The sequence below is a fragment of the Anopheles maculipalpis genome, chromosome 3RL (assembly GCF_943734695.1).
Source record: "Anopheles maculipalpis chromosome 3RL, idAnoMacuDA_375_x, whole genome shotgun sequence".
NCBI classification, from domain to species: Eukaryota; Metazoa; Arthropoda; class Insecta; order Diptera; family Culicidae; genus Anopheles; species Anopheles maculipalpis.
The window spans coordinates 35,728,273-35,972,065 of record NC_064872.1 but is presented as its reverse complement, the minus strand read 5'-3'; the positions used below and the strand labels follow the sequence as shown (position 1 = coordinate 35,972,065).

Here is a 243,793-nt window from a genome sequence, read left to right as displayed (position 1 = left end):
AATTAAAAAAATCCAAACAGTGAACAGAATAACCATGAAAGAGGCAAGACGAATAAGAAGGGAAACTGCACCAACAGTACCAAGAATGTACACAAACAGACAATATTCCAGTATCGTGAAAGGAACCCCAAACAATAACAATGTCAAATCAACAGAAAAAAGAACAAACCCAAGTAACAAATCCAAACAGACAGAAAATAATGAAAGCCCAACAGAAATGTACCCAACCCAAGAAAAAAAAATGATCACAGAAAATAGAAAAACAAATACAGAAAAACCACAAAAACAAGAATACTACAACACAGGAAAAATGCCAACTCCGGAAAAGAATACCTTCAGTGACACAGACGTCACTCTCAGTGAAACAGAAATCTTCATGAGCCCAGTAGACAAAAACGTAAATCTGGAAATATCTCCATAAAAAAAAGTAAAGCAAATCAAAGAAAAAAAAAAAAAAACCAACAAACACATACACACAAAAAAAGAAAAAAAAAAATTAACACAGGAACCCCATACAAAAAGAAAAACACTAAACACATATAAGCCAACACATAAATACACACAAAACAAATAAAACCATCATAGAAAAATGCATAAAATAAAAATCCTACAAGCAAATATACAAAGTATCAAAAGTAACAAAGAGGAAATAAAACAATTAATAGTAAAAGAGGAAGTTCATATAGCGTGCTTCCAAGAAACATGGCTAAAACCAGAACAAAACTTTAGCATACCAGGGTATAACATAATAAGAAAAGATAGAATAGACGGATACGGGGGAAGCTGCATCCTAATTAAAAAACAATTAAAATACAAAGTCAATGAACTTCAAGATGTAACTGGAAACATACAAACAGTTCACATAAATCTCATAGATGGAAACACTCACATAATAACAACATATATTGCACCACAAATAAGCACAATAGAAATGAAAAACCACATAAATAAAATCATCCACAACACATCAACACACAATAATATAATAATAACAGGAGATTTCAACGCACATCACACTTTCTGGGGAGACGATAAAACAGATAGAAAAGGAGAAATAATAATGGAGGAAATAGAAAACTCCAACCTAATCATAATCCCAAACAACACATACACACACATACCAACAGACACAAACAAAAGACAAACATCCATTGACCTCACTATAGCATCAAACGAAATATACAATCTAATCAAGAGAAATATCAGAGACCAACACATAGGACACAGCAACCACAAAACAATAGAAATTATAATAGAACAAAACGCAAAAATCGAACCACATATCGTATTCAACAACAACAAAATAACAAAAGACATAAACCTTATTGATACAAAAAAAATTAACACCATAAAACAATTCAGCAATCAAGTTAAAAAAATCATTAAAAACAACAAACACAATACACGCTTCAAACTAAAATCATGGTGGAATGAAGAAACTAAAACGGCTATGGAAAACAGAAATGCGGCAAGAAGGGATTTCAATAACAATAGATCCATAGAAAACGCAATAGAATACAGGAAAAAGTCAGCTATATTAAAACAAAAAGTGAAAAAACAAAAGCAAAATAATTGGGAAAACACCATAAATGAAATAAACGAAAATACAGATTTAAAGGAATTATGGAACTTAGTAGGAAGAATAAATAATAACCAAAATAATACTCAACAGTCCAATAAAGAAAACAATTTAATACACAACGACAAAACGAAAGCAATAGAGTTCATAAAAACAAATTTCGTAGACAACTCAAGATCCAAATTCAAGATAGATATTAACGTAGTAGAAGAACAAAGAACAGAGCTCATTAATACAGAAATATGGGAAAAAATTCTAAAAAGAAAAAAGAACACAACACCCGGAAGTGACAAAATAACATACAACATGCTAAGGAATATCAACCACAAGACCTTAGAAAAAATTATAGAAGAGGGAAATGCCATGTGGAACAAAGGAGTTATAAAAAAACACCTTAAAGAAATAAAAATTATAGCCATTTGTAAACCCAACAAAGACGCACAACTGATCGAAAACTACAGAACAATAGCCTTGATACACACAATAATAAAAATATTCAACTCAGCTGCCTTATTGCAACTAAACAAACACATAGAAAACAACATGATACTCCCACAATTTTCCTTCGGATTCAGAGCAAAAAGGACTATAAATCAATGCATCAATTACATAACCAATGAAATATACCACAATAATAGAAAAAACCTAAAAACAGGAATAGCCTTCATAGATCTTGAAAAAGCCTACAATAACGTAAAAACAAAAGTCCTCATCGAAAAAATGATGGAATCGCAGATACCTTGCCAGATTACCAGATGGGTTAAAGCGTTCTTAACAAATAGAACCATAACAATTGAAAGCAACAACCAAACTATAAAAAAACTCATAACAGATGGCCTTCCACAAGGCGACGTCATGTCCCCAACTTTATTCAACCTCTATACCAAAGACCTTCACAACCAAATAAACAACCCACAAACAAAATTGATACAATACGCGGACGACTTTGCAATTATAACTCACGGAAAATCACACACAGAATTAGAAAACAACCTCCAAACAGCACTAAACAAATTCATCGAGGAAATCACAAAAATAAACTTCACTATAAACACAACAAAAACCAAATTCATGACCTTCAATGAAACAACAAACAGGATAATTCTAATCATACAAAACAATCCAATCGAGGAAGTCAATACATACAAATACCTAGGAACAATAATAGACAAAAAACTTACATTCAAAAAACACATAGAACACATAAAAAACAAAGCAAATAGCAGATTAAACGTACTGAAAATACTATGCGCCAGGAAAAACAACCTCTACCCACACAAAGCCCTAACAATATATAGAGCAACCATCAGAAACATACTGGAATCAGGGTGCTCCTTCACAAAGAATAGTAATAAAAATAACCAAAACAGCTTAATAACTACAATACACCAAGCAATTAGGAAAGCGACAGGATGCACTAAAACTACACCAATAAATACTCTACACGCCATTGCCGCAGAAATCCCTTTTCAAATAAGAAATGAATTTACAACCAAAAAAGAACTGACAAAAAACATAGTATTCTCTAAACCTATAAGGCTACAACTCCTAAAACACCAAAGAACGAATTACAAAAAAAGAAAGAAAACATACCAAGAAAATTTATTTGAAAAAAACATCCAAATATACACGAATTTATACTTAGCCACAAACAACAACATCCAGGAAAAAATCACAATAGACACGTCACTCACAAACGAAATAGGAAAAAAAAACTAACAAAGACAAGGAAACAATGAAACAAATAACATTGAAAAAAATAAATCAAAATATTCAAAATAGACCCAATATCTACACGGACGGAAGCATATGCAACGAAACAGCAGGAATAGGAATATACATAAAAACAAAAAACATTCACGCATATTATGACTACAAAATAAAAAACTACGCGTCCATAACCTCGACAGAAATAATTGCTATACACGAAGCGCTTAAGAAGGCAAACGAAATGAATTTATCTCAACCTATAATATATACAGACAGCCTTACAGCATGTAAGATAATACAAAATGCACAAGATGAAATACTAATAGAAGAAATAATACACAACATAATAAAAATAGGAGTAAAACTAAAGGCAGAGATAATCTGGATTCCATCTCACACAGGAATAAGAGGCAATGAAATAGCAGATGAGCTTGCCAAAAAAGGCACAATAACAGAGAACATCATTAAAAACAAATTCAGATACACTGACGTCATAAAAATATATCAAAAAGAAATGGAGAAACAGACACAAGAATGGTATAAAAACACAACAACAAGCAAAGGGAAAAAATTCACTGATTTTCAAAAAGACTTCCAATTTGAGTTATGGTACAAACACACAATATTAACAGCCAAGGAAGTAAAAATAGCAAACAAAATATTAACGGGGCATGACTTATCGGAATACTGGCTACACAAAATGAAAATAATTCAGGAAGGTAACTGTGATACGTGCAACACACCAAACACCGGTTGGCATAAAATTTTTGTATGCCCAAAGTTTAACAGACACAAAGACATTACCAAAGAAAATCTCATTAAAAACTGGCAACTCACATCCGGAAAGATGATCAAACTAATAATAGACCATTTAGAGAAAAACAAAATAGAAATATAAAAAAGCATAGAACAACAAAGAGAACATCGAATAGAGAAAACAATAGACACCGATCACCAACAAAAAAAAAAAAAAAATTAATAATAATAATACATACATACAAGCCAAAACCAAACAATAACCAGTCAGCACAGGACAGTATGAACTAAACAGGTATATAAAAAAAAAAAAAAAAAGATCTCAAACTCTAATCCATACATAGTATTTATTACACAATAGCCATATAAATTCAGTTTAACTGTACTTAATTTATTTTTATTTATTTATTTAGTTGTATTATTATTTTTATTTTATTTAGTTGAAATTAGAACTAGGAAATAAGATAGGTAAAAATAGGATAAGATTAGAAAAAGGAAAATAAGAAAACCACACAAAACAATAGGCACACAGATATCCTATCCCTTCCACGAGAAGAGAAGAGGATATTAAAAAGAAAAAAAAAAGAAAAAAAGGGAATACCCAAGAAACAAAATGCAAGGTTGGGGTTGCAAATTAATACCAAAGAGGTTTTTTAGGCTATATCAGGAGACCTATTGGTACAAAATCATTTTACAAACAGACACAAACTCTTAGAAACGAACCTCTAGTGCACATTTGTGAACAAATAACGTACAAAGAGAAAATACAAGAGTTTCAAACCACACACAGGAAATAATATATACAAACACAAAAACAATAGGAATAAAAAAAAAAATAAAATAAAAAATAAAAAAAATATAAAAAAAATATATATAAATAAAATAAAAAAAAAAAAGTAAAAATACGTACACAGAAAAAAAACAAAAATATATATACGTAGTAAGTAAATAAATAAACAAAAACAACAAACACATACAAATAAACAAATATACACATTTTTATAAATACACAATCCAACAGGCAAAAACTCTCCTTACCATGAACTTAGACACGACAAGACACACAAAAGACATAGAAACGAAGACAGAGACATAAACAAACATAAAAAGAAACAAAAACAAAAACAGAAAAGCAAGAGAAATGGACACATGTCCTCTCTTTCTACCATGCAGTATGCCTCTGATTATGAGTCTTTGACATCATAGGAGGATACAACCTGCAACCAAGAAGAAGAAGAAGAAGAAGAATGTTTTTCTAAAACAATATACAAAATTCGAACTTGCAGGAGGCAAAGTATACTGTAATAGGCTACAATTATGAAGAAATTTGTTAGACAAAAGTTATTTCGAATGAAGGAAAATAACACAACAAAAGTTATGCATTTTTGAAAGAGTTTGACATCCCTGATCTTAAAATTTGAAAGTTCGTTTTGTTTCAACTAGGATAACGGTCTGCACTGCTTCAAAAACATATTTTTATTTCCTTTTATTCATTTCTGCAAGTTCTTAGATGCTGGCCCTTTGCAATACCCATACGACAAAACCCCTCCAACGAGGCCCATCTGACGATACCCATACAACGATACCCCTCCAACAAGACCCATCCGGCATTGCCCCTTCGACGAGGCCCCTTCTACAAGGCCCCTTCGACTAGGCGCCTTCTACTAGGCCCTATCGACAAGGCGCCTTCTACGAGGCCCCTTCTACGAAGCCCCTTCAACGAGGCCTCTTCGACGAGGTACCTTCGAAGAGGCCCCTGCAACGAGGCCCCATCGACGAGGCACCTTGGACCAGGCACCTTGGACCAGGCACCTTCCATGAGCCCTTTTCGAAGAGTCCCCTACGACGAGGCGCCTTCTACGAGGCCCTATCTCTAACGAGGCCTCATCTCCAACGAGGCCCATCCGACGATACCCATACAACGATACCCCTCCAACAAGACCCATCCGTCATTGCCCCTTCGACGAGACCCCTTCTACGAGGCACCTTCGACGAGGCACCTTCGACGAGGCCCCTTCGACGAGGCGCCTTCTACGAGGCCCCTTCAACGAGGACCCTTCGACGAGGACCCATCGACGAGGCGCCTTTGACCATGCACTTTCGACGAGCCCCCTTCGAAGAGCCCCTTCGACGAGGACCCATCGACGAGGCGCCTTTGACCATGCACTTTCGACGAGCCCCCTTCGAAGAGCCCCTTCGACGAGGCGCCTTCTACTAGGCCCTGTCGACAAGGCGCCTTCTACGAGGCCCCTTTTACGACGCCCCTTTAACGAGGCCCCTTCGACGAGGCCCCTTCAACGAGGCCCCTTTGACAAGACCCCTTCGACGAGGCACTTGGTTCCTTCAGTTTCAGGAGATACCCCAGGAGTTCTCCAGGGATGCAATCTGTTTTCGATCTGTGTTCGATCCATTGCTGTCTATTTCATACATTAACGACATATAATTATGTTACACGCGTAGTCAACGTTGACTCTCATACGTTCATTCGCTTCGATCAACGGAAACAAATTCTTCACTACGGAAGTTGGATGTCTCAACAAGTATCATCCGTACGTCAGAATCCAGCCCCAATGGAACGATCGCGTTAGTCATCGGCCAACGGACAATCTTCTCCCCTACGGAAACAGATGCATTCCTGAGAGTTCGATTCTCCTCGCGATCGCGTTAGTCATCGGCCAACGGACAATCTTCTCCCCCACGGAAACAGATGCATTCCTGAGAGTCCGATTCTCCTTCAACAGTTCAACGGAAGCCAACTCCCCTCTGCAGATTGGCGATCGTCCAGCAGCCCGTTCCCCACGATAAGAATGCCTGATTATAATTTGTCCCTTCGCGATAGTTATAAAAGAACAGGGAACATAGAGCTCAGGGCCTCATTTTCATTTCTAGTTTTGTCATAGTTAGGAAGTGGGACCGCGTGGTGCCATTTGTAATCAATAAAAATTATTTTTTTATTGTGAACTTGTGACCAACCACATAATTGGCGCAGCCGTCCGGAGTGAATCAAGTGAATTAGTTGTGTAAAAAGTGGTTTAGTTTGAGACCAATAATCTCAAAACATAGTGATCCCGCAAAAGTGATACACGGTATCAAGTGCATCCGCAAGCATAAAAGACGATTTCGTCGCTGAGGATTTGAGGATCCCCCACATAACTATCCGCCTGGAGTACCAGCATCGTTGATTCACGAACCCGGCACACGACTACAAAATCGTAAGTATTTTCAATTCTCTTTTATTTAAAAAGTGAAATTGTGATTACTTACGTCCCTTTGGAAATCCGCTTTTAACGATTTCTGAGGTAGAGAAAGAACACACTTCTAGAAAGGTGTTGTTTCTATTCGAAGGGAGTACTACAAGATAGGGCCCTCGAAAACAAATCGCGAGTGAAAGTGTTGTTTAAGTGAAAGTGTATACGCATTGAAACTTAATCATTTTTCGCTAACGTCCTTGTGAGGCACTACGAGATAGACCACGCAAGTAGGAAAGGCAACATACTACAAGATAGGTGTTTCTTTCGAACAATTTCGCACTACGAGATAGACGAAATCGTTCAATCGTAGGGAGTACTACAAGATAGGGCCCACGGTTAAAACATAAACTGAAAAGAATACTGAACTTTGATGAAGAGTTCCAAAAAGAATAACGCCTTAAATAAAGTTAGAGAACTGCTTAAAGGCACAGGCAAAGATTCAGATTCAGAAGACAGTTCAAGTTCAGAGCATTCAGAAGAGTACTCACACGTACCGCTCAGAACCGGACTACCACTTGTTGATTCACTGCACTTAGAAGAAAGTGAAATGGAAATCGACGGACTAAAAGCACAAGTTGCAAATTTGCAACAAATGGTGGAAACTTTACAGTTTCAGCAACACTCTTCAAATTTAGGACAAAATGTTAGCAATACATTTGACGTCCTTTGTAAAATACCAGATCCAATAAAATCGATACCAAAATTCGATGGAAACAAAAAACAATTATTATCATGGTTGGATACAGCTGAAAGTACGCTGAGAATATTCCATGGAATCGTATCTGAACAACAAATGCGAATTTTTACTACAGCAGTTTTTAACAAGATAGAAGGAAAGGCTAAGGACATACTATGCTTGGCAGGAAATCCTACTTCTTTTGAAGAAGTGAAAACTATCTTAATAAATGCTTTAGGTGACCGACAAGAATTGACTTACTACAAGAGTCAATTGTGGCAAAATAGGATGACAGAAGGTATGTCAATCCATCGCTACTTTAACAAATGCAAAGAAATAGTTCAGAATATTAAAACCTTAGCAAAGCAGAAAGAACGATATTCCAAACATTGGGATGCAATTAACGCATTTATCGAGGAAGATGCTTTGGCTGCATTTTTATCAGGGCTACGAGAACCATACTTTGGGTACGCTCAAGCCGCTTGTCCGGAAGATATGGAAGCTGCATACGCCTTTGTTTGCAAATTCCAATCGAGAGAGATAACAGCGTTGAATATGGAACCAAAAAAATATCATGATAAAAAATATCTCCCCAAGCGTGAAGATAACAAATCTCGCGAAGAATACAGGAAAACAGAAGGGTACAAAAATCAACCCCAAATTAAACACAATAATCCTCCACAGCCAATGGAAATAGGATCCGTGCGTAGTAAGTTGACCCTCAATAAAAAGCAAATCAACAACAACGAGGTTTCAGACGACGAACAACCGGAAGACCTCGACCTAAATTTTTGTTGGGCGAAGAACGGGGAAGAGAAAACATAAATTATCTCCCTTATATTTCTAGCACTAACAAAGTGACTAAAGAAACAATTAGGTTATTGATAGATACAGGAGCGAATAAAAATATTATTCGACCTAACGTTGTAACTAACATGAAAACTATTGCTAAAGTAAAAGTTAAAAATATTTCGGGAATTCAGGAAATAACTAAACAAGGAACAGCAAACTTAATTGGTGCAAAAGTTCCACCACAAACCTTTTATGAATACCATTTTCACAACTTTTTTGATGGTTTAATAGGATCGGAATACCTAGCAAAACATAAGGCAAAAATCAATTATGAGAAAGAATGTCTCACAATTGGAGATGAAAAAATCAAGTTTCAGAAATATTACCCTAAAACAAAGTTTTATACTTATATCGTTGAACTCAATACTAACACAGATGGTGATTGGTTTGTTCCAACGTATCAAAAACTTGAAGATGGATTTTATATCGAACCTGGTTTGTATCGATCATTCGATAAAAAGACAACGGTAAAAATAATTACAAATCGTCAAAAACCAATAAACTTGGATGGGAAATTATCACTACAAGTGAATAATTTTGAAACACTAACCCCTATACCAATTGGAACAAATGTAATAAATGAAAACAACATTTCTGAGTTGATATCAATGAATCATCTCACAACTATAGAAAAACAACATTTAATAAAAATTTTGGTTGAAAATCAGCAAGTTTTACTGAAACCAAATGAAAAATTATCGTCTACAACGGCAATAAAACATCAAATAGTTACAAAAGATGAATTGCCCACATTCACTAAATCTTATAGATACCCTCATCATTTCAAAAACGATGTTGAAGAACAAATCGAAGAAATGCTTAACACAGGAATAATAAGACATTCCACAAGTCCATACTCCTCTCCGATTTGGGTAGTACCGAAAAAAGCAGACGCTTCGGGAAAAAAGAAAATTCGTATAGTCATCGATTATCGAAAATTAAACGAAAAAACAATTGAAGATAAATATCCGATACCACAGATTGAAGAAATTCTTGATAATCTAGGTAAATCAACTTATTTTACGACTTTGAAACCTGAAATCAGGCTTTCATCAAATTGAAATGGATCCAAAAGATCGTGCAAAAACAGCTTTTTCAACGGACAAAGGTCATTACGAATTTACTCGAATGCCATTTGGTCTAAAAAACGCTCCAGCAACATTTCAAAGAGCTATGAATAACATACTTCAAGAATTTATTGGAAAAATTTGCTTTGTATATCTAGATGATATTATCATCATCGGACATAATTTAAAAAACCATTTGAGAAATGTGTCTACAATTTTGAAAAGACTCTCTGAATTTAACTTGAAAATTCAACTAGATAAATGTACTTTTCTTAGAAAAGAAACAGAATTTCTTGGACACGTTATCACACCTGAAGGTATTAAACCAGACCCTTCAAAAATTGATAAAATTTTAAACTGGAAATTACCCAAGAATCAAAAAGAAATAAAACAGTTTCTAGGATTGACTGGATATTACAGACGATTTATTAAAGATTATTCCAAACTAGCAAAACCATTGACTAAATATTTGAAAAAGGAAGAGATCGTAAATCTTAAAGATGAACAATATGTGAAGGCATTTGAAAAATTAAAAAACATACTTACCTCTGATCAAATACTTTCGTATCCCGATTTTAAATTACCATTCATTTTAACTACCGATGCAAGTAACTATGCATTAGGAGCAGTTCTTTCACAAAAACATGGTAACATTGAGAAACCTATTGCATTTGCAAGCCGAACGTTGAATAAAACGGAAACAAATTATTCAACGACAGAAAAAGAAGCATTAGCAATAATATGGGCAGTCCATAAATATTATCCCTATCTTTATGGAAATAAATTTACCCTTGTAACGGATCATAAACCGTTAACGTTCATTAAGAATTCAACTAAAAATGCAAAAATTCTCAGATGGAGACTTGAACTAGAAAATTTTGACTACGACATCCAATACAAACAAGGAAAAACTAACGTTGTCGCAGATGCATTAAGTAGAAAAGATGATTCTAACGATTCTTATCTTTCTACAGGTACAAAAAATACAGAACCTGGAGAAAATCTATCTCCGATGGATATCAATATTAATGAAAATGATTCTATTTCAGAGTCCCGCATGAACAATCCACCAACATCCGAAATTGACTCTGACACTGACACAATTCATTCAGCAGAAACTTCAGATAATTATTTTATTCATTTCACTGAAAGGCCAATTAATTATTATAGAAACCAAATAATTTTTAAAAATGCTGATGAATCAAATGATTTAATTGAAAACCCTTTCCAACACTTCAGACGAGTAACACTTTTAAGAGAATCATTCAATGAATCAATCATAAAAGATGGCTTATTGAAATTTCATAATGGAAAACAAACCGCTATTATGGCCCCAGAACAAGTAATTCCAATTATACAAAAAGTATATCATGATTATTTCAATCAAAAAGGACACTTTGTGCTAACCCAAAAAATTGTAGAAGACGTCACTGATGAAAATAGGCAAGATGTAATCGTCTCTAAAGAACACGATAGAGCACATAGAGGAATAACCGAAGTTGAAAACCAATTAAAACGATCATACTTTTTCCCAAGAATGGCCTACAAAATCAAAGTAGTTTGCAATTCATGCAAAATTTGTAACATGCATAAATATGAAAGAAAGCCATACAATATTAAACTCTCACCAAGACCGATAACGGAAAAACCGTTTGAACGCGTCCATATGGATATTTTTCAAATTGATAACAAAAATTTCTTGTCATTAGTTGATGCATTCTCAAAGCACATTCAACTTATAAAGATGGATACAAAGAATCTCACTGATGTAAAAAACGCATTAGCACAATACTTTGCTTCATTCAGTATACCCACTCAAATCATAACAGATCATGAAACCACGTTTAGATCGGTTCAATTAATAAATTATTTAGCAAACCTTAATGTTGAATTATGCTACGCATCAAGTTCTGAGTCAAATGGACAAGTAGAAAAAACACATTCAACAATTATGGAAATATTGAATACAAACAAACATAAATTTCCTGATACAAGTACGGAAGCAAAGATAGGAATATCCGTATCACTTTACAATAATTCAGTTCATTCATCTACTAAATACACTCCAAACGAGATAATATTTAATCAATCTAATAGTTATCCCAACACTGAAGAACTTTTTCAGAAAGTAAAAGAAAATCTCGAAAAAGCTAGACTTATCCAAATTAAAAGAAATGAATCTAGAGAAGATCCACCAGAACTAAAACAAAATGATGAAATATTTATAAAACCGAATATTAGGAAGAAACTAGATCCAAGAGCTAGACCAATGATAATACACAGCTCTAATAAACATACGTTCAAAAATATTAAAAACATAAAACGGCATAAATCTAAAATCAAGCGTCAAAAAAGTTAATCACGTAAAATATCATTTGAATAATTTCAGATGCAGACCATATTACTTTGCCTCTTGTACGTTACAAGTGTCTTAGGAGGAACCTTGCACATACGAAACCTGAACGCAGACCCTGTCTTACTGTTAGAAAAACAAGATTGTAAAATTCAGACAGGAAATCTTAAAATTGTTCATCCTATCAACATGTCTAATATTGAAAATAATGTTGATAAATTCGAAAAGATAGCTAACAAGATTAACAAAAACCTTCCAATAGCAAACCTTATAGCAAGCAAAAGCAAGGAGATGAGGAACAAACTAACCCAACTTAACCCAGTAAAACGTTTCAAACGATGGGACACTATAGGCAAAGCATGGAAATGGCTAGCAGGTTCACCAGATGCTGAAGATCTAAGAATCATCAATACAACCCTGAACGAACTCATAAGCGAAAACAATGAACAAGTACGCATAAACAACGTAATGAACTCTAAGATTGCGGAAATAACTCATACCATTAACGAGCTCATAGACAAACATTCATTGAAAGAGAAAATTTTGCTACAAGAGATAGATGCAATCACTCTAATAGTTTACATGGATGCAACAAATCGTGTCTTAGAAGATATAGAAGATACGATACTTCGTACCCGTATTTAGCTAACGAGCAGTAAGCTATTGTCACTAAATGAGATACTTGCTGTAGAAAAAGTAATCAATAACCAAGGCATCAGTACAGATTTCCCTGAACAAGCACTTAACTATGCAATACCAAAAATTGCAATGAAAGGTAAAACGCTATTCTACATACTAGAAGTCCCCAAAGTTGAAGGTAATTGCAAAATATTTCAAGTAGAGCCGTTATCAATCAACAATACAAAGATGATAAACATCCCGCCTTACATTATAAGAAGCGGACAGCAACTTTACGAAACAATCAAACCTTTCGACATCATACAATTAGGGGAATACATAAAACCTTTCGAAGATGGCTGTCTTAGACCGATGATCATAGGACAAGAAAGCAATTGTGAAGCAATTGAAGATAAAAATACGAGTGTCAGACTCATTGGTAACAGCAAGGTTTTAATTAACAACGGAAACGATGTAATTATGAAATCAGATTGCGGACCGCATGATAGAACACTTCGAGGCAATTTCATTCTCACATTTGATAATTGCACAGTGATCGTGGATAGTCATACATTCACATCGGAACAATTAACTCACGACATTAAAGAGTTACAAGGAGCCCTTACCAATCTTAAGATGAAGTGGAACGTTATTCATCAGCCAGACATAACAAAGATCCATGACGAAACGATGAATAATAGAAAACAATTAAACCACATAGCATTGAAACAGTATTCTCATACAGTAGTGACATTTTCAATATTCGGAAGCACATTGATTGCAATCATAATTCTCACAATTGTAGTGATCGTATTTTGGAAGAAAAAAGCTTCTATGAGAATCGTTATAGAAAAATCTACAAACGCAAAACGAAAACGTAAAGCAAAAAAATTAGAGAATTTCGAGGACGAACTTCAGTCTGCCCCCGGAGGAATTATGTTACACGCGTAGTCAACGTTGACTCTCATACGTTCATTCGCTTCGATCAACGGAAACAAATTCTTCACTACGGAAGTTGGATGTCTCAACAAGTATCATCCGTACGTCAGAATCCAGCCCCAATGGAACGATCGCGTTAGTCATCGGCCAACGGACAATCTTCTCCCCTACGGAAACAGATGCATTCCTGAGAGTTCGATTCTCCTCGCGATCGCGTTAGTCATCGGCCAACGGACAATCTTCTCCCCCACGGAAACAGATGCATTCCTGAGAGTCCGATTCTCCTTCAACAGTTCAACGGAAGCCAACTCCCCTCTGCAGATTGGCGATCGTCCAGCAGCCCGTTCCCCACGATAAGAATGCCTGATTATAATTTGTCCCTTCGCGATAGTTATAAAAGAACAGGGAACATAGAGCTCAGGGCCTCATTTTCATTTCTAGTTTTGTCATAGTTAGGAAGTGGGACCGCGTGGTGCCATTTGTAATCAATAAAAATTATTTTTTTATTGTGAACTTGTGACCAACCACATAATTATATGTTCCCTTCTTCCTGTGGTTCAAGAATTACACAAGTGCACCTAGGATTTTAACTTGACCGAAAATTGACTCCAATTGACATCGAACTCCATTATAACAACGTTATCAACTGCGTCAATCCGAACGCTAGGAATGATTTTGAACTTGCTCGTCACCTCAACGACTCCCGGTGTTTAAAAGCGCTTTATTGCTCACTAATGTTCTCCGGTTTGCTGTACATACTGATGAATGAATGTAGTAGTACTTCTTTTAAGCTCTATCGCTTATCGTCGCCGTCAAGTGAACCAAGTGAACGTCGGATGAGTAAACAAATACATATAAATAATAATTGTGACGACAATCCAGGCCATCCCTCCTCCTCGATAGCTCACACATTGCAACAGCACAGAGGCCTAGTCAGATGCTGCTGGCCGAACTATTTCTTTTCTGGAGTAGAAATAAATTTGAACATCTGTAAGAATTGGACTCCTGATGTCCGTAATGTTAGCCTCTGCTTAACTAGGATCTGCAATTTTAGTAGTAGTAGGTAGTAGTTAGTGATTGTGGAAGTAGGCCCAGCCTAGTTTTTATTAGTTTGTTCAAATTTTCTGATTGCACAACGGCGTGACAAATATCTTGAGGCTCTCCTAAAAACACTGCCTTCCATGGAGTCTACCATTATACGGCTCACCTTACGGGAGAGACTATGAAGTAGAACCGATCCTGGCAATGGGCCTAAATTACTATTATCTTCTATCTTTTTATACAAATCCTCTACAATAACACCGCAAAAAAAAAACAAGGAAAAAAATGAAAGTCTGACTTTAATGAACTGACTCCTAAAGGCGTTGTATTCTGAAACCTAACAATTGATAATGTGATAAGATCTGATGTCGTCATCAAATTGTTCAAGAGTTTAAGAAGGATAGCATTGAGGACGTCGCTGTTTATGTGCTGACTTGATAATGAAAGCTTTACATCATAAGCAACACACGGATAACCAGGAAACGGTGGCTACAATTAAGAAGCGCCCCGTCGCTCATGGTGTGTGGATCAAAGCATCCAGGCGAAGGAAGCTTGCACCGGTGATGATCGTGTGAAGCGGAAAAAAATTATCGCCAAGACTTTTTACAACATATGTACAAGAAGAATGAGATTCTGGTGAAGGGTGTCACCACGGCACTTCGGAACATCTACAGGATGGATCCATACGTTTTCCAGCTGGACAGCGTTCCAGACCGGCCCACAAGGGAATAATGACCAAGCGTATTTGCTGGAGAAATTTTGATTTTTTCATTCTAACCTTCCAGGTCTCCTAAATCTTATTTGTCCGGACTTTCAGTACTTCGTAGAACTCGTTGTTAACGAAAACTGTCCAAAAACACATTACGAGTATTACATCTTGTTTATTATTATTTTTTGTACAAAAAAAAGTATCGCCGCGAAAACTGCTTCAACTAAAATATAAGATTGTATAAATAATTGTACACTTTGTCACCAGTACGACGGATGCTGCTGCAGAGTACTTTCTTCAGGCAACATTTTCACCAGTAAAACTGTACATATGCATCCTTCAGCCATTATCTAAAGCATTAGAATGCCCGTTTTCTATATACACAATATTCCACACATGATCGTAGCCGTAGTCGATCATGTCGTGTCGTTTTTACTTATCCCTATAATGTTACTTAATTGAAACTGCATTTTGGATCACTTGGTATGGTTTGTACACTTATTGGCAGGCACCGTTTTGATCGTTCATTGCACCACCTCATCCTACTATGGCCGGCGGAGCTGGGAAGAACTTGCGCCGCGGTTTCCGTGTTGCGATTGGTCTGTTAAATCGGAACGGGGAGGGATGATCGTCGTATGTTGGGAAACCGTTCGATCGCTGACCTGCGACGGTATCAAACAGTGTGTTGCACAGCAGCACGATCAGGAGTAGCAACAGGCTCAGCTTCATTGTGGTACACGTGGCACTGTTGGAAGTGTAAGCCTACACGGTAGATCGTTAGTAAGCAAACGGTTTAGGATGAATGGATCTAATGCTGCTGTTAGGATGGGGTTTATATAGAGATTCGGTTCCGATCCGATTATACGCATAGGCATTGGTGGTGCTAATCAAATTTGCAGCATGCATGGTTCAGTTTGCTTCCGAGCACATGGTTCTCGAGCCCTCAGCACGAATTCGCCGAATTATATGCCGAGTAGCGAGTTTCGCAGACTGATGATATCGTTGGCTGCTTCCTATCGTTCAGATCCTAAACGACATCTGCGACAACAGCTGCGAACTACAGAGCGTCTGCCTCTACTTTCCAGTTATGGCCGGTGGTGCTGGGAAAAACTTTCGATGGTGTCCTCGCTGTCGGATTCGGTGGACCGAAAAGAACTGTCCTTGGTCGATGGCGTCGATCGTTCTAGTTGCATCCTGAGGGACCGGTGACATTTCTACTGCATCAGGTGAGAATATAATCAACACCAACACTATACAGAACATTGCTAGTAGTTTGCGCACTATTTCCATGGTTTCTTCACGATTAAGCACACGTTCTGGACTGATATCACTTGCGGAGGAGCTATTTTGAATAAGATAGTGACTTCGGTGCTCCATTTGTTTATATACAAAACGGTTTGGTATATAGACCAACCCCACCTGCACAGATTGAACCATTGTGCATAGTGCATAGTGCAAATTAAAGAGCATGCTCCAATTAGCACCGCACACTATCTCCATACTATGTTGTTGTTGGGGAGTGCTATAGTAGCTCTGCTACAAAATAGTAGTACGTACTACCACTGCAAACCTGTCACAGTCTCGGTGTCAGTGAGGGCACCGGAACACTTTGCGACACAGCCTTCCAGGGTACGTTCACCATTGTGTAGCGGATTTTCACTGACATTTGCTGATCGATAGTGTACACACGGAGTGTTTGTTGCTGATTAGCGCCATCTATTTCCCGTAAATGGGCACTGGGTGAGACGTAGAACTGGTAGACTCCAAGGGGGAGGTGGGTTGGGCACGAGATTTTGATGAACGTGCTGGTCGTAACGATAGTCGCCAAAGAAGTGATTCAGGTTAACGAGTAAATATTGTTGCTGCTTTCTGCCAGCAGACCCCCTTGCAAGGTTGTTTGTTTGTCGATGTGGTCCAAAGCAGATAAAGAAATTGAAAACAAGTGTTTATTTATTTAGTAATACGGATACGCGCTATAGTTTAACGAACGATAAAAAGAAAGTAAGACAGAAGGAATACGAAACATTTGAATATTATCTATCGGTTAGGAGATGTTTAAAAAAAAACAAAATTGAATCGTAATACTCTTACTAAGATCTGCACTTTTGAAGAACCGAAAAACCATCCAACCATTCTCTAATCCAGTAAATTCTTGCTCCATGTGCATTCTGCTCCATTTCCGTCTCCATCTGGTGGTCGTCTGGTTTACATCGCGTCGTTAATGGCTTATGTGCCGTAGTAATTAGCGCTTAGTGTAGCGATGTTGATCGCTTCCTCGAGATTGCGCTGCACTGCAAAACCGGGTCGGAAATACAATACCACCTGAGCACGGTGAGCACACTCTAAAGGCCGGGCTACATTGATCGTACTCGCAAGCGTAATTTTTATATTCACTAGCGCATCTGGCGGCGACCAGCGCAAGCTAGATGTGGGTATAATTTAAGTGCCAAAATTATTCATGCTTGGTGTCTCATCAATTTTCGACCAGGCTGTCTGTATGCCGTAACACGTGCTATTTTTATATTAAATGTATACAAATAGGCCGGTAAATTTTGCTTACAATTTTATAAAAAAAAAAGTTCTACCAAGCAATATGACAAAGCCGTTCCTCATGAATAAAAAAACTCGCTCTATACTAAAAACCGCTACAATACCAAAACGAACAACCAGTTTCACACACTCTGCAATGTAGTTTAAATGATGAAATAGATGGACAAACCCTACAACAAATTATTTAAGCACTTGTGAAACCTACAAACACTACATTTTTCAATAAAATGTTCAGCTCAATTGCGGCCCCGAGCCGAGCCGGCGATTCACAGACAACAGTTCACACACACACACACACAATTTTCGTTAAAAACAGTTGTACTTACTATTTTTTCATTGCGTCCACTGCTTCCTGCTTGTTCCATGGCTAGAAATACAATATGTATGTTAAATTACCACATATTTTCAAAAAAACATACACGACAAAATATCGAACATACTCACCGAGCTGTTTGTTTACTGGTTTGTGATCAAAATTATAGGCTCCTCGACCCAAAACGCTTTTTGACAGATAAATTATACCAGCCTCTAGCTTCGACCCGCCGCCGCTAGATGGCGTATGCGTTCACAAAAATTACACTCAGGAGTACGATCAATGTAGCCCGGCCTTAACAGCGTACGGAATTGAATGTTGCGCCGTTTGTTTGACTGATTGGTGTGTCCGTTGTTTTTTTTTCTCTTCTCTTTCATAAAGATGTGTTGCCCGTTTTAGCAAAGTGAAGCAATGATATACTTGAGCGAATTTTTACACAAAACCAAACGGACACCATGTTAAGTTTACGCTTATATTCGTCGTAGAGAAGTGCCACTCATAGCGGAACCAGAAGCGTAAAACAATTGGTTGGAAGTGGTTTTAGGAATGATCCATTCGATTTGATAATTTGATTAAGCTATTGGATTGGGTTTATGAAGATGATACAATCGATCAAATCATCAGATCATCCTCTGCATAATAAGCTTAACTGTTTAATCCTGTTTTATAGAACTTTATGTGCATGTTCTGATGCTCTCTGTTTGATACACATTTGTACTTACTTGTTTCTTTTTTATAAGGAAATGATTGAAGGATACACAAGGATTTAAATGTGTTTTATTGTGACAAAGCGGATATAGGTCTCAAAACAATTAGAATTCTTTGGGTTGAAAAAATCATCCATTTAGATACTGTTTGCATACATTTAGGCGTTTTGGTCTTTAATCACAAGGTTTTTCAGCCAAATTTTTCGAAGAGTTACACATTTTCATGTGCAAAATTCATTCGGTTTGGTAAATTGCCTTTTATTTGTCAGATCATAGTGTTCAAGTAAATAAATTACTCAATCTTTTGAATGACTTTTCCACAGCATAGTTTAACGGAGCGTTATGAAACCAAGCATAACACACATTAGGACTTTTTGGAACATGTTTTTATGTATGATATTCACATTAGGCCTGCTCGACGGATGGCTGATTTATTTAATGCAAAAGTAGCTTTCTATCAATTCACTTCAGATTCAGGAGAATTTTCTACCACTACTACTAAAATTTATTTTTACACTGTTCAAAAGTAAATGAAATTCAAATAAATCAAGCTCGTCCATAAATAGACGAATGATAAAGCCCAGCACAAAACCGGTGGAACCGCGGTGCGGAAGCCTTGGTCGGCCGTATACCCCATCACTTGCTAACGTGCAAAAATCCGTGAGGAGCCGTTGACTTTAATATCACGTTGCCAGATTGTTGTTTATACGATAGGAAATCAAAACATAGCCTCGAAGGATAGGTTTCACATTTTCGTGTGTGATTGTTTTTAACGCACGGTTGGTCAACTTATGATTTAAAATTATATGTTCTTTTCTTTCCTTTATTAATAAATGAATAGTGAAAAGATTTTTGTTTTGATTTTCAAGCGAGGAGTATTTGCTCTACCATAACAAAACTACAGATTGCACCCATATCTGTTCAAAAGGATGCTTTTTCATTGGGGGTGCATAACTCATCTACATTTAGGCGCTAATATTCCGGATTGATTCACACCGAGGCACGTATTTTTTAAATTGTTAAAATTGTTCAATTGAGGAACGGTCTGACCGTATTGCGAAGTGATCGTTTAACTCAGAGTTCAAGAATTTCATCCAATAAAAATATAAATAAAAAATATGCAATTATTAAACAACAAAGTGTATCAATCAAAGTTTTTTTTAATTTTCAACATTTAACACAATTTTTTTTTTAATTTGGGCATACTGTTACGGTCTTTATAGAATGGCTATTAATCATCCGTAAACCCAACTCTATAAAGTTTGCAAAAGAAAAATTAAGCTTTGAGAGGAGAACCCCGGAAAGTTGTTAATTTAATTTATTTCAGAAGGACATACGCAAATAAATAAAGATATTTAGTTAATATTGTTGACAGTAGCTTCTTGTGCTGACAAAATTGTTACAAAATGTAATAAAAAATAGTAAAGAGCCACTGCAATCAAGAAATTATGGTCAATATCTAATGGTATTAAAACAAACATCCAACAGACGACAAAGCGTTTTTTCTTCGGATATTATCCACCAACGCACCCGGAGGCTTAGAGGACGGTTTCGGTGTGGCCTGTTTTGTGAAGGCTGTTGCGTGATTTATTAAAATCGGTACGTAATACAAAATATTCAACTGCATGAGCAAACGAATGGATGCATAAACAAATGAGTATACTGGCCAGCGGGCGGCCGGTCAAACGGGATGGGTATAAAGTTATTTTACAAAAGTGCTTTGGATGCGATCGGCCATCATTAGCGATCGGTCCGTCCGTCGGCAGGGCTAAATGTCTTCGATGTCACACCGTTCAATGGTTGCAACGGCGAGGGAACGGACGCAGTACCAATCACCACAGTTGACTGCGCATGGATCCGCTGCTAATGGCGCTGAGGTGACCGTTCGGTATGGAAATGGTTTTGGTCGAGAAATTTGCAGTCCTCCAGCGGCCAGGCATGGGAGATGAAGAATTGAGGATGGGCATCGTATCATTACGGCATTGAAACCGAAGGGTAGGAGTGATCTTTAGCAGCTCGATCTTTTAGCTAATAAATATCAATTCCCCTCAGTCTTGCGCTTCGCCCCCCAAAAAGCCGGTCATTCGTGCTGACCGCCTACTAGAATTGGCCAGGATAGCGGGGGTTGTATCGGGGGGCGGACGGGATGTGGGCTCCCTCGGCACGGTATCCGTTCTCGTCGGCGATGTAGTTGATCGTGTAGACGACACCGTCCGGGCCGGTGTACGAGTACGAACCCTGCATTACCTGTGCCTCGCCGGGTGTTCCGGGGTTCTTCAGGAAGCCACGCTGCTCGGCCCGAATGCCGTTGCTCGTTTCGTAGCTGTAGATGTACGAACCGTCCGGGTTGGGCTCGTACACCTGGTTCAGGATGACGGCGCTCGCCTCGGGACCACCGTAAACGGCCGGATTTCGGAGCGGATTGGGTAGCGGGCGAATCTGGGCAGAGGTAGCGGCAACAAGTGCGGCAACTAGTAGTACGATCTGTGGAATACAAACGCACACACATGCAAGCCATGTCAAAGCATGGGGATTAGTTCGTGAACCATAATTTGATGAATGTTAAGCTTTATGGCACCCTCCGGGAATGCAATCATTTCATTGTTGCATGTTGCACACGGCTTCAACTTGGTCCTAATCCCACACTATGCCTCATGCGCCCGTGTTGGAGCGTCTTTGCGCAATTTCCATACACAATAAATTGACAGATTTTATGTGTCAGATAGTGTGCGCTGAGTTAGAGGTATCGCGTTGCACCGCATCCGCGAATGTCAATCGGCATCGGGGGAGTTTTTGTTCAACGCACCGTAACGCGCATATTCATTTTCAACTGCTCCTGCACCCACCCCGGATAGGACTGGGGCGAAGCTCGGCAGCATCCAGTATCGGGAGCATCGATTGCTTTGCAACCAACCCACCGACCACCAATCGTACCATCGATCAATCGATCGATCGGTTGATCCGCGGGATGGTTTATGAGCGTGCGCAAGATGAGTGAAGTTGGCAGTAATTGAACGATTAGTACCGGCCGACATAGGTACGGCGATGCAAATTTGCCCACCAGGACAATCGGATCGCTGGGTGATTGATTTCCTGCAGGCGGTGGTGCAAACGTGAAACGGGCTCGTTAGATTGCAGTTAATTTGCACGGTTGGGATTTGCTAAGTGGCCAGCGCGCCTAATAGTTCCGTATCGTCCGTAGTATTATGACCTCAATCAATGTGCAATGTTTTTTTTACCGACCGATGATAGAGAGTGTCATTAGAAAAGTGATTCATCACAAAACAAAGTGAAGTTTTTAATTGTGGAATGAGTAATCCTTTGGCTGGAAAAAAGCGTAAACCTGGTGACCCAATTGTAAAAGCACTTGACTTTCACACCACAAGATGGAGTTCAGATCCAACTAAAATGTGATTAAAATGGTTGTAATATCAACGAAGAAATGTTACTTGAAAGATTCCTGCATTATTAAAACAACTTTTTCAGATCTACTAGTTTACTCAAAGTCATAGTTGGGCTCGAAGTGTTCGATGCGACAGGGGTGTCAGTCTTCACACAGTAGGACTAGAGTGCTTAAATCCCATCTGGTCCGTTCTCTTGTAGTGAGGACTGACTATCCAACTACGTGGTTTCAATTTCAATTAGTAACCCAGCCTTAAGTATTAAGCGTCAGTATCGAAATCATTCAAAATTTTATACGAACAACTAAGAATCATTCCTAATGCTCTAATCCTCGTGTTTGGAATATTCATTCATTCTTTAAAAATATTGTTATTTGTTTTGGTCTCAAATGGACGTTTAGTGTGAGCGCTAGACTCCTTTCTGGAATAATGTTTTCTTACTGGGTCCTTTTCATATGACATTAGGGACCTTGTAATATAAATATTACGCGAGTGAGTGAGGAAAAGTCTTTGCACCGAACGTGATGTAAAACACCCAAGACCTCACTATTCTCGGCTTGAAAACCTACTAGGTTACACTGGCCATCGAAACGCTTACTGGACTCGTTGATAGCACTCACCACCGTGTATCAAGACCATGCCTGGCATATTACATTTACTTTCCGAAACCCCCTAATGTCCAGCCTTTCACACAACATGACCGAGTATCGAATCCTATCCAGATCGTTGGCCCGTAAGTAGGACTGATTTTCTAGCAACGAAATAAAGGAGGTCTTAAATGACAGACCACAAATCCTCTTAAAGATACAGTGCCAAAGCAGAAGTCCTTCTTTAAGCTCGTAATGGATTCGATCCTAAATCTCCTTTGAATTCTTCCTAACTCTGATATACTAGACCATACAATAGGTCCTTCAGTAAAACGTAATATTTTCTTATACTGATACTTTTGTGTGAGTTATCATTATTACTCTGTTTTTGAATAAGGTTTTCAGTAGCTGTATCACAAGTTAATTCAAGTAGTTTAAAAATTGTTTTTTTTTACACTTTAGAGTTCACTCTGAACAGTTGTTGCACGAGCTCACAGCCATAAATGTCCTTAAAGAGTGCGAATTGCATACACACGCGCACATATACACGATCGACTCTATTTCCCAGTGTTTACCCACAAACACGCACATAGCCACATAAATAATCACCATTTACTTGCGCCCCGCTAACACTTACGAATTTCATGATTGTTTAATATTTTTTGTTCACTGACGGGAGCGGAGACACTACTGGTCGAAGCGCCGGTAATCCTGCTGGTTGAAACTTGTGACGCCGAAAAAGGACTGCACTGTGATGCGATGCTGCACGCTGGATGCTTGGCCGAGGTATGATACCGTTGATGGGTCACCCGATGTGAATTTATACTCGAATCTGTGACTTCAATTTCCCAACTCCCTCCTGAAGACTCTGAACACAGCAAAGCTTGGTCGTGCGAGAGCGAGAGTGAAAAAAAAGAATATGATTATTATTAAATGCGGCACTAGAGTACGACGGGCCATGATGGGGAAACCCTCCGCCATCTAATATACACACACACACGCGCGTGTGCATGTTCTTGCCTTCCTGCCCCTCTAGGGTGGATGGTTCTGTTGCATCCCCCACTTGGTGCGAATCCGCAAACCCGCTCACATCAACACACTGTAGCGTGCAAGTGCAGTTGCTTCCCGCGGTTTCACAGTGATGCACTCGTCTGCAAGGAGTCTGCCTGGAGGAGCCAATCACACTCGGCGATACTGGAGTGCAACCGGGGTGGCAACGTTTTCGCCGCATCTAAAGGCCGTGTCGGAGGGATCATAATATTTCTTGTACTCCTTTACCCGCGTGCCGGGTCCGCGAACTTGGGGCGACTTTGATGGTAATGGTGATCCATGAGTGGTAGTGGCGAAGATCCCTAACCTGCCAAAAGGTTCCAGCCACTTTGGTGGAAGGGATATTGCCAAAGGTTTGGATCTTCGCCGTTGGCCGAAGATTTCGATCCACGTAACTTTAGCTAGTGCCACCGGTAAAAGCTCCCAGTTCAGGGCGGTTCGATGATGCTGATAGGCGGTAACACACTAACCAGCGTTCAAGCGAGTCTGGCAAGAACTTTAATTAGATGACCCCATACCGAACCGGGTTTGCGCTTCAGCTTGCGTCTTCTTACATAAGCAAACCGGGGGCCTCGTGTTACGATTAATGAGAAATCACACGCCATTCAGCAAACAGGAGAAGTCGCGGGTGGGTTTCTTCACGCTGAACTATTTCGGACATTTCCTCCCCGAATGCTCCACGCTTGCAAAAACACATGTCACACGCTTGATACCTACTCGATTCTCAGGAAGGGTGCTCCGTTTTTGCACACTCGCTGCTACAATGGTTCGGTCCCGGAAAATAGTCAAGTCGGCTGAAAACAGACGAGACGGTTGGTGACGGCAATCACCGCACAGCAAAGGTTACTCGGTGCAAAGTGTGGCGCGTTGCTTTGGCGATCATCAGTTGAATGGTGGCCAGAGGCAGTTTTCAAGGTTTTAACGCCACACGGTGGTCAGCGGTAGATTAGATCGAAAACCTCGTTCGGGGCGGGTAGTCGAACATTGCGGGAAACAGGCAAAAGCGATGGGAGTTTTTGAAGCAAACCTGAAGCACACCGTGGCTCATGAAAACTTATCTTATTCCACCCGCAAATGTCGTTCTAATTACCTCGGGCAAGATGACAGTAGCGTCGATGTGGGGTCGCGAAAGAAACTAGGAAGGGATACGATGCTACCGTAATTAATCATCCATTATTTGGCAGGTAGCATGCAGTGATGGCGCGAGAACACTGCTATTGAAAGACCATTTTAATCCCGGGTAAATTCCAGCGAACGACAAAGATCGGCTTGCTTTTGGAGGGGACCTTCTTTTAGGCGTTCAACACGGTCGGACGGTTAACGCATCCGCCTGGGACACACGCGAAACTGTAATTACTTTGAGCTAGAGTTTGTCTCTTGTTGAGAGATGTCTCGGTGCGACATTGAATGCTGTGAAAAACAAGTGTATCGAAATGGATCATCACAAGCTAAGCGTTTGTTTGCGTTTTTACTCATAATGTAAAGTAAAACAACTAATTTTTGGGCGATTATTTGTTCACTAATAATTATAACGATCACAGCAATGACCACGGCTACACATCTCAATGGCTCATTCTTAACCGTTCAATTATCGTCTATGATTCTCAGTCGCAATGTCGGACGATTTTGTTCTAGCGATCGAGCTTTTTAATGATGGTGTAGTGATGTAAAGATAAGATACTGATCTCATGTTGGATTGGACGATAGAACAAACAACATAAATGACTTCAAAGCTTTGATCTTTTGTTCTGATCCGTCGGTCTTATTCGAAAACAAGATGCTCTGGAGAATATACGACCCTGTGAATGGGGAAGAACATTGGAATCGATGTATTACAGCAGATTAGACTATTTCAACTGGTGGTTTGTTTAGCCGGCTATGGCCATGAACATGTTGTTATTGAATAATCCTGTAATAATAATTGGCTAGGGCGTCGATGCACACCACTAGATGAGGTCTCCTTCTTGGCTTAACGACCTCTAAGGTCATGCCGGCCATCGAAATGGCTTACTAGACTGCCGATACCACGTAGTTGGTTAGTCAATTTTCACTACGGGGGGACGGTTCGAATGGGATTTGAACCTCGGTCCTGCCGTTTGAAGACCGGCGCCGCTGTCGCCTACACCACCCGGCCGTCCCCGATGAGGTGTGGCCTCCAATTTCCCTACCAGGATTCTTTAATAAAGTATCGGCATAAACGATCAGCAAAATCGTACTCGATCGTAACATCAATAGTGAGTCATTAAAGTGCTTATTAATTTTTTTCAGAAATAAAATAAAGCAATATGTTTTTGTACATGCAATATGTATGCTGATTTTTTTCTTTTATCCCTTTTTACCTTTTTATAACTTTTTATTTGAGCAAAGATAAATAAGTCGTGGATGTTTCCTATGTTTTTTTCCTTACACATTAGCTCATCTAATTTTTATCTCAGTAAAATTTAATAACGTCAGGTTAGAAATGTTTATCCAGGACCGTATTCCTCATGACCAACTCTGGTAATTAGAGAAGAAACATTAGAGAAGGAAACAAATGTTCGTTTCGGTAACATTAAATTATGAAGATGTCCTATGTCAGTGGCTTTTTCGTTATGGTTCTACATTTTCCTGTGATTTCTAATCTGGAGCTTGAAAATTATCTCTCGAATCTTAATATGTTATTTACAATGTCTGTAAATAAAATTTTAAGTTTTAGTTTTACTTGTCGGTCATAAAAATCAGTCATTTAGGCTTTTATATAATGTTAAATTTTCGATCGTCTTAATTCCCTTAATCCTCTATCTCTAAATAAGGACTTTTTGAGGATTCCTAGTTTTCGATTATCTTGTTGTGTGCAACATCATAACGAATCTCTTGTTTAGAATATCAGATACTGTTTCAATTGTTATAATTAAAAATTTCCAATTCACCCCTTCACTTGAGACTTTGTATGAGTCTTGTTTGAATTGTTTATCGCTGTTTACAGCCAATCTCTGTTGCTACCATTCCCATTTCTTACGATGAAGTGGGTACGAAGCAGGTACTATGACAAGATTATTCCAGACACTCTTGCTCTTATTTAATCCGGACCACTTTTATTTTCATGGATCCTTTCCTTTTCGTTTCTACGCAACATTGCATTCTAACTTCATCAATCACTTTATTCAATTAAATTGCGAAGCGTTCTCCTTGGCGAGAAGCGACGATAGACTGCTGTGAGGAATAACTTGTCTACGAACACCGTTTTGAGTTAGCCTCAATTAAACCGGATGTTTACGAGTGTCCGCATTCCTGGTTCTTCAAACCGCCTACGATTTTGCAACCAATTTGAATGATGAGTCGTATGGGTACTAGCAGCAGTAGTAGTAGTTGTAGTACTACTATTACTATACATACTAACACCAATGCTAATGCATCGTACTAGAACAAGCGTCATCCCACCCTAGATCAGATATCGTTTCCCACGCACTCACTCGGTACACGAGGCTTGTGTGCTACAAAGTAGTAACTCATCCTTCTGTTTTCGACATTTAAGTCATCTTCGATTGCTGTGCGTTCGAAGGTATGCGGGGATATTTTTGCCGCCGAGGGGATAAGTGTGCCGTCGGCCGAATGCTGAAGCTATCGTAATTTAAATTAATAGCCCAAAACCCTATCAATGTCGAAGGAGAAAAGGTTACCCGACCGGTCGGAATAATCTTCTAACGGCAGCATTAAACGGCAGACCACGGGCCAATAATTTGCCACCGGTTGGAATGGTAAACTCGTGACACTCTCGTTAAAAGCTGTGAAAAGTGTTCGAAAGAAAGTGATTCAAACTGTGAGTGAGCTAATTAAATTGAATTGTTCTTTGGTTCGAATCCGTAATCTGCTACCCTGGCTCGGCGATGGTGAAATCCAATAAAGCTGCGCTCACGATGATCGCGGGTTGCGCTTTGGAAGGAAGTTATTAATGGGTCGGGTGTGTGTATTCTAATTGGCCATTCATCATGTCTGCTCTCTGCCACAGACTTCCTAAAATGTGTTTCTCGTTGTCTTCTGTCTTAATACACGTTTGACAGCTGATTGTAGCCTAGCCGATAAGAACTAACGTTCCCATTCGGGGTGGCCTTTTGCATACCTTGCTGTGATTTAGATGCATTCGTTGACAGGTTCCGTGCTTTGTTCGACTCATCATCCTACTATGTCACGCATCCGCCTGCTCGTGATATCACAGTCAACGCCTTCGAATATCGCTTCGTCCCGTTCGGATGCGTCGTAATGTGCCCTGAGGTGCAACGGTATCGATACAGTTCCGTTTGAACGGAGTTACGTCAGCTAGTGAGCGTCATTTTCTTACAAATGATTACAGAGCTACTTATAAAAGGGAGCTTCATCCTCGTAATAAATGGATTTCGTATGCTAATACCCACAGGCTACGATCGCGAACGGAGGTTGCTGATCGTTTTGGTCAAATGGGAGGACACGCTTATGAAATATTTTTCAACGTTTTATTAGAACGGCCTAATGGCATATATGACAGGAACCGTCTTGTTGGAAGGATCTGGTGTGTTACAAACAAGGAGGTGTAGATGGTAAGCTTACCTTCTAGGTCGCATCAATGGAGATTAAGGGACGAAGGAGTTTTAGTAAGAGCATCCCCTTGCAGAAACAGCTGCATCTATGTGCAAGCCTAACAGAAATAGCCGCTGCATACTGAATTTAGTAAAGTGTTTATACTGTTGTTTTGCAATTATTATGAACATTTATTTCCAACAATTCATTATATAAAATTTTATGTTTCGGTTGCTTGAGAAGTTAGCGAATCTGGTACGGGTTTTAAATCGGCTTTCTCGAGCATTACAGAGTTAATTAAAGAGTAAATACTACTAATCAGATCGATTAAGTCCCTTCCCGAGCAATTGGCACAACTATACTTTCCGAAATTGATTTTTTTGTATATTCGTAGTACTTACACTAACTCTGAGACATGGACTTGGACAGAGAACTAACCAAGTAAGTATAATTTTTTCCAGTGCAATAATATGTAGTCCGGAAATTGTGATAACTTTTTCTTTATTCTGATGAAATGACATGGCCATATTGGTTAAATTGTGATAATTTATCTGTTGGGAATTTGTCCGAGGAAAAGCCTAAGGACATCAATCTGCTGTTTAATTAAATTTGAAAATCTTACAAATCCTGTCAATTAAAATTTAAATCTTGTCAGATCCTTGGCTGTACTGGGTTCTAAAAATGTTAACCGTAACAGCCTAACCGGATAGTCAGTCCTTGTTACGAAGGATGGGCCCGGACAAGTGCCGCTAATGCGTCTGCAACCGAACCGTGTTCTAAATTAGTAAGCGTTTAATACATTTTTTTTTGTAATTTCCATCCACTATCCAGATTTAACATCATCCTTGTATAAATTGTAGTTTGAGCTTATTTATAAAATGGATGATAACAATAATATCCAAACAAAAGCCACAACTGACTGAGTGATGAATTATTTTGTGTAGATAAATAAAATAAATTATTGTTAAACTTTTGTACCCCTCATAACCGATTTCAGTAGCTTTCCATGTATGGCCATGTTATTACGATTGAGTGTACGATGCGTGTCTCTAGCACAACTAATTGACAATTCCTTTATTGCAGTTTAATTTGAACTGTTGTTTAAATATCATTAACACTACTATCACGTCCAAGCACACAGGGAAGTAGTTCTTAAAATAGTTGCTATTAACACAGCTTACATCTGTTGAACACATAATTGACAGAGCGATAACCATAAACTGCTCTTAACTGGTATGGACAAGTATGCACATAGAGTGGCACAAACAGGACAACCCTAACTTTGGTCACACAAACTAACATTTGTAGGTTTCTCGTCCACACTATCGTCCCTTAACGGACGGCCCTCCCAAACTGCCAGCTTAACACTCGATCGTGCCACGCGGCTTATCGGGCAGGTGTGAATTCAAGTGGCTTAAAATAAACATTAAAATGTGATTGTTTTTTTTCTCGCACAGAATGCACACAAAATAATGCGCATGATCGGATTTGATTGATTGAAAGGCCACTGTTGTAGGAGGTGAAGCTTTTAATTGTGCTTCGTTGTTCTGCGTCCGAGCAGCTTCGATAAAAGCCCGAATGTGTTCTTCTTTGTAAGAGGATGCAAATGCAAAGCAAGGTGACAGTGCACGGTTCAAACGGCTTCAAACTTGTCCTCCCCAACAGGCTGTCATAACACGGCTATACCTGTGCACCCGCCTGATGTTAGCCGCATTTAGAATAATTTGCCTTCGTCTAATGATGTCGTTCGGTTTGCTGATCGGGCACCTCCACCGAACCCTACATTGATGCTGGTTTGTGAGATTACAAATTATTAGTTTATTATTCCGCTGCCAACCGTTAAATGTCAGTCAATTTTACGCGCCCGGCCGCACTCGCCCGTCCAAGGTGGAGTGATGCACGCTCCGGCCAGAGCGCGAATCTAGGATCGGCCGCGTGCCAAGGCTCCAAATGGCGCCGGTTTTTCGAACCAGCGAACGGAGGAGGATCCTCCCAAGCTGTACTGAAAATATTATGCATTGCATCATCGCCATCATCACCAACACCGTCGGCATTCGAGCGTCTTCACGATATGCGATCCGCAGTGCGGTTTGAGTACGACCGGACCGGGGCGATCTGATTGGCCGGATAGAGCAATTTTGCATTAAAAATCGCCCAGATGCCGTGTTGCAATGTGAGTAAACGGTTATGTTTTTACACGATTCTAGATGAGCAGGATTAAGTGGGGTGCGATTAGGCTGAACCAATACCTTCAGGTGCAATGATTCGATCGATAAGCCTCTAACAGCTCGGGATCCAATGGTGATCGAACTTGATCTTGTGAGTTTGGGCAAATTGCATTTAGCAAGCACATATCTTTACGATAGCCGGTAGCCGACATAAACGATGCTGACCGACACAACTTTAAAGCGTGTGAACATGAAATTTCGACACCCGGACAACCGGTTGACTTTACCGGGCGTTTGCGAAGAAGGAAAGAGAAAGCCAAACGCCCGACCGACCCGGCTGGTGGCGTAAGTACACACCGGGTGTCATAAAACTGCGCCGCATCTGGTTAATAAATTTGCCTGAAAACTGTTTTAATTAACTACCCAGGCGTCGTGGTTGCCATCGTGCAGTTTGCAGCTCGTATATTATGACCGGTACGCGTGCTTTAGCTGCACTGGAGCTCATTGGGTTGTGCTCGGGTGAAGATTAATGGACGATTGGAACATTTTGCTATCCCAACATCTTCACCAGTGTGGCGCTTTGTCCGTGGTGACGGATGAGTTCACATCAAATGTCAGCCATCAGCACGGATCGTAACATCGTGCTTTGGATGAAGATGAATTAGCTACCGGCCATACCAAAGGTGAAACGAATTAACAACCGATTGACCAGCAAGTGAATCGTTTACATTTGGGCACTAGCTTTGAGTTGGCTGGTGGGAAGTTAGAGAAAACACACAATCGAAATATTTTACGCGTGTATAAATGTTCTCCCGCGGGCAGTTACTTCAGGAACCGATTAAATTCGCATTAGAACCGTATCGCCACCGATAGTGGATGCGCAAGGTTGCGCCCGAAATGCCGGATCACTAATCGAAAGATCATCCAAAGAGCGAAAACTCCGGTTCGGTACGGTGGACGACCTTGCGAAATCTTCTCTCGCTCACCGCTCACGTCACAAGGAGCAACGGGCGACATTAGAGGAAGCAATTTCCATAAACTTAAACAAAGTGCACCGCAAGACATCGCCACCCCACGAAGGTGACCGGCAACTAATTGCAGCCGGGTAGGCAGCTCCCATCGGGTCCATTTGTCCGTCTGTTCGCGCTTGCACAGTCCGGCGGAAGATCCGTGTCCCCAGCGATTGAAATGTCAAGTGAAGCAACTTGTCCGGATTGACGTTATGCCTGCAGAAATAGAATAAATATAGAGTTCTTCTCTTCGGGGGTGATCTTTACATCATCTTCTAACTCATCTAGCGCGTCTATGCCTATCCTCATGCTTTGCCTGCACTATTTATTTTGGGAATTTTAATTCACCAACTTCTTCCCTCTCAGGAACTTCACGCCGAGGGCCTCGTTTGACAAAGGAGAAAATAATACAGTACCAACCACAACCGCGGGGCATTACCGCATGTTTGTGTGGTGTCGTGTCCATCCAGTGCGCATCTGTCACTCAAAAACCTTGCAAAGCCTCCCGGTCGACTCCGAACACCCGCCTGCTTAAGGTACCGGAAAGTTCAGAAACGTCATTACAATACGGTATGATTTATGAGCGATACTGTCGCAACGTTTGGGGCAGTGAGGATCGGTGTGTAATGCTTCAATTTCTATCGTTGCCAACCATTCTGGAGTCATTCTTGGGAGCAGGATGTTGTGCTTATTCACGTTTCAAATCCCACACCGGCATGATCGCTTTGGGATCGCGTTCCTGGCTAGTTTTAATGCGGCGACCAGTGGTGATCCCATAAATCAACCGAAACGCTGTTAGGAGGAATGCAATTTGCCGCGATAGTAATCATCAGCAGCTCAATATAAAAAAAAAACTAGTGCAATATTGCATAAGTGACGAAGGAGGGTTGTAAAATTGGAGGGAATTCGCAGTGATTGAAATAAATTTGCTTATGCAGAGCGGGTGGGATAGTTATTTTCTAATGCGTCCCATAAAGAAAGCGTGAAAGGTTTATTGATATGCTTTCTTGTTGGGGTGACTGATGTGTGTGTATCGTTAGATCATTAATCTTTCTATGTTTAATATCAATTTGTTTAGTCGTATGAAATGTGCGTTTAGGACAACCTGTCTTTGCTTTGATTTTTCCGCCTAGGAAAAATAAACAATTGGAACAGTTAGAAAACATATAAAAATTCTTTATTTACATTATTGCTCATGTTTCCTATGCTTATTCGTTTTACACTTAAAATAATGAAAAATGTGTTATGTTTGAAAGAAATGCAATTTCCAAACGACAATCTTATTTAGTTTCTTATAAAAAGTTAATTTTTTGGCTCCATTTTATGCACCAAAAGGATAGAAGATCTAGATTTGTCGTTATCGACTTGATTGATTTATTTATTTGAACAGAATCGTAAGTATTGCGATTGATGAAGCAGGTTGTAAAATTAAGTTCGTCAAACAGACCATACTAACATTACGTTTACAAAAAAAATCGAATTATGTATAAACACCACCAATTCTGCTTAACATAGCTCAGGAAGATTTTATGCGAAGCATATGTACCTTAACAACTACTAGGGCGCAATTTTTGTCTGACATCTCCAACTCGGTGTCTTCGCGGATGAAATCGACATCAACGGATGGACATCTGCAACAGCTTACGAGACTTACACCATTACATTGGATAGAGGATGAATGTGATTGAGACAAAATACATGTTTGCCGGAAGCCTTGATTGCGATAGAGCCCGACTAGCCATGAATCGTGCCTACAACGGATAAACAAACTTCTGCGATCTACCAGACTATAGTACGGTACGGAAATACGGGTTTTTCGAAAGGCTTGTGCTAAGGACTATCTTTGCCGGTGTCTGTGAGCAGGACATTTGGACACAATGGGGCTAGCGAGCTCTTTGGCTAAATCAAGTATATAGTCGAACTTGTTAAAGACCGGATACAGCCTTTAAATAGCAGAATGTAGATCGAGTTGCCTAAAAAAAAAAGAAATAAATAAATTAGGCCCATGTTAAGGATTTCTTTACGAGCAATACGACAAGGAGGTCCTTCAGCAAAAAAAAGAATACGAAGGTTCTTCTCAAAATGCTAAAAATATATTTGTTTCGTTCTGTTTCTCTCTATCTATTACAAGGATATGAGCTAATTAAGTAGCTCGAGGCGACTCGGTGGTTCTCAATTTTCTCGAGTTCTCAAATAAAAACCATATGAAGGAACTCGTAAACAACTTCGGTTTTTAATAAACCGTAAAAAGATTGAGTTGTCTTTGCTTGTAGAATCTTTCAGTGTAGAGTCTTTTATTGGAAGGTTGCTATACTTCACTTTCTTCTCAAAATGCTAAAAATATATTTGTTTCGTTCTGTTTCTCTCTATCTATTACAAGGATATGAGGATTACTAAATTCAATTCTACTTTGACTTTTAGCACTACATTTGTTATTCTTAGTTTTAACATTAATTGTCTGCATTCGTACTCTACGGCCAACCTATTTTTCTGCTCCAAAGGCAATGTTTTGTAATTGCGTAAATTAGTGCAAAAATAATTAAAAGATCACAAAACAAAATAAATAACATAAAATATAAGGATTCATTATAATTATAGCTACCTCAAAGTCGAAGAAAAATATCTCAGAATAAAGAGCTTAGATAAAGAGCTAGAATATAAAAGGATGTAGTAAAACAATGAGGACGTTAAATGCAAAAAATGTTAAAAACTGTTGAATTTATTAAACTTAAAAAATATTTTACAATGGTTATTTAAAATTGCATATTTTCATGCCTCAAACAAGCTCTGTGAAAGGAAAGAGAAGATCAACCATCACTGAAGCTTGTAAGATTTGACAAACGCAAAACAAACGTTTCCATTCTCTAACAAACCAAATAGACAAAATAGCGATTAGATGTGCTTGAATCGTGGGTGTTTCAATCGCCAAGGTCACGAGCGTTCTCCCATTCTCGATTTTATTCGCTGTTTTCACTTTTATGCTGCCGTGATTCTACTGGGAAATAAATATTCTACTAACGTGTCGCCTTAATCGAAAATTAATTGCCATCATTAAAAGGAACCACGAGCTACCTATTTTTTTGTTTTCCTCATTGTGGTGAGATATCTTCTCACCTTCCGAATGGTGAATGGTACGAATTATGCTGGAAGCAATACACCCTGTTATGATTGATGATGGGCCCACACTTCATCACACCTTTTTGTTGGAGGAGTTTTGCGCGCTGTACGGTTTGGCCTTACAGGTGCATAGTTTTACAATCGCAAAAATTGTTGAGTACGGCTGAAAGTTGAACTCACAAACCGATCCTACAGATGAATCACAGTCTAGATTTTACTTCCTTACTGGGCTACCTTAGGCCGATACCAGATTGGCGATGAAATAATTCACACCTCCATCGGTCGATAGAGTAATTTTATGAGCGGTGTAATGGGTTCGGGACTTTCTAAGATTATCAGTAGTGCGCGTGGGCTGGTTGGGCAATTTCGGGTTGGACCGCGTTTCAAAAAGGGCACACAGACGCTCCTGAACAGTCAGCCAGTGAGGAAGAAAACTAAGGGTCGGCTGGGTGATTCTACGTAACATTTATCCGACCGCGCAACTGTATCGTAACACTTAACCTAGGTGACTTCGAAAGGCAAACGATGCACGACCACCTTCGACTGGCGAACTCTTCACTCCTCTTGACCATTCGTTGCAGTTTTTGGACGATGTGGAATGAATGTTAAAAGTAGAGCCCCAAGAAACTCATACTCATACACCACCGCACGAATCTTATGGAGATCATTCCTGGCTGTAGACAAACGATCGGCAGGATAGCAATGAAACGTTGAATAAAACTAAACCACAGGCCACAATCAACGCTACATTGTATGGGAGTTGTGTGTTATCACTAATATTTGCACCATAGTGATCATGAAAGTATTATACCATTATTTCACAACCCCAAGGCACGGCTAAACGGTACAAAACACGATAATGTGTAACCATTAAACTGCATTAAAGCGTGTCAAACGAGCAGTTCTGGTTTGATTTGACTGCAAACTGAAATATGATACTGGAATTCATTACGATGCATCGTCTGCAATTGCCACCGTACAATGGATGAGAAACATTAGCTACGGCTTGTTATTAACCTACATTTGGAGCTGTTCAACGATTCCTTCGGAGCTGGTTGAGTCATCAACATGACTAGGAGAATTCTTGTGCTTTTCAAATGCGATAATGTTAAGAGCACGATTCTATTTGTACCATAATCACAGTATAGCCACCAGCTGCTGATTTGCTACTCACTATAACCTATAAAAATTAAGTATAACTTAACGAAATCTTAAGCAAGATACATTTTGCTATAGAGATTGAATTTAATATTTTTTCACATAGAAAAAAAAACACAATTTAGCCCTTAGTAACCTTTTACAATCATTCCCGTTTTCATTTTCTATTTATTCACACCTCTCGGCGGTGCTACAAACGATCTAAACGAGTCGCCCACGGATCATCTTGATTCGAGCGAACACAAAAGCACACACAAAACAGGCAAAATAAATATCCGTCAACTTTGCGAAGAAGCGTGAGAAATGAAAAACTCATTTCCCCATTTGCGAAACACACGATCGGTCGCCAACTAGAACCAAGGGTGCTAGTGCTTAGAGAAAAATGGCGATTACATTTTATTTCGTTGTAGCCGTACATCATACTCCGAATACCGAATGAATGTCGGCGTTACAATAAAAAAAAATTACAAAACAGATGCACACTCCTCTCGGTAAGGTGGGAGAGAAAATTTATGTGGTTCACTATCTTCGGGATCTTTGCATTTCCTCGGGGCATGATATTTGAGTGTGATGTTTTCGTCTACTCGGCGCCACGAGCTGCCTAGAATGTACCACCATGCTAGATGACCTATTAAACAGAAACACATTCTACCGAATTTTCGTTTTGTTTCTTTATCTGGGGATAATTGCTTTAAGACAGCAATGTTCGAAAGTCTCGTCGGTAAAACAGTGAGGAAGACGTTCCGAGCGGGATAAAGTTGAAGATGATATATGAACACACGACTTGGTTCTTTATTAAGGTGGCAACGTATATGCTAGAATGGAACATTTTAAGTGATCGTCGGATCGACTGTGCACGAGCAAATAATCGCAGCTATTTAGGGAGTGTGTGGTATTCGACCTCTGTACGGTTCAAGTACGACTCGATGACAAATTAATTTTCGCACTTTATCGATCAAATGCCATCGGTGTCGCGATACGGAGGGTGTGATGATCGTACAACATTCATGCGCTCGTGATCGGTAGGGTGACAAATTATGCAAACGTTACTCATAGCGGAAACTACCTAGAATTGTTGTAAATTTTATCAAAGTTTTAATTTGAAAATAAGCTTAAAATAGAATATTGAATTTATGGAACAACCATCACTGATATTAATAAGTAACTAAGAGCATTATAGAATGGTCACCCTGGCCAGTATATTGGTGTCGACCAAAAAGCCAATTACATTTGTGGCATAAACGCAGCCAATTAAAAATTTAAGTGCTAAGCACTTGAACGTAGTTAAGCAGCGCTCGTACAAGTATTAAAGATGCTGAAATTGAAATGTCAACCAGTTTATGAGTGTGATCATTGATGATGCTTTCAACAAGATGAGTTCTCCCAGTTACTTGTCGATATTTACGCTACTGCCGGTCACCATATAATTAAAATTATTGACCTGTTTGTGTGGGAAACGCTCAAATGAAAATCCGACCAATTGAAATGCATTTGAATCTAACGCATTCTTCAATTTGTTTATTTGCTTAGCTAAAGAAAAGGATAAATTAAGAGGTTAAATGGCTGTAAATGAATTGTTTATGTTCAAACCGTCTTTATGAAATATAACTCATATCTCTTGCTCAAGCATTTATTTTTATTTATTTACTATTAAACATGACGACACGTTGCCGTATTGTCAACAACATGTGTGATAGAAACAATAAACATTTATAGTAAGGCGTTTCCTCCTTATTATTTGCCTTATGCCGGGCATGCTCGATTGTCTTGCTCGTTTATAGTGTTCATATTATTTTCAAATTTGTTTTTTGATGGGCCAATTAGTTTTGAATTTTTAATTTCTTATTATTGAATTATTTATTGTAATAATTATAGGAAATACAATGGAAAATCTATGCAATACAAAATTAAATAGTCTTAAGTTTGAATCTTTATAATTTACTTGTTGTAAAACGAAAATGCATACTTTCAGGCTTTTTAAAATTGTCGGCGCAGTAAATTATCAGTAAAAATAACATTATTGCACAGAATTTGTGTGGAGTATATCTCATTTTATTTTATCATAGCAATTGTTCCTCCAAGATTGGCTGGACAAAGTGAAATTACGGCCTTCACCCGTCTCCGGAACCGGGAACAAGCCCTGGCGACAGTTTCGCGGGGTAGGGCCGCGAAAACGGACCTGAGCTCCCCCTTGGCGTTGCTGGAGGTTCTGTTGGTGTCCCGTTCCACTGCGCCCCACACGAAATAATCCATTGGATTAAGATCCGGGGAGCTGGGAGGCCACACATTCGGCGCGGTGAAGTCGTTGAAATCGGTCGCCAACCACTTTATTGTTTTAGAGGCTGTATGGCACGGAGCGGAATCCTGCTGGAACACTTCTGCAGTTGGCCACTCTCGTGATCCAAGGCTTTACGACGGTGTCCAGCATGGAAATGTACCCGTCCGCTTTCAGCCTCAGCCCCTGCTCGAAAAAGTGGGGCGGCATCACGTCCCCTTCCGATGACACGCAGGAAAACACCATCACCGTCTGGGGGAACTTGGTTTGCGGCAACCGTGTCACGTCCGCCGGGCAGTAAGCCAGCCACCGGTTGTTCTGGGTGTTAACCGTGTCGGTGGTTGTCGCGTCCGGCGCGGATCATCATGATGCATGTGATCCGCTTCCACAATGTACTCTTTTTTGGCATTTTTTTATCACGGGATGTTTTCGCTGCTTGTTCCGACACTTTTAGCTGTCGAATGACGTATTGATTGTTTTCCTATGCCAACTCGATCACGAGTTATAAACAAAAATGTAACTGTCAAAATTATCCCGAAACGCCCTAAGATTGTGCCATCTTAGTTCATGTTATGCAAGTCATGTGAAATATATCCGACGCTAGGAAACTTATTAATCCAATGACAGTATTACTTGAAAGACTTTTATGCAAGTTAAATGCCAAATGGTATTATTGTCTGAAGATTTCAACATTCCTCGCCTAGCTGCCAACATATGAATTAATCAATCACAATAAAGTTATCAAGCCAAGCTTTGGAGAACAATCGCACCTCTTGCGTACCTACCGCGCAATGCTTAAAAGATTTAAAATTTAACCTTTAAAAAAGTGTTCATTAAACTAGCCTTCATTAGAAACATTATTCATCACAACATATCAACAAGATGAGCCTAAAACTGACGCACTGTTGCGTTGATTTCCCAACGTACAGTTCTCTCACCATCGTAGCTTGTTTGATAAAGCTTGTCCATCGTTCATCTTCCCATGTGCTCCATTACTGCGTCCCGTTTGACATGTGTGCTGCTTTAATAAAGCGACAATCTTCCGACTCCAAATTTAGCCACATCTTCATCCACCGTACAGCACCAGAATCGCCCGCGGGCCACTGACCTTTTCCTAGCTGGCTTCTCTTGCGCATACTGAAGCGAAGAAGAGCAACTGTTGTAATACCGTCAACTATTATTTCCTGACATTGAACCTCTCGCAGCTTTCGAAACGGTCTTTCGCGAATCGGTGTGGCGGCACCATTTGCCAAACAAAAGACTTCCCCATGAACCTATTGCCTATCGGTCGGCACATGTACGGGCGGGATCTCTACACGATCGTGCGAGATGGCCGCAAAAATGCCCAACGGCGGTTCGTGTCTTTTAAATTATATCGTTTTGCGGAGCAATAAGTCAGAACTCCTATCAGGGTGCTGATTACCGCACTGGGGAGCAGATATAATTGAGGGGTCATTACGAGGGGTTGCAGTTTTGTGCTGTTTCTGTCTGCAGAAGCTGCCTTTTTGATTGTTTGTTTATAAATTCTAGCATTTGAACCCACCGTGCTTTGACGGGCTGTCAGTTGTTCAAGCATTGAGTGCAGGTTCAGATGTACAAAGTTGTATTATAAGAAGATGATGTGTATTTAGCTCAGATATAGATTATTAGTTATTGAGTACAAAGAAACAGAGGAGTTTTACTTGGTAAAGAACGCATCACGCATTTTCAAATATCATGACAGAGAATTTCGTAACAGCAAAGGCAAACATTCATTTACAGCTGCTAAACATTACCATCACGAGAGGTGATGTCAGTAAATTTTGAGGATACGAAAGAATTGCTCACCTTTACCCAACAAGGGCATAATAAAGCATAATTTTCAACACACCTTACCCTTTCGCATTCGGCACCGATTTGTTCGAATGTGGTTTTTATTAAACCAATCCCTTTTGTCTCTCCCGAAAAAAAAAATCTAGGCTAGTGCATCCCTTAGCACCTTTTTTCGTGTTTTTTTTCGGTCAAAGAACAAAGTGACTTCAACGCAGCGTAAGACACGAACCCGCTCTATGGCAATCGTTTGTGGTTTGCGAGTGTTTTTTTTGCTCCTCCCTGTCCACGAAAACAGTTCACGGTCTGGCCTTTCCGTACACCTGAAATCGATACCGTTCGCGGTTTTGGTGGGGTCAGCTTTTGACAGAACGGCGCCATTGCGCACGGGCGCATCATCCCTTTGTATACTTTGGGTGCTGAAACAATGCCCCAACGCCACCGGAGAGTCGATCGTCGTCTCCATCACGACGCAATTCACCATGTGCGGGCCTTTTGTACGGAGATGATGAGTGATGGAAGACCGTCTTTTTTGACATCCGCCGGTGGCCGATGGTGAACCTCAAAACCTTGGGACTATGTGGAGGTTATACCGGGCAGGGCCCAGTGGTCTGCCGCCCGGTTGTGGTCAAATGCAAATGCAATCGACCGATGAAGACGAACGCTCGTGCTTTTGTTGGTTTATTGTGAGATTCCTAGGTTGGCAGAAGAACTAGTCCCTGTGGAATAGCTTCGTTTGCCGGATCGGTGGACAGCCCCAGCACGCAGATGTGTTAACATGCTTTATTGCAGTCGTGTGGGTGCGTTTGGATCCGTCTTAAGAATTGTGCATGATTTTACGTGGAGAAGGTTTGCTTTTTTGGAGGGAGGATGCGAGCTGTCTGTTCTCTCCTAAGGAGAAGGGATTGATTTTTTTATGAACAGGGTTGTTTTAACATGAAACGGAATCATTCATGGTTTGGGTTACAGTGTAGCGCACAGAATTTGCAATTGGAATAATGTGCTTCTACGTGTAGCAAAAAATTGTGAAGTATAAAGTATTCTTATATTCTTACAACATATAACAAAAAATTGTCACAACAGTGTTTTTGTTTGTTACTATCCAATGCCTGAAAAGATACAAAATAGCCATCTAACCACAATAGCCAACCCGGATGCATTCAACTTCCATCGCTGCAATAGTCATACCAATAGTATCAGAAATAAAACAACTGCATCCACCTAAGGAATAGAACACACAACAACAACAAACAGACCTGAACAACAACCCCACAACCGAGCATGCCGGGAATAGGGCAAAGCATAAGGAGGAAATACCTTACTATTAATGTTCATTGTTTCAGTCACACATGGTGTTGACAATACGGCAACGTGCCGTCATACTGAATACTAAATAAAATAAATAAAATATAACACAACATAAAAGAATCTCAACAATTCATCAATTCATCTGAACTTTGGCCCAAAGTAGGTGTAGTTTTCGACCTGATGTAGTGATCTCTGTGGTTTGGGTTTATAGCAGGCACAGACTACCGCAGTGGTGATAGCAAAGAGTCCTGAAAGTTTTCCATCCACCTTCACCTGCATTTGTTATTGGCCATTACCATTCTTACAAACCTTTTAAATTAGGAGTGGGTTTTAAATGCGCTCAAATATTAGCAAATGCTGCTTTATCGATCGATTAAAGGACGCAAAGAACGTAGATAATGCTCTGCCATCCTTTCTTTGCCGTATGCTGAAGTTAGGGTAGGACTTTAAATAAAATAAAGTAATTATTGCTTCAAACTGCTACTTGGGTTGTCGCATTTACCAGTGGATCATTTTTGGGTGTATCCTAAGCAATTGGTTAGGAGTTGTTGAACTGGTTAGGACTGTAATACAGAAGCATTAAAGTGGGGTAGTGGATTTCTCCTTAAAGGCGCGAGAGGATTCATTGATCTTGGCTAGAGTCAGCATCTATCCTGGGGTTTGTTTGTCAACTGTCAACTGTGTCAAGAGCGATGGCAACATTCGCGCTGTCGGAAAAGATGACGTTAGGATAGGTTAGGGTTATTCTTTTGCTGCTATTAGAAGGGCCATTCTAATAGCAGATCACAAAACTAACGCTTTTACATTTTTGAGAGCGGAACAAGGAGGTTAAAAGCGACTTCCTGAAGGGAGAGAGTGGAAGAGAGTAATGAAACAGTAAAATTAAATAAAACCAATCAAAAGTCAACCACAAATAAGTGTGCTGCAAGCGATGGAAATTATTGTACTAAACGTTAAAACATCAGTTATAATCTAATATTCATAAATTATGCACCACACTGTACTGTTCAATGTGGTTAAATTTTGTTGTTGTTTGCTGTGCCTTACCCATCCCACCTTTTCTACGAGGTGCAAATTCATTAATCTCAACATGAATGGAAAAGGCTTGCTAAGTGACGGACCGATCGTAATGACATTCAAACTTACCGCCCTTGCCAACCCTTGAATGATGGGCCGTCCCCTGTTCCCACCCCAGCACAATCCGTTCACAATGCGTTCTATGTCCCGCTTGACGGGGGGAAGTTCGGATGTTTTTTTTTTGCGTGTTTTTGGGAATCTCGCTTTTCCTTTCACGATCGTTCCTATCGCCGTCTCGCGATCTTACGCTATCATTCTGATTGTTCTCGTTGGGACTGTTGTTGGGCTCTCGCTCATCTGCATCGTGCATCTCAGCTCAGCAGACCGTTCTATTCGTAACCGGCGCACCTGTGCGTTCCGATCTGCGCTGAGGTATTGTGATTAGTGGACCGCATTTTCGTGTAATGTTGCCGATTTTTTTCCCGCTTCTTGCTTTATTTATTTGACTCACTTTTTTTCGGGGGTGGTCACCGTACGTCTGCCTTGCCCCGACCGCTGGTAACTTAGCGGCCGTTCGAAAGGTGGCACAGGTTGTTGTATAAATAAAATTGCCAACGGCAACACCGATGATAGTTTGGTGTCGGTGTTTGGATAGTGCAGATTATCGATCGGTTCGCTCCGTGCAGATTAGCTTGATTTTTCTGTGAATGGTGGGAAGCGGTGTCGAAGCAGTAGTTTGTCGCGTTTAGTAGTGTTTAGGGACATATTAAACCATCTAAGTTAATAGTACCTCAAGATGACTAGCTTCAGCTTTACGGTAAATGTGAAGGAAAGAAACAAGATAACGGATAGTGTTTATCAGCAAGAAACGTATTCGCTTTCATTCTAGCAGTTTGCACTGGTGCTTGTGATTGTGGCGTGCGGTGTTACCGCCAAACCCCAGAATCAGTATGCGCACAATAGCTACAACAAGAACACGGGTGTACGCAACACGTCCGTTGGTCATCGGTTAAACAACCAGCACCAACAGTACCAGCAGCAGCACCAACAGGAGCATCAGCAGCATCAGCAGCAGCAACAACAACAGCATCAGTCCCAGCAACACTTCGCACACCAGCGTCAGCCGCAAGCTTTAAGAGCACCGCTGCTACCGCCGCATAATCCTACTCAGTTCAGTCAACGGTTGCAGGTGAGTTATAATAATGCATATTTTTAAATTGATTTCACCAAGGTTTTGTGTAGATGAAAAGCAAATGCTTAAGTTTCAATTGATTGTGTGACTAACATTTCAAAACGTTTATATTAAATAGAAATATTAATTTTTTTTCTTCTTTGGTCCTATAACCTAAACCATTGCTGGTGTCCTTATATGCAGGATATAGGTCGTTGTAGAAATTATGCGTTTCTTTAGTTTTTCCAACTTATCTTAATAATCCAATCAATCATCCAATTAATCAAACATTTTGTGATACACTTGATTATTGTTTACGAAATTGTGGAAGGCTTTCGTTCATTTTAAAGATCGTAAAACGGTTATTAGATAATACTGAGCTGAATTGACTTATAGAGTTTTATGTTGTCATTTTTAGATATGTTTTTCTTATAACTGTAGAGTGTCCTTACGGCGTGTAGAGTTGCCTTGATGATACTACGTAATGTGACATTGAGTTCTCACTACGGGAGAACAGTCTGAATACAGTTTGATCCCAGATCCAGCTGAAGCTGAAGATCAGAACCGTTATTGCCTCTGCTATCGGTCCTCCATATTTAGCTTCACTAATTTAAAAGGCCCGGTGGTACAGGCAACAACGGTGCCGGTTTTCATACGCCAGAACCGGGGTTCAAATTCCATCCGGACCGTTTCCCCGTAGTGATGACTGACTATCCAACTACGTGGTATCAGCAAGTCAAATAACCCATTCCATCTCCGGCGTGATCTAGGAAGACGTTAAGGCAAGAAGAAGAAGAAGAAGGAGAATAAGAACTTATATAGCACATATAAAACACATGAAGATAATTCATACGATAACTCACGGTTGGAAAATATGAATTCTTCTATCAAATAAACTAGATTTACTTCAATGGGCTCTTGCAAACTTATCAAGCAAAAACGAAAAAATTATCTGTGTTATCAGAGTAATTGAGTAAAATTAAGTAATAATCAGAGTCAGAGTAATAATAATATGTAATTGCAAGCTGCACCATACACCAGAGAAGTTTATACGAGCTAAATCAAATAGGAGAATTAACGTTCAGGCTCCGCCAGATTCAAACTCAATACTTAATATAAAGTACTACTTTTTGAAGACATTTCGAGAATTAAAAAACCTCTTGAACCATCACGAAACGCTCCCTTTCCGATGCGTTCAATGAGCAATTTCTTTCCTAAACAACAGTAAATCTAGTCTGTTCGACGCTTGACATTCAATTCTATCTCTTACCGTTGTACTTTTCATTCCAAACCTCTGTCTAGCAACCTTTCCCGAACGCGATCCGTCCCTTCGTACCGATCACCTCGTACAGCAACGATGTTTCGTATGATGGCAGCTACTCGTACGCGTACACTACCGGCGACGGACAGCAGCAACAGGCTCAGGGATACCTGAAGAATGCCGGCCGAAAGGATCTCGAGGCCCAGTCCGTGCAGGGCTCGTACTCGTACACGTCACCCGAGGGCCAGCTGATTACGGTGACCTACATTGCCGATGAGAACGGTACGATCATCCCCACGCTCCGAAGGTCGTACCCATCCCAACGATTCGCTAACGTTCGCTTTCGTTCGGTTTTGCTAGGTTTCCGGGCCGAGGGTGCCCATCTCCCCACACCGCCACCAATCCCGGAGGCGATCCAGAAATCGCTCGCCCTGATTGCCCAGACGCAACCGGTTTCGGCACAGTTCAACGCCGCCTACAACCAGCCCCGTTTCCACCAGACCGGTCACGTACCTTCAGCCAGCGGACACAACTACAACCGATACGGTTAAACTAAGGCGACGCAACTTTCCCCTTACTGACTGACCCCATACCATCCTTTTGGTGCAGGCATCGATCGTACTCAGCATGACAGGTACCCCACATATGTCTGTTACAACATACAACAAACGTTAAACGTTTTGGCCTAATCAAACGCTTGCCACATTCTACCGGAAGAGGGTCCGGATGGATTCTTTGCGGTGCTATTAAAATTACAATGGAGATTCCACGCACAGCGTCGCGCTTGTTCCGATCGGAAAGACCGCGATCGCTCGGCGAACCTCACATACGAAACAGACACAGCCGTTTGGATGAACACAGCCTTCTCCACCTTTCCCACCTTTTTCATCTCCCCCTCACTAACAAGAGGATGCAATCTGTCCATTCAGTCGTAAACTACAAGATACATACACGATGCGATACGCCAACCAAACGTAAGGTTGTAAATCTCTTTCCACTGTCATTCGCCGCGTGTCTACATCTCATCGTGCACCAGGATCGGTATCGCTAAAATGCGCAATTAATATGCAAATTGATTTCGAGCTCGTTTTCCGAAACGGAGGGAAAACACTGTCAGCTTTTGTCCGTCATTTTGCAGTGGTACAAGCAAAACCTCATCATCACCGATTGATTAAGAAACAATGTATACAACGTTTGTTTGTTTGCTCCCTGACTCCGGCTACCACTGCAGCATACAAACAGATAAATTGATGGTGATCGCAAGCAGAGGGTGCCCCGGGCTTATGTTACTTCCCGACCCGGTGAACGACAAGCATGTTTGACACGTTGTAATTGCTTTACACACATTAACACTTGTTAGGAAGGATAGCAATGAAGGGTTGTGCGGCTGATGGCTGTCAGTCTGGAGCAATCTTTTAATACCTCAATTTGTTTGTTTTAAACGATAACGATTTTTTGTTGTCCTTTTTTCTGTTTTTTCTCTAAGAAATTAAAATCATACTAGAACAATTTCCATCCAACTGGAAAGCAGAACGGCTACTGGCCGCAGGATGCCCACAGGAAACACACAATTAGTACAACTAGCTCAGCGATCTTCAGCTTCACCGGTGTTTGACTCCGATGATACTGTAATAACCTCCGGAACTAACTCATCGTGTTTTTTTTATGTTGTTTGTACATAGATTGTAGATTGTTGTATCGACTGCAAATAAAGAACAATGCTTCTTGCAAAGCTTTTTGACTTTTTTCTAAAATCTAGTTATGGAAGAATATGACTTAATTTCAATGAACCGCGTGAAGACACCTTGAAGCGGGTCGTTACAAAAAGTGCACACTACATGAATAAAGGCGGACGAAATAAATTCATAAAGAGTAGGTTACACACCAGGAATACAGGTTAAAAACGCAGTCACAAACCACGTTAATTTCACGGCACATATGTACATAAAAATGGATCAGAGACGCCTAATCGAGTACTCTACGTCGAGCATCGATCTTGTGCGGAGCGATCTCGGTGGGACGTATAGGCTAAGGCCAGATAGTTGCGCCGGCGAGTCGATCCGATTGTCCAGGAGTTCCGCAACAGACTGCTCGGTCGTTTGGTGGTGAAACATTTTGAAGTAACAGGTGACTCAAGATATAATAACTTTTTAACCAGCACCGGGGTTCAAACCCCATGCGGACCATTCTCCCGTAATGAAGACTGACTATTCAACTATGTGGTATCGGAGAGTATATTAAGTTACCTAGACTCTCCGAAAAACGCTTGAAATTATGTATTTATGTAATTGAAATGTAATTGATGACACTGTGGCATATAGCCGTCACACTAAAATAAATAAAATAATTTAAATGTAACTCTTACCAGCTTAAAGTTTCTGGGGAGATTCCGATCAACAGCAATTCTGTCAGGCCGTTTGTAACGAAAAGTAGCTTGATCACCGTTTTATCGCCACCGTTGCTTCAGTGAACAAGAGTTTTTAATGTAGTTAATTTTTATGTCATCACTTATGTCCAGCTTCACTTATGTCTAGGCACGGTTAGAATTCCCTTTTCATAGGTGTAGTATTTTCTAATCTTTCTTCAATAATTTTGGCGTTTGAGAGAGGTCACTTTTCACACCGGAACCGATAATCAAATCCATCTGAACCGTATCCCCGTGGAGATGTTTCACTGTGTATATAAAAAACTAAATGATGATTAATAAGAAAAAGGAATATATTTAATATAGAAATAATAAAGAAGTTCTGTTATTTTGTTCCATAGAAATTACTCCACCAATAATGTTTGACTAGATGTTAATTCAGTTTCTCCTATTAAGATAGTTCATGACTGAGGAGTGCAAGAGCACTCACTGTTACTGTGGCTAAGCTGAGGTGTGTCAGATCTTACTTTACTCGTAGATAAAGATATTAAGGATCCACATAGTCTAAAATATCTACCATTGCCATGTGCCATTTTTAGACCAATAAGTTAATCAGTATTATTTGGACCCCTGTACAACAATACAGAATTGACTGACAAGAATTTATAGAAAAAACACGTACCTATACTTTTTTAATTTGCTGCCTTGCTTCCGTGAGGCATTGTATCCTTTTTGTCGCGCTAAGGGCCTTCTATTCTATTTGGCCTTCTAAAATTCTCACTACATACAGCTCCTGCCTCGACTTTGTTCATTCTAGTATAAGTAAAGGTAAACTCAGAGTAATTCTGCGAGGCATTTTTTTTTAAATAATTCTGTGAAAGACGATTGATATGACGATTGCTCATATGACTCATAGGCTATAATGGGCCGGATAACTTTTCATTAATTTATACAAATATAATTTCAAACTAATAAATAACCTCCGGTTGACAATACGACAACGTGCTATCATACTTAATAATAAATAAATAACCAGGTTCTGCAAAAACTTCATGAATGATGAGACCATATGATTTTCATTCCGAGTTAACTATACATTTAGCGAAGGAACGAAAAATGTCCAACGGCTGTTCCACTGTTATAGTGAATGCCAATTGTATACTTCTAGGCGTAGAAATGCACGATGGTTGAAGCTTTGCAAATGAAAGCTTTTCATTTACAATTTTATTAGTTCACTGGTCGTAGCCAAATTTAAATAAGATAAGGAAGCTAGATTTGTTTTTAAATTCAAATAAATCACTCCATTATATTCAATTCATACATTAAGTTGTCATTTTCTTTATAGCTTAACTTCAAAGTCGGTGTTATCCATCGGTGTTATACAATTCTAGCAGATGTCTTAACGATTTATATTCAGTTTTTTGGTTACTAGTACTAGTCAGAGAGCTCATCGTTATGGAACCAAATGAAAAATCTTATTTTATTTATTTATAATTAATAATGACGGTCCAGTGCCGTATTGTCAACACCGCTTGTGTTGAATAAACTTTATAATCAAACTGATAAGGCATTTCCTCCTTAATCTTTGCCTTATCCCGGGCATACTCGGATACCAAATGAAAAATCTTAAATTTTTATTTCTATCGAATAAAACCATTAAATGTTGATGAATGTAGAATAAACATGCCAATCGACACGATTTTCAAACAAACCTTTAACGAGCCGAATGCATCTCCCTCGCCACGTGCATAGAATGTTACCGCTGACACCCAAACCCACCACCTCCTCTATGTACCCAATCACACTGGCACCGTTTAAGCAAACCATAAGCAGTGAAGCATAAGCAGTTCCGGTTTGCCCTTTACGGTTCAAGCACCTGCTTCCCAGGACCACGCTACGAGTGGTTGGATCGATGAATCAGCCTGGCAAAACGTGCGACAAACACGAGATTCGATTCTTAATGTCGCATTTCGACTTTGATTCGCCCGATTCTCACCCGTCCGCACCTCACATCATCACACATTAGCGGGTAACATTGTTGTAATGTGGAAAATCGATTCGAACGATCCAATCCGTCTAATCACCCGAGCCGGGACAATCATCATCACGAGTGTTGCTACGATCGCTAGAGATCGTGTCGTTCGTTCTGTGAAGCGGTCCGGTTGCAAACGAGAATTGAGCAAAAGAACACGATCATCCCTTGCGCCTTTGTGCGGTATGTAAGTGGAAAAGGGATGAGTTAAATTTTATCGGTGGAACTCATTCCAAATTGATGATTACAAATTTGCAATGCAAGTGACGGTTCGAAAACGGGCCGAGTCTAAGAAAGAGGAATAGCTTTGAGGTTGATCGGTACGGCGTGAAACTTTTGGTAAAAAAAATTTGTTTGCCTTGCCAGTGTGCTTGATGATGCGATCTGATCGTAATCGTTCAGCTATCAGTGTCCCTTCACTCCTTAAGATAACATCAATGGACAAGGCTATGTTCGCGTGCCCGCCACGGGGACGTCAGTCAAGTCCAAAAAGTAGATGTTGAAATGGTGATGTTTGTCACATATGGGCGCATGGTAACGAGATGATCACTTCTCCCGGTCGATGAAGGCAACCCGTGAAGATGATTCGAATGCCAGCTCACATTACACGCTATCACCTACGGTCTGCTGTACCCTCACTTTTATTGCAGGGCGAGGTACCAATATGTGCTGCAGTGCTAAATATATCCAAGCACAAAGCGAGTCAACAGCTTCAGTAACAGATCTCCCTTTCTTGCTAGGTCAAGAATTTTTTAGCTTTCGATTGTCAAACCATTTTAGTCGGCAATTAAGTAATTACTGGGAAGATGATGGCTGCAACGGTGAATGCAGTTCGGTGCGTTCAAGAAGGTTGCTTAATTTGTTCCAGCGCAGTGAAATCAGTTTTATGCGCCAACGACCATAGCACAGGGAATTGCAGGCAAATGGCACTTGGGTTCAATTGGTGCTGCGAAATAAAAAGAGATAGTGTAGAAAAAGCAATGGCGACGAGAGCATTGGTTTCATCCGCTGGGAGTTGCTCAATCACCGAAAAATTAAATGGTGGCTGCAGGGGGGATTGGGAAGCGAATCGGGAGGTTCAATTGACATTTTATCTTTCTATTGGAAAGGAGCTTTATTTTTATGAAATATGAATGGGAGCATAAAGTCACTGAGCATGAGAATGCAAATCAATGTTATGAGAAAGGTTTTTCTCACTTTTGAAGCCTTCGTTAGGTTTCATAAAATTAGCAAATCGATAGACAAAACAATAGCATATTTGAGTTAGACCAACAAAAATGAAAGAAATAAGTTCGAATTAACCTTATGCCCGGGATAAGGCAAACGGCAGGGAGGAAATGCCTTGTGACATTTTTGTAAATTTTTGATTTGTTGATAACGTAGTCATCACAAGCGGTGTTGACAATATGGCGGAGAGTAGAAATAGCTTGTATTGTTCTAGTGGCTCAATCAAAGAAATAATGGACTCTTAAAATGCTTTATGGCTTTACACTGAAATTTAATCGACAACTCAAAGCGTGAGCAACATTGTTATTTAATAATGAATCAAATATTCTTAGTTTGGCTTAGGAAAATTTTATTTTAAATTACTACGTTTCGTAGCGCGTCTAACAAGAATAATTACGCATTTTTATTTTGTCACAATACATTGAAGTGTGGTGCATTTTAAAAAAAATGAAGGATAATTTGTTGGCTATCATGTTCAGTCATATTTTTCAATGGGATAAAAATCACGGTTCTGCTGTGTAAAGACTGGTGAGAACTGTCGCCTCTAACACCACTTAACTCCTTGGATGAACCATGCAATGATGTGGCAATTTAATTCGATTAAGATTTGGAGACTTTCTGCCACCTGGCCGCCCCATAATACTAAAATAAAACATTGTGTTACTACGCATCTTCAGCACTTTTCATGCTGATTTTGTACATCGTTTCCTAATTGTATGTTCTTGGCTTATCTCGGCAATGTTCGGTTGCAAGTAAAATGGGTTTCTGGCGGTGGTTTTTACTGGTGTTATGGCAGGTACTTTGGAGAGTTGAGAATTGTGTGTAGTGATGTTAACACTTAGTTTGATTCTTTTGCTGTGATGGATCAATTATGGTGATGGAGGTAGGGCGCTCCCCATCACTGCAGTGCTCTCCCAGCAGTCCAACGGTGTCAGTTCCAGCTCGACCAGGTCAGCATCCGATACAAAAATGATCGGCGAGTTCTATATTCTGTTGCCTCGTCATTTAATAACGAGTGGCACTGCAAAAAACATTTAAGATGTAAACAACGCAACATATGACAAAAAGGAATGATGCAAAAGGAAAAGGGTAGGATAATACGAAATCATATGCCAAGACCGTTGTCTCCGGCGAGTCGGTAAATGATCCATCATGTTGGAAAACTCTGCTCTGTTGCCTGCCGATATGCTCAACTATGCCTACCAAGGAGGGTCTGACGGTTTTGAATTGTACCCAGGATCACAGGTGAAAAGGTGATCTGCATCGGGAATCATCTCACAGCAGCCTACACACTTTTTTTTTGGGCCAGAGTTTTACGGTTCGGATGAGCATTTAATGCAGAATGATTAGTCATTAGTCATTAGACATTAGTCGAGCCCTTCGAACCAGGACTGGTGAGCCACTTGCTTTGAGATAGAATAAACGAAACGCTCGAGTGCATCTGTGAAAAATTGGTCGGCTCTAAAATGCCCTTTTTTGACGTCTGTTTTGGTCAGTGAGTTAGCCCTCTCATTGCCAGGAACTCTACAACGAATGAGAGCCTAAATTAGCGAAATCCTAAACGTTTTGTAGAACATTCAGACGGTTCAATGATTTTTATACTAATCTCATCTTCGCACATGCTCTTAGATGCTTTTATCTCACGATAAAAGGCACCCTTCTACTATAATTTATAGTGGCAAGATTGTGAGAATATACTTAACTGCATATAATAATCATTTCCATACGTCAAACGTTACACATACTTTCCTGTACACAGTTCAAAAAAGATTATTTGAGGCAAGAAACAGATGCTCTGGTGCTTTGAGAAAACATTATAAGAGCTTCCCTAGAAGATAAGAACTTTGATCGTGAGTACACGTTGAAATGCCTTCTAAAACATTAAAGGTAAAATTACACTTATCCAATTCAATGCGAAGCATAAACGTCCTTAATCTACTTTACTTGCATTATTTACTTGCAAAAATTCTAAACAAAAGCAATATATTCTACAGCAGTATACCCTCCTTTACATTCACAAAATATCGCTTCAGCCCTTTCTTTTAATCACTTATTCCCATATCTGATTCCACAAAGAAATCGTGTTTCCACAAGAATGATAAATGCGAAAAAAAATGCTAAAATTCTGCATACCACAAGTCACAAATCGTGCGAAAGGATTCCACCATGCCAGCAAACGCATCCGTGACAGCTACAGATCAATCAAATGTCGACCTTTTTATGCTGCACAGCCAATCACACTTACTCACACACACTCACCGGCAACGTGCGCTGACAAACCAATTCCGAAGGAACCTTCTTCCACACAAAAAAAAAAAAAAATGCTCCAAAAGCCACCCCAAATGTCAAATCATTCGTTTTGTTGATGCGCTAAAGCACGAAACTGATTTGCTTCAATTTGCAAAAATTAGTTCTATCGCCATCTTCAGCGCTCCAGTTCCGCCCCAAAACAGATGAGCCACGGATGCACATTTGTCGTTTGGCGTACCTTGTGTTGCTATGTTACAGCCCTGCTTCTTCCCATTGTTGCTCCCTTTCGTTGATCTAGCACTGAACTTTGGCTAAACGATGCGCAATGCTATATTAGTGCATACTGCAGCTGGTTGAAGAAGCACAGCCAGCCAACCAGCCAGCCAGCCAACCCTATAATCTCACCAACCTTTGGTCTTTTCTGTGTGTTTTCAGAGCCAAGGTCATACGCGTCCGCGTACCGAAGCATCAGCGATCAACGCTTACTAAAGTGACAGTAGTGCACCTGGAGTTGGAGTTCCCTTTTTACCAACCCCCTTTCACCACCCTTCTCCCAATTCGCTCACCGACCATTGACGGGTTTTGCTGTAATAATAACTTGCACACATGCTCGCTGACACCGAGATCGCCAAGGTGATCTTATTAATGCTTGTCGAACAGAATCGCACGAAACAAAACATCCCTTTAGCGGGTGAAGGACTACGCACGGAATGGGGTACAATTGCGGGGGATGCTCTTTTGATGAGGTAGCCAAACAGGGCAGGCAGGGATGGAAAGAGGTGATGATGCTGTGCAAAATGCTAGACCACAGAATGGCAGACCCGAGAACCGACCGGGTCGATTTGTTTGCCAACGGAACGCATCTCCAAGGGTAAAGACAGTCACTTGCCATCCTATTGGTAGGCAACTGGTAGATCTGTCGAACGAGTGCTCGAATCGATCGTCGGTGGCGTACGAAATTTCCGTTCTAATACAGAACTGGTGGTTTAAAATCTGCACGTTTTATTTATTGGTTAAAGGGAGCTCTCTTCCTGTAAGAGCCAAAGCATCCGATCACACTCAAGGCAAATGATGTTTAAAAATACACAAAGACGGCCTGCGCATGCGTACGAGCCTTGAAGCCGGTAAGAGGTGTCAGTATCATACACTCGTGCCTTTACTGGGTAACTGATCGCTAGATCCTTTCCCCTTCGTAGGGCCAGCTTCAAGAGTGCATCCTTGATGGGATCGAGTGAGATAGTGCACCGCGTGCACTTACGGCGAACCAACGGGACCGGATGAGCAATCGCGATCGTGATTAACCGTGCTAAACGATACCGGTCATCATCATGATGCTCATCATCGGTAGCGATCGTGTAACGTCAAATCTAATGATCGCTCGATGGTTCTCCACAGTGTCATACTTCCAGCCTCCGAATGCAGAGAGTCCGATGTTTGAGGATGGCATTGATTGTATGGCACATTCCATACATCATCCGTGTGCTCCGAAGCAACACAACATACATGCTCACTTGCGTGCCGCTGGACAGTGGAATCTTTTAATTGTGGAAATTATTTCTGTCTGTCCATGTGTTGTTCTCTGCAGAACTCACACATACGCAGATGCACGCTAATAGTCTGTTTGATGGGCCTTTAATTAGTAAATCAGTTTGATGAGTTGATGAATTGATTTATTTTGCTACGCAAGTGATGCCCAACTGCATTGCCACAGTTCTGTGTTTTCAAACGTAAAGCTGAAGCTTTCTAAACTGAGCTTTCATAGCGTGGCCAAGGTACACGCCACCGGTTAGAATTACGTGGATACATGGAAAATCTTACCCAAAACGTATCCGCATGACGAGCCGCAGGCTAGGCTATGAATAAATAGCTCAAGCTTACCGCCAGTAGCAAAGAACACCAAAACGGAACTTCTGTACCGATGGCCTTCACCCAGTCAGTGATCGATTCTTAAAATAAGCATCATTAATGTGTGTGTGTGTGGCGTGCATGCTTCCTGCAACCGAAATAATAGGTTTAAGTTTCACGCTTGGTAATGTAAATGAGGTGTTCAAAAGGTTATTTAGCAGCAAGTTTAAAGGTTTTAAAGCAAGTCATGTGCAGTTTTGGTACGAATGTAATTGTTTTGGCGGGATCTTAAAGCTTGGTGTTGTTTTTTGTTCTAAAACATCAATAATTTTACGCTCTATCTCTTACTAGGCATAGAGTGCCTTGCTTATATTGCTTACGGTGCGGTACCATCGTCAGCCAATCCAATAACTGAGCATTTCCGATGGAACCATCAACTCTTTCACTTCATCTTAATTTAGGTCTACCACACCTACCTCTGAGGAGGACGGCCTAAAAAGATTTTAGGCAATGAATCGTCCGGTGATACTCTCATGACTTTACCAGCCTGCTGCAGCCTAGCGCGTCTGATTATCAGGGCAATAGTGAGGGCTTGTCCAGTACTAGGACTATAAATATTATATACGGTCTCAACTTCGATTTGGCTCGACAAGAGTCTTTAATGAAGAAGTTTTATCAGGCTGTGTATCTCCTAGATCTCAATAATTACATCGTTGTCGAGGCTTTCGACCGAAGATAGATACAATTTTGGCCGACTTAAATGTCACCTATGTGATTCTGTCACATGAGCGGCCCTATGGTGAGGTGACAGCGTTGCCGGTCCCCAAACGGCAGAATCGGAGTTCAAATTTCATCCAGACCGTTCCCCCGTAGTGAGGACTTGACTATCCAAATCCGTGGTATCAAGAAAATAATCGAGTACGTCGTAGTAAGCCATTAGATGGCGTGATCTTAGATGGTCGTCAAGCCAAGAAGAAAAAGTGATTCTGTCACCAGTGGTAAATTCTCTGGACTCTGTTTCATACACCAGGCTTCCTGATGGACACTTCAATGCCATCTCTCATCTCTGGTTAGGCCAACGACGCCTCCTCCATCCATGTGCACGAAATAAAAAGACCTACCGCCTGACTGGGCCTGACGAGTTTAATTCGGTGCACGTTGGTTGGATCATTGTACAGCTCGTCAATGTAGGGGCTCCACCATCGTCCTTACACACACGGGGCCATTATGAGGATCTTCCTCTCGATCTACTTAAAGTGTTTCGTCTGCTTAAAGTGGAAAAACTGTTTATATCAGGGGCGTATGTGAGTACTGTGTGAGTACTAAGTGACGGGAAATAGTATAAAACCAGCTTTATATATGATTTTAGAATTCCTTAAAAGCATTGATCAGTATTTTTATTTTTTGCGTCATTCGGTTTATTTTGAGTGATTTGCGAGAGGTTTTGGAAGGTTTAGAATTGATTTCTACTTGATTTAATGATAAGATCGTTTTTTTTTTTCAAAATCTTGATCAAAGTTCTATTGGCCAATACATTTTTCGATCAGACAATTGTGAACAATACATTTCAATCTTTAAAAAAGATCAATTGCAAAGTAATACTGCTTTGGATTTTTTAAAAATATTCAAGAAATTTCCATCCTATCCTTTTGATCGATTACTAAGGATCATCAATGTAAACGCTAATATATCCCCTAGGGGTACTTCAATCAGCATCAACTTGGACCACACGGCACTGCACAAGGATATCCGTCGATCCATGTGTGGCTTCATTTCCTACTCGCGCACAAGCATCATGCCCAACATGGCTGGCGAAACATTAAACAGACCTGACGGAAATGGAGCATCGAATGTCAGACAGTACCATCATGCCGTTGGCAAACGGTCGCTTTCCTTGACTTGCCCACCACGCTCACTGATCCTGATTGGAAATCAATTAAATCATTATCCTATCAAATCCACCATCCCCAGCCCAGCGGCAAACCCAGCACAGTCCCTAGCAGTAACGGGGAGTAATTATTGCATCAATCCGCAACCTTTCGCATCGGCACCGTGCGATGGGTGCAAATGTCAAATGTGCTGTCGGCATGTGCAGATGTTTCGTACGATTCGCTAGCGCGCACGCTCTCTCTCGCCCGAACTTGGTTCTTAATTTTCGCATCCACATCCCGCATAGCTGGGGCTGGCGTTTTGGAATGCTTCGCTGACGACTCCGGTGCCAAAAATGTAGGTCATCATCGACACATTGCGCGCGCGAGCTCGATCAATCGGATGCGAAACAAAGCACGACGGTACACGAATCTTCTTCAAATCACGTGCGACGAATCAAGCTGATTCGGATGTTTCGGTAAAAAGGGGGTCTCTGGCAAGAGGGAGAAGAAGAGAATAACAAGCATCTACGAGGGTGCGACATGATTGCAATCTTCGTTGGAGAACGTCTAAGGTGGCGAAGGTGGCAAGAGATCGACGATAATCTCCATTGATAACGATCTGCGCGGGACCGCGGGTAGCGCCACCTGATACGACACCGGGAGCGATAAATTTGGACTCGGGCTGCGCAATCGGACCATCGCGATCGTGATGCACCGTGCCGACGGCGTGCATAGTGCACGGTCGATCGAGCGCACTCCCTCAGTGCTCCATTTCACACACTACAATTTCGTTCCAATAAGACCAGGTTGCAACAAGCTTGCACCGAAACATCGATCGAGAATGAAAACCGAACGTACGATTGGGCAATCTTCCCGTGGTCGGAAAAGCGTTCCGTTTCGTTTGCATATCGGGTTGGAAGAAGCAACAGCGATGGTGCCAAAGATGCAGCCAAAGATGTCTCCGGTGGCACTTGCTGTTGCAGGTGAGCTCGGGAAATGGAGCAAACATAGGCGAAATCGTTTCATCACCGAAATTGAACCAATATCGGCAGGAAATCGACAACTGATCAATACAGTATCTTCATCGCACGTATCCGAGGTGATGCCGTTGCGCATTACGCTGGCTGACGGCGGTTAGCGATTGTATTAACTCTTACGAGCGTTACAGTTCGGTGCCTTACTGAGAGTTGCTGCAAACGATAGAATTATTGACTACAGGAGTAAATTCTCGTCTTAAACAACCTCAGCAATAAACCAAACCTCCTCCACTACTGTTTAATTCCCATGACAATCTCCTGTGCTCAGGTGCCCTTTTTCTTTCCCTTTCATCGATACGATTGCTGCTTCGCACAGCGTAACAGCCCGCAAAATGTCTAACAATCATCTTTTCGCTTATCGCCCGTCAAGGATCAACGTGTCCTCGGGAGTGAATTGTTGCCGGCACGTCACGCAGCTGTCAAAGGGTCTCTTTCGTAGCAATATTGTGTCGCACTATCGCTGCGACACAATGAGCTGCGTCGCTCATTTCCATAACTAAATCAGCGTACCGATCGTTCCATCATCGTGGCGCGCGAAAACAACACGCTGCCCTTTGAAGAACCTTACCCAACCGAAAAGGGAATTATGATTAGCGTTTCGTTTTCGATCACCCACATTTACCCTGAGTGGGATTCAAACCTCGAACGGCAAAAAATCCGCAACGGGTACTAAAAACTCTATTCTTGAACTTCAATTGAACCAATCACACACACACACACACACACACACACACACACACACACACACACACACACACACCAGACTTACACATAACAAGAAAAAAGAAACACTGTAGAGACTACTTTTGTGTTCTCGCTATCATACGAGATGGATCCATCAATCCGGAAGATTAAACCGTAGTGACATGTCTTCGGAGGGATATACAATATCCGAGATTGCTTTAAGTTGACGTGTTTGGTGGACACGGCAATCGCTACGGCAACGGAAGGAAGGAAACAAACTCTCCATCGTGGATCGTAAATTCGAAACGTTATTTATTTAATGATCGCCAATCGATCGAGCGAAACAAATGCGATGCTCAGTAGTTTAATTGATGGCAGCTCGCTGTTCTAGTGTACATTGTGTTCAATTGTTCTAAGCAGGCGCGGATCATTCTACAAATACTTAACGTTAACAGATCGTTAGGGGAAAAATAATTCTTTTACACGTGTTTTATTGTGCGTAATATTTGTGTATTATGTTCTGCCTTTTGTTACATCCTGAAATTTGTTTTAAAAATTTATTTCAAAAAAATATGCTTTGATACAATTGAACTACATCGTGTTTTTAACATGGTGTAAAAATGGTGTAGAGCCGTCTTACTCAAATAAAATAAAATAAAGAGAATAAAATTATCAATAATAGAGCAGAAGGAAGTCCCACTAGCGGCGGCTACAGCGGTGCTGGTTTTAGGATGGGCAGGACCGAAAATCAAATCCCATCCGGACCATTCTACATAATGAGAGCTGATTGTCCAACTACAAGGTATCAACAAGTCAAGTAAGCTATTAGATGGCTGGCATGTCTTAACAGGTAGTTTATCCAAGAAGAAGAAAAGCAAAAACAATAAATAATGGTTTTCCCAAATTTTTACAGTAGTTTTAAGAGCAAACAACTCAAAAAAGAAGAAAATTAAGCTTTTTAAGTTTATTATAACAGGGAACAGTGTTAATTTTGCAATTTTTGTGGTTCTTCTAATTTCCTAATTTTCCATTGTATTTCTGAACAACAATAGCAGTCAAAAGTTCAGTCTATTTTTGTAGTATTTATTTATTTTTATTTATAATTAATTATGACGCCGCCGTATTGTTGTATTTTTGTAGTATTTTTATTAATTTTTGGTTATTTTACTTTCATTTTTTGTTCTTCTACCACCTTGGTTTGTTGGAGTTTCCCTAATCATTATTGCCTATTATTTAACTTCAGTGTTCATTACAATTAATAAAATTCCTACTTTATGAACGATATGTAAAAGATGGCAATTAATTGTTTGAAATTATTGAGACATCTTTCTCGATCATAACTATATTCTTGTTAATTAATTATCACTTAAAATTACTCCAAAAAAGGAAATAATTTTAAGTTCATCTCTGACATATTTCCATTCTTTCATCGCTGTTGCACGTATCGGTTCAAGTGCCATCTTCACCTTCATCTTCCACCGATCGATCAGCAGTCGACCACCCTTTTTCCTTTCGCTTTCCGATCCGATTACTCTCGATTTCATTTCGCCCCGAATGTGGCCCCGAACAAACCGATGATGCACCGGTGTAACCACCACATCCTCCGCCAAACGGCCAGTTCGATATCAATGAACTGTCCTGAAGACAAGGGGCCACGAGGAGGAGAACCGCGCTGATTCTCGGTTTGTACCCCACCAGCCTCCGAGCGACGGAGGGACGGTTTTGGACGCTCCGGCAAGACCCGAATGCGTTGAACAATCGGCGAAAACCATTGTACCGGGTCGCGCACAGTGAAGAGGATTATATATAAAGCAGAACTTACCGCTCACAGCAACACATTCGGATCTGTGCCTCTTCCTACTGTGGAGTGTCATCCCCGTACAAGTGCTCGGTGCTCGGTGTCTGTGCTGCGTCGGTGCTACAACTCTTGACAACTGCAGCGGTGTGCAGTTTGCCTTCGCCCGTTGCATGTGCAAGTGCAACATAGTACCGTATCTGTGATACACATTTGGGTGTTTATTTTTTTGCAAAACTAACGAAAAGTGTGTGTGTTTGTGTGTGTTCTTTGAGTTATTTATTCGTTGTACATCATGAAAATTGTAAGTGAAAAAGTCCTGCTTCGCTAAAGAGTTGAGGAGTGTTTTGAATAATTGTTCAGTAGTTTATAGTGAATATTTAAATGCTTTATTCAACATTTATGATTGAAGTGTTAACTTATATTATATTTTCTTGATAAAATCATTCAACAGTATGTTGGTGGTCCTTGAAATTTCTTTAGGGTGTTTGTGAATTTTTATTCAAAATTTTCCATATAATTTTCAATACATTTCTTACATAAATAGTGTTTCTATGCATCACGCAGCTGAATAGCAACTTCTAAATTAAATTCAATTCATTTAACTGTTTTTATTAATTATTTAGGGAAGTCGTGAACTTTTTATTACATTGGAGCAAGATTTGATCCAAATTGTTACCAACAACAGTTTAACAATAAATTATCAATCGAATATAAAATTTGTAATTGCCCGGGATAAGACAGAAGAAAAACAGAGAGGAAATGACCTGCTAATCTAGTTTATATAAAATAAAAAATATGAACTTTGCATGGTACAGTTTTTCTCCTGTGTAAAACTGTTTAAACAAAAAAAAATATATTTTTTATTATTATTACTGTTATAGTAAGTCCCTTTACGTTTTGTTTCGCCATAAATTCAAAGTCCAATTTGTGATTTAAATTTTCATACTTCATTGACATTTTCTTAAGCTAAAACAGCTTTTATAAAATTTAAAAAAAAACTTATTTTTTTATTATAGAGTATGACGCCACGTCACCGTATTGTTTAAAAAATTAACTTAAAAGAATTTAAAATTCTTCAATAACTCGCTGCTAAAACCAACACAGCCAACTTTAATTAAACCAACCAGTAACTTTGCATAATTTTTCGCTTTTGACGTGATACCCCACACGATCACGATGCATAAAACCACAACCACCCTGAAGTCATCCAGACCTTATCGATCGCCTTCACAGTTTGGGATCGCTGTTTTTGCCGCCATAAAATTATGTTCGATCAATTGCTGCAGAAGCTACTCATCATGTCATTTATGCTAATCGTACCATACCGAGGCGTTGATTACGGTAATCCTGAACTAATGAGCAGCCCGAAACGGTTCGATTGTGAGGGATTCGAGAATCGTTCTCACCTGTCCGGTGCACGATGCGGCACACGGTTTGGTGGCCGCCACCTAATTGTGCTTGTTTGCAAGCTCGACAGTACTAGCGCAATTATGATTGTGCATTGATTGGGAAACAGTTCGTGTGGCGTTATGCCGGCGTCCCGAAAAGGGTGTTGAAGATTCGCGCAACAACACCCGTCCCAGTGTCCTTCTCCCCACAGTACTTCTTATTATTATCCCCACGCGCAATTCACCGATCACGTTTATACTCTTGAATGAGTCCGAAAACGCGAAACACACTTAGCTCGGCCGGTTTGATTGGGTGAGGGTGTTTATATTTAATTGATTGTAATGATAGCAAATAATCATCCTTGATGATTCTCAAGCATGGCCGGAAAGGTCATCTCATCTCGTATCGAATGTTTAAATATTTCGATAGAATAACTTTTCCAAACTGCCACAGCCACATGATGAAACGATTGTATAAGTCTGTCAAAGCATGCTTCATGAAGATATCCTCCTTTGCTTAGGCGTTTGCGATTAAACACACTGATTAGGTTCGGCGCGCGATTTGCCTCGATTGCCCATCCCCGGGGTCAAATGCATCCCGGTGCAGTTGTGCAGTTATGCAGCTTGAAGCTGTTGATAATGCAAAACCAAAAATCGTAACCCACCAACATCAGTTCTCGGTCGGTTTCGATGAAAAACGCTCGTGCAAAAGCAGCGGGTGGTGAAAGGCACACATAATCCGATTGTCTTGCGGCTTTTAGCTCTTCGCCTTGTTGGTTCGATCGAACCGGTAATGTTATTAAATTTGTACCTCTGTTTTTCAGGTTTTTTTTCCGCAGCGGAACGCTCTCCAATCGCTATTGAGTAACTGGGATATTAAGCTGTAAAATTGTTGATTAAACAGATGATTTCCATCTCAGTTTGGTAGAGGGATCTTCCTTCTTGGGTAGCACGAGCAAGGCGGGTTTTTTTGTTGTTGTTGTCAATTTCTATAAGCACAAGTGTAGCACTGCATCTGTAAGTTTTGCAAAAGGTCACACATTTTTCGATATGTGCCGCCTGTTTTCCGGCACGATCAGTGCAGATGTTTTTGTCTTAGAGTTGGTGGTTAGCTTGTAAGAAAACCTTCACGAAAAGCCCTCCATACATATGTTGCAGTAGCGAGATTCTCGACCAAGAGGTCAACACAACGCCAAAGGCAAGCTACTGTAGCTACTGGCGGTCCTTTGCGCTAAGGTGTGTCTAGTCGGAATGCATGCCACAAAGAGAACTGTGGTATTTTTGGACCACCTCTGGTTACCTTGCAATGTTAGAAAAAATATTTAGAATCTGTTTGAAACAGAAAAGATGGTAGAAAACTGAAAAAATAATGTTTCCGTAGAGTTTAGCGATACTTTTAAGGCTTTAACGTAAATAGAAAAAGCCTTGAACATCAAACAAAATCTTGCCAGTCTAAAATAAAGTGTAAAAACAATAAGTATTTATTGGCTCTTTTAAACATATGGAAAGACGTTAGTTCAGTTTATTTATTTGTTAACAATTTTGGGCTGTTTGTAAAATTTATTTATGAAAAGTATTGGATGCTACATAAGAATGTTTTATATTATTCTAAAATTCAATAAAACCAATGCATTAGTGCATTTGCATAATTGCCTTTTTAAAGCGTTTCCTAGTTCCATAGTTCTTTAAAGATTAAAGTTAATTAAATATATAAGCTCAGTTACTACATTTGTTATCTATTGATTGTGAAGGTAAATGTGTGAAATTAATCAAAATATGTTTGTTATGTAGAGTTTTATAAGAATTTATCTGAAACAGGCACATCGAGTTTCGAATAGCTATTAGACAAATCAGGTCGTTGGTGTATGTCGGGGACTCACGATAATTTTACTCGGACAGTTTTGCAGACAGGAGTCAAAATTGTGATATTTTAAATGAACTTGTGAGGAAAGTATAAAACATACATTTAAAAAAGCAAATAAAATTAAATACAACAACATCAACTTTATGACGTGATTCTTATTCACAAGAACGTTCTATCCTTAACATTCTAGTCAACTTTTAATAAACTCTGAGAGCAAGTTTTAAAAAGTAATTAAAACTATGAGTAAAATGGTACAAAAACAGATTAGAAGAATATTTTTTGCTAAATAGCAACTTGTTATATGTTCTGTTAAAATTATGTATGCTCTATTTTTAAAGAAAATAATTATACGATATTTGAATTTGGTTGATCTATACTTCCTCCATCATAACCCAACGTTTCTTTAAGCAGACCTTGCAAAACTTCCAACAATTGCACAAGAAAACAATACAAACATGTGTAGGTGAAGTCTAAAAAAAACATAAAACAACGGAAGCATATCTACATTTATGTTGCAGATATGCTACACCGTTCGAGGGCATGAACAATCGTTATGATGATGTGAAGAAAAAAAACTCTTTTACGAGGTATTGGTAACACCTTGGCCCATCCAACCAAAACACGGTTCCAAAGCACAGTGTAAATGATCCGAATTGCACGGAGCTTTTTCTGTATCTGGTTTTCAGCAACAATCAAGGAAGCTAATCTGAATTTTCACTTACAATAGAATGCATAAAACTGTTTCGAAAAACCAGTCCGTTTCTTTATTCGAAGCAAGTACGACACAGTTGCTTCAAACGATTCACAGGGGGCATAAATAAAAAATATTTACGTTTTTATGTTCTTTTCCCATGCTCATCCCTTAAACAACTCAGTTCTCAGCTCTGCTACTAAGCAGTCAGAGGAAATCGAAGGAAAAACATGAAAGGTTTATCAGTTAAGGGACCTGCACACCAATTCCTCCCGTCACCCATTCTTAAGTGGGAAGGTCGGCGGTAATTATGTTGTGCTGTTCCTAGAGCACCTTACCATTTCGTCACCAAGCGTGACTACCAGCATGACAACAGTGATGCCGGGGAGAGAAACAAAAAATCCGGCATCCTCGTCTTCATTTATCGCGCGTCTTCATTTCTCAATGCAATCGAATCGTTCGAAAAGGTGGAATGGTCGTTGTTGGATACTCGGTTTTGCCATTTCTGCCATGGTTGCTCGTGGTTTCGCTTTGATCTCTATCCCCGGCGAGCGCTATGTGTGTTCGAGTTTTGCATCCGCACCAACCGAGCACAATGTAGATGCATGACTTACCTAGACACTTGGTGCCCAAAAGATGGTGCTCGCTCTACTTGTGCAACTGCCGATTGACGCTGCAATACCTTCCCGGTCGGGACCATTCTTGTGCTTCGATAAGAAAGCTCTAATCTGGCAGACAAATGCAAACGGACACCATTTGATGCACAACAATGTTTTCATTGAAAGACACTCCAACAACTCTCGGCCCCCAGGTGCCTGGTTTCGCCTGCTCGAGATGCTTTTATGATAATTTCGTGACCACTCAACCGTGAGTTGGCGGCATAGATGCTCCTATTTTAATGGGTCACTCTTGCGGCTCGACTTCGACTTCTTCGTCGCGTTGCGAAAGCGTGCTAAGGTTACGGTCGATTGTATCTTCGTTTCACGTCGGTCATTCAATTGTAGATCCTGCTGGCAACGTTGGTGGCGGCGTGCTCGTGCGCCCGTCTGGACAACAACTATCTGCCCCCACCGGGAGCGGCTTCTGCTGGTGGTGGCCCGGGACTGACGGCACCATCGCCGGGTGGAGGTTCCCGACCGGGTGGTGCGGCTGGTGGTCCGGGAGGCTTCGGTGGTCCCGGTACGGCACCGGGCGGAGGAGGATTTGGAGGTAGTGCACCGTCCGGTGCTGGATTCGGTGGAGCTGGACCTAGCGCTGGAGGATTCGGAGGTCAAGCACAACGACCGGGTGGAGTTGGTAAGATGTGGGATGGGGCTTGCTGGAGATAAGCATCGTCTAATACAGCTGCTCTTCTAATACAGGTGGTGGTCCTGCGGCAGGTCGTCCAGGAACGCCTGCTCCTGCTTATGGTCCTCCGTCCGGTGGATTCGGTGGTGGTGCTCCGTCGGCCTTTGGCAGCGGTGCTGGAGCTCCCTCGGGTGGCTTCTCGTCTGGGGGAAGCGGATTTGGAGGAGGATCTCCAGGGGCTGCACCTGCCGGTCCAAGCCAACCGCCGATCGAGATCATCTCCTATGAGAACATGAACAATGGTGATGGAACATACAAATACAGGTGACTATGGAATTGGAAACTACATTCAATGTACAGTATTGCTGAAAGTAATTGTTTCTTTCTAGCTACGAAACGGCCAACGGTATCAAGGTACAGGAACAGGGAGATATCAAGAACAAGGGCTCCGAGAACCAGATCCCAAGCGTGACCGGTTCCTACTCGTATACCGCCCCTGACGGACAGGTCATCACCGTAACATACATCGCGGACGAGAACGGATTCCAGCCTCAGGGTGACCATCTGCCAACGCCACCACCAATTCCGGAAGAAATCCAAAAGGGACTTGACGCGATCGCTGCTGCTCAAGCTGCCGGTGGTGGTGCTGCTGGCGGTCCAGGTGGCCCAAGTGGTGCAGGTGGATATCCTGGAGCGGCTGGCAAACCATCCCAGGGCTATCCTGGTTCGGTAACTGGATCGGGTGGATATCCTTCCGGTGCAGGTGCACCAGGCGCATCTGGACCAGGCGGCCGTCCAGGACAGGGTGGCTATCCGAGCGGACCGGCCGGTGGAGCTGCTGGATATCCCGCCGCTGGTGGTCCTGCCGCACCCGGTGGTCCCGCTGGCTATCCTTCCGGTGGTCCCGGAGCACCTGCTGCGCCACGTCCCAGCGCACCCGGAAGACCATCAGGCAACGGGTCGTTTAATCCGCAGTCCGGTTATCAGTATTAAAATGCCACCATTATCACATTAAGCCCGCAAACATCAGATGCACAAGTGCATTTAAACAGAAAAGAAACAAAAAAAAGGAAACAAACGAAAACGATACGAAAATAAGGTGTTCACTCGCTGTAAATAAGGTGAAATGGTGAACGGTTGTAATAAAAAGAGAAAAGTGAAAACTGAAACCCGTCGTCTCGAGTAAGTCACTTCTGATGTAAGCTAGCAGCTGTATGAATGGTTGTAAAGTTGCGAGGGAAGTACTGGTTTGAACTTGATCTTGAGCTGACGGGAAAGATGAAGGTCGTTGGGTCTTTCTCGTTAAGATGAATGAACAGAAAAAGCTCTGAGGTTGGATTCGAAGTCGAGTGCAAAGCTTTACATTCAAAGCTCCCCTCAATCTCTTCGAAAAAAGCTCATCTAGGGATATGCTTGCAAGAGAGAAATAAACAAATTTTGAGCTGGTCAAATCTTCTCCACATGATGATTTATTTGAAATCTTTTTTCCCGTTCCCTTCTAATATCGATCAAACTTAGCCATAAATTATGGACATGTCTATTTAATGTCATCACAGCGTTCATAATTGCCCTGCCACGCTTCTACCAGCCACGGCGATTGATTTATTTTCAATGCTACCAGACTCGATTGTAAACGAAAAACACCCAGTAAAGAAGGCGTGATGATAAAGTATCTGAATAGAAGCTCACTTTACTCACGGCGCACGGACACACGTTATGTGGTGCGGTGAGCATAATTTGTACAAGTCAATTTGAAGCACCATCCGTCGCGATCAACCGCGTGCATCGGATCTAATCCGTCGGATCAGTCGAAAAAGTCGTGACGTGGTGGTTTGAACGCTCTCGCCAACCATGCGGCAAGTACACTCTTTGCATGAACCATATAGTTGCTCAAAAAAGGAACTCGACACTCGGCTGACCCTCAAATCCCATGACTTCTTGCAGCTCATCAAACATTATTCATGATCCTAACTACACTTTGAAATGTCATCCCTATTCGTTTGTGGTTTGTGTGTGCGATCGGACTCAATTGCCCAGCGAGATTACCTCCCGGGCCGTGAATCGATCGTGACACAATATTGTGCCAAGAAAATTCAGAGTAGGTCGCTACAAAAGGAAATCGGTAAAGCTCGCCCATCACTCTCATCGACGCTCGGTGGCGGAAGCTAGCATTGAACGATATTTATTAGGCATTCATTATCGCTTGTTCACTGTTGCGAATTCGATTGCAATATCTTCTGGTTAATGGGAATCCATATGTAGTGAGAAAGATTTATTCAGAGTGGCTTATTGTGACACATGTTATCCAGATAAGGCATTCATACGAAACGTTCGTTGCTGTAAATATGACTTATAGTTGCTCGCAAAGCTCAAATTTATTGAAAGTGCTGTATGTCAAAGTATTACCAAATGAAGAGCTTGCTTTCGACAAACAAACAGATTTTTCTTGGTATTTTGTGTTTGTCCCCAATTGATGTAGTATTTTGGACTTAATTACGGTAAAAATTAATTAAACAATAAAATCCTAATGTTCAATTTGATATCTTTTACTTTACATTGTAACGTATGAAAAATGCACGTTTTGGCAGTCATTTTCTTGATAGGTTGATAAGGACTTCTTCGAGGAAACAGTTATTAATTGGTTAGAGAGCTCACATATTCGTAAAAAATCGGTTCTCAATCCAGTCTAATCCAGTCTAATTTAATTAGCTTCAAGAAGATAACTTTCAATGACTTTTAAAATTTACTAAATGATTCTTACCCCTCATTCCTTAAAAAAATCACTTTAAATTGTCAACATAATATAGTTGACGTGCAAATCATTTGCCTACACATTGTCGTTCGATTTATCGCCCATCGGTTACATCACCAGACTTTAACTAGAGTTGCCTACCTGATCAGTAAGAGAATCTTAGATCTAGGTTAGATCAGATCTTAGAGATACAAACATGACTTGCTAAACTCCTTTACACCACGTGACCGATAGTCTATTTTTACTTTGAAATAACGGATCAAATGGAATATGACATCAGTCTTGTCGAGCTAAGTATCATATTATGTTCCTTCCAGAAATCGTGAATCACGGCTTTTGCTTTTCGGTTAAGGCTTCTTTTTTTTTTTTGGATAAGGATAAGGATTACAAACTAGACTTTATAAACTATAAGTTAATTCTTGATGAAAACATGAACTTTGTAGTCCCTTGGATCGAAAGAATCTATGGATGTCACACACATAAAGAGATGTCTTAAAATAAGTGTTCCATTGGTAGTTACTTTAGAACAACAGATTTCATGGTATGCAAGACCCCTTTAATAATGAGATCTCTTGGTAAATGAGGACTATGGATCGCAAGAAGACGAAATCTCTTGGATGGTTTTGGTAGACGAATCATCATTTACGACAAAGCCCTTTTGAAGGATGAGGCGGGATTTTTCATGACTAAATTAATTTTGTTATGAAAATGAATTGAGCTCAGACAATAAATTCAAATGAATTGATGTCCACCCTGTAAAGGAATTGGACGAGTTAAGCGCGTGAGATTAAAAACTCATAAAATGTATTTTCTTGGCGATATTTGTTCCCCTTTTTTAACTAACTTTTTTCCATTAATATTTCTTGTTTGTTATCATCAGCTAAGATAAGTATTTAATTACTAGTTAAGTGGTTATATTTGTCGAAATAACTTCTCTACAATTGAATTTCCTCACAAGGATCGTGAATCTATACGCCTAAAGGTATGCAATGATTTGTAAAAACTTTTATTCGCTCTGTCTATAGCTACGGAATTAGAAGGATGTAATTTAAGCCCCTTCTCCCAATGAATGCTGATGTCCAAGTGCGCTCTCATCGTTGATAGTTTCTTTGAAAAAGTATAACACTTATCTTTATTGCTTCCACTACAAATTTGCATGATACGCTAAGGCGCCTCACTTATTTACTATCGTTTTGACCGTTAGCTTAAAAATGCTAAGTTCACGGGTGTAACATTCACCTCATTTCGCATAATTACCCTCCCTTATGCTTCGACTCACAAAGACACTCACACACACTCACAAATCGCACCCTTTGCAGCCATAGCCCACATAGGTCATCACTACGAGGACTGTTAATCCAGTTGCCAAAGCTTTTGACATTTTTTACCTATTTTTTAGTTTTTACACACAGCCTCAATCCGTTTTACGACTCGTCTACCCTATTGTGAGTATTATGAAGACCTTTACCATCGGCAACGGCTTATCTCCTGCTGTTGTACCGTTGCCATTGTAAGCACCAGTGCGAACAATTTCATTCATGCGTTGTATGTTTCGTTTGCTCCGACACCTCGAACCACACGTGTGCTTGGCCTCCCCGGTTCCAGGTTGTACCGCGAGGAAGAGCAGCGTGTTTATCAGCCAAACACCTTTGAAGGTGTCAATTATGTTGAAGATAATAAATCAATCCTTCATTGTTGCAGCGTTTAGCGTCGAACGCGACCGAATAGTCGCATTCGAGATGGGAGGATGGTGGACGTTCCTGCGACTTCGAAGGAGAACCAGGAACGCATCCACCGATCGGTAGTCGGCAGAGCTAAACAACAATGATAATCATTTTCTGCTGACCCTGGAATATGAAGTCGGCAAAATACACACCTTCCAGAACTGTGTGTCCTCCGTACCGCCGACAAGATGACATCCTTTAGTTGGTGCTTTTTTTTGTTTTCTCGAGCGAACCGTCTCATGCGTGTGTGTATGATGGAGTCGTGTGGGATTTTTATACCTCTTCTTTGAGTCACAACTTCATAAGGTCAGTCTGGTACGCTGGCCAATCGGTACGAGTTCGAAGTTCGCCAATGTCCGGAGCATCTTCACCCATGTCTTCAATCCGTCCGTTCTGTGCAAAGTGATCGCATCGGCTTACTCCGTTGGCAGATTGGAAAAGGTGAAACTGGTTTCACCAAACGTCCCTCCCAAACGGCATCTTCCTTGACATCTCGGCCCGAGTCGCGTCAGGCGTGCAGGAGTCGTGCTGTTTCGCTCATTCGACGTTACGATGGAGCGGTCGTAATTGATAACTTGATTTTCGGTCCGGCTACACGCAGCATCAGTTTTTCGATGGAAGATTCTTGCGCTCGAACACCGTTGAATCTCCACGCCATGGGTGCTACCGTTAGGGGCATCGGTTTTGAGCATACCGAGGGTGACTCTATTAGTCGCAAAGGAAACACCTTTTTGGCATTAGAATTCCCCAACCAAACGAACGGAAGGCAATAATTTGTCGTACGATGCTGATGATGATGATGATTATGATGATGCTGGTGATTCGACGGTATTTCCCCATGAATGGACTGAATTGTGTCCGAACAAGGAAGGACAAATAAGGAATCGTTGGAAATCGTCCATTAGAACTTATCTCGTATTTGAATTTGATTGTATTATTTCAGATTTGATATGAGTTTATGAGAATAAAGAGATTAGCTTAAGTGATTGCATTTAACTTGTTAATCGTACGTGTTTTTTTCAGCTAGAAATGTGCTGTTCTTTTATTATTGAATTATTTTTATAAAATTTTCAGTCCTTATTTCATAGAATTTTTTTCTGATTATTCATTAATTTCATTGTTCATTTATTTAAATTTTTATTTCGTGAACCACCACTTAATTTTTCAATTATTTCTTTCACCTACAAATAGTAATACTTTGTAATAGGACAAGTATAAACATGCCATTAATATTTTATTGCTTTTTTTTTGTTAGATAAGTTTTATAAACAATTATTTATTACTAAACTTTAAAATTAAATTTATAGACTTCCAATTTTATTAATTCAACCAATTTTATTTTATCCAACAACTTATTTCCAATTTTATTACTTGATTGATTTCGTTGCTTATTAGATAATTTTTATCCTTATCATTATTTTTTTAATTTAAAGAAACAAATAATGGATTCTGTGCAAATGCAAATTCCAATTCTAAAATCTCAATATTTGTTTCCAAATAAATCTCAATTTATTTATTTGTTTATTCATTTTATTATTTATTTTCTTATTTATTTATTATTAAGTATGGCAGCTCGTATTTCCACCCCCGCTCCAGCACCGCTTTTAAGTACTAAATTAATTAACAATAATAGTAAGGCTAATACTCCTAATTTTTTGCTTTATATCAAGCACTATGTTCAATTAATAAAGTTCTAAATGTATGGCTTTGATTAACATTATCTATACATAAACTTTAGCTAACATTTTTGGATCGTTTTTTGTAACCAATGAATGTTTGATTTGAAAAGGATATATTCTCCAGCTTCTTCAGAAATAAGTTTTATGATTCGGCTGAAGACTATCATCCTCTTGAACATTTTCCACCAATTTTAAGTACTATCATAAACAAAGTATTCACACAATAAAATAATAATAAACAATGTGAAGTGCATCCCCGAACAGTTAATTATAATAATTTACCCATCCGTAACCTAATTTTTATGCATGTTTTTATTACACCGCCACCGGTATGGATGCAACCGTTGAAAGGTTATTGTAATAATGTAATCAAAATAATAAAATAAAATCGATAATGGTTACAGCTTCTGCCCACCAGTGTTTTACTGCACCGGCAATACGATCCCCTCCACGAAACCGTTATCATTTCACGGTCCCAAACCAGTCGAGATCATCCAAAATGAAAATAAAAGTGACTTTAGCAGATACCAGTGCCCTGTCTCACACACGCCATCCACTCGCCAAGCATTCGTTCGTATCGTTCAATCTGTCCCCTGGTGCATGTACCCCATCGAAGTCGCACCGAAGCGCCATGTACTTGGTGTTATGGGACTCCGTATAGACCGTGGTGTAGATGGCATCGGGTAGCGCCCTCTTTTCTTGAGCGTACGTACTCCAAAAGACCCCAAACGAAGACGCCGAAATGCCACGACCAGCCGGCAAGCATTTAAACCGCTGTAGAGAAGAGCCTAAAAAAAAGGTATTCGGGGTGGGAAAGATCATCTTCACCGTCTGTCCAGCTGCAGCAGTGTGGCGCGTTTGGACCGGCTTCTTCATGAGATTGGTGCGACTATGGTAATAATAACAATAATCAAGTACCTCCCAGTTCGCGTGCGGCTAGGCACCCGAGGTGGTGTCAGTGCGCTGATGGGGAAGGGTATATTGTATGCGTGAGTAGGTTGGGGTCGGTAGGTTTCGTGGTCAGTTGCACGAGGTAGGGGACCGTTGTCGCTGTAAGATCATCCCCGAAGTCACTGCAAAAGGGATACCGCTTGCTCAGCTCCAACAGCATCCCTGCCCTTGTACAGCACGGCATAGCTCGCTGGAGGTGGAGGTACATCAGCGACCGCACCGCACCGACTACATACTACCCGAACGTGCGATATTCGGCAACAATCCTCGAGGTGCACACCGTGCGGATATAAATATCTCCCACGAAGAAGCCTCCCATCGACAGAACGAAACGTCACCACGTCCGAGCAGGATCGCAGGCCTTCGGTGTCTTCTCGGTGTAACGCGTAACGCAAAAAACGTAGTGTGAAGTGTGTGAAGCCAGGAATAGCAAGAGAAATTTTAGAATGAAAGTGATTGTAAGTTTTGTGCTGAACCATCAAGAGCTGAAGTGTGTTTTAGTGTTTTATGTTATTTTGTTTGTACACTTCTCCCGCGGCTAGATTATCATCTGTGTCTGTGTGCTGTTGGCTTTGGGTGATGTGGAATGTGCACCACAGGGGCCAACGACGGAACCAATTCCTATCATCCGGCAGGAGCAGGAGGTGAATCCGGACGGTAGTTACAGTTGGAATTACGAGACGGGAAATGGTATTGTGGCGGAAGAACAAGGCTTTCTGAAGAATGCTGGAACCGAGCAGGAAGCACAGGTGAGATGGTGGAACATGGTGTGAAAAATGCAATCATTTTGGAGTTTATGTGTTTTTATGTTCTATTTGGAGGTTTGTGATATTTTATCCTAGTCATTGGTGTATGTGATGTGCATGTGTTTAATAACCTATCACGTCGATGCAAAATTTAACTCGTTTCACATATACCAGACGAACAGATCCGTAAGAATAATTGGCAGGCAATGAGTGTAGGATGTGGATTCTTTTGGTCAGAGTTTTGTGACCGGTGTCAAATATTGATAAGGAATTAAGAAGCATAATTTCATAGTTCAATTGCTTGAACCAAACATTGTCGGTCACCGGTGTCACGTGATGTGTTGGTCACCAGTAACTGACATGGCGGTTAACGTACGTAAGGTTCTTAAGCTTCAGTATGATTTTCAAACGTTAATCTCTGAATAAATCTTGATTTGATCTTACCAAAATTTAATTGAAAATCCAAAAATATTTGCTAATCCTATTTAACTTTGCCAAACAATTTAAAATGCTTGCTTTTGTTAAATAGAAATTTGCCTTATTTAATTTACTACAATACTTTACTTTATTGAGCTTTTATTATTTCATTTATTTTGTATTGTAGCTCTATTTAACTTCAAGCAGTTCTCCTCTAATTTTTTTACTTTTTACGAGCTTCTATGTCACACCGGCCAACTAATGGCTTACCAGACTTGCTAATACCATGTAGGTAGCTATTCAGTCCTCACTACGGGGGGACGGTCCAAATACGATTTGAATCCTGATCCTGCTGAGTGAAGTTTGAAGCCGTTTGTCGCCTGACCGCCCAAGCTTTTCCCCGCCATTTCTTAGTATCCTTCAAGCTAAGATACTGTTAGATAATAAGGCTTCAACTAAATGAGCAGTAGTATGAATGTATAATTTTACTCTAAAACTGCCAAAAGTTCGCCCATTGCTCGAAATATTCTGAGGTTGTTGTTTATAATTAGCAGTTAGCTACAAAGTCAATCCATAAAGCTTTTATTTATTTGTTGATGTATAAGTTCGAGGTCAAGTTTTACTTTACCTTTCTTTTATTCCAGTTAAGTAAAGTTTTCAAAAACATTATATTTTATATTCATACTGATATAGCAACATATTAAACCAATCTGCGTTGAACGCTGTCTTTCGTCCCAATCATTACTAAGAATGAAAACGAAACTAAACGCCCTTCGGTGACGAAAGTTTTTATTTTACTTTTAAAATTCCTCCCCATCGCATGCCCTTAAGCGGACAATAGAAGACAAACTTTTGCACGACCCAGTTGCTGTTCGGCTTGTTACCGAAAGCGGTGCTTTTATGTAAGAGTTATCGGAAATTTGAAACGCACCACCCTGATTGCATCGATTAAAGCGTTCGCGCACCACCAAACCAGACCCAGACGCTCCCCCAAAATGCGGCCAATCCACCCTCAATTGCTGTCGTCCATTAATCAAAACCGCTTTACGAAGCAAATATTTATAGCTTCTTCTGATTATCGTCCACCACCCCGCTAGTTGCCCTGTGACCTGCACAAAGAGCAGTTCATCAGCGAGCTTTTCTTTCTAATTCCCTCCCGCGCTCACCAGTTTCACCAGTTCAATGCTCAAAGTTTAGTTGGAATTTCTAGCCAGTGAGGTGCGTCCCTGGGTCACGGATGTCACTGCCGGCTGGGGTTTGTATGGGTGACACTGATCGAGGGTGACACGATGCCATCGAGAGTTGACATGCTTTTGACGAGCTGGCATGCAACGGCAATGGTGCCTTATGCCATCTCGATTCCCTTTTCGATCGTGCATCGTCGCACCGCAATCGAACAGGATCCAGATCCGAATGGTCACACGGATTAGGGAAGCTGCTTCTAGTTGCGCAACAGAGCTGTGGCTTGGCTCGTTGCATGACCCATCGATGGTGACTGGGAAAGCGGTGGCTAGAGGTGTGGGTTGGTGCAAAAATAAACGAAATAAACGGCAGCACTTCGGGAAAAGGTTAATTGGCTTCCTTCTGCAAAGTGTTGCTTGAGAGAGTTTGCCCGGTGCTGGGTGCGGGTGCTTTTATTTTGGTTTTGTGTAACGGTTTGCTGTCATTTCGGTGGCCAAATGTTGGCCAAACCTTTTGATGATCCAATGGCAACCAATCTATGCCCCCAGGGAGGAGTGGCGAAGCGATATGGTTCAATCTGGTTATGATTTTATTTTTCGGAAACCTGCCAATAAAAGTGATGTTGCAAATTTAGTGCAATCAACCATCAGCTGGATGGCCAGTTGTGACAAAGCTGTTTAGCAGCGAGTTTCCTCTTTTTCTGGCTGTTTCAAAGCATTTGATCAGCTCGATTCTCATGCTTGAAGCTGACACCATTATCAAAGCACTGTCGCATCCGTTAGCAGAATTAATCTCACATTGAACATCAAGTCAAAGTGTAAGCTGATATTCAATTGCACAATCTCACCGGAGCAAATGAAACAGTTGCCAACTGAAGCGGTGTCGGCATTTATCCGGTGCCGGTGCATTGCAAAAGCTCACTTAAACGGCGTCATCAGAGTTACTTTGCCTCCTTGTAATCCCAAACACACACACACACACTACATGATCACCAAAGATATGAGCGGACGCCAAAGATCGATTGCAATTGCGTGGCGCATCGCAAAGAGAACAACCCTCTTGAACGTTTCGATGCGTGCACCTCAACGAGCGAGGATGAGTAATTAATTGATACTTTGTGACTGGCTTTACCGATATCCAACGGTGTCCACTCAAACACACCAGTCTTGTCCTTCGAGACGTACGTGCAAGCATGCTCGTACACGCCTAGTCCTGGCCGGGAAGGTTAAAAGGCAACAAGGGTTCGTCGCTTTACCACTAACCAGCTTCTTCTTACTGCACAGGTCGCTCAAGGAGAGTATTCTTACACGGCACCGGACGGACAGCTCATACGGGTGCAGTACATCGCGGACGAGAACGGTTTCCAGCCACTTGGCGACCATCTGCCCACACCACCCCCCATCCCACCGGCGATCCAGCGTGCGCTCGAATATCTGGCCAGTCTGCCACCGAGTGATGACTCTTCGCGGAGGTACTGAGCGAGAAAGTAGGGCACGCAACGGGCCAGCACAACTAGCACGTAAAACAAGACTCATCAATCGCCTATTTAGTGTTATAGCAACGGTACAGTTGAGATAAGGATTGAGAAATTGTAAGCAAAACTCACCCATACACATGACTTGTACATCGCCACATTCACATACAGCGAGGTATGTAAATAAATCATAACGTTTTTTTTATTTAAATCCAATAATTGTATAATTTTATTCTCTCAACGCAACACATCATCACATTAAAAGACCTGAAATGCTCTGTGTATAATACAACAAAAAAAACTCAAACTGCTAATCATCAGGCTCACAAACATGGCTTCATCATTATCGAACTCTTCGTATCACAATGTTTGGCTCGACATGGCTCAACAGCAGCATTATCCTTCACCGTGTCAAGCTTTTAACTAATCCCCCGACAGTCCGATAGGCTTTCGAGTTTACCCATCAAACTAATCACCCTCAAGCATCCTTTATGCGATTCGTGTGCGCACGCGTGCTTCTAACCGCGTTCTCGCACCCACCAGAAAAAAAAACAACCACCCCCTACCGGTTGCCTCTTTGCATCCTTCCTGGGGCAAACTGCTCGTAAAAACTACCGATCATCCGATCGCACCATAAACCAAAGCGAGACGAAAACGAAACATTTTAATCTCAAGGCAAGTAGCATGCGAGTCGGTGGATGAATGAACGATGCCATGGTAAGAATATGATGCTTTTGGCTCGTTCTTTTTATTGCTAGCAGGTATCGGTATCGGTTTTCATGTGTTGTTGTAGTTGTTGGAGCAGGTGAGGAAAGCATTCCCATGTGGCGCCCTCTTGGTATTGTCTGTTAGTCAAACAATCTGCTGGCAAATGCACTATGGGAAATAACATAGGTTTATGAATCCATAACGATATGAATAATATTAGCTACCTGGGAAATTTGGAAAAATAACGGTTTGTAGCATTTTACAAAGCAAAAGCAAATACAGAAACTCGAGAAAAACGCTTGATGTCCGGAAAGAAGAGCTGACATCTGAACATGTTTTAAATTTCTTCTCCTGTCAAATGACCAATCTAAAGATTTTATGTCAAATTTAAATAGATGTGTGTGTGGTGTAAGGGAAAGCCAAAGGCGACAGCGTTGCCAGCCTTCGCTCGGCAGAACCGGTGTTTAGCTATACAATGGCCTCCCTAACCTACTAAGAAGATATCTGCGAAAGTACCTCTCTTGGTTACTTTCCAGAGCGATCTATAGCGTCTGTGTGTTTATAAAATAAATTGTATTATTCTCTTGAATGATGCAGTAAAATCCTCAAGAATGATCATTACTAAGCGACCAGATAAACCAAAATCATCATGTTATTTACTCAAATACACAGTGATCTACAGGAGTTTGGTTCATGTTCAAGATGTACTTTTTTACATTGAAATGAATTTCGCACGTCACTGACTCTGAGATAGAAACATCCTCAGTATTAATCCAGATTATTAAGTTCCTCTCTCAGTATTGCTTACAATGAAACGATCAGCGTAGAATTTGATGCAGATATATTTGTGATTGCCACGAAAATCACAGTATGTGTTTTGAGAACTCCAACCAAAAACTCAAAAAGTTGAAAACTTTACATCCAAAAGAACACAAAAATCGTGTTTATTGACAGCGTTGTTTTGACCATATCCGAAGTTCTCGGCAAACCCCAATTCGTGTCAAACACCGAGACATCCCAATCACGATAGTTATTTACTCAGAATACTAGGTAAGAAATTTCTTCCAAACACGAAATAGCTGCTCATACCATCCAATGTTTATAAAAAAAATATAATATAGACTAAGCTCATCCCACTGTTCTCCGATGGCATAGCGTGAAAAAAGAATCATGCTCAAAGAAATATTTCTTCACCAAATCTAGCTTGCCCACATTCAACCCTTCACCCAACACACCACCCCACACCCAACGAAACCCATTCGACCCCATTCACCCGCATCCGGATGAATTTCTTGGAAGCGTGATGGATTTAGCGGCACCGATCGATGCGGTGTTTATTAATTGTTTTGATTATGCCCACGAGAACGACGGTACATCCGCCGCGATTTGGCGCGCTTAGTATGAATATTCATGAGCCCTAAAGAATATTTACGGCTGGGCGTTACCATGCGTGTTTTCCGCCCGATAATCCTGCGCTGGGCCCAGTTTAACGATTGTTCGTCCAGGATATCTTCCTACCAGCATCCCGTACCTGTATCCCGATCCCACCCGCTAATCGGCAAATAATTTACATCGTTTAACTTAATTGACTTCACCACGGCTTCATCCTGGCGCTATCGCGTCCGTCCCATCGGGTATCGTTTAGCGAAAAAATGACACCGGTACGCATATTTTATCCGAGTGTACCCTTGAATGAATGCATTTAGTGGACTAAAATTAGTTTCCCAAGGTAGACTCGCAAAAGGTGCTTATTTGTTTGTGTATTCGCTTAAGAAAACTGCATTCCTAAGAGCATGACCAAGAGGATGGCTCTCGAAGTCTCGTGCCAATTGAAGAGAGTTTGACCCTGCCAAATCCACTCCGATGCTCGTGTGCCAGATCATAACGATTAGCGGCTTGCTTCTTGTGTGATCTTCTTCTATCAGCGGTGCTGCTGTTGCTGCTACTACAACTACCTGTCAATGATGCAATAGCCCCTGACGGTGATGGTCCATCTGCCATTGATCCGGTGGTAATCAAATCTTCCGACTGTGGAGGGTGTCGTTGAAACTTATGCAAATTTTGTCTAACGAACAACTTGTTTCTAGGCCCCACCGCGTGTTGTGTTTTTCTTCTTTCTCTTCTGTACGATCGCTTCCATCGTAGCCGCATGCCATGGCTCGGGAATGGGTAGGAGGGCGTTAGATGCGCCTTATGGTGATTTGCTAGGACACACAACCGGACGCTGGTTCGCTTCGACGAAACCGATTCCAACTCTCAGCCCGAACCCGAAGTTTGAAAGGTGGACGAAATATAAAATTTACCGAAAAAAAGCACGAAAGACCGTTGCCATACGAACCGATATAAATAGCCAACGCCTTGCTGCGGCCGCTGCCAGATTTCTGTACCCACTGCGACGACCAACAGTGCTCGATCTCTTCTAGCGTGACGTAAACCATAGAATCATCTTCCGTGTGCCAGCTTTACAGTGAACAAAATGAACAAGGTGCGTAGTGTAGTGAGTGCGTGTGATGCTCTTCAAAGAACTCGAGTGTCAATATGGCCAGCGAAAGGGAAGTTACTAATTGTGTGACTGTTTGTATTTACTTGCGTGATTTAGCTCGTCTATGTGCTCGTGCTTGGGTTGATTGCATCCGTGACGGCAGATAAAGATGCCACCGTACTCAGACAGGACTCGGAAGTTAACCCGGACGGGACGTATCAGTATGCGTACGAAACATCCAATGGAATAGTGGCCGAGGAACAGGGTACACTGAAGAATCTTGGTGAAGAACAAGCGCAAGTAATTATCGATCAAACTCTAGTGAAAGGAACAGGAACGCCTTCCCTTATCAACTTATTTTTATTCTATTTACACGAAATTCATCCACAGGTCGCCCAAGGACAGTACTCGTACACCGATCCCGAAGGTAACCGTATCTCACTGCAGTACATCGCAGATGAGAATGGATTCCAGCCGCAGGGTGATCATCTGCCAACGCCACCACCCATCCCGGAGGCCATCGAGCGTGCCCTGCGACTGTTGGCGAACCTGAGCCGGAACAAGCGTGGTTCCGTGTAGTGTAGCTAGCAACAACAATCACACTGCGAGCCGTAAATAGTGAATTAGGTTAGTGATACAGGTCCCAGGCACTTGGCAGCAACTAGTCATGTTTCTGAAGCGTAAAGTGACAAGGAAATAAAAACCACCCTGCTAATAACGACGTGTCGACGCACGAATATTCGTACAAGGAGATCTTTTAGTGCAACATTTTACTGCAAAGTCTTAAACAGCTGTCCGTCAAATAACTGCAGGGTTCGTCACTGATTCGTTCGTTGAACTCGTTCGTTCCTGCTCAGTATCATTGGGCGAAAGTGATGCTTTGCCGCTCTTTACCTTCTTTTGTTTGGTGTTAGTAAGCAGTTTGTATCCTTGTTTTTCTCTTAAACAAACAAGCAAAACATCAACTTATACCAAAGGCAAAACACAACTCTTTGTCTACCCGCCAGCCCGCCTGAACTTGACATTGAGTATCGGCTTAAGATGGCGATCGCTTATGCAAACATATGGCTTCATGACGTAGATGTTGTGTTATGTTTTTCGTTTACGATGCAGATGAGATCCGAATTTAAAACCCTCCCAATCTCCATGCAGATGGGGGCGATGCAATCCGCCACGACCTTGTGCGTATCGGAGTTTAATTTTATGCTGCCCATCCGATACTGACCCACAAAGATTTATATTCACAGCATCCGAAAAATAAAACAAAAACACCACCGGGTGGTAGTAGCAATAATGCGCACCATCATGATGACGAAATGGACGGCCTTCGATTTTCCGGTCCTGCATATCGACGCGCATCACACGTATGCTGTAAACCGAATGGTCGAAAGATGAGCCGAACCGGACCACACGGACGGCGAAGACCGAGGCGAGGCCGTGAAATCTTGCCCAACCTTGAATTTCGTCCCGAGATCCGGTCCGCTGTTGATGGTGCGTTAGGAAGTATGGTGACAAGCGAGGACCGCCGACTACGTTAGGTTAGGCTTTGTTTGGTTTGGTGTTTTCGTGGGCGGCTATCACACATGGTGGCGATGGATGAAGATCCCGGTAGGATTTTAAAAATAAACCCATGAGACGTGTTCTCAGAGCGGGAGTGGTACGAAGAAGAGCAAGTGAGTTGCGTAGCGTAAAATTATTTTTATATTCTGACTGGTTTTTGAAGTTGCGAAAAGTTTGGCCGTGGGTGATTTGGGAGACACATGCGATGGGCGATGTGTTATGAGGTCATTTTAGCATTGCAACACACACCTGTTAAGATATGGTACTGTGACGTTATTGGTAAACTTTATCTCAGGTTTGATGCAATGGAAATATTATGAACAATTTATATGTTCATAAGTGGTTGAATTCCCAGCAGCGGAAACATCTTCTTGTCTGGGGGAGGATGCTGACACGGCAGATGGACCAATCTATCTCCACTTCCTGGGCTGCAGCCACTAGCGATGCTACTTAGGCTGGCTGTTTGTGTCCCGTTAAAAGCTTCATTCACATTTCCAGCCGAGAATTGCCGAACTCGAGTCTTTCCCGCAAAGCACACTCCACCATCTCCGCAGTTGTCATCTCGTCTATGTCGCGACATTCAATCTTGAAGTATTGGGCAATAGTTATAATATTTTTATTTAGATGGTCGGCACAAATCATTGTGAGGCAAGTTATTTTCATCCTTAATTCAGGTGGTTTCCTGTAAACCATCGTTTCTGACATTTACAATAGAAATAAATAAGGGTCCATACTTTTAAATGACAAACAGTGTGTGTTAACACCTGTTAGTTACAGAACAATATAAACTTTAATGAATGCGTCGAATTCATCCATGTAATGTGATACTAGAGATGCTTGCGTAGCTTCACTGCTGAACACTAGTAAAAGTGAAAAAGCCACTGAATTGTATTTTCTTTTTCAGTTAGGAAACTTAACCACATTGCTTTTAAATTTTGCAAAAAGACTATAAAGTGCAGCAGCAACTGATGAGGGTATTCGTAGTTTAACGCTGAAGAATATCCTGGATAATATGGACATTGTTACAGGAAACTCGTAATCCACTTCTGCAAGGGCCTGGTAGTGGCCACCAAAACCTATACCGGTTTCGACTCCATGATGGCTTCCACCAAACACTTCCACCGCGTTATACCGTATCTTCCTACTACCTAGAATTTCATCGCACCATTATCATGACCACATTTCACTCTACCAATAGCGGCAATGTATATACAAACGACTTGAGCATCATTCATTTTAAGGGACTATTATCTGCAACGTCCTCATCAGCGACTTATTTAATTTTTAGGCAATGAAAGGACCTACTTTTTATAGCCTAGACGGAAAAGGAATTGATCGCAAGGGGTTTTATTATTTGACATTCTTTATCAGGGTGTTTCTCGAAAAAAAATGTGTAACATTCGGTGAAGTTTAACGGCGTGAAACCGTCATACTAAAATAAATAAAATTATTCGGTGATATTTGAATCCTTTGAGGTATTTGTTGAAGTTTTTAATTTTCATTCCACTCGGAAACAGCCTGCTCAAACGATGGAAATGCTTTTTGTAATAAATCTCTTATTTCACTTGATGAAATTTTGGGTTATGTTCACTTTAACAGAACTTGAACGGCTTTTATTAACGGCCAAAATTTATTCAAACATTGTCCTTTGGTTGCCTTTAAGGATTTAACGATCTAATGCGCAATGATTATCTTGTAATCAGGTGACTGGTCATCAAACACTATATTAAAAGAAAAACATTTTCTTCTCCTAAACGGAACTGTATCCTAAGTGTGAAAAAGTTGTTTTTGCAATAGCAACAACCAATAGGATTCTCATCATGTTTGGTTTGAGGTAAATGTTTCTCATGTAACAAGAAAGATCCACAAAACAATTTTATTAAATTAATGTAAAAACACTTTTACACTATTCCGATGTATGTCAACTTCGTTATAACAATTCTAACACTTAGGATCACTTATCATTGCACGTACGTTCACACTCAAGTCTCTTAAGTAACTAACTCTCAATCGTACTCAACGTACAAACTTGATGTCTTACATACACACCTGACTACGGTACAACCCAACCCAATCGCCACTAATTTAGCACACTTTACGAGACGAAAAACAAGCTTTACCGAGCATCTCCAGCAACAAGTCAGTCTGGTTTATCAATTGACATTCGCTGGCAGGATAATAATTCACACCAGAGGACACGAGCGAAAAGGTGAAAAATATCGAGCATTTTTGTAATAAATTTAACGTCCTTTGCTTATTGAGTGGACGATATGGTCATATCTAGGACGTAGTTCTGGTTACACTATACAGATGAAACAATCCTGTTCGTATCTGCCGGATTCCGGGAAGAACCGACACCTTCTCTTCGAACACATTTGCATCAATAGTAAATGAAATAAATTCATCAACTCTGGAAAGTATGACATTTTTCAATTTCACACTACAAGTGGGCAGCTAATATTCATGGGTATTGTGCTCGGGAGTATATAAAAAGATGACCGTATGGAATGGAAATTAAACCCACTTTGCTTATAGAGCAACGTAGTACTCCAGTGCTAACGGTTGCATTTCGTTGTTCAAACATACCACTGGCATAATGCGTCTCCATTGGGTAAGTTTTGGAGTTAAATTTTTATTGTTGTGGAATGATCTCATTAATTAATTTTTCTGACAGAGCATTTTTCTTCTAGGAGGCGTGTTGGCGTTTGCTGCAGCACAAAATGATGGTAAATATAGGCCATCGCCCAGCGAGCTAACCACCCAACGGCCTCGTTACCGACCGTACACTGACAGCAGATACCTTCAGTATCCGTACAACACTTATCGTTACGCGAACGATCGCCGCTATTACAATCGGAACGATGGCCGATACAACCCTGGCAATGATGGTAAATACGTACCAAGGAATGATGGACGCTACGTACACGTTGACTACCGTTACAAGCACATTGAAGGACCTGCCGGTAGTGGAACGGGTCGTCAAGGATCTTCGGGTGGTGCCGGAGGTGGAACAGGAGTAAGCTCACGTGCTTCAGGAACGAGCGCTACTGGAGCTGATTCCAATCCACCGAAACCGGTAACAACTACATCTTCACCATCTACGCCACCACCGACTCCAGTACCTACGCTGGCGCGGATTGCTCAGGTCAAGGTCGCTCCCAAGCCAGCCTATGCTCCCGATGGATGGAAAATAATTCGTCTGGAAAATCAAGTCGAAAACGATGGCTATCACTATGTGTGAGTAAGAAGCTACTGATTCGGGAAGTAATTCAGTCTTAGAAGAATTATTTTTACCTCCCATGTGCGTAGATTTGAAACCGAAAACGGTATCCTCGCCGAAGAGGCAGGTCGCATCGAAGACAAGGGCACACCTGCGGAAGGACTTCGTTCGCAAGGTTTCTATCAGTACGTCGGTGACGATGGAGTCGTCTATCGTGTCGATTATGTCGCGGATGGGAATGGTTTCCTACCACAGGTACGATGAGTCAATCTGCTTTGCAATTCTTCATGACAAATGGATGCTGTTGATTACAAATGATAAATGATTAATTGTTTCCGCCTCACCGCCTCGCACAGGGTGACCATATTCCGAAGGTGCCGCCAGCGATCGAGAAACTGCTGAAATATTTAGCCGCCCAGCCAAAGTGAACAATTCTACAGTCAATTTGTTTTATTCTTGTTTTGTTTTTGATTTTGTGAAACACATTAAATAAAAAACATCGTACGTGAAAACTAGCCATAGGAAATTTCCACTTTTTTCGGAACGGAACAGAAGCAGATTTTTTTAATTCAAAACCTATTCTACGACTTTTAAATAATTAGCAGTGGAAGTGTCTACCATCACCATCAACTGCGGTCCTGCCTTGTGAAGACCGGCGTCACCGTCTACTCCATGTGGGACTGCCCGCATCCCATCACTAGTGGAAAAGAAGAATATATGTATCATTGTTGAACGTAAGTTGTTCAAATCATTGTTTATCCGTAAAGTTGAATATTCATCCGCAATATTTAAAGATATCCTCGTTTTCTAGCAGCATTTCGAATAAAAACTTAGACAATCAATTTTAAAATAATAACAATACGGCACTGGGCCGTCATAATTATTTATAAATAAAATAAACATACATTAGGAGGTTTTATTTTTCTGTACGTCACTGCATAGTATATCTACATTATTTTTAATTTATTTTGCTTTAAGGCATAGTTAGTATCATTCTATAACAATCCTCTTCATTTTCTTTGGCACTACATCGTCTAGGGTTTTTGGTAGCTGGCCTTACTTGACTTCATTTTACACGTAACTGGATAGTCACTGGGCAAGTCCTGCATACGGCAGGGTGACGGTCTGAACACAACTCGGTATCCTGTGCTGCCGTTTTCAATAAGTGTAAGCTTTCGTTCATTTTCATTCATGATCCAACAAAATTTGTTAAAATGCTGTAAAACTCAAACAACATATAAGTGAAAATCATCTTCTCTTAAAACCTATCATTCGAAATTTTTCGTTTATTTAACTTATACTTTCGTTACGATTTTCCAGAAATAGCTAGTAGTAAAAGAAACATTGCAAAAATCGTGATGGTTAAACAACGTGTTGGCTGTACTACTACAGTAAAATAATCAATAATAAGCTAATTGATCTGGGGTCATCGCGATTCCGGCTTCGATAGAAAACTTATACAAGAATTTGTTGATTTACTAAATAAATAGACTATTCAAAAATGTTAAATTCAGTTTATTAATTAAGTTGTTTTTAAATTTATATTCATCACACACTGCCTAAGATTAGTTGCCTACCCCTGGGACAGCAAATACTGTACGCCTAAATGTATGCTTTCAATTGCATACTCTTAGCTGAATGGGTTAGGAGCCTAAACACGTGATAAAAACAATTGATTGGATTTTGTTTACTTATTTATAGAGGCTTTGAGTCTATGAGACTCCATTCTACTGTAAACAAGAAGTGGTTTATACTAATACAAAATTAATACCGACTACCAATGCAGCTTAAATATTTTCTGTAACTTTTGCTAATATGGCTAGTAAAAAGTTGAAACTATTGCTTAAATTTCTCTGTATAAATCGTTGATGCTTGTCGGGTGATAGAATTGTCGAGTAGTAGGTCCAGTTGGCAGGTGGCTCGGTGTGTCGTACATCTATGGCATTCGCTTCCCAAATGACCCGGAATCAAGCAGAAAACGAATTTCGTAGACAAAGGTATGGCAAGGAGGAGGTTAAAGTGGGGGTCTTTGGAGGTGCCGTATTCCAGGGTGGCCAAAACACTGGTACTGTCGGTAAAGGTGACATTCGGTCGATCCGTCTGCAATCCTTCGTCGGCGGTTAGATGGATGGCTATTGCTTTGGCAGAGAAGATGAATTAGGGAGCTTGAGGGCACAGTTATCGAGACTTTAGTGTATCCCACAGCCGGCCTTCAGATTGTTTATTAAACAAATTTACAATTTTTTCCATTATTTAATGTGATATTTTTTAATTTTAGTATGACGGCTCTACGCCGTATTGTCAAATTATTCAATGTTGTTTCATTATAAAATTTAACAATGATCTTACTTTTCACTTAATATGTTAAACGAACGGTTATTCATTCGCATGGAAGCGTGAAGTTTCCATCCAATAAATTTATAATAAATGAAAATGCACTAATTGAAAGACTGTGTTCGATGTAAACAAATAATAACACATATATTATCGCAAAACGATAAGACCTTCACACAAGCATTAAACAGAGATATTACCTTTTAAACGTTGAATGATTCAAGGTATCGATTATTTCCCCCAAAACAAGTGCTTTTAGTAAGAAAGTTACTCCAAACGAACCATCCCTCAAGGTTACATATTTTCGCAAACGAATGCAATACGTATTACTCGTCGTAATAAAAGTCATACAACACAACTTACAGCCACCCATCAACCGTACAGCGTTGAGCGCTCCGTATCACCAACACAAACACACTGGGAAGCTTTTTGGGGACACAACTTTCAAAACACGACAGTCGCATCGAAAATGAAATACGGCTCAAGGATTGCCGATTGATGTACGCATCCATCGGCGACCACCTCCAGATAGGAGATAAATTCTGCACAATTGTAATGTTCCTCCATTTACAGCAATTCCATTCACATGCGTGTGCACTTCCCACCAATAATCGATCGGTGGGTAGGCAGTAAAGGATGTCCCAATGCGATATGTACGAAATTCAACGAACTCATCTTTCAGTGGTTAAGGTCGGTCGTATTCTTCCTGAAAATAGTAGACAGTGTTTTGGTTTGGTTCTACAGACAAAACCAACCCATTCATCTGAATGCATCGCAATGATTTGTCATCTAAGCGCTGGAGATCGCCAATGCTACCGGACATCTAATAAATGAATACTTTCGCTTTAACGCCCTACCGATGTGGCATGCCGCAGGGTGTCCCGGAGATGATTCTGAACGATTTTACGACCCATAAAATCTATACACGTCTTATTCTTCCGCTCATTTGCCTTATATGTAAATAAAGCTATAAAAAAGTGTTAAATACGCGTGACTTCTGCATTTGTTCGGTACCGGTTTGTGATGTAGTGTGAGCACCGAAATGGCATGCCTACATTCCCAGTGCACAGATATGGTGCCCGTAAAGTGGCACTACTTTCTAGTCCGACCTGCACACTTCAACCTTGACCGTCGTACAATTTGACGTGGCCTTGCAAATGGTTTATCGGTAATCTCCAACTACCGTTCCCTCCAATCTTCCTGAGCTCCAAAAAAATTTGCCCACCAGTGGCGCTCACTTTCGTCAAATCGAGCGGTTCCAACGGAAGGAAGCACCAACAGTTCCACCGGTACTGTGGTCCGGGCCACCAGTTTTGGGCAGAAACGATTGAGCGCAATTATCCTTAATGCTTAAGTCTACTCGCTGTACGCGTGAAACATGGCGGGCGCCTGGGAACTATTGATGCAAGGGTCGATTACGATATGGAGATGTGTCGCTCCCTCTCGATCGATGGTCTTCGGAGGGCAATAAACATAAACTTTTTACTGTCATATTTTTTCGCGCCTCTCGCACACCACACACACGTCGGGAAGGCCGTGCCAGCCGCAAACAAATTCGCATGGCATTCTCCTGGGACGATGAACAGCACTGCGACCACACCGTTGTCCCCAACCTACACACGCACTCAGTTACACCGGGCCAGGGCAGGGATGGTTGTATTTAATAGGAATTTTGCCGCAGCTTCAGTTTAGTTTGATTTAATCAATTACGGACACCGCAAGTACGCGCTCGCAGGCGAGTTCGTGTAACTGAGCAAACCGTCATTCCCAGCCACAATGCAGCACTACAGCCCAGCGTCCGTCTTAGTGAGTCATCCACGATTGTGCACAATAATAACGCGGGATAGTTTACGATCCTCTTAAGCCCCGGCGAGGATAGGGCGTCGAGAATGTCAATCAATGTGCGCGTGGGATGGTGAAAACTTTTTCCCATCCGCCGATGGGTAATAGGGCACATCAGCTCCCGGGGAACTAGCTCCCGGAAACCGATCAAGCGACCTTGTGGTGTTACCGTAGCGGTGCAATGATTTACGTAATGTGTGTGTGTTGTGCTTGTGTGATTGACTGATTAAATGTGCTTTCGGAATTGATGAACTCGCCAAGCGTTAGAACGTTGCATGTCAACGATCACCATGCGCTCGTTCAGTGTCTAAGAATGTGTGGAATTTCTTCCCCGAATGCATGAGTGATGAAGAATGTTTTCTTTTGCTTTCGGTTTCGTTTAACAGGTTTACCTCATTTTGGTGTACAGTGTCGTTCGAGGTGCACCAAACGATGGAAAATATAACCCCAGAAAGTATAACAAAAATGGAAAATATGTTCACAGAGGTGAAGGTGAGTAGTGTTTAATATTATTGCTAATGCTAATGCAGATTATCATGGGTTTTGAAACTTTTAAACTTTAAACTAAATTTTGAAACTTTTAAATTTGTAACTTCGCACAAAAGGATTCAAATCAGACGAGTAGACTTTCAATTTTATTTTATTATTTTTCATTTATTTATAATTAATTATGACGGTCCAGTGCCGTATTGTCAACACCGCTTGTGTTGTGGTGCTTGTGATAATCATATTGATAAGGCATTTCCTCCTTCTTCCTTGCCTTATCCCGGGCATACTCGGATGGAATAGAATTTCAAATTGTGTAAAAAATTAAAATACAAGACATAGATTTTTTATTTCATATGATTTGAATAAATCAGAACATTTAAAGCATGTAAGATGAAAGCACTCACCTTTTATGTTTTAAGACGCGCTAGAAACGTTTCTCAAAGTTCATTTACATTTACAATAAGTTTACAATCATCGAATGCCTACATGGCACATTCCCATCTTACCTTTTTGACCTTTTTTGTGGTTTTTTAAACCAAACCTCCCAAAACCTTTTTGATTTTTTAAACCGCACTACAAAACAAAACACACATAAAGCTTCAACGTCCTGCTCTAAACTTCAATAAAAATTGACTGTTTTTTCTAAAAAACTGTTTAACTTTACTATTTTGTCCATCGAAAAAGCCCTAGGTTTTGAAATGAGCCTGAAGCCTACTATGAGCCTGAAAGTTAATCTTTTCTAGGATCGACGGCGCGTCGTATAGGCGACAGCGGACTTACTATTTGACTACGTGGTATCCGCATGTCTAGTAAGCCATTAGATGAAGAAGAATTTTAAGTATAAATATCCAATGTGTCGCCATTCTTCTATGTTCAAGTGACGTGATACAACTACGTGGTATCGGAGAGTCTAGTAAGCCATTAGATGGCCGGCATGAGCTAGAAGATAGTTAAGCCAAGAAGAAAAAGTACCAAAAGTGGAACACATGACGACACGAGACCATGGAAGACGATGAAACAAAATACTCGTAACCTCGCGTTAAACCGATTCTTTTCTGTTAATCAAATGTCACTAAATGGATCCTTAAAATCTTTGGAAACACGTGACTCAAACCAAAGTATACGGTGGGCTTATGAGATCATGAACTCATGATCATGAGTCATGAATTATGAAATCGTTATGATTGTACATTTGTCAATGTTCACAGTCATACGATTATTTTGGGCGCACAATTTAAATGTTAAACATTTCAATAAAATCGCACGCGGCACGCAACTGGTCCATAACTTGGATATTTACTTATTCCATATTACTCATTTCCTGTGCGCTCTACTTGGCCAGCATGTGCGATCATACGTAGAAATCCATGGAATTAAGTAGGACTGGGGTTGAAATTCCATCCAGACCGTTCACTTGTCGTCAGGACTGACTATCCAACTATGAGGTACCAGCAAGTCTAGTAATCCATAAGATGACTGGGTTGACTTAGTAGGTCATTAAGCCAAGAAGTAAAAAGTAAAACATGGTTAGTGCCCACGGCCCTTCATTTTGCATATTGTATGGCTGTCGCAAAAACTTCTTATTGGAAAAGGCAAACTCCGTATCAGCGAGCCACTACAATGTCTATTTGGCTCTGCCCAGCCATCTACGAAAAACTACAAATCACAGGTAGACAAAGTGCGCCCATTTATGGAGCTAAAGCTGACACCGATACTAATAAACAGAATGCACCTGTTGCACATGATGATTAAACTCGCTGTATATATTTTAACCGGTTAAGAGTAGCTAGAAGTTTTGCGTCCTACCAAGGTGGTCTAGCGCTCTTATTAACAAAGGCCCAACTGCTATCAAGAAAGATCATTACCAAATGTCCTGTAGAACGTCCTGTCCACAGCAGGACTTGACTATCCAGCCACGGTTAAAGTGAATCAAGAAGCAAGGAAATGGCAAGCCAACACTTAGAGATTAGATCAGCAGTCAGAGACGCCAAAACTTAGAGACGTCGGTCATCTTTTTTTTCCTTTTTCTTATAGAAGCTTTTAGTCTTAGAGACAACATTCACCTCTCTACTGTATAAAAAAGGTTTAATGTAATACAAAACTATCGTATACGTGGCTTAAATATAATGGAAAACTATTGCGATTATGGCATATGGTATCAGAAAAGTTTAAACTATTGCTTGAATTTCTTTGTATAAATTACTGATGCGTAAAAATCTAATAAGGCGGTTCTGCTGAAGTTTGTCGGGTGAAAGGATTGTCGTGAGATCAGTATCTAGTTGGCAGGTGGCTCGGTGTGTCGTGTATCCATGGCAATCGGTGAGGATGTGGCGGACGGTTATGTCAACACCACAGAAGCTGCAGAGTGGAGGACTGGATTTTTCTAGGAGGTAGGAGCGTGTAAGTCGGGTATGACCTATACGAAGGCGGGAAAGGACTCGTTTGGATGTGGCTGAATTCGATATCTTCCCATGAAGAGGTATTGTGCTTGATGGGACGGAGTGCCGGCCATCGAATGGCTTGCTAGACTCTCCGGTACCACGTAGTTGGGTAGTCAGTCCTCACTACGGGGAGACAGTCCGGATGGGATTTGAACTCTGGTCCTGCCGTTTGAAGACCGCTTGCTATATACTTCTGCAAGTAATATAGCATAAGTGGCAGAAATCAATGCAACGATAGCAAAAGCATTTCAAACCCAACATAGCTTCAATGTTCCGATTCAGGAAACGCAGTCAATGCATCAACTAATCCTGACCACCTGAGATTGAAATACATACAAACAAAAATTGACAATGCAACGACCATCAATTTATTTTCTTCAGTAACCATTAAACACCACCACACGTTCAAAGATTGTGTTTATGATTGTGATTTCCGATAAAAAAAACCTGACACTATGCTTCATCCGGGCAATAAACTACGAAAAGAACTCGTTCCGCGCTAAATCATACAGTAATATTTTGTTCCAAATTATTAACCATAACTTTGTTGGCCCAGCACCCAGCCATGGGCAACGCAGGAAATACGCAGACAATCTCATTTTCCGCAAAGCTAACAAAGCAGAAAAACTACGAATTTATTTGATGTGAAACAACCCCGTCACGTTGTCGGGTGAGCGTATCAAATCAAGATAATGTGATCGCCGACCAGTCCGCAACCCTTTTTTGAAGATCCTCCTGCACGGTGAACACTGGTAGGAGCGGACGCCGACTGTCGACTATTGAAATTTGCATAATTTGTTTCTGATTGGACATCATAAACATTTATGTTTACAGGATTTTTCCGCTTGCTGGCAGCGGTTCGGCACACACAAAGATGGGGGCCGTCTCTGGCCGGTGGCTCAAGCATACGCTGTTAATGTTAATTGTAATGCTAGAAATTGAATTAAATCGTATCGCATTAATATATGATGAAGGAGAATTATGATTCATCCATAATCGTGTAATTTAGCGTCGACAAGTGTTTAACGAGCGCATATGATGTCTTTTTTCCATTCGGGACAGGAGATTACGTGGAGGATCTGAGCCGGTACCGGTACGTGCATTATGACGATGGCGATCGGGGAAGGTATTTCCACATACACATACCCTACGATGGTGGCTACGGAAACTACGAAGGTGGACACGAACCTTACCGTTTCCCACCGTACGATCCGGCGGGAGAGTATGCGTAAGTAGACCGTGGGAACCGTGGGAATTTGGCAACAATCTAAATGGCGTTTACTCTTCGTTACAGCGAACAAATCAACAAATATTCGTACGATCCGTTTAGAGCAAATTCGTATGACATAAAGAAACCTTCCATCTACCTCGAGTACGGTGTTCCATCTGTGTCGGAAACTAACACCGCATCCAGTGTTGTAGATGTGCGGAAGTCGTTGTTACCTGGACCAGGCACAGCCTACCTACCAGTACCAGAGTCCGGCGAACTGGACGTTCGCAAATCGCTTCTTCCCGGTCTCGGAACGGGATACCTTCCGGTTCTTACGCCGCAGGAGCAAAGTCTCGCGATCGAACAGTCAGAAAAGCGTTCCAAGGTCCTTCCCCATCCCAACAGCATCGATGGAGTCGATCACCTTACGACGACGGCGAGCCATGATAACTCTGCGCGTGCCACAACGAGACAGTCTTCGATCGAGTCGACAACCGTCACTAATATAGGCACCGATCGAGCCGACAGACCGACCGACGAATCGCTTCACAACCATCCCTGCATCGCCACCAGCGGCCCGCTCAAGCTCGTAGCCAAAACGTGACGTGTGAATGAAAGCTTCGACGAGCTTTCCGGATTATCGCATGCCGACGAAGACGTCGCGATGATCCACTTTGTTAGTTGATAAGCAAACGATCTGTATTTTGAAAGTTGTTGCCCCACATAAACACATCCACACAAAACTCAAACTCAAGCTGATGATGATGACGACGATGATGAAAGATCAATTCGACCTTGACGCCACGAGCCACTACTCCACACCTCTCCGGGGGAGGTGATCTTGTTTAAATGAAGGAAAAATTCCACCTCGTGAAGATGCACTCCTTTCGAAAGTGGTGCGACGGGTGCAAGTATCGAGGGAAAGGCCACCTGGGCATCGTAAAGTACGGTGACAAATTAACTGCTTCCGGTGGTAGGCTAATGAGTTGAGTAACACTGGCCAACAAGATAAACGGTGTCGCATTTGACTTGAGGGCTGATTTATGCAAATCCACCCGAAGTGCCTCCGATTGTGCGATCGAGAAACATAAAAGCGAACCACCAGCGTTTATCCGCAAACCGACCCCGTTGATGAGGTGTTGGACGGGCTGTGGCTTTTGCGACGATGATCGCCTCGCTCATCTGCCCGTCCACTACAGTGGTTCGATCTTGTCACAAACAATACACCTACATCATTATGGTTAATATGGCTGATTTGCATGTTTTCTGCATGCCACAACGCATGAAGAAGAGCGCTCATAACCAACCGCGAGCCCAGGAAGCGATCGATGATGCGGCGAGTGTGCGGCTTTGCCCAGTCGGCGTAAATGTCAAGATCACCCGCACACTCCGTCTGATGGCATTAGTTTTTCTCCAAATTTCCTTCAATCTAAACTAGATCATCAACGGGCAAGGAAGATCGCATGAAATCGTCCTCCCCGCGAAATTCTATTTGTTATGCAACCTTTTCGATTCCTTATTTTAATCAATCGTTCGATAATTTAGTCAATGTATTCTCGAAAGAATTCTCGCTCGTATCGTAAATATCACCCGTAGGTACCTATTTTAAGAATGCAAACATATTTAGCCACACACGCACACATTCGGGATTCCACCTTCTCGCCCAGGTCTCGACACCTAACCTTTACGGAGAGCATCTCCCTATCCCACACCTGCCCAGCCTCCCACGTCTATTTCGCGTACCGTGTCGTTGCCGAAAATGTGAAAAGATCATCGAAGCAAAGGTCGAAAAACAAGATCGTCTTTATGCAGGACGTTAGAATTCCTTTACCTGGTGGCCGTTATCTATGCTTCCGCACCGCGTTTGGCATTCTGTTTCTCTGGCGGAATATCGGAAAAGGATGGTTTCACCTTTTGCTGGACCGTAACGTTGCGCCACTAGTGCTCAAGATGTTCACGAGCATCCAGAATCCTGTTCCGTCGCATCGTTCATCATTAGCGCCTTTCGATAGTACCATTTTTTGGGGGTTTATTTGCATTTTGTTATGCTCTATTTTTACGCAAAACCTTTAACGCCGGTTGATAACGACGCTCGAAAGTAGCTTTTATATCAGGATTAATTAAGCAATGTAAGGTCACGCTAAGAAAAGGTTTCACTGTTATCTTAAGTTGTTATGTTTTATTTTATATTACTTTATTATTTCCATGTTGGTCATTCCTTTGTTGCTTAACGGAAACGAGGTATGGTAATGATTAAATTCTAATTTGAATTTCTTTTTCGGAATTAAGTTTTTAGCATTTTTATGTGTATCGAATAAATAACAAACAATTGCTGGAATACTATTTTTTATCGTTTCTCAATAATTTTTTTTAACGAAAACACCTAACTGTAAAGCTAAGATCATAAAATTGATGAATTTAAGAGAATGAGAACTATCATTACTTAAGAGTTCTTTTTTCCTTTAAAAGGCACTTCACGGACTGGCACGTAAGGCTTTCCAGAAAACACAAATTCACTTGCATTATTAACTAGCAATCCAACCCCCATAAATCCCAATATCAATTACAAAAAATGTTTCCATATATCTGGTGAATTCGTGATATACTAAAAGATTCCTTTCAAAATCAGTTTGCCACATGAAATGTCAATTTCGGCGCCAACGACTTTGACACCGGCATTTTTACCATTTATTATTTATCATTTATTGATTATTCCCTCCTCTTACCTGTTTTAAATCACATAAATCACGTTTGTTTGCCAACTACATCATCCACATTGTTAGAAACAACAATGCTGTGATTGTTGAAAATATCCTTAATTGTTCTTTGTAAAACCTGTACGTCGTTGCTACATGTACCCCACTTTTCTTTTGTAAGCTAGTTTTTAAGTTGTTTTAAATAAACAATGTTTTATTTAAAAAAAACTATTCAAAGAAAATGGTCAAAACTTAATTCTTTATAACAAAAACCGACGCATCAAACAGGAAATTAAACACAACAAATACTTCAAATTTCGTTGGGAAAATGTCGTAATACCCGTAAACAATTCATGAAAACATGAACTAATCATGAATCTATGTTGGAAGTACATTGATATAAAATTTAAATTGATGATAAGTCCCACCTCTTACCCCAACACAGGTTTGAAAAGGACGAAACTATCTTTAAGATATTCAAACTCTAATACATGTTTTAAATATCCATGTAAAAAAAAACTAGACGGTAAGTGTTGGCATCAAGGAGCACTCTACGGTGTCCATAGGATTTCATACAATTCCAGCCGTAAGACCCTAGTTCCCTAGTGTCCGTTAAAGTTGCCTCCCGGCTACCATTGATGGGTAACGGTCTACCACCTTTTAGAACACACTGTTCCATGCGTATGGCCAGAACTCCAACACCAACACCATGTTGGTCAGAGAACTACCTTCTGGGACAGAAGAATCTAATGCGTCTCAGAGATTGGCCACGTACAACATACATGAATGAATCTCGCAGTTACCTTGCCAGACTGCATGAAAAACGGTAGAATCCACGGGCATCCCTTGACTGTCCACTTATACGCGCGCGTGTCTCAAACTATGTTGTCTCATATTCACAGGATCGCTGCGTTGGATTTTCGGAGCTCTTCGGAGGTCCTAGGCTGAATGAATGTTGCGACCTCTGTCACATTGAAATTTTTGACCGGTTCAGGGACGTGTAGCGAATCATTCCTGTAGGAAATGGAGCGAATCACCCGCTCGCTATAATTCTCATGCAATAATGAAGATTAAGCTAGAGTTTCTTGAGCGAAAAACGAATAAGAAGTATTCGTTAATAATTTTTCTATGATTTATTATTTGAGATCAATTAAAAAGCTCAACTATCTCGTCATTTATCTGCAAGTTAGGACAAGCGAGTTAGTAGAAATTTATTTTGGAAGATAGAAACTTGCAAAAATCTTCTTAAAACACATCAAAATCACTTCTCATTCTTCTTGGCTCAACTATATTTTAGGTCACACCGGCCATCTAATATGGCTTACTAGATTTGCCGATGCTGCGGGAGGACAGTCTGGATGGAATTCGAACCCCGGTTGCCGTTTGAAGACCGATGGCGTTGTCGCCTATACTACCGGGCCGCCCCTGATGGTTTGATGTGGGGCACTACCGAAACCCCACATCAAAACCATTACCAAACATTGAAAAAGTTTTACCCTTATACATAACTTATACATAACATTATACATAAACAAATTGAATTCAAGTTCAAGTTTTTATACGCCGGAACTGGAGTTCAAATCCCATCCGGACCGTTAGATGGTTACCATTAAAAGGCCAGCATATGATCTATGTACAGGCAAGGTAAGTTGACTCGCTGTCATAGACATCACATCATCAGATTACGGGGGTTCGATCACAGGACTTAGGATGAACTAAGATGAACCACTGACCTGGCATCATCCTTAGAAAGTCAATCAGTAGACATATTTTCATATACCAAATTCATGATAAATCGTACAAATTTAAATCAAATGTATTTCAAATACTAATTGCATCCACAAACATTTATTATTCATACAACAATGTCCTAAAACAAACGCTTTGATAAGCTTAAACTCTCTGTATCAATAATTTACCGTGACCTTGAACATTCCACTCACACGGAACCACATTCCAATACACCTCTGTTATCAAACCGCATCAAAATATAATAAATCAACGCACCGTCAACTGCTCACACCGAAGTCAAATGATGAAAAATAGCGTTCAATTTAAAGATCACACCCTTGGCATAACCGATCCACTAAACTTCTAGCAGCACACTAATCCCATTTCCTTGCTGTCATGTAATCTGTTAGCTAGTAAAAAACGGGCCCATTACTCGGCCAAAATTTCGATGATGTATGTGCTGCTGCGCTAATTTAATTCGACCCACCCGACCCACTGAAATGCTTCCTAAAATAGGAAAAATCATATAGTTTTTCTTCTCGGCCACTCCTCCGCTCCTTTCTTACCTTATTTTCGTTCCAGAGCTCTATCAATCCAAACCGAAATAAGGGTGTAGCGAAAATTCGGTGTTGGATCTGTGGCACCAAACTGGACGCCATAAATTAAATCCCGCTTAAAAACGATGCGCCAACCATGGGTAACCCGTATTGTGGGGTTGGCCACTACCATAAATAACAGCTCAATGTCAACGAGCAGCAGTCCAGCCCGGACCGAGTCCATCGTGGTCGTGGCCTCGTCAACGCATCATCGCTAATGCATGCACAAACACCTATCAGCCACAGCTACAGCTTACATCTGTCCTCAGCGGCCACATACAGGCCACAAGCTACCACCACCGACTGACATGCTTGACTGCTGACTGAACTAGATCGGTTCACCGGAATTCCACCATACCCTTATGAACTCATCTGTGCAGGATGGAAGCCCTTTTCGATCGTCTGTCTAATCAGTGCAGAAGCGAGACAGAAGAATCGATCTCCGCAGACTCCACGGACAAAATGGTTTAATAAAATACGATGTCACATTATCATATCGTCACGAACCGCCGTTACCGGTTCACTGGCATGAAGAAGGTTTCATTTTTGGACCCGTAAATTATAGCCCTACCGACGGACCGGACTGGCACTGAAATTCGAGCACCATTCGATCCGTGGCGGTAATGATCGTCTATCGGATAATATTAAATTAGCTGCCGGAATTCGCTACAGCTCAGCTCAGCTCAGAATACGGACGAGTTTCATAATTTTCTCATTAGGAAATAAAATTAAAATATCGTCGTCCCGAGAATATCCGTCTTCATTGTGCTAGTTCTAGTTCGGCTCGGCAGGGATCCTGCATGACAAACTTGCTATTCTTCTAACCGAAAGGGATATATGAGCACGATGACCTTGGGCAGAAACGAGTTCGGGACTGTTAGGATCGGCTATCTTTGGGTGCCACGATCGATATTTTCGTCCACTCGCTAAACGTGCGCTACGTAACTGTTCGTGGTTCATTACTTATCAAGTTGGTTTGAGGCGGTGCATCACTATGTGATCCTTTCGCTTTTGCCACACCAAAAGGGCTCGTTCAAACGCAAAACAACGGAGACAAACAAAGGCTAATCCGCACGCTAAGCTCGATCTGTATGCAAACACACCTGCTAATTATGATATCGTTCGGAGCGGCGGAGCTTATTCGTTCAGCGCATCCGAAGAAAGACACAGGCCGAAGCTACCTCCAGGCTCCATTTTCCAAGGTCATCTAGTGGTAGACGAAGAATCGGATAAGCCATAGACAAAGACGCATAAATTGATTATCATTTCGTTGCACGACGATTTCACGCCGCTCGCCGTTCGCGAAGGAACGTGTCACCATTTTTTTTTCTCTACCCCATATTTTCGCATGTCTGATGTCCCGCGTTCCATTCTACACCACTTGAGTGCTTTTAAATCGATCCCATCACAAAACAACCTGCCACCTCCGCACATCAAATGCCGATAACATCGACGTTCGCCCGAGATGCTCGGTCGGAAATATATCGTTGTGTTTAATCACCGCCACAAATCGTCGTCGTGGGTTTTTGGCGAATCGATGCATACGAATCAATGCGGAAAACATCATCGACCGATCGATAAATGCAAATTTTGATACATTTTGTTGCTTACTAATGGGCGGTGATTTCTTTCTTCCTTCTGTTTTTCAACCCGTACCCCAGCCCCAGCTCTGCGGAGGCATCTTAAGAAATGTTCCATTTTTCATCAAAACGTTCGGTCGTATATTCACCAATTTATGGTTCGAAACATACTCAACTGATGAGAAGAAAAGCTTGCTGTATACATCGATTGATTGATGTATCACAATTATAATTGGTCTCAAAACATGATGCAATGTGCCATAAAAGATGTCTAGAGTTTATAGCACATGTCCTACAAAGCAGACGGTTCTAGATGAATCCAGCTTGTATGATGCATTAAAGGAACAAATAAAATAGTTAAAAAATTCACTTAACGGTCGTTTATTCGATGTCGAAAACTAATAATTTACAATAGAACACAGTTCATTTGTGGGAGGATCGCTCATGCGATCGTTGGAAAATTTGTTGCACCCCTTGCGGGAACCCTTGCGTGTTTCCCGTTGACTGACTTTGACTGATTCTCAACCTGACTGCTGCCATGCCTTCCCCCATTCATTCCGGAACCTTCTTACTTTCGCTGCTGGCTCGCAATGTACTCGAGGGCACGAGCGATCGGCTCGGGCGTCGGTGGTGGCGTTGGCAGATGGTCACCCGTCGGCTGGAATCCGTTCTCATCAGCAACGTAGTCCACGCGGTACTTCTGGCCATCATCGCCAACATACTCGTAGTAGCCCTTGGCGCGCAGCGTCTCGTTCTCGGTGTTGCGGTCATCGATCTTGCCCGACTCAGCGGCCTCAATGTTGTTCTCGTTGGCGTACTTGTAGTAGTATCCATCATCGTTGAACTGCTTCACCTGCTCCTTGATCTTTTCGTATCCAGCATCGCCACCGTTGTTTCCGAAGCGAGAGGCAGTGCCCGATCCAGAACCCGAACCGAAGCGAGATCCCGCACCACCGGCTCCACCAGCACCGCCAGCACCGCCAGCACCGCCGGCACCGAAACGAGAACCTCCAGCACCACCAGCACCGCCAGCACCGCCAGCACCGAAACCAGCTCCGAATCCAGATCCAGCACCACCGGCACCGCCCGCTCCAAAACCAGCCGAGGCCGAAGCACCTCCAGCACCGCCATCGTTGAACGCACCAGCCGAGAACGAGCTGCCGCTGTCGCTAGCGAAGCCCGAAGCACCGAATCCACCAGCTCCAGCGTTGCCACTTCCAGATCCGCTGCCGAAACGGCTACCTCCAGCACCAGCTAAATTGGCAAAAGTCGTCCATACGATCAGCGCATGCCCTAAACGGTGCCCCTAGACACAACCGAAGACATCACTTACCAGCTCCAGCACCACCGAATCCACCAGCACCGCCAGCACCTCCGAATCCACCAGCTCCACCGAATCCACCAGCACCGCCAGCACCTCCGAATCCACCGGCACCTCCAGCACCACCGAAACCGCCCGATCCTCCTACCTTACCGGGGCTGCCTGGGCGGTACTTGCCATCGTCGTACTTGCCGCGACCGTCAGGGCGCCAGCGACCATCATCCCACTTGGTCTCGTAGTATTCCGGATAGTAACGACCATCGTTCGGGATTTGGCCCTGAGCCATAACGCAGCCAAACATGGCCAAAGCCAACTACACAACGGAGAAACAATGCACAACCGATTAGTAGAGTACAACTTAGTTCCGTCACGAACTAACTGAACAGCGCTTCAAACACTTTTTTCATCTTCTTCTTCAAACACCAGTGCTGCTACCGCACAAACACTTACCAATGCAACACACTTCATCTTGCTAAAAATTGTTTGATGGTTGTTGGACAAATCTAGTTGCACTTTCACTGCTCCTTCTCCCTTAGGCTTAGACTGTGCCGAAAGCAGAAGAACTAATGTTGTAGCATCTTCGCGCACGCGTAGCTTTTATAGTACGATTTAGCCGAAATGTGCTCCGAAAATGTGGACGAAGATTCTGCGTCCAGCTCGGCCTCTTCCTCCCCGCGACACATCCTTCCACAGCCCTGGGGTCGTCTCCCCGCTACGCCACGCGCATCCAATCACACACACGCAGGCGCGCATCAAACCAGATAAAATGACCAAAACCATGGCAACCTGCCATCCACACCACCAGCACAAGAACCAAACAAAACAAAACAAAAAAAGGCGATCCTCACATATCTACACTTTTTGGATCGTTTAGCAGCCAAATCCATATGGGATGATGGTACGAACTTAGCCCCACTATCGTATGCCAACGCGCTATCTTAGCCAAATGGTACATCTTGCTCGCGCTCTCTTTGTCTCGCTCACTCTATCTCTCTATCCCTTTTTCTGTGTGGAGTCTTTTGCTCGCGATCGTTCGGAAAGAAAAAAAAATGTCTCCATGACAAGCTGCTACCACCACCGCCCCACAGGATCGCACGCGAAGAAGCCACCTGATCTACATATAATATCAATTATAATATATTATATCTCGTCCAGTCGCGCCACCCGCTCCGAACGAAAGCGAGAGTGGGATGAAACCCGGGCCAAAAGAACTACCAAACCTTTAAAAAAAGTTAAATCCAACTTCACGGTTTTGCACGCCAATCCTACATGCCGGCAAGATAGTGTTGCGTCCGGGAATGTTGCAGCGTATCCGCATCATCAGCAAGGATGCTCCGGAGCGTCCATGGTCAAGTCCTTGAACCACGTTGGGCCGTTGTTTTTGCCGTATGTCATCACACCGCATAGCGAGCCAGGGCGAGCTGATCTTGATCTTCTGCAAAAACGGTCGGGAATCTTCGACGGGATCGGGGCGATCAGATGAAGATACGCACACATACACCAAAATCGGTTCCAGTGGGTGTTTAGCTTCATTGAACTTTACGGTATATGGCTTTTGCATTTTAGCGTGCGTTTATCATCGATTTCATTCATCTGCCTGGGGCCGAGATTTGGTACAAGTTCACACGTGGTGGTGATGATATGATGTAACAGTAGACACTAATGTTGGATGTTGAACCGATTCTTAGATGAGACGTAATGTGTTAATAATGTCGTCAAAAATGATGACAAAATTACTCAAATTTTAACCTTTAGGTGTTGCTATATTTAAACGCTTTACTGTGGAGTGTTTTGTTTAAGAGATTTAAAGAAATTAAATTGTTTGATATCTACCACAACAAAAGTTATTCTCTTCTTTGTTTAATGATGCTATCGTGAACCTTTCACGGGTTTCAATCCGAACTTGTTTAAAGTCTTCAAGAACGCTTATACATTATTGAGAAATACTTGAGTTGAGAAATACTTCTTCTTTCCTTCGTTCGTATAGTTGAGAAATACTTCTTCTTTCCTATATTTTCTGTAAATGAATGGCTCTGTGGATTCTATGCTTGGTCGTTCGACCTATCACACCTTGGGTCAAAACACATCACACCTGGCACACCCTAATAACAAAGACTGAATATTAGGTTACACTATCAGCATCTTTAATACCGTAGTACATGACAGGCATAAGCATACGATCAGTAGACAAGTCGTAAAGTATTAAGAATAAGTATATAATATCCATTAGAACTGTCTTTGCAATAGAATGTTATGTTTATTTTGTCGTGTAGTGCAAACGGCAATGAGAACAAGAATGCTCAAGATAACTTTATAGATTTATTTTAGCTTGACTCCTTCAAGCATTCTACGAAGATATTACCAATCCCTAGGAAAAAGATCGTTTCTTAGCTCTTTCTAGATAAGTTGCTTCGATAAATCTGTGTCTATGGTTGCTGCTCTGGTCACTTTAAAGCCTCTTCGACAAGGCAGTCATCGTCAAAGATATGTGGATTGTAGGTCGAGTTTTGTATAAAAATCCTGGATATACTTAACCGATCAAAAGGAGGCATTAAACCTCGGATAAAATTTACTCAACTATAAAACCTCTAGTCTTGACAACACGCCATAGAGCCGTCATGCTCAAAACCTTAAATAAAAAAGCCTCTAAGCAATAGATTTTCTAGTTTAAGGGTTCTTGATGAAATTCCGGTGTATTCTCTGTTTCTGATAGCGCTGTTATCTGACCGCAATATGTCCCACACAATCCATTAACAATCAATTTCCGTTTTTTCCAGAACGTTGTAAGTTCTTAATACGGATCGGCAATTATTGAAGTACCCCTTCTGTTTTGACCGTAGCTGATTGAAATAAATAACACAGTCACATTTTATCTGTACATAGCAAATATAACACAAAAGGCGATAGTTAGGATAGATCACATGGACACAAGATCATACTTGAATATTCTTATTTATTCAGTAATTACAAATTTGATGATCAAAATACAGAAAAAAATGATAACTTTAGAAAAAATATTTTGAAAACAACATTAGTTTACAACTACAAACAACATTACAAATTAGTTATCAGTGATCGAGACATTGATGATAGACAGTATCTTTTGTCCTGAATATTTAGAAGGCATGATCTGACAACTGCAAACTCCGTAAGCTAGCCAAAGTCCTCACAATTGTTAAAAGGAAAAAAAAGGTATTTTTGAGTCGTTTACATGATGAAAACCTAACGATCTAATCCGTAAAGTATTGTCAAGCCTTCCACATTAGAAGTGTTAGTGTCTTCCCTTTAAAAAAAAAACCCCCTTTATTTCGTGTGTTTGTGTGTTATATATATTACAGAAAAAAACATTATTACAAATAACAATTCAGACTATTTACATCAATCACAGCATCGTTGTTTCCAGTGATGTGGATGATATAATTTGCAAAAATCCTTTAAACTATTGTTCTATGCGCTGGGTTTATTCCGTCTAGAATAGGAACATACAAATCGTTGAAGCTAAGTATCACATTGGGAATTACGGTTTTTATTGCTTGCTGCATCATCATCCATGCGGTAGCGACCCTAGGACATGAGGCGAATTTATGCTCCAAAGTCTCATCCAAAGGACAATACGCGCACTTCGGAGACGGTATTCATTGTGTGTTGTATAAGTGAACTGTATGTGTTATTTTTTTGTTTATGAGTAGGAACAGCTTTGATCTTTGCTCGGAAGAGAGCCTCCTACAACTGATGCTTTTCCAAACCTTTTTCTACGGTATGGAAGGAGTTTCCAACGCAACCTTAGAATCGGGTAAACCTTTCGTTGCTTCAGCTATCAGAGCTTTGGATGATGTTGCTGTTCGATATTTGGTTGGAAGAGTTGCCAGGTGTTGGACCACAATTTTTAAACATGGCCTTTCGCTCTGTCTATATCTTAATTTCGTACGATGTACGCAAAGTGTTTCATGTCAGCAAAACGTTCTTTTCAAATGGCTTGATTAATTAATGAGCATCGTAAAAAATGTTTACGTGTGATTCCTGTCCTTACATGTAAGTCCTTTCCGACATGATGAATTCAATGATTAGGCATTACGAAACCGTGCTTCAATTCGTAAAATTATTGGCACCTGATTGGGCTTGAGTCCGACATCGTCATATCAGCACCTGCGATAGCTAGCATTCTCCTTCGCCAACAAAATGGTCTTAATGAAATTAATTTTAGCTGCTCTATTTTCTGGTAAAGTTTGAAAATCTAAAAGTTTGCCATAGCGTAATTAATCTATGAATAGCTGAGTCTATGTTTAACAATTTTATTGGTTTTCTGCTGGTTGCATCAGCTTGGATACAGACCATTACTTACAACTAATTCATGAGAACCAATCAACCCCGCAAAGAATACACGATATTGTTCTCATGAGAAGCATTCTGGCGCCAGTCCGTTCATTTGAATCAATGTTAATTCATTTCATTTTGTGCACTCAAGTCTCCGGCCGGTTTCGCTGAATATTTGCATCGGACATGAGACAACCATCTTCATGACCCTCGGCATGATCAGCACCCGCCAGGACGGTGACCGGAATTGGACGGTGCTGTTAATTTCTACTCTGAAGCCGGAGCTTGTTTTGCAAACAGAATTCGCAGATCCATGTAGAAATTTATCGAAGCGTTAAGCTCGTGCCATGCGCTTCGAAATGTTTTCGGATAGTTTCCGGGTGCGGGTGTACAATGCCAGACCGGACGGCGTGGACGGCTAATCGGTGACATTGATCTGTTCAAATCTTTGCCCAACAATATCCATGACCTCTGATAATTGGAAGATGAACAGCAGACGATTTTGCGCTTGATAGTTGTACTCCTGGGCAAAGGTTTGGAGTATGTATTAGTGATCATAGCAGTGTTCGAACGCTCCTCATTTATTGTAGGTTGCTTAGAGAAACCCAACCTAGAATTTAGTCCTACACAAGAACCGTTGGCAACAAATGATGAAAATCGAATGATGAAACGTTATTCAAATAGCACACTCGAGACAAGATTAGATAAAAGCTGCGATGTATTCATGAGAAAAAAATAACATGCCGGAGGAATTAATGGAATCGGTTAGCTACATTTATTAGTTTTGTCTGATCAGCACAGTACGCGATAAATTATTTAAGGTCAAAGTGGAATATTTTGTGGACAGTTTCTGACAGTGTTTTTATAATGATTTTATAGAGCAAAACTGAGAACAAATAAAACATTTTATACATTTTTCCTCACTCCCAAAAGTATTGATAGATAATCTTCTTTTTATTTTTCTTAGCTTAACAGCAGTAAGGTCACGTCGGCCATCTAATGGCTTACTAGACTGCCGATACCACGTAGTTGGATAGTCAGTCCCAACTATCAAATGGCCGCCCCTATTGATAGTCCCCTTTTAAATTGCCCCTGATTGATAGTGTATGACATTTACAAGATACTCATATCCATCCGTATCATCAGCTTGTCCGTGGCACCGCACCACACCAACGGACGACGATGATGTCACCTTATAAAAGCATTTAAATGTATGTCAAAAATAATGAAAAATATTTTATATAATTCAAATGAAGCAAAATATTTGGCAGTTTTTTCGCACATTTATAGCCTTAATTTATGCAATTCGCGTTCCAACCAGCACCACCCAAAAACCCATTCTGTCCAAACAATATAAATAACCGAGGGTCCATCCAAGCTGCTGATGTTGACGGCCAAAATTTAATCAGTAAGTTACAATTAATTTTCCACATCCTGCATTTGAGCGACCCCCCGCCAGGTGACGAAATGGTGTGCCGTCGTCGTTGAAATTCAACAGACCACGCCGAACTCCAGCTCGAAGTGGAGAAAAGTTTGCCAATCAAATCCTACTGGTCCAGGTACAGGTTGCTGACGATAGAATCCGTCATCAATCTGTTAATTACACACACTTCTCAGCGCGAACAAGGAATGCCACGGTGGCATTAGCGTAGCTGGCTGTTGATGTCCCAAGCCTTCATCATCAGTGCCCAAAACCGCCGAAGGTTACGGGCCACGACGAGGACCGGGCCAAACCACAAAAAACAGCCAACAAAGAATAAAGACGTACGGAAACTGGAAAAACTGGACAAATTTAACTGGCCGATCTGTGGCATCTAGTGAGCCGATCAAAATAAAATCGATCCCCCAAGCAAATAGTCCACGGTGGGCATAGATACGGTTCGGTTCGCCGAGCGACCTCTGTGTCGCGAAATTTGTGCAGTTCCGTATGCAAATTGAGCCTCGGTTCGGGGCCGCATCTTCCAACTCGTGAAGATGTGGTGTATGTTTTTTTTTTCGTCTTTCTTTCTTTCCCATCCGTTCTAAACGCAGAAATGGCTGGCTTCGGGGGAAACACTATCTTCACTTTCGATAAAAACAGCCACGAAATTTAGCAACGAACAAGAAGAGGGTGTAGTAGAATGATGTGCTGGTGGTGTTGGAGCAGCAGTCGTAGGAATTCCACTGAAGGCAAATATGCAAATCTTCCCATGCCATAAACGCCCGAGTATGCTCTGAACTCGTTTCTACTCCCCAGCACGATCGATGCTTTGTTTTAGATGGCTTTCCAGCCCAGTCCGGCCACCCCGAGCCAGCCCACTCCGCCCTTGTTATCGTGGGCGATGGGGATGGCCGCGACGGAGCGCGAGAGGTTTGTATCAAGCGGCATACGAAGGTGATGTACCAAGAAGTCCGAAATGGCGGTGAAAGAGCGTGGCGCAATCTTGCGCCTTTGAACCAATTCTTGTCATCCAACCTTTAATCTTCACCACAAACTCCGTTCGCCCAGTTGACAGGCGAAATATCAAACGCCTCTAGCACCAGTTGGCATCGGGCCGACCGGTGCTGGATGACCTACACCGGATCAGTATTCAAATATCGGAATAGTGATAAAATTCAAAGTATTAACAGACGCTTCACTGCGTCTGCGATAGTAGCTGCTGAAGCCCCCTGCCTGCTGGCTGCCCACGATCGATGACGACGCCAAGCAGAAGTTTTGGTCGACACCGGTCGGCGTCTCTCATATTTCAGCATCCCGGGCGCGGCAAGCAGTCCCCGGGTCCGGTTCGCCCCGGTAAGACGATCGCTTCCGGAAACCAGTTTCAGCCGGCAGAACGCACCACCACCAGTGTCGGGTGTCGCCGTTCTACCGGTTCTGCTGAAAATAGATCAGACGCGTCTCCTACAAGTCGCTGCCCGATTCGCCCAACAGGATGCGAACTGTGAGCATGAAAAACAACCGCGGCCGTGTTGCTCTGCCAAACCACACTGCTTTCCATTTCATCGTACCACTTAACTGTCCTCGTTCACATAAAATGTTCCCATTTTAATGCTTTCATTTTCATCACATTGAAACAAGTTCCCGCGTGCCGTGATCGGTTCCGATAGCAAAGCCCCCGGTCTGCATTGGGGAGGAAAAAAAAAAAGGACAAACTGCACTTTACACGCTACGTTATCGCGCTTTATGGCAGCCAAAATCGAAATGAATGGAATTTTATGGGTTCGCCGATGTCACCCCGAAATCGTTCGTCACCCGCAATGCATCGCACCAGTCGCCGGGCGTCAGTCACTGGCAAAACAGTTTTACGGCATACTGTTGCAGAAGAAAATGTCATCCAGCGTGTTTAGCGCGGATGAGGTAATTCACGGCCTCGGAAGGAGTGTGCATCATCCACCAGCTGGTAAACCGTGGAAGAATGGTGATAGTAATCAAACGAAAGGAACATGACGTTTCCTTGACGCAAAAACAAATTAGCATACACTGTGCCCTGCGCTGGTGATAATATGTGTTTGCAACCCGCTTAAAGAAGAGCCAGAATTCACAAATCCGAAGCACCACTAAACACTAGAATCGCTTCTTTACTTCACGCGCTTGTTAGCTTCTGATGTAAGCTGCCTTTTGTTCATCTTTATTTCCTTGCCTGGATTGGGGAGACCCATCCTACCCTACCTCACTAATGGATATGTTCCATTTAAGCTCGTTGTAATAGGCATCACCTTTCGATTTGCCTCTCAGGAATGATTTGCTGTTATGAAGCATCTAATGCTAAAATATTTTAACATTCTCGCGACCCAACCCTCTTTTTAACCCCCCCGAACGATGCGTAATGCTCTAGGAGTATGCTGCTATGCTGCGAGCTCTACTATCTGGAATGCTAATTCGATTATATATGATCCATTGTGATTAGCATAAAAGATCGCATTTGGAAAAGAGGTGGGAGGGTGCACTGATGGGGGACTGGAAAATACATCGCCAAGTGGGACGATGAAAGCTTTTACATTTGGGGAGCAACGAAAGCTTTCGAATTGTGTGCAAAAAAGTGTATTGCTTGCTGGTTGTGTGCAAGTTGCTGTTGGGGTTGAATCGGTTTTTTTCTATTTTTTTAACATAACGTAAGATATCTTAGGCATGTGGAAATGACTTTGCTTTGAATATTTCTTTCAATATTTTCTATTGTATTGGAAGAATTTCTTCTTTTGTAGGAATAAAAAATGTGTAGCTTTAGAAGACTTTTTTTAATACTTTTCGGTTTACAATTTTTATTTATTTGCTATTAAATATGACAGCACGTTGCCGTATTGTCAACACCATGTGTGACTGTAACAATGAACATTAATAATAAGGCATTTCCTCCTTATTCTTTGCCTTATCCCGTGCATGCTTGGTTATACATTTTAAATTGCTCTGATTGTTTTATGATTTTTTTAAAGATTTTATCATGCATTTAGAAGCTATAATATTATAAAATTGGTATAACGCAGAGGATTTTTTGATAGAAAATCGAGTAAATTAAAATTAAAACTACTTTGTTGAACAACTCGTGCGTTATTTGACATATTTGAAATCTAATATTTTTGGTCATTTGCTTGGCTTAAAAAACGTTTATGTAATGCCGGCCATCTAATGGCTTACTTGGCTTATCGACACCACGTAGTTGGATAGTTAGTCCACACCATTAGGAGCAGGCCAGATGGAGTTCGATTCCTAGTCTTGCTGTCTATAGACTGGGCCTTCCCCATATTTTCTAAACATGTTTTCGGTTGCAAATGGAAATGGGTTGTCACATAGTCATTAAATTATGTACTAACCATCAACTCCATAACTGAATCAGGCTGTATTCAAATCCCAATTGCACTACACTGCTTATACAAAGAAACGTGTATTTGACTAGGACTAATTCACCCCGTGCATTTGTATGCACTGCCTTAGGAAAAACCAAAATCAATTATTGTCTCGTTTGTCGCTGTTGTATGTTAGATGAAGCTTTTAAATAATGCTTTCATTAATTAGTGAACTGGCGGTCCGGTGGTGTAGGCGACAACGGTTACGGGGTTCGGCAAGCCTCAGAATCAGTGAAGGAATTGCTCTTTACTTGCGTTTTGCTTGCTTTTTGTGTTTTCACAACATCTTTTGTTTTGTTGTCTTTTTTATTTCTATATTTGCTCTATAATCTAATATTTTTATCTTTTTTTTTAGTTTTTATAGCTATCAGTATACCCTTTTCTTAAAAACTAGGTTAGTCGAGAATGTTTCTAACCCTCAAGTAAACTCAATTAAAGTGCGTAGAAACCATGATTTGATCTTTCAAGATGCCAATCATCCTTAACATTCAAGATCGAATAGTTTCTTCTTCTTCTTGACTTAACGACCTCTAAGGTCATGCCGGCCATCGAAATGGCTTACTAGACAGCCGATACCACGTAGTTGGTTAGTCAGTCCTCACTACGGGGGGACGGTCCGGATGGGATTTGAACCCCGGTCCTGCCGTTTAAAGGGGTCCTGCCGGGGCCCCTAAGATCGAATAGCACCTATCCCAAATCATCGTAAAAAGGAGGGTTAAGTTTAGTAAAATTTAACACTAGAATACTTTAATGCAATGTTTGTTTCGAATGACACAAAAATAAACAATTGACCAAAAATATTCTATTTCATGTTGATCGTTACGGAACAGTCAAATCACCTCATAATTACGGTTTGAGCTCTTTCTTGACTGTCCTGCGTAGGTAGCTTGTGCCCGGTTTGCAAGGTTCTCATAGAACGAATTCTGAGCGAGAACCTTACACAAAAACTCAGAAAAAACTGAAAGTTTTAGCTAGGAAGTCTCCTATAGCCCGTGGTTTAAGCGGTATATCTCTTTTATTCTTAGAGTTAAATCTTGATTTGCTGAATAATATAATTTACAATTGAATATTCATCCCTTTTTTCAATGACAGGCAATCTGACGAGGAACCAAAACAAATTCCCACAAAAGTTTTATTTCCTTCAGGATTTACTGAAACAACAGTGACTCTAGAACTGAACAATAAATTCCAACATCTTCAACACGTACTTTTGATATTTCTACCCATCCATAAATATAAACCTATTACGCTTTCCTTTCCGTCAACTGGCGTGCGTATAAAACGTAAACCATCGACCCAACGGCACAGCGTTGCACCTTTGCAACGGTCGATATTTAAATGTCATGTGTGCGTCAGGCCACATTGCACGTCTTGCACCCGTACAGATTGTCACCATCAGTTGCATCAGTTGAAGAATTCATCATGCATTTCCTTTGTCACATTAGGCATGCGAACAACCCAACCCCTGTCATCTTGCCATCCAACAGTATTCACTGATCCGTACACTCGATTGAAAGCTCGACAGCCTTTCTTCGCTGCGTACCGTATCGGTTTGAAGTGTCACGTGATCAATGGACTTCGCAGACTGCACATTTGCTGTTGATGATGATGCGCATTCTTCTGCTCCAGCGTTGGTAGAGTAGAGAATGGATGATGCAAATTTATTGCCGATAGTTGCACGAACGGTAAACGGAGATTTGTTTTACGTTAGGTGCAGCTTCCAAGCGAGACGAGTCGATAGTTCTACATTTTTTGCATATTGTTAAGTGAGAGTGAATGTGGATGAAGCATGTAAATTAGATCGTTTATTCATCTTTGAATGATTATTACGTGTGATCTACATAGATTCCTAAGAGTAATTAGTATACATTTGATGGACAATTATAACACCAGAAGAAGTAGAATAAATATTGTACATCGGACTAGTCTAGTATTGACGCTTGAAACACCTTACTACGATTACAATGTAATAGATTTGATTAAATGAATGAACGGTTTTCGCTCGGGACACGCCACGTCACATGCCGACTGTTCACATTTAACCCACCAGGCAAGGTATTAAATCATTCACCTTAATCTCCCTTTTCACTAAACAAAATTCTTTCCCTTTCCATGCGGCCGGGTTGCATTTGTATATTATATTGCTTGATGTATCGCTGAGCGTCTCACCAATCTCCATCGCCATAATTGCAGGTTAGACGAAGGCAAGCACGAGAGGTACAGGGGACGTACTAACTGCACAACTAACGCACAAGAATGCAACACGCTGGCCGATGCAAACGCATCTATAAATACAGTACCCGGTGGTTCTATTCTTTCATTAGCATCCACTATCAGCTACCGTCCACCAGTTAGTTTTCCGCCAGCATCCAGCGATCCAGTGTCTGGGTTCTTACTGACAGTGTTACTTACCGTTGTTTACGGGGAAAAGTTCTCATCCATCATGAAGTGTGTAAGTATAGTGTTTCCGAGACTTATTGACAGGATGAAAGTGAAATGGATGAAAGCGAATCCATGATGCATGATGTTTTAATCCCAAAGAAGACCCCTTTTTTCTCGTCGGGAAGTGCAATTAACCCATCAAATTGTGTACAGTACACAGTACACCCATCAAAGTGCAAAGATTACATCAAACAATATTTTAAAAAGCAAAATTGCTCATCACCGCTGCCAGCTGGCGTGTAGTTACGACATCAACCGGAAGGAAGTGAAGTGCTGAAAACAAATTGCCAAAAAAGAAATAATAATTTTGCATCACTTTGCTAGTGGGTGAATTAATTTTGCCACCTACAGGGTGGGATGTGCTGTTTCGTTATATGTCCGACGTGTGTTTGTGCATGGGACCGCTTATTTGCTGTAGCCAGTCAACGAACACGAGCACGCCAAGTGCGAAAGGAAAGCGAAATCGCAGTTGAATGAATGCATTAGCTTTATTGATGTTTGAATGAATTATTTACTAGCTAAATTGAAGTTGGTGTTTATACTTGTTTTTATCTTTTATTTTAATGTTTTTGTTCGGACCTTAAATTCTGTTTCGGTTCGGTGAAGCTCTTCACAATATTTATCTAATGTGGTTTCTTTTCCCACCCGATCATTCCAGGAAATTATTCTTCTGTTTGCATGTGCATCTGTCGCCCTAGCCGCACCACAAAAGTCAGACGCTGAGGCAGAAATTCTCCAGCAAGAAAACAACATCGAACCGGACGGGGAGTATCAGTACAGGTAACACACTCAAACAAACACATTAACTCCGGCGCAGATCTTCCTTTTCCGCACAATGTAATAACAACGCTACGCAACAGCAGCTAGTCACCAAAATTTGCATATCAAACACGAACGCGCGAAACGTGTGAAAATGGCACTCGTGGTTCACTAACAATTCCACCAACAACAACAAAAAATGGCCACGCTTTGGCGATTGCAATTGAGCCGCGTAATTGCGCTATTCTTCGTACGTCCGCCGTTTTGTGGTAAAGGGGCAACAATTAACCCGATAATGAAAGATTTGATTACGATAATTGGGAAGCGGTTTGTCTGTGTGTGCATGTGTTCCGCTGTGGCCAGCACTTCCGATGCTGGTTCTGTAGGGTGATGCTTTGCAACGCCCGAACGATGTAAATATGGTGTGAAACACACCACATCGCAACCGACCATCCCCATTCATCCAGCATCCATCTGGCAAGAGATATTAGCAAGTTTCAATGGCGCGATGTTGTGCCATAGCGCACACTCTTCTTTTTTTTATGCTGTCCATTCCATCCGCTGCATGCGTCACGATCGCAACCGATGCAACATTGTCTGAACACTCTCGCTTTTCTTTCGCTCCCTTGCTTTTTCTTCTTCGTTTTTCATCTTCAACTTCTCACCCAACCACTCTCCCTTTCGCACACGCACCCAGTTACGAAACGGCCAACGGTATCCGAGGTCAGGAAACGGGAACGCTCAAGCGTGCCAGCAGTCCCGACACGAGTGATGTAATTGTGTCGGCTGGTTCTGTAAGCTACACCGCACCCGATGGAACCGTGGTCGAGCTGAGCTACACCGCCGACGACGAGAATGGATTCCAACCGTCCGGTGCTCACCTGCCCACCCCACCACCCATTCCGCCCCAGATCCAGAAGGCGCTAGACTATTTGGCCAGTCTGCCACCGTCCAACCGGCGGCGCTAAGCGTAAACGATGATGGTCCAGCTGTCCTGGCAGTTCGTCAGCTTGTTCCCCGAAACCGGCCAATACTCAGCGCAAACCTAAAAGCTCTTAACGGTCAGACACTCACAATCCTCGATACAGAGAAACACTCAAACAAGAAAACAAACACACACACATACAGAACAAACTACATCGCGATCGGGGTTTTTTTCTCCCGTATCGCACCTAGGCTAAGGGCAAATGAGCATCAAACGCGTAATAAAGCACGCACATTGAAAAAAAATACAACGAGAGGTCATAATTCTAGCATTGGGATGTTAAGAAATTCTATAATCTGTTTATCAAAACGTGATCGTACTTCTGTAGCCTATAATCTCACAATGAAACAGCCATCATAAGAATAGACATAATGGCAATACAATATCCGAAAGATGGTAGCAAACATTTCTCAGAAACAGATCCCTTATAGACATCCACAGGCTATGGATTTAACCATGGAGTTACATGAGTATCACATGTGTTTGGTCCAAACTTACACCGACATAACCCAATGAGAACGCAAGCTATGTCATAATATGACTGAGACTTTTGATTCGCTAGCAAACTGTTCTACATCAGAGGACATATGTTGGAGTGAAGCGACTCCATTACCTAATTCTCAAATCACAGCATTTCATGTGCTAAGAACAGTTGTCCCGCACTGGGTGGGGCTTTATAAAATGTCTCGGTATTAAACAAGCACACCGTCCAAACACTGCGTCTGCAAGGAATTGAGCTTAATTTGAGTGAATCATTAGGGGACGTCCTAATATCACATTGGATTGGATCACGTCCTAATATCCTTGAATTCTACGTTAGAAAAAAATCTCCTTGGAAAGAAAAAGCTTACCAAACTATCAAAGTACCACCATTAGTGTTACAACTCATATTAAACCCAGGTTTTTAAGTATATCGTGTCATCGTTGTTGGCAATGATTGGGACTGTTAGGTAATTCGATTAGGGATTTTAAGCGAAACTACTTGATGTTGATGTTCAGCTATCGAGGAAATATATTTTTGTCGAGGATATTGTGCCCCTTGAAGTTATCATAGCTTGACAGAAATTTGTTGCATGCGTTCTGTGGTCACTGGACATTGCAATTCAGTACGAATTTGGGATGCTCATCCTTTCTAGCTCACTTATTTTCTACAACAATGAGCTTATGTCGCACCATAACTTAGCATCTCTTCCCACGTATAGCCCTGTAGCCACAGTAATCAACATTTATCAAGCTTAGAGCGTCTTTCTTATGTGAAAAGATATTTTTTCCTATTTATTTGTAGAAAAAGTCTGCAACAAGTTAATTTGAAAGTAACCTTCCCTGTGATCTAAAGATACTAGCAATATCTTTAAGCCAGGCCGTCCCTGAGGAAAATTGACTGCAATTCACTCAAAACCGATCCCAAAATTAGTCAAAAGTTGAGCAGGTATCTTCGTTTGCATAGCGGATCTATTTCGCACCCTAAATTATTAAAATTTTTGGCTAGGGATTCAATCCTAAGCAATTCACAATTTACACCAGTTCTTACTGTCATAAGTCCTTTTTAATGCTTAAAAGTGTGTTGTATAAAGCTTCTTACTCACAATAAATAAAAGTGGAGGTAGGAAGCAAAACTGCAACATAAGACAGGGACATATGACAAAATTTATAAGGTATAATAAATAAAACATAGCTCCAAATATAATTAATAAAACAAGCAGTTTTATTGCTCGCCAATTTATCTCACAACTGCTCACTGCATTCACACGTAAAACAAACCACCTCACTACACCTAGAACTTACGGCCCGGCCCATCCTTACTCGGTGGCAGCGTTGCCAGATGCGCCAGGGCACGAGCAATCGGTGCAGGAACTGGTGGTGGCGTGGGTAGATGATCTCCCACCGGCCGATATCCATTCTCATCCGCTATGTAGGAGATGGAGTACGTTTTGCCATCATCGCCCTGAAGAAAAGTAACGTTAATTTATAAAAAATTGTCCATAGTTCGCACGTGATGAATCACTCTTTTCCTACCTGGTACGTGTACTGGCCCTGGGAAGCAGTTCCAACCTGATTGTTCACCACAATCTGCTGTCCATCCTGGGCGGCACGCGTACCATCACCACCCTCGTAACTGTACCGGAACTTGCCATCAACTTCAAGCACATTCTCCAAATTCACAATTGGAATTTCCTTGTAGCGGGGCAATGCTTGTTGCTGTTGCTGCTGGTGCGACTGCTGCAGCTGATGCGACTGCTGGTGTTGCTTTTGCGCTGCAATCACACTACACACGGCCAATAGCACCACTAGCTTCAGCATGATGATAAACGTCTGCGGCACTCTGCACGGCTTCACGACAGCTGCTACAACGCTCGATTTATGACGGACCACTGGAACTGCACCTAAGAACGGGCAGACATGAGACTTTTATAGCCCCCAGTACACTCAGTGCACGGGCTGCTCTCGGGGCTCTGGCGAAAGCGTGGCGCAATGCTATAGAATCCCAACGCTAAGACCCACGATCCCACTCGAACGGGTGGCCCGAATTAGACGCAGACATCCATGCGCCCGCTAGTAACGCCCTTCCTTCACTGCACCAGGATGGGGCAGCCAACCCCGCAGTCTAAATGGCGTGTTCGTGTGCGCAATGGGTTAGTCTTCTTGTTCTCTTCGACCTCTTCGGCACGAGAGTTGGGCTAGCTGGCGGTAGATTCTCATAAAGTGCCCGGTTTATTTTTTTGCTGTAGTTGCCTTCCTACCAGCCGAACATACTTCGTCATCGGAAACTCAATCCGTGGCCAGTCGCCGGGCGAGAGCGTGATCCAACCCTAAACCCAATTAATAGTCCCCATGTTCGCTCGTTCGTCGTTTGCCGCTTAGTATGTTTGTCTTCAGTGGGCCACCCCGAAAACTGCTCGACTTTCCTACCGAAAACCGCAGACCCGCATCCCACCATCAGCACCATGCCCGCAAATCGGTACACAGTCGAAGGGCTCAGTTGTAGAGATTCACTTCGCAGATTCACGCGCCCCACAGTACTGCACGAACCGCAGCCGACTTTTTGGCCAATCCCGACCGTAGCGTTACTGGGGAAGGGTAAAAAAAAAGCTTTCGCAACACGCTCCACGAACGGTAAGATCACAATGGGAATCTAGAGCTTAGAGGTTTGGCTGCCGCAAGAATAAAGCACTGACCGAAGGGTAAAGTGCAGCGAACAAAAGGTGGATGTTTTTCATCCTACGTCCAGCAAACTGTGCAGCAGTTTAAGTAGGTGTAAGATGGGTTCAGGAGTGGCTTGTACATCAGTTTTTTTTAAGATGCTAGACAATCAAATATATGTAAACCTTTATGAGTTTCGTTTTTGTGGTGTGAAGCTAAATTATTATTATCAAAAATTAATGCTTCTTTTACGTTCAATAATAGACATGTTCCTTTTGCTTTCCTAATCACAAGTTCAATTTATAAATTTTATGTTATTAAAATGGTATGTTACACTATTTCTTGAATATTGTATTAATTTTGCTAAGCATTGTTTTTAGAATTCCTTTTGATTTTTTTTTATTTCGAAAGGGATTATCTGACCGTATTGCTTCCCTTTTCGCATGTCCACATAATCACATCACACCTCACATGTTCATAATGGTATTTACTCTTAAATTTGTCTTCATTTGGTATATTTGGTGGGGATCGATGACTGGCATGACTTAGTAGGTCGTTTTGCCAAGAAGAAGACGAATGTTTTAGTATAAGTTTTTGTAGGACGGTCTGGTGATACATGCGTCAGCAACGCCAGTCTTTCCACGGTAGGACCAGATACAATTTTCATCTGGACCATTCCCTTGCAGTGACGACGTTGTGTATCAACAAGCTTAGAAAGCCATTCAATGACCTTCATTACGAAAAAAAAGGCTAACTCCAGGCGTCGAACATGACTTATGATAGGTTTAAGATAATATCCACATAATATACTTCCGCTTCCTATATCCTTTTATTACACAGTTTGCAGCAATAGATTTGTCAGGAGCCTGGTAACAGTTTTGAAATAAATATAATTTCATTTTATTCCGTTCATATCGAACTTTACGAATCAAACCATATAGTCTCACAGTTATAAATTCTTTAATGAATTGTGAAAAAATAAATTTAAATTGTGAATAATTTTAAATAAAAATTTGTTACATTTACCTATTATACGAGTTCATCTGTTCTGGATGTTCGGCAAGAGAAGACTGAAGGCTCGGCGTACATAAGTACCTCCCGAATACTGCTTGTCTCACGGTATATTCCTGAAGTATCAGGGTGTACGCTGATGCTCCGGAGTACTCATGGGAACTCGAATCCGGATCAGATTCTGGATTTTTATCCCTTACCGGAACGATACGTGTTGAAATCCCATTTAATTCCAATAATGCGGTTCCAAAGAGTATCACAAAGATATGTCAATGATATGTTATGTCAAGAAAATCAAATATGTCAGGCTTGGTCCTGCTGATATTGTCCTGCATCAAAGATATTCTTTTATGCTGTGCAACAGCTTCTACGTTGTGCAATAGCGTGATAATTTTTCCGAACAAACACATCTTAGTTGTTGGCCAGTAACCTTGAAATCTGCAAATTATCGTTCCGCTCCTGTATCCACGAGATTTTAATAATGTCTTTACTCGATAGCATGCACTTCTAACATCAAAGTATTATTGTAATGTTTGGGAAAATCTCTCTACTTCCCTATGGCTAAAAAAATACTTGATGAAGTAGAGAATGGACACATTGAATTGAATGAACACGAAAGACGATTCAAGTTAAACTCACCGATAGTTTTTAAAGGATAACATTAAACTTAAACACACAATGATACACAATTCATGTACATATTTAAAAAAATAGATACTTTATCGATAATTTTTGTTATAATAAGACACACACATAAAACACCTCGATTGTTCCACCAAACGAGGCACAAGACAAAGCACTTCCTTATCGCCTAAATATCCTCGGTACAAGCGATCGATTATCAGCTTACCTACTAACCAAAATAAACCTCTCATTGCAAGTTGCCTTGAACTGATCCGCTGCCAAATGCGTCTGCAAATTTCACGCATCCATCCACCCAATTCGACCAGCAGAAGGTCAACGAGGATGCATGCTAAATGTAAAGCAAAGTGTTCGTTGGAAGGAAAAAGACAAATATGCCCAGGCCCCCTCCCCCGAAATTCACCGATCGCTCACCGATCCAGCCGATGTGGAATGTCGTACCAACCAAGCTCTTTCTTCCTACCATTCAACCATTGAAAATCAATAGTACACGCGGGAAAGATGTCATGCGTCTATTCGCGACGCGGAGTAGGTGTGTGAGTCTGTACGAGTATGCGAGTGCAGCAAGCGAGTTGAGGTCGCAACGCCACGAAAAATCATAACGTCAATGCAAACACACGCCAGATCTTGCCAAATATGTACTAAATGACGAAAATTAAACAAATCCTCCTAGAGACCTTTCCCCCCACGTTTCGATGTGGCCTGTCGTCCATCCCCTTGCCTAGGAGGACCAGCACTGCATGGAGATGGTCAGTGTAAACACAATCAGATGATCTAGTAGCTGTATAAAAGCCTATCGGGCGCTGGCTCTAATCGTCAGTGTCAGCTCGCTATCTAAAACATCTAAACGCCCAGTGCCATACGATCGTGTCCATTTTCTGTTTTCGGCAGTGATAAACGTGAAGTAGTTCAAGTGCACAATGAATACCCTGCTCGCTCTGGTGGTTCTGATGGTGGCGACCGTGTACGCGGCACCGGCCGAAAGTGATGCGCAGGCAGCGATCGTCAGCCAGACGTCCGATGTGCAACCGGATGGCTCGTTCAACTATGCGTAAATGTCAACTGGCCGGGTGGCCCTTTATACACGCCCTTTCGCTTACAATTGATTCGTCCTATTCATTCGCGTCTGCCCATCTCTCTTCTCTCTCTCTCTCTCTCTCTCTCTCTCTCTCTTGCTCGGTAGGTTTGAGTCGTCTAATGGAATCAAGGTTGAGGATCAGGGCGCGATCAAGTCGATCAAGGTACCGAAGCTGGATGACACCGGCCGACAGATCGGCGAGGAGGACGTGCAAGTCGCTGTGCAAACTGGCTCCTTCCAGTACACCGCCCCGGACGGACAGATCTACACGCTAAGGTGAGAAATCCCCTGTCCACGCTTACATAAATCGACGATCCGTCAAAAGCCTTTCAACCGCAAACGAATTCGTGCTAATTCGCTCCAATACATTCCGTTTGCAGATACGTCGCTGATGAGAATGGATTCCAGCCCCAGGCGGACCATCTCCCAGTTGGTCCCAGTGTTCAGTGAAATGGATCGTGTTTGTACGCCATTTTCCAGCTGCACAACTGCACTACGGTGGTAAAATACTCAAAACAGCAAGCATGTACATACGACTACAACATTTCTATCTGGTACCTACAGCCTGATATGGTGTAATAATAATAAAGTGAAAAAAAACTGGTTTTTCTCTTGAACTCTAGAGTCCGCGTTATAGTCCTGCTGTCAAATTTCCTGACTCCAATTCCGAAAACTCTTCCGGTCCAAAACATACGCCAGCAATTCTATCGCGATCGCGATATTATCTAATTCCTGTACGATCGTAAGTGCTGGTACAAATTGCTTCTCCCACTGTCCGCGTATCTCCTGCATGCTTCATTGTACTCTCCGCTTCCCAGACAAACGAGACACTGCATTGGACGAAAATGATCTAACGCCATAATGATAACGTGCATATGTTGTACATGAGGTGAAGCACAATGCCGACCCGTCTCGAACGCTATCCGGCCGGCAATATTATGCAATCGATCGCACCCTCTCCCCCTCCCAGACACGATCACTTCCGATTGTGTGGGATGGAGTGGATCACCACCGTCGCCACAGTGTCCATTAGCAACCGCGACGCCGAGTCAACGATCGGTTGATCGATCGGTTGAACGAACGCAACATTATCCGGTCCGACTGCTGCTGCGCTTTGGAGGTTTTGGGAAAAGCTTTCAAGTTCAATTTTTACCCCACCGACCTTTGAGGATCACTTCGATTAGATCGGTGGTAGCACATTAAAACAATAGCACACACCGCCTGTACGATCATGCTGAATATCCATTTAGCTGCCCAACTTTCCCAACTTTACATCCAACCGGACGGATAAAAGTGCAACCAGCACAATGATCGCTAATGGAGCGTAACGCTAAACATTGCCCTAGCCTTAGTCCCGTTGCGTTTTGATCGGGCTTTTCAGTGGTTTCACTTTTCAATGCTGCACGACGAACGACGGAGACGGTGACGATCCCGTTGGAAAGCGTCGGAGGAAAGCAAAAAAAACGGGAGAGCTCGATGCGCCGTCTAGCGACGAACCCGATTTCCGTTTTGTATGAAACTATTACTACACGGTGCTACACTTACTTTTACGGGTTTGGTGGAGGAGCACGATCACAGCTGTCCGTTAAATGTGTTGTCCCCTTTCGCTTTTTCGCTCGGGGAGGCTGTGTTGCCCTGGATGAACTTTACCATCCAGTCGTGCTCTCGGCCGTATTGAGGGCGTTGTTCGGGTTGAACTATTTTTCAGCATAACATCGTTTAGCTGTGGGGTGGATGTTTTGTTTGTCTCTCTGACGCTCACATACGCGCGTCTTTTGGCTGCTTACCGTGCCAGAAACATCATCAATTGTGCAACCGATACCCGAAAGGAAACGGATTGCATCACAGGGTCCGTTGGTTGACAGGCTTTCGTCTTCTAGCCATCCTAATGAGAGTGTTTGTGTCATATTTAGACGGTTCGGTCGTATTATTAATAAATTGCTGCGCGAGTATTTCAAAGAAACAAAAAACACTGCCCAAACAAAAAGGCCACACCTAAAAATGGGGATGACATTTGACAAAGAAATCTCATTGTATAATAAGTATTCAAGCTATTTGAAATAACAGAAAATTGGGTTGAATGCTTTCAAGCTTTAATAACTTTCAGATTATAAAAGCGAAATATTCAAAAATTGCTCAATTTACCGGCATATTTATAAATACTTATAGATTTAAAATCTATGTTTGCATGTCTATTAAACGCATGTGCTGCAGATGAGTGCATCTGTGCAGATCATTTGATTGCAATTAAATTAGCCAACAAACAGGGCAAAGAACCTGCAGAACAAACACCTTACATCTCAACCTACATTCTGACCAAGGGCATCCTAACCCTTCAAACTCTTGCCGTCTCAGCCCATGAATCTCGTGGCATTTGGTAGCACCAGCAGCAAAGGCAACTGTAAAACGGGCCTCATCGGATTCTGCCGAATGTACCTTAGAAGAACGGAAAAATCACACTATCGATCACTCTAAACTCTTCTCATCTCTCTTCTTCTGTGTCTCTTTTTTTCCCTCGATTGCATTTTTGTTTGTTGTAAATCTGGTTGGAAACCATCAGCGCATGACACTGCCTTCTTCCACTGCAACAAACCCCACACCATGCAGGTGGTGCAATGCGATAGCAGGTGGGTGTTTTTGCATCTTTTAAGTGAACAGTGAACACCAAACATCGTCCAAGCCCAAGCCAGCCACAGACAGACAGACCAGGGAAGGAGGAGACGGTTTTGGAGTTAAAAGATGCAACAGAAAACAATTCATCGTTCACTGTACCGCGCGGCTGAGGAAATATCGAAACATAACCCCCCAAATGTGTACATCCGTGGGGATGATCTCGGATGGATGGCAGAGAGGGAAATGCCCAGACCCACGCCACGATATATAAAGACCTATCACTAGGGCTGGATCGTATGCAGTGGATGTTTCACTTTCTTTCTACAAACAAGCCTGGCCTGGTGTTCCGGTTGTGCGGCTAACGAAACTCGTGTTTGGAGTATTTTGTGATTTGAATAGGCCTACAGTAGTGAACAGTGGACAGTACAGCGTTGCAGTTTTCTGTGTTGTGTGGAACGATTAGAGTTTGACAAATTGTTTTTGATTAAAATGAAGCTTTTGGTGAGTGTGTTAAAACTTTAAGATAAAAATGGACATTAACTAAGGCTTTGTGGATGTTTCTCACTGCGAAAGAGGAAAATTTGGATGATGTGACGTTGAACGTTGTTAAAAGCGTGAACTTAGCTATGTGGAACCGTATGTGTTACGTGTGTTATTAGCAAAACGCTATTCCACAAGCTAGTTCACGTGGAACGGTCTCAAATTTGCATCGTGACTATACAAATCCATTGCCTCATTTGCTCGAAAATAATCATATACAAGATGAGAAATCGGCGCTGTACAGTTTAGTTGAAACTGATGCATAAATTCATTCATCATCCCCTCTCTGCAGATCGTACTAGCGCTGGTAGCATCCACCTACGGGTATCCGCAGCATGAACATCACGATCATCATGAACATCACGAAACGAGCACCTACATTCCCATCCTGAAGTACGACAAACAGCAAGGCGAAGATGGCAGCTATCGGACCATGTAAGTAGTGTAGAGCCGCAATCAAATTCCGTCCCATAGCCTGCAATTCTAATTCCTTAACCTTCCATCCCCTCACTAGCTACCAGACGGGCAATAATATCGTTCACGAGGAGTCTGGATATCTGAAGGACGCTTCGGAAGATCATCCCAATGGTATTTTGGTCCAGCAAGGTGCCTACTCATACGAAGCCCCCAACGGTGACGTCATTCAAGTGCAGTATACTGCCGACGAAAATGGATTCCGTGTGCAGAGCGACAGCCTGCCCACGCCACCCCCAGTACCGCCAGCAATCCAGGAAGGACTCAAGGAAATCTACGAAGGCATCAAGCGCCGAGAGCAGGAAGCCAAAAACAATCCCAAGTACGCGGAGGATGAAGCCAAGCGGGCCCAGCTGGACTACAACGGACAGTACTATAACCAGTAGACTTCGTAAGCCGAACAACGACAAAAGCGACATTCTGGCTTCGTTCAATGAAGATTCTGCCGTGTCTACGTTTTTGCATTTTAGTGTGTAGCTTTGTTCAGTAGATTTCCTATCAAACGTATTTATAATATTTAAGCCGAACGGCTCGCTATGGAGCACGTGCTTGTGTGCTGGCTGGCTGCGTTGCAACGTCACGATATTCATGACCAAACCTCTTCACTGCCGATCGAGTATCACGTTCATGACAAAAAGCAACCCAACATTAGACTGTGATTACCTACGTACTTCCAGAAGGAGCTGTTATTGAGCTGTTATTGGTTTGTTTTAATAAAAATTATAGTAAAAGTGTACCGCTCAGTGTTTGAATCATTTTTATCACATGAAATTTTTAAAGCTTTTTTTGAAAACTGTTTTGAAAGTTTAAAAGAGCAATTGGATTGACAATTGTTAAACAAAATGTAGAATCCTTCATACCCTCAATGAGCTGATGATCCCGCTATAGTTGCAGCAAATTACATTCGCCAGCTTACGCTAACCTGGTCGTGTCATGAGAATGACTCCAGACGACCCAGCTCGTAAAACCTGTTCGAACCTTGAAATACATGGACGAATGCGGTGGCATTATAGGCTATATTGGAATGGAGAGTTAGCGGTCAAGCCAGAATGGCCGTGATACACGTAAACTAAGTTGCTCTTTGACTTCATAACCTGTACAGTTGGACAGGATTTGGGGCTTCTCCTTTTGGCTCTTGCTTTGCCACTATGCTTAGATTTAAAAATGTGTAATTTTTAAAAGAATATTTTTAAACGCAAAATTACATAAAAAAGTTTTAATAAAACTTCTTCTTTAGGACTCGCAAGTCTTAGCCACCTCGAAAGCTTTTCATCTGCATTTCTGACTTTTGTTGTCTTCATTTTACCTGCAGTGAGGACGATGTGTCTTCCTTATCTGGTTGAAGTTATACTTTGATTTTGGTTTGTCTTGTAGTATGTTTTGTCTTTCAGGTGTAGCGGATCTTAATTTCTCCTTGTTTATATTAGTTCTAATTGTTATCTTCTTCTATTAGTGGCGGGTTCAGTTTTCAATATCCACCCTTTCTTCCTTTTGTTCCCGATTTACCCCTCCGATTCCCGATTTACCTCTAATTTAATTTAGTTATTTTATGTTCTGTCAGTTCTTTCAGTTAAGTTTTAGTTTACTTTGTTGTAAGACATAATTATGATTGTAGACACCTCTCGGAGTACAAGATATTTTTATATGAAATATCTCGAGAATACAGAGCCAAGGTACCACAAAGATAAAACACATAGAAACCACATTTACTTTGTAATTTTTTATAATGCTTGAAAAACTAGAAAACTTAGTGCATAAATAATGTGTTTTTCAATCATTTTCTCTTGTCTTTGGAAAAAAAATTTAATTCAGGCTCAGTCCTTGTTGAAATTTTTCCATCTCTAACTTTTCACAAATGTTTTACATTCTTTTTAGCTCTATTACTAACACACACAATTACTGAATTAAAAAATACTAAAATTTTCTCAGCTGCACTGATTTCTCATTTGTTCGTTCACTCGGTGTAGAAGTACCCTAACTGCTTCGCATACGTTTATACCTCACAGTTGCGCACTTCACCGTTTTTTTTTTCACACCCGAAGCTGCCCGAAGCTTGACAGCCAGATCCCCTTCCTTCTCTTTCTAGCTTTTCTACGTTTGTTTGTGAATCTAGTCCCGTACCGCACGAGGTAAACAACCATCATGCCGTTGTGAAATTCATAGTGTGCGCGCAATTAAGTACACGCGACGAACGTTGACGTTAGCCGTCAGCGTTTGTGCTCGCTGCTAGCAAGGCAGCCGTTTTATCTTACATAATATGAAAGAACTTGACCCAAATTCTTGCGCTACCCGTTCGCTATGTTGTTCCTGACGAAAGCACCGATCGCGGTCTGTCTGCTAAAACGTAGTTGCTCGTGTCCCGTGCTACACGGTGTACGATTGTACAGTCCGAACGTTCCCGCCACCGCCACCAACCCTGGTACGCCCGTATCTGCGGTCGGGAAAACGCCCATCGAGCTGCTGAAGGAAAAGCTGAACCATGGGGAAATCCAGCCCGATCCGCACCAGGCCCGTGTCACGGAAGCGTTGCAGGTAGTGTATGACAGTATTAAAACGTACAGCCCACCTAAACCGAGCACTGGCATAGGGAAATGGTTCAGCTTCGGCAGGGCTGAGAAGGCGGTGGATGCACCCAAAGGACTCTACATCTACGGTAGCGTTGGCGGTGGCAAAACCATGCTCATGGACATGTTTTACGATTGCTGTGCGGTGAGTTTTGCAAAGGCCAACGGGCCACGCTCGTTGGCATGTGTCATGCAGTGTGATTGGAGTAGGGGATAACCATCTGGTTCACATTTGCTTCTAGATTGATCGAAAGCGACGTGTGCACTTCAACTCCTTCATGACCGATGTGCACACCAAAATACACGACATCAAGTCGAAGCACGTGCGGGATGCCAGCAACAGTAAGCCACAACCATTCGACCCGATTAAGCCTGTTGCCGAGCTAATTACCGAGGACTCGTGGATGATTTGCTTCGATGAATTTCAGGTATGCATGCTGTGTCGTAGGGTGTGTCAGGTGCTGCGAAACGGTTGACCCATCTCGCTCGAGTCAGCTGAGACCTGTGAATAATCACCTCCACCTTATCGCTGATTTCCTGCCCGCACTAATCATTCCTCGTCACTATCGCGACTCTCCTTCACCCTCTCCAAGGTTACCGACATAGCAGACGCAATGATTTTGAAACGGCTATTCACTTATCTCTTCAATAACGGTGTGATTGTGGTGGCCACCAGTAACCGTGCCCCCGACGATCTCTACAAAAATGGGCTACAGCGTAGCAACTTTGTCCCGTTCATTGGCGTGCTCAAGAATCACTGCAACATCGTAACGCTAGATAGTGGCGTTGATTACCGTACGGCGGCGCTAAAAGGGGAAAGTAAACATTACTTTGAGTAAGTTGTCACTACAAGATACAGGGTTTACCAGCCCATAGAACAAGCATTAGAATAGCTTTAACAATGCAGAGCTTAAGATGCACATCGTCCAACTTTAACACACACATTACATCAGTTTAGCTACGCTGTTTCAATCGATAAAACAACTTGCCATTATTTTTGAACGCTTTCTAAGGTGTTCTATGGACTGTTGAACCCTGTAAGAATATCGCCAAACCTTATGAGACAGAGAATGTATTTTTCTTTTTATTTCCATGCAGCAAATCCCAAGGTGATGCAAACTCTTCGATGGACAAACTGTTTAAGGTGCTTTGCTCGCAAGAGAACGATATGATACGTCCCAAGACGTTTACCCACTTTGGCAGGAATATAACGTTCGCGAAAACTTGCGGCCAGGTGCTGGACAGCACATTTGAAGAACTCTGTGACAGGGTAAGATTCAACTGTCTTATGTTTTAGAATTTGTATGAAATTCCATAATTGAAAATGGTACATTACAGCCTCTCGGTGCTAGCGATTTCCTACAGATAGCACAATTCTTTCACACGGTGCTAATACGAGATATTCCTCAACTTAACCTGAAGCTAAAATCCCAAACGAGACGGTTCATCACGCTGATTGACACACTATACGATAGTCGCGTAAGGGTAAGTACGATCGCTACCGTTTAAAATAAGCTGATCAGTAATCGATTCTCTATCCTTCCATTCGCTTATCAGTTAGTCGTATCGGCGGACGTACCGTACAAGTATCTTTTCTCCAACGAGGCACCGGATGATATGCACACCTCCGACGAGCATCGTATGCTGATGGACGATCTCAAAATTACCAAGGATTCGACGGACGCGGCCTCGAACATTTTCACGGGTGAGGAAGAAGTATTTGCTTTCGAGCGTACGGTGTCTCGGTTGGCCGAGATGCAATCGGCCGAATACTGGACGCTCTGGGAGAAGCATCGCTAGGCAGACCAATGATTCGAATCAAGCTTTAAATTAACAGTGTACTACGAAATTGTGTACTTAAAATTGCTTTATAATAAGTTGATGTACATAATGGATGGAAACCGTTTTGGTTTCATGTAGGCAATTTTTGTAAACGAATTGAAAAATAATAAATTATCTTATTTATTATTGCTTATGCTGCAATCCAACAAAATGCTTTTGTTTTCTTCGGATAGAAATAAAAGCTGTAAAAACGGAATCGTTTACGAGAATTATACAATATCTCTCGGTAGCTCTTTTCAAAACAGTAGAAAACGGTAAAATTCTAATTTTAAAAGACAGCACTGCAAAGTGACAGCTTTTTGTTGACATTCGCTACACGACAGCACACACAACTGTGCCAGCATTGGTGTTTTGACGTGGATTTTTGTTTGTTGTTAATCGTTCCAAAACTCTTTTCTCGACACGAAGACAAATAGAAGAAAACAGAACGGATTGTGGGATTCGCGTTTCTCTAATTCATTCTTCAGCTATCGCTTCTCAATCATTTGCAGTGCTCGGTCGAAAATGGCAGGAGAAAAGTACTCTATCTTGCTGCCAACGTACAATGAGCGTGAAAATCTGCCGATCATCATATGGTTGATCGTGAAGTACTTGCAAGAGGCGTAAGTGTTTGTTCAACTTAAGTTTGCCAATTGCAAATGTAAATTGATTACGTTGCTGTTTGGAATTGTTTTAGAAAAATCAACTACGAGGTGATAGTGATTGATGATGGCAGTCCGGATGGCACGCTGGAAGTAGCGAAACAGCTACAAAAAATATACGGTGAAGATCGTATCCTTCTTCGACCGAGGGCCGCCAAGCTGGGCCTTGGAACGGCTTACATTCATGGCATAGAGCACGCGACGGGAGATTACATCATTATCATGGATGCTGATCTGAGCCATCACGTACGTATTTGAACCGCTGACGTGACAGCACTCTGTAACTCATCTTCCAAAAACCGGTTTCTAATGGTGTTTTTCCGCCTCCAGCCCAAATTCATTCCACAGTTTGTAGAGCTGCAAAAGAAAGGTGACTTTGACATAGTCTCGGGCACCCGGTACAAGGGCTCGGGCGGTGTTTATGGATGGGATTTCAAGAGGAAGTTGATTTCGCGTGGAGCCAATTTCCTCTCTCAACTGTTACTGCGACCGAATGCATCTGATCTTACCGGATCGTTCCGACTGTACCGCAAAGAAGTGCTGAAAGAGCTAATTTCTCGCTGCACTTCGAAAGGATACGTCTTCCAGATGGAAATGATTGTCCGAGCGCGCCAGCTAAACTACTCCATTGGAGAAGTTCCGATATCGTTTGTGGACCGTGTGTACGGGCAGTCCAAGCTCGGTGGATCGGAGATAATCCAGTTTGCTAAAAATTTGCTGTACCTTTTCGCCACCACGTAAAGTGTGCTGTCTTCTAATTTTGTTGTCATCATCAATAAACCATCCACACGAAAGCGTATGCTGTGAAAATGCGAGAAGCAATCGTACCTTTTCCAACAATCGTGTTTCCACCGCTCGATTTCACTCTAAACCATGATAAGCTAACTCACACACAAACGACCGGTTCCGTGTTTTTTCGATCACTCGCACGTTTAATGGTGGGAAGAGGAATCATTGGCGGACGATTTGCCGTACTGCTTTTCCCACCAAACGACGTATTCTTCCTTGCGCTTTTCGCGTCGTGCAAAGTAGTCGGGGAACTGTGCCTTTTCCAGCGGATGCCAGTAATCCAGCACCCAATCCGGAGGAATCACTTCGCGTTCGAACGCAACACCGCCCGGCGACATTGGGACTGCAATTAAAGAAAAACAACCATCAGTAAGAGGAGCTATACTTGATCACACCACAGCACGCGTTCATGATAGGATCCATACATTTCTTCGGCTGGTAGTGCTGCTTTTCGAACAATTCCTTCTCGCCATCGGCCACCAGCTGAGCCACCTTTGCCGGATCCTTTTCATTCCTGTGCTGATCGAAGCGTGCTCGCATCAACGTTGCCTGGTAGCGGAAAATGTGTCTGAAAACGAACAACATGCACAATTGAGCATTTGTTTTGAATCTATACTTCACACACAATATACTAGAGCCGATTTTAATAATAATTACATAAGCTGTACCGCAGGAAGCACTGCTTGGCAAGTTGCTCTTGTGTGTGTTGAACGACGCAACTTACCTTCTATCGTACCATGATTCCAGGTTACGGAGCGACTTTTTGTACAACGAGCAAACCCGTCGCGTGTGGGCCAATGCCGCAGCGGTCGGTGCGGACATTTTTATTTCCGAAAAACTTCGATGCGAGCAAGCAACTTCGTCCGATTTTGCGTTTTGCTTTGATAAAAATGACAATTGGCATGTGTTTTGACGTTTGTTGTCAGTGTCAGGGTTGGATTGCGAGGAACGGTATGGCGCAGGGTGGTTCAGTAAAGATACTGTTGATCAAAATAAGCAGCTAAGTAAAGTAAAATTAAAAGTTTGCGAAAGTTGCGAGAAGAAATCAATTTAAGCAAAACAATTCGAAATTCAAATATGCTCCAGAACGATTCCTAGATTACTAGACGATGTTGATATGCGGGGAACGATCGGGATGGGATTTGAATTCCAGTCCTGTCGTGTGAGGACCGACGCCGCTATCACCTATACCCCCGGACTTCTTCTTCTTGGCGTAACGACCTTTTAGGCCATGCCAGCAATCGAAATGGCTTTCTAGACTGCCGATACCATGTAGTTGGTTAGTCTCACCTCACTACGGGGTACTCACCTCACATTTGAACCCCGGTCCTGCCGTTTGAAGACCGGCGCCGCAGTCGCCTACACCACCGGGCTGCCCTATACCCCCGGACTACACTTTACTATTACAATCAAAAGTGAAAATGGCACTGAAATTCAAAATCTTATTCATTGTTACATATCAATTCGCCACCCCTGTTCGTAAGATCAATCCACAATACAGTTTGGCGCGTCCAGTGTATATCTCATAACCAGTCCACCGAAGCCTGTTTCCTGGCATCCTTTTTGGCCTTCTTTTTCACCCTTAGCTGAATATAAATCCTATTATCAGAAGAACGGTCTGCATGTAACTTGATACCGGTCCAATCACATGAGAAACCAGTATCTGTATAAAAACATAAACCACCAGGCGGCTCCATCATCGCGGAGTACATTTCTATGTGCGGTGTGCCAGGGTGTGAATAGGCTTAAATTTCCCAATCTTCTTTCTATATCTTTCATTACGATATTATGTCGTCTTTAAAGAATAAAAAACCCTGTTCAATCTTACGGATTTCGGATGCTTGTTTGCTGTTAATAGTTACCAAAAAATACGTGCTGTTGATTCTAGTATCAAAGCGCAAGAGAACTATATTTCGTGCAAAACCGATTTTCGTTAACTGAAATGGAGCCGAGTGCTCAGGCATAACGAAGAAAGCTCGTGTGCCGTTAAGTACAGTCAAGCACAAGGTGGAGCTTGAACAAACCCCTAAAGCTTAAAGTCATGAGAGATTTAAAAATCAAAGGTCCTCATGACACACACACAAGATACTTACGCGAGGCAATGGAGAAAAAGCTGTAATAGCAATTTTGAAATTTCTATACAGGTTTATATTAATTTCAGCCGTTTGAAACATCCTGAAACTAGTAGCCGCAAGTTATAACTAAAAAGACATCCTCAGGACTCAGATTAGCGAGGGAAATTTGATAGCGTGTAAGGTAGAAGTAGCAAAAGTAGACAAATAAAGAGTCAAAATAAAAAATATAGAATAAGTGATTGAATCCATGAAGTCAAACACGAAAGACAATCCCCAACTAATTCACTAAAAGAGCTCCTTACTCCACAAGAAGGTGGAATGGTTTGATTAAACTCAAAAAAAACCTTTCAAACAACATTCAGCCTTGTCCTGGAACAGCCTTGTGAAGCAACCTTCCTTAATGCAAGTTTAGCAGTCCAGAACACGGTACAAGGCGCATGTAAACTAAAGAGAACTGCACATAAGACAACAAAAAGGAGGTTTAAACATAGAGACTCATGTCTCATGTTATGTCTAGCGTTTTCGCACGTGTAACACAACAGTCAAAGGTTTAAAGGATTAGCTGACGAATACGGTAAAATGAAAGGGACGAGCAATTACCGAGAACAGACACGACTCGGCCAGTGTAGGCCCTTGGTTCTAACAAGCCCCATAAGCTGGACCATAGTTCCGAAACAGATCGTTGTATCGAATAGATTAATTTACCTGCTCCCATCACAGCTTTTCTAAGTTTTGCCACTTGTTGAAGACCTAGATCAGTTGTTCCGATTACTCGGTTACTTGTCAAAAACTAATAAAACTACAACTTCTTAGTTAAAATAAAACTCATTATCCTTTATTGTACATATTCACAGTCGCATTTTGGTGAATTTTAGTGTACAATTATTCTTTAATTCTATAGCCTCATTCGGTTCTTATTTAAATAAGGACGCCAACAGGCAAAAGAAAACCGACAACTTTGGTTCCAATGTTACCTCAAAACGAACAACGATCACTTTCTAATGCGGAAACGCGCTTGTTGATTCTGTATTTGAATGTATTTTATATCACATTTGCGTAAAACAGCGCGACACTGCATTAATTCCTTGTAGGGTGATCCTTGTTCTAGTTCGTTCCTGAAGTTGCACTATTATCAACACTGATATGGTGTGTTTCTGTTCAAATCAAACTCGTTATTTACTGGAGAAGCGTAGTTAACAGTAATTTAAGTTTGTCGTTTTTAATAATTGCATATTGTTACCGAGTTCTAAAACTATTGTTTGAGAATACTAAACCATAATAAAGAAATAAAACAGCTACATAAAAAAGATTGTAGATTTGAGTGGTTCAGTTTGATAGTTTTTAAAAGTACATGATTGGAATTCTACAGCTCTTTTGGAACGTGAAGTGAAGAAAACCTCATTACTACCCTACAAATCTTTACAACTATACCGTTACAAAATAATCACACAACCATAATAAGGTAACGGTTGCAAAATGGCCACTTTAAACAGTGTTGTGGTACGCGAAGCCAATTAAATCTATTTTCTTTACCAAATTTTGCACACAATCATACACATCCAAAAAACAAAGCTTTAATTTTCGTTTCTCTTTATCTCTTCTATCAACTTATCATTGTTATCCCTGAATTCTAAATTCCTGACACGGTTTTTTTTGTATTTGCTCCTACAGTTTCCCCTTTTTCGCGCCACTATTGTCGGACTAGCTTAACGTGTTTTAGCCTTTTCCGCCATATTGGACACGTATTACATCTATTTTTATCCCAAAACTTAAAAAAAACACGTAAGAAAAAAGGGTAAAAATATATGTCTTTCTATGTGTGTATGCTTACAGATTTGCTTGTTGTACTCCTCATTGCAGTTTCGCTTTTGGCTTAATAATCTGCCCCAATCAATGAACAAGATTCTTTAGGGCCTTATCAATCTTATCGTATTGCACAAATCATCGCTTTGATAAAATAAAACCGTGATAAAACGTTCTGTTTTTTTTTTTGGCTATCCTACTGGTGTCAATTTTAAATCACCTATATGTGCAATTCATTTACAAATACAAAGTATTTGCAGCAAATGTTCCCTACCTGGTTGCAAAATAAACGAATGTACTTAATATTAATGAGCCGATATTACTACGCCACGCTAGACTGCGTCGTATTGCACATTTCAACGTATAATTACTAACGAATTCCACGATTCGGAACAAAACACGGTGACTAAATCATTTTTATGGCACCTAGCCAACGTTGTGCTTATCCTCACTGTCGATCACGACATCTCCGGCCCTACAGGAAAGCACAAGTCAACACGAGTATCAGTACGCTAACGGGAAAGATTATGTAGATGGCCATCCTCGGATGGCACGTCGATACGAGCAGCGTAATATCGTCCTCCTCGTGCTCAATACCGTCCCGGGTCGGTACCTCCACAATTACCCGCTCATTCGACCAGAAAGTGATCGGAAACGAACAGTGCGTACTATTAATGCAAGCCTTCGAGTCCGATATGTTTGAGTACTGGAACGTCGGCTTGTAGATATCAAACATCGCATGGATATCGTTCTGCACGTAATCATTATCACTGTAGAAAATGTAATAATAATACCCATCCGATACTACCTCATGCTTCGTAACCGTATGCGACGCACCCTCGAGATACTTGACGCTCTGACACGATTTGCTCGGTGGGAAGCTGTGGGCCAGCAGGATATCCCCATCGTAGCAGGACAGCAAACTGTTCTCGAAGCTCGACACCGAGTCGGACGTGTTGTTGGAATAGTTCATTGCCGTACCACCGTGATGGATCGCCCGATCGTATACCAGGTCACGTCTCCGGCGGCGACGCTTTTCCTGCTTACCGTTTGGCTGCTCCGATCGATCCACACTGTCCGGTTGTACAATCTGTTCCGTGTGGTGCTTCGATGCGACCGGGTCCGATTGTTGCCGGTGGCCAGTTTTATTGTGACTGTGACGCCTTCGATGCTGAACGCTACCACCATCATCCACCGAGGCTTCCGCCAAAGGTCCTGCCTCGGTTGCGCGGAAGTTGCGATACTTCTTGACGAGATTTTCGGTCGTACTGGTGGGCACTTCGGTGGTCGTCGTCGTGGTCGTTGTGGTCGTGCTGGCGGGTGTTGGTACACTCTTGATCGTAACGGACACCGGGCGACCAATGCGTTTCGTTGTGGCGTGATGTGCTTTTCTTGCCGAGGTATCGTACGTGGCTGTTGTCCGCCTGTCGAGCTCGTTGTCTGTGGTACGGGTGTGTTGTGTACGGGGCTCTTTAGAGGTGTGCACACGGTGCAGCATCGAGGCAGATTCTTCCGGCGAAGGGCGCTCTTCCGTCAGGTCTTCACCACCTGCAATAAAAAAGGCACATAAACAAAACTAATATTATAGGAGACTTGGTTGTAAAACAGCTATTCTTCACAATCTCAATCCTCAGTCAGTCAGCTTTCGTAATCAAATGTACCGTTAGATACAGATTAGAAATAATAATTTAAAGCTATCAAATTTTAAACGGCTTTTCGAGAAAACTTATGTTGGAGAGCGTCAAATTGATTTGTTTCTCTCCACCTGGTCTGCAATGATAGCTTAACAGCTTCTTAGCTTAACGACCTACTAGGTCATGCCGGTATCTAATGTGAAGATCGGCGCCGCTGTCGCATTACCGCCAATACGCCCTTACTTTTCACTTACTTACCATGATTTCCATCGGCAGGTAAATTGGTAGATCCTCGCTGTTCGCCCGAATACTCGATAAACTCGGCGGCCGATTCAAACGTTACCAGCACCTGGCCGTGCTCCTTGTTGAGGTAGTTATCGATTTTATTGCTATTGTGCTCGAGCAAACCACACGTACGCAGATTTCGTTCACCCTTCACCACCAGGATGCGTGACCCATCGTACCGGGAGCAAACTTTCAACGCTACCGTGGCCCCCTTTAGCAGATAGAACCCCCAATACTCGAGCGTATCATCCGGCAGGGACATTGATTTTTTCAACCGTATATGCTTCCTGTTCTTCGACACTTCCGGCTCGTGATCAAGCTGGAACGCGTTGAACGTGCTGTTCATCTGCAACGTATGCTTCTGGCAGAACACGGACGAGATTCCATCGCGGATTTCGATAATGTCTGACTCGGCGATCGGATACACGACGTCCGCAAAGACCGTGTGTCGCAGGTAGAGCGGCAGAATGATGAGCGATGCCGGGAGGATGGCGGTCAGTATGCAGAATGCAACCACACGCTTGACGCCGTGCATGCTTTTGTTCTCTGTGGGGATGGGAAGCGAAATTAATTTTATTAGCGAGATGGAAAGATATTTCCAATGCGAAGAGATAGTTAAAGCTTATTTGTACGATTAAACCACCACCATGAATAATTATAGTAAAATGAATTATTTTCTGCGCAAATGGCGAACAAAATTAACGATGCATAGAAACTGTGTCATCATCAAAACAAAACTTAAATAGGCTGGAAAGCCACGTCCCAATCATGCACCCGATTTTTAAAACGGCGCGATAAGACAAACGTTCCCTTGTTGTACGTCTGCTGTGGTGTAGACCACCGATCTACTAATGACTTCATTTTGGATCGAGGCAATATAATGCCGCGGTTATCATCATCAGCAGATCAGCAAACCAACAACCAAATGGGGATGGTCTTCGACAGCGACTCGTCATCGTCATCGTGTACTGGGTGATGGTCCAACAGAAAATCTTCTGTAATCAAATCCTCTCTACGTGCGTGTGTGTGAGTTCTGCTGCGCCAAAGCTCTTAACGTCCGTAACGGTGGAAGAGTCATTTAGCAGCAAGCGTGATCGTTATTTAAAACCGCATTATTACACGCACGTGGTAGCACATGCCGGGCCATTTGCCGCATGTCGATGGTGTGCATGTTCCGGTGATGATCAAACTGTTCCCACCTGTAGGAAGTGTGATGGCCTGGTACGGAGTATCTTCATCGCTTGCTAACTGAGCTCTAAATTGTCTACGTACTGCAACGAAGACAGCTCCTAATTGAATGTTATCGCACAACGAAAACACCTTTCTGTCTGTGGCACGCACACGGGGAGAGCCGAATGTTACGTGAGCGCAAAACACACCATTTTTTCAATTTCCACCCCACAATACCCACCTTCAAGGTAGGTATTCGAGATTGTAAATATTAGTAAAATACGACATATATGCACAACCGAAGAAGAAGCACAGCAAGTGACAATGTCGCTGATGCAACACGGAAGACAGAATTATAAGCCCTGCACCAATCCGTATCGTTGAAACTATTTGAAATTATAAACCAATGAAATTATGTAAAGGCTTCATCGAAAGAGGTTTTGCAGGACCAATTCAAAAGAAAGTGCAGGAAAGATAAATACAAAGTTTGTAGGCATTCTACTTAAATCACGCGATTGTTAAACACTTCACTTCACGTTGCCTTCACCGACAGATGTATCAAGTTCCATAGTGGCAAAGCTTCACCACCAGGAAAGAAGGGCTTGGGATCTGCTTGTGCCGTACATACTTATGTACAATTTTTTTTCTACCTAACGGTGGCGGCGTTTTTGATAGCACAAATGCGAAGGTCATCGAAAAGAAAAACACCATCGCTCGGCAATATTGCGCGTACTTGCGCCCTTGACCATGGGACATAAAAGCATACAGCGGTACTATTATTTATAGCGTGAACGTGTGCCAAAATTATGAGCCCATTCCGTTACATTGTCTCGTTTTTGGATCAACGGGATGGTTCGTTTGTTTGTTGTTCATAGATGGAAAATGCTATTCTCGCACCATGCTACATCGATTAAATGTCTTCCCCACCAAAGCTTACACGTGGTTCTGGTAATGTGCGCAGTGGTGGGTTTAACTACCGGCGGAATACGCCGCTGTCGTTAGCCTTGCTCCAAAGTATCCTAACTTTCCAAAGGAGCCTTATCCTCCAGGATGATTTATCTTCCAAAAGACCTTCTCGTCAACTAGGAATATAATAAAAGTGGCCTTGTACTCGTAAAGGGCTCATTGTCAGAAGGTCTTCATCTACAAAGAGGTCTTATGACCAAAAGCAACTCGTTGTCAAGGCTTTAACTTTTCCCAAGAGAGCTTTTAATGGTTAAGAAATCCTCGTGGTCGTCGTCCAAAAGACCTAAAAGTCAAAGAAGAATGACTCACTTCAAAGAAGAAGCTCAGTCGTCCAAAAGAACTTGTAGCCGTATAGGCCTAGCCATGCTGCAAAAGACCTTGTTATGGAAAGAATCCTTAACGATAGATCTTATAGCAGAAAGATATGGATTGGCATAATTTCAGCAACCAAGAGAACTCGAAATGGAAGAAACTTAGTCATTAAAGAAAATTCGTCATTGAAGAACCCTCGTCAGTATTTCTACTAAGAAACATTGTGATCAAATATTTCAAGCCGTCCATAGGACTGAAAAATCCATCTGAAGCTTGCAGAACCTAAGAGGAATCATTATCCAAGCTTCGTTAAGACTCCGTAGTAGAAGAGGCCGCGTCGTCCAGGAAACTTTGTAGACGATGTCGATGGCCATAATGGAATAAATCATGACATTGAAAAGAGCTCGTAATGGAAGAGGTCTCTTCGTCCAATATACCTTGTAGTAGAAGAGGCTTAATTGTTATAGAAAGCTCATTATGGAAGATACCTAGTCGTTCAAGTTTCTTTGTCTACCGCATCATCCAAAAGACCTTGTATTAGAAGAAACATCATTCAAAGTTATTTTACTTCCAGCGATCGTTCAAAGTTATTTTACTTCCAAGAGACAAATTAGTCAAACAGTCCTAGTCGTCCAGAAAACCTCGTGTGAAAAAAAATATTATAGTTGAAGGACAATCGATAGCACACCTTAGATTACGAAGATCATAATGGAATAAATCATGCCATTCAAGAATCTCCATAATGAAAGAGGCCTCTTCTTTCAATAACCTTGAGTCGAAAAAGGCCTTATCATACAAGAAATCTCACCACGAAACATGACACTGTTCAATAGACTTTTGTAATCTGCGCCTAATAAAGTTTGCCATCCAAGAGACTTCGTAATAGCAAAGCCCTCGCCTTACAGAAGACCTTATAGTTGAAAAGGCCTAATTATTCAAGAAACCTTGTTATGGAAGTGCCTCACCTTCTCAATAGATTTGTACTGGAAGATGCTTCTTGATTTAAAGGTCTCAAACTACTAAGATGCAATACAGTTACAAAGACCAAACCACGTGATAGAAGAGAACTTAAGTCAAGGGTCTTTTACTACCGAGAGACATGATAGTAGAAAAGTGTTAGCCGTCCCAACATTCTCGCTTGAAAAGAGACCTTGTAGTCGAAGGATACTCGTTGCCAAACCTTCAGCTACCAACAGGCTCCATAATTAAAGAAGTCTCGCCATCCATCGTGGCCTCGTCGCCCAAAAAACCTTGTCATGGAAGATCCCTCTTCGTTGAAGGGTCGTTTTATCTACCAAGAAATTTTGCAGTCAAAAAGGCCTCATTGTTCTAAGGAACTCGTCTTGAAAAATGTCTTTTAGTCAAAGAAGCCACTTATTTATTTATAATTAATTATGACGGTCCAACGAACAAGCCACTTATTGCAAGGAAATTTATCTACTATTAGACCTTGTGCTCGAAGAGGTCTCGTCAACATGCTCAATGCCATTCCCGCCCCAAGGCCAAGTCTATATTCACCAGCGCTTGTTTTCCTAGGAACATCTTGCAGTAATACCCACGCTGCATGCTGTTGCACGAGTAATTTATCTTCCCATTAGCAATAAACAAATCTCACATTTTCTCCGTCGCTATCTTATGGGTGTTTTGTTAATCAAACCTCCATAACGTCCGGCATGTTGTTGTCAAGCAGTGGGCATAAGGATTTGCTCCTTTGTCGTCTCTGTGTGGACGATCTTCCCAGCCATGCCAATTGTTTCATTCGATTAAATTTCCCGACCATTCGATTCATCCGGTACGATCCAGTGTAGCCAGTTGACCTGGTCTTGATAAAACGACGCCCTGGCCATGCTTTTCAACAATAATAGTCAACGAAATTTCCCCAACGAAACGGTGATCACCCCGCTGCGAACTTGTGGTTAAGGGTGGGGCGTAGTGAACGATGACAAGACAGCAATGGGGTTTATTTTTATCATCGAGCGCATCTTGTTAGTGTTTCATTGTGGAGCATCGGTTGCCACATAATAACATCATCATCCCCCGACCGCCTGTTGTGTGGATGAGATTCGATATCGTTGTCGTTCGTAGAATCATCTATTTTTTTTTATTCGACATGGTTCGTTGAGCATCACTCGCAAACCTGTTTAATGAAATGAAATCGATTCTTTCCACCCTCTTAATGATGGAATGAATGGAGAAGTAGATGATGATGCTTATTATTGCAACAAAATCACACGTTATTATTTCGAGATTTAAAGTGTTAATAAAGGAACAGAGAAAACACGACATTTGTATGTAAGTAAAGGGATGTTAAACGGATGTCTAAATAAAACAATTTTTGACTTTTGCTCACCGAACTCATGCATCTCACCGTGCTTGGTAGACTTTTTACGTTTCTTATCGGATTTCAATTAAGGAATGTTTTGTCCTACAGTATTAAATCACTGCACTGCATCCCACACGGTAGCTAAACGAGGTATATATTTAGAAATTGTGGAAATTCCTTATTGTCTCGTTTTTTTTATAGATATAGAACTAAACTGCTGTACACCGGACCAGAAACGTATCACAACCTGTACGTTTTGCACTCTATTTGTCCACCAGAGGAGGAAATAAACCAAGCAAAGGGGTGAGATGTTTTCGTGCCTGCGTGATATCTGCCTGACTGTCTTATCTCGCGCCACTATATCAGAGCCACTAGAGTACGTCGTTGAGCCTCCGGAAGGTGTGACAGTACTCAACTACATGTTCATCATTTTTCGATTGAGAAATATCGCAACTACCTGCTGTTGTCACACGGAACACGGTTTCGATTGATGCTGTGAAGGGTGCAGATAGAATTCCTGATACACTCTGTAATTCTGCTTTTCCACAATCACTGTGTGCACTCCCGACTGTAGCTCACTAGGAAAATGCTAGCGCTCCACAGACAAACAAAGCCATGCCTTTTCCATTGCTTTGTGCAACGACACACTAGCCCGTGTAAACGTGTACGCTTGTCTCCGGTGTCGTGAACGTTGCTGCTCTTTATCTCCTAGCTCGTAGCCAATGCTCGATTCCACGCGCACCACGTAGTGCACCATCGCACGGGAACCGTTTCCCTTCACGCAACTACTACGCACACACGCCGCCGAAGCACTTGTTTGAGGTAAAGCTCTCCGGACTAATAGAAAGGTACCAGAGTCACTCAGACCAGGGAAAGTACGTACGCAACGCGCAACTAAGAACTGATTCGATTGTTCGTTTGCGCGTGGTGGACAACAGTACAAAAAAGATCCAATTCCATATCGCGTGGTATTCAAAACAAACCCCTTCCTGCTCCCTCATTACTTCACTGCCACTCTTAGTTTGCTGCCCTTGCGAAACGAGCTGATCTGACAGATCGGTTTGACAGGTCAGGAACAGGGTTGATGCGAAAGCTTCATGGGCGCGATTTGAAAACAACAGGCTGCGATTATTTTTTAAATGTGGGAATAAATATTTTTGAAGAATAATGTTTTCAACGATACTTGTACGACTGGGCTATACTTTTGATATTTGTTTATTTTAATATTCTATTAAAAAGAGAGTTAATTCATTTTATATACTTAATATTCAATTCCCTCGTTTTGGGACTCTGTTGAACAGGCTCAGTTTATTGTGGATTGTTTCCGAATATTTGTTGTATTACTCATTAAGTTTTATTCCATTCGGTTTGGTCTTGCTGGGTATGTAATAAGTCGAAAACTATTTTTTTCCTATGACGACCATGTAAGGTAGTAGGATCGGTCCAGAGGGTTGGACTGATTGACCGCATGAGGCTCCGAGTTGACAAGGATCCCTCGAACTAGCAAAGAACATCCGGTGTAAAGGTGCATATGTATTAACTCCATAAATCAATTGCGAAATATTTGATAGTCCAAATTTAGCGGATAAGTAATTTTTTAAACAATAGTAGTTCTAAATAAGATTACTAGTTTTAAATATTATGTGTTGTTATTGTAAAGCATTTGAGTTAACCAGTCTTGGAAGTGAAACTCGAGGAACATGTTTAACGTTATTTTACAATTAAATTTTGAACAACTTACTGCCCACAAGCCATGTTGATTTTAAAACATGATTTTCCAAATAAACATTTCTTGTTTGATGTAAACATGCAGATTGAAATTATGCAATTTTTTTATAATTTAAGGCTACAAAAAATGCATCTTTCACACCCTGAACATCTACTAAAAACGAACCTTTCAGTTTCTGCTTCTGCCCTAGTTTTCGAAAACCTTTAATTCTTCTGGCGTTCTTCTTTTGGTTCGATTTTAACAAAAATTGTAAACTGGAAAAAAATAGTCCTATCAATAGTTTATTGCGGGTAAAATCAGCTCAGCTCATTTCATCTATCGTAATCAGCGTCAAATACTAAGCATGAGAAGAAAATTTTGGTCCCAAACTATGAAATCAAATTTAGAAAGTAATACTCGATTATCCTACTAAGGAAATTCTGCTTGCATTGTCACTTTTCAATGCATTTTGCGGTGCCTGGGTATCGCTATCGCTAGCAGGTTCCTTTATTACCGACGATTATCCTTATCGTAACGCTCTGGACAACACAAAGCTACACTTGATCAAACGGAACCCCTATTCGAGATAAGTTTGCGTTCAAAGCAGCTCCCGATCACGCCCGAACAGCATTCATCGAACATATCGAATTCTACAGCCGAGCCCGTGCGCCGTTCACGCTGTGACCATCCGCCGTACTTCGGCAGTTGCATAATACGTCACCCTCCGGGTTATCATCGGCATTTTTTGCGCAATGATAAACCTGATCATTGAAGGTGACATGGTTACTAATAAAATTGCTAAATAAATGTCTACCATAAATTAAATCACGCCACCATATGCAAATTTGCTTCAGAACAGGATTTCCGTGCCGCCTGCGCTACCGGATTTGTATGATAATATCCTTCCCCAATGCTTGCCCTATCGCGCTGTGATCTGTTGCCGTGTGAAACAGCGTCGATGGGTACCAGAACTCACGTAAACAAAACATCTGCGTCTCGTTGGTTCGGTCTGTCGTTCACTACATAGCTGCACTTCAGGTCAGATGACTAAGAGCCTGGATCATAAAACACTTGGCGAAACTGAAGCGCAAAACGGTGCGAACGCATACACGACACGGTTGCCTACAGCGTGATTGCATCCTCTCCAACCATTGCAGCTCATCAAAGCAATGCACCAAACGATGCATCGCACGAATTTTCACCTCGAGGGTTTGTTTGCGGTGCAATAATTAAACACCCATGATTTTCTCCTGGTGAAAATGGTTCTATATCTGGACCAGCCGTCATGGAGATTAGCCTGATTTCCGGCTATCCATTTGAAAGGGGTTTACAATAAGCGAGCCCATAGGTGTCACAATTGTTTATAGATATTTTCATACAAATGCAGTTTAATTTTTGGTAAGTAAGTTTGGTGGTTAATATACTTACTATTTAATCGCTGCAAGGAATTGTATTTGTATACATGGTAGTACGCCACGTTGTCCGCGTTGTTCACATACCGAAGCCGTTTATTTTGCGCCATTTTTTGCCTGTGATGTTTGACACCTTCTGCTTAAATGTTAAACACACTCTTGTACTGAACGTTTTCACACGCTTAAAAACACTTGGATTCTGTCGATGAACTAGAGTAGACAACTGTTTCCTTATGGCACTAAAATCACATTGGTTTAGCGTATTGTACACAGGGAACGACAGTACGACAACCACAAAAAACACACACGCAGAATCATTTATCTCCTTAAACTAGATGGCCTTTAGCGTTTTTTCCAAAATCTCCACATGATTAGAATACAAAATAAATTAAAAAAAAGTCGTCGTTAGCAGAACGGCACCTAAAACAACACGCGCCTCGAATGGGGTTGATAACGAAACGCGCGCGGCCGACGCAGAGAAGCACCGATTAGGTACTAAACGCACGACTCCAAATCACGAAGGACCGCACCATTCCGAACGCCGTCCAGACATCGTTTGCGCGCCTGACCCGTAGCGAGAGCAGTCTACGCGACCTGTCGCCCGTCGAGGCATAACCATCGACAATCGGTAGGGGTACAGCTGTTTTGGAACGAGCGGAACAGAGGGAATGAGGGATAAAGGAATGGTGGTTTGTTATCTGTTGTCCCTATCCCATCTTACCACCACCCACCCACCGTGCATTCTGGTGGCAAAGCAATCGCGCTTATGAGGCCAGCGTACATCAGGGATCGGATGTTTACTAGTGGCTACAAAACACACCGTGTGGTAAACCATTTTGAGATGTTTACCCGAAACAATTGGACGAGACGATTGGAGAGATAATACTGACAATGGCAACTGAACCGGATATAGGTTAAAGGATCACAGGATATCTTTAGGGAAGCATCCACGATCATCAGACCTGTGTGTTGCGGTGCGCTTTTTGCCAAAGCCTACAATGACCCCCAGAATAGAACACAAACAAAGATAGGCGGGAAAGGGCGATAAATAAGAATAAACTATTTGCAATCTCACATCAAACAGCGACCGGCTGATGATGATAGCCGGGGCTATCAAGAAAAAGAGCTACGTACCTTCGCATAAGTGGCCATCGTTTTCTGTTTTCTTTGAGATTTGTGTGTGTGTTGTGGGTTCATGGGATAGGGCGCGACGACCAACAATGCCAGGGGTCTGGAGTGATAAAATTATATCGTACCACATTTTTTGTTTCTCTTCAAAGCTCCCTCAAGTCGTTTCCGGAGGAGGGGGTTTCCAAAATTGTTAAGCATTGGCTCAAAATAGCCTACTAGCCACCAGTGTGTGGATGCCCTAGTGAAGGTTGTGAAGAATTTCAAGTAGTTTGGAGTGCGTATGGCCTTCGGTCGATCAAAACTTGATTTTGTGCGACGCAGCAACAAAAACGCGGGAAGGGATGCCCTGATGTTTGTGTTTCTGCTCTGGAAAGGGCCCGCGTTGCTACATTTGGTACGACTTATGAGTAAAACATATGTTTGTAACGATTTAACCGAAACGTTCTGCCGTTCAAAATACCCCCTCTTCAAGGTATGTTGCCGAAATTGTACCGTGCCACATAGAAGCGCTGTTGCCACATTTAGAGACCACATTTAAGAAGCCAAAAACAATAACCACTTGAGACTGATCGATAGATGACGGGTGTGGCTTGCAACCCAGCTGCAGGTACAGCGCACAAGATCTTAGAAGATCTCATGGTGACAAACCTGCTGACACTATCTAGCCAGATGTGTAAAGACCCGAAAAGCGCTCCATTAAACACGTGTCGCGCTGTGTTCCAATAGTCCATTAGGTAGGGCTACCTGATTGATCGATAGTTATCGTAGCATCTCCGAACAATCGAATCGGTTTGATAGTAATTTATCACACAAATAAACGTCATTTCAGCAGGAAACAGCGTCGTTTCGTAGGTGGTCCAATTACGCACTCGAAATCAGCTGCTCCAACAAACGATTTACATGGTGTGTGTGTGTGTACCTATACGAATGAGTTGTTAAACTTATGTATCACTTATCAATCAAAAACAAGAGCGCTTGCGACTGTAGACAGAAGGTACGACGACATAAACAGCTGTTAAGCTAAATCCGATTGCAATTAATAATTTGATAATTGTTTACCGAATCAATTGAGGAAGAGCTATTGCAATCGTTCAACGTTCCACCCTATAAAGTACAGATTGTGTGAACACACCGGATGATAAGGTGCGCTGCCTTGCCCGCATCCATCGTTAACCCGTCGTTAGCGGGAACGCACGATAAGACAACCTCAGAAGATGCCTTCGCGGGTCTTTGGGAACTTAAATAATTGCCCTCTTATCTAGCACGCCAAAAAATGTACTATGGTGTGATTAAACTGTTGTAAATTTTGCTAAATAGGTTTGCAAATAATCTCCGGTTTGTTAGGGTTACAATGTTAATGCACGCTGCAAAATGTACCACATGCCGCTGTTGCATTTTTCGATCGTTGATTGTGTAAACGCGACTCATATATGTACAAGATCTTTTGCTCATTGATGGTCCTGGAAGTTTCTTGAGTAATTTCCTATTTACACGAATTATACGCTGATTTCAACAAAATGAAACACTTCAAACTGGAGTAGGGGAAACGTGATTCCGCTTGGTTCGCGTTCTCTCTATCGATGGAGAATCGTAACCGGCTTATCGGGTGCGGGATTAGTTTTGCGCTACATTTCACGTGATTATCACGTCTAGCGAAGGGGTGTGTAAGGGTGATCCGACAAGTGCACTCGATGTACACACGTTCCGATGCAGTTAATTAGGGTTTGGTTTATAAAATGTTAGTAACATACGGTCCCACTCATCAGAAATGGACTCTGTTCAATACAGGCAAATGGCTCTTAGCTTGTTTTCCAAATATCTCTGAGGATAATGGAGTAGCTTCATTATTGATCAGCAGCATCGACTTAATAGACTCCAGTCGACCAGATCATGTAATGAGTATGAAGCCAAACGATCCAATAAGTAAAGCCCACAGATAGAGAAGGCTTCATACGTCCAATTTCAGGTGTAGCGATCCTGTGGATCAATCCACCGAGGCATCGGCAATCTAGCCGACGGCCCTAAACCTTGACCAGTATCTAGAAGGTCTGCAGTGGGCCTTATCCCCGAGCGAGAATCCTTTATAAGAATGTTTCATCTCCGCATTGTTCGCACGCAGAGCCAATGAAAGCTCTTAGCAACAACTGCTCAACTGATACGCTTCTGCCCAGTCGGGTTCTATCAGGGTCAGAGCTTGCGGTAAGCAGGTATGTTGTCTGTGCTGCATTGATCGTCAATCAAAATCTTTCAAACTCTCGTAAACTGTCACAGTTGTCCATCCGATGTAGTTGATGTCATCCACGAAGCTAAGGATTTGGAGTCTTGTCCGAGTCCCCGAAGCGATTCAAACGATTCTAATAGCATGTTTGACACTCTCACCTTGCATAGAATAACGTAGGCCGCCTTGAAATCGATAAAGAGGCCTGGGTGCCTTTATAGTGCCGCCGGTATGTCTGGAGGATCTCCCGTAGATTAGAGATTTGGTTGATGGTCAATCAACATCCATCAAATTCAGCTTGGTAGCTTCTGATGTAATATGTAGCAAGAGGCGCAAGCCTGCCAAAGAGCTAGCGGGGCAGGATCTTATAGGCAATAATGTGGTGACCCGGAAGTTATCATTACGTGAATGACATCCACTTTGCATTCACCTGGTAGTTTTTTCTGGTCCGATCTCCTTATAATCATCAGATTCTTGAAAACGGCATACATTTCCAGCACGCTCGGTGTCGCTGCTTACTGATTTGTTGCATTTCTGTTGTCTGATGGCACTGATGACTTCGTCCAAGGATGGCAAGAGCACTTCGTCATTGTCATGGTGGCTATTGTAGTGCTACTCTCATCTATCTTATGTGTCTGGTACGGTATCTCTTGCATCTACTCCACTTCAGGTGTATGTACAAGAAAGGTGCACTGATCCATGAATCCAAGATTCACAACGATAAATTCAGCAGATGATCCAACCTAAATTTTTTCATCGGATCATGGGCGAACGGAAGACCACGGCTTCTCGAAATCAATCGGTAACGATGTAATGTTTTCTTCTATCGGATGCAAGTCTAGCGTGCGATCAGGACAGGGCTTTGTTTTCTTTTAGAGACCGGATTGTAGAAATCTCCGACCCGCAGCTTGGTTTATTATACATTTCTTTAAATCGTGAAAATGGTTCATATCTTTGTGTACCGTTACTAGTGCTGATCGACCGATCAGAGTTTGAGTATCATATGAGTGCGTCTTACATAATAAGAGGATATTTTTGTTATGTTGTGTTGCTTCTTCACCCATCCCTCCACGACCAACCTTCCCTTCCTATTCCCCATTTCTACTCACTGTAGCTGTTGCTGGAACACTACCGGCAGACTTGAATGAAATTCGATTTCAATCCGAGCAAAAGACCATACCCCGGTAGGGATGCCCATTTGATGCAGTTGATCTCCAGGTAGTCTTCCGGATCGAGTGGTAGACACAGTCTAATTCCTACACGATCTGCAAAACAAAAAACAAAAACAAAAACGGAACCAGAATGGTCACTATCAATTGTGTTTCGTGCCAAGCACTCCACTCAACGTACCGTTCTGCGACACTGTTTCGATATCCAAACCTTCGGTCGTATCGTTCGGAACGTTCAACCCGACGCCTATCCGCCAGCGAGTCTCCTTATCGAGAATGTATGCGTATTTGAGGTTTCGGCGGCACCGCAAACCAACGGCAACGTACCGACCGGATGGTGAGAAGGAAAGTGATACGAAGCTGGCAGTAAACTTGAATGCATAGATCAATTCGCCAAAGTTGTCCCGTCGAAGGCTTCTAATTTCTGTGTAAGAAAAAAGTAAAACATTCAACGAAATGAAAGGAAACCAAAATCGGTTTTAAATTTTCAATTTTAACTTACCCATTTCATTCACGGAGCGAAACCGTACGGAAGCGATAAACTGTTCGCACTGTGAGATGGCAACGTTCGAATCGTTGTTGATCAGACAGATAGTTATCACATTTTTCCAATCTGAAAACCAGATAAATGACCATTTAAGGAAAACGGAAAACAGCAAACATTCGTGCCTCTGTTATTGTACATACCTTCCTTAAAATCAGGTAAATCATCCACATCGCCCTGGAACGATTCTAGGTCCCAAGCTTGCAAGATGCAGTGTTTTTCAGGCGACAAAGGTGCTCCGTACAGCTGGGAAATATAGTCCCAAGTATCTGGTAGTTCTGACGGGGCGAGAGTATACAGCATACGACACACTTTGCGCAGCAGTTCACCCACCAGGCTGAGATCGAATACATATCTACGAGAGAGAAAAAAAAGATTCGCTTAAGATAACGATGGTCGAAAGTTCGAGTCGAGCAATTCGTGCTTACTTTATGTAGCTTCTATGGCCTTGGCAAATGTAATTTTGGCATATGTTTCTGAAGTAGATCAATGGTTGTGTTAAGAGCACAGCCCCCGGAGACCACAACCGCTGACTGATTACGGGCGTGATACAGAGGGATGTGTTGCACGTGTTGTGCGAAAGCAGACGACCCTCCAGCGCATCTATCTTCCGGATCAACGACATGAGTGTGAGGTTGAGATTTGACTTCTGTAAAACAAATGATAGCTTTAGAATCAGTCTGGGTTGAAAAGGATGATTCATTCGCTGGGAACATTCTTACCGTACACTTATCCGCAGGACCAACCGTCGGACAGCATCGTACTTCACCCCGCTTTCGGTTAATCGTTTGCAGCAGATGTATCCAGATAAGGCACTGCTTATTCATTTCCAGCTGTAGCAGATAGTCAACATGCGTTGACAGCGTTAGCTCGAGCTTATCCAACATTAGGCTAACGCTGCGCAGGAATGAAACCATCAGATACTCCGGTTCAACCTCTTCCACGTTTTTGCCCACGCCCGCCATCAGATGGGTTCGCGTTTGCGTTATCCCGGTAATTAGTCGCAAATCCTGCGTTACGTGCAGGAACCGACACTTGCAATCGCTGTACATGCCGGTCGTGTACGTGGTGTTGTTGTTCCAATCCCAAAAGATGACTTCGTTCATGCTGGTTAGCAGCAGATAGTTCAGCGTCGGATGAAAGCACAACGAGCCGATCGGTTCCGGTTCGTTCAGTGTGCCCGCAAGCCGATTGTCCACGTACACCGATACGGCACCACCGAGCGTACCGAACGCGATAATGTTCTCGTTTGTTGGGTGGAATGCCAGCGTCCAGACGGATCGATCGCCAGTGGGATATTTTGCTGGAAAGCAAACAAATCATTAAAGGGAAATGCTTTAATTTTAATTCCCCGGTCTACGGGAAATTTAAAACTGGTGAAATCGATGAGAAAAATAAATCTTAAAATTGCGATTTCAGTTCCTTCTCCTTTGACCCGTGAGTGTAGGTTGTGTACGCGCCAGGTTCTCAAAAAGCGATCTCAAAGCCAGATTGATCCTGAAATCTCTTGAGTCGCGCGGCCTTAAAGTTTTCGGCAATCCCGCCCCTTTCAGCCGAAACCTTTTTGAAATCTCGAATCGTGTGCCGTGGGTTTAAGCCTTTACCTACTTACCAACTTTTTGCATCGATGTCGTTTTAAACACATTAACACTTCTGTTGGTCTGCACGGTGGCCGTCAGGCGTCTGGGGAAAGTGAATAGAATATGATATAAGCGAACAGGCCCACCGAATCTCCGTGACATACATACCCATTATGGCTTTGTTCGATATTAAACACGGACTCCGTCTCGCTGGCCAGATCATCGATTGGCTAGATGATATAAAGAAACCCGGAGAAGCAATTAAAAGCGGTTCCAACTTCACTATCTTCCATTGCTTTTTACCTCACAGAGATTACTCGTTTTCAATCGCTCAAGTAATCCTAGCTCGGCCAACTCAATCGCAAGCTGGCGAAACGTTTGCTCGCCACAGCCAGCGCTGATGAGCGTCGTTGTTGGCGCCATTATCGACCCAATCCGTCGTATCCGTCGCGTCCGGTAGCCTCGTTCACGGTTGTCCAGCTGAAACACAATATTACGATCGATTTTTTGCATCTTTTCGTCCGACGTTATTATTGCTGTTGGCGATGGTAAGGGTGGCGTGATTACGGTCGGCTGTACCATCATTAATCTTCTCCCCTTGATTTATTGGTTTCTGATCGAACTGCGATTGGGGAGGAAGTATGAACCGGAAGTAACACCCATTCCTCCCGCCGTGGGAGAGCACCAGCAGCTGTTTTTCTTTTTGTGCTACTGAAGCAAGCGGATTTTCTTTTCAGTATCCTTGCGGCTCAACACTGGAAAAAAGTGTAAACAAAGCCGCGTCCCGTTTATCAACTGACAACACGTCAAAAAGGGCGCTATTTGCACAATCTGAACCGCCGCTGCTGTAGCTGTCATTTCGTTTTCGCGGCAAATTTAACAAAGCGGTTTGCATAACTTTTATTTTTTTTGCTGGTTGTTCAGGTGCATTTATTTCCGTTCATTCTAATTTTGCATATAAAAAAAGAATTTGAATCATTCTAAAGAGTCTCTGGAAGATATTTTTGAAAGTACATCGCCAATATTATTTTCTTCATTGCTGCGCTGTGAGATGTCACTGTTTCGTGCCGGGGTATCTTCGTACTCGCAAGCCATTTTCGGTACTCGCACAATCGGACAGTACCAATTGTTTCCCCTTTCCATACCCCATCCACTGTAATAACAACGAAACTGTTCTCCATCGTTGAATGTACAGAGTCCAGGCCACGTTTCCGATTGCCAGTACTGCATGCCTTGTTCCTTCCGTTCGCACCAACGCTCGGCTCGTTCCTGCAGCAACTCCTGGCTATAACCGGTCCCGAAAAAATACATTCCCGAAAGGCACCGGACAAGTGAAATGTTTGTCTCCGAGCCATCGATGTGGCAATCGCGATGAGAGCTGATTTTACATATTATTGCACGCAATAAATTTTTCTCCACACCGTAGAATTTCTTTACAATATGTGGAACCGATGCTTCCAAATTGCCGCGCAAAAATATTCGTAACCCTTCGCTAGCTTCTAGCTGCTCTAGGGAAGTGTCTGGTAGTTCTTGCCACGGTTTGGTGCGTGGATTTTCACACACCCAATACTTTCGACTGTTTAGTCGTGTTTCAAGCTGTATGCGTTCGAGTCGAATGCGCAGCATTGATGCAGTAGACTGTACGGACGAGCGTGAAGAGGCGCAAGGATCGGTTAGCATCGCGGAGAAAGACTCTTCCGATGAGCCTGCGGAGGAAATACATGGCAAACGCTCAATCAACACGGTAAGCAGGGAAGCAATGTCGAGACGACAGTATTGCTCTTCAATTTCTTTATCCACCAGCTGCAGTTTTGCGAGTAGTTCATTCACCATCGTTTGTGCCAAATTTTCCAATGACTCAGCCGTCAGCTTTGGCAAAATGCTTAGCGACCTTGTTTGATGTAGAGTCTTTTCGAGTACCGTGTCAATGATGTCGGTTATAATTTCCGGATGCTTTCCTATCACACCCTGATACTGGCAATATTCAACACTTTTGTCGCGAAGATTCGCCTCCAGTACGTAATAAGCACTAGTCATCGTTCTCACAATGCCCCAGAACTCACACGACGTAGCATTTGGATTATTGCGAAGGGTTTGCGCAATTTGTGCGCTGATAAAGTAATCATATCCGCGCGGGAGATCCAAGCCCATCGTATTTAAACCATTTTGAACGAAGAGACGAAGCTTCGAATGATAGCAAACATTTTCGTTTTCAACCGCCGCTAAAGCGGTCAGAGTTTTTTTAGCCAATAGTGCTTGCTTCTGCACTGTACAATCGTTCTTTTTGTGCTGCTCGAAAGAATGCAAGAATCGGCGGTCCGGAGAAAGGAAATCGATTTTGGATAATCGGCAATACTCTTCAAAATGATCAACTGCGTCAGGTGGTGTTGTATCGAGTAAATTAGAGACTAAACGTGTCAGCAAATCATATCTGTAAGCAGAAGAAATAGTACAGGAAGAGATAATCTCAAAAATATATTCCATATTACACGAATACCTACAAATTATCGCCATTTCTTCCGACCTGCCGACGCAAAAGCGCTTTGCAGTTGGAAAGATTGTTTTCCAGTGAATATTTTTGTTTCTTTTTGATAGACTTCAGCAATTCCTTTTCGGAGCGATAAGGTTCGCGGGAAACAAAGTCTCGACACTCCATGTTTAAAATATTTAATTTCAAAATTCGTCCCAAGGCTAATTTGCAAAAAATATGACTGGAGGAAATCACTGTTTGCTTGGTGATTGGAAATTGACGTTGAATATGCGAATATACGATCTGTTTGATGTTTGAAAAATTCTTTTTTTTATGTGTATCCCACACATGAAATGGTAGCTCAAATATATTGTGTAAATTTAATTTAAAATGCAAATAATTATTTAATTTAATTGTGCTATAATTTGGAACGAAATCCCGTTCCTCAATTGTCAAAGGAAACGTCAAACGCGCGGTTTCGGCGAAATTATCCCTTTTCGCCCGACACGAGCGAAAAGAGCCACCTGTATTTCGCCATTTCTCGCACCTATCCCCACCCCTCGCGCCTAAAAGCTGCTTGCCGACCGCTTCTTGCTGCAAATCTGACAATATGGCGACCTTTCGCTTGGTTTATAAAAATCCAATTCAGCACGTGTATAAAAGTGCCAAACTTCAATCGTGAAAACGTACGTGTAAAACGGGTGAAATTGGGTCGAAAAGTGTAGCAAAAGTGAGAGGAAACCAGCGCCAATCGGCAGCAATACGAATACGAACGAAATATCGGTGATTTAAGCGTTAAAATCGCAATTGTAAGATTATGCCTCCCAACGAAACGGGGCGGGCGAGCAAGCGCCGCGAAGGCACCATGCAAACGCGGCGCTGTCATTGCGCCTGGTCTTTCCGTGTTTCTGGAAGACGGCTAACTGCTCCCATCCTCTCCCGCACACGTTTGGACTTCGGCGGAATCGTAGATTTCGGATCACATTTTAAGGCGGCTAGAAAGCGGTGCATTAAACTTTTGGCGGATGTATCGTTATCGGCAACTACGTGCCCAACCCCGCCGTACAATCGAATCGCTTGCGAATAATGTGACTTTTTATTCTAGCTTCCAGCGCCTGCCTTCCAATAGGGCGCAGTTGCAGTGCGCACTGGTGGGAGAATGGTCCAAATGCATGAAATATATACGTACCGAGAAATAATTCTTTGGTGCTATGCAGGGGTAGCGTACAAGCAGCGGTAACAGGTTTTAAGGCTGTTTGTTAAGAATTTGTCCGCCTTTCACAAAAGAACAAATGAGCTACGGCCTATTGTGCATCAGCTCACACGGTTCAATATCATCACGCACGATCATCGTGTTTTCCTTTGTTACATATCGCGATTGTCCTTTGGGCTTTGGGAATGAGACAAGCTGATGATGATACGGCCGAACGCTAATTTTAGCGCTTTTCACGATCGCGTATTGCCCACCAGCTTGATTTGATAATGACATTAGAAATTACTCGTTGCAAGCCTTCGTAGTCGACGGCCATTGAAGTGACAACGGTGCACCACCAACAAGAAGGCAGCAGGATACATCCTCAGCAAATTGTGTCTCAGAAACATAACTCAAATACGTTAATAAACAAAAAAAGTGCTGTTTAAACGATGTCGTAGACAACGGGAGTCCAGAAAGAGCAACGGCAGCATACCGACCCCGTTTCGATGGAACGAACAGCATTTTGTGAGGTTAGGTTTTGCTGGATGGTACAATCAGCGCTGGTAGCAGAAGCGAGACAGAACAATAGACCCGTGGTGCAGTGTAAAACAGAGAACAAACGATGGAAAGTTACGATTCATTCGAGTCGGATGGCTTTGTTTCTGGTCCGGGGGGAGAATAGAGCCTCTCCATGCTGGTGCAGTCATCATCGTTGATTTTTTTATGTACCGTTATCGAGGAATTACTGGTGCATATGTTGTGTACCGTACTGTAGTTTAACATATTGTAGAGTTTTGTTTTTGGGAAGGTTGGATTATTTCGGAGCGAACGTTAAGTCACCGTTTTCGAGGTCATTGTCATCACCAGCAGCAGAGTAGTACTGTGTGGCGGAGACGAGGCTTTTCGATACAGTAATTTTTTAACCAGCTAGACAAGTATATTCTTTCTTGACAATAATGGTAGTATGGTTACAAGAGACTGCAGATGTAACTATCATATAGCCTCAACTGGCAGAAATGCATTGTATCAAGCGCTAGTTTATATCTTTTTATAACGGATTCCCCAGTTTATTTTTCTAGTGGAAATAGTTCCTTGGAATAGGATTCATTTCGGTCACGTTGCTAGGCAAGGCAGGCCGATAAAGCATCACTGCAGTGTAAGGAGGTCCGGGTTAGTCATCGTCGTTTCCATTGGTCAGATGGAAGAAATGTACAATAGTGACCGCATTTCCCGTATGTTTGGCTTGTGACTCATACATATTCAAGCAGATAGTGCTTTTGGTATGCCAGTTCACGAATATTTTTTTCTAGCACATCGAACTGGAAAAATAATTTGCAAAATTGTGAAAACTTTGTTCGTGTGTTACTAAAAATCATCACGGGGAATAATCTTTGAGCACGACGAAGAAACCAGGCCTGGTCATGTAAAGAAGCGAAACGAAAGATGTAGAAAAGAACGAGCAAAAGAGATAGAGATTGTGCTACAAAAGTGACAGCTAGTGAGGTATATAGACGGATGTTGGTTCCCCGGCCGGTATTTTGATACGACAAACCCGTAGTGCGAAAGAGAAAGCAGGTGTTCTCGATCCATTTCAATGGAGCAATGCATCTCTTTTTTGCTCTTTCTCACTCTCTCTCTCTCTTGCACTCTTTCGCTCTGGTTTGAGTCATGGTAGAAAAGCTATTCCGTATCTTCGTGGCTTTGCCATGCTTAGACAACTTTGACAGAACGAAGTTAACAGCACGCGAAAAGAGATTTTGTAATAGTTTTCTTGTTGTAAAAAAGGTATTTTAAACACACGCAGTCAAGTTTGTGTACAACTCTCGGTGGGTGTAATGAATATTTCTTTTTAGATAAAGAAATTAAACATCCCACTAGTGCAAAGAATTGCGTGTTGATGTGCAATTTTGATAACTTTTGAAATGGAATTCGACGATTCCCCGTCTCGGTGACGCGAAATACGGATATAGCTAAGGGTGTAAATGTAATGTAAATCTACGAAGAATATTGTCATTACTGATGAATTAGAAGCAATTGAAAATTTAGTGATTTTATCCATAGCAGCAAGAGACAGCTCCTCTGTGCGCTTACTCATTCGAACCACGGTACAATAAATAATACGTCATCATGAGCGGCGGACGCGTAGTTTGTGCTGCATGGAGTCAACGCCGCTTCCAGAAATGTGTGACGATTGAAGCTTTGCTGAACATGAAAAATAATAAACCTTAAAGCATCTTTAACATAACTTCGAACCTATGTAGGGGGATGAGGTTGGATCATCATCATCATTAAATTTCTCTTGATTTGCACATTTGCAAAACAAATCAAGCAGAGAGGAAAGGCACAATGGCGATTTACAACACCTTAGGTTTTACTATTGTCAAGGTCGATGTATTCATTGATGGTGTCCTTTAAGCCGTTACAACTCCCTGACTGTGCTAAATATGAGTAGAATGTCTCAAACGTGGATTATAAATGAAATATACAGTCATCCCATGCGCTGTAAAGGAGGCTAAACGTGGGCCGGTGCTTTCTCTTTCACGCAATCTTCAAGTTTCTACATTTTAATGATTGTGCGTTTGAAGGACATTAATTTGCTGTGGCAAGCAAAACCAAAACACATAAAATCGTGCACAACTTAGTAGCCAAAGAAAACTGTACCGGTGAATTGTTAAAAAGTGTCACCTATACTTTTGAGAATTGGCACTTTTCGTTTGGATAAAATTGGAAAACAAATTAGTTGGCAAACGTAAGGCACAGACACAGATAACATAAAGTGTAATAGTGAAAAAGACTGTGTAAAAAGTTATGGAACGTTTTTATAGGAAAAGAAATTAAATCGTAAATGGAGGGAGGGAGAGAGCAACAATCGTAACCGAATTACTAAATAAAATCGATCTTTTCTTTTTCGGAACCATCGGGCACCCTTGCTGTTGAAAACGGAATGAATGCAGATGGATGATAACCGCCAGGAGCAACAATCGCACGATGGACCCGCCGGTATGAACCCAGACGGCGTTATCGAGTCGAACTGGAACGAGTCGTATGACAACTTCGACCAGATGGGTCTGCGTGAAGAGCTTCTTCGCGGTATCTACGCATACGGTTTCGAGAAACCGTCTGCGATCCAGCAGCGCGCAATTGTGCCGTGCCTGAAGAGGCGCGATGTCATCGCTCAAGCTCAATCCGGTAAGTTGGTTCGCCGCGTACCGCTGGCGGGCAATGTCTTCTGCGGGAAAACACGTACGTTTATATTTTTGTGGTCACGCAAACAACAACAACATACACACAAGGACGCGCGAGTGGGATTCTGAGCAAAACAGGGATCAACTGGCATTGGAAGGAAAGAACAGGCAATATATTTGTCGGAGTCAAAGCATTTTCTATATTCGTCAATAGTCTATAGTATGGGTATGTGGCTGGGATATGGCTCGCAGACCCTCAAATATTATCGATTTCTAAGCGGGCCAGCATGCTGTGCTGTAATGATGGGAACGTTCTATTTTTCCCGAAACGGAACGGAACGGAAATAGTTTATATGTAGAAAGCAACGTTACGATCCTGGTAGTTTCTTTGAACCTACTTCGACGAAAAAAGAAAAGCATCACCGTGTCTATTCTGTGCAGGAATTGTTTGTCAGTCGAGTCTTCCCCATCTACCCAACAATATCGCGGATCAAGTACCAGTACCACTGGAAAAAAAAACAATTTTCATCTGACTTCTTGGCTTATTAGACTTGCTGATTCCACGTAGTTGGATAGTCAGTCACCACAGGGGAACGGTCTGATTTGACAATACCCAAATAGAACAACTGTTAACAAGCGTTGCTACTTTGAGCGTTGTTCAGGACAGGAAAACATAGATTAGAGTGCATGCTTGGACATTCTCATGGACGGAAAATTTAAGTGCACAAAAACTATTTTGTGATTTTATTCGAACTTAGCTTCAGTCATTCACGTGAAGGAACAGAACAAACCTAACAGGTTCTGACTCGTAACTACTGTGCTGTACTGTTGAATTCGATTGATAAGTTGTCTAGTTGTCCTCATGGTTGGTCTGAAAAGACTTTACGACTCCGAACCGCTTTATTGTTGATGGTTGTGTTCCACGCGTTGTTGTGTGTTGTGTGTTGGTTTGTGGAATTTAAAAGTAAAAGTAAAACGTATGTTTAAACAAAATGTCGCATCATTTTTTGAACACATAGGTAAAATCGTCTTCTTATCCATTCCTTACCTCAAAAAGTGGTGCAATATCAATGATAGTACGCTACTTTGGAAACGTATGTTCCTATAAATAAACATGTTCATACGTTTGTATATGCGTTCTACAATTTCTCTAGATGGTGTAACAAAACACCTTATCATCAGAATTCTCTGGTTCTGGTGCCTTCCTCTCATTCTCTATATTGATGGAAGATTAACAATTTTTGCTTTCATCTTCAAATTACAGGTACTGGAAAGACCGCTACATTTTCGATTGCGATTCTGCAGCTGATCCAGACTGAGATTCAGAATTGCCAGGCGCTGATTCTGGCCCCGACCCGCGAGCTGGCGTCGCAGATCCAAAAGGTCGTGATTTCGCTGGGCGATTTCTTGAAGGCCCAGTGCCACGCCTGTATCGGCGGCACGAACGTCCGCGACGATATGCGCCGCCTGGAGCAGGGCTGCCACATCGTTGTCGGTACGCCCGGTCGTGTTCACGACATGATCTCGCGTGACGTACTGCGCACCGGTGACATCAAGCTGTTCGTCCTCGACGAGGCGGACGAGATGTTGTCGCGTGGTTTTAAGGACCAGATTCAGGACGTGTTCCGGAAGCTGCCGGCGGACGTACAGGTGATCCTGCTGTCCGCTACGATGCCTGCCGATGTGCTGGAAGTTTCCCAGTTCTTCATGCGTAACCCGGTAAAGATTCTTGTAAAGAAGGAGGAACTCACGCTGGAAGGTATTCGGCAGTTCTACGTCGACGTAAAATATGAGGACTGGAAGATTGGCACATTGTGCGATCTTTACGATACGCTGTCGATCACGCAGGCCGTAATATTCTGCAACACCCGTCGCAAGGTCGACCAGCTGACCGAGCAGATGACGGAGAAGACGTTCACCGTGTCGGCTATGCACGGCGACATGGAGCAACGTGATCGTGATCTGATCATGAAACAGTTCCGTACCGGGTCGTCGCGTGTACTGATCACCACGGATCTGCTCGCTCGTGGTATCGACGTTCAGCAGGTCTCGTTAGTTATTAATTATGATCTCCCAACGCTTCGGGAAAATTACATCCATAGGTAAGTGTGTGTGTGGGTGGGTGAATGATGGCCCTCCAAACCATCCTTATTGATTGAAATCGTGCTTTTGTTTCTAGAATCGGACGTGGTGGACGATTCGGTCGTAAGGGAGTTGCTATCAACTTCGTTACCGAGCAAGACAAGCGGGTTCTCGCCGATATCGAGAAGCACTACAACACAACCATCGAAGAAATGCCAGCCAATCTGGCTGATATGATTTAATTGCGGAAGGTTGTATATTTGTTTTCCATCAATAACAAACAGCAAAGAAAACTAGCAGTAACAGAGCAGGCCAGGCCCCAGTGCCGCTGCGCACCGCAAAACAAGTGTTGTCATCTCACTCTGTCTCTCATTCACTCTCACTCTCTCTGTCTCTTCCTTCAACCTGAGTACTGTTATTGTGTGTGTGGTGTAGGGTGGAGGTGTGGTGGCGTTGGTAGTAAATAGTGTGTGTATCACGAAGGAAAGGACCGAACCGGAAGCTAGATTCCAGAGACATTACCTAAAGAAGGGGCGCAGCAAGTAACACGACAGTGAATAGGAGTAGGACATTGTAGAGGATTCGTCAGTGGGGGAGGATTGTCCGTGGGTGGTGGGTAGTTTGGAAAAGTGTGAGGAAAATTCCAACACCATTATTGCACACCTGAAACAGCACCAACTGCAGAAGAACGGTAAGCAGGCCAGGGAAAAGATAGAAGAGGAGGAGGAAGAGGAGAGAGGAAGAAGAATCCGTGAATGATCGAAAAAACACGTCAGCAGAAGAAAATTATTACAAGATTACACAAAAATACAGTCGCAGCAGCAGCAGCAGCGCTCTACGAAACATCAAGAGTAGAGAAGAGAAAAAGAAGGATCACGCTGTGAAGGGAAAAAATAACAGAAGGAAAAGCTAAATCTACTACTTTTATTGCTAATAAAATTATTCAAATCAACAACACAACAAACAGCCCGATATATCGTGGATGTAATAAAATGGACAGAAAATTGAAACTAACATAAAGTGGGTGAATCACACATAGACCAACATTTATCCCCCTCGCCATAAACCGAAACTTGCTTGGCTGGACTGGACTTATGATGGAATAAAACAGCGCAGAACGTGAAGTGTATTTGAGCTTTCCTTCGAAGAAGCTGCCGATGTTCGTTGGTGGTGGCGATTAGGCGTTGCAATGAATTTGGAAATTTCGATTTGCTTCATGTGTTCTGAAAGTCGTCCTTCAGTAATCTGATTTTTTTAGCATTCGGAACCTCGAGATGTCTTGTCCTATCCCCGCAGCTGGTACTAGTTAGTCGTGGGAAAGACTGACCAACCTATACCACATTCTGGACCATCGGGAACGTGTCAAAAAAAATATGACTCGCTGGTTTTGCTAGGATTCCATTCGATGAAACAACGGAGGGAGGAATTGCTGCAAATAACCAGTTATACTAGTAAGCGGGCGGGATGATTATTATGGATCATACTACTCTTTCTATCGACTTGGAGCTATGTTCGTTCCTACAGGAATCGAGTTTTATTCATGCGAGCTATAATTTCGCATCGACCAGTAAGTGCAGCAAAATCATATGGTCATCCCGAACACATTGCACCTGCAAGTGGACCCGGACTTACGACTCTTTCTCGCATATGCTTTACTGTTCCGGATCCCTTTGGATGGTTCTGATCCGGGAGGGCATCACTACTGGTCATGTCATGAAAATGGTAACGAACGAACCAGCCCGTAAAATCCTTTAAGGCTGTCCACACCAGACAAAGGAGGCGGTATGACCCAACAGAGATGGAGTGACGATGGCGTTGATGCGTCCGCTAGAATGACGGCCCTAGACCTTTATCGGGTTTCAGGATTTCAGCAGAGCAGAACCGACACCATGAAGCAGTTTTAACGCCTGATAAGTGACAGAGGCTGATATTCTTCTGAGCGGCCGCCTGGGGCCCCGAGCTGAAGCCCAAAACGAATTGGTTGTTGTAAATACTGGTGGATCTGGTGGATGGAGCCCAAATTCCTACTTCGAGAGAATCTCCCCTACTCCGGCTTTTATTCGCCTTTGTTCTCCGATCACAGGATGTTCAATTACAGGCCCCGAACGCCATTTCCGCTTTGGACCTCAGAAGGGTTCCATGCGCCTCTGATAAGAAAGAAAGCAAGCTACACAATTGTACTCGTTGGAAGTGATAAATCTTCAACGTTACATTTGAATATCCGTTACATCTCTTGTTACTGGCCATAATACACACAAGATGGCGCTGTTCAGTGTAAACTCTGTTGTACACTTCCGGTGAGTCACGTTCCGATACGATTGCAAAACGAGGTTGGGCGATATCAATCGTGTTGACAGTTTTGCAGTGAAATAATTGAGATTGTGTCAATAAAGTATTCGGTAAATTCTACGTATTTTGATCTAGCATTATTGTTGATGTGTTTTGAAAGCGGCAAAACAATTTACATCTTTACCGGACTTGTAAAGAACATCATTGAATGAAGTATTTTTTTTGCTGGAACATTTTCAGATGAGTTAAAACTTTCAAAACGAGTTTGAGGTGCTCAATAATGTGTCAAACTATCTCTAGATAATTTTTTACTCGGCTTGGTGTAATCTTTGTACCGATTTGCTTTGTAAACTGTCATTCCTGTATGTCCATTTTGACCGGATATCCGATTATTGGTGCACTGCCGGCATTATCCTTTCACCGCAGAGAAGAGTTGAGTCAGATAAGCAAACAGTGAACAGTGTTTCTCGAAGGCTCTTCCCGTTCGTGCAGCTTCTAAGTGAGATCTACGGTACGATTCTGCATCCCTGAACAATTGCTACCGTAGTTTGTTTGCTCGTGTTGTAAATTTTATTTGGTGAAAGGTGAAGACTTTTGTTGCTAGGAAATAGGAATTGGCCGTCGACGGGAGGAATATTTAGCTAAAACATTGCTCATTTGGTTCAGCTTTTTAAGGTTCAGGCTGCGAATAAGAGAAAGAGAGAAAAAAAGAAACGGCGGGCGCGGACATTCACGCAAGTCATTGGAACAGAGAGCCGGTTTTGGATGAAACTCCGATGTGTAGGTATTGGTGTGAACGCGAGTTGGAAAGAAAAAGAAAAGAAGCATCTTACTGAAGTTTTGAAAGAGAAGCTAGCACCGATGCTGGCAAGACTGTGTTTGACAGAGAGCGACGAGCAGCTGTGTGTGTGTAAGAAAGTGGACGCACCCACACGTAGAAACGCATGCACGCACTGATGTGGCTAAAGTAATGCAGAGGCAATACATCGCTAGTGTTGGTGAGAAACGTTCAACACTGTAATAGATGGTCGTGTGTCGTGTGTATGTGTGCGCCTTTTGCATGACGTTGAGTGAGTGAGAAAACAAGCAGAGTGCGTGAAATAGTGAAAAACAGCGGCGCAATGGTAGCTCGTTTGCGGTTGTGGTAATGTTAGTAGAGAGTGATCCTTGTCATCGAGCGGACCGTTTATTCCTGTGGCTCCCCGGGTGTGCGCTGAAAGAAGGTTGACGGATTTTTAGGTTATAAAACACTCCGGTTTCTGCCTTCTCCAGCGAACGCAGGCGGTGAGTGTGTGTAGGACGAGCTAGCGGAGAAAAACAGAAGGGCCACACACCCATCGCAACAAGCGTTGGACTTTTCCAGTAGAGAGATAAAACAAAAAAGTGGTGTGTGTGATCTTTTCGTTGGATTAAAATCCTATCTGTGAAAAGCCAACGTGGTTGTGCGTCGGCTTGTGCGGTGTGTGGTTGGCAACGGGTAGATATAGACGTTACTCCGTTCTCGAAGTAGGCGGGAGTTGGATTTCCAATTTTTGCGAAGTTACCAACTACGCCACTACTTGTGAAACTCAAGCCAGAACATCCACGCGGACCGTGTGTGTGTGTCAATCTCTGTGTGTGTGCGCGCGTATAAAACCGGCAAATACGGTCCGTCCGTCTGGCGTGTGTTTTTCGCGAATTGTGACACGAAACTGTTTCGTCCTAAGAAATTTTCCTGTTTTCTGTTATGCGTGAAAAAAACCCCTCAGTCTCCAGTAGTCTAATTGTTCATTTCCTCGTTTCCGTGTATTTTTTTTCTCGTTTCTTCGACGGGTCTGGATTGTACTGTGGGGTGCGGTGCATCATCGATCTCCCTCTATCTCTGTATCTCTTACCCTTTCTCTCGCAGTGTAAAATTTTAGGCAGTAGAGAATATACGTAGTAGCCCTTTTGAGCTATATCGAAAAAAGCAGAGAAATTGAAGTTTCCGGATACTGAAGAAGAATCCCCGGCAACCGGAAGCAGTAGCAGCAGCAGCAGCACCAGAAGCAATTTTTGCACTCAGACGCACGCGTTAATTATAATTACATACAGAAAATGAGCTGGCAGGATTACGTCGACAATCAGCTTCTCGCTTCGCAGTGCGTTTCGAAGGCAGCCATCGCCGGTCACGATGGTGGAGTTTGGGCCAAATCCGAAGGATTTGAGGTAAGTCTCTCTCTCTCTCTCTCTCTCTCTCTCTCTCTCTCTCTCTGTGTATGTGTGTAAAATTTTGTGATCCTTTGTTTCGCGTGGCTTCAACAGTCGAAGAATTGTGAACCCTGGAAAAAAGTGCGCGCGTGTGTGTGTGTGTGTTAATGCAACATACTTTTGTCTGATTGTTACAAAAAACTGGACGATAAAAGATCAAACAGCCCAACGGCGGATGAAAAGGATGTTGTCGGCATTTTTTTTTGCTCGCCAACGCTAATACTTTTGTCACGGCACAGTAGGGTACGGTGAAGGAGAAAAGTATCTCAAAGCGTGAGAAGTGAGAGGAAAAGTGAGAATTGTTTCCTTTTTTTTTTTGAAAAGAGCAAATTTAATTCCCCCCTCTCTACGCCCCGCATGCAGAAAAGTGTCGCTAAAGGGATTTTTTTCCTTTACGTACTGTTGCTTGATTTGCTTGCCTGGATTGCTAGTGCGAAAGAGAGCAAGAAAGCATGTTGAAAGGTGGCGTGAATGAGAATCGTAGTGAACGTTGCGTATTGTGACTTGGTTGCTGCTTCTCATCAAAGGGTGTGACCCGTGATGAGAAGATGATGATGCGGGCGATGATGACTGAATATCGATATCTTTTTGAGAATGGATGCATTTTTGGAAACTAAAATTGATGCACTGTTTTTTGAGGTGAAAAAGATGTGTGGATTTAGTTGTAAATGTACTCTTGCGGTGATGGTACGTACGGGCTGAGGAGAATATGATTACTCATCGTGTGAGTGAGAATACTCTCTGTGACTCACAAATCTATCAGCATTACGTATGTGTAAGCCTTTTGTTACACGTATTCTTGTGCATTTACTAAAGGAAAAGGGGTTTTCTTTGATTATCCATTTGAGTATGAGTAATCAGCCCCTTTTTCATTGTGAAAAGTGCACATTTTCGCATGCAGGCGATACCACAACTGCAGCTTTCTTAGCAGAGTGAGAAGAAGACCAAACTTTGCCGGCTCACCAGTACAGTTTTTCAAAATGGCGATTGTTCTCCCACCCGGTGGATAACAGTGTGATTTTTCCGTATCTGCTGCTCATTGTTTCGGCAAACTACCATGCTTGCTATGCGTTCTTTGCAGAATGTATATTTTGCTCACATTTTCAATAAAATATGATTCATGCCGCAAAATATGTGCCCCTGTGGGACTGCGCATTTCTCACCGTTTCTTTGCTGGCTCACTTTTTGCACATCTTCAAGGGGGGTGAGTTTGTCAGTGTGTGTGTATTAATTGTGCACGTACGATAAATGGCTTTGCGAAGAGCAGTGCGTGTTTTGTGTGTGGTGGTGTGAAAGTGCTTCATGCACACACACTTCGCAATACTCGGTGGGTACATTCACCACCACACAACCACACACACCCGTTCACACCAATGCTTAGCAACGAGTGCATGTGCAAAAGGTGATTTTTTTCGTTGTGTTTCCTCGCACACTACATTCGAATGTTGCCCACAGCATAAAATATGTCTGCGCGCGAGCCCATGTGTGTGTGGTGCTATATTCCGCAATTGCGAAAAGAAAGGCAAGGCAAAAAATGCCGGTGAATTTTAAACCGGTTCGCCGCCGTCGCCGCTTATGCTTGACTTCGGCTGTTGGAAGTGACTGCGCATTGTCGAACTCTGTGTATGTGTGCGTGTGGGAGGGTTAGTGGTGAGGTTTTGGGGTAGTATTTCTTTCCGGGGGTTGAAGGTAGGATCAGGGAGGAATTTTTAAAGAAGAGGATCAAAATTCGATTGTACTTCTACTATCGGTGGTCCAGATTTATGCAGGCCGTTCTGATGTGGTGGTTGAAGTTCATCCAACGGTCATCTTCTCATATCCCATGCTCACCCTTTTTTTTGCAACGACATTCGGTGGGCAACCAACAGTACGTGTTTTGTTTATCTTATCTCCGGCCGAAAGGTGTTGGCAGAAACTGCTTTCGTGATAGAGACAAATGTGTGTATGTTTCGTCGGTAGCACAACACCCCATCTCAGCTACTTTGTTGCCCTTTGTTATGTCTCTCAGTCGTGTCCTTCATCCGGTTCCGTATTTCCATCGTTCCATATCGCATCGCCCGGCGAACATAATGGGAGCATCTGTCATTTATTTGCATTTGGAGTGTATGTTTGTGTATGTGTACGTGCGTGCCATCTAGGTGGCGTCTCTTGACTGATCGTTGTTGGTACACAATCCGCTTGAATCGGCCCTTGTGCGATGACTCACCGTGGAATGTGGTGGGACGTTACATTTAAAAGAAAATTCGTTATCCCGTTTAAACATAACAAAACATAAATACTGATTCAATAATAGTTCGACATTTGAGAACTTGTTATCGATTCCTGCGCTGAGAATCGTTTCCCCATAGCAGGGCTGGCTATCCGACCACGTGACTCAGAATGTTCCAGAAACTGTGGTCCAGATACGGTCCCAAGCAGGAGAGAAAAAAAAACTGAAGCTATTTACAGGGATAAAAGTTAAGGTAGTTTGACCGAAGGATCGCAGGCCGGACATTACTGATCCCTTACTTAGCAGATCGTTAAGTAAAGAAAAAGAAATTAATCGTCAATCGATATCAGCTCGTAGTCCGTGAGCAATCTATTCCATACAATTTTTGTAAACTTAAACCAATGATTTATCATCAAATGTAAATAGTTTATAGTTCACGAAACAATCACACGGACAATATTCTCAGAATCTCAATATTCCATGCTTGTCATGCGAGACTTTGCTAGTTAAAAGAAGTCTTTTCAAAGCTTTGAAATTATTTGTAAAAAAGAGTAGATTCACGAGTGGATGTGGCTGAATTCCATGGTCTTATTGTGTTTTTTTGTGGGTTCCTTATCTGATACATACCATTGCGTGGGGGGAAGTAAGAGCTAGCAACACATTTATCATGTTTTTCAACTTCCCAAACGATTGATAAATGCTATAACGAAGTAATATGATTGCAGCGAATATTCCCCATCCAATACAGCCGCTGATGCACCGGAGGGAGAAACAGAATTTGAGACACGATCTAAAGCACACAGCATAGTATAGATCGATTAGGGTAATGAAGTGTTTCCATAATGGCCGTGCCTGCTATGGTTCCTATCAAACGTTAGAAAAAGGAAGTACTTTTCCACCCCGAATGGGACTAAGGAGAAAGTGGTTTTTAATGTCATTACTCATGTTTTGCATTTCAGAAGTAAAATGCTGGAAATTTAAGGTGGAAGGAAAACGTCAACTCTTGTAGCCGTTGTAAGAAAGAGTACCAAAAATCCCCCAAAAGTAATTTTATTTCTTAATAGCATCACAGAAGTGCGTTTGCCTACAGACGACGAGATGCTAATCCCTCGGTCAGAGTTTCCCTAGTGCTTGGATCGCGATAGAGAAGGTTCTCCTTATAGTAAAGGTGTTCAAAAATTTGCATCTTAACGCCGGAAGAAGCCCTGGTACGGTATGCGTCTCAATTCCCTATAAACAAGACTTAAGAGCGTTGGGAACACACGTGAAAAGGGGAAGAGCAAACATTAACTGTTCATTACGGGTTTCAAAAGTGTGCATCTTCTAACACACATTTCCTTCGCCAAAAAAAAAAGATTCTTCGGGAATTACTTTGGAAGAGTAGCTAGCAGTGAACCCCGCGAGAGCTTGCTTGCGAGTCTGGGTGGATCAACGATTCCGTACCAATTCCAGACGCATCTTGTGTGGAAGAGACTCATGCTGCCTGCTCTCTTTACCCTTCTTGGCTTTTTTTTTCCATTTCCCAACCGGTGATGGGGCCAAGTACCCTATTTGGTGCGATTAAATGAGTTCTAACATATGGTAAGCAAATTTATTTCCTTCATTTTGTGTGTGTGTGTTTGCCTCTTCCCGGTGCCTTTTTGTTTGCTGTACTTTCGGGAGCATGTTTGTTCTGTTCTGTTTTTGCTTCATTTTGTATGAGGCATTTTCCGCCCATTTCGTTTCGAATCTTGAGAGTAGCATGAAATGCCGATCCACTACTTCTAAGTGAGCCTCCAGCAGCACTCTGTGTGTCTCTATAGGACCGGGAGTGTTTGTTGATTTAGGTGTGTGTTGAACGGAACACACTCACTCTACTCGTTTGAGGAACGTTCTCGTTAGGAATTGTTGCTGCCCTGTGGAAAATGGAAAACGAAAAGTATAGGCAAAGCACAATGTATTGAAAACTCGACAAGTATTTTCTCATAAACAGACGCCGAGCAGATCTCCGGACATCATATGGCTACCGCGGAGCTATCGTACCCCGCCTGAGCATGAAGAAAAATTGCTTTTTTATTTTGTGGATCGATTACTGCCGGCTGTCTGTCGTCAATGGAATAAATATGAGCGCACGGAGTGAGGAACCATGAACACTCCCGGTTCTGATGATGGCAGAACCTTCTTTCCCCTTCCGAGATAAAGCAGAGAATGTGCGAAATACGTATGGACCCAGCTCCATTTCCAACCGGATCCATCAAGGGGCACCACACAAAAGGGAAATGATTCCGGCACCATGTCGTCCACCATTGCGCTGAAGCAGGCAATAAAAGTAAGCAAAAGCGCCCTTGACAAGAACGTGCCAGCATTATCGACTGGAGCGGAGCGGGTCCCCCCCCCATCAATGTGCCGCAGTCAATTTGTCAAACGTTGATTCAGAAAAGAAACGATGAATTAGTGGTGGCCGGAAATGGCAAACGGCTGACGGACGACGCCCCGACGTCCAATGGCAAAAGTTCGCGTTTTGCTTTGCGTCCTGACGAAGTCGTTTTTCGTTTTCGCAAAAGCGCATCATAGTGGTGTTTCTATGTGTGCCGCGGAGTCGTGCTGTCTGTCTGTTTACTAGAACATTTTACGTCCGTATTGTGCACGACACATCATGGTCGACCGAACTGGTCGGATGGTAAAGCATGACAGTAAAGTTGCTAAAGGCAAACAAATGGGACAAAATGTGTCAAGCAATGTGTGGACCCTCAGCAGCACCAGCCGATTGTGGCTGGGAGGCAAGTATTTGGGTGAAGGATAATTTTTCACCGTCTTCAACAAACGCACAAGTCTAATATTTAATTTACCAAAAAGTGACTAATGATGGAGGAACGTGTGTTGTTGAAAGAATTTCGTTTTCGTAGGGAGTATTAGACGATGTTGTAGAAGTTCTATTTGTCCTCTGAAATATGGGAATGGCAGCTCTACATCAATGCAAACGAACGAAACAAATTAAGTGCATTGCCCAGTGACTCATGCTGGATTTTTATAGTAGAATTTATCCCTCGATTCGAGGCTCTCGAGGCTCAATGTTCGGATTAATAGTACCTAGTGGGGACTTCACAAACTCCTGCGTATCAGAAGACTTCATCAACACACGAAATGCACGATATATATCGCACATGAATACATCCAGTAGACCTCTACGATGCCGAGGATGTAGGATTCATGCCCTCATAGAAAAAGTGCTAGTCCCCGACCCTTTCTTACCGAGGCATAAATAGAGCACGGCGAGGTCTCGTTGGCAGGATCGAACCTGTCAGCGATCGTTTGCAGCTTTGGAACGAGTTTCTTGAGTTAGAGCGGGCCAAGAAGCAAGAAAAGATCTCTCGATTTTACAGCATTTGATACTATTGGTAGTGATCAGTAAAATGCGAGCCTTAAAATTGTAAATAATTCACTCTGTAACTCTGTAACTCGCCAACGCCCCAAACCCGGAACTGTTGGGGTAGATAGACAGTATTACCTTCCACCAGGATCTTGATGATGGGGTGGTTTTGAGGCCCTGAAATGAAGAAAGGGAAAGAGAAAGTTGACAGCCCGGCTTTAGCGCTAGTGTGTGGTGTCGAGAGTTATCAAAACTTATCGCCACAAAAAAAAGAAAGAACAGCCCCTACACGTATGTGATTGGCGATTTTCTTTTCATATATAAAGTTACGCTCGATGTCGTCGCTCGGCTGCGGGTGGAGAGGGCCAAAGGTTAGTAGCATTGGTCGCCGTTTCTCTATAAGCAAGACGACAATATTCCTCCTTTAAACTCAAGCGTCAGTGAGACATCAGTTTAAGGGATACAGGGGTGGCGCGATGAGATGCGGATGGAAGGGCTCATAAATATTCGAACTCAGTTCGAATCCGGTTTGTCTTTTCTTTTCCGATGTAATATTATGGTTAATGGATGAGATCATGATGTGGCGGAGGCATATACTATGAGGAGACAAAGCTACGTTTTAATCGGCGTATCCAATGTGGCTTTTGAAGTTTGTTTTGGTATCTTCAATCATGCGCTGTCGTATAAAAATACGAAAAAACAAGTCTCGAACGAAAGAAAGTTAGATGAGGGGTGGAATACGATGAAACATGAATCATTTGTGTTTACGTAAGATCCCTTCGAATATAAAGTTTCCTCACAAAACTTCATGAGAAAGTATGAGGAAAGTTTTCAAATGATTTTTGTTTTGTTTTTGTAAGCAATAAATGAACAAAATAAGCTAAATGTACACCCTCCAAATCTTCTCCACACTATTTTGTAGTCAATTCTGAACCTTGAATGAACTTTTTTTTTTGTATCGTCCAGGGGACCATCCCATGGTCATCAGTCGTCGTAAAAGCGAATTGCAAATATAATCGACGAAAACCGACAGTTGATGGTTTATGTGTCATAGGATCGGCAGACAGGCAGCAGTGTGTAGTCTGTGTTGGCCTTTAAAACGGGTCAATGTGTTCATGGCACACATCGATGTTGCACTTCTGTGCTGCTGCACACCCTTGCATGGAGCCGCTTACGACTCGAAACTGTTTCCTTTGGCTGTTGGCACACAATAAAGGCGCCCCGTTGAGAGAGAGAGAGAGAGAAAGAGTAGGTGAAGGTCATAGTTGTGCGAAGGTTACCTACTCGCAGAACGCCGTGCGATTGTAGCCCCAGAGTCGTCGAAGTCGTCGCCTTCAAGCTGGCTGGATGGTTTCCTTGACAAATGTAGTAGTTGTTGGGTGAGAGGCGCGTGCTAGGTGTGCACTGTGCTGTCTAGCTATTTTTAATGGCTAGAAGGAATAGCAAACAAGATCCATCAATGAATGTGAAAGGGGGCTGGTTTTGGAATCGCGTGTTCAGTTTTTTTTTGTATCATTTCCATGACGAAACCGCGAGAATCGAGACTGTAGGTGGTGGTGACGTCGAATGAGGATTGTCTTTCAGCTGTCTTTAGCTTATGACCACCGTACATTGATTCTAATATTTTACTCCAACTTTTGTTTCTATCGACATTCTTGTGTGTGTGTGTGTAGATAGGGCCCCCAGAAGCATGAGCAAATGAACCTCTTGAAGGGCTTGAAGGGGAAGACTAGGCACATTTCTAAATTTCACAGGAAATCCAATTACCCTTGGGCAAGGTCGGCGCAGTTTTTCTCTGCTGAAGTCGCAGTCGCGTCAAGGTGAAGTACGTGCCTAGCGTGGAGAGGACAAACACAGCCAGAAGGGACATTGTGAATGGTCCACCACCATACCCGCATGTACTTACATACATCAGCTGTGCAAACCGGGAGACACTATACAAGCGAGACGGAGACGCGCAATTGAAACAGAGCTAGCGAGAGCTATAGTCAATGTTGTGCCGTCGCGACAGTAAGCAGCATGACTTACGAAGGAGGAAAACGTGGAGGTGCATCCCCAGGCCCCCACTAGCTTTAGGGTGAAAACATGGATAAACACAATAAAAGCCAGCATCAGCAAACCAGCCAAACCGTTGTTAAGTAATGTAAACCGGGTTGAGGAATGGCCGTTCTCTCTGTGTTCTCGCGGTACCAATGCCAGCAGTATTAGTGCACTTGTTGTCACTACGCTATCGGTTTTCTGTAGGCAGCCGGAGGGAGGCAGCAGCAGTATGAAGGGCGACTGATAACTATTTTGTACCCAACGTCACCGTCCTATGTTTATTCGAGAGAACAAACGCGTTGATGGTTGTAATGTCACACTTGTTTGTTGTATGTGCACTTGAATTGGGTTTCTGTTGTCGAGTTTTGTACTGCATTTGTCTGGACAGATGTACTCACAAAGACGACTATTACTGCTGGCTCCCGGCGGAAAGGAATGCAGGGATTATTAAAGCATTTTATCTCTCGGGATGAGCGGTAAGTGCTATTATGGAGGTATAATTTGGATGTGCAATCAATCGTCTATGATGATACATGTTGCATAGGGGTCGTAATAAAATGTTGGTAACTAGCTTGGGACTCACTTTTGTACACTATTTGATCTATCTGGTTCATTCAATATATGTTTGGGAAGCGTTGATCTAAAGGAAAACACTGATTCCAATGAGCAACTATCCCTTCAATGTTTTAATGGTTGTTGAAATTTATCATCAATTCTCACTTGATTCCTAGCGCTCTCGATACTCGTTGACCTTCATGGAGCAAGGCGAAGAAGTATTCAGACAGGTTTGTGCACAACAAAGGTGTCGCGTGTTTGCCATTTTAATAAAGAGATGTGAGTGAGCCTTAACGTAGCATATTGATTAGCAGGTTATGATTGCAGAAGGGAGGTTTCCATGACGAGGGGAAGAATCATCACTAGAGAGGATGATGTGTTGTGCAAGTGACAAACATGGCGATGGCGATCGTGTCATCATCAACAACGGCACGGATCAGGACGATTAATAATGCGCTATGCATGCATAGATGTTTGAATAATTACGACGGGGACTGCGCGTGTGCTAGACGCGCGCCTCAAGAAGACTAATGTCTCATCGAGCCGCGTCGTGTTTCGTCTAGGTTGATCGTTGTTCTGATGGGTTTGGTGTGAGGAGAGATTGTGATGTTAGGGAAGCGTGTCATTAACAAACATATACACAGGGTTGGAGTTTTATTGAGTTCTCAATTAGTCCGTTTACGGATGGTAGATACAATAAAACGCGGGGTTGCAAACCGTTTGACCTTGTACGTGATTTTAGCAAGTTGAAAATGTAGACGAGATTGCGTCGTATGTATTTCTAGATAAATAAGAGGAAAGATTACTTCTCAAATTGTTTTTTTGCCTTGTGATATCATCAGTTTGTGAAGCGACACACTAGGGCCACTAAAACATCACCAATTAGTTACCGATTCCCTGCAGCATTAACCTGCTCCAACTTATGAAGACGCGAGTATGCTATTCCTGGGCACAACATCAGCAAGATACAAACGACGAAGAGCATGTCCCAATGGTGTGCATTTTTAAATTCAATCCGTTCAAATGAGAAAACCGGACGCACGCGTTTCGCTGTCTACTTCGGTGTCTGACTGCTGCCTCTACTGTACCAGAAGGAGCTCAGTATCGCGAGGGTTTTCTTGTTCTTGCTGTTGTCACCATTCCTCTTCACGCGGAACTGGTTGGACCGGTGTTTTCCGGTGGGACACAAAAGCACGGAAGACTTGCTTGCCGCTGGTTCTGTTGTTTGGGTTGAGGTGATGTGTCACCCGAAGTGTGTGCGCCTTTGGAAGGCGAACGAAAGAAAATCATGGAGACGTGTGGGGGGGACCCTGCGCGTACACCGATGAAGCAGAAGTTGTTGCATCGCTCATATCCGAAGGGGTAAGATAAAGTTGGACAGAGAACCACTTTTGGAATATAAAACGGTTGTTACTTCTCTCTACGTTGGCTAAAATTCAAGTTGGCCCAAGAGAGGGACACGGAGCGCAAGTGAAGTGTCAGAGACGGGGGGAAGAAAGAAAGCCTTAAAGAGGACCGGGTATAGAAAACCAGATAACGAGACTTTACAATACCTTACCTTAGTTGGGACATTTGGACGTGTCTCTCTCGGCTAAATTGTGTGTGCTCGTGGCGCGCGTCACATGTCCGCTTGATATGTTGGGTAGGGGTTGAGTTGTGTGCAGTTGCAATATCACGTTTTGTTGCTAAACCACATGGAGCATGGAGCACCGCCCGCGAGCAAAACGATGGTATTAATATCGCAAACACGCATCATCATCATCATCATTATGATCGTAATGTTTAAAGATATACAAATTAGCTTTGCTGACTAGTTTTCAAGTTCGATTTGCGTGCCTTTTAGCAGAAATATAATGGAAGTTTTAATCAATTAGCGTACAGTGTTGATTGTTACGGTGAATTATATTTATTTTCTGGCCCACAGTGCCCACAGCGCAGTATTCGACCGGTGAGCACACAGCCAGCTCGTTACTTGGGTGGTTAAATGTCATGCAAATTTTCTTCTTCATTTTAGGAGCTTCATTTTCTTCCCCACAAACCCACAAAGATCAACGATCGATGATTGATCGATCGAACGAAAGTGAAACCACACGGCGGGCGCGCACAAGCAGAATCGGAATGACGTACACCACAAATTCTGAAACCTTCCTTGTACCCTCCAACCCGGATTCCGTTGCTGCGACTAGGACTCGTTAGCAGAATTGTGGCGAAATCAAGTTTCTATTTTTTGTCACACATTTTTTGAGGGTTAGATACAAACACCACATACGAGAAACCATAGGGTCGTTGGCTAATAGTTAGTGGCATATTCTTAGAATGGTAATAGCACGCGCAGTGCGAGGAGCGTTGTGCGAGTAGATAAAAAAGGTAGATAATGGTTCGATTTCGACCCGTATCTTACAATTTTCGATCTGTAAAAGCTTTTGCGCATCGTGACGCGTTGTTGTTGCACCTTTCGAATCCGGTAGATGACGTAATGGCGGGACAGGGCAGCGAATGAGACATTCGACGAGAGGGGTTTGATTAGTCATCATCGGAGGGTGCTGGTGTGATGTACGATTAGGAGGAATCGTTAAAGCAGATGAAGGTTTTTTTTCTTTATGATTCAGGTCTATATTTAGTGAAAATTCTTTGCTGTTTATCATACAACCAGTAGTGAGCAGGAATGATTTTTTTACGCTTATTGCTCGCATAGCCGTTAGATATCTTTTTAGATTTTATTTAGGAAACTTTTTATGTTTCATGCTCAACAACTCGAGATTTCGAAGAAAAACAGTGTGTCTCAATTGCAGTCTCCGGGGGGAAAGCCGACGCAATGGTAGTCGAAACATGAAACCAAATTTATTCCCTCGGTCTGGTGAGTTTCGCTCTTCACATTCCAAAAAGACAGTTCCCGTCCGAACGGTTGCATTTTCTTCCCGTTTCTTTGTCGGTTGTGATTTTAGCGTGGCCGCCTCCTGGCTTGTGCGTGCATTGTATGAGTGCTGCAGTGGCAATGGTTGATTAGTTTGGACCTCATCCTACTGTACTAGTGGCGTACATTCCTTCATCCGTTAACGGTGGTTGATACCCATTAAGAAGTCATACTCGTTGAGGGAACGATTCCTTCGCTAATGATACGGAAAATGGGTTTCCAACTTTTTCTCTTCTTTTTGCTGCTGGACACGGACAGCAGGGAATTGCCATGGGCGATGCTCTGCTGTGCAATGCTTCTGTTCTTGTTTGTTTTTTTTTTTCTGCTGTGTGGTGTGGACGTTTGCGTTGTAGTTGTTGCACTAATGATGTGATAATTGATTAAATGGTTTAAAAAGACAACTCATCCGTTTTTTTCCTTGGTGCTGGTCATCCTTCTGGTGAAAATAGGTTTGGGAAATAGCGCACTGGTAGCAGCTGCTAAGTGATAAACGTTTCTTTTTTTCCCCACTTTCTGTGGACTTGGGTTTATTCCGCGTGACAGCAAACACGTGTGTGAAGGAAAAGTAAATGAGGAAAAGGAAAGGAAAAACAGACGGGGGGGTTATTAAATAAGGGTGTGCGTTCATTTCCTGTGACGGCGTTGCTAAATTCCAACCGCGTTTTTGTGTGCGCAATTTATATAAAATTATTACAAAATAATACACTCTCTCTGTGGCGGTGTACTGTATGTGTTTGCTGGCTGAATGAAAATGTTAAAATGCGCAAAGCTGGCAAATACTGCTCCACCACCTTATGTGTCTCGCACTGAATCGGCATTTTTCATGTCTTGTTCGCTTTTTAAGGCTTTTTTTTTTGGTTCAATTTTATTTACCTCTTATGAACCCGGGCATTGAATCGCTGATTGTGTGTGATACGACGGGGTAGGGAATGGTTGGAAAGATTGAATTTTATTTATTTTGGTTTAACCCGTTTCGAAGCCACCGTCGAGTCGGGCAGATTTGGTTTATATAGCCACACAACCTCCATTTTTTGGTTCATCGTGAAACGGTCAAGTGCCTCCGCAGTCGGAATCGTCGGCATGCCGCGGCCTGTTGTTTGGATGGCTGCGATTTCCTTTTGGTTTACTTCACCGGCGTTTTTAACTCATTATCGCTAGAAAGTGGAAAGAGCAGAGTACATTTTTTGAAGGGGCGAGATTGTTGATGAATGCGCACCACATCTACTGGTTGTTGGGCTAGAAATGGTGTCACGAACGACGGGAGTTTTTAGAGGGGAAGGTCATTGAATAGTCGTTCAAACAGAGATGTTTGAATCAACCGTAAGAAGATAGCGACCAGATCAAAAGCGACCAAAGACTGACCAAGGAGGACTGGAGGCAGAGAATATAGAAAGTCCTGCTGTTTTCTGGGTTCGTTTTTTTGGGAGAGAGAAGGTCTATGGTTGCGAAAGTGAAGCATGAAAGTGACCCTTGGTTAGGTGGGGGAAATGTTGACTATACCTTTTTCGCAAGGTGAAGGTGGTTATGATTCATAGAGGCATGGCTGGCAAGTCGAATACAAGATATCCCATTCCTTCCGAAAAAAAGAACATTCGAACGCGCCCCAACGCGCACTAAGAGCCAGCAGTGTGATGTACTGGCAAAGTCGTTGGCCCAAATCGAACTTAATTGCCCGGAACGAGACGTCCACACGATATGATGCGTTGCGGTGTGGTAAGTTGGCTTTTTGGAGGCTTTGGCGGTTTGGATACCAAGTGCGCCCGGGTAGCCGGGTTCCGAGGTGAAGCTCTCTATATCCTTCGTTTTCGACTTTCCGGCCGGCGAAAGAGCCACCTCAACAGCGCACAATCATCATCTTAACATCGTGGTAGCGAGGCAGGCAATCGTAGAAATATGATATCATGAAGCAGCAGTCAGTCTTGCCGCTGGTCCGTTACGCTCCAATTTGTTCAAGTCACACAAAAACGCACTCGAAGGAGGAGGAGAGTTTGTTGAATTTGAACATCGCATCATCATGCGAAAAAATAGTTGGAGAAAAGAGATAAAAGGCTATGGGAATGACTTTAAATGTTGGGTTTAAATTTAGTGCGCACGTTTAGACGATCAAATATTTGGTTTTATTTGGGTCCTAAAAGTAGAAACGGATTAGTGGATTACGCTGATGATTTGGCAAAATCTATCCTTTTTTGTTGTAGAAGCGTTGGAAAGAATTTGAAGCAAATCTCGTTTGTAAAAGTAAAAAAAGGACTGTTTGGAATTTGGCGAAAGTTGAAGTCCCCGAAAGTTTGTTTTTTCTCTGATGCGATCTTCCAACTCTAAAGTCTATCCTTAAAGGAAAAAAAAAATGAGATGGAATGTCGATTACACATGGTTCGGATGGTTCGAATGCCTTCACCGTTGCGAGAGATCCTCCCCCCCCCCCCCCCAAGCCCTCCCTTGGGGGGCCAATCATTATCCCATTTTTGGTTCCCAACGTTGCGTACGTACTCTCGCTCGCAAACATCTATCAAACGACCAACTTCAGTCAAGTCCGTTTTGGTCACAGGAATTCGGTCTGCGCTTTCTTCAGCCCGATGCCGATGACCTTCACAACAATCGTACGAAGTGTTGTGTGCGAGATCAGTGTTTTCATCTTCACAGAAGGTTTTGCCACCTCCTGGTTTGGATGCTGTTACACGACCTATCCGCATCATCAGCGGGTTGTGTTTTCTTTGGATCTTTTCGAAGCGTGCCAATTTCGTTACGATTGCTAATTTTAGACGCGTACACTACTGCGTACGGTGGAAGTTACGGTTTTGCATGCGGTTTAGTCCTAGAAAAAGCTGGGACGGAGGGAGGGGTGAGTGAAACAGCATCCGAAGAGTTTTGTTTGGAAGAGAGATCATGTGGCAAAATGTGCAAGAAGAGCTGCGCTTGTTCGGAGTAGCCATAAATAGGCTGAATGGTTGGTTTTCTTTGCACACGCTGACTTTATCGGGCTGGTCGTGTGTTTCCACGATCGATGGACGTCATCAGTCCGGTAATTTGTTCCTTGCGTTGTGTGTTCATCAGTCCATTTCAAGCACCCAACCAGCAGCCACCCGTAAACGATGGTGAAGGAAGGAAGGGAAATGGAAAAGTCTTCACCGGCAATGAAAAATTAGCTACTTAAAAGGTAAAAAATGTGCGACTATCAACACCACCAACCGTCTCCAACGTCACCAGCTTTTTAAAGCACGTTTCATTACCCGCGCGATATTACCAGATTTGGGCAGAGTGTGTAGTCGCACCGAGAGAGCTCTCGGGCTCGATCACCGCTTGGTGTGTGGTGACGATGATTCAGAACTCGTCTCGTCGTCGGTGGAGGTCTCTGACTCGTTTTCTCTATCCCACTAAACCTCAACCAACTCCGCCGAGTCACACGAAAGCTAGGTAGGGGTGATCGTGGACCCCTTCTTCGGTTATAAGATGGTTTAAATGTTGTGCCCGTGGCGCTTTATTTTGTGCGCGCGCGGCTCTGATGTTTAAATCCTATTTTGTCCAACCCACGGTGAGAAGAGACATACAGGGTGGTGGTGGGTTTGAGGTGTGTAAGTAGAATGTAGCACTGGTGACTTTGCCTTGCCGTAATAGTGGGTTACGATTCAGGCCAGTACTTGTCGTACGTACCAATCACGATAGTGATCGATCTCTTCTGTATGTGTTTGGTTCCCTTATGTCGTAGGTTAGGTTCAGGTTTTTCGTTCTTAGAATCATGAAGATCGTGGTGTTCTGTGGGGTGTATGAAACAAACATGACTAAATATAGATATATCAAAGATGTGGCTGGAATAATGGTGGGAACTACTCGTGTCCAGCTTAGGAGATGTTGCCTCCTTCCATGCCATTAGATTTAGTACATTATCCACAATAATTAACAAGCAAAAGAAGGTATTCATTGTTAACGTAAGTTATTAAATTAACGAAATATCGTTCGATTCGAATAATTTTCGTTATGATTTCCTTTCCTTCTCGCATGGAGTTCACAGTTTGGAGAAGGGTATATTCAACTTCGGCCACTAGAAAGTAAAAGTAACCTCAGACCCACTCCTATACGCCTTTTTCAGTCAGTAAAATATAACTCTTGTTTGCGAGACATCCGTTGACCGAATACGGAATGAGGTGAAAGTTATTACCCATTCTCTCTCTCTCACTCCCCGTTACACTTCTTCGCGTGTGATCATCTTCCAGTTTTTCTCCTTCCTCTGGTTTGGCTGTTGGAGCAGGAGTTTGGCTGTTGTGGATGATGGAACGCAATGCTCTCGTTATAGGATCAAGATATGATTAACGATGAAGAGAGCGTGCAGCTCCCTCGAGTTGACGGTTATACAGAGACGTGTCTCTGTCGTCGGGTTTAAAGGATCGGAAGCCCGGGTTTTACGGGTTGCCAACGCGCATCTCGTACCCCCTGTCGCCACATTGTTTACGCGAATCAGCTTTGATTTGGATGCTTTGATTGAGCAAAATTTCATTGCAACAAATGGTTGTGCGATGGGGTTGTGTCAAACATCACTTTTTTTTTTATCAAATACCATTCCTCCTCCTCGTGCGTTGGTTTGTGTAGATGTTTGTTATGCCCTTGAACGACCTCCGTAATCCGATAGCAACAAAACAAGAAGCTCCATGAGTATGAGTTTTATATGCTTTGAAGATGAAGATGAAAGCAGCAATGAGGGCAAAAGCTGATGACTTGGCGCATAATGTTACGGAGAAATAGTATTAAGAGTTGGGTTTTTCGCCCAGCAAACTGAATCATTGAGGGGAAGTCTTAAAGGAATTGTATCGCAAAAAAAAAATTTCATACCAGAGACCGATAAAGAAAACCCCAAATGCTGGCGGAACGCATTTTCAAAAAACTGCGTGGTAGTAAGACACGACAACGCACGGCGGCGGCACAGATTTAAGAATTGAGGGGAAAGATTGCTGTTAAAAATAACATTCGCGCTGATTCTTCCCACTTTCTTTCACGCCACTGAGGCGCGCACACCACACGAGTCCTCCTACGAGTTGTGGAACTTCGAAGATATCAACCGTCCTCCAATACGGGAGAGTATGAAAAACGAAGTGTGTGTATGTGTATCGTGTGCAACCAAACGGTTCACGACGCTCGACGCGGTATATGAATGTCGTTTTAAGCAACCGAAACCGCGTGTCCGTGCGCACCTTTCTGATTATCGGGTACTAAAACGGTAATAATTTTATAACGTTCACAAATATGCGGCTGAACTCCTCCTCTCTTCTGTGCCTTTCTTTTGGTCTTGGTTGTAACGCGATCCGGAGCTTGTTGTATGCGCCACGTGTACGGTATATACGTGGCGTTTAATTTAAACGTTCGTATGAGTCCTAAACTAAAGTCATGAAGACGGTGAAAATCCGTGCAAAAAGGGTGACAAAATACGGAATGAATCGGAGAAGCCCAATTCACAAAGGTTAAGCTGCGATAAGCGGCGTCGAAGTGGTTAAAAAAGATATCATTCGTAAGCAATTTCTTCTTCCATTTTTTGTATGGCAACGCGCGCTGTCTCTCGTTTTCCGTGGTGTTACACTTATTCGCGTTGAGCAAGGTAAAACAAATGTAATTGTGCGCCACATCTACCACCACCACCCGTCTGTTACAGTTCGTTAGGCATGCTTCCGTTACAATTCGCAACATTTAGCCACTAATGTGTGCGCTTTGGTTACGGCTTTTAGCACATGAGTGTGTCTCTTGTGTGGCCATTTATAAGAAATGGAAGTGTCTTTGGGTGCTGGACAGGTTTAAAGTTTCATGATACCTGTTAGGGGAGTTGATGCCGATCAGCACGTGTAATTCGTTTGGATTAGGAATTTACTTTTCAGTTGCTTATTTAAATTTCTTCCGGCTTTATTGCACAAAGACAACAAATGACGACTTGTCTTTGCTAGTTGAAGTTGTAACACCCGTTTTGCTATATTCTTGTGTGAAATTTGCAAGATTGTTGGTTCCCGTTGTCCACTGAACGTCTCTTCTACATGGCATTTTAATTAGCAGACCCCGTCCGAAAGAGTGATGTCGTCCTTCAGTGAGGTCTCTCGAGGGACATACATTTGTGTAACCGCATACTTTGCATCATGAGTGTATTAATGCTATTTTTAAAACTATGTCAATCGAAATTTGGCCTAGAATCAGGATAGAAGGAGAGGTGCGCCTCCCTTACCACATCCCACATATAGTCGGTGTGTGTGTTTCTGTCTCTATATTCAGGGACAATAATTGATGCAGCGCGTGAACCTCTGTTCGCCTCAACAAGAAGAACATATTGGGGTTGAATTTTATTTATTGTGTCCTGTTGATACATTTGCGGGAGGATGTGGGTATGGAAATTAAGCATGATTAATTCTTAAAATGCGATTTTGTCGAGAAGTGTTACAAAAGGGGATTTTTATGGAAATGGTTTGCTACATTCAAAAAACATATGTTACAAATTGAGGTACAGGTTGACAGCTGTCCGTTTCCAACACCACTCAACACAGTTTTCGTTTATTTTGAGTTAAATGAGCAGCTAAAGTAGGTCAAAACCAAAGGCACACAGACACCGCGACAGAAGAAGTTGAGTCTTTGGGTTGGGTGGGGAGGAAGGTCTGGACTTGGACACGAGTCAAGTTAGGGTCCCTGTGTAGTTGGTTCGACATCCATCCATCCAGTCGTCAATCATCATCTTGCATCGGAGTTTCTTTGCCCTACCTTCTGGGACGCCTTAACGCGAAACTTAATTAATGCCGATTTAATGTCATTTACACAATCATTCCTGCCTGGTGGTGGTGCAAAGAAGTATACAAATCTTACCCGTTTCTTTCTTATTTTCTCCATTACACAGGTCTCGAAAGAGGAGGTGGCAAAAATAGTGCAGGGTTTCGACAAAACCGAACTGCTCACATCCGGCGGTGTGACACTAGCGGGCCAACGATACATATATCTTTCCGGCACTGACCGAGTGATCCGTGCCAAGCTTGGCAAAACTGGTGTACATTGTATGAAAACGCAACAGGGTAAGTGTTGGGGTTTAAATGTTTCGTGTCGTGCGCATATAGAAAAATCATACAGAAGAGGATAATCAATAGCAACAACTCAGCAACAATGTTTGGGATAAAAATGAATGGCAGTTGAGAGTTTTGGCTCTGAAATTGTCAAGTTTGATGTGTTTCAGATTATCAAATTGTAAAAATCAATCCAATCAATAGTCCGAGATGTACAATTTTCTTCTTTGCAGTTGCAAAATGCTTTGCATTGCCTTCCCGTCAGTGTAGTTCGTCTCTGTTAGCTCTCCACAAAGGTAGAAGTGCCCACACAGAGATTCATACTAATACGAGGAAACATGTGTTGTCCTACGTGAGTGCTGATGTATATTTTGCTACACGAGACGAGCGCATATTGTTTGGTAGCATTATCATCAATGTTATAAAACAAAAAACATAGCAGAAAGATAGGAATGTAATGTATTTGTCACGTTCCCTTGTGCAGCGTCAGTAGGAGATTCGTTTGCTTATCAAACATGGCATGTGCGGTGTTCGTTTTTCTTCTTCTGTATACACACAGCTTCTGAGGATATCTTCTCAACCACAACCATAGCAGCAAAACATGGAGTAGCAAACGTTTTGTTGTGATCAGTGTTGCATTTTCTGTCGATAATGTAGGAATATACATGCCGAGACTCGTTAAAGTCACACAATCTGCATGTGTGATACCTGATGGAATGCAGTTGAGTCAGCGCATCAGTGCGACGATCTAGTTAGGGGTTTTCACGCCAGTTAGATCGGGGCCTCAAGGTCTTTCAAGGTGGCCCGCACAACTTTTGCGGGAAATAAGATTATTGTGAACAAAGTAAAGGTATTAGTCATCAAGCGACACTTTTTACGGATCGAACCGGATATAGGTGCATTCTAAAAGCAATCAAGTTCGACCCATGAGTGCAACGAATTCGGATTGGCCAGTAATAACCCATTGTACCTTAAAATTATCCCCGTAGTGAGGACTGACTAACCAACTACGTGGTATCGGCAGTCTAGAAAGCCATTTCGATGACCGGCATGACCTAAGAGGTCGTTACGCCAAGAAGAAGACCTTAAAATTGACCCGAACCTACGATTCTAACTCGCATATGCCTTGCTACACTCACGGGTCGTCAAGAATTCTTTAGATTTTAATTACGTTTATTCAATACTTTGTTGAAGAGCCTTATGACTAGTAAACTTGTGTTAAAAACTGGTTGGGATCTTCGCCAGAACTAATATACTTTGGAGTCGGACGAGTTTCTGTAGACAGTGCTCAGTTACTTTATTAAGATTGTGAGAGTAATTGTATTGCTATAGCCTTATAATCACTTGAATGTGTACCAATTTCCATTCCTGCAAAGTCCAGATTGTAAAATGTACGTCTGTAGTTGGTCATTTTCTACCTTTTGTCTACAAACCAGTTCTATGTTTGGCCCTGTTATAACTCGTATGAGCGATATTAACTGAGAAAGGGATAAAAAGCGCTTCAATTTATATTTAATCTTTTTTCTTGGTTATCAATACCTACTCATGTTCTGATGTTGTTGCTAAAGCGCTGTCTTCTATTTTTGCACATGTGCGTTATTTATTTATACATTTCAAAATTTACAAACTACATTACTCATAACGGAACGTTTTTTTTTCTTTTATTTTTTCTATCTTCAATTTTCTGTTGCTTTTCCAATTGCGTTCGTGTGGTGCTGCTGACGCCGCCTGGGTGCGATGTGGGTTTGTGCGTTATCATCCTCTCCTTCCGTTCATGGTCATCGCATCGCATTATCCATACTTTTGCTGGTGCGCCGGCCGTCGTTGTTCGGCCGCGTGTCGCTCCTTCTTCGATGGGAACGGACCCGATTGCTGCCTTCTATACCCTGCTCCAACGTACATCGAACTTCGAACGCGAATCTTGCCCGCGATCCATCACACACCCGCAACACACATCATCGGTTTCGCATTAACAACAATTTTCTGGCGCCTGTATATCTGTGTGCGTGCGTGTTTCTGCGTTGCTGCGTTGATTTTGATGTGTGGGTTTTATGTGTCCGAACGATGTACAACAATTCGATAATGTAGCGGTAATAGTATCTATCTATGAGGAACCCGTGCAGCCCCAGCAGGCGGCATCAATAGTAGAAAAGCTGGGAGATTATCTAATTACCTGTGGTTATTAGAACAAAAAAGGAAAAAGAACAAAAAAAAAACAACCCTATAGGCGCGCGGCGATGCCAGAAAACCGGAAATATGGTGTGTGCAGAAGTGTGTGAGTTTTGATAAGGAGCAAGAAGAGAAAGGAGTGATGGAGAGAGAGAGAGAGAGATTAAGAGAGGAACCTTTATAGAAGCGCAGAAATGAGGATTGTGTGTTGCGTGAAGATTATCCCCACGGTCCGCGAGTGTGTTGTTGTTGCCATTGTTGGGATGGTGTGTCGAGCCATGTGAACGTGCGTGTGTGTGCGTGTGTTTGTACGTGTGTGTGCTGGTTGCAGAAAAAAAAAATCCGCAAACCAATTTGTCCTCCGCACATCACAACATCATCATCACCACCACCACCACACAGCATCATCTCAGCACGCCTGCCTGCCTGCCTGACCCTGTGCAACAGCGCAGCCCGTAGCAGAGAATCCAATACCACATTTTTAGGACCCTCGGGGGTGATTGAGCATCAGACAGAGGAGCGTATCGATCGATCAGCAGCAGCAAGATCCAGGTGATGAGGGTTTAAGGAGCTGAGGTAGAGAAGAGAGAGAGAGAGAGAGAGAGAGAGAGATCAGTAAAATAGTAAGAACGTGCAGACATTGGAAACAAAAAAAAAAAAACACGAAACACGGGAGCGAAGACGTAAAACATGTGGAGGAAATATACTTTCATACTGCTTTTTTATAATTTAAACACTAGAAACACACTTGAATAAAGAGAGTCGAAGAGAAAGAGAGAGCGAAAGAATGAAGATGATACATAAAACAATTGATCGAAACATATGAACTTACCATTTGGATTGGATAATGGAATTTGTCGGACACTTCAATGGGTGAGGAACATTTGAAAAGGAAAGAACATATTCTTGTGCTAATGCGTATGTGTTTGTGTGTGCGTGTGCATGTGAATGTTTTGTATGAAAATTCGAAATCTTCCGGGGAATGTTGATTATTGGAAGCAGTTTTCGAGTAGTTCCTGCTACTTGAGCTGCCTTGCAATAGTTCTGCTTGCTCGTGATTAAAACGAATGACAGCCATCTTTCAAACCGATAAAACATATATGCCGTAAATGTATGTTTGCGTACTATCAGTCTCGCGAATAAACAACATACCTCGTCTACAAACACACACAAACACAACTTAACGCACATACACAAGTAACTTTGCTTGCATTTAAATTCAAATGCAACCCTAAAACGCGAGTGTGGCGTGTGTGGTTAAAGCAGAAAAAGGGGTAAGTGTGTTGCAGCATATGATCCTCCTCCGTTTTGCGAATTAGTGTTTCGCACTAGGAGAATGAACACTGCATAAAAAAAGATAGCAAAGGAAAAAAAAGGTAGGAAGATAATCCACCCTCAACATTCTCCTAGTAGCAGCAAGGAAGGATTTCGAAGCATGAGCATTTTTTTTTGAAGATCACAGCGTTCAGATCTCTCTGGAATGGAAGTGAAGGAAGTGTATGTGTGTAAGGAAAATGGTAGCAGAAAAATGGCGTGAAAAAAGTGCACAATAGATACGAAAATATAAGAAAACAGCAGAGAAAATAGATGAGGGAAAATGGACAAAATTGACATAAGACACGCGTAATTAGGATGAAAATACAGCGTTAGAATACAAGAGAGAAGACTGCGTAGAGAAAGAGAGAGACAAGGACGATGACGACGACGACGAGACCGACGGACAGTAAACTACTGCTAAAGAAAACGCGCACCATACGGAAACTTACTAGCTCTACGATGAGATGAGGACAAGCACCGCTGGACAACGACGACAGTAGTAGGGAAACATGGAAACAGTAACGAAACAGAGAGAAAGAGAGCGAGAAAGAGTGTGTGAGAGAGGAAATAATAATAAAAAATATTGATAATACTGTGTAAGCTTAAAATTTTGTTTGTTTTTTGCCTAAAATGATGTGTAAAATGATGTGGCTAAGCGAAGCGAATAAACGTAAAGAAAAGCTCTACAAAAAAAAAGAAAACAGTCCGTGATTTGGTGTGGTTCGCGTTTGGTCTCTCTGCTGTCTGAGGAAAGATAATGGAGTGATGTAAGTGTGTGTGTGATAGCTGGGGGAAAAATTGGGGCAGTTCTATATCTCCTCCTTCACTGCTGTTCTTGTAGGTATCGATTTTCCCTTTTGACAGCTTCCAAAATCTTTTTATTGGGATGAATCCCTTGCATTGATAGAAGAAGGCACATTTCCCTTTGTCTTCTCAAATTTTCTCTTCACCCTTACCGATCAGTCGGTGTTGTCCGCCCGTTTTCTCGATCTGATCGATCTTAATCCGGTGGGAAAAATAATCAACTTTTGAAGGTTTACTCTTCTAATCTGATTCCATTTTTTGCTTCTCTTGATGATGTTCTTCATGAGTGAGAAAATCGTGTTTGTACATTTTTCGGGAGATTTCTAGTCATTTCTTCCCGTTGGTGGAGTTTTTGTTCCAAGCGATCGTGTTACAATTTTAAAAAGAAGAGGAAATGTTGCGCCGCATGCTGTTACAATCCATGATGGGTGTGTGTGTGTGTGTGTGGGGGCGCCCCAGCACACCTGCGACACTGGTAGTTCTTCAATCAGGGTGTAGAAAATAGAAAAGGAAAAACGTAACTTGAAATCGTCAGCTGGAGACGGAAATGTGAAGTAAGAAAGGAAATGCTAGCGTAAAGATAGTAAGGCGAGCCGAAATAGGAGAGTAAAACTGTAGTAGAAGATTAAAAAAAGAAACTAAACCTCACATATACAGCAGCCGCAGCAGAACGGGAAGTACGAGAAACTAACATTTAAAAGACTAACACCATAGTGGAAAACAAAAAGGAGAAAATAGAAAAGGGAGGAGAAAAACAAAAATCATAAAATGCAAAAAGAATTAAAAAAAGAGCGAAAACACACACACACACACAAAACACAAAATCGAGTGATAATATACTAAAACAAAAGTGGAAAAGAAAGTGTGGAAGACGTGGGAGAAAGGTGGACGAGAAGGGCGGCCAGGGAAAGCAAAACATCAAACACAACACAAGCGAAGCAGAAGAAAACATACAGTATATAACAATATCCACATACATGCGCGCATAAACTAGATAACGCAGAACAAAAAGCAAAAAAACATCATCCATCTTTAATACGACAAACGAAATAACGAGCAAAACAATACAGTGTTACATTGCGCATACGCTGCTACAGCAAAACCGAAGCAACGGCAGGTAAATTGTAAACAAAACAGAGAAACAGTGCAGTAAAGTAAAGAAAATGTAAAAAAAGGATATGTTTGCGGTTAGAATTGCTGCAGAACGAACATTCGAAATTCTTCTTTCCTTTGGTTTTTGCAAACTGCTGCTGTGTGCTGTGTTGTGTGCCGTATGGTGCGATCATGCCAACACACAAGCACACCCGTCATCAGCAGCCACAGCTGCTGATAAGCGCACCGCCAGGTTCTTCGATAGGGTGTTTGGGGTTCGATATCTCAAGTGGGTTTGATGTCGATTTTCGATAAGAAAGCTGATGATGATGAGTACAAAATAAGGGTTGGAAAAGCAACGTTGTTCGCAAGAGAAATTTACGCGTTATGCCACAGGGTGCCACAGACAATGGAGAGTTATAGGCTGACGCGTGTCTGGTCTGGGAGAAAGGTAAGTACTTTACGATTTTGTTACTCTTATATTGATTCTCCTGTTGAACGATAGCTACGGTGACTTCGGAGTTCGGAGTAAATGCCTTTTCTTCTTATCTTAACGGATCTGTCTGTTGTCATCTACTTACTAACTTACTTACTTATCAGGCGCTACAACCGCTTTGCGGTCTTGGTCTGCCGCAGCAGAATCCGAAACCGCTCACGGTACCGCGCCGTCGTCCGCCAATCTGTTATCCCGGCCTTGACGGTGGATGATTCCACGCCATCCTCCCACCTCAATCTGGGCCTACCACGCCTCCTCTGTCCGCGTGGACGGCCTAAATTCGACTGGCAAGACTAATTCGCTGTACGACGGTGAGATCGTCATACAGTTCCTACAGCTCGTCGTTGTACCGGCTCCTCCATTGTCCTTCCACACATACGGGGCCAACAATCCTTCTGAGCATCTTCCTCTCGAACGCGGCTAAGAGGGCTTCGTCTGTTTTGGACAGGGTCCATGTCTCAGAGGCGTATGTGAGTACTGGGACTATAAAGGTACGATACAATCTCAGTTTCGACCGCCGCGACAGGTTTTGTTGAGGTGAGATGTTTCCTCAGGCTGTAGAATGACAGACTGGTCGCCAGCATCCTAGCGCGCGACTCCGTCTTTGGGCTGTTTTCGGTGCTGACTTTTGACCCGAGATAGGTGATGTTTTAGACGACTTCAAATTTGAGTTCACCTATCCGTACATCACCCCCACGTTCCGTATTTCTTGGTAGAGCCGCTGCAACCCGAGGTTTTCTGCCGCCTGCTCGATCCTTTGGTAGGCCTCTGCTACCTGGGAGAGCCGCAGACTAATGATGTCTATATCATCAGCGTATGCCAGGATCTGGGTTGACTTACAGAAGATGGTTCCCGAAATCTCCACCTCCGAGTCAAGGGATGGCCCTCTCTAGCGCCAAGTTGATAGAAGACAGGCGAGTCCATCTCCCTGACACAGGCCTTTGGTGGTAGCAAAGGACCCTCTTTGATCCTGCTAAGTGAAGGAACGGTACGAAAATATAAATTTGACACTTGGATGGAATAGCATTAGAGCAACTACAGTAACGTAGCTGCAAGAGAAAGTTCCTCACTAACACAGGCCTGACCGAGCGTTTGGTTCCACTGTCCAAACAGTTCTGGAATAAACCTAATCCTTTCTTGACTATTATTGAAAATTTTCTTCCCTTTGGCTTTGTAGTACTAATTATTCGGTAATCCAGACATCTTAAATTTTGTAGAGTCATACTATGAGAAGTAGAGGAGGTATGATGAAATATTTTGAGGTCTTTTGCATAGAAAAAGTTGCAGATCGAAGGAAGGGATAAACTAATACCATTAATAAATCGGGATGAAATGAAAAGATCTAAGCACGTTATCTTGAAGGACTTGAGAGTTGGAGATAAAAGCCTCCAACCATTTTACAACAATGAAGGAAAACTCATTTTTTCAAGAATTTTATCAGCAATAGTATGTCTGGAAAGCGATCGAACGTAGCCTTGAAATCAGTGTAGACCGCCATAATATGGTTCTCACAGACATTACTAAAGTAAACCGGCCTTTGGTGATGCCATGTAGTTAAAAGATCGTATTTAAAAAATCGATCAGTGATCAGAGATGACCCTCGATCTACAAGAGAGTTCAAGAAAGACAAAAAACAAACCTTGAGATGTCTGACAACTGTGATTTTCTTATAGAATACATAAGTGATCCTTTTGTTCTGTGATAAAGTGTCGGCTTTCTCGGATATGCTGCTATCGATATGATGACTTAGTACAAGCAAGTCCCGTGAAATATGGTAGATTTTGCGTATCTGAGGCAAGCAGTCACACTGGCTCAGTACGGACGCGTGAAAAGCTGTAATATCCTCCTCTATGTAGTAGATGAGGTAACTCTACACGAATATGCAAGGAAGCGGTGGTTGGGGGGGGGGGGGGGGGGGAGGTGGTATTTTTTATTAATCAGAAGTACTTTGGCAAATATAGGCATCCAATTATCAAGGAATTACTTTACTTTTATTGCTTTACGGATGTGTAAAATGGTAGAGTAATAGAATTGATTGAATTGTACATATTAACTCTTATTTGGGTCATGCTTCTGATAACCTTTTTTTAATCCACCTGGTGTTCCGCAACGTAGGGTGATCTGTGTCCATTATTATATTGAAAAAATGTCCTCAATCTTCTATTGACACTTACTCAAACTGTTGCTCTGTATCATTCTCCCGTAGTGACGACTGATTATCCAACCACGTAGTATCGGCAGGTCTAGTAAGCCATTAGATGGCCGGCGTGATCTAGGCTGTTAAGTCAATAAGTGGAAGGATCCTTTATTGCAGTGTGGTGCGCTCGGTACAAGAATTTGGGATAGTGAACTGGAATCCTAATATTGACTGTTGCAACAAATAGCTGGAATCGATTCATCGTAGGACGAGTCCGTTATGCGATGGCGCTGCCGGGATCAAAAATGTAGAAACCAAGAGACGTAATTGTCAGGATCTGTTTATGGCAAAACTATTAAAATGCGAATTACATGCAGCAGCATTGTTGCAGAATTGTTGCCCAGCAATTTTTTCTCTTTGATCTGATTGTGATCAATCGTATCGCAGATCCAATAAAATAGCCAATGACCCAATGCTAGACATTTACAAAGGTTTTATACAGTGTTCTATACGTGTACGTTCAAACTAAATGCCAGTATTGGTGCGTTTTGTGATATTTTCTGGCTAATTGTAACTGTTTGGCGATCGTAAGCTTAAAATAACAGTCAAGTGTTTAGTATATGGAGGTATATCAAGGATTAATGCTTAAGCATTTTTTATTGTTCAGCATGAACAAATCAGTTCAGTCAAATTTTAGTTGTAGATAAATAATGTGACTCAAGTTGATCACAAGTTCTTGCTATAGAAATAATTTTTGCAACATCCATATGGAATATGCTTTTTAAGGACAAATGATTTCTCTTTGCCCAAACAAAAGACCGAGATTTATAATGAATCAAATACCATTTTCCTAGTTATTTCCTGATTTATTGATTTAATTACAAGTTTTACAGATTTTTTTCAATTTATTATTCAGTATGACCGCACGTTGTCGTATTGTCTAAGTTTTAAAATTGTTGTCTGAACTTTTGCTGCTGACCTTCTGTGTTGTCTGCATAAGCTTTAATTATATTTATCATCTCGATGCCCTACACGGGTGAAACCAAACAAGGCGGTTTGCTGTTTATATTACTTTTTATTTCAACGTCATACAAGCTCGGGGTTAATAACACGCCCAACACTTCCGCAACACTTTTCTAATCCAATTCCGCTCCATTACACGAATGTTTTCCAATCGAATGGACCGACCGACGTGTGCCTTTTGTTTTTCTCTCTTTTGCCAAAATGCCCTCACACCTCGTGCAAAAATGTTCTTCGCGGTTTTTGTTTTTTTCGTCCACTTTATTGCTGGTCAGTTGTTCATTGGCCTTTATCCTCGGTTTGGCGTACGTCCATCGATTTGCCCGCACCAAACCGGAAACAGCTACGGTGGAATATTGATGAGGAATGCTTCTTTTCGTGCTGCAGTCTTACGTACACTACTGACACTGGACACGCGGAGGATGGAAAGGAAGAGGCAGCATCATCGTTAGCCAGCAATAAAATGGCCCCATAAGCTGGATGATGGTGTTTGATGATGCGTGCATGATCAAAGATTTTGGGTCACTACCCTCCCGCGTGTAATCATGAGTTTTGAATAATAATGGTAACGTAAATGATAGTTGCAAGTGTCATCATCATACTTCTGAGGGATGGTCACTTTCCGATTCTACAAATAATCTACTACTAAGGATCAACAAAATATGCCTTTAAGGATTTTCCAAGGAAAAAGCCATGACTCATAGGCTTATTGAGCTTTCTAGCTTTGATGCGTTTTCATCGGGAGAAAAGCGGGAAATTTCGAACAGAAAACCTACCCAAAAATGTAGGACTCGGAAGAGGCTTTACCATTCTATGTCATGATTTAAAGTATCAGGAAATATGTCCATGGCAGATGCTCCATTCGAAGTCTTCTGTTCTTAAGAAATCGCCAATTACTCGGAACAACGCGACAACGGCGACACCGGCGCCGGTCTTCAAACGTCAGGACCGGGGGTATTCAAATCCCATCCGGACCGTCCGTAGGGACAACTGACTATCCAACTACGTGGTATCGGGCAGTCTAGCAAGCCATTTCGATGGCCGGCGTAACCTTAAAGTTCGTTAAGCCAACAACAAAAAAGACACTTGGTGGCTATAGTTTCCTCTTCCTTTCCCAAGCTTTAGAACTCTCTCTCTTAGGAACTTAGGATGTAGTCCTGGATCGTCAGTCCAGTCCGACAAAAGAATCCCTGTCAGGAGCTAAGGTGGGCTGCTCCTTAACGAGAAGTTGAGCTTCCCACGACCCACGAAGAACAACCAACTGATCGGCTTGCTAACCCTTTTTGCATCAAAATGCTTTATTGCTCTTTGATACGATTGGTTTTGGCATATGCTTCGGTTGTTTCACTCACTGGTTGTGCTCACTGTTGCTCGTCCGTTGGCCCGGTTGAAATCCATCCAGCGCAAACTCATCCGGTCCAATCTGCGCTTCTGGGAAGGGTAGAAGTGGACTATGTTGACTCCACTCGACGATCTGCTTGGCCCTGAATTGCTAAACCAGCGAAATTTCAACGCACAGATGCTGTTTGCTGAGCGACTTGTGGAGGCCGTTAGACAAAAAGATGCGCGTTCCATAGACAAATCCAATGTATGAGGAACACCCCGAACGGACCAAAAACGAACGAGTTTCCGTCGATTTTCCAAGGAAATGCTGCAGAAATGCCTAAAAAAATATTTAAAGAAAGAAACTAAAACGAGAACGTACAACAATGTAAGCAGCGAAATCCGAAGGCGCATTGTTCAGGGGAATCGTGTCTACTACGGACTCCACAAACTCCTGCGATGTAGAAGACTCCAACAAAACACGAAATGCACAATTTACCGCACCTTGATACGTCCGGTAGTCCTCTACGGAAACGAGTCTTGGACTATGCTGATGGAGGACGCCAATGCATTCGCCATTTTCGGGTGCTAAGGACTATCTTTGGTGGTATGTGCGAGTAGGGTTTGTGGCGAAGGAGAACGTACCACGAGCTAGCTGAGCTGTTTGGCGGTGCTGATATCCTGACGATAGTCAAAGCCGGAAGGATACGATGGCTGGGGCACGTGATGAGGATGCCGGACTCATGCCCCACATAGAAGGTGCTCGTTAGCGGCCCGTTCGGCACGAGGCGTAGAGGAGCACAGCGAGCTCGTTGGCTGGATCAAGTGGAGTCTAACCTGTGGGAGAACGGATGCAGCCATAGATGGAGGACTGTAACCCTAGACCTGACCATGACGACACGACATGCTCAATCCTGAGCAGGCCAAGCAGAAGAAGAAGAAGAGTCTGGAGTAATTACTCCTCTCCAAGACAAGTCAAAGCTGGCATTGTGAGGCATCTTTATAGTCCCGGCAATGTCTCACAGACGCCTCTGAGAAATGGAGTTTGTCCCGTGCTGGCAAAAACCCTCTTGGAAGGATGGATTATTATTAGTAATTCTGGCCCCAGGATATAGATCATTTCGAAGGATCTTGCCGTATCACGAGCCTGCCTTCAGACGACCCAGTGCATGAAATCTATCTGAACCGTTCCCGAAGAAACTGTTGCAGGACCCATTTTAGATGGTGCATTACCGTTTACTATTGTTTCCGAAAAGTAAGGTGACATTAGATGTCAAATTCGCTACAAAAAGCCTTCGGGGAAGAATCTACGTCGAAGAAAAATGTGTACAAATGGTACAGTGATTTCAAGAATGGCCGTAAGAAGGTCGAAGACGAGGACCGTCCGGGGAGACCATCCACCTCGACCGACGACGCCCACGACGTTCAAATCAAGGATTTGGTGGTTAACAATCGTCGGTTGACGATACGAGACCCTTTGGAAAGTGTTTCCAGTGGGATTTTCAAAGTCTCGGGCAACACCTTCCTGAAAGATGTTTTGGTTTTTAAGCGGGGATAAGTCTCGCCTGGTGCCGAAATGCCCGAACCTGCTCGCAAAGCGGAATCGCGTCGAAGTCTGCAAAACAATGGTGATAGACTACGCTGGAAAGCTGAAATGAAAAGGACCAGTCCAGCGAGTACCGTTCCTCGAACGAGCCAAGGCCCAGAGCTGGTCAAAAATCAAGGTTATGTTGATGGTATGCTTTGATTATCATGGGGTGGTTTACAAGGAATTTCTTCCGAAGGGCCAAACGGTGAACAAAGACTATCTAAGCGTGATGCGGCGGTTGCGGACCTCCATCCGGCGAAAGTGACCGGATTAGTGGAAAAACAATCTGGCGAATCTGGCGTATTCGCCAGATTTGGCACCAACCGACTTCTGGCTGTTCAACAAGCTAAAACGGGAGCTTCGGGGATACCGTTTCGACACAATCGCGGAGATAGAAGCCGCAGCGACGGCGGAACTAAAGGACATCCCAGCATCCCAGTTAGTATACTTCCGTTAAAAAGGCCTAAACATTGAATTAGCATTGAGGATTGCTTTGCAACAGTTTAAAGATCCCGAAGGACACCTTGTAGAAGCAGTAGCAACTTAATATTCAATAGAGGAGGAGTTAATCATCTGTACAACTTTCCTGAGAACGATTCAGCTTAGATTAATCCGTCCAGTGGCGTGTAGTGTGTCGCAGTAAGCTTACATAAACCTTTTCGGAGTGAAGATTTACTGACGGTGATGATGATCATTCATGGTCTACCATTTTTACAAATCACAGACAGATTAATACGGCCAGGAAACAAGAAGAAATCTTCCGCCAGCTTCTTTAGCTAGCCGGTTACAACTAATGCCAAAGGGGATTAGGTTCGATAGTGCAGATTGAAGAGAGTCTGACAGACGTGGCGAGATGTCAGCCATATGTTGCTAACTGGCATATACTAGTCTAAAGGATTAACACTCTTCTTGTTTGAAATGCTTACTTTTCATCATTACTTACCCAACTTACTGGAAAAAAAGGCGGGGATATAAGCGAAAAATAAACCAAACGGACGCCATCCTGCCACAGCAGGCTCTCACTGAGTACTAGAGTGTGATTTTTATTTACGCTAACTTGTTGTCGGTTTTTTGTTGTTGTTTGTTTTTCGATACAAATTGTAAGCAAAATGTGAGATACATTTTTTTTCGGGGTTTGGTTTTTCCTGTTGTTTTCTGTTGTAAGGGGGGAGGATTGAGTGTCCTCCTCACACAGCATATCGGGACACAAATCGGCACCGAATTAATAAGAATAGGGCACCGAATTTCTGGGGTTGAGAGTCGTGTCTGATTCGTTTGATGCAGTTGTAAGGGGAGGGGTGCTTTAGCTGGATTTCTCTTTTCTTTTAGTTTAGTTGGTTGGTTCATTCTGCGCTTTGTTCGTGTTCTAATTAACTGTTTGTTTGCACTTTTCCTCGCAAAATGTTACAATCTTCTTTTACGTTAAGTTATGTTTAACCTTTATTTCCTGTGTGTGTGTTTTTCTTTGCTTCTTTTAGTTTTTTTTATTTACTTATCGCATCACTTACTATCATTTCTTATGTTCGACGTTATGTTGAAAGCGTTTTTTCGCGTTAATGTGATTTCTTTTACTTTCTTCCTCTTTATATTCTTGTCCTGTTGTTAAGTCTCCTAAAAAAGGATTTCGCTTCCCACAGGCATGTAATGTGTGCGTGTGTTTACGTTTTTTTGTATGAGTGATGCATGTCGGGTTTTTTGGAGTGTGTGCAATAGCATTCACTTGTTGCGTTTTTTTCAACGGTTTACTTTAAATTTTTTACTTTACCGAATAGGTGCTGATAAAATTGGGTTCGTTTTTGTTTTCTAGTTTTGAGGGATATTTGGGAACTTTTTTCTTATTCTTCTTGTCTTTAAGTTAAGTTCGAAATCTTTTTCCGAAAGTTTTTTTTCTGTTGTAATCACTGTTGTTAACGTAAGCAAAATAAGTTTTTAGTACAATTTATAAACATAAAACAAACAAAAAATCCAAAACAAAAACAAATAAAGTTAATTTTCATATAGAATGATACAAAAATGTAAGAAAAACAAAAATAAAGAGATAGTAAAACAAGAAAAGATACTCTTAACTCTACCATAACACATTTCATAACAGTCTGTACAGTGTAAAATATAGGCCCTTAATTAAACCACTCAACAAAACACATGTTTGGCTAAGGTTTTGAATAATTACAAAAATACAAAAGAAAAACAGTTCAAAACCAAACAAGAGTTTGATGGATTTAAATAGGAAAAGTAATATTGTAAAAAGACAGATTTTGTCTCAAAAAGGTAAAATAAAGAAAGGATAGAAAAATTACACAACTGATTCCTATTCCTTGGTGGAAAGATAAAGAAAGAAATAAAGAAAGAATAAGATTGGTAGTGGAGTTTCCTTGGTTGTGCTATTTTCCAACATCTAAACCTTCAGGTTTTCGTTCGGGACTTTATTTTCTCTTTACCTTTACCTTTCTTTTTCTTTTATCCCTTTTCGTATGCCTTTGTCTTTGATTAATATCGTTTCTTGTTTATCTTTTTCCACTTCTTTCCTCGACAGTTTTAGTTTCTTGCTGCTTTTGCCTAATTACTTTGCTAACATTTTTCACCTCACTTCAATCAATAGTTCCAATTTTTTTAAGATTTACCTTTCACAATCACTTTTCACTATTCTAAATCATTCCTTTCAACATGCACACACGTACAAACACAAAAAAATCACTACGCAAATTCTTGTTTAATTGTTTTTTTTTTCGCTTTTCCAGTCCCAATGTTGTGTTATAATGAAAGATTTGTGGTTGTTTATTTCCTTTTCGTTTTAGTATATCTAACAAAACCACTGAAAAACTCAATTTTCCACGAATTAGCACGTGAAACTCTGCTGCCTACTAAACAACATTCGTGGAAGGAACAGGACATTTAGGAGGGTTTTTTTGTGTTTGTTATTTCTTTCACCTTTTTCCGACCGGGAACAAAAGTTTGGTCGTCAGCGTTTCGCCCTTTCACGTGTCCTGTTAAAATGTGTGTCCTACTCGCAGCTAGTTGCACTTATATTAACTGTTTTTCAGTTGTTGTCGCTTCATACAGCACCCCGAAACACCTTTCTAGGCGTTGTGGCTTTTCTTGGAGAGACACAGACACTGAGGAAGTGGTCGTAAAATTCCGCGAAACGTTTGCGCTCGTCGTTTTTCCTCTCAAAAAAAGGGTCAAAAAGGTTGCACTTACCTACCACTCCCGATAGACGAACTTCCTCGTCAATTTCTCTGCTTCCTGGAGCCTTCCTCGATGTTCGCTACAAAACAACATCCTGCTCCTGCTGGTGCTTGTGTTCGACAAAAATTGTGTTACTAACACTGGGGAAAAAAGTTCGGGATGAAAGTGTCCCCCGCGGAAGTCGAAACCTTTTACTGCTTTTCCAGCGAATAGTGGCGTGACTTTTTCCAAAAGCTCTTGAAGAAACCTTTCTTCTTCTGCGTCGTCGGTGTGGTGTGCTGGGACGAGTGTTGCGGGAAACTTCGCGAGTCGGTCACTGGGTGGGGGTGAAAGAGTGATTGAAAAATCGATTGCAATTAATTCGTTTTGGTGAATTTTGTGAGATTTAATAAAGGTAAGCAGGTGTGAGATTTGTGAGATTTAAAGGTGTGAGGCGTACACCCGACTGAAACGTGAAGGAGCAAGAATTGGATTGATGATCAATGCGACGAAGACGAAATACCTGCTTGCCGGAAACTCTGATCGTGATAGATCCCGAGTGGGAAGCAGCGTGTTAGTCGACGGCGACAACCTCGAGGTAAAAGAGGAATTCTGCTATCTTGGGACTGTCGTAACTTCGGACAACGATGTCAGCAGCGAAATCCGGAGACGCATTGTTCAGGGGAATCGTGCCTACTACGGCCTTCACCGTCTGTTGAGATCCAGAAGACTTCGAGACCGCACGAAATGTGAGATATATCGCACACTGATTTGCCCGGTGGTCCTACATGGCCACGAGTCTTGGACCATCCGAGCGGAGGATGCAAACGCTCTTGGCGTGTTTGCAGTCGCGTCGCATCCTCCGGACCATCTTCGGCGGTGTGTTCGAGCATGGAGTGTGGAGGAGAAGGATGAACCACGAGATTTGCTGAGTTATACGGAGAACCGGACATCCTGACGGTAGCAAAGACCGGCAGGATACGATGGCTGGGGCATGTTATGAGGATGCCTCATGGACTCATGCCCCGCCAAGAAGGTATTCGAAAGCGACCTCCAGTTCGGCACGAGGTGTAGAGGAGCTCGGCTCGATCAGGTGAAGGAAGACCTGTCGGAGATCGGGTGGCTACATGGATGGGAAGCTGCAGCCAGGGATCGAGTTTCCTGAAAATCTATTGTTGACCGGGCCATGCCACGACGACGTGGTCTTTAAAAGAACAGGCCTACATGACGATTTCTTCTTTGACTCTACAACAACCTCAAGAGGTCTCGGCCAGCAAGATTTGGGATTCCTTGAGTTGATTTTAACCGTAGCTGGACAGTCAATCCTGTGCGCGTCATGGAAAGACGGTCCAACATCTGACGGTTTGGCCACCAATCCGGTCTGAACTTTTGAAAATTACCGATTAAGATGCTTCAATATTGGAAGCTTACACATATATTTCTGGCCTAGGCCACAAGAAGTGTTGCCAGATGACGAATTTCGAGAAGATTGTTCAAAAACGGCCGTTGTGTCTGAGAACATTGATGCCGCTCGAGATCTAATTGCACAAGATCGTCATGTGACATACCGTGAGATAGAGGCATCTTTGGGCATTTCTTCCACCGGCGTAAACACAATTTGGCACAAACACCTGGCCATGGAAAAAAATTGTAGTCATTGGATCCCGCACGTGTTGCCGATCGCTCAAAAAAAAAAGGCTCGTGACGATTAGTGCACGGAAATGTTGAAAAAATACGATCATGGTGCTTCAAAAAATGTTGATAAGATCGTCATAGGTTAAGATTCTTGGATCTATGCGTATGAGCCCGAAACAAAAAGGCTCTTCAACCTCGAGCCAAACCCAACGAAAGCTATCCGTGGAAGAAGCACTTCGAAGCAAATCCCGTCGCCTGTTTCTTCGGCAAAACTGATCATGTGGCAACCATTGTCCCATTTGAAGAACGTAGGGCGAATAATTCTGAATGGTACACCACAACTTGTTTGCCAGAAGTCTGCGGAGAAATTCGAAAAACGAACAACAGAAGGCGGATCATTCTTCACCATGAGCGATGCGAGCTTTTACACATTGGCTCAAACCATCGCTTATTTGACCGGCCAAAACGTCGAATTGATGGGTCATCCGCCCTATAGTCCTGACTTGTCACCCAATGGCTTCATTTTATTCACGCATGTTAAGAAGAAAAAAAATGCGTGCTCAACGATTTTTGTCCCCAGAAGATGCTGTTGAAGCGTTCAAAAGCCAGGTTTTAGAGGTATCTCAATCAATAATATGGAAAAAGTGCTTGGTTTGAGCGCATGCAAAAGAATAAAACACTTTTTGATGATAAATATTAGCATTTTCATCATTAGGTCAGAAATTTAAATAGCTGCCTACGTATCGTTTACAATTTTAGGTGCAACAAACGAGTGGTTTTGTTGACACTCAAACGAAGGCCTTCCAGTTCTTTTTGGATTTTCTTTAGGCAGCAGTTCAGCTAAGGACCGTGCTGTTCTGATAGACTTATGGAACATCTAGCAGTTTCTATCAATTGCAAGGATCGAGACGGATTTTTTTCCGTCTACTATTCTATGTGTCCATAAGAGGGTTCGACCGTAACATTAATTTTAAGTGTTCTTTACAGTTTAAGGGGACGCATACGACGTGCAACTGATTGCAATAGTCAATCATAAGGTTTTAGACAAGAGTCAGAGTATCGGACCACAAGCGCATAAAGGTACTGTGCTCACTTCTGGCAATTGCGTATTCGAATAAAAAAATATTACTTTCTGAAAATGGCTGACACGTTCCAAATATCACTACTACGCCCTCTATGAATCTCATTGCCTCACTGATAATGAGTCCTGCTGAACAATTAACGATCAGAACTGAGGATGAAGGAAAATTGTCACCCACCCACCCACGCGGATAAGTCAGTGACTATCTGTGGTTGAGGAAGGAACTGCCGGAGTTCGAATAACCGTGGGACTCGTTAGGACCAGTAGAGAACACAAGATGTAACAGATCATCCTGGTCAACTAATTATCATATCATTATCATTTGCATAAGCCACATATGCAATAGTTTTGTATTTGATTAAATCAGTTTTTTTTTACAGTAGAGAGGCGAATGAAGTCTCTAAGACTCAAAGCCTCTATAAATAAAAATTAAAAAAAAAAAAATATCATTTGCAAATTGCTGAAATTATTCAATTAATGCATTCAATATTTCTTAATAGAATTCTTCGTTCTTATGTCCAAGTGACGCCCAATCCAACACTTTATTGACGTATGTTTTAAATACAAAATTTTCTTAATCAGCAATACGGCCTGGCCGTCCTATATGAATAAAAAAAATAGGATTTTCTTAACCAGATTTTACGGTGCCATTGCTGCTACATTGCGCCCAGCAGAAGGCAAAGAATCGAATGCTTATAACACACCTTTTGTACAGCATATCTTGCCAATTTATTTGCAATAAAGATGGCATTATCAAATCATCCCTTACAAATCGTAGAAAGCACAAAAGCAAAGATAAAAAAGTTGGCCAATTGCAATCATAAAGTTGTTCTAAAGTTCTAAAATTGCAAATTAAAACCACTCGAAATCGTTCCATGTTTGTTCATCTGCCGCTAATTTTGTCCTACGTCACACATATACCCAACGCCAGAATAGCCAAAATGTGTCTTTGAAGCGACAATTTTAAAGAATAAATTGTAGAAAAAAATTCGAGGGGAATTTACATCCCAAGCAAGCACCTCGAGCGTTCGTTCCTTCACGTCTTCTAATGCAATCCCCCTGGCTAGGGCAAATCTTGTTACACCGCACAGCAACACTGCCATGCCAATTGCTGAATGAGAAGAAAAACGATACGGCACGTTCATGGCGCCACGCTGCAAAAGATCAAATTGGAGTGGCAAAAACGTGGTCACGATTATTGGTTACAATGTTGTTGAGCACATGGATTTTCTAGCCCCCTCTCTCCCCCTCCCACACCCCTCGTCGAATATGTATGTAATCACATTTAAACGCGATCGAACGGAATGAAGCTGCGTTCGAAAATGAAAACGCAAAGTGGGCACCGTAATTATTTCCTTGGCACGTGCTGCCGCTGTTGCTAGCGCAAAGTGGATGAGTTTGTGTATTGTGAATGAAGTCATTTGTGGAACACGTCAGGGCATAATGTGCGAAGAATAAAATGGTAAAATGTTTCACTACCTATTGTAAAAGAGCTTGAAGTAGTAAAAGTCCTAGTTAAAGTTTGCTGCTTAACCTTTTGACACCTGACCTGATGTTTGACCGGCTTACATCCATTTTCCCCATAAATCATCTATAAAACCCACTTAAAGGCATACACAAAAATGGCTCCTAATGCAATTTTTCGGTGTGCAATTCGTTTGCTCCAATTTCCGTCCTAAGCTCACTTTCTTCCATGTTTCTTGTTGGACACATTATTTGATGCGGCCCTTGGCAAAGGTACAACGAATCATCACCATCAATCATCGTCGCCAGATGCCAGTCGAATGAGGACAAGGTGGTCGGGCGCAAACGGTGCACTGTCCAATCAAACCTTTCTTCCAATTCTAATAGAAGAAGGAGAAGTACACAGACACACACACACACACAAACGCGCGCAGGAAACCTACATTTCGTTCACTTTCCGTTGGATATTGAGCGTAACGCACCAGAATCGTACCACGTTGCCACGGCCACGGCAAAAGGGCAGGCAAGCGTCCTCCAAAAAGGACGCTCGCAAGTCACAATGTCGAGTTTGGCTGCAAATTGTTCGGCATTCAAAACACGTGGTTTCGGTTCCGGTTCGTTTGGTCACGCTAAAAGTTCTGGCAGGGTTGGGCTCTGCGGCAATGCTTCCGTCTTGGGCGCTTTGTTCGCACTACAAGCAGCATCCCTTTGCGCTGTCGTCTGTTGTGAGCATGCGTGTGCTGATGCTGGTGGTTGGGTTCACTTTTTTTTTTGTTGAAATAGCTGAACCACTTGAAAAAAGGAAGCGAATTAATGCAAAGCGTTGAATGGGGAAAATGGTGGAAACCTTACTTGAAAATCAATTGCCTGGAGATGAGAACTAATCGATTGAAAATGAATAATATTCCTTAGTGTAGAAGAGTAGCTTAAGGGAGCAGTTATACAGTCCTTGTTAGATTAATCATTCGAAGGAGGCTGTCTTTTTAGCTGGTCTGTCTATCAAGTAAGAATACTCCTAAGTAAGTAATGTGTATCATGATTTATTACAGCAAAAAAGACCCATAGCCAAGATAATAATTGTATAAGGAATATTATTTACAATAGCCAACGAAATGACCAACAGCAAACACAACAAAGTCACTTGTATCTTGAAGCATATACTACTGTTGTTTATTACTGTATTTAGGTCACAGCTTCCATCTGACGCTGGAGTTTTTGTAGATCTGACCAGTTGAATTGCAGCGATTCCGATAGCCAAGAAGGAATAATTTGGCAGGACTTATCATCTAATATTGAAATTTAATTAATATTTTATGTGTTTTACTTATCTTATCTGGTATCTGGTAGAGGCGACAGTGTCAAAAATTTCCACACATAAGGACTGGGATTCAAACTCTAGCCGGACCATATCCGGGTCCGTAGTGAAAACTGACCATCTAACTATGTAGAGGAAAGAGGCTACTAGGATGGTAAGTCTAGTAAGTCAACAGATGGCCGGCCAAAGTAGAAGGAGAGAAAGAAAAAGGTGTTCTCTTATTCTTGAAATCATGTGTCTGTTCTACTGTTGGTAACAGAATATACCTTACCAAAACCTCTTTTGGGATATTAATGTTATTTTTGTAATAAGACAGGGAAGAATGCTAAAATTACAATAATTTCTCTTCTTAAGCTCTGCTAGTGTTATTGGTCTACCATTACTGGCTTTCCTTGACTTAGTTCACTCAAAGCTAGGAATTGAGCCCTACTTATCGCGCCAGACTTGAGGATGAACTTGAGTTCAGTTCTGTTGTTTGTTGTCCTTCGTCTAGTGTATGGACAAACGGAGTTGAAGCTATCCAGAAAAGAATAACGCGTATTGTCCTTCCCTTTATTTATTGTTCACTAATCCTCCTCGTCCTTGGTACCATTGCTCGTTGTCTGTTTATCGGTTTAGATACTCTAGCTTCATCTTTTTCTTTTTCTTGGCGTAACGACCTCTTAGGTCATGCCGGCCATCGAAATGGCTTTCTAGATTCTGCCGATACCACGTAGTTGGTTGGTCAGACCTCACTACGGGGGACGGTCCGGTTGGGATTTGAACCCCGGCCCGTTGCGTTGTTCATCGATCACCAATCTACTAATTTGAACTAGTATTTTGCGTTACTTTCCTCTTTGTTGCGTCGTTTTTCGTTATAGATAAATAAGTTTTAATATTCAGACAGTGGTAAGGCCAATCTCTTGGAATCAATAAATAAAATTAAGACTGACAAGGGCTCGGAAACAAATATCTTCTAGCCTGTGATAGGTTGGCTTGGGAATCTTCCTCTTCGAATAGATTAAATTCAAAATTTTAAACGCAGCGTATAAATCAAACATCGTAAAGGGTGATTGTGGCCATCACGAGGGTAAAAACAATTTCTTAATTGTTATTATTTTACTGGGTATCTATTTGTTTGTTTATAATTGCTAATAAACAAGTGAATTTAGGTTCTGTCTTGATAATATTCATTGAAGAATAGGGAACATTCATTCCAAATTACAGGAAGATCGTTTCTATAGGCAATTTGGCTCAGGAACGATTTTGAAACGCAAGTGTAACTCAAATCTAAGAACTCTAATGGAAGCGATCAAAAATAAATAATGTTTAATTAATTGTTTTTTGCGTTTATTAAAATTGTTTAGTTTTTAAAGACTTTAAAAAGCAGTAAAGCTTTTTGGAACAAATTTCTCGGCTATCTCCTTTCGAAAGCATTCGTTGCAACCAACAAACGAATGGAATGGAATGCATGGATTCATACTTTAATGACAACAATTTCTACTAAACTGAATAAATGATCAGCATCGAGTCAGTTGTGTTTTTGCTTGGCACATTTGGTTCAAATCAATATCTCTATGCACTTTTCCCGCGTACCGTGAGAGTAGGTTACGGCTATCGGGGACACACCCCGGGGTGTGTGCAGCTTCGACACACGCACACCCTCATTACTATTGCTAGGTTCAACATTTTCCGATATCGAAATTCACATAATTCACGCTCTATTGCTTCACATTCACTGGTGCATGTACACGAACCGGGTCGCTTTTTTTTTGGCATGTTTAGTTGAACTTTCCCTATCCTTCCATGCGATCCGATGCGATCCGATACGCTGTGATGTGTGGTGGATAATTGGCAAAACTAAAAAGAAGCAAGGTTGGCTCGGCTGGAACATTCCGTTAGCATTCGATTGGTCGGATTTTAGAGATGGTGCTGTGCTGACCACCCCGAAACCACACTCGCAGAGAGAGAGAAAGAGCGGTAGAATAAATAAATATTACCAAACTGAAATAGTTTCGAGGCTCACGGCACCGGGCAGCTTCTTCCTTTCGGCAACTACACGCTGCCCCGAACCATAAATCGTTCGGCGTAATTGAGCGAGCGCCGGAGTTTGCGATCGGTTGGTTGGTTTGGGTAGCTTTCCACCTTCCTCAAGTTCGTTTTTTTTTTCGGCGATATTTTTTCCACCCTCCTTTCAACAAAAGGTGCAACGAATCTTTACCACCTTTCAAGAAGAAGTCACTGCTGGTAACGCGATACCGATACCAGATGATGGCGATCGTGCTCTCGATGATGTACGATCGAACTGTGTGGAGAGCTGCAATTCAATGAACTTGGGACTTGTGGGATGGGTTACGGAAGAACCGGTCAAGGAGAGTGGCTGGCATGAGGGGTTAACAAAATCTTGAACCCCTTCACCTACCCTTCCCGCTGTATCGCATCGAACCGGAAAAGAAAAGTAATTAAACTCGCGCCCAACCTCGCGAACGTATTGGTGTGAGATTCGTCTATGCTGCCAGAGCAACTTCAAACACTTTACGATGTTCCGTGCGTTCGGTTCTCGCCCCGGTACGCTATCATTTATGATCTATTCTGTTACCTTTTGCGGGTTTGTTATTTTTTACCGGCTCGATTGCTATTTCACACTATTTGGGAGGAAAAAAAAACGAGTGTAACTGTGCTTCGCCTTGCGGGGGAATCGGTACCACGTGCCGATGGTCATAAAATGCATGAATGCAGCGTTGGGTTTCCGCCGTTGTTTATCGGACGGACGTGTACGGCAATTCAAACATTTCCCTTTTTTTCCAATAATTTTTAGTTAAATAGAAAAAAAAGACTTACTATGTGGAAAATGTGCAGATAAACCCCGTTCTACCCCCAAGGGGTCTTATCTTCAAACTAGCAATAGAGGGGGTCATCCAGAGTCATAAGTCATAAGTCAATCCAGATATTGACAGACGCTGATGACATGTGCCAGAAGCTTGCCAAAGGATCGATCTAGCGGTTAGAGAGTTAGTGGTCCGAACTAACACACACGGATTGATGTACAACAACGTGATCGTTCTTTTGAAGCCGTCCAAAACTGCACCTATATGCGATCAAAACGACGAGTACACCTCAGAGGCGGATATGAATTCTGTCCACAACTGTTGTGTAACGAATTATACTTGTCAGGCTTCGGTGGGCTGCTCATGTCATGAGAATGACACCGAAAGACACAATTCAGTAAGTCTTGTTAAGCCTTCACGCAAGATGGAATGGTGGTGTGGTTTATCCGTACGCCAGATAGGTCAGAAAATTAGATTCGGGAACAGGCAGTTAAATAAGCAATTTGAATGGGAAATAAGGAGAATTCTTCAAAACATTGCTTCTGAAGCCGACACAGCAAGAGAAATAAACACGTCTTTAAACTCATCTTAAAGTATCACAAGTCTTGCTGTATTGTACGAGCAGTGAAACTTATTTTAAACCATTTTTGCACTCTTCCAAAAGCATAATTAAATATAGGTATCGAAGTTCCTTGTTCCAGCAACAAAAGCATCGTGTGCACTCAAACTTTCGCTTTCCTTTCCGGTTGGCAAATGGCCACAGAGTTTATCGATATATATTGCAAACGACACTTCGAGTGCTGCAGCTTTCGGATGGAAAAGCCATGTACTACGTAAGACGGGAGTGATGGAAAATTGGGCTGCTGTTGTTGTTCGTTGCTGCCAAAGGCAAAACAGGCAGAAAAGAAACAAGCATCCTCAAAGGACCGTACCGTAATTGAATGGTATGCAATGGTTTTACTCTGCTAGCCAGGGACAACAAGCGGCGTAAAGCTGTGATGGAGGAGAAGAAGAAATCATTGCCAGTATAGGGAACGAATATTAATATTTCTACTCAAATGGCTTCCACCCTAATTAAGGTTGACATTACACTCAAAAAGGCACGGCAGGATCACGAGCCGAGGCAAGCGAAAAGGTGATACAACAGAGTGGCGTTTGATAATTGTTTGAAATTTTGCAATTTTCTTTTGAAATCCAATTTGCCAGCCTCAATCTGGATGGCTCATGCTTCTTGACAAACAATGAATCAGAAAGCAGCAAAAATGGCTGCCCTTGATTCAAAATATTCGCTCCTCATATTTTTACGCCCTTGCTGTTTTTTTTAATTTTCTTTTCTGTCTTTATGCCACGCAAAGTGCAATTTGGGTGCAATACCTTGGCATGGGGGTTTTTTTTTGTTGTTGCAAAAGTACGATCATCCGTGTCACCCCGTATTACGGCCCACGGAGAAAACGATAAATTTCTGCCCACTCTTCCACCCCAACCGTGTTTCATTTCCATTGCAACGCCAGGTCAGGGGCTGATGGTTATTTATAGTTGCGCCGGTGGAACCGAAATCGAAATCATCTGCGCGCCGACTCGTACGTCAGCGACCGTACGCGAGTGCGTTGAAGAAGATTTCGGTACGGAACGCACATGGATTACGGTGCACACGTATCGGTTTGGAAAGGAGAGTTCCATACACACTCACACATACACTTTTCGGGATGGAAATGTTTCGAATGCAGTTACATTTTTGGGTCGTGCGAGGTTGAATGAAATTGGGGTTTGCGTTACAAGAGAAACAGTTAGAAGATGTAACGGTCCTCTTGTGGAGGCCCTCTATATTTTATGATTTTTATAATTAGCTGTAGGTAATATTGTTTCAAAGGTAGGAAGCAGTTATCCGATTATCTATTAAGCTTCATTTGGGAATGTTAGTTCATTTTTAAATGACATTTTTCTTTAAAAATATTGCTTTTTACGCTAGTTAATTGTTTGTCAATTTAGGTTTCTAAGTGAGTTACTCAATGAATAAATATTATAATGAGTAACGTATGATAGCTCTTCAATAAATAATTTGCTAGCAACTAATAGAATTATTACAAAAAATCTGGAGTAAAAATGACTTCAACTTTGATGTTTCTTTCCTAAAGAAACAATTAATTAACTTAATACATGAACAATACCACAAATGAAAAAAAGAGAAAAGAGTACAGCAAAATATATAAAATATTTTAGAAAACAAATCAATCAAAATCAATAACAGAAGGACCAAACAATAACGAACATGGATCATACAACTTTGAATGACACAAGAACTTAAGTTGAGTTCGAACAAATCACTTACAAGAGGCAAATTACAGATGGAAGAAAATTAAATAAATATGATGCGAATAAATCCAATCCAATCTTTGTCTAGAGTTTATATAACAAGCATCGAGCAAGGCAGTGGCAGATAAGGAGCTAGGCGTGAAGAACTATATTCACTTTTACGATAAATTTTACCGATATATCTAATGGCGACGTGTACAGTTGTCTTCTTTAGGACATATTACTTAGTATGAATGATAATTTTGTTAAAATGCTCATGAAACAGTTTCAATCATTAAATTATTCTTCTTTACATTTTCATTACCACTTCAGCTAGAGAGTGATCTAGAGAGGATGCATGGACAGCATCATGAAGGAGGACAATTTCTTAGCCAACATTGTATTTGTATTCTCATGAATGTACTTAATCACACATCACCTCAAATAGTCGAGCACCATTTCCAGCTCATTAAGCATTAACACAAGCAAACATGCCTTGCAACATGCCTCCAAGAATTGAGTGCAAAAATAACCTCCGATTTTGGGTGTAAAATAGATGTGAAACGAGTGCATTGGGTTGAAATGGAAAAGACAACCACGAAAGGCAATTTGGTTGAAATTGTATCCTTTTTTTGTATGCAAATAATGGAAAAATCATTAACGAAATTGACTACTAAAAAAGGAAGAACGGCTGCGACACACTGCGAGGTTTGGGGTTTGGCCCATTCTACGCCCTCTCTCGAGCTGAGCTAACCTAGATGAAACGAGAATGGTAAGCAAAATCCACTTCTCAGCGTTGGTGTTGGTGTTGCCCGTATATTGCTGTACAGCATCATCATCATCGTTATCCCATGAAAAAGAAAAGAGGTAAACCGATGTGAAGGAGGTGAAAGACAGCGGCAGGCACTACATGTTGCGACCGGCAACATATGGTTTCGAGTGTGGGTTTGGAGGGGTTGGTTTCCCGGGGAAAAACCGTATGACTCATGAGGATGAAATGGAAACCCTGCGTGAGTCATGGTAGAAGTGTAAAAGATTTTTTGAAATTCAAGAATAACTTTAAATGGGACTTATTTTATTGGAGAAAATAAAATCTCAATAAACAGCATAAAGTTTTGTACTGTCTAAGCGTACGGTGAAAATTTGATGAAATTTCGGATGAATATTTAACACACATACACGTAGCACAGGAAAAGCATCCGTTCCCCGAGGCGATGGACAAGTTTAATTTGCATTCGAAATGAAAATTCTATGTTTACAACGCGGGAGCTGATTGAAGCTGATGATGCATACGTAGGAAAAAAAGACGAACGCACAAGTACTGTCGATTTGAAATTTATAAAGTGTAATTGTTTGTAAACCTCATCTGCATGAAGGTAATATACGGAGATAGACAATGAAAGACAGTTACCTTTAATTCCGATTTTTAAACTACTGTTTTCCCTGCATAACATATATTCATAACAAAATTTTTAATAAGCACAGGAAACATTTGAATTTTCTATCCGAATTTCGTTTCCATAAATTAAGTTAAACAAATTAGAAATTTAACAAGATGTTTTACAGAGTCTTAGAGGTAATTTTAGAGGAGTATATTTTATCCTTCAGTCATTATTATTTTCAGATGAATTTTTGACAGAATTTATTTTTTTGTCAAGGGTCATCTGAACGTGCAAAAATGAGCAGTTTATTTACTCTACAACTTAAAAGTAGAATTAGAACGAAAAAACGTGGCTCACAGTCGATTTTCTCATTGACTCAATGACAGTTTCATTTTTCTGCAGCATCATCAGCATCATAACATCTCTTTTACGCTGTAGAAAAATCTTCTTTACCATCATTTGTTTTACAACCTCAAGAAGATGTAATTGTTCGACCAGTCGTTGGGGCCTGGGGGTTATGATGACTTTGACTTCAAAAATCTTTAATAATTTTGGCCATCTTCAGTCAAGTAATTGAATAGTCAGAAGTCTGGTCCAGGTTAACTCATCCTAGAGCATTTTCCAGTTGATGTACCAATAAGACAAAATTGATTGCTAAACGCATCATAAACTCTAAACATATTTGCGATAGTTAATTTAATAATAGATAACAGTTTACAAAATTTCAATTTATTTCCGTAGGAAAGAAATAATCATGGGATAGTGAAAAGGTTCTTTATAGAAATGGAAACAGCGGTTAACTTCAACAACGGCACACAATTGTTTTATTTCTCCCTTAGTGAAGATTGATTGTCCAACTACTTGGCATCTACAAGTCTAGTAAGCCATTCGATGGCCAGTGTGACATTAGAAGGCCGTTAAGCCAAGAAGAAGAATAATTTTACCCGTAGATGAAGAATGAGATTCGATACCCTATCCTGGTGTGTACAGATCGGTCGATCATCGGAACGTCCCAAAGAATAAAATTACATTTTCGTTATTGCTTCACAACAATAATACATCCTCGGCTTACGTAAGCTGAAGGGATGTGGTATTCGATTGCCCGAAGCGATTTCGATTGAAATTCTATCATAAATTTACGAACCCTTTTCAAAAGAAATAACAATCCATAGACACTGGTCTGCCAACAAAAATAAGAGCTCCACTTCGACACGCTACACCATAATAGTGTTCGAACAATCGTACTAGAATCGTTGTGTCGTTCTGCTCACATCCCGTATCTTGCGCCTCATAAAAACTTTCCACAGAACAGAGAAACTCTCATTCCCGCGATCATGGCATCGTTTGGGTGTGAAATTTGCGGAAAATTTTTTCCATCCGTTCCAAAAAAAAAAAAGGATAATACCGAGTGGAAGCGAGAGAAGGAACGTATAGAAGAAGTCGAGCCTTTCTAGGGTGGAAAATGTTCATCTCGTCAGACGCATATGCCTGGCAGAGCAAAGTGCCATTGAACTCGAGTGACCCTCTCACGACAGGGCGATGAAAAAGGAAGGATGTGAGGGATGGTGCTTGCCAGAAAGAAAAAGCTCATTCTCACGCCAGACGAAAGTCATCGACGTGTAGTTAAAGGAAGAAAAACGTAGGAAAGGTCGTTGGAATCATCGTTGGTTCGTGTTTTTAGCAACCAACTCGTAAAGGATACAACTGTTTGCTTGCCAGACCATTTCACCTGTCTGGGTTGAGGTTGAGGACGAGGGGTGCAAAACAAACGAAACAAACGAAACACATTCCAGTGTGTGTTAATATTTAATACACTCCGGGGTTTGATTCGGTGTGCAGTGACTTTCATCCTTTAAATGAAACCAACTTTACGCCTATTTTTAATTTCGTTTCTCTGTGCTGAATCATGATGTTTGCGAGGTAAGTTAACAGACAGAATTCTGGGTGCGGCATCCCCGATGCAGTAGGAATGCATCCGAACTTTGGGATCTCTCGCCATATCTCTCACTCTCTCGATATGCCGGTGTGGGATGAAAAACTAGCGCATATCCTTTTGCAAATCGATCCAGAGTGCATCAAAGTGCAGCTGAGAGAGAGCGAGCAACTGGTTTCTCCAGCAGCCGGAAGATAGAGAGAACGAGAGAGAGGGAGAGGATCATGAAATTGGCCCGGGTGTGTCGGAACGGATCTCGCGCGTGTCCCGGCGTTTATGTACAGCCGGGCGCGTCAATGGCACAGTTTGCCGGCCGGCTAAAGCCACTCGGGAACGATGCATACATAGGTGGCGGGAATGACTCGAGGTCGATGCCACTGAACACATAACAAAACACTGGTGGAAAGGGTCCAGGTGCGGAGGGGGGCGGATTGGTTGAGGGTGGATTGTGCGGGAGTCTACAGACACATTAACCGACGAGCCGGGTAGGTCCACTAATACACACAGACATAGAGGCGGAAAGGATGTATCCGCCCGTCCGAGAGAGAAAAACTAAGAGCAAATTTTGAGTCGGTGCAGTGGGAAATTGGAAATGGACGAGAGATGCATCCCAGTGGACGGATGATGTGGGCAGCACTGCAGTTCATCGTCTTGTTGATGGTTATGTGTTATGGAACGGATCTGCACGTCCTGCTGCTAACGCTTCCGACACGTTGGAAGGATTTTAAAATGAATCATAATGTTGAGAAGCTGTCAGGTTTAACTGTTTCTTTACACCATTCCCATTGTTTGCAGTTCGTTGAAAATATGCAAAATTCCTTCCATTTCCGCATGCTCCACATGTTTAATATGAGGGAGAGAAATAGTTTTACTAATAAGTAGTGACAGCTGTCAACAGTTCTTGTCGATCGGTTTTAGTAAAGTTTCTCGCCGCTCATACACCAAGCACGGAAGAAGTTTTTATCTGCCTACCTCTAACCCATCGGTACTTTGAAATTAAAATCCTCTGCAAACCAAAAAAAAACCTCAACCACCGTGTACCGGCTGGCTGCTGGGAGTTGGCACCGATGTTGGCAAAGATGTCGATTTTCGATAAGCTTCCGAGCGGTGAAGGAAATCGTGTTGCGAAACGAGCGCGACACAGCAACGTCATATGCACTTGCCAAGCCGTACGATAAGGCCACTCCGGCCACTCCACAGCCGAACGGGGTCCACATTCGCTTATCGAAGTTTGACGCTTGCGGGGGATCGTAGGGGTCGTGCAGGACGGGTGGGCAAATGGCATCCGGAGTGACGAACGAACGTGCGGAAGAGATAGCGTCCTATCGCCAAAATGATGCCGATATGTGTGTGTTGGTTTGGCGGGTGATTCACGCGGACCTCATGTCGTACGTGCACGGCGAGCTAACTAATCGAACACCATCCGTTCGACCCGCGGCCAAACTGGTGGAATTCTTTTTTCCTCTACTTCATCTTAGTTTCTTTTGATAAGATATGGGCGTAGGCCCGGGACTTTGAAGCGAAAAGCCCGGGTGGTAGTGGTTGCGAAAATATAGAAGAGAATCTCAGCAGCGAACGACTATTTTCTCCGCGCTGCTGCTTTTTTTTCCATGGTGTGATAGTTTGCTGCACCGTGTTGGCATAAATAATGGAAGTTTTCGAGCAAGCGGAAAGTTTTTCCAAGTTGTTTTCACAAGTCACAAATTGGGTTTGCGTTGCTGATAAAGAATTTTGTTCGGAGCAGGAAAAAAAGCAGTATTCTTTAGTTAAAGTTTGGCTATTTGCTGCTTGTCATGAGTTTGAATACCAACAAATAAATTGAAGCATAATTACCAGGAAACAATAATTTGAAGTACAAATTATTCCTATCCTTCTTATGTCACTGTTATGATACACATAAATCATTTATTAAGAGGCTCAACGTCCTTTGAAGGTTAAGGTTTTCATGCGATTGTGTAGGCTGAGTAAAGACCGTGGATGTAACCTTAACTGGAGCATTTCAATAGCAAAATTAAATAAGTATAAATTTAATTTTGGGGGCGACCCGGTGCTTGATACAACGATACCAGTCTTCAAACGGCAGGACAGGGGTTCAAATCCAATCCCGATCGATCCCCCATAGATGAGGACTAACTACCCAACTTCGTGGTACCAGCAAGCTGGCATGATCTAGCAGTTTGTTAAGTCAAGTAGAAGCAGAAGAATTTAATGTTATGATCAACCTTTAGTAGTTTAACATGTTAAAGAAATCAAGAAATCAAGAGATATCACAACATTTTCATAAATTTTTGTTTACAAGCGCGGGAATTGATGGCCTTTTTTTTTAAACAGATAAATACTTCTTAAAATTAGGCAGAGCTCTTTGACTCAAGTTAAATTCGCAAGGGACAAGCAAATTGAAACCTAAATACTGTAGGACAATTTAAAAAAGTTATTCTTTTTCAGATGTTGTTTCAGAAAGAACTTGTTATAAAATAATACGTTAATAATAAAGGTAAGAATTTTTTTTAAATTTTCAATAAAGGCCCAATTAGGTTTTAGATTTGTCCATGCTAAAGCTTATGGTATTTGCTTGAGCCAAAATGTTTTTAACTATACTAGGATTCTTGATGAAACATTCAATTAAATTTTAAATATCTATTTCTATTAACTTCACCCCCGTCAAGATCAATTAACAACGGTGAAGAACATATTTCGATCACGTTCTATTTCCGTCGATTTCGTCGTCCGCTTATCTTTAGCCTCGATAAGGTGATAAGGTGAAAAATATATTTAACAAATTAACGGAGCCCTCATACTTCATACCGATGCTTATAAACATTTGAATCATTTTGCGCGAAATAAATTATACTTTATGCTCGTGGAGATTGTGACCAAAAACAACGTCTCGATAATGGTTCGAATTACATTTAACACACTGTCACGCGTTGCTACAAGCAGACAATAGTACAAATTGCAGCATGAGCACAAAAAAAACCCAACCAAATCGGACATGATTCGGGCAGAAGTAATTGGGAATTTATATGAACCCAAGAGGTCAGCGTAAACGTGTATGAAGATGAGGTCACTTACCATCGGAACCGGGTGAACGTTGCAGGAAGACGGATGACGAATCACGGTGATGATGTTGCTGTTGCTGATAGTGATAGTGTTGTTGCGGATGTTGTTGCGAATGATGATGCGACTGCGACTCCTTGTCCTTATCCTTTTTCGGTTCCTTTTCCTTCGTACCGGAATTGCCTGCCGTGCGTTGTGGGTTTGGGTGGGCAAGTTGATAAAGGGATATATCAGAAAACAAAGAACATTTATAGAAAAAAAGTACAGCCAGATGGGTGAAGGAAGGGTCGACAGTGATTAGCTAGCGGGGAAGGTAGCGTACAAGATGGTTGAGTGAGAGTGAACTGAGTGATGGTTGAGGGAGGGTGAAATGATTTTCCGGAAATCATGTGCGGTTAAGAGAAAAGAGAGGATCCGATTTCCGGTCGTGTATAATGAGGTTCATCAGTGTCAAACACAAAAGAGAGTTAAAAAATCAGTATCAACGTTTAATGAAAAAAAAAGAAACCAACGAGAGTTTAAGGGCGTGTGAGTGAGCGTGTCAGAGTTTTTACACTGATAAACTTTCGATAAGATGAAACAGACAGTAAAAACATAGAAAACAAAGGAAGAAAACGTTTACAAGTTAAAGTGCAGCAAACGGTGGGTGCACTTGTTGCCCGCGGATCAGCAGCATTATCGACAAAGGAAGAAGGCAACAGCACATTAAACACCAACAAAAAGTCATCCCGTCCCAAAAAAAAAAAAAAACCCCCGTCAATCAGTGCAGCTCGTAGCGATTAAACGAGCACACTGCTTGTGGATGCAAAATTCGTTGGAGCTTTGTTGCATGGTGCTTCTGATGCTTCATTTCTCAACAGCCAGTCAACCATTGCAACCATTATCAGACGGGATTTTGGAACGCTCTTTGTATAGCAACGAACCGGGCCCAAAATGCACTTGGCGAGGCTTAAGCGGCGAGGATTTCTACTGTGCTGGCCCTGGTTCGATAAGAGGTGCGAGAGTGTGTTTTTTGTTTGTTTGTTTAAGGTTCGGTTTGGTGCGACGACGAGTGGCCTCAATACGGACGACACACACTAACATGGAAGAAATGTTGCCGATGGAAGAAATTGGTATTGCAAACTCATAATGCTGCAATGCGTTGGAGTGTTTGCTTCCGTGACAGTGATTAAAACAGTACACACAGTGTCGGGCATAACAATAAGTCCGACTGGTGGAGCTGGGACACTTGGCGATGAAAGTCCCTTATCAAACAACTCCATTTGAAATAAATTTCGTAACGGGCGGAGCCTGTGGGACCTAAAACAGACGATATTGTGGAAGGACTATGTAGGAGACGATACAACGATGTACTACACTAATCTGGCTCCGATGAGCTGGTCATGTCATGAGATTGGTACCGAACGATCCAGCCAGTAAAGTCTTCTTACGGGCTGGATCTTCAGGCTGTTCTTCAGCAGGGAAGGCAAGATTAGCAGCAGTTTCGAGGATTTCTGGATCATCCACTGATAGCGAAGCAATTGTAGCGCTTGATAAGTAAGTAAGTAAAGTTCACGACGCTTTGTGAGATTTTTAGAGGCATTCAACTACTGTGCTAACTACAACCACTAAATCATGTATGCCAATGCTTCGAGCAATGTTGGTGTCGGTGTTTGACTATCCTGCATAAATTATGTTTTCTAGAGAGGTCTTCAAACGGCAGGACCGGGGTTCAAATCAGATCCAATCGTAGCCATAAAAAATGATTTTAACAACCAATGTCAGAGTTCAAATTACAAAGGCATTTAGAAGCAGTGCAGCACGATTTTTTTCTCTTCGGTTATAGTGTTCAATCGAATGTCAACTACACCCTTCATATGACCCTTCAACATGAATGTTGGAGTGGATGTCGTCTTTTGAGCCAAGAAAGGTAATGTTTTGCCTCTTTTTAACAAAACTCTTTTCAAGAAGCTATGCATTTCGCTTATTTACAAAAAGAACACACAGAAGTTTTTATCCCACACTGTACATTCTCGAGGTTACGATACTTTGAAGTACGAGCTTAATAAAAGCATCTACGATGAAAAAGGTAAGGTAATAAGCAGTAATGCTTTCACTTCGTACCGGGCACTTTCCTAGAAGTTTTATGAGTTTCGTGTGGCACGCTTCATCCTGATCGTGTGCGTGGTTCGCTCTTACAAGTACGTGCGAGGTGTGGCATTCAGTGGTTGCCATAATTCACATTTTCCAGCAAAACACAGCACAGCAGGATCAAAAGCCTTTGTGCCGTGGAGTGGAAATCGATCCCTCGAAACCGCACAAACCAGTAGGTGTTACCCCGATATGAACCTCCGACATTGTGGAGCAATAATTTCTATCTATTAGCCAGTTTGCTCGTAGAAAGCCGAACCACACGCAAAATTGTGTCAGCTCACTGTATGATAAACGGTAAGGAAATTTCCCCTATTTCACTACACATCCCTGGCTTCTGTGGTTGTCGCCCCCTTTTGCCTCTCTTTCGCTTGTTGAATAATAAATGATGCTGACAGTAAAACAAACTTCTAAATTGATCTTCCTTTCGTACGCGTTGGAAGCGGCATTTCGGTAAAACATCGGCACCGGTAAAAAGTAAACAATCTCATCAAGAGCATTAAGCTTGTCGGGTGAATTTATTTTCTGAGGTCCCTTTTTCCCTCTGAGGCGCAAAACAGAGGGGCGATGCGCAGTGGGAAACATAGAGAGTGAGAGAGAAACTTCTTTAACAACTTCTTCCGAGCCAGCATCCGATTTTGTGGTTAAAGTGTGGCCATTCCGTTACCGCATTCACCACCACAATCGGGGGGTTTTATCTACTCAATTCGTAGAACCCAATAGACATTACCGGGTTTTCCATTAATCGAGTGGTATTTGTGTGTTACGGGGTTTGGAGATGAAACTGAAAGCATAGCAAAGTGTTTCAAAATAGTTTCGAGTGACCTAACTTGACGAAAAATGAAAAAGAATTTCCATTAACTGTTAAGTTTTTCTTTCTCTTGTGGTAGAGGAAAATAAAGAAAAACTCCTTACTGGCAACACTGCCAATTTCGCAATTGGTTCATGCACGTCCCGCAGCCACGCGTTCAATGATCCTGTTGCTTTTGGGTTTGCATGGAGGAGTTGACGCACATACAAAATAAAAAAGGAAAAATAAAGATAAGACGAGTCGACGGGGAAAGGTTTTATGGACAAGAATGTCTGATGAGGACGCAACAGCTTCGGGGTTAAATAACAGGAACGGGAGACCGACTACTTCCCCTTTTCCCCCACTTCCCGGCGGGAAATCCGAGTCACGCGCGTATATGTGTGTGTGCGCGCGTTTTTATGTGTGAAGTTTTCTCCCCCGGTCGAGTTCAATAATCTCGGCAAAGGAAGGAAGCACAGCTCGAGTCACTGTCAAGATGTGCAAGTAAGTCCCGGTACCGGTAACCATCCAACACTGGGAGGCTTCTCGAGTGCGCGCGCACTATCGCGAAAAGCGATTCATCCCTTGCCACCCATTCTGGTGCAGGGGGAGGGGGGGGGGTGTACCTTGGGGGTTCCCACGGACGGGGATGAACAACTTCTCTTACAACGGTCCGAAACAGGACACGTCCCTCGGAGCATTGACGCGCGGGACAGTAAGGTGGAAGTTGTATTATCATGTTTTATTGTTCATTCACACCCCTTACTCCGCACCGGGGCGTTAATTTCTTATTGCAGGGACGACGAACGAGAGGTGGTTCAATAGATCCTCCCCCTACACACATACAAGTAAATCCAAAGTCCCTCCAGGTCGTCTGAACTGGAGAGGATAGAACGTTATAGTGCGGACGGTTTGACATGCGTCCATTGGTGTGCGCTGAAAACAAGGATGAATTAGGAATATCTCCCAACGTCAGCGAATATCCCTGAGATGCAACAATAAAAATTTATGATCACAGTACAAGTTACCAATCGGAATAATGCCAATCCTGTTGCTATTAATGTCCTCAGAAATAATCGAAGGGATGGCAAATAAAGACACAAAAGCAAGAAAAATAAAGCGTAATACAAATAAACAAAACCAGCGCCCAAATAAACACGCTGCTTACACGTGCTGCATGCGGCATACGGGTTTGCATTGGTGTGCGTGTAAGTTTAAGAGTGTCCTTTGTAATGAGGATTAATCCTTTCCTTTATACCACACAGGCATACAGACATACAGAAAAGCGAGAAGAAAAATGTATCCTCTCACCAATACATCTGTGCATTTTTCTAACCATTTAGACATCCTTTCAATGTGTATGTGTTGAAGTGAAAATCAATATCTCATCCGGCAAAGATTCGCGCACGCACTTACACAAGCTCACACTCTGTGTTATCCTTCTGTACGGAAAACTGCTAAACAGCAACACTTGCACACACACACACACACATTCAATCCGGTTTGCTATTGTGTACCGGTTTTTCACGCTTCCATGTAGTGGTGACAGAAAAGTTAATGCTAATGTCATTACATCCTTGTGACCCTCCCTTCCGGCGTATCATGTATCCGGCGAGTTTTTTCGCATTATTTTTTTGACTTCTTCTTTGTTTCATTTCTTGCACACTATCATTCACGGCGGTCTGCCATCCGGGCGTTGATATTTCCGGTATCACAACACTAACCCTCACAGGGTGGTTCATCTTTTCACACAAACACACACATACACATAAGCGGCGATGAGTTTTCCCCCCGGGTGCAAGGATTTTCTTTGTTTCCATTACATACACCTCTTTCTCTCTCGCTTGGTCATATTTTCCCCGTCATGAGTGAAAATGGTATCGGATTAACTCCGGATGGACCACATTGATAAATGGAAATTAATGGAATCACAAGGCCCGAAAAGGCGGAAACGGAATCAGTGGGTTGACAAAATCGGACGAAGAAAAACGATTTCATGAGACGATTTACCAAAAAATGTAATCCCCTTTTTTCACGGACACTTGAAAAATACGGCGTGGAGGGAATGTTCGAATTTTCCTAAAGCCTCCCAATCGGTATCAATTGTCGTAAGATTATAGTGCCCGTCGAGAGGGATATTTTGGGGCATCGCTCGATTATTCCGAGCATACTCCAAGCAGGACGGATGCGTGTAAAGGACCCATTTCGCTAGCATCCCTTTTCTCTTAAGCCTTATTATTATTTTACACAGGTGTGCGGATGGACTTTTTGTTGGCTCTACACTAAAAAGTAGGACAAGAATTAAACGAATCTCCCACCATCCATTCCTTGCGGGTGCTCTGTTGGGAAGCTACCAGATGAAGCCATTAATGCCTCCGACGCTTGTTCCCTTGTGCTATTAATGCCCCCCGAAGGGTGTTCCTAAAATTCCTGCTGCGTTGTCACCTCTTCAAATCTAAATCACTTTTCTCCGTCACTTGTTTCCTGGTCAAGCTTTTGGTCTAGGCGTAAGAAAGTCGGCAATATTTCCGGACGCATGAATTTGGTTAACACCATTTGGCAAAAAGGAAGGAATGTGTTGGTTCAGACATTGCGTGCCGAGAGCCATTAAAGGGATACGGGAAAATGGAATTTTTAGTCAAAAAAGGGATTGCTTTCTTTAATTGTGGTGCTGTATAGAGATCGCTCACAGGGGCGACAAATGTAAAAAATGTTATTCGCAATTGTATTTTTGCATAACGATGAGCTTCGTTTTTTGTGCTAAAAATTAATTTAAATAGAATAGCTTGACTTGCCTTTTGCTTGGCATTCAGTTCACTCTCATCATCGTACGGTTAAATTGAATGTTAGTCACATGGAGTCTTGGCGTTCCCATAACCATCCATCACACGTAAAAGTGAATCACGAATTAGCTCATCATCGTGTACACGATTATTCATAAACTGAGACAATTAATTCAAGCGCCATTTTTCGTAATCATGTCCGGTTTGCAACGCGATTGCAATCACAATCTCTCTCTAATCTCACTCCCCTTTAACGTTTCCGGAGACGGAAAAAGAAAAATGTCAAGTATGATAGATTGAAAGGTCTTGCAATAAACCATCATCGGAAAGATAAATATTAGGACATGAAAGGAACCTCCCCGCAATAAAGTCGCATAGAAAACATGTTTCTTCGCAAGGGATTTTTCTTTTTCGATTCCCAAAAAAACCCTATCCCGATGAGTTAAGAAGTGTTTGCGCAAACCCTTTATGTCACTAATTCCCCTGTTGGGATACAGTAAAAGAAACATCTGCTCCACAGTCAGCGACGACTCAGACACAAATTTCACTGAAGACGTCTTCGAATTGTGGAAAAAAGAGGACAACAGATGAAGTAAACATTTCTCCCTGTTTTCTTCTTCTTCTTCTCTTTATGCAGCCAAAGGCCAGACCATTTCGCGATGATTCGAATATGTGCGTAAAGCAAACACACACACACGCACGGACCTTTGCGCTGTGTTGCCGACTCTCCCGAGGGCAATCTCAAATCTCACGCCGGGAGTGTGTGTGGAGGATGATTTTATCAAAGTAATGCAACGCAAATGTTACTCCAAAGGGAATTGGGAGTGTGAGAGGGCGCCTGCTTTCATCTGGTATCGAGGTCATGTGTCAGAATGTGCACGAAATCTTGCGGCGGATGATGGTGACGTCATGACGACATACTTGATTTGCTTTTGAAGAAAAAGCACATCAGAATGCATCCATTAGCTCACATTCAGCGGCTTGTTTGGTTCGATTGGGTAGTAACGAATTCATGACTGCACGCAGAGGAAATGACAAAAATGACCCTCAAAACGCAACCCGGGCGCCAACTTCCGTTGCCGTTACTGCAATGGCTGTAAGAAACCGAACCGAATATGAAACAGAACCAAGACAATAATAAAAAAAAAATGTTCGTAAACGTCAGCGAGTGGCGTACGACGGTTTGAAGCTTTGCGATTTCCGATACTGTCCGATGCCGGCGGAATAATAAGTATACCGGTCCGTGGCTTTTATTCTCCCCATCCCTAGACTTGATGGAGCGCCATGGATGGAGCCGGTGGAGCAAACGGTGTTTTATGCGGATGTGATAACAGTCAGCACATTCGTAGCATGGATAGAGGCAGGAGAGCGAAATAAGATATCGAGGGTCATGGTGGTGGATATCACACCGAAAGCCATCGGATAAATCGAAATCCAGCTGCATTTTTGGTGGGTTGGGCACGTTACTAAGCTGTGGATATAATCGGTATCGGATAAAGCAGATAGATAAGGTAATAGATAAAAATGTGTTCAATTGTACACCAAGCTTCAATGGGTCTGTCTTGACATCAGCAAACGCAATCGCTCCCAAGAGATATTTTCCACAAACCATTAAAAAGAAATGCTCGCTTCATTTAAAAACGATTAAAACTGTCTCAAGATGAATCGATTGTGTGTTTGTGTGTCAGCTTGCGTTACATATCGCAACGGCAAAGGCACGCGCACACGCGACACGCCGCGACTCAATGGGAATGCGGGCGAATGATTAGAACACACAGGCAAGAAGTTGATTGAATTAGCCGAACCCCCCGAGTCCTACACACTTCCCCATAGCTATCCTTCTACTTTCCGCTTCAGATCCGCACGATCGTTCAGGTCGGAGATTGATCTCTGGGTCGAACGAAACAGGCTACGGCAAGAGCCAGTGCAATGTACTCACGGACTGTATGGGCGTGCGTGTATGGGTGTGTAGCTTCACCTCCCAACCTCCCAACCACCCAACAGAACCCCATTCAACCCCATTCAAAGCTTGTGTTTCGCGGCTATTTTTCGCTGCCTAATTGGTGCTTGGCTGGCGATCACTTTGTTGGCGAAATGTTTCATTAATTTCAAGCTGTTTAATTTCGTTTGCTGCTTTCCTAAGCAGGCTATAAATGCAGCCGGGTTAGAAACATGTGTAGAAAATGAACGGGTAAACAAATAAAAAAAGTTAAAAATTAAATACAAAAGCAACTGCTTGCCGAACTGTGATAGAAGGATGATAATGTGGGATGGATTGTTGTTTCCTCTCTATGAGAGTATTGTGCAAATTTGGTTTGTTTAACTGTGTTGTATAGGGGTTGTATGTGAGAAGATGCTTTTCGTGGTGGTAGTGGAGTGGGTGGGTGCCATGTGACATGTGCGACGGTGATCATTTTTAACAAGTCGTTGGTGTGCAAACTTTGCTTCTTTTTTTTACGGTAAGGACGATTTTATCCGCGTTAGGGCATTTAACGTTTAGCACGGCTTAGAATCGTGTCGGAAACATACTATTTCTGTTCTAGTTAGTTTAGTTTTTAAAACAAGCCATAGTTTTGCATGAACCACTATGTTATGTTATTACCGAGTGCGTGCGACATTGTACCGCGTGTTTAATAATCGAATTTTTAAAGACGCACGGAATTGAAAATGAATTGAAAAATGAATAGGAAAAGAAACAGAAGGAAAATTCGAAATGTTGAAAATAAAACGGTGGAGATAAAATAAAAGATTGAACTGGTCCGATAGATGATATCGCAATAACAACACCACGTGCATCCATAACTGACAGCTAAACGAGGCGTGAAGTTTGCGCAATCGCGTAACTGCATGCAATATTGCGTACAGTATGGCGTGAAACCTCGGATATGTCAGTGCTGCCAGATTGGTAGCAATGTTTAAAAACGGAATAAAATTAATAATCTTCAATTTAACATAACTCAAAGCATGTTAGTAGATGCACGGGGAGTGTTAGACGATGATCTTTTAAATTGTAAATTTTAAATTCAAATCTACATGCTGTTTGTAATGTCACTTAATTTATGGTAAAAATATTATTAATCCAGGGGTAAAAACCAGATTTAATTTACGATGGACGTTCCGTGTAACGCCCCACCGAGCTAGTACGAACAAACGAGCAAACACGAGCAAAAACACGACAGTTACGTCCGACAATTTCGGGGCCCTTAAAACACGAAGGGAAGAATCGCCCTACCGTACCTTTGCGTATGAGCAAACTAGTAACCCGGCGCAGTGCCTCACGCGGTGACTTGTTGAAAAATTTGGGTGTAAGATTTGGTGGTAGGGTGAGCGGTTTGCGGCTACCCGTACCCGCTGCCTCCCAGGCGCGCAGCGATCCCTGCGGATGTAACCGGTCCAGGTTCTCGGTGGAGGCCGGTCTCGGGTGGCGCTGCTTCGGGTACCAGCCCCGGGCGGGACCGCCGGCCAGCCGCAGCATCTCCCCGTTGGCCAGCGCCTGGCTGATGCTGCGCTGTCGACTGCCGATCGTGGTCGAGGCACCTATATTGCAAAATGAAGAACGGACGAACAGACAGACAGAAGGCGTTACGATATGGGTGAATGAATGTTAGTGTAGAAGGGCGCCGTGGATGTTTTTATCGTGCCCCCGTACTGGTGTACCGATTTCGTCCGAAATTAACCATCACCCGAGGTGAAGATGTGCGTTTTAGAGAAAGTCATGTGCAGCTGAGGGTATTATTTACGTAGCGTTACGATTGTTCCGAGTGTGGTTTGCCGCGGCGAAAAGGGTTTAGTAATGGAAGGGATAGTGAATGAATACATACTGATGCCGACAACGGACGATCCGAGACTGCTGGTGGTGGAGTTGGTTCTGGGTGCCGTGCGACTTCCGCTACCGTGCGGTGGCACTTCTGGCGCACGTCGATGTGGTGTTCTTGGTATGTCACAGCTGAAAAGGAAGTAAAAAGGAAATTAGATAATGCACTGTACTAAATGTTAAGGAATTTAGGAAGAAAAGATCTCAACTAAAGCCAAATACTCTGCCTGCCATCCTAACATAACACTTCTTTTATTTTTAAGAACGATCCTCACAAAGTGGTTGTGCTCTCATTATCGAGCTTTATTTTCCCAAGGGAACTATGTCCTTATCGAGAAGATCTGCCCTCACTATGAGGCTATATCTATCAAAAAGTTGTTTTTTTTTCCATACCAATAGATCTGGCTTCATAAAGTATTTCTGCTCTCACTATGCTCTGCCCTCGTTAGGTAGCTATGTTCTCGCTATGATGTTCAGTCTTTACAAATAGATCTTTTTTCACAATGTATCTGGTTTCCGGAAAGCTCTCTCTCAATTAATTATTTTCTAGCACTGCCTTCGTTCGTTCGAATCTCAATCCTTAAAAGGAATCTAATCTCAGAATCCGAATCCGAATACTTGTTTCGTCATCACCAATCCGATTCGAATCTTCCTAGGGATTGAATCTTCGAAACTTCTGAATGTATAATTAGCCAAAACTACTGGGAACTCGTTATTATAAAGTTCACTAATCAGATTTCACCACACTGATTAGAACTCCCCTCACTGTGAGGCTTTTGTTTTCCAAAGTTTAACTAGCTACGACCTTATAAAGTAATGTTGCTTTTATTATAACCCTCTGTAATTTCTAGCTTTGCTCTCACTATGAAGCTCTTTCAAAACAATCCTTTTCTTACAAACTATCTCTTACTTCGAAAACTATGAAGTTATGTTCTCTCTAAGAATCTCTGCCAACGATATGAAATTGTATTCTTACAATGAAGCTTCGCCTTTACGATCAAGGTCTGTTCTCTCAAAGTAACTCTATATCCTCCAAGTTTATCTGCCCCAACTATGAGGCACTGTCTTCATAAAATTGTATTTGTCGCACAAACTAGCCGTGGTAGTTCTGTCATCACTATGATTTATTCTCTTTTAACAAATTTGCTCTTTTTTCGCCAAGCTGACCTCACATACTATTTCTGACCTAATTACGAAGCTCTATCCTCATAACATAGCATTGCTCTGAACACCTACCCTCGGGCAAAGATGGGTGTCTCCGGTAGGCTGCAGGACGTTTGCAGCGATCTCTCCTCGCGGGGACTTTGTGCGGTGCGCTTCTGGTAGCCACCGGTGATGACTCTTCGACGCGAGTTGCATCCGGGCAAATCGGGAGGAAGTGTACCGGGGGCGTGCGGGGACGTCGACGAACCGAACGAACCGTTACGGTACGATTTACTGAACCCAGCATCCATCGACCTGGAAGGTAGAGAAAAGCAATATGTATTATTTTGGATATCTTGGCAAATAGCTGATCGTAAGCTACCTTGTTTTAAGCGTATTTATCGATGGTCCACGATGTGGCGGAATTGCAGGCGGGTGATCCTCTCGGTAACCGTGTGTCAGCTGTTCATGTTTGCTGGAACCGTTCGGAGTACCATTGCTACCGCGGTTGCGTGAACTGATGCGTATACCGTGCATCTGATGTATGACTTCCGGTTCTTCCGTCGGTGATGGAGGCAATGGGGGAAATTCATCACTGTCCTGCTGGAGGTTATAGAAAAAAAGTTTCGCAATAATAATCCTTGCAGTTTGAATGTGTCCCTTCATTAACTAACCGGTTCCGGGCTGGATGATGGCGGTGATGGTGGCAACGGTCCAAGGCCTGCCTGCGACAGCAGCATTTCTTTGGCACTTTCTGATTTATGAACACCTAGACGAAAACCTAGTGGACGTCTTGCTGGAGGTATGTCTGAGGGTTTTGAAAGAGAAGCGAATTAGTGACCAATGGTTGCCATTCGGGAACGCAACTGCGTATTGGGTCGTCCCTTACCGGCTACTCTAGCAACGGATATATCACCACGTAATAAAGCACTAATGTTATCTTCTATTTTGCGCAGCGGGGCACCTCGTTGTGTGTCGCTGTCCGCCTCTTCGTCCTCTTCGATTGGCGGAGCCAGTTCTCGTCGCGGTGTCGCCAAACCTTCGGCTGAGGGAAGAAAGATAAGATTGAGTGCAATGCTGAGTACAAGTGTAGCATACAAGCTTTTACACAAACTCTATGAGAACATAGAAAATTGCGTGCAAGCAGTGGTTGCAAGAAAATGAGTTGAGCAAAAAGTTAGAAAGGTTTTTTTGAAAACACAAATTTACATTACCCTTTTCACAAAGAGCTCAATAAAGCAGAAAAAAAATTCAATCCATTTTTCAACCCAAAACAAGAGCGAGAAAGTTTTCGTCATTACATAAAAATGTATCCAGCAAAATATGACACGGGTGTCTTCTTTTCCACGATTGTGCGAATGAACAGCAGAAATAGACAGTTCCCCCAATTTGTAGTAGAACTTCCTCGAATGACCTACCTAGACGAAACCAAACAACGGACCAAACTAGCCAGCTGCAAAGAATGTAACTGACTAAGAAAGGACTCCACCAGGCCCGGTTTGCTTCTATCTTTCTGTCCGCTTTAATGGCATCCAATCTCTTTACATTCCTCCAGTAAGTGGACTGGACGCAAGACGACGGTTAGCCGGTGTGGAAGGTGGTATAGGGTATATTTTGAATGCTTACCGGCGGACTGAATGAAAAATGTCCCCACTGGCCTAATCAAACTCCGGCTCCGGAAGAAAGTAAGAAGGGGGGATGAGAGTTGAGCAATCTTTTTTTTTAACATCAACCTTTTACAATTTACGTGAAAGGGACGATGGAGACAAAAAAAAATAGCCATCCTAGGATGTTTTGTTCCACTTTGGAAATTAGGGAACGAGTTGGTTGACGACATTCGCTCTCCATTTTGCGTTAGGAAGAAAGATGAAGGGTAGAATTTCACATTCTTAGCGCTTCTAATTAACTGATAATGATGACGACGGTGTGTTGCGTAAGCAGCTTAAAGTTTGCTGGTGCAAAAAAAGCGGTTGGCAGCTTTCTAGTATCGTAAAGAAACCCCCGAAACCCGAAGACCAAAGTCCAATTAGCCCTTAAGGAAGGAGCTTTTAACTGGAAGGGTGATTGCTGGCTGGTTGGCTTCTTGTAAGATGATGACCGCTAGGCAATTGTCAACGGTGTTTAGAAATACCGGCCAGTTAGTGGGCAGGATGAACTTTTCCATCTTAATCGAGTGAACCAGTTTCCGGATCTCGTCTCGGATGGATGTGTCCAATCTCACAAGTAATTTATTCCATCCCCTTAAAAGCCTCCCAACACATCAGCAACCCACGGCAAACAGCAAATATTTTACGCTCGGTTTTGCTTACCTGTTGCGGAGGATGTTAGCGGCGGTGTGATGGTAGGCAGCGAGGATACACGTAGCAACGGATTGTCGGAAGAACCACCGGCAGTTGCTACACCCGGTCCGATACAACCGTTCAGATGGGTGGTGGTGGTGTTGTTACCGGCAACTCCGCTGCCTCCATTACCGCCACCGGACGAGTTGTCCAGCGCCTGCAGCGCATCAAACGTGGAACTGTACGTCTTGAACTCGGTGTACCGGGCCGACACGACCGGTTGCGTTGGTGCGGCTGATTGCGGTTGATTGGCGCCAGCAGGTCCGGAACCAACGTTGACAATGCTGGTCCCACCGTTGCTGCTGCTGCTGCTGCTGCTACCGTTGTTGACAGCCGTGGATGCTTTGGTGGTGCTTTTGCTTAGGCTATTGCTGCCACCGACCGCTAGTGGGCCACCGTTACTGATGAGACCGTTCAGTGTATGCAGTGGGGCTGAGGCTGGTGGGGCACCGAGCGGCGAGGAGGCGTGATGGTGGGCTGCACCCGGCGAAGGATAGCTTCCGGTCGGGGTGGTGATCTTTATAACATTAGTTGAAAGCTCTGAGGTAGTAGGTGAACTTAAGTCTAATGATAATCGTGACCTGAAAGTAAAGCGAACGAAGGAACAAGCCGGTGTTGGTGGTTAAGCGAAAGGCAAAATTGTGTTGTTTGTGTGTTGGAAGGATGCACAGAAGAAAGCATTGCATTCTTGTAATCTCCACTCGGGAACGCACAGGAAGAGTAAAAACACACGCTCGATTAAGGTTATGTTTGTCCTTCCGGAAGAGGAAACAACAGACGATCTCATCAGCAGAATTACAACGGCTATTACGGTACCGGGAAACGTTTACTTTTGGGGGCAAAAAAGCTTTTCAGCGCTTTTCATAAAGCAGCTTCTTATCGGACGGAGAAACTTTCGACCGAAACGTCCGGCTCAAGTAGCAGAAAGAAAACGAGCAGCCCCATTCATCACAAGAATGGCGCTTGTTGGCATCTCGTCCGTTGAGGTGTTTCGTTCGTTACCATCCACACTAGCCAATTTCAAACACGATGCTTTAATCATGGAATAGAGATGGAGGTCATCCATTTGTAAAAGAGCAGAAGTCGAGTGATTCCTTTAAACGAGCGCAAGATGAAAGGCGCTTGGCTGCTGCCTGATGGTGATGAAGGCAATCGCAGGCACATCTTCGCCAAGTGCATGATGTTGTTGACTTAATCAACAAACCCGTGTTGTGCTTACCTTGGGGAGAGTACAGAGTTGGGTAGCTTTTGGGGTGCCGAAGGGGATGATTTGAGGAGCGATCCACCAACGCTGGATTTGCTCGTTGCGGACAGACCAAGATCGATGCTGTGGCGTGATTTGGGTGTGATCATCGAGGCCGGAAAGATGGGACTGGGTAAACCACGCAGGATGTGATCTTCGCCGAGCGAATCTGGTCTTTGCGATGGGGCGTCCGGTCCGACGAGGATACCGTTGTTGTTGTTACTGTTCGCTTCCGATTCCAGACTGGCCAAACGTTGCCGTTGCCGACGTCCCTTGCGTATGATGTACGTGCCGCGCCCGCTAATGTCCGGGATATGTGGTATGAGGTCGTCTACGGCGGTGTGAAAAAACGGCGGTGTGAGAAAAGCGAGAGTATTAGATGGAACATAGGCAAGTTTTTTTTCCGTGTTTACCAGAATCGGAATATATGGAGGCCGCTTCATCCTCAGTACTGCAGATGGGTATGTCCGGTGGATCGGGCCACTCGTTCGATTCGCTCTTGATGTTGCTTGGCGTGGATTCTAAACTCGACTGCGAACTGGTTGCGTGCTTGGGACCAGCTTTCCGTCGGCCAACCACCTACAATGCAACATTGAAAAAGGAAACATAGAAATTCAAAACTTTGCATTGTCGATGGAAGGATAGGAATAAAAAAGAAACACGAAATACAATTCACTGTATACGATTCTTCCCTACGATCAGGTGGTACTATGTTTGTTTGGTATCATGTTTGACTCTTGCATGAATTATTACAAACATGGGATAGGTATGTTGCTTTGAATATTGAATACACAGAATCACACTGTCGAGCAGCAACCAACTGAACTTTGGGAGATTCGAAAAGCAAACAAAATGGAACATGTCAGTGTTCAGTTAAACGCGAGGCAACGGCGCACGGCTCTGTACATGAGAAACCGACATGAAAATTGACTTCATTGGTAGTGGATGAACCAGAAAATATTCTCTTGCCAACCACCGACAGTGTATGTGTGTCCAGCTGTCAATTTACATTAATTTAATTTTTAGTTTAATTTACTATCACCATCTTCCTCATGCTAGTTGCAGTGGAATAGAAAATTTGACCCGAAATATGTGAAACGAAGGAAAACACTCCCGAGAAACACCTTCCAGCTAGAAAACCAATCCGGAAGGACGTAATCCGAATGTTGAAAACTGATGGTTTGGATTCCATGGAAAAGCACGTGTTACCTTTGTATGAGTGTGTGTGAGTATGACCTTTATGTTTTTCTCACCATTACCTTATGGGTTGGGCTGTCTCTAGTGTGTGGTGATCTTTACAGTGCCCGTCAGTACATTAGACGCTCATCCACGTTCACAGGGGCAGTCCGGTGAGTTCGGGACATTGACAAATGAAGCTAATGATCTCTCGGACCGTTCCTGAGGCACAGGAACATTTGAGGTCACGTGTCAAGCGTATGTGAAGTGTCATCGCCGGTCTTACATGTGCAAGTGTGGTTGGTATGTGGTAGCGCTCCAAGACTTTGGGACTGTCCCAGTGGACACACACGCTCTTCACAATGCAGAAGACCGAGTTCGGGTGGAAAAGGCCCTTTTAGACTTTCGCTAACGTGTGTGGCACATAAAGGACGGCGAAATAGTCGGTGCCTTTTCCAACTGTCAACCACATTTCAACCAGGTAATCTAAATCGGTTAAGTGGAGCAGTTAGGATATTCGTGGTTTTGTTAAAAGGGTTTGAGAAGACCACTGCTCTTAGCGTTCTAGTAGATTCATTTTAGTTGAAAATATAATAAAATATTGTTAAGTTGTTTTCGGGACTCTATTTACCATTTGAAGCAAGCAAAAGTGTACTCACTAAACTAACTGCATGACCCGAGCAGTGGTCGCAAAATATGCAAACCGAGGAGCCAAAGAGATAATTGTGTCAACAGCAAACAGCGATAAGCGGGAAGAACGTTCTACCACCGATCGTATCGCAAATAAATGTACAGTACCATCCCCAGGACATCAAGAAAGCACGGAAAAGTTTCAACGAAAGTTGTCCAAAAAAATAAAATGACGGCAAACAAACATCCGTTTTCCCTTGGCCATCGGCTTGCGAGCGAAAACTTTGCAATATTAATGCTGACATTGATGTGCTAAATAACGAATGAAGCTGTCACTCGATCGTGCCTCGAGTTTCTCTACTCGAGGGCAAGCGCTGGCAGCGTAATTCACCTCCTCGAACATCCTGCTTGACAAGTGCAAGTATAACAGTGCAAAATGGAAATAGTCGTGATGTTTTGTACCAGTAAAGAGCAGTTTCTGGTACGCGATGGGATAAATTTCAACGGAAACATCCATCTGTGCAAATTAGTTTGACCTATTGCCGAGGCTAGATGCTCGACGGTGGAAAATGCAACAGCGAAGTGAAGTAGCTTCGAAGCAACAGATTGTAGCTGCATTATGAAAATGCATTCAGCTGAAAGGAGAGTGATTCACAAAACTGTTGAAACACACACACGCATTGTCAGTGAAAGATTTCTAAACTTTTGGCTTAACCAGTAGAGCGTTGTGAATGTTTGAACACAATGAAGTGTTGCAAGCTGCCGGTGGCTTTTAATTAAACTTTTAACTCAAAAATGAATCGTTTCGGTGAATAGTTTCCCGAACATGAGATGAAATGCAAACAATGCACCGACATCATCGTGCACGGAGGGAAAAGCTATGCAACTGGCCTCACCTTCTCTAAACCACCCTGTATGCTTTTAATTGCTGTTAAATGCAACAATTCTTCGATCTTACTCTCTCTTCCAAACATGCTCTGAAATTTATTTCCTCGCTTTCTCTAGCCCTCCAAAGTGATGCTCTTTTGTTTGGGATGCTTTTGAAAATGCATTTAAATATTCTTTCGCTTTAATTTTGCAACTACTAGGTGGTATTCTTCGCGCTGTGGTAGTTGGTTGTGGTGGTGGTGGCGGTGAAGTCCTGTCTGGCACTGTGCAAGATAAACTCACTGCCTTATGGCCAAATGGGTTGTGCCTTCCCCGAAGGCGAAACAACCAAAAGTGCATTATCTTCGTGTGGTGCAGTTGGTTGGGTGGGTAATTAATACTGGCACACTGGAAAACCGCTCGGTTTTACGTTTCATGTCGGCGGCAGGCTCCGCTTTACGAAGTGAATTCGAATTTGGGAAGGAGCAATGGAAAGCGATGGCGGCTGCATTATCATTCGAATATCTGGTAACGGTGCGAGTGGAATTTGCATTTGGCAGCAGACAACAAAGGAATGTTGTGCAAAGTTTTCGGCCAGATCCTGGCCAAACTCGAACGCTTCTTTTGAGGAAGGAGTTGCGGTAATGGGAGGAAAGTGGCTGTTCATTGCCTTTCGATAAGTTCCGTGTCTGGTAAGGAGTCACAACTTGCACATGGAATACAAATATGCATTTTTCGTGGTTACCGTGTGCGGATTATAAACAACCGAATATTAGCAAAGTACGAAAAAATAATATCTCTTCTAATATTGCTTCACGATGCAAAAACATGAAACTAGCTCTTAATAACCACTCATATTATGTTGGTTTTAAAAGAACTAATCCCTAAAGCAACATTTCTCGCCCAGTTCGCGCTACAGTAATCAGCAAATAGGCTATCATAATGGAGAAAGCGCCCCCAAACACTTCACACCTTGAAGTGAAGGTGTTAAAAGGCAAATAAAAGCTCTCGAAATGGTGGTGCCATCTATCTCGAGTGCATAGGGAAATACACACAAACGCATAAGGTAAGGGTGGGTTTCATCCCTGTCCCTACAAGAACAGCAGCATCTAATAATGCCGAACAAACGTAACGAATGCGACGACTTGACAGTGTCACCTTATCGCCTCCAGGCAGGTGCAAACTGGCGTTGTTCTATACAACATTTTGCCGTACGGTTCGATAAGCTGCTGCTGCGTGCAGACTGCGGTGTTGATGCGGATGTATAAAGTTGTTTTTTGTTTATTCGGAGGTTTAGGGCTTACGAGATGCAGCAAGGAGAAAAAAAAACAGTATAAATAGGACACCACTCTGGAGTACAGCAACGGATTCGTGACAATGCATTCCAATGAGGTAGGAAAAAATATAATCCGGTATCAGTATTTAGGTTAGTGGTGGGTTGCTATTTGCATTGTTTATTGAAAAGTGAAACACTATTGAATGTAGAAAGAAACAATGTAAATTATTTTTTTTTAATATTCTAAAAAAGAGTCTCAAACATTTTTTTATATAATTGCCCATAGTGCACTTCCACCCTGGTATGATGGTATTGAGACGTACTACACGAAACAGGGCCGTACTCGAGAGGCAGAGATACAAAATCAGCGATAGTAGACGTACCGGAAGCTGTCCAAGGTTTTGTTTTGCATTGGCACACATATCCTTGCGACGAGAACAAAAAACCAAAAAAATGAAGGGAGAAATAAAACATAGTTAAATATTGGTGAAAGACGGTAGGCCGGAAATCGACTGTCCACCAGAGAGGCAGAGAGAGAAAAAAAACGCTCGCCACGGAATAGTTTTTTTTTGCGGGTCGACTATTCCGCTGTGCAATCGCGAAAGAAAGGAAAAACAGACATAAGGCCTATTGGAGTTCCTCCCTGTGGAGAACTCGGTCGAGTGGTTTTTAGCGTATACAACCACACACAGGTGAACGACACAAAAGTAGGCCAAACGAGGCCGGTTTTCGGCCAAACACCTTATACCGAGCGGCTACAGATTGCTACCGTCTGCACTGACACACTCCGGGATCGCAAGGATTAATGGATTCTCCTCGTTTTTTTTTGTGCTGCAGCAACTACTGCACACTTCTTGAACCTAGAACGTGAAAGGTGTTGTGTCTCTCGAGAGGCAGCGGAAAAGTGTGCACGGCAACTGTGCCTGGGGACGGTTTCGTGGCAATATGCAAATGAATTATGAGCAGCCAACTAACGAGCGAAAAAGGATGTCGGTTTGCGAGAGACACTTCATTGTTTGGTGATAGGGCGCGAAAAGTACATCGACACGGTTCGATAAGCATTGTTGCATGTTCATTGCATGTGCCATTTCCGGCATATTGTGTCCCGAAGGAATGTTTCGGATGCGCTATTAGTAACGCAAGAGTTAATAGCGCGAACATTCCTTTGCATAACCGGTTCAAGTATAAATGCTTAAAAGCCTTGATTTATAGTCACTAGATTGAATGCAATTTTAGATAAGCATTTTGGGCACAAGATGTACGATGCCTCATTTTCTTAGTGATAGCGAACAAGACGCTCCATATGTCATTTGAAAAACCCACATCACCAGGCGCCTCCATCAACGAATTTTTCGTGTCCACTTAAATATTTATTTATGCCGATCTGGTTTGTGCGAACCTTTGTCAAAACGTGGACATACTCGGACACAATTCGGGGGGGGGGGGGGGCATCAATCGCAAAAACAAATAAAAAAGCATCTTGCACTGCGTGTCCTTATGCTTACAAGCAAACGGAACGAAGGTCACACACACACAGCTTCTTAAACGCAAAACGGGTAAGAAAATTTATGCCGAAAACACAATGTCCAATTTGAAGTGGATACAATTAAGTAAATGGGCCCCAAGTTAGACAGTCGAAGCAGTTGACCCACTCGAATTGGACACATTTCGCGCGAAGACCTTTTGTGCTTCGGACAGGCAAAAACAAAAAAACCAAAGCGCCTGAAAGTAGCAATAACTCTAAAACAGCAATAAAAGCAATGATACCGCGCGTACAGGTCATAATCAGAACGTACCGATCGTATTGAGCGGAAAGTAAGTTTAGTCCTATGCTCCTATGCTACTCAAACAATTCCAATCCAATTTGTGACCACTTTTCGCTACCGGTCTACCACCACACACACACACACCCATATACCGATTAGGCATTCTTCTCTGGTGCGGAACATAAATTTACGCCAACTTGCCAATAAAGCAGCACCTTCGCAAAGTATGGCGATCGGAATATGGGAAACGGCCAACAAGGGGGTTTGGGGAAAGCTTGGGCAAAAAAGTTACAAAAGAGCGTGAGGCCATCCTTTTTGGAGAGGTCGTTGAGCGTGTTTTTTTTTTCTCCTGTCTCCGCCCCATCCCGGACGAAAGACACGCGAGAGAGATGAAACGTGGGTCTCATATTTCACATCCCGTCGTTTTATAAATAGAGATGAAAAGTGTGATAACTGTGACTCAGTGTGATGCTGGCTGAAAGGAAAAATGGATCCTTAGCACGAAGCAAACGCATGAAAGTGAAGGGCATTTGATGCGCGTGTTTATAGTGTGTGCCGAGCCGTTTGGAGTAGTTTGGTGCTCTTCATCTTCGCAAAAGCTCCCACCATTTTTTGTGGTCGGTCATTTTCGGTGCGCTTGTTAAAAACGACACATGAGAGCTATGGAAAATAGGCCCACAGGGATGTATATATGGTAGGGTTCTTATGAGACATGGGATACTTTTCGTAATTGAAATTGCCAGTTTTTGATAAACAGCACGTGCCTGGGAGGGTTTTTCCGTGTTGTTGTTGAAGGTCATGATGGGAAAGATGTAGGAAAATTTGCTAGTTTCACTGTCGGATGATCGATGTTGGACAGACAAAGAGGGTTAATAGGAGCGTACACACGAATTTACAGGCAGGAAACAAAAGAATCACGATAATTATGATCAGAGGCGAGGTCGAGCAGGTTTTATTTTTTTCCTCCTTATTTTTGGGTGGTTGTAAAAATCGACACGCAACAGTAAAACGCAACAGCGTGCTGCCGGCGGCTGGCACGTACAAAAATCGTGTTCTTTCATATCGCCATAATCCTTTCCGTAAGGATACTTTCCCTAGGCAAAGCACCCGAGCATTCTCTCCACCAATAAAAAGAGCTACAAGCAAAGCAAAAAAAGAGGTTCTTGCTAAAACGGGTTTAGCATGTAGATTATCGAAATCGGTTCCGTTAACACGCCTCATTAACTTGCAGATGGAAAGGGTCTACGTGAAGCGCAATATCGATGGCTCAAAATGGGTCGTGCCTGTTTTTTTCTTTGCTTGCTTGTTTACGATGCTAAAAAGTAATAATTGTTGTTGGCCCCTTAAACAAGAGGTAACAGCTACCAGTTAAAGGACGGTTTAAAGAAGGATGCCTCTTACCTTCGAGCTAACCGCAGTAGAGCTTTTGGGCGTGGTGATGAGTGGATCACCGAAGCTGGCCGGATCGTCCAAATTCACCTCCCAGGCGATGCTGTGCCGCTTCGAAGGGGTGACCGGTGCGGAAAGAGACGGAGGCGGAGGTACGGTTGGTGGCCCGGGCGGTGGTGGTAGTGAGGATTCTTCCAACGAGTCGTCGGAAAATCGTTCATCGTCACTGTCCGGTCGTCCGGACGTTCGCGACGGTATGCTCGGAATGGTACCGGTCACTGGCGTTATACGATGGCCACGCGCTGCACAATGGTGTAGATGGTGCGAGGAGGAGGATGGTGGTGGAGCATTTTGGTGAAATATTCGGCTCAACAGTGAGGTGACTGGTACACCACCTTGCAGTGGTTGCAGGTGCCCGTGGGTAGGCGATAGGGACGATTCGTTGTACTCAGACTCGTTGTTTTCCGGCGAGGAGTTTTCCTGCGATGTGGAGGTGGAGTTGTCTGACGTGGGAAACCGGTGTCGTTCTATCGAGCCGGATAGGGTGCGTGGAGGCATTCGGCGCGTTGGTGATGCTCGACCAGGGTAGATTGTTACCGGATGCTCGTTGAGGATTGGTTCTGCAATAGAGAAATTTATAATGTTCTATTAAAACATGCAAATCTGTCTTATCGATTGAATGAAAACTGATAAAACATGAAATGGGGTGCAAGACGAAGCAAGATAACAATGAAGTTCATCGCTGCAGAGTAACCGCAATAAATCAAGCCATTTTTGATGCTCAAAGAGAAAACTTATCAATGCTCGTTTCCTTAAACGGATAGAATTTCCACAAAATTGATTCTTTTCCAACTACCAAACAAAATCTTCATTTGCTAGCTTCATGGATTTGGTGTTTGTAAGTTTGATGTAAGAGGCACCAAACCGACAATAGCTCAGTTCTTTCCGAACGCATTAATCATGCTTACACCCTTATCACTCTAAAGCCCTCAAACAGTCGTGTCGTGATCTCTTTTCCTCTTCTGTTGGCCTATTTCGAATTGAAAAGGTTTCTCCAGGGTGTCAAATATCACATAGGAGGGTTTTAACATCATCGTGCCGCGTGTGGCGACGCATAAATGCTTCTTTGATTTCCAACCACCGTGCGATCATGCTCATCGTAAAACTTTATTAGCAGCCAGTAAATCAGCATAGACGCGCCCAATCAGGTCGAAGGGAAGGGAGTTTGAGATTGTGAGTTTGTGTGTTGCATTCACCAACACACTGAGAAAGGATTTACAATTGGTTAGGAGCTTGAGTGTCATAAAAGCGAGAACAGAATAAACAGGATAAGGACATCAAGTCTAGGCAAACACTTTGGGTTGCGGTGCAGCAGCAAGGGCCGTCCCAGCTTTAAGGTCGTTTGAGTCATATAAATCATTGGACAGAGTGGCCTTACATTAGAATCCATAAATGCATTTCCGCCTGGTGTTTTAGTACGGGTTACGTGTTTATGTTGACCTGTTTCGCAGGCGTTTACAATGCTACACTGTGTGACAGGTGTGTTTTACATGCAACAGCTGTCACGTCTTTGATTATTGCAAGCTATTAAATTAACGCGGGGGTTCTATAACGTTGCCATTGTATTGCATTTTTAAAGTATTGATAATGTGCTAGGGTTTCTGTATTAGCTTTGATAGCCGATTTAAAAGGGTGTTTTATTTTATATTATTTATGATTTTCACGTCAGATGTTCCTTAACAAACTATAAATTATTCAGTGTTCATCATTGGATTCCCCAACAATACAGCTAATGATGATTCATATACTCATTCATATACATTTGAGTACCAGGAGACAGGAAAAACAGGATATAACTCATCGAAATCATTTCTGTCCGAAGTGATGTAATTCTTTAACAACCTGCAGAGGCCTTGGTGTACAAATACTAGCTTCCGTGATTTAGTTTACCTATAGCTGGATGAGTAGCGAGTCTTGAGAAGAGACTGTCGGCATGCTATTCGAGATGTGATTAAAAACGGTATTAAATACGAATGTTCCATACACATAACCAAACATAAATAATATTAAGGAGCAAATCTTAATTTAAGGTAACATTATAGAAATAAGTATAAGTTCAGGCCAAATTAGAACTTTTTTTAACAGGGCAGATTTGAAGCACGATTGCCTATACCAAGATTGCGATTTCAGGATGAATCAAATACTTGGATGAATAACGAAGACTTTTGAGCTTAAATTTCAGCTTTACAATCCAAGCTTATAGTCGGATTATTAGTGCCATAGCTGTCTCAAGAGGCCGGTATCTTTTCTTTATCTACGAAGTGATTCTTATCGCAAGACGTCGTGGATCTCTGACGGAGCCCATGTTTAAAAAGGGTTTTTGCGTAGTAAGAATATGAATAGTAAGAGAACGTTATCTTTTTAGTTCCGCGCTTTATTAAGTTGCTTTGGATCGAATAAAGATCGGGTGCAGCTTTAAACCCAAGTTTCAACAAGTCCTGTTACAAAGGAAAAGGACTCCGTCGTCATAAGACGAATACAAGAAAGAAACAGGCAAATGATTCAGTAATAAATTAGCCATCCAAAGAAAACCACTTTGAACTATAGTAAATGCACCTTGCAAGAAGTAACCAGCCATTTGATTAATGTTTTTCTAGCCAGTATACAGCCAGCGCACAAAACAGAGAAAAGAAACAAACAGTTCAATCAGTGCGCGCCAGCAATTGCGAATCAAATGGATGATTAAACGATGATTTTGTTCGCTTCATCTTATCACCCAGGGAATACCCGAAGTGCCGCAAGAGAGGATTCCCCGGGAGGGATAGAAAATAGTAAAACAGACAACAATCCCCTGAGCTACAGCCACCGACAACGTTGAGCGTCGTTGATTCTGTCCGTACAAACATGGGCAGTGCCGTATCGATCGTTACACTGGCAAGTTGGTTCATTTTATAGCTTCACTTCTTCGCTACAACAATGGTAGGAAGCATTTGTGAAAGTGGGAAATATTTTCCAGTCGGGTTGATTGGTATACTTTTAATTGGTGCTACCCTAGGCAGTCCTTTGCCCCAGCAGGACGAAATTAGTAACGGTAGGAAGGGCGTTAGCTAGTGGTGGTCGCGCACACTTATGACCGATTGGATGTGATTCGTTTGTATCGTACCGTTGTAGAGATTGATCAAGTGGCCACCCTGATCACAACGACCAGTAGCAGCAGTAGTGGCAGTAGTACCAGCAGCACTACGACAGAGTTCCCATATGAGGCAGTAGCAAAGATTTACTCATCGCCGCCGGACAAGGTGGGAACTTTGCAGTATTCGTCCGGTGTACATAAATTCCGGATTGGTCCTAATGAGAACGAACAGAAGCGTTTGCTCGAGGAGTATTACTACCATTTCGAAAGGGTGGAAAAGAATCTTCCACCGGTAAGTAACTGCGTAATGCGTGTGGCTGCTCTAAAATACTAAAATTAATTGAATACTTTGCTTGTTTTCAGACTACGAGAAAATACAATTTTGAACCTCCTAAGAAATATTGAGGGTGGTAAGGTTATGGTTGAAAGTGAATAAATAAAACGTTTTAATTCAATTTACTTTACCAATAATTGTGCTCATCTGACTACGCAGGGAGTGAGCGAGCGAGAACTCGTGTCTAAAGGTTATCATCAAATGGTCGGCTTCTTGTAATGTGATGAGTGTGAAATCAGCTACGAATTGCTGTGAATCCAGATCATTTGAATTCTGTTCAAGTCTGACACTTGTTGTTTTCGTAACAAGTGATATAAATTTATCTTTAAAATTATCTTTACTGCAAAATGCTCCAATTATATCCTAGATACAAAAGAATCCTTCGTATCTAAAGTTGAAGCTCGTACTAAGAAGCTTAAGATAATGACGACAACAACTCACACACCATTAGCGTCAAGCCAGCTGCGTGCCTGTAGAGAATCTCATTAATCTTTGTTGCCGCGCTCAGGCCCATGCATCTACCGGCTAGTTTCCCATCGATTATTTGTTTCTCCTCCGACCGGTGCCTACTTTCCCAACGTTTCCCGTTCGTTATGCTGCTTTACCACTGTCCCGTGGTGCACATAATTTTATCCTTCCGTGAAAGTGCACCGTGGAGAGTTGAGGCAAATGTCAATCCACCTCGTACACCTCCCGGGAACTTACCGGTTAAACTAGCAAACTTAAGCCCGGTTCCCGGTCTATAGCGTGCCAGGGTAAAGCTTCGTGTGAAGTAAAAACACAAAAATAAACATGTTCCGCAATTCTGGAGCTTTTTTTTTTCTTGCTTCAGTTTTTCACTCGAAAGCAATTTCTAGAACGCAACAACCGTCCCGAGCAACTGTTTTCTCCACTCACCTGGGGGAATATAGTGTGGCTGATCTACGGGTCGGAACGGCTTAATCGGTACGAGTGTAGCAAAAAAATATACACACACATATAACACCCGGCACAACTATACAACGGCTTACGGTGCATACGGTTGTTCGGTTACTGATATGAAAATTTAATTTTTCACCACAAACGCTATTAAGTGCGGGAAACGTTGCAATGGTGCATATTGCCTTGGTTTCGAGGGATTTTTAACCGGCGGTTATTAACGGAAGTATTCATAATTGCGCTAATTAAGGCGAAAATGTTATTAAGAAGAATGGATTCATTTGATGTTTCGCTAAGTAAAATGAGCCTTGAGAAACAGTAAAAATATTTGCGTAACACACTGAGAGGAATAATGTTGTACAACTTTGGAGAAAAATGCTAGCTATTTTTCATACTTCACTTCTAACGATTATAAATGCGACATTTATAGTAAGAGTAACTTACCGGGCAATCGGGCCATCCCCCGTAGTACCGCATCGTGCACGGCGCTGATACCGATACCGAGCTTGTTCCGGCCACCGTCGAGACTGCCGCCAGCAGTATCGTTTGAACCGGAGAAATCCTGCAGCTTGGGTGGACTCGAACATGGAAGACTTGCGTATCGCTGGGGCATTGCATTTGGTGGACGCGTCTTTGGCTGTGTACGAGTAAGAGAAAGCAAAGAGATGCGGTGCGATTTAAAAATTTGCAAACATTTTTATGCTATTATTAGATGAATAAAGATAGAGCAATCTATGTAAAGAATAAGTCAAGTAATAAAATACGAAAAAGGTTTGCACAGAATAAGTTTAAATATAAAAAACAATAATGGATAAAACTATAGCATAGGAGATATTTTGTTTTGGTTACACCCTGATGTTAATTTATGTTTTTACTTAATTTCTTTCGGGTTCGCCAAATAGGATAGCGATAAAGTTTTCTAATTTTATGAGCTGCAATGATCCTTGCAATTTGTCCAATTTCGACAAATTTTCATACTCTTCTACATGTTGTTGTTTGTTATATAGTTTTTATTAGTTAAACACTTTGTTAGCTTGATGTATGAAGGTTAAACTTCTCTCTCTGGCTTACAGGTTTTTACAGGTAAGTTGTAAACATTCAACGCATTTTTCTTTTGTGCAAATGACTTTTTTAACATCCTATTCATATTTTTTTTGGTTCGTTTTTGCCCTGGTAGACACTCTTAAACGTAAAAATTATAAGTTTCAGTGAGCACTTTGGATGCCTTCCTAGGAAATATCCTGTTTTCTTTAAAACAAACTGCAAAAGTATAGCTTTTGAGTCAAATACTACATTTGCCATCCTAAATAATATAGTAATACAAACAGCAAAGCTTAGTAAAATATTAATATAATCAAGCGAACCCATTTTGAAAATTTTTCTTCTTCTTCTTGGCTTAACGAACTTATAGCTCACGCCGGCCATCGAATGGCTTACTAGATTTATTGATACCACGTAGTTGGATGGACAGACATCACCACGGAGAAACGGTACGGATAGAATTTGAACGCCGGTCCTACCGTGTGAAATTTTTGTGAAGATATCACAATGTGTAAATTTAGATTATTCATCACTTTGATAATGGAACCATTTCTATTAAATACAATTGTAATGACTACAAGTACGACTCAAATTTACATACTTTCCATAGAAGTAAAAAATTTACACTTGTATCAACATTTTTGACAGACTCGTGCCTCATGCGGCGTTCCTTAGTTTACGTAGTTCCTTAAATAGTGAATATATATAGTTTGCAAATTTGAACAGGAAAACTTGAAACTATAACACAGTGGGAATGTGAGGTACAATAGACGCAAAATCCCGTCCCGTGTTTATATATTTTAAACGAAAATCCTCAAAAAATTAAAACATTTCTTCCTTTAAATGTGTTATCAATAAATTTCAAGTGAGATTTCAACATATCCTTTTCCCTTTGAATTTTTTTTCTTACGTTTTCAAGAAGCATGAAACGGAAATACTGCTGTGTTTGATTATGTCTTCTTGTAAACTGTTACTAAAACCCAGCTGACTATCTCACGATTATCGAGCATTTTTCACTATTCAATCAATGTAATCAAAGCCCCAATGCTTCGATGAAGCTTAATCGCGTAAAATGGATCAATCTCCTGCCGTTGACGGTAGCTGTAGCACCGAGCAGCAAATAAATGGAAAAGAAACGATTTTAAAACATATTTGCATCCGTTCTGCCAACGAACGATCGAATAGCACTGGGGATTTGTCTGTTTGCAGTGGTTGAAGGATTGCAAAACTATTTGGATACATCACAGGGAAAAGGATCAGCATTTCCTGCGAATTCATTTTCTTGTGAAAAAAGCTTCCGAAATGGGAATAAGCGACGATAAATAATACCTCGGATGTAGGTAGAGAGATGTTACCGAAAGAATATTGCCAACATCGAAATCGAATCTAGCCTTTATTTTGCTTGCTACAAGAAGAAAAGAAACGAGAACGCAAAAGACAGTCCCTTATTACTCGATAATAGGGTTGATATCCATCTCAAAAAACAGGTTCCCTTCTGCCATTTCCCTCTGCTGCACGTGGCATATAAAAGCGCATCAGATTTTTGCCTCCATTTATTAGCACGCTAGAATGAAGAAAGTAAACAGAAATCGTCCTCTGTGAATATGGCTTTCGATGTTTTTTTCCTTTCTTTGGTGAGGCTGATTGCGGGAAAACCTTCTGCTGGTGTGCTGGTTCTTATCAACGAAAAACTAAGCAAATGTTTATTGAAAGAATTTTGTCTGTGGCATAAAATCTTGGTAACTATCATTTGTTTCATCCGTTTCATTTGACGCGCTAGACGCATTTGGTGGGGGCATTGTGTCCTCCCTAGGAAGGCACGAAATTTATTTAACATTTCGCTTCCTTGTCGAAGCGTCTCTTCATCGGTGCTATTGCCGATTACGACCAGATTTTTGCCTTCATGGTGTGTTTTGGTTCGGTGGCGGTCCACCCAAAAACGAGCAGGATTTCGCTGGAAGAAATTACATTTTTATGTGATTTATGCTTCCGTCTGCATCGTTTTCATCGTCTCTCACTCCCTCCATTGTTTGTGGTGCTCCCTGCTGCTCAGATAGCGATATACTGAATAGATGAAACATACAACCTCCAGCACAGTTAGACATCACTGTGTAGGGTATGCTGGTCTAGAAAAGGGAAGCAAGAAAAAAGTAAGAAGTTATGGACGGAAGGACCATATCTTCCGGAAGTTCGTACTTGTGCGGAGGGACAACCAAAGAAGAGAAGAATAAACGCAACGACATTCCCTCGAAATCGCCATATCTTTGCTTGCCCGTTGCTTTAGGATGGAGATAGGATGGGAAGTAGCAAACTATTTGCCATTCCTTGCGACTTGTGTAGTTGCGTTTCATCCCGTTTATGTTTGCGAGAGAATATCAAATGTTTCACTAAACAGTGGCCCGTAACATGACGATGGTTTTGTTGATGGCACTTAAGCTAAACTATCTTTTCCTTCTACGGGTCTAGGAAGCAGCTTTGGTTGGGCGAGTGGATGAATGGCGAATTGGAAAAAAAACCTTGGGGCTGCTTGGGGCAAAAAGCAGCTCATGAACCATGGAGCTAGTTTTTGAGCAAACACAGCAAAATTGTGGTACGAGCAGGGTGCAATTTTAAATTTACTCAAATTTATTAGAATCATTCAGAGAAACATTATATTTGTCGCCGTTTGGGATTGTCACGTTTCGCTTGTAGATCGTTTTCTAGCTATTTTTTTGTTTAGGAAATTGTAAGATTTTCAGGACTTTTTTAACAAGATTGATGCTTTTTTACATGCAAAAGATAGAATAAGATAAGGTGAAAGATATATGATAATATTTTGCAAACATAATAAGTACAAATAATTAGCAACACGGCCTGGCCGTCTTTTAGGAAAAAAAGTACAAAAAATTGAAAAAAATACTCCCGCCACTCAAGAATACTTTGAAAAAATTACATCTCATAGAGTGTAGCTTAAATAATGCTCAATCGCAAATGATCACCTTTCTCGCCATATTCTTCCATCAATTACCCATCTAATGTGTGCAACGATATTTCTCTCATTACGCGACAAATGCTAAGCTCGTACGTAATTTCCATGCCCAATCCATCTAGAGCAAATGGAAATAAAGTGCGCCCATATAGCTAGGAGAAAAAAAAAAGATAATTTATTCAGAGCCCCATACAACATAGATATGCCATTTGCGAGTGACGATGAAGAAAGCCATCCCACCGTACAAGGGCTAGGTCAATAGTCGATTGGTCGAGCAGTCAGACCGCACCGTACGAAGAAAGGCCATACAGTGCCGTGGACCGAATCACCATGCCACACCGATACGACTAAGCCTTCATCATTCGGCATTGGAACGTGTTTCAGGCCTCGAGAAGAATATCAATAATTCACAACACTTGTGGCCAACCGGGCGTCTCCATTTCTGTACACCGAAAAGGGAAAGGATTAAGAGTGCTCTGTGTTGTTCGATATCGGTGAATAGAAGAAAAACCACCACAACCGTTTTGTGCTTGTAGGTTAAGAGAAGTGAAGTGAACTAAATAAAAAAAAAAATGAAACCGTGACCCCACATCAATCTGCTGACGTACGGCGTTGGCTTTTTCCCTTCCTATAAGAAGCCAGATATATATATGTTTTTTACCAGAGCTACCCTACCTATTCATCTGATTGCTTTCACTGCCAAACGCATACGAAGCGAAACAGGTGAAAGTTGTTTGTAAATAACATTCGCTTATCCCGAAAATAGTATAGTGCTTTCGTGAGTTTTGCGAACGTTTTTTGTTGGAGGACATTTGCTGGTAAGCCCTGAGACTGTAAGGTTGAACTGACCGCTGAAGCAGTTGATTGAAAGTGACACAAGGTTCACACTTTCGGTAGCGAACAGGTGGAATAAAATCGACACCAAGAGATGGAGGTGATAATCCATTTCCAAGGACGTATATGGTTGGGCTCGGTTGGCAGAAGGTAAGCTCAACGCTGG

The 243,793-nt window shown here is 42.2% G+C and overlaps 22 protein-coding genes across 25 annotated transcripts in view; 14 read left to right on the top strand and 8 right to left on the bottom strand.

Moving 5' to 3' along the window:
* The first annotated feature begins 413 nt into the window (after positions 1-413).
* LOC126565600 (endocuticle structural glycoprotein ABD-4-like) lies at positions 414-113,764 on the top strand. Its single transcript, XM_050222793.1, has 4 exons — positions 414-419; positions 112,033-112,047; positions 112,696-112,817; positions 113,494-113,764. Exons 2-4 carry the CDS (start codon positions 112,039-112,041, stop codon positions 113,762-113,764), a joined length of 402 nt encoding a protein of 133 aa, XP_050078750.1. The 5' UTR covers positions 414-419; positions 112,033-112,038.
* LOC126565606 (cuticle protein CP14.6-like) lies at positions 21,222-23,755 on the bottom strand. The gene is made up of 2 exons (XM_050222800.1): positions 23,747-23,755; positions 21,222-21,605 (listed from the first exon to the last, which is right to left on the bottom strand). The coding sequence occupies exons 1-2, from the start codon at positions 23,753-23,755 to the stop codon at positions 21,222-21,224; spliced, it is 393 nt and encodes a 130-aa protein (XP_050078757.1).
* Positions 43,343-45,541, top strand: LOC126565280 (endocuticle structural glycoprotein SgAbd-1-like). The gene is made up of 4 exons (XM_050222443.1): positions 43,343-43,371; positions 43,444-43,743; positions 45,028-45,268; positions 45,347-45,541. Exons 1-4 carry the CDS (start codon positions 43,351-43,353, stop codon positions 45,535-45,537), a joined length of 753 nt encoding a protein of 250 aa, XP_050078400.1. The 5' UTR covers positions 43,343-43,350; the 3' UTR covers positions 45,538-45,541.
* Positions 60,388-66,399, top strand: LOC126560589 (pupal cuticle protein 36-like). Its single transcript, XM_050216548.1, has 4 exons — positions 60,388-60,396; positions 65,043-65,334; positions 65,400-65,649; positions 65,715-66,399. The coding sequence occupies exons 1-4, from the start codon at positions 60,388-60,390 to the stop codon at positions 66,316-66,318; spliced, it is 1,155 nt and encodes a 384-aa protein (XP_050072505.1). The 3' UTR covers positions 66,319-66,399.
* Positions 72,878-76,254, top strand: LOC126560588 (endocuticle structural glycoprotein SgAbd-8-like). Its single transcript, XM_050216547.1, has 3 exons — positions 72,878-72,889; positions 72,974-73,180; positions 76,060-76,254. The coding sequence occupies exons 1-3, from the start codon at positions 72,878-72,880 to the stop codon at positions 76,252-76,254; spliced, it is 414 nt and encodes a 137-aa protein (XP_050072504.1).
* On the top strand, positions 79,335-80,144 carry LOC126565620 (endocuticle structural glycoprotein SgAbd-2-like). The gene is made up of 3 exons (XM_050222815.1): positions 79,335-79,443; positions 79,558-79,740; positions 79,831-80,144. Exons 1-3 carry the CDS (start codon positions 79,435-79,437, stop codon positions 80,017-80,019), a joined length of 381 nt encoding a protein of 126 aa, XP_050078772.1. The 5' UTR covers positions 79,335-79,434; the 3' UTR covers positions 80,020-80,144.
* LOC126560587 (larval cuticle protein LCP-30-like) lies at positions 83,597-84,484 on the top strand. Its single transcript, XM_050216546.1, has 3 exons — positions 83,597-83,611; positions 83,675-84,237; positions 84,310-84,484. Exons 1-3 carry the CDS (start codon positions 83,597-83,599, stop codon positions 84,482-84,484), a joined length of 753 nt encoding a protein of 250 aa, XP_050072503.1.
* LOC126565220 (uncharacterized) lies at positions 88,289-93,262 on the top strand. 2 transcript variants are annotated; one of them, XM_050222377.1, is made up of 4 exons: positions 88,289-88,360; positions 88,783-88,888; positions 92,392-92,554; positions 92,621-93,262. In XM_050222377.1, the coding sequence occupies exons 1-4, from the start codon at positions 88,331-88,333 to the stop codon at positions 93,138-93,140; spliced, it is 819 nt and encodes a 272-aa protein (XP_050078334.1). In that variant the 5' UTR covers positions 88,289-88,330; the 3' UTR covers positions 93,141-93,262. The 2 variants fall into 2 exon arrangements, with proteins under 2 accessions (XP_050078334.1, XP_050078332.1); XM_050222375.1 differs by having other exon boundaries at positions 92,389-92,554.
* Positions 99,708-100,928, bottom strand: LOC126565055 (uncharacterized). Its single transcript, XM_050222194.1, has 3 exons — positions 100,911-100,928; positions 100,473-100,773; positions 99,708-100,393 (listed from the first exon to the last, which is right to left on the bottom strand). Exons 1-3 carry the CDS (start codon positions 100,926-100,928, stop codon positions 99,708-99,710), a joined length of 1,005 nt encoding a protein of 334 aa, XP_050078151.1.
* A 1,791-nt stretch (positions 113,765-115,555) lies between the features above and the next one.
* LOC126565574 (endocuticle structural glycoprotein SgAbd-3-like) lies at positions 115,556-116,082 on the bottom strand. The gene is made up of 2 exons (XM_050222765.1): positions 115,798-116,082; positions 115,556-115,726 (listed from the first exon to the last, which is right to left on the bottom strand). The coding sequence occupies exons 1-2, from the start codon at positions 116,080-116,082 to the stop codon at positions 115,556-115,558; spliced, it is 456 nt and encodes a 151-aa protein (XP_050078722.1).
* Positions 116,083-119,476: 3,394 nt separating this feature from the next.
* On the top strand, positions 119,477-120,103 carry LOC126560586 (cuticle protein CP14.6-like). Its single transcript, XM_050216543.1, has 3 exons — positions 119,477-119,626; positions 119,759-119,929; positions 120,034-120,103. The coding sequence occupies exons 1-3, from the start codon at positions 119,496-119,498 to the stop codon at positions 120,101-120,103; spliced, it is 372 nt and encodes a 123-aa protein (XP_050072500.1). The 5' UTR covers positions 119,477-119,495.
* A 2,606-nt stretch (positions 120,104-122,709) lies between these two features.
* LOC126565521 (endocuticle structural glycoprotein ABD-4) lies at positions 122,710-123,666 on the top strand. Its single transcript, XM_050222707.1, has 3 exons — positions 122,710-122,767; positions 123,099-123,241; positions 123,321-123,666. The coding sequence occupies exons 1-3, from the start codon at positions 122,756-122,758 to the stop codon at positions 123,664-123,666; spliced, it is 501 nt and encodes a 166-aa protein (XP_050078664.1). The 5' UTR covers positions 122,710-122,755.
* A 1,715-nt stretch (positions 123,667-125,381) lies between these two features.
* On the top strand, positions 125,382-127,709 carry LOC126564652 (putative ATPase N2B). Its single transcript, XM_050221740.1, has 6 exons — positions 125,382-125,989; positions 126,087-126,272; positions 126,438-126,679; positions 126,943-127,114; positions 127,183-127,329; positions 127,402-127,709. Exons 1-6 carry the CDS (start codon positions 125,579-125,581, stop codon positions 127,642-127,644), a joined length of 1,401 nt encoding a protein of 466 aa, XP_050077697.1. The 5' UTR covers positions 125,382-125,578; the 3' UTR covers positions 127,645-127,709.
* Positions 127,710-128,171: 462 nt separating this feature from the next.
* Positions 128,172-129,077, top strand: LOC126565305 (dolichol-phosphate mannosyltransferase subunit 1). The gene is made up of 3 exons (XM_050222471.1): positions 128,172-128,288; positions 128,363-128,573; positions 128,658-129,077. The coding sequence occupies exons 1-3, from the start codon at positions 128,191-128,193 to the stop codon at positions 129,066-129,068; spliced, it is 720 nt and encodes a 239-aa protein (XP_050078428.1). The 5' UTR covers positions 128,172-128,190; the 3' UTR covers positions 129,069-129,077.
* Positions 129,078-129,155: 78 nt separating this feature from the next.
* Positions 129,156-130,022, bottom strand: LOC126565572 (NADH dehydrogenase [ubiquinone] 1 beta subcomplex subunit 9). Its single transcript, XM_050222763.1, has 3 exons — positions 129,841-130,022; positions 129,542-129,684; positions 129,156-129,459 (listed from the first exon to the last, which is right to left on the bottom strand). The coding sequence occupies exons 1-3, from the start codon at positions 129,936-129,938 to the stop codon at positions 129,260-129,262; spliced, it is 441 nt and encodes a 146-aa protein (XP_050078720.1). The 5' UTR covers positions 129,939-130,022; the 3' UTR covers positions 129,156-129,259.
* A 3,440-nt stretch (positions 130,023-133,462) lies between these two features.
* LOC126564412 (uncharacterized) lies at positions 133,463-142,914 on the bottom strand. Its single transcript, XM_050221453.1, has 3 exons — positions 142,821-142,914; positions 134,887-135,459; positions 133,463-134,542 (listed from the first exon to the last, which is right to left on the bottom strand). Exons 1-3 carry the CDS (start codon positions 142,912-142,914, stop codon positions 133,470-133,472), a joined length of 1,740 nt encoding a protein of 579 aa, XP_050077410.1. The 3' UTR covers positions 133,463-133,469.
* Positions 142,915-147,277: 4,363 nt separating this feature from the next.
* Positions 147,278-150,031, bottom strand: LOC126564309 (uncharacterized). The gene is made up of 9 exons (XM_050221311.1): positions 149,750-150,031; positions 149,615-149,676; positions 149,479-149,549; positions 148,589-149,169; positions 148,295-148,515; positions 148,010-148,221; positions 147,825-147,935; positions 147,504-147,746; positions 147,278-147,418 (listed from the first exon to the last, which is right to left on the bottom strand). The coding sequence occupies exons 1-9, from the start codon at positions 150,029-150,031 to the stop codon at positions 147,282-147,284; spliced, it is 1,920 nt and encodes a 639-aa protein (XP_050077268.1). The 3' UTR covers positions 147,278-147,281.
* A 390-nt stretch (positions 150,032-150,421) lies between these two features.
* On the bottom strand, positions 150,422-152,102 carry LOC126564492 (uncharacterized). Its single transcript, XM_050221554.1, has 2 exons — positions 151,948-152,102; positions 150,422-151,877 (listed from the first exon to the last, which is right to left on the bottom strand). The coding sequence occupies exons 1-2, from the start codon at positions 152,100-152,102 to the stop codon at positions 150,422-150,424; spliced, it is 1,611 nt and encodes a 536-aa protein (XP_050077511.1).
* Positions 152,103-152,472: 370 nt separating this feature from the next.
* On the top strand, positions 152,473-158,629 carry LOC126564787 (eukaryotic initiation factor 4A). Its single transcript, XM_050221893.1, has 4 exons — positions 152,473-152,602; positions 156,066-156,300; positions 157,561-158,398; positions 158,476-158,629. The coding sequence occupies exons 2-4, from the start codon at positions 156,066-156,068 to the stop codon at positions 158,618-158,620; spliced, it is 1,218 nt and encodes a 405-aa protein (XP_050077850.1). The 5' UTR covers positions 152,473-152,602; the 3' UTR covers positions 158,621-158,629.
* A 4,055-nt stretch (positions 158,630-162,684) lies between these two features.
* The window catches only part of LOC126565618 (profilin), a 460,520-nt gene continuing 379,411 nt past the window's right edge, over positions 162,685-243,793 (top strand). For 2 of the 3 annotated variants that reach the window (XM_050222814.1, XM_050222813.1), the window contains exons 1-3: positions 162,721-162,854; positions 180,817-180,988; positions 183,065-183,164. In XM_050222814.1, the coding sequence (XP_050078771.1) occupies positions 162,744-162,854; positions 180,817-180,988; positions 183,065-183,162 (381 nt within the window). In that variant the 5' untranslated portion in view covers positions 162,721-162,743 and the 3' untranslated portion in view covers positions 183,163-183,164. Of the gene's footprint in view, positions 162,855-180,816; positions 180,989-183,064; positions 183,165-243,793 lie in introns of all 3 variants that reach the window. The other variant, XM_050222812.1, reaches the window with a different exon arrangement.
* Positions 196,280-243,793, bottom strand: part of LOC126563865 (serine/arginine repetitive matrix protein 2) — a 97,176-nt gene continuing 49,662 nt past the window's right edge. The window contains exons 5-17 of the mRNA XM_050220645.1: positions 239,229-239,421; positions 234,412-235,019; positions 227,709-227,874; positions 227,272-227,626; positions 226,023-226,633; positions 224,603-224,758; positions 224,388-224,521; positions 224,096-224,316; positions 223,807-224,028; positions 222,578-222,702; positions 221,994-222,293; positions 213,069-213,236; positions 196,280-196,424 (exon numbers count right to left, since the gene is read on the bottom strand). Coding sequence (XP_050076602.1) covers positions 196,300-196,424; positions 213,069-213,236; positions 221,994-222,293; positions 222,578-222,702; positions 223,807-224,028; positions 224,096-224,316; positions 224,388-224,521; positions 224,603-224,758; positions 226,023-226,633; positions 227,272-227,626; positions 227,709-227,874; positions 234,412-235,019; positions 239,229-239,421 — 3,384 coding nt within the window. The 3' untranslated portion in view covers positions 196,280-196,299. The remainder of the gene's footprint in view (positions 196,425-213,068; positions 213,237-221,993; positions 222,294-222,577; positions 222,703-223,806; positions 224,029-224,095; positions 224,317-224,387; positions 224,522-224,602; positions 224,759-226,022; positions 226,634-227,271; positions 227,627-227,708; positions 227,875-234,411; positions 235,020-239,228; positions 239,422-243,793) is intronic.
* On the top strand, positions 237,307-237,937 carry LOC126565631 (uncharacterized). The gene is made up of 3 exons (XM_050222827.1): positions 237,307-237,490; positions 237,571-237,824; positions 237,896-237,937. Exons 1-3 carry the CDS (start codon positions 237,376-237,378, stop codon positions 237,935-237,937), a joined length of 411 nt encoding a protein of 136 aa, XP_050078784.1. The 5' UTR covers positions 237,307-237,375.

Coding starts and splice junctions, on each gene's coding strand:
- LOC126565280 (XM_050222443.1), top strand. CDS start 43,351: ATGACTAGCTTCAGCTTTACG. Junction 43,372..43,443: donor TGACTAGCTTCAGCTTTACG/GTAAATGTGAAG, acceptor CTTTCATTCTAG/CAGTTTGCACTGGTGCTTGT. Junction 43,744..45,027: donor AGTTCAGTCAACGGTTGCAG/GTGAGTTATAAT, acceptor ACCTCTGTCTAG/CAACCTTTCCCGAACGCGAT.
- LOC126560589 (XM_050216548.1), top strand. Junction 65,335..65,399: donor ACAACGACCGGGTGGAGTTG/GTAAGATGTGGG, acceptor CTTCTAATACAG/GTGGTGGTCCTGCGGCAGGT. Junction 65,650..65,714: donor GATGGAACATACAAATACAG/GTGACTATGGAA, acceptor GTTTCTTTCTAG/CTACGAAACGGCCAACGGTA.
- LOC126560588 (XM_050216547.1), top strand. Junction 73,181..76,059: donor GAACCGAGCAGGAAGCACAG/GTGAGATGGTGG, acceptor CTTACTGCACAG/GTCGCTCAAGGAGAGTATTC.
- LOC126565620 (XM_050222815.1), top strand. Junction 79,741..79,830: donor TTGGTGAAGAACAAGCGCAA/GTAATTATCGAT, acceptor ATTCATCCACAG/GTCGCCCAAGGACAGTACTC.
- LOC126560587 (XM_050216546.1), top strand. Junction 84,238..84,309: donor AACGATGGCTATCACTATGT/GTGAGTAAGAAG, acceptor CCATGTGCGTAG/ATTTGAAACCGAAAACGGTA.
- LOC126565220 (XM_050222375.1), top strand. CDS start 88,331: ATGCAGCACTACAGCCCAGCGTCCGTCTTA. Junction 88,889..92,388: donor ATATGTTCACAGAGGTGAAG/GTGAGTAGTGTT, acceptor CATTCGGGACAG/GAGATTACGTGGAGGATCTG. Junction 92,555..92,620: donor GATCCGGCGGGAGAGTATGC/GTAAGTAGACCG, acceptor TCTTCGTTACAG/CGAACAAATCAACAAATATT.
- LOC126565055 (XM_050222194.1), bottom strand. Junction 100,394..100,472: donor ATTCGGTGGTGCTGGAGCTG/GTAAGTGATGTC, acceptor TTGCCAATTTAG/CTGGTGCTGGAGGTAGCCGT.
- LOC126565600 (XM_050222793.1), top strand. Junction 112,818..113,493: donor GACGGGGAGTATCAGTACAG/GTAACACACTCA, acceptor ACACGCACCCAG/TTACGAAACGGCCAACGGTA.
- LOC126565574 (XM_050222765.1), bottom strand. CDS start 116,082: ATGCTGAAGCTAGTGGTGCTATTGGCCGTGTGTAGTGTGATTGCAGCG. Junction 115,727..115,797: donor AGGGCCAGTACACGTACCAG/GTAGGAAAAGAG, acceptor ACTTTTCTTCAG/GGCGATGATGGCAAAACGTA.
- LOC126560586 (XM_050216543.1), top strand. CDS start 119,496: ATGAATACCCTGCTCGCTCTGGTGGTTCTGATGGTGGCGACCGTGTAC. Junction 119,627..119,758: donor GATGGCTCGTTCAACTATGC/GTAAATGTCAAC, acceptor CTTGCTCGGTAG/GTTTGAGTCGTCTAATGGAA. Junction 119,930..120,033: donor GGACAGATCTACACGCTAAG/GTGAGAAATCCC, acceptor TTCCGTTTGCAG/ATACGTCGCTGATGAGAATG.
- LOC126565521 (XM_050222707.1), top strand. Junction 123,242..123,320: donor GATGGCAGCTATCGGACCAT/GTAAGTAGTGTA, acceptor TCCCCTCACTAG/CTACCAGACGGGCAATAATA.
- LOC126564652 (XM_050221740.1), top strand. CDS start 125,579: ATGTTGTTCCTGACGAAAGCACCGATCGCGGTCTGTCTGCTAAAACGT. Junction 126,273..126,437: donor TTTGCTTCGATGAATTTCAG/GTATGCATGCTG, acceptor ACCCTCTCCAAG/GTTACCGACATAGCAGACGC. Junction 127,330..127,401: donor TATACGATAGTCGCGTAAGG/GTAAGTACGATC, acceptor TTCGCTTATCAG/TTAGTCGTATCGGCGGACGT.
- LOC126565305 (XM_050222471.1), top strand. CDS start 128,191: ATGGCAGGAGAAAAGTACTCTATCTTGCTGCCAACGTACAATGAGCGT. Junction 128,289..128,362: donor GTGAAGTACTTGCAAGAGGC/GTAAGTGTTTGT, acceptor GAATTGTTTTAG/AAAAATCAACTACGAGGTGA. Junction 128,574..128,657: donor ATGCTGATCTGAGCCATCAC/GTACGTATTTGA, acceptor TTCCGCCTCCAG/CCCAAATTCATTCCACAGTT.
- LOC126565572 (XM_050222763.1), bottom strand. CDS start 129,938: ATGTCCGCACCGACCGCTGCGGCATTGGCCCACACGCGACGGGTTTGC. Junction 129,685..129,840: donor GAATCATGGTACGATAGAAG/GTAAGTTGCGTC, acceptor GTTCGTTTTCAG/ACACATTTTCCGCTACCAGG. Junction 129,460..129,541: donor GCACTACCAGCCGAAGAAAT/GTATGGATCCTA, acceptor CTTTAATTGCAG/TCCCAATGTCGCCGGGCGGT.
- LOC126564412 (XM_050221453.1), bottom strand. CDS start 142,914: ATGGCGCAAAATAAACGGCTTCGGTATGTGAACAACGCGGACAACGTG. Junction 135,460..142,820: donor TTCCTTGCAGCGATTAAATA/GTAAGTATATTA, acceptor CCATCCCCACAG/AGAACAAAAGCATGCACGGC. Junction 134,543..134,886: donor ACCTGCCGATGGAAATCATG/GTAAGTAAGTGA, acceptor TTTTTATTGCAG/GTGGTGAAGACCTGACGGAA.
- LOC126564309 (XM_050221311.1), bottom strand. CDS start 150,031: ATGATGGTACAGCCGACCGTAATCACGCCACCCTTACCATCGCCAACA. Junction 147,936..148,009: donor TTTACCTGATTTTAAGGAAG/GTATGTACAATA, acceptor TCTGGTTTTCAG/ATTGGAAAAATGTGATAACT. Junction 147,419..147,503: donor CGAAACAGTGTCGCAGAACG/GTACGTTGAGTG, acceptor TTTGTTTTGCAG/ATCGTGTAGGAATTAGACTG.
- LOC126564492 (XM_050221554.1), bottom strand. CDS start 152,102: ATGGAGTGTCGAGACTTTGTTTCCCGCGAACCTTATCGCTCCGAAAAG. Junction 151,878..151,947: donor GGAAGAAATGGCGATAATTT/GTAGGTATTCGT, acceptor TTCTGCTTACAG/ATATGATTTGCTGACACGTT.
- LOC126564787 (XM_050221893.1), top strand. CDS start 156,066: ATGGATGATAACCGCCAGGAGCAACAATCGCACGATGGACCCGCCGGT. Junction 156,301..157,560: donor CATCGCTCAAGCTCAATCCG/GTAAGTTGGTTC, acceptor TTCAAATTACAG/GTACTGGAAAGACCGCTACA. Junction 158,399..158,475: donor CGGGAAAATTACATCCATAG/GTAAGTGTGTGT, acceptor TTTTGTTTCTAG/AATCGGACGTGGTGGACGAT.
- LOC126565631 (XM_050222827.1), top strand. CDS start 237,376: ATGGTAGGAAGCATTTGTGAAAGTGGGAAATATTTTCCAGTCGGGTTG. Junction 237,491..237,570: donor GCAGGACGAAATTAGTAACG/GTAGGAAGGGCG, acceptor GTACCGTTGTAG/AGATTGATCAAGTGGCCACC. Junction 237,825..237,895: donor TGGAAAAGAATCTTCCACCG/GTAAGTAACTGC, acceptor GCTTGTTTTCAG/ACTACGAGAAAATACAATTT.